The sequence below is a fragment of the Sus scrofa genome, chromosome 8 (genome assembly GCF_000003025.6).
Source record: "Sus scrofa isolate TJ Tabasco breed Duroc chromosome 8, Sscrofa11.1, whole genome shotgun sequence".
Taxonomy (NCBI): domain Eukaryota; kingdom Metazoa; phylum Chordata; class Mammalia; order Artiodactyla; family Suidae; genus Sus; species Sus scrofa.
The window spans coordinates 29829877-30117881 of NC_010450.4; the positions used below are offsets into that span (position 1 = coordinate 29829877).

Below are 288005 nucleotides of genomic sequence, written 5' to 3' on the forward strand. Positions count from 1 at the left end.
CCCATTGGGTAGCCATCCCTGCAGATGACAGAAAATTAGGTTTAGTTTTCTCTCGTTTTTCCTGTAATGAAGAACTCTAACTGAAATCCATACTTCTTCTATTCTAATAACTTTATAAGACGCCATTTACATCTCTGCAATCTCTCTAAATCTCATGTCATTCCTTCTTTTGAAAAGAACACACACACACATACACACACTCACACACACTCAATTCAAGGTACTTCAAGGAGTCTGTGGTCCACTGACCACACCAATTCCCATAATTTACTCACAGAATTTCCAGCTAACCTAATAGAAATATTGTGTTATGGGAGTTGCAAATAGAAGTACCTGAAGCATAAGGCAGATACCAGAAAGGAGAGGGACCTATCCAGGGGGAGGAAGCAGTGACTAGTGGGGACACAGGGTCTAAAAGCAACATAGTCCCATAGAACCTTTTGTGATGATAAAATGGTCTATGCCTGTGCTGTCCAATATGGCAGACACCAGCTGCGTGTAGCTTGTGAACACGGAACACCTGAAAGGTGGCTACTGTAACTGAGAAGCTGAACTTGGCATTTAATTTTAATTTAAGAGCCAGAAGTGCTAATGGCTCTCCTGTGGGACAGCACCTAGGGAGCCCCTGCTCATGGGTGCCAACCCATTGCTGCCATGCTTAAGTGCAGACCCAGAGGTTCCAGGTCCTCTGATGTTTTTTAGAGAGAGAGACTGGAAATCCCAATTTTTGTTCAAACTTTTTTTTTTTTTTTTGTCTTTTTGTCTTTGTAGGACTGCACCCACAGCACATGGAGGTTCCCAGGCTAGGGGTCCAATCGCAGGTGTAGCCACCGGCCTACACCACAGCCACAGCAACACAGGATCTGAGACCTACACCACAGCTCAGGGCAATGCTGGGTCTTTAACCCACTGAGCGAGGCCAAGGAGCAAACCCATGTCCTTATGGATGCTAGTTGGGTTTGCTAACTGCTGAGCCACGGGAACACCTGTTGAAACATTTTAATTTTCCAAATACCAGGCCATTCAAAGCATCTACAGTTCAGTTTTGGCCAACAGGCATCTTTCTAGATCCATCCTCCACCCCGTTCTCTCCTGAATTTTGCTCCTTCACTCCTACCAGGAGAACGTTTTCACGATCCACCTTTATCAACCATTTGCATCTTGGGTGGTTTTCTCCCAGCCTGTAAGGCTGGGACAACCATGCTTCATATCTCCTTGGGCCCCAACCTCCCTCTTCAGAATTCTTCCTTAACTTCACCTCAGAATTGCATTCTCACTGACAAGAGTAGAACCTACTTCTAGTACAATCAACCCCTCTTAATACTCCCTGTAGAATCACTCTATTGAATTCCCCTAACATCTTTGGAACCTCAAGAATTGTTATTTTGCCCTGTCATTTACATTCTCAGAAGGTAGAGAAAATGCCTCTGGTTGCTTCCATCCTATAGAGCAGTATTTTTCAAAAAATTTGTGAAGATTATACACACAGTACGAAACATGTTTTACATGGCAGCTTAGTATACACATTCTGTGTACATATGTATTTAGAAAAGTTTCACCAAACTCTGTTGTTACTCTGTCTTGCATTCTGATGTTTTCTCTTCTCCTCTACTTTTTAGGGTTTTTTTCCATTTCTTTTAATACTGATATTACAGCCTATAGTTTGAAAACATTGCTATGGAGAGGGCAGTCCATATTCAGTGACCTAGAAATATTCATTGACAAATATAAATGCTTTTAATCATCCCCTCCAACAGCCCTCAAACTCTTTTCTGCCTCTGCAATATGCACACCCCATCAGTAGCAGTAAATCAGAGCCCAGCACAAGTGGAATTATTCTCTAATAGGCTGGGGGTCTTTGTAGTCTCCACTTAAAGACCCTCATTAGACTCAGATTTGTCTTCATGAGAAGTGATTTACATTAAAAAAAAAAAAGAAGAAAGAAAGATCAAATGACTATGCACAACCCCCCCACCCCCACCCTGCACAGTATATGACTTCCTGCGATTCATCAAATTCTTTTCATGGATAAAGGTCACCTTTCATTTATATATGGCATCTGTGTGTGCTTTGTTGAAAGGGTGTGGTTCTCAAAACATAAATCAGGCCTTGTGTGTTGATAAAAAAAACTCTCGAAAAGCTACAAAAGGGAAATGATAGGCATAACATGGTGAAAAGAAGCACAGATGCCATCAGACTTCCCAGAACAATGGACCCAGCCCATATGACTTAAAAAGGGAAAGATGCAAATAGAATACCTGGGCAGGATTATAGTACTTAGCACGCACTTCCTGTGAGTTGTAATACTTTTCATAAAGTATTTTGAGAAAAAGAAAAGCACTTGTGTCTAATGTAAACAGAGACAGAAATTGAGGTTAGTCTTGGGAACACTGAATTGACTCATCATAAAATCCTAAAACAAGAAATTCATGCCTTCTTTTTTTTTTTTTCCTAATGTAGTGATTAACAGCTTGAATATAAGATCTGATTATCAAGGTTTGAAAGTGGACCCTCCTGCTTACCAGACATGTGATTTTGTGCAAGTAGCTTACCTCTCAGTGCCACTATCCCTCCAACTACACTTTACGATGAATTTCAGCACCATCCTCAGAAGGTTGTCCTGGGGATTGAATTAGTTCATATTTGTCAAGCACTGAGCCATAGAGCCTTCTATATGGTAAGTACAGTATAAGTACTTGTTAAATAAGAGAAGATTGAAACATATCAACTCTTCCATCCTTCACCTTCAGGGAAGGAGAAGACGTATTTAAAAAAATAACAGGCAAATGAAAAAGTGCTCAACATCACTAATTATTAGAGAAATGCAAATCAAAACTACTATGAGGTACCACTTCACACCTGTCTGAATGGCCATCATTAACAAGTCAACAAATAAAAAAATGCTGCAAAGAGTGTGGAGAAAAGGGGACCCTCCTACACTGTTGGTGGGAATGGAAGTTGGTACAACCACTACAGAAAACAGTATGGAGGTATCTTAGAAAACTACTCATAGAACTACCATATGACCCAGCAATCCCACTCTTGGACATATATCCAGACAAAACTTTCCTTGAAAAAGGTACATGCACCCCTATGTTCTTTGCAACACTATTCACAAGAGTCAAGACATGGAAACAATCTAAATGTCCATCAACAGATGAATGAATTAAGAAGATGTGGTACATACACACAATGGAATACCACTCAGCCATAAAAAGAACAAAATAATGCCATTTGCAGCAACATGGATGGAACTAGAGACTCTCATACTAAGTGAAGTAAGTCAGAAAGAAAAACAAATACCATAGATATCACTTATATCTGGACTCTAATATATGGCACAAATGAACCTTTCCATTGAAAAGAAATGCATGGACTTGGAGAATAGGGAGAAGGGGAGGGAGTGGGATGGACTGGGAGCTTGGGATTAATAAATGCAAATTATTGCACTTGGAGTAGATAAGTAATGAGATCCTGCTGAATAGCACTGGACACTATATCTAGTCACTTGTGATGGAACATGATGGAGGATAATGTGAGAAAAAGGATGTATATATATATTATATATATATATAATGTGTGAGAGAGAGAGAGAGTGACTGGGTCACTTTGCTGTATAGTAGAAAATTGACAGAACACTGTAAACCAATTATAATGGAAAAAATAAAACATTAAAAAATGAGACTGAAGACATTATGGAACTTCTTCTTCTTTTAGTGTGTTTATGAACAGATTTGATACTCAAGGTGACAAAGCTGAAATGGCTCCTCTGAAAAATCACAAGCCATTATAAAAGAAGACGAACGAGAAGTGACATCTCAGTCCCTAAGCCAAGATGGAAAAGTGAACTGTGTGAAAAACACAAAGCAGAGCTGTTCGTGATATCAAGAGTCCAGACAAGGCTGAGAGACCACCCAGTGTCAGTCAAGAGAGAAAGAACTGAGTAAGCTAAAAACCCAAACCCAGGAGGATATTGATGTACCAGATGCAATTTGGGCAGGACAATTAAAAACCACATGGGCAAAATTTGTTTAAAAAATTCTTGAGGTAGAGCACACAGAAATGAATAATTATATGTGCAAAACTCAACTGAAAGGGTAAAATTAAAACCCACAAAGCAGGGTGGGGTGGGGGGCATCTAAGTGTGGTCCACTGAATTGTCTAGAGAGCTGAGAAATGCATCTCATTGTGAGACATGCTCTTTAAAATAATAAAAATAAAAATGAAAGCAGGATTCTGGATTATTGAAAAGCACCCTGCTTTGTTCTTGGTTTCCTAGAGATTAGGTATGGAAGCTTTATGTGGGTGTATGTATGTTTGTATACATATGTATGTGTTTACTGCAAAATGCTTCCATACTCAACATATTCAGATTCTATATATATATGTGTATGTAATATATACATATTCACACACACACACACATGTCTACTTTTTAAAAAATGTCTTGGAGTTCTCATAGTGGCTCAGAGGAAAAAAATTTGACTAGCATCCATGAGGATGCAGGTTTAATCCCTGGCCTCTCTCAGTGGGTTAAGGATCCGGCGTTGCCCGTGAGCTGTGGTGTAGGTCGCAGATGTGGCTCAGATCTGGTGTGGCTGTGGCTGTGGTGTAGGCCGGTGGCTACAGCTCCAATTTATCCGCTAGCCTGGGAAACTCCATATGCCACGGGTGCGGCCCTAAAAAGACTAAATAAATAAGTGTTTTTATTAAGTGACATTAAGAGGTGAAAAGGTCACCTGGAACCAAATGACTAGTGTCATGAAACTAAACAAAACTCACATCCTGGAAAACATAGAAATTACTACAAATTTGGGCATAGCACCTACTCCCTTAAAGATAACTGATTCTGACAGTTACGAAGATGGCCTGAGCCTGAAACAGAGGACTCAGCTTGAGCAGTGAACACCGTGGGTCACAGGGAGCCACTTTGATGTCCATAGCAGCTTTGTGTAAAGAGAGCAGAGAAATGCAGTTTATGACCTGGTGGGAGCCCCTTGGTTTCTGGGGATGCATTCTGCCCTTGTCACATGCCCGCTGCTCCCAGGACCACAGCAGCAGTGTAGGGCTGCGGGTGATGCCCAGGGATGGCTTCTGGCCTGTGAAGTTCAGCTCTGCACTCAGCGCCAGTTATGGAAATAAAGGAAGTTGACTCTGAGGCTCACGACCAGGTTTGCTTTTTGTCTTTCGTCTTCCTGGGCATTTCCTCCTGGGTCCCTTCAAATTCCAGATGGCGTTCTTCTTTGCTTTTTTTCCCCCTTCTCCTTTCTTTTCTCTCTCCTTCCCTCCCTTTCTTTTTTCTGTAAACATTGCTTACAGTGTTTGCAGTCTCTGTCTGTCTCTCTCTCTCTGTTGGCATCTTGTGACCCGTTAGTGCACTTTCTCCTCCCGGTCCCTCTCCCCTCTCAGTCCCTATTTCTTTTCTCATTCAAGCACTTGCCCCAGATGCTGCTCACAGTCTCCCAAATGTAGGTTCCATGAAGCCTCAGAATCACCAGCTCTGGTGAAAGCAGGCAGTTCCAGCCAACAATTTCCCTGGTGCCAGGCATTCTAGAGAAAACAGCCACCCGGTCATTAGCTTGAAGTCTCTTTTAATGGTCACTTTGAATCCTGTGACTGCTTTTAAGTGTGAGAAGAACTCTCGGGATCTCTGTCTTCCCTGTGTTATGCACAGGTCGTGCCAGGCACCTTGCTGCCTGCGTTCCTTACCTGTGGTCTCCTCCACCTTCAAAGCCAGTTGAATCTTGCTCAAGATATGTTACTCTGACCATCTCCTTCTCCCACCACATGTCCTTCTCTGGCTCCCCTTTTAGGACCCTTGGGATTCTGCTGGGTCTACTCAAATAGCCCAGGAAAATCTTCCCATCTCGAGATTCTGTATTTATTGTTATTATTATTATTATTTTGGCTGCACCCGTGGCATATGGAAGTTCCCAGGCTAAGGGTTAAATCAGAGCTGCAGGTGTGGGCCTACACCACAGCCACAGCAATGCTAGATCCAAGCTTGTCTGCAACCTGCACCTTAACCAGATCCTTAACCCGCTGAGCAAAGCCATGCACGTCCTCATGGATGCTAGTCAGATTCATTTCTGCTGAGCCATGATAGGAACTCCTGTTTATTTTTTATTCATTTATTTATTTATTTTTAAATTTTACGCCTGCACCGTAATATATGGTCGTTCTCGGGCCAGGGATCAAATCCAAGCAGCAGCTGCTACCTATACCACACCTGTGGCAAATGCTGGATCTTTTAAACCCACTGCACCTGTCCAGGACTGGAACCCGCACGTCCAACTGGAGCCACTGTAGTCCAATTCTTAACTCACAACGCCATGGTAGGAATTCCCATCTCAAGATTCTTAATCACAGCTGCAGTGTTCCCTTGGCCATATAAGTAGCATATTCACAGGTTCTGAGGATTAGGCTGTGGACATTTTTAGGGTGTTGTTATTCTGCCTACTATAGGGCTCATAAAAATGTTTCAATTTCTTTTAAAGCCACAAAGAAAAACTTTCAAGGGGAAGAAAATGGTTTAACATAGAATATTAATACAGAATATTAATATATTTGTCTTTATACTAACAGAGTAAGATATAATTTTCAATATTATAAAGGAAATGGGACCCCCAAATAAAAAATGCTTGTCCCAGGGCAGCATACAGTTCCATTCCTTCACTGTGGCCAAAATAGCATCTACGATAAAGGGGTTGCTGTGGAGAGTGCATGCCTCAGAATAGTAGGAGGGAGGGTCTTAGCACTACCATTAATAATTCATCTTGGCTAAGGTGTTTTTTGTTTTTTTTGCTTTTTTTTTTTTTTTTTTTTTTTTTTTTGCTTTTTAGGGCTGCACCCATAGCACATGTAAGTTCCCAGGCTAGGGGTCAAATTGGAGCTGTGGCTGCTGGCCTACGCCACAGCCACAGCCACAGCAATGCGGGATCCGAGCCACATCTGTGACCGACACCACAGCTCACAGCAATGCCAGATCCTTAACCCACTGAGCAAGGCCAGGGATCAAACCCGCGTCCTCACAGATCCAAGTCGGGTTTGTTAGCCACTGAGCCACAAGGGGAACTCCCTTGGCTAGGCTTTTATCAAGGAAATAATGGACTGATGAAAAAAGCAGCTGATTAGTACCCTGTAGGATTACACAGTAAGGGGTTACAGAAGTTACAGTAAGGGGTTTGCAGCCAGACAGAACTGGATTCACATTATGCTTCATTCACTCATATCTGTGTGACCTTATAAATTATTTTACCTTCATGAGCGTCAGTTTCCTCATATAGGATAATACCTCCTCACAGGATTAACGCAACTACATGAGATGAGGTATACAGGATGCCAGGTACATAGTAATTACTTAATAAGTGATTGCTGTTCTTGTTACTATTTTTGTTACTTTTGTTATTACTATTGAAATTATTAAATAATAGTTCTTTTAGTTTTTAATCTATATAATTCAAGACCACATAATTTGCTTCAAGTAATTTTTATTTTCTATTTATTTATTTATTTATTTTTGTCTTTTTGTCTTTTGTAGGGCTTCAGGTCTAATCTAACCAGGCTAGGGGTCTAATCGGAGCTGTAGCTGCCGGCCTACACCACAGCCACAGCAACGCGGGATCCGAGCCATGTCTGCGACCTACACCAGAGCCCAAGGCAATGCTGGATACTTAACCCACTGAGTGAGGCCAAGGATCGAACCAGCAACGTCGTGGTTCCTAGTTGGATTCATTAACCACTGAGCCATGCTGGGAACTCCCTTTTTTTTTTTTTTTTTTTTTTTTGCTTCAAGTAATTTTTAATTTATAAAAACAAAAATCAGTGAGGATAAGAACCTAGAGGGTCCACATGTAGACACTGGATCATTTGTCTCTGGCAAACATCTGGCCCCCAAAAGTAAACTGTCCCTAGCAGCCTGAATGTTAGCCTGCCTTACTCTTTGGTGTGCAGTGTCTGGATCAGACGATTCTGTCAGGCCAATGGATGTTCACGTGTGGGAAATAAGGAAGAAATAGAGCCAACCTTCTTTCAAGATACTCGTTCTAGAATCTGGAGGGAGGCTGTCCAATGTGGCAGCCACAACCTACGCGTGGTTACTTAAATTTAAATTGGTTAAAGTTAAAATTTAAAAAAAAGGTCCTCAGTCACACTGGTACATTTTAAATAATAAAGAACCACATGTGGCTAATGGTTACTAGAGTGAATAGTACAGATATAGAATTTTTCATCGTCACGGAAAGTTCTATTGAAAGTTCTAATCTAGCCTAGAGTATTAGTTGCCTTAAAAAAACCTATGTAGGAGTTCTTATTGTAGATTAACAGGTAAAGAACCCGACATAGTGTCCATGAGGATGCGTGTTTCATCTCTGGCCTCACTCAGTGAGTTAAGGATCTGGTGTTGCTGCAAGCTGCAGCATAGCTCACAGATGTGGCTCGGATCCAGTGTTGTTGTGGCTGTGGCATAGGCTTCAGCTGCTGCTCTGACTCAAACCCTAGCCAAGAACTTCCATATGCTGCAGGTGCAGCCATAAAAACAAACAAACAAAAAAAGCAAAAAAAGAAAGACCCCAAATCCTATGTAAATAAATCCAATTAATATTTAATATGATCCAACTTAAAACCATACAACTATGCAGTCTAGTGGATCATAGGTCTTAGATCCTAAGTCTGAGAAATACCAGGAAGATCAATCTCTTCTCCCACTTCAATTAGATGTTTTAATCCTTTATTATAGATCTCTTATAGGCATTCAAAGGGACCCATGTTGTCAAGTTTGTATGAATTCTGTGGTTATGGCTATGTAACAAATATCACCCCCGTGCCCAGATAATTTAAGAGGAAATAAAACCAAAAGAAGTAAACTAATATGGCAAACTAAATGCTTAACTAAAATTTGGATTACTTCAATTTTCACTAGTCTTGGCTTTCAAACATTTTATTGCAACTCATAGGAAGAAATGCATTTTATATTGTAACCTAGTGCAAGCATACATAAACATAAATGAAACAAAGTTTTCATCAAATAATACTAACCCTTACTCCAGGTGGTATATTCAATAGTTTCTATTTCTTCCTCTTCTTCTTCTTTCTCTTCCTTCCCCTCCTTCCCCTTTTTCCTTCTTTTAAAGCTGATTTCATGACTCATAAGGGGGTCATAATCTGAAAAACACTGATCTAGGTTTTAAATGCAAATGCTTAAAGCTCTTGGGCCAGAAGTATAGATGGGCAGAGAGGGCTGTGTGGGGACTATGAGAAACAGAGAGCTTATGGCCCCTTGAGAGGGCACAGCAGCTACTCAGCTCCAATGAATCTTTTCCGTGTAGGAACATAGATAGGTCTCTGTTGCTAGAATTCCTGATTGTTCAAAAAAAGCCAACTATCCAGATGTTTTTGTGAAGCCTCCCAATTTAAATGTGTGGTAAATAGTTCTTAACATATTTGATGCTTGCCAGCCAAACAAAACAAGTCTCTCATGTGATATTGGTCTGATGAAGGATTTTCTTCTTTGTCCTCTAAACGAGATCCAGACTCCCCGAAAACTGATATCGCACAGTCCTCTGTCTTCTTATGACCTGGTGGAGAAGAAAGAAAGGATCTCAGTTGAAGAAGGAAGTGGAAAGTGATCATTTCCCTTTGAATGAGGCCATGCTGGAGGCCCACCGATGTCCAAGAAGGGCAGAGGGAGTCAATCATTCCAACAGCTCAGAGTCCTCAAGAAATTGGGTTTATCCTCTCTCTCTATGTCCGCTAGTCTTATTCAATACTACCCCTTGGTAATGACCGTGAATCTCTCTCTCTTTGAAGGTCAGCTCGTTTAGTTCTCTTACCTAGACTGGGCAGGCGTCCATGGAACAAAAAGTCAGTCAATCATGTTACAACCTCTATAAGTAAAACACACTTAAATTTCAAATATAAATCCTATGACTGTATCATTAGGAGACTGAATTAGCCTACTTTATATTCAAGGGCTCCAGACTTTATTAGTTTAGAATATGTAAAATTGCCAATATTCGAACATTTTAGAAAATAAATTTTTTATTTTGGAAAAGTTTTAGATTTATAGAAAAGTTGCAAAGATTATATAAATCACTGTATATTTCTGTATATGTTCACTCAGCTTCCTCTAATGTTAATATGTTACATAGGCAAAGCACATTTGGCAAACTACAAAAGTAATATTAGTACATTATTATTAACTCCTTTCTTTGTATTTTGTTTTTTTTCACTAATGTCCTTTTTCTGTTCCAGGATGCAACTCAGCATGTTCCATTGCATCTAGTTCAATTTTTTTAACCTACATAAAAAAGCAATTTTATACAGTTCCATCTAACACTTTAGGAAATACTCTAGCAACCAAGGAAGAAAACTCTGTTGTGATGTAGCCAATAGGTCCCTAGGGAGGAGACTGTCTTAGGGACCCCACATCCTCATGCATCCGCTGCCAATTTGAGATGCTAATCTCATCTAGAATCTAGACAGAGCCATTAACTTTTGAGTCTCTGTTTGTTGGCCTAGCCCAGTGTCTGGCATGAATTAGGTGCCCAGTAAACACACACTGAATATCCACTGCTTGTCAACAAACAAGAATCCCATGCCTGGAAACCCACACAGGGACAGAAGAACCACTTACTGCCCAGAAATGGCCCTCTAGTTAATTTCATTGTCCATCTCGAACTAATGCCATCTTGAATAGCAATATTGCTAGGGGTGCTGTAACAAAGGACAGCAGCCTGAGTGCCTTAAGCAACAGAAATTGATTTTCTCACAGTCCCAGAGGCCAGAAGTCCGGGATCAAAGGGTGAGCAGGGTTGGCTTTGTCTGAGGCCTCTGTTCTTGGCTTGCAGACGGCCACCTTCTGCCTGCATCCTCAGATGGTTTTCCCTCTGCGTGTGCCCCTGTCCTAGTTTCCTCTTCTTACAAGAATCCCAATCCTAGCGGGCTGGGCCCACACTAATGGCCTCATTTTAACTCAAGTACCTCCTCAAAGACCCCATCCCCAAATGTAGTCACGTTATGAGGTACTGGGGTTTAGCACTTCCACATGTGAATTGGAGAGTGAACATAACTTGGCTTACAATAGATCTAAAATTTAAGGGAAAAAAAAAAAAAAAAAAAAAAAACAGAGGGAGAATTTCCCTGAATCCAAGTGTCCCTTGTACCCAGAGGCCCAGGCTGTTGTCCCCTTTCCTGCCTCTTCTGAATGTGTTACTGATGGCCTAGACCTGTGTGAGCTATGGTCAGATAGAGCTGCCTTATTCTATGACAGTGTCCCTTCAACTGGACCAGATCTAACAAATGCCTTCAGCAAGCCCACGGCAGTGTTGAAAGGCCTCTGGAAGTTACTTTCTGCATATGTGCTTGACTGACGGGAGCAAAATAAAGCCCCTTCCCAACACCTTGCAAAGCAGGAGAGCAGGCAGGAGGCCAGTGTTGCTGTCAGGGCCAAAGGGCAGGGCATGGAGCCCTTTCATCACTCAGATCCTGGGCTTCGAAGAATGTGGGTGGGTCCGGTGCACATTTTTCTAACGTATTTGTGTGTGTGGGGGGGGTGCGGTGTGCGTGTGCACAGGAGAGCGTTACCCTTTTTTGAAGGCTTATCTCCTAGGCTGCGATCTGTGTTTGGAGACTTGCAAAAATGAAAACAGCCACAGTGTGCAGACGTTCCCTGACAGGCAGGGGTCTGAAAAAACCTTAAATAATGAGCAGGCAAAGGGCACCAGGAGCAGGAATCTGAAGCGTAAGCCTTCCGTGTAGGCACTTTGATAAAGAGAGGCTGAAGGGGGAAAGCCCTGCACTGCGAAGCGGCCAGGACCAAAAAGGGCCCAGGAAGGCCATCTGCCGGGGCCACAAGAGGAAAGGGGGAGCAGCAACCCGTGTGCGGGCCGGGCTGTCGTTAGCCCAGCATCTTCAGGCACCTGAAGCAACAAGGTCAGGAATGTGACCTGACCGATACATGCAGTGTTTGTTTAGGGAAGCACATGCTGGAAGAAAGACTTAAAAACACGTTACATTGGGGCGCTTACCTTTGCTGACTGCACAATGAACCAGCAAAGCCTATGGGGCTGGGGAAATTCTTTTTAGGAACCGGTTGAAGAAAACTGATGGGAGACTGAGGGTGAGGCGAGGGCAAAGTTCTGGCCCACTTCTTGGTGTGGGACCAGCAGAGGGCAGGGGGAGGAATGTGGGGGACAGGCTGGGCCGCTGCCCCTCCCTGTGCGGCCAGCAGCCCAGCCTGCTTAAGCATCCGGATTCCAAGCCTCCAGGCCTTCGAGGACAAAGGGCCCTCCCCCCTCGTCGGCCTTCTGGTTCCTGGGGATTGTGTGGCGCGGCCCTTTGATCAGGCGGAGGGCATTATGTCTGCAGACAACTGCTTTAAATATGAAGGTTTCAGGACTGGCCCTCGGGTCCCCTTGGTGTCCCCAGGCAAAGGGATTATGCCTGGCCTCTTAGGATATCTGCGTCCCCTCCCCCTGAAGAGGCCAAGTCTCCAACAGGACTTTCTGACACTGTCCCAGCCCTTTGAAAGTGCTGTTAAGAGATGCACATGGTGGAGGCCTTCCCAAGCTACAGCCTGCATCTTTGATGCGGTCATGGCTTAAGTGCTTTTTCACAAAGTCCCACGATGGAATGAGAATCCAGCCAGGACCAAAGTGAATCTCAGACAAAGATGACCTTGAAGTAATGGACAGGGAGCCAGGACGCTTGGGTTCTAGACCTGGCTCTGCAACTTTCTTGCTGAGTTATTTTTAGTCATTTTTCGTCACTCAGTCCCTTTGGGTCTGAGTTTTCTCCCTTTAAAAAATTAGAAATTTAGGAGTTCCTATCATGGCTCAGCAGATTAAGAACCGGACATAGTATCTGTGAGGATGTGGGTTCGATCCCTGGCCTCACTCAGCGGGTTAAGGGTCTGGTGTTGCCATGAGTGTGGTGTAGGTTGCAGATGCGGCTGGGATCCCACGTTGCCGTGGCTGTGGTGTAGGCTGGCGGCTGCAGCTCTCTTTGACCCCCAGCCTAGGAACTTCCACATGCTGCAGGTACAGCTGTTAAAAAAAAAAAAAAAAAAAAAAATAGAAGTTTAAACTTGCCAGGCTCTGGGAGCCAGATTTTAAAAGCTTATGATTCCTCACTGTTAGATACTCGCTTTGACCTCACAATGATATAAGAACAACGTAGTTCATTGGCTTTAAGAAATAGCTTCCCTACCTGGAAGTCCTTTCTTCTTTCCTCACTTAACCACATCCATTTTCCCTATGGTAACAGTTCTTTCAGTCAATTCCTATAACTTTATGCTTTATTCTGTTCCCCTTACAACTGACATTTGCAAAATTATATCTATATTTTCTTTCTTTCTCTCTTTTTTTTTTTTTTTTTTTTTTTTTTTTTTGTCTTTTTAGGGCTGTACCTGCTGCACATGGAGGTTCCCAGGCTAGGGGTTGAATCAGCACTGTAGCCACCAGCCTATGCCACAGCCACAGCCACAGCAATGCCATATCCGAGCCGCATCTGCAACCCACACCACAGGTCACGGCAACGCCAGATCCTTAACCCATTGAGCAAGGCCAGGGATCAATCCTACGTCCTCATGGATGCTAGTCAGATTCGTTTCTGCTGAGCCATGGTGGAAACTCCCCACTGTCTATATTTTCTATGTCTCATCACCCCAATTGGCCTGTGAGCACCTCAAGAGGAAAATTCGGTGATCATGTGCATCTAAACCCGAATGGAGTCAACTGCAAGGAGGAGGAAGATGCACAATTATTGAGTACCTGCCGTATACCAGAAACCCTTACCTGTTGGGTTATTTTTTCTTTCAACATCTCATTTAGTGCTCTAAACCAGGGATCAGCAAGCTACAGCCTGTGAGCCAAATCCAGCCCGTCTGTTCTAATAATGGGCTCCTGGAACAGAGCCCACTCAATCATTTACATTTTGGCTACGGCTGCCTTTACACCACAATGGCAGAGCTAAGCGGTTATAACAGAGGCTGCAAGAGCAGCAAATCCTAAAATATGGTCCATGTCTCTCTCTTTAAGAGAAAGCTTGTGGACTCCTGGTCTAAAACCACCAGAGAAGATGAGATCTGTTATCATCTGCTTTTATAGGTGAGGAAACAGAAGTTCAGAGAATTTGAGTAAATCGCTTCTGGTCACACAGCTACTAAGGGACCCAGCAAAACCCTGAAGACAGGTCTGCGTGATTCTAGAACCCATGGGCTTTTCATCTGAGTGTGGGATATCGTCAGTGAAGGCTAATGTTTAAGGATAGTGAGGCTGTCATCAAGGGAACACCCCATGGCCTGTCTTCACACTGCGTGGGAAGGAATCGAGTGGCTGGAATTACCTGGATTTTCAGGCACATATCAAATCCCTCTGCTGACCACATGAATGTTACTTCAAAAGACATTTGCTGCAGGGTTGGCTTACGCTACTGTCATGACCTCTTGGGGTCATGACTGCTTGAGGGCAGGGGCTGGGTCTCATGTCCAGGGCACCAATGTAGTCCTGGTACATAATAACCCCCCACACATGTATGTCGCTGGAGAGCCGCTTCAGGAATGACTGTTATTTTGAGAGAGATTAATTCTTTTCCCTACCACCAGATTTCAGTAGACGTCAGCATAGAAAATCTCCCACGGTCCGGTCACCGACCGGCTAGATTTCACGTTCTGTGCTGTGACTTACCAGTTATCCTACCCATGGGCAAGATGCCCACTCCACACAAACTTTTCTATTCGTATCTGTAAAATGGAAATCACATAGTTATTTCGATGAGATGAAATAAGACAAGGAGGGCACTTTCGGCAATTCCTTGCATGTAGAAAGTCATCACCTAAACGTGAGTGGTTATTATTATTGGCTAAAGTCTTTGTGTCAATACTCGGAAATTTAAATTCATTTGTGAAGCACCGTAACATCACACAAAGTGCTGGAAAGGCAGCAAAAGCGAATAAGCAAAGAAAGGAGAAAATGATGACGAAAGTAAGTCTTTCCTTTGCTTTACTTCTGCAAAAGACTTCCAGAATTTTTTAATTTTTCTTTTTATGGCCGCACCTGTGGCAAATGGAAGTTCCTGAGCCAGGGGTGGAATCAGAGCTGCAGCTGATGTCACAGCCATGGCAACAACGGATCTGTGATCTACACTGCAGGTTGTAGCAACACCAAATCCTTAACCCACTGAGTGAGGCCAGGGATCGAACCTGCATCCTCACAGAGACAAAATTGGGTCCTTAACCTGCTGTGCCACAACAGGAACTCCAGGAAATATTTGTTTTAATATGTAAAGATACCGGTGTTCTCAGGAATATATTCCACCCTACAGAGAAAAATAAGAGCAGGGAAACTTTGCCCAAACAAGAGTTTTGGAAGACGAGCCACAAATATCAGTACAGAGAGGGGAATAAAAGGGTTTTTAAAGCAGCACATTTAATCATATTAATTATTGCACATAATAGGCAGCAATGCCCAAGCTGGCTTCTCACTAAGGTTCGCCTCTTTACCCTAAAGTAATTAAACCGCTGCCGACATCTCACATCATGTGAATCGCTTCTACCTGGAATAGCTCTTAAAGCTGTAATCATGCCCCATTTGAAAGCTTGACTTCATGAATATGATTGAGAGCTTGTTGAATGAGGCAAAATTTGTCTAAGCTTCCTAGGGAGGAAAGGAAGGGACCAGCTGCTGATGGCAGACATCAATCACTGGGTTACAAGCTTGAGTCCTTTCCGCCGACTTTCAGAAATCCAATACGGAATGAGTCCCTTATGGATTCTTGGACTATTCTTGGACACATCATTAAGAGTGATTCCCATTGATTTCCTGCTCCCTTTACTCTTCGTTAAAGTTCAACTCCAGAAGTCTGTACTCTATCTGAAATGTTGTTCAAAAGGCACAAACACACAAAGGGTGGGGGGGTGGGGAGCAGGGACATCTGCTCAGACTCTAAATTTCTTTTCTCTATAGATTTTCCTTGCCCTCTAAAATATCCAATTGCCCTTTTTGCACACACTTTCCTCTTAAGTAATGTGGTTTTTACCTTAATGAAATGATTTCAAGTGACATAAAAGCAGAGGTCTATGTTTTCTCTAGTTTTTTAAAAGTCACCTTGGAATCAGAAAATCCGTGTGTCCCTCTCGCATGGATCGTGCCTATTTCGGAGCAGGCTACCAGCAAAAGGAAGTGAGATTTGCCAATACAGTGGCTACTCTGCTGACATGATGAGTCTTCACCATAGGCCTCTGAGAACCCCAGAGGGATCCTCCGGGGCTGGTACCAGCCTTCCCACATCCTCTTCCTAGGACATTGGTCACTTCTGTTCCTTCTAAGTCAGTCACTGTGTTTGTACCATGAGACCCTACTTCCCTAAGCCTCCCAGACTGGACCCAGTCTCAGTGCCTCAGCCATAGGCAACCAGAAGTAGATTCAGTATCAGGAAGACTTGAGGCCTCTGAAGAAATTCTGGACTGAAAACTCTTACCAATAGTGGTGTTCATGTTAGATGCTGACCAACCCAACCAGAGCCTGACTCCTTATGTTGTGAGGGAAGAAAAAAAAAATCCTAAGGCACATTAAGCAGAGGGACAGAATTAATAGTATCCATGACATGAACAGGAATAACCCACCTACAGAGAAACGGAAACAAATAGAAGCTGAATTAAAGAATGTGAGAGTCCCTGGAATCAAGAGCAGTGGCTGTTGTGACATCATTACCTGTATACATATACGCATATACATATAATGTTGTTTGACAAATGCTTCAAAATGCCTCAGTGCTCCCAGAGTGTTTTTCTAGTAAGGTGTGTGTGTGTGTGTGTGTGTGTGTGTGTTGTAGTAGCAGAAGGGGTTGGAGGTGCCCTTTACAGACTAAGAATATGAAGTGATTTCTTTGGACCTGATACTTTTTCTGGTTGGCTTTCTATAACCATTGGACAAACATAACTTCAAAGAACTTGAGTGAACTACTTGCCTTTAATTTAATTTCTGTTCGGTTCCACTGGCCTTTTGGCATAATCCTAAAGAAATCATGTCAAACCATCAGAAAATGTGGAGGGACAGCCAGGCAGAAAAGTCCTGTGCATAAATCTCAATTGTAAATCTATGAAGGGCAGTCCTAAGGCATCTGAGGCCTAAACTGGTATTATGGGTTGAATTGTGTCCCTCCCAAAATTCCTATGTTGAAGCCCTAATTCCTGATATCTCAGAATGTGACTGTATTTAGAGATAGAGCTTTAAAAAGGTGACTAAGTTAAAATGAGGCCATTCGTATGGACCTTAATCTAATCTGACGGTTGTCTTTATAAAAAGATGAAATTTGAAAACACAAAGAGATGCTCGGGACATACACAGGAAGAAAGACCATGTGAGGACACAGTGAGAAGGAGGCCACCTACGAGCCAAGGAGAGAGAGTTCTCAGGAGCAACTAAACACGATGACCTCTTTATCTTGGACTTCCAGCCTTCAGAACTCAGAAATGCATTTCTGTTGCTTAAGCCATTCAATCTGTGCCACCCTAGCAGACTAATACAGGTGGCATACAGGAAAATTCACTCTATAAGGAGTTGGGAGCTCCAAGCTCCAGCTGTAGTGAACTGATGTTTTCACCCACATGAGAGCAGGATGGCAAAGGGAGGACATTTGCACTTGAGCACCTACCATGTGCAGGCAGGGAGCTAGATAATCTATACACTCTCATCTCATCTGCACAACAAGCTGGTGAAGTGACTTACTCTCCTTTTGTAAATGAGGACATTTAAGCTCAGCGAATGAAGATCATACCTGAGATTGCTAGAAAGGGTCAGGTGTATCAGGCTCCCAGGCTGACACCAGGCAGGCTTGCAGGAGGCCCCTGTTAGAAAGAAAGGGTCTGGGTCAAAGTTAGACTCCAGACCACCTGGTGCTGAGGCATGTTCAGTATCCTTCATGCCCCAAAATATGTCAAGGGCTGGCTAGTGCGGCAAAGCAAAGTGGCTCAGACCATGAACTTTGGGTTAGAATCATGGCTATGCCACCTGCTGATTAGAAGATCTTGGGCAAATCACTATCTCACTAAGCCTCATTCCCTTGCCGGTGAAATAGAATCCTTCTTAAAATATTGTTTTCAAGTATCATAGGATTGTTGAGAAAATTAGATGAATGAATACATTTCAAGTTACCACTATGTATATTTGTCAGGGTTCTCCAGAGAAACAGAAGTCGTAAGATGTGTATATATAGAGAGATTTTTTTTTAAGGAATTGACTCACAGGGTTGTGGTAGCTTGGCAAGTTCAAAATCTGATAGGGGAGGCTGACAGGCTGTAGACTCAGGAAAGAATCACAGTTCTGAGTCTAAAGACATTTCAGTACAGAGCTAATGTTGAAGGTAAAGTCCAAAGGCCAACTGCTGGAGAATCCTTCTTGCTAGAAGGAGGTTTGTCTTTTGTTCTGCTGAAGCTTGGATGAAGCCCACTAACATTAAGGAGAGCAATCTGCTTTACCAATTTTAAATGTAAATCTCATCCAAAAATACACTCACAGAAAACGTTGGTCAAGTTGCTGGAGAAGGAAGACCCTGAGCTCATCGCCTCTCATAGGCACATCAAAATTGTAATTATTTACAGAGCAATTATCCATGAGAATGACCTTAAGTCTAGCAGAAAAGATTTTCCACCACTAAAGAAGGAACCACAACAAAACACATAGAAGGGGTAGAGACCCACAAATGAAAGGATAATCATAGTTGCAGAGATAGTTGCCCCAAAGATCAAGGAGCAAGGAGTCATACTGGGCTCCTCCTAGGGTTCATGCACTAGGAAGATAAGTCCCCAAACCTCTGGCTTTGAAGGCCAGAGGGGCTGACATATAGGAGACCAGAGGGCTATAGGAAAGACAGACTCTGCTCTTAAAGGACACATGCAAAATCTCACATGCTCTGAGTCCCAAGTCAGGGGCAGCAATTTGAAAGGAGCCTGGGTTAGACCCATTTGCTGATGTTGGAAAGTCCCCCAAAAGACAGGAGGAAGCTAGCACTCCCCCTGAGAATAGAGATGCTGGCAGTAGCCATTTTGGGGAACTCCTTCTTCCACAAGAACAATAGGGCTGGCAAAGGCAATTCTGGAGTCTTCCCTCTAGCCTGTTGGTGCTAGGGTTTACCTGTCCATCCCTTAGCCCCACAGACAGCCACCCCAGGAACTAGCTCTATCCACCAGCAGGTCAGCAGCCACCGCATGAGGCACAGCTTGGCAGTCAGGTGGACCCTGGGCCAGACTTACCTACTAGTATGCCCATGGTAGGTGGACCTGCTACAACAGTAGGGCCCATGGAGGGTCCCTTTGGAATATATAGGTCTGGTGACTAGATAGGAGTGTGCTTCAAGGCCCCTTAAGACATTTCTTTCAAAAAGTCACATCTCCAAGGCCTGCAAACATAACTGACCTACCCAATTCATAGAAATAAACACAAGAGAATTAGGCAAATTGAGGAGACAGAGGAATATATTCTAAATGAAGGAACAAGACAAAACCTCAGAAAAAGAACTGAGCAAAGAGGAGATAAGCAATCTACCTAATAAAGAGTTAAGTAATGATTACAACTATGCTTAATGAACTCAGGAAAAGAGTGGATAAACACAAGGGAGAATTATAACAGAGTTAGAAAATACAAAGACAGACCAAACAGATCTAAAGAACACAATAACTGAAATTAAAAACACACAAAAAAGTAGATTGGATGATACAGAGGAATGGATCAGTTAACTGGAAGACAGAGTAATGGAAATCATTGAAGCTGAACAGAAAAAAAAGGAATTTTTATTTTTACTTTTTGTCTTTTTAGGGCTGTACCCACGGTGTATGGAGGTTCCCAGGCTAGGGGTCAATTTGGAGCTGTAGCGGCTGGCCTGCACCACAGCCACAGCCACAGCAACACCAGATCCAAGCAGTGTCTGCAACCTACACCACAGCTCATGGCAATGCTGGATCCTTAACCCACTGAGCAAGGCCGGGGATCAAACCTGCATCCTCATGGATACTGGTTGGATTCATTTCTGCGGAGCCATAATGGGAACTCTGAAAAAAGAATTTTTTTTGGTCTTTTTTTTTTTTTTTTGCCTTTTCTAGGGCCACTCCCGAGGCACATGGAGGTTCCCAGGCTGGGGGTCTAATGGGAGCTGTAGCCGCTGGCCTACACCAGAGCCACAGCAACGGGGGATCTAAGCCATGTCTGCGACCTACATCACAGCTCACGGCAACACCAGATTCTTAACCCACTGAGCAAGGACAGGTATCGAACCCGCATCCTCATGGTTCCTAGTCGGATTTGCTAACCACTGTGCCACGACGGGAACTCCAGAAAAAGAATGTTTTAAAATAAGAATAATTTAAGAGACCTCTATGACAAATCAGGAATACTAACATTTGCATTGTAGGGATCCTAGAAGGAGAAAAGAGAAAAAAAATTATTTGAAAGCTTATTTGAAGAAATAATAGCTAAAAACCTCCTTAACTTGGGAAAGGAAACAGACATCCAGGTCCAGGAATCACAGAGAAAGCCAAACAAGATGAACCCAGAGAGGTCTATGCCAAGACACATTGTAGTTAAAATGGCAAAAAGTAAAGAAAGAATCTTAAAATCAGCAAGGGGAAAGCAAGCAGCTTGTACAAGAGAATTCTCATAAGACTCTCAACTGACTTTTCAGCAGAAAAGCCTACAGAGGTTCCCAGGCCAAGGATCAAACCCGTACCACAGCAGTGACCTGAGCCATAGGAATTCCATTAACTCTGTAATAACTTTGCCCGAGGGACAGATGGTTACTAGATGTACTGGATGACCATTTCATAATATATGTAAATGACAATCATTACGTAGTACATCTGAAACTAACATAATATTATACATTGACTATATTTCAATTAAAAAAAAAAAAAGAACCAGAATTAGCGTTAGAAGAGAGGGGGAAAGGGACAGAATCAAGCTAGAAATAGGAAAGAAATAAATTTTAGTTGGTGGAGTTCTTGTAATCATTATAATAATATTATGGGTCTGCCTTTTAAGGTGTATTTGAATGGATATATAATATGAAAAGATTAACATTAAATTTGTAATTAATGTGCAATTGTTTGGGAGAATCAAATTTCCTAAATTAAGAGCCTTTGATTATTGGGTATATGAGAAGGAGACTGTTTTATGGAAATAACGTATCATTGAATTACTAAAAACAAATAAAAACAAACCCACAGAAACATCCAGAAATAATGTTTGACCAAATACCTGGGTAACCAGCCAAGTTGACACATAAAAATTAACCATCATGCAGTGCTTAGTAAGTGCTCAGTAAAGACTATGAGTACTTTCTATCATTTTTATTAATATGAAAAAAGAGTATTCTTTCTCTAATTGACTCAAGTGTGGACAGACAAAATTGGCATGAACAGGGTTAAAGCAAAAAAAAAAAAAAGAGGCATGGTCTGAAACAAAGAGGACTACACTCTTATTAAGCTAAACAATTATTTGAAACATTTCTCAGAAAGTAGAAAGGAAAGGGGCTGGTACATCTGGATAAATAGTAGCTGTGTGACACTCCCTCTGGGAAAAAAGATTATCAATGTTATATTTCCAGGATTCATGTGAAAAGAATGTAACCTCCTTCTCTGTTACAAATGGGACCACTTTTTCTCAGATGACTAAGATGTGGTCAGACCTTCACCTCAACCCCTTGCTCTAACTGGGGTGGTTTGGGTAAAAACTTTGTTCATGACCCTCAATTACTCTCATTGAAACTAAATGTTTATGTAGAATTTCAGAGTTGGAACAAACAAGAGTCATCCACCCAAGGAGATGCTGAAGCACCATAATAACAGGTAAAGGATGAGGCCAAGCAGGCGGCACACTGAGCCCTCAACTTGTTTTCAAAGCAATGCCTCATTATCTTTTCTAAATATGTCTTCCACCTAAGATTTCATTCATTTGTAGAAAGAGTTTTATGGTTAAAAAAATTTTTTTTTCAGGAGTTCCTGTTGTGGTTCAGTGGTTATCAAACTCAACTAGGATCCATGAGAATGTGGGTTTGATCCCTGGCCTTGGTCAGAGGGTTAAGGATCTGGCATTGCCATGAGCTGCAATGTAGGCTGCAGACAAGGCTCAGATCCCGCATTGTTATGGCTGTGGTGTAGGCCAGCAGCTGCATCTCAGATTCGACCTCTAGCCTGGGGACCTCCATATGCTGCAGGTGCGGCCCTAAAAAGAAAAAAAAAGTTCAAAAGCCACTGATTTGGCCCATAATCATATCTGATGCCACTATATCCCTCTCAAGTGTTTATTTTGTCTATGCTGTGGGAATCCCTGAGATGGAGATCTCCCTATTTTATGCAGTGGGAGGTTTTGCTTGTTTGTTTTTGTTCTGTTTTTGGAGCATGCAGAAGTTCCTGGGCCAGGGATTAAACCCATGCCACAGCAGTGATAATGCCAAATCCTTAACCCACCGAACCACAGGGGGACTCCAAGATCTCCCTATCTTGTGAAACATCTTCTTCCTGCATCTTTTGCGAGCAGAAATTGTCAGAAAGTTCTTTATTATATTGAGGCCATCAACAATCACCTATCCTAATGTGGGGAGAAGAAAGAAAAGGAAGGACCAGAACAAGGGAATTAGAAAGGATTGGTAAGAAAGAACAAATAGGATAAGCTCGGGCTGTGTTTTCAAAATATCATCATTCGACCTCCAATTTTTTTTTTGCCATATCCAGTTCTAATCATATTTTTTAACACCTTCATTGAGGTATAATTGACATACAATTGACTGCACATGTTTAAAGTACATAATTTGATGAGTTTTTACATGGATACACCTATGAAATTATGACCACAACTGAAATGTTGAATGTATTAATCACCCCCCCATTCTTTTGCATTACCTTGTAATTGCTCCCTCCCACCCCCTCTAACCTCTGTCCATAGACAACAATTGATCTACTTCCTATCACTACGGATTAGGTTGTCCTTTCTAGAATTTTATGTGAATAGAATCCCTCAGTATGTACACTCTTTTTGCCTGGCTTCATTAATTTAGTACAGTTATTTTGAAATTCAATCATGTGTGTATCACTACTACATTTCTTTTCATTTTTTAAATTTTTTAATATTTTGGCTTTCCCACATCATATTGAGTTCCTGTGCCAGAGATCAAATCCAAGCCACAGTTGCAACCTATGTGGTATTGCCAGATCCTTAACCCGCTGTGCCCAGAGTGCATCGAACCCATGTCCCAGTCTTTGTGTCACAGCGGGAACTCCTGCATTTCTTTTTATGATGAGATGTTTGCTATTGTATGAGCATACCACAGTTTGTTTATCCATCTCCTGTAGATGGGCATTAGTGTTCTTTTCAATATTTGGCTATTACATGTAAAGCTACCAGGAATGTCTTTGTACCAGTCTCTGTACAGACATGTTTTCACTTCTCTTGTATATGCAGCAATGAAATGGCTAAATCATAGCATAGGTGTATATTAATTTTTATGAAACTGTCAAACTGTTTTTCCAATTGACTATACCATAATTCATTCCCACCAACAGTATGTAAGCATTCCTGTTGCTCCACGCACTTGCCAACACTTTGTGTGGTCAGTCTTTTTAATTTTGGCCATTCTAACAGGTATGTGGTAGTACCTCATTATGGTTCCAGTTGGCATTTTCTTAATGACTAATAATGTTGAGCTTATTTTCATAAGCTTATTTACTACTCATATATCTTTTTTGGTGAAATGTCTGTTCAAACCTTTTGCCCAATTTTACCGAGTTTGGGGGAGAGCTTTATGTATTGTGGTTTTCTTACCGAGTTTGGGGGAGAGCTTTATGTATTGTGGCCACAAGTCCTTTACCAGATATGAGATTTTCAAATATTTAAACCAAGTTTGGGGCTTGTCCTTTCATTCTCCTAATAGTGTTTTTCTAGAAGCAAAACCCCTATCAAAGTTAGGGGTTCTAACCTATAGAGGCTTTTATATTTGAAGCTTCTCTGACACTATTGTGTAAAGAAGTTAATCCCTCTTTATCAGTGGGACTGGGTTGTGTGGGGGTCAAAAGAGTGAGACATTGAAGGGATCAGATTATCTTCTATTATTTTAGGTTGGACTATATTGAGGTTCTGCTCCTTTGAAGTCAAAAAGTGTGGAATATCTGCAGTGTCAAAAGGTTTAGCCTAGTAGAGTTGATGGTAAACACAAATGATGCTGGGGATAGTCCTATGTTTAACAATTCTTGATATTCAGTGGTTGAGGATAAAGAGTGTTACAGAAGGTAGGCTCACTGCTGTTACCAACGAATTCTAAAGTATAAAATGGCTCACACAGTAAAAGGGTATGACTCCCTCACTTTCACTGCCCAAAGCAGTTTCAGATTTCCAGGAGTCTGTTCAATACTTTGGTCAGGAACCAAGGCAGAAGTTTTGCCATCTTCAACATTCAACTTTCAAGCCCACTCCATGTGCTAATATCCAGCAGCGGCAGCAGGAGAAAGTACATGAGAGGTTTCTCCTGGCCAGATCTGGGAGGGGTCCACATCATTTTTGCTGCATTCCACTGCAAGGGAAACTGGAAAATGTATTCTCATTGTGTGCCAAGAAAGACGAGAACATGGGGTGATGATTGGCTGGTAATCTCTGACTCAAAAAGGAAGGCTCAGCGTAAACTGGCAACTGGGTTAAAACTCAGATTAGGCATATCAACCTTTAGGAGAGGTCTGGATCTGATACCTCAGAATTCAAATAAAAATTCAGGAAAGAGTTTTCCAAAGGATTTCTACTATTTCAGGTTTGGAAGAAGTTTTTAAGCCATTTTGAAAGTCAACTCTAACAGTCGTTGACAGAAAGAATATGGACCATGCTACTACTAACTAGCTTTGTGATCTTTGGCAAGTTTCAACCTGTCTGAGACTTAGATTCCCTTTCTATCAAGTGGAAGTCAAAATATATAATTTTTAGCATTGTTCTGAGAATTTGAGATGCCTTGTGTAATACACATGGATGACACATAGTCATTATGAAATCCAGCCAAATGGTTATCCAGGCTCCACTAGGATGTCTTCATGGACAGGGAACCCAAAGCTTCCAGGGTAGCCCTCTCCATCTCTGTGCAGAGCTGACAGCCAGGAATGTTCTTTGTCTCAAGAGAAATCTGTTTTTACCTTGAGTCCTACCCCCGTCTACTAAAACCACGCAGAACAAGGTGAATCATTCTTTGGTGTGTCAGTTCTTTGGACATCTAAAAATAGCACTCATACTCTGAGACGGCTCTACCAGTTTCTTCTACTCTGAATCCCTCACCATCCTTATTGCTTTTATCTCAAAAACCTCTGCTTTGTCTTTATGCTCCTAAAATGTGATTCACTTACGCTCCAAGTAAGATCTGACCCACATAGAGTACAGTGGTCTTCTTTGTTTAAGAAATGTACTAGTCAAGAGCTCCCGTTGTGGCTCAGCAGTAATGAACCCAACTAGGAACCATGAGGATGTGGGTTTGATCCTTACTCAGTGGGTCCGGGATCTGACGTTGCTGTGAGCTGTGGTGTCGGTCACAGATACGGCTCGCTCACATCCCACGTTACTGTGGCTGTGGTGTAGGCTGGCAGCTGCAGCTCCTCTTTGACCCCTAGCCTGGGAACTTACATATGCCACATGTGTGGACCTAAAAAGACAAAAAAAAAAAAAAAAAAGAAATGTACTAGTCAGAGTTAGGGTACTGGTTACACTACTGTAACAAAAACACTTTAAATACACTTGTTCGAATAAGAGAGAAATCTGTGCTTCTCTCATGTGCAAGTGTAGAAATTGGCAGGTGATCCAGGACAGGTGTCCTTGTCCTGGCACTGAGGTTTCTCTCACTCTCCAGCTCTTCCCATCCCCCATGATGCTGTCCTCATGGATGGTTACAGCTGGCTCACCAGTGTACGTCCAAGTCCAAGCCTCCATTGAGGAAGTGGAGGGTGAGCAAGTTCTTATAGAGCAAACACAACTCATGCTCAACACAAATGCTCCATCTATTAGTGAGAACTTAGTCACAGGGTCACAAAGAGCTGCAAGGAAGACTGGGAAATGTAATTCTACTTTGGGGGTGAGGGGAAGAGGGTGGAACACTGGCCTTTGCTCTAATGGAAGTGGGTTCTATTACCAGGAACGAGGGGAAAATAGACACAGAAAACTAAGTTTCTGACATGAGGAGCTGCGAAAAACTAAAAGTCCCCTCAATGAAAAGAACTTAGGAATAATTAGCAAGAATAAGTAAAAAGTTGCTAAGAGGAAATGGGTAAAATATGAAACAGGGTATCTGTGGCTCAGCTCTGTGGCAAGCTAGAAGGCAACAATGATACAAGGCTAAATAAATTGAAGTGCTGGAGTTTTACCTGGAAAATGAATAACTAAACTTGGTGAATGCTTTCTCTAGAAAGTTGTTAGAAGTTTAATTTTTTTTTAAGTCCTACATGTTAACAGTTTATGAAAAAATCTAGTAGAAATCGTCTTCCAAGAAAAAAAAAATTTGAGAAAAACTACTACCTTTCCAGTTGTCTGAGGAAGAGTGAGATTAACTGAACTAAGCAGGACTTTCCAAACGCCAGTGTTGGTTATCCTGCCCTGGCTTGGTAGAACGGGCAATTTAATCTGGAAATTCCCAAAATGTCAATAAATGAAAAAAAGCAGACAAATTGGGGAAAACAAACGTTTTCATTTTGGAATGAGGTGGGAATAATTACTGTGAAATATGCTAAATACCTAGCTTGGTTTCTGGTGGTTTCTTGGGGCTTTAAGATTTCATTTTCATGATTCATCAGCCACAAATCATCGAAAATACCAAGAAGTAAAATACGCTTTAGGTGAAACGCATAAATCCCCCTCGGCTTTTAGTGGGACTCAAATATTGACATTTAGAAGGAGGAATTTTTTTCCTATACGGTAACTGCAATCAAACCCCAACGTTATTGTTAAAAAATCCAACTCCAAGTGTACATACTCTATTGAACATTAGTCAACCCGGCAGGATCATGGTCTCATTTATGAAAGGATACTCTAGGCATTAATTTAATTGCTGTTAAAGGAGAGCAGCAAATGCTAAGGAGACCACACTTCACATTCTCCATTACAAAATTATAGTTGACATTAGTGTGAGCGCAAAAAGCAACATCTGAGAACATATAATCACTAGGCTGGACGCAGAGATAGGATGGGTTCTGCTCGACAGTCTAACATATCACCAAAATTTCCCTGGGTAAAGTTTCTACTAGAGTCACTTTCAGAATAGCATAGAGGTTATAAAATCTGAAGTCATTCTTTGGAATGGGGAAGTCCCCATTCTTGAACAAGAGCACAGAGAAAGATTTTAGAATGTTTAAATCAATGTAAAGGCAGTTGCTCTAGGAGGGCTTAGTTCGCTTCTCTCAGCATCTATCTTGTAAGACGGCTTTCTTTCTCTTTTCCCCAGAGGTCATTCTCAGCAGCCTCCTTCTAGAACTGGCTTTGAAGTCCCCTGCGCACCTGTGTAGATTATAAAACAGGGAGGCAGAGCGTCCACACCCAAACTCTAAATTCACAAGGCAGCGTGACAGTTAAGACATGCCCCCTAGCATCTTGTTTAAAAGTTAAACCCAAGCTCGATATAATCTCTGCAATGGTTAACCCTTGCCCAGATGGAGCACATAGTCCCTGTACTGGAGAGACTCTACTTCTATAAGCGATAACTCTTTCTTCAGAAACATGACACCGGGATAGATGAGGTTTTGTGATAGGTGCTCTTAGAACATTATAGAGAATTTTTGACTGCCCTTTATTCTTTCCTTAGGGGGTCAAGAGTGACAAAATGCACACACCTGACAAGCTTCTCCACCCCCTTGGCTTCTCGGATTTTGAATTAACATATTAAAGACGCTCTTGGGAATCAAGGGAAAATTTCTATTTCTAACATTACCTGAACCACAGCCTTTACCCCGTTCTCTTTCTCCTCAGGTACCCCCACACTTCATCCTGAGTGAAAGCATCAGGGACTAGCCTTATTTCCTGATGTAGGTGCAAGGATGGGGTTGAGGATCAGGGGAAGAGTGCGAGAGGCTGGGACTGGAAAAGCCAGGACAAAACATTAGGGCTTGGTTGGGTTGCACTGGGAGAATTCTAGGAGCAGGGGTTGGGAGCAGTGAGGGGTCAAAGAGCTGGCCATGCTGGGCAGGCAGAGACAGGGGAGAATAGCCATGAGAACTTGACTGAGAGCCAAATGTTTGCCCCGGGCAGGAAGTTCCTCCCATCCTTCCAGGGGGGTGGGGCCAGACCCGGGGCCCAGCCAGGCTTGGCTTTGCAGGTGCAGGCAGGGAAGTTGCACCTGGCCTGAGTGGGCGTGTAGGTGGGAACTACAGATAGGCACCTGGTTTCTGGCTACAGATCTGGTTCTGATCCAACGCCACTCCCTGACCCCATAAACCATGAACTCCCTGGCTCCTTCTTTGGAGTCTAAGAAGCCCTCTTCTGAGCCTGTTTTTCAGTCTGAGCTTTATCTTGTGATTTTGGCTTTGCCATGGTTCCTGAACTGGTTCTAATTTCACCCTCTGTGTTTGAACTCAATCCTACTCTTCCTGATAGGACTGATAAGGACCCTCCCAGAGTTCATTCCTCTTTGGGCCCCAGGCTATTTTCAACCTCTAGTTAAGATGAATCTCTGGGCAGTAGGTACCACCTTGTTATCAAAAATCCTATTTTGGGAGTTCCCATCATGGCTCAGTGGTTAACGAATCCGACTAGGAACCATGAGGTTGCAGGTTCAATCCCTGGCCTTGTTTAGTGGGTTAAGGATCTAGCATTGCCATGAGCTGTGGTGTAGGTCGCAGACGCAGCTTGAATCTGACATTGCCGTGGCTGTGGCTGTGGCCAGCAGCTGCAGCTCCGATTCGACCCCTAGCCTGGGAACCTCCATATACTGCGGGAGCAGCCCTAGAAAAGGCAAAAAGACAAAAAAAAAAAAAAGAATCCTTTTTTCATTTTTGTTTTATTTTTCTTTCAGTTTTATTGAGATAAAATCTACACAGAGCACCATATAAATTTAAAATGTACAGCACAATGATTTGACTTACATATATGATGAAATAATTACCACAATAAATTTAGTGAACATACATCATCTCATATAGACACAAAGTTAGAGACATAGAAAAAATCTTTTTTTTCTTTTGATGACAACTGTTAAGATTTACTCTCCTAACAAGTTTCATACATAATATACAGCTATGTTATTGCTATTTATCAGGTTGTACATTACAATCTCTGGCACTTATTTACCTTGTAACTAGACAGTTGTACCCTTTCACTGCCCTCATCCAAATCTGCCTTCCCTCACCTCCTGCCTCATGTAACCACAAATCTCATCTCTTTTTCTATGAGCTCGTCTGTTTTTTTTATTATTATTTTTTTAAAGGTTTATTGAAGTATAGTGGATTTACAATGTTGTGATAACTTCTGCTGTACAACAAGGTGGCTTAGTTATTCATATACACACATCTGTTCTCTTTCAGATTCTTTTCCCACATAGATTATCGTAGAATGTGGGGTAGAGGTCTCTGTGTCATACAACAGGTCCCCATTGGCCAATCATTCCACATACCTCAGTGTGCATATGCCAATCCAAGAATTCCTTTTTATTTATTTATTTATTTATTTATTGTCTTCTTAGGGCTGCACCTGTGGCATATGGAACTTCCCAGGTTAGGGGTCCAATTGGAGCCACAGCCGTCGGCCTATGCCCCAACCACAGCAACACAGGATCCGAGCTGTGTCTGTGACCTACACCACAGCTCACGGCAATGCCAGATCCTTAACCCACTGAGCGAGGCCAGGGATCAAACTTGCATCCTCATGGATACTGGTTGGGTTCGTTAACCACTGAGCCACAATGGGAACTCCCAAGAATCCCTTTTAAAAAAAAAATTTTAAGTTAATTTTTAAGTTAATTTTTCAATCCCTGGTTCTGCCTTTACGCATAAGAAGAACTCATGACATGAAGATCTGGCCAGGATCCCAAAGCTTAGGACACTCGATCAGCGCATCTGACAACAAAAGATACCAGGGGACACCTTCTCTTTGTCCCTCTACCCTTCTCTGTCCTCCTCTCCCACAACTCCTGAGTTGTGAGCCTCTTGACCATCAAACAGAGGTAAACTGGGAGGCTGCTCTAAGCTTCCTCTCTTCGGACCCCAGGTTGGTTCTGGCACCACAGCCTCCCCCTCCCCCCACCAAATTGGAGGTTGCCTCCATCCAGCCTGTCTGACTGCACCTGCCTCAGGACAGGGCCCCAAACAAGACAAATGAAGACAGAACCAGGATTATTCCACATGCTATTTTTACTTATACATTTTATTTCCTCCTACCACTATTTATTCTACTCCCTAGAATAGTATAATCATACAAATTCCATTGTCTACTATGCCCATTTCTGAGTTTCCCATCTTGATAGAAGGAGTATCTCTCCCTAGGAAAAAATGCACATAAGATAATTTGTGTACACTTTCTGGGTGCCCATGGAGCCCCCGAAGCCTCTCCACGAACCCTGGGCTAAGACTCTGGCCCTGAGGTTAGTATGAGCTTTCTGACCCTGATGAATTGATTTTAGACACTTTCAAGAGGCTTTTTCTGTTCCTCTTGATCCAAAACAATTTTCCAGCAAGTTCTCTGGGCTCTGTGATGCCCTACTTTCCAGGTCCTCTCTGTACAGTCACACCTACTTATCACCCTCAGCACCGTCTTCATTATTAATGTCATTCCACCTGGACCTCGTCTTCCAACCTAGACCTTTTTCTATGAGACATGTTAGACTTGAAGCTTAAAGGAAGCTCTTTAAGAAAGAGAGTATAAAAATATCTTACCATTGCAAATTTTACAATATACATATACATAATAGTAAATACATAAGTAAAAAATATATATCCAAATACACACACACACACATACATATATGGCCAAACATACTGAGGTCCACTACCATGACCTTGGCAATGCCTATGCAAATGAGGGGTCCAAAGGTTAAGCCTCATGGCTCCATAGCTGGTTATCTCTGTACATGAGCCCATAAGAGGTCCACAGGAAGGATGCCCCATTCAGTGATTCCCCATCTATTTGGAGGGTTGGGGGATATTTCTTTGACATGCTGTTCAGAGCTCCTATAGCTTCATGTCCTCAGAAATCCTACATCTTCCTGCCAAGCACAACAGCAACAGCTTATGATGATTAATTAGATTTTTAATTAATGCCTCACCACTTAATTAAGAACAATCCCTTGGAGTAAAACCCCAACTAAATATTCTTCCTTTTAGTAATCCTCCCTGCCTGATAGCAGAGCAAAAGATGAGACAAGGCGTGTGATGTGTGTTGGTTTTTATTCTCCCAAGAGGTCATAAAGATAATATCAGAATAGCTGCATAGGTTCCAATTTCTTTCCATAAAACTTTCTCATTCTCTGGATTGCCTAGTGTTCTTTTTCTGGGATTCATTTTTTGTTTTAATTATTCAGCTCTTTTTAATCCAGCAACATTGATTGAGCAGTTACTCTGTGCTGGGCATCGTTGTAAGTGCTCTAGAGATGCAAAGAGGGTAATTTCTGCCCCTGCCTTCCAAGGAACCCCAGGTTCAGAGAGGCAGCAAGGTCCACCAGGGTGAAAAGGTAATCAGTACAAGAAAGATGAGGCAGGTTGATAAAGGCATGACCATCAGTGGAGCTTGAAGCTCCCTCTGATGACAGTTCCCCAAGAAGAATCCCAAAGCTGGTTTGAGTAGTCAGTGTCATGGTGGACCAAGCCTGACGCTAGTCACTTGACATATAGGATCTCAGATTCTCACAATTTAGAGTAGAGGACAGTGAAGTGTGAGTCCCTAGCCCTTGACCCTCCCCCTGGTTGAATCCCCTTGCTACATCCTCCCACGGCGTCGGGCTCGTTACCTGTCATTGCCACACACACCTCTCGTAATAATTGTTCAATGCCCTTTCCACTGCAGGCTCCATCAGAGAAGGACTATGTGTCTGCCTTGGTTACTGTTGTATCCCTAGCACCTGGCACAGACCAGGACAAAAACTCAATAAATAGTTGATGCATGAATTGATGGAAGGAGGGGAGGGGGAGGAAGGGAGAAAGGGAAGAGTGCAAAGGAAAGAGGAAGGATGGAAAGAAAGGAGGTGAGAAGGAAGGAATTGGAAACATGGCAAAGCCACAATTCCATTCTAGGTCTGACTGCTTTGAATGTCCAAACTCTTTCTCATCCACCGCACTGCCCTCAGGACCCTCAGGGTGTGTGCAAAGCCTTTAAAATGACGTCTGGAAAGGAAAATGCTTGCCCACGTGGAGTCCACTGGTGAAGGTTGAAAACCATTCTCATCTGTGATATCTGTCCCTTGTGTACAATGACATGCCAGCTAGTGGCTCAGGCCAGTGGGAGCAACACCCTCAGTGAGACACGTCCTCAGCCTCCAGGGCTCCCACAGTAGCCGTCTAGCCACGCTGGACTCCCTTTCTAGGGCTGGGTCACCCCCAGCCTTCCTCTGCACTTGGCCTCCAGAGAGACACTGAGGTCCTGTCTGTCCAACACAACGTGAAAAAATTCCTTGTGCTCTTTGCTCAACCCAAGCGAGATTGGAAGTCCCCTCCAGAAACTGATACTCATGAAACTGAGAAAGGAAACACAAAAAGAGTGTCCCAGAAGACTAAATCAGATGAGCTTACTGAGTATTCGTTCACGAAACGTATTGACCTAAATGGAGGTGGAAGCGCAGCATACAAGGTGACCTCCCAAGTTTCGTTCCTTTACGCTGCCCATCTTGGTAGAGTGCTAAAATAAAATACTCAGAGTTTTTCTCCAAAGTAGATAGAGGTTGACAAGTCTTTCCAGCCCAGTGAGAGTACTCATCTCTATCAGAACCCACTCCCTGGTCCTCCTGCTCACACCCAACCTGTCGCCACTGGCTCTGAACTGCCGTATGTTCTCGCCTTCACAGCCAGGGCCAGTTTCATGGGTGAGTGACCAGTACAGTTGCTCAGGGCCTCCTGCTCAGAAGGGCCTTTCGCTGAGGGTTAATGCTCTGCAGCTGCTATCTTGAAATTCTTAGTAATTTGATCTTTGAATGTGTATTTTGGAAGTGAAACCATAACATAACGTGTTCATAGTCACGGAGCTGATACGTGGGAGATGTGGGATTCGAACCCAGATCTGGGATGCACTCGTCACCAATATGCCCGGAGGTAGAAGGGCTCAGAGAAGAAATCACACCGAGTTAGCCTGGGCAGGGAAGAGCTCCCGGAGAGGGAGGGACCCAAACAGGATCAGGATAATAGGCTTTGGGAAGAAAGAGAGAGAGAACTTGCACTACTGAATCAGAAACCCTGAAAGTGGGCGCAGCCATCTGCCTTTTAACTGCCATGATTCTGCAACCTGCTCAAGTCTGAGAACCACCAACTTAGGTAACGCACTTCGAGTGCTTCCAGAACTGTGCTCGGCACACGCTAACTGCTTCCTCAGTGTGAAGTATTATTAATAGCTGCAGGCCCGCAGATCATCTGCGGCTTTGACCCCACCCAGGTCCTGCCCTGGTTTGCCGAGTCCTTAGGGGTCTCCACCCTGACGGTGTGTGGCGTCTGTCTTCCTGCACGTCTCTTCAGGAACCTCCCCTGACCAGTTTGCCCAGCCCAGGGAGATTCTGGCCCAGCTGCCTGCTGGACCTGGAGGCTGTCCTGAAGCTTGGCATACCTGGTGGGGCCCACACCCTTTCCAGGGCCAGTCTTGGCACAAGAGATCTTTCCTTAGGCAAACCTGGTTCTTGCCTAGGGCTTTGCTGAAAATGCCTCTCTAGGATTTAAGCCACCCTCTGGGCACTGCAGGAGGACTCAGAGCTCATGTGCTGCCTCCAATGTGCCCCTTTGCCATGCAAGCCCAGCTATTTTTCGTGAAAGAAATTAAATAAATGGATGTGGTGGGTTTTTGTTTGTTTGTTGTTTGTTAGCTGTGTGAGAAGACTTTAGGTTGGACCATTTCATTAGAAGAATCCATTGACCTAGCTGTTGTCAACAATTGACTTAGAACAAATAAAACCTATATTAGGGAGTTCCCGTCGTGGCGCAGTGGTTAACGAATCTGACTAGGAACCATGAGGTTGCGGGTTCGGTCCCTGCCCTTGCTCAGTGGGTTAACGATCCGGCGTTGCCGTGAGCTGTGGTGTAGGTTGCAGACGTGGCTCAGATCCTGCGTTGCTGTGGCTCTGGCGTAGGCCGGTGGCTGCAGCTCCGATTCAACCCCTAGCCTGGGAACCTCCATATGCCGCGGGAGTGGCCCAAGAAATAGCAACAACAACAACAAAAGACAAAAGACAAAAAAAAAAAAAAAAAACCTATATTAACTGTTTAGGTTTAAAATGTGTGTGGTGGGAGTTCCCTTAGTGGCTCAGCAGTTAACGAGCCCGACTAGGCTCCATGAGGGTGCAGGTTCAGTCCCCGGCATCGCTCAGTGCGTTGGGGATCCAGTGTTGCCCTGAGCTGTGATGTAGGTCGCAGACATGGCTCGGATCCTGTGTTGCTGTGGCTGTGGTGTAGGCTGGTGGCTACAGCTCTGATTCAACCCCTAGCCTGGGAACGTCCGTATGCCTCGGTTGTGGCCCTAAAAAGAAAATCAATCAATCAATCAATCAATCAAATGCTATGGCATCACTTGGCTGCCAGTGTGATTATGGCCACGTGATCAAACTTCCTTGACTTGGGCCACATGAAAATCCCACACAGCAATACCTTGATCTCCATCTAGGTGTCTCCTTCCTGGAGCTGCCCTTCTGGAAAGCCTCCCAGATGGAGTTTAGAGAGTTCTAGAGACAGAATGCTAGAAATAACCAACTGCAATCAGGGCTAGATGATCAGCCAGGTTCATGGTCACCCTTTTGAAATCTTTAATAATTTTTGAACAAGGAGCTCACATGTTCATTTTGCACTGGGCAAAATTAAATAGCTGGGCTCATTAAGACATCTCAGTTGGAGGTGGGAAAAAAAGAACCAATACAACAAAAATCAGAGTTTCAAAAGTCATGCTCAGCATCCACTTCCTCTATTTGCTGAGGGTTTTGTTTTTTGTTTTTTGTCTTTTGGCCGCCCCACAACATGTGGAGTTCCCAGGCCAGGGATTAGATCCAAGCCACTGTGGCAACCTAACCCGCAACATGTGATCTGGATCTGGATCTTTAACCCACTGCATGGGGGCGGGGGATCAAACCTGTGTCCCAGCACTCCCAAGACACTGCTGACCCCACTGAGGCAGAGTGGGAACCCCTGTTTGCTGAGTTCTTGACGTTCCTCTGCAACTCTCAATGGACACTATTCCCTTGTGAGACTGTGGCCCCATCGACCAATGACAAAGACAGTGACCTCAGAACTGGATCCTCAGGGATGTGGTTCAAAACCTAACTCTGTAATGGATTGGCCATGGAGACTCTGGGCAAGTTCCTCTAGCCCCTTATGCCTCTCTTTGCTCATCTGTAAAATGGCAAAACCAATCACACGTGCTTCTTGCAGGCCCCAGAGGGAGAGTGTGAAAATCGAGTGAAGAAACGTGGGTAGAGGGCCCCCGAGGAGCGCCCAGCTCCGAGTGCGTGCTTGGCGATCGTCGCTCTAAATACATAAGGTTATACTTTCGCCAAAAGGTCTTTGATAGAATCCGATAACAGCAAATCTGTGTCAGATTATGCAAAAGGGAAGACATGGGTGAGCTGGACTTCTCTGTCCTGGACGTGACCTTCCTCTTCGTGCTGCATGTTGCTACCGCTGGCTGAAAGCGTTTGTTGTTGTTACTAGGGTTGCTTGTACTGTAAATCTACAGTAATGGGAGCCTACGCTTTGGAGCTTACATACCAAGTGAGCAGAATTTTGTAGAAGAAAGAAATGGGGATGGGTGGGACTGTGGGGAGAGACTCTGTAATGGAAGCCAGGTGAGCCATGCTCTGACCAGACCTTGTCCCATCTGCCGATGGGAACTGGCCCCGGGAAAGGCACCGTCTTCCCCGTTCACATCTTTCTGTGCTAGAGAGTAGGGGAGAGGCTGGAGTGCCTCTCTAAGTACGTAACACCTCTTTGGATGGATTTTACAGAGATAGGGATTTGCCTTCTCCTGGACCAGGATGCTGGGAGGTCAGCATGAGCCCCGGGGGTTAGAGAAGTTAGATCAGTTAGTATGATCCTCTTCTCCCCCCCGCCCCCCACTTGCCACTGACTGCCACCAACTGCCACCAACTCTGTGGCTGGAGGAACGGAAGGATGGACCAGCCAGAAAGATGGATTCAGTCAACTCCCGAGTCCTCTTTCAAGGGATGCCTTTATCTCAGCCCATCACAAACAAACAAAAAAATCTATGCGAAATAAAATTTTAAAATCTTCAGCTTGGCTTCATCCCAGGACTTAACGTCTAAGGTAAGTCTCAGACGCATCCCCTTTGCCCGTGAAACGTCTTGGGCAAGACGAGGCCGCTTGGAGGATGTTTATACCAGTCCCTCCCAGGAAGTTACCTGAGGAGTCAGGCTGATGAAGCGCCCGGTGTGCCAGGCGGCCACACGTTATGCTCACGAATCGCATTATTCACGGTGAGACTCTAAGGCATTTGCGGGGAGGACACACTTAGGGCTGATACAATCTCCAGTGATTTGGTGAGAACGTTTTAAAAGGCACTGTAAAGCTTTTTGGACATAAATACAGCCAGTTTCTTACAGCACCTAAGCTGCTAAGTGCTATCTTGATGACGCTAAAACCGTACACGTTTCAAAGGCTCCCGAATTAAAACATCCAAGTGAACACGTAATTGGTGTGAAAGGAAAAACCACCAGTTAACACCCTGATGCTCACAGCCAGAAATTTGGGTGATGCGGCTTCCTTGTCCCTGGGCACCAGGGCCCTACCTCCAGAAGATAAGTGACTCAGAGCCTGTCCCATCAAAGCCTGATCATGACACTCCCCCCTCCCCCCACCACCACACCTGCAAAGAGAAACCTCAGAATTTGGCTGGAGCTGCCCAACCCTAGCCCTTCCGTATCAGACTGTGTCACTAACATCTGGTCTGTCTCCCCGTTCTCAGCAGGTTGTTCCACCAGGTCGGGTCACACCTGTCATCCACCTTTAAAGCCAGACCTGTGATCCTGTGGCCCTTCTTGACGTTCGTCCACAGTCACAGCATCTTGCTGAAAAACGCTTTCTGATTTGGCACCGAGGGTGTGGCTGAAGTTCTTTGAGACCCACCCCAATTTTCCTGCCTCTCTGTCCCTGGTCGAGCTTGAGTGATATCTGTTTTTGCTCCTTTTTAGCAACGGCCTGTTTAATGGGAGCTGAATGACTCTGTGGCCTCATCAAGAATCAGAGCAGGCAGACTCCCTCCAGAAAGAAAGGGCACAAAGAAACCCTGTTTAAGACTCACCCCTCTGCCCACGAGGGCTCCCCCCTCCCCCCCCCAACTCCCTGGGATTGACCCAAAGAACTAAACTCTTTGCTAACAACTCCATTTCCTATTTGCCCCAGGAAATTTGGCTACATTAAAACAAGGTTTACATTTTCCAAGAGACGGGTTATAAGATGACGAACCCTTCTTTTTCATTGTGGGCATTTGTTTGGCATAGGATCCCCCCCAAACCTTGCTTTCCCACAAACACTTGGTGGAATTGCTAATTAATTATCCCACTCAGGTGAGAACAAGATGAGGAGATGTACTTAGATCCAGCAGATAATCAAATGGCCAGATTAGACTTAATTCTCCTTAGAACTCTTTTCATACAGCACTTAAGAATCTAATTCTGGCTTCAGAGTGAGCTGTAAAACTAGTCATTTAAATGAATAAAAAAAAAAAAAAAAAAAAAAAACCACCCTAAGCTATTACACACCATTTGTGTGGTGTGATGTGAGTAGCAAAATGTTGACCAAGTCTTGGGCTGGCAAGGGTCACGATTTTCAGCAAGATCTAATACTGCAGCACTTGCTCTGCCATGAAGAGAGACAGCCACCACTCCCTGCTGTCTCTGATAGTGACCCCAGCCTGTAAAATGATAATTGATGACCCTAAGACCCACTCATAAAAAAAATGGCAGCTAATTATCAGGTGCCCTGTTTGTGGTTCCCAAACTGCTTCACTTGGCTTGAAGTGGAGTCACCTAGTTAGAGCAATTGAGTGGAGTGCAGCCAAGCCAATGAAAGCCGGGCTCTTAAAAGACTGCCACCACCCAGGCCCAGCCCAGCCCCGCCTCAGCCCCACCCCAGAGCAGGCCTGGCCCCAGCTCCACCTAGGCAAGCTACTGATCTGTCTTCAGGGAGGGAGCCATACAGCACTCTGCCAAGGTGCCCTTGTTAGGACTTGTCCCTCCCTGGGACGGAGTTGGGCACCACTGCTGGGGCTTGTCTCTTGAGGCTATAAGGGTATAATTAATTCCAGCAGCTATAGATTAATGTATCCCTAAGCACCTCATTGATCTTGATGGTAATGACAACAATGGAAAACATAATATATCTGAAATGCTCAAGGACATTTCCCCAAGGTTCACCTGGGTGTGGTTTCTACCTAATCTTGCCAAGATCCCTTGAAAACCGTGCAGGTTAATGTTTAAACTATAACAATGACAGTTGATGGGTACATAATGATTGTTTCTCAGGAATGATTGTGTTTCTGAGCATTGATTTATTTAATATTTTAAAAATCAACCTTACAGTTTCCCCAGCTCATAATGTCAAATACAAGTTGCCTGCTTTGAACTTAATATAGTACGTTAAGATGTTTCTAGGAGTTGTACACATTTCTGAGGTTTTATTTAATTAATCAAATAATGGAGTGTGTTTTTGAATGTTTGGCCACCTATTGCAAAGATTAAAAGTTTTAAGATAGATTAAAATGGCTGATCCATATGTTAAAAACTCTAAGACACACAGAAAAAATTCTACTGAAGCACGGAAAGTACAGTGAAGACCAAATGGATTCCAATGGAAATGCTAATCTGAAAAATGGAAGGCAGAGAACTTTGAAGAAAGAAGGGACTAGCTGGAAGTAACACAAGCAAAACTGGGGAGGTCTTGAATAATTAGAAGCGTGAAATATAATAATGAGCAGTCTGTAGCCAGTGAGGAAGAATACAACATAAGAAAAGTCTTATGAATGGGACAAGATATTGGAGAGAAACAGTAAACATACCCAATAAAAACATTACATTTTAACATGATGGAAGTGTTGCTCTCAATTTACTCAATTCATCGTATGTCAGAAACTAGCCAGGTAGGTTCATTCCTCCTGGTGCACAAGACTACATTTCCCAGACTTCCTTGCAGTTAGCTGTGACCATGTGACTGAATCCCAGTCAAGGGAATGTGGGTCAGGAGTGATGTTCACCGCACCAAGGCTTGGCCCATGCAATCCTCTATGCTCTTTCTCCCTTCTCTCAACTCCTAGCCAAATGCTGAGGATCTGGTGGCAGACTTCAGGGTTCAAGGGCATAATGGAGCTGCTAGATGGAAGGAAGTGATCCCAAGTTGGATTATAAGGCAAAGAAGAAATAAACCTTTGTTGGATTAAGCCATTATGCTATGGGGCTTGTTAGATTAGTCCAACTAACACACTGAGGAGTCACTTCTTCAGACTGATAAGGGCAAATTACATCCAAGGCAAAGCCTGTAGGATATGTGTACCAGGGCACAACACCACAGGGTTACCACCTCTAATGCAAGATCACATCACCCCTTGTGTTTAGCCAGGGGCAATTTTAGGTTGCTCTTGTGAATATTTAATCACTAGACCCTTCAATATCTTAGACAGGTAGAGAATAAGATTATTCATCATGGCTAGCATAAAGTAAATAAACTAATAAACAAACACATTAAATGAATGAATAAATGTGTGACTCTTTTGTTAATAATAATTAAGTACACTAGATGCAGTTATAGTTTTTTTTTAACCATAAAACTATTAATCTAATCACGTGGAGAAAGGAAACACTAAATCTTACAAACACTGAATCTTATTAGACCATCTTCTCTCAAACCTCTGTGCTCTTTTCTGTGGGAATTCTCTCCAGGCTCGTGCCTTAAAACAATTATAATCTATGATTATACTCAGATCTCTCTCTCTCTGGCCTAGATTAGATTCTTCTCCTCAAGGTTCAAATCATATATGCTTCCTGGAAATTTTCACTTGCGCCCAACATAGCAGGCATTCAAATGAATGCATCACTGAGCTACAAAGGCTAATGAAAATTACCTTTACTGGATGCTGTTGGCTCTCTTCTCAGCATCAGCCCCCTCCACTCCCTTTTCCCTCCAGAGAGAGCCCAGATTTGGTCCTTGTGCCCATACTTTCCCATGGAACAAAGTCCCTGGAGGCAGCTGGCCCCACTCTCAGCTCCAGGAGTGGTCTGTCTGGGCTGGGGGTAATCTAATTGCTTCAGGAACAGGCATCTGCCAATGAGATGTAAAGAGTGGTCTGCGGGGAAGTTTCTGGGAAAAGTTTCCCTACTTCTTAGAGAAAACTAAAGAAAAGACAATGAAGAAAAATGTCACAAGGAAGAGCATATAGAGCAGAGCACAGAGATTAAATGCACATATTCTTGTGCCAGACTAACTGGATTTGAATCTACCACTTACACGTAACATGTTACCACTTACGTAACATTCAACAAATTTCAGTGCCTCCGTTTTCTCATCTGCAAAAGAAGTTATGAGGACACAAAAAAATGGATCAATATATGTAAAATACTGGCACATAGTAAGCATTCTAAAAGTGCTGCTTATTACTATTTTGTTCTGAGTGTCGTTTGCTTGAAACTGCTGGCACCATCTTGCTTTGAGCTTGAGGATTACACATACTCCGAGGATGCAAAGAGAATAAGAAGCAAATTTCTTCAACACTTACTGAAGCAAATAAATAGAAAGAAGCCAGGTCCTCAGTGACATAGTTGAACCTTGTACTCAATCAACCCTCTACTCTGCAGAACATCCTGTTTCATGAATTAATATAAACTACCTTACTATTCAAGCCTTATTGTTCAGATTAGGGTTTGTGGTATTTCTGTTCAAAGGCATCCAACTTGACACATTAACTAGTACAGGACTTTCAGAACGTTCTGAAATCATGGAATCTTTTTTTTTTAATTTAATAATATGAGTAATAAAAATGAATTTTCCTTATTAAAAATGTAAGCATTTCAAATCAAGTTTAATGTCCTTTCTGATTGTTTAATGTCCTTTCTGATTAAGTATCTCCTGGACACAGTTCATCTCTTCCCCCTTCCCCCAAAGGTAACCATGAATATGTCTTTTTATATGCTCTTTTTTTTTTTTTTTTTTTTGGCTGCACCTGTGGCATATGGAAGTTCCTGGGCCAGGGGTTGAGTATGAGCTGCAGCTGTGACCTATGCCACACACCACAGCTGTGGCAATGCTGGATTCTTAACCCACTGCACCACAGCGGGAACTCTTGTATATGTTCTTTCCTGATTTTTTCCTTATTTATCTGTAGAAAGACTTCTATATCCAAAGTAAATACATAACAACATTGTGTGTGGGTTAACATGAGTGGTATTATATTGTTGTATACCTCTTTCCACAAAGTTGCTTTTTTAGTCACCAATATATTTTAAAGAGCTAGCTATGTTAGCATATAGATCGATCTCACTCTTTGTAACTGTTACAAAATATTTCAAAGTGTTAACATTCCACAGGCATTTAGCCAATCATCAGTGGGTGGGCTTTTAGCTTCTTTCCATTTTTTGTTTTATAACCACAGGCAAGGCACCCACTATGTCCTCAGATCTGTCTGCTTGTCAAACTACATCATCAGGCTCATGATGCCATGTATTTTTAGTGAACAGTTACATTCCTCAGTATGAAATACCTTCTTTAATCCATGAATTCTTTTTTGTTTAATATTTTCCTTTTCACCTTGAATTCTATTTTATTTGATATTAATATGGCTATAGTCTCTTTTGGTCAGGATTTGTGTAGCAAGGTTTTTTCATTCCTTTGGGTTTTTTTTTTAAGCTTCATGATTACCTTTTTTTCTTCCAGCTTTATTGAGATATAATTGACGTATAGCAGTGCATAATTTTAAGGTGTGCAGCCAAATGATTGGACTTACAATTCATCATGAAGTGGTGAGCACGTTAAGTTTAACGAACATCTATCCTCTCAAACAGATACAAAATTAAAGAAATAGAAAAAAAATGTTTCCTTGTGTTAATTGGATTTACTCTCTTAACAACGTTCATATATAATATACAACCACATTAATTATGTGTATCATGTGGTCCACTCCTTCCCTAGTACTTATTTATCTTACAACCAAGAAATTTGCACCTTTTGTACACCTTCTTCCAATTCTCCACCCCCAAACCCTTCTGTAACCGCAAATCTAATCTCTTTGTCTATGCGTTTGCTTGATTTTGAAATATCATTGACCTCCAACACTATGTTCATTCCTGTTGCAAAGCATAGTGATGTGACATTTCTATAGAGTTCAAACTGATTACCACGTTAAATCACGATCAGTCATCATACAAAGGTACTGCATAGTTACTGACTATATTCCCCACACTGTACATTTTATGACAGTGAATCATTTATTTTGCAACAGAAAGTTTGTACTTCTTAATCTCCCTCACCTATTTCTTTTCCTAACCCCCTCCTCTCTGGTAACCATCTGTTCGTATCTATGACTCTATGTATATTCTGTTATGTTTGTTCATTTGTTTTTCTTTATTCCCCATATAAGTTAAATCATACAGTATTCGTCTTTCTCTGTCTCACTTATTTCACTTAGCATAATACCCTCTAGGTTCATCCATGTTGTTGCACATGTCAAGGTTGCATTCTTTTCCTAGTCTGAATACTATTCCATTGTGTGATGTGTGTGTGTGTGTGTGTGTGTGTGTGCGCGCGCGGACATCTTCTTTATCCATTCATTTGTTGATGGGCACTTAGATTGCTTTTATATGTTGGCTATGGTAAATGATGCTGCAATGAACATAGAGGTGCATACATATCTTTTCTAATTAGAGTTTTTGTTTTCTTTAGATAATACCACTAGGAGTGGTATTGCTGGATCACATGGTAGTTCGTTTTTATTTTCTTTTTTTCGTTTTCTTTTTAGGGCCGCTCCTGCAGCACATGGAATTTTCCATGCTAGGGGTTGAATCAGAGCTGCAGCTGCTGGCCTATGCCACAGCCATAGAAACATCTGATCCAAGCCGCACCTGTGACCTAAGCCACAGCCTGTGGCAACACCGGGTCCTTAACTCACTGATCAAGGCCAGGGATAGAACTTGCATCCTCATGGACACTATGTGGTGTTCTTACCCTGCTGAGCTACAGCGAGAACTCCTGGCAGTTCTATATATATATATATATTTTTTTTTTTTTTTAAATCCCCATGCTGTTTTCCAGAGTAGCTGCTTCCTTCCTATATTTTCAGCTTTTCTGTTTTATTTTGCTTTAAGATATTTCTTGTTTAAAAAAAAAAAGCTGGATTTTTAATAATCTAATCTGACTGTACAGATCTTCCTCAATTTACTATAGGGATTACATCCCAATAAGCCCATCATAAGTCAAAAATATTGTTATCATCGAAAATTCAGTTAATACACCTCATCTACAGAACACCGTAGCTTAGCCTAGCCTATCTGCTTCTTGTTAGCCTACTGTTGGGCAAAATCATCTAACATGAAGTTACTTTATTATGAAGTGTTGAATATCTCATGTAACTGATTGACGGCTGTACTGAAAGTGAAGAACAGAATGGTTGTCTGGGTACAGAATGGTCGTCGGCGTGTCAGTTGCTCACCTCGTGATTGCATGGCTGACTGCGAGCTGCAGCTGCTTCCACCCAGCATCACGGGAATTCCACACACCGTATCACCCAGGAAAAGATCAGACATCCAGGTACAGTTTCTACTGAACACATGATCACTTTAACACGACAGGAGAGTCAAACTCTCCTAGGTGGAAGCATGGAAAGCTTAGGACAGTCTGTACTTGGTTTTTAATGCAGCTGCATGTGTTTCTTTTAATATTTTCTGCCACTTACTTGCCCTTGGTTTATATGGCAGGTGCTCAATTCACCATCATGAAACTAGAAGTGGTGTCAACCATGAAATCTTTATATATTTAAAATTGTATGTAAATGTTATTAATTATTAAAAGTTATAATGATATATGCGTACTAAAATGGTGCCAGAATACATGTTAACCTTTTCCGTGTAGAAAGAATTCCAAAGGAAGTGGATTATTCATGAAACAATTAGGATAGGAACACTGGAATGACTATGCCAGTGGTTATAAGATTTTCTCTTTTTTGCCAAGGGCTTTTTTTTTTTAAGAGTTAATATAAAGTACACCCTTAATTTCATTGACCATTAATGAAGTAAAACTGCTGATTGATTTCATTTACTGGAACTTTATTTACGCAAATGAAATGAACTTACCAAAAGATGAAAAATTGCAATGCTTGCTTTCCTTATACTTTGGCACACTCTGTAACAAACATGCTAAAGAGTGACTGTAAGAGTACCACCTGACAGACATACAGAAAACAGGACTCGAGTTCAGAGATAACATTGTCTCACAAATCTGAACCAGGAAAAGTACTCAGCAATTTCACAAACATGCTCAAGGCCTAGCTGACACCTGAAAAAAATCTCCAAGCCTTCACAGCTTTCTGTAGAAAGTCAGGAAACACTTTATTGGCTTTAGCTATTTTCAAACTAATTTTAACAGGGTCCCTGTGTCTCATATGGTGACCTTTGAGGACACCTGGGGTATTAAGGGTTGGAAGGAGAGTAGGTGTCACTTTGGCGAGGCCATCACTTCAATGTGAACAATGTCGCTTTTCACTTATCTGTTTCATGTATAGTTTCACTTGAAAAAAAAAAGATTCTGTGAAAGAAGGAAGGAAGGAAGGAGGGAAGGAAGGAGGGAAGGAGGGAAGGAAGGAGGGAAGGAGGGAAGGAAGGAAGGAAGGAAGAAGGAAAGAAAGAAAGAAGGAAAGAAAGAAAGAAAGAAGGAAAGAAAGAAAGAAAGAAAGAAAGAAAGAAAGAAAGAAAGAAAGAAAGAAAGAAAGAAAAAGAGAGAGAGAGAAAGAGAGAGAGAGAAAGAGAGAAAGAAAAGAAAAAAGGCAGAGTTCCCATCATGGCTCAGCGGAAACAAATCTGACTAGCATCCATGAGGATGCAGGTTCAATCCCTGGCCTCACTCAGTGGGTTAAGGATCTGGTGTGAGCTGTGGTGTAGGTCGAAGACACAGCTCGGATCCCGTGTTGCTGTGGCTGTGGTGTAGGCCTGCAGCTATGGCTCTGATTCAACCCCTAGCCTGGGAACCTCCACATGCCACAGGTGCGGCCCTAAAATTAAAAAAGAAGAAAGAAAGAAAGTAAGGAAAAAAGGGAGAGATGATCTGGTCTAACATTTCTAACTTCAGCATAACTACTTCCAACTTTCTTACAGGCTTATAAAACATGTGCCAAAGATGCTCGTTTCTTTTGTACAGATATTACTTCCCAACATTTAAATCATCTCTGTGGGGTCTTCTTCTCTCTTGAAATATCTCCAAATTGATCTCCCCCTCTACTATCGAAGCTCAGTAGATGGAAAGAGAAAGTCCTCCTTCTACTTAGCTCTTTCAGGCTTTTATTTGGTTCTTCTTTTGTCCTGCAAGATCACCTTGATGATGGTGGTGGATTAAAGATGGTAACAAATTCTTCCCATCAGGGTGTGATTAATTTCCCCATCTCTTAAGTCTGGGCTGGCCTGCGATTAACCAGTGACCAACATAGAATGGCAGAGTGATACTAGGCCAGATTCGGACCCAACCTTCAACCGGATTAGCAACTTCCACCTTGGTCTCTTGGAATACTTGCTCAGGCAGAAGCTGGCCATCATGTTAAAATACCAGGCCACCCTGAGATCACCACGCAATAAGGAAGTCCAGGCTGTCATGTGGGGAAGTTCCATAGACAGCATTGCCCCATGGCCCTCGCTCTTCTAGCCACATCAACCTAAGACATCGTGAGACACAATAATGACGTGTGCTCTGCCACTAGCTTTTCACCTGGCTCATTATACAAGAAGATGACCCGAATGATGGTTTGGTTTTTCTTTTCTTTTCTTTTTTTTTTTTTTTCACCTTTGCAATTGGCTCTACTGGATGCTGATGCTACGGTCCTCATAACCATAAAGGTTCATCCCAAGGATTCCAGCCTGAAGTAGCCCTACCTTATCTATCACCAAGAATTGATGATTTCCCCTGCGTGTCCTCCAGTTTTCTGGCCTCACGTCTTTTAAAAGTCTGGTTTTCAAGAACACACCAATGGCCCCCCCACAGCGAGAGTGTCTCTGTCGAGTGTACACTCTGCTGCCATCTTTCCTTGAATCAGTCCTGACCTCCAATACGTAGCTTATTGTTTTCCAAAACTCTTCAAGTTCTGGGATACTGTGGATGAAGTTCCAAAGTCCAGCACATCCCAAAATAAAACGAGAGGCTTCTATTGTTTGGTATTGACACGTATTTTTAATTCTATAAAGTAGATACATGCTAAGGATTTTTTTTTTCTGGGTCACAAAGGAAATCATAGCTGGGAAATGGTGTTGCCCATTTAAAACCCAGGTATTTTAATGAATTCTCTTAGGAGAGAAGATATTACTCACAAAAGCAGGGAATTGGGGAGCTTTCTGTGAACTGAGCTCATTGAAGCTTACACAGCTTACACACTTACACAGAAGCACTCATTTTTGCGTGGAGGTACGATAACCCTTCCAATCCTATGTGACTCAGAACCAGGGACTCATGGGAGAAGAAGTCACCATTCCCCCCGGGGCAGTGGTGTTTTGCTGTTGTACCCCAAGAAGAGTAAAGTATTTAAAACAAATTTTTTTTTTTTTTTTGCTTTTTGCTTTTTAGGGCCGCAGCCGTGGCATATGCTAGCTGTGTCTGCGACCTACACCACAGCTCACAGCAATGCTGGATCCTTAACTCACTGAACGATACCAGGGATTGAAACCACATCCTCATGGATATCAGTCAGGATCTTAACTCACTGAGCCACAACAGGAACTCCCAAACTAATGTTCTTCAGTTCTGCAGTGTTAGGATGACTTTTGCTCTTGAAGACGTGAGTGAAGCGTGCATATACATCAACTGAATTCACCTTTTATGCCATTTTTGTAAACGCAGTGTTTTTGCATAACTTCTCACAAGCATCTGTCTTAATTTCCCATGTTGAAAAATAGGTGACATACCAAGCAGAAGCACAGGCATTCCTACACAAAACTCCGAATGTCGCTAGAAATTTTGTATAGTGAGAGTAGTTTCCGATCTTAGTTTTTAAAATACCAAGCTGAAATCTTTGCTCTGTCTACCACAGACAAGTTTTTTAATTGTTACTAATACCACTGACATTCAGTGGCCTTGTGCAAACACAGTACCTTGCTTAGGCATCTCTTTGGTCCTATGCAGAATGTTTCACTTTGACTTCTATAAAAATTGCAATTCACATAACTTATGTAAACTTTTAAAATGTAGAAACTTGTTACCTCCATGGCCAATTTGGGGGATGCTAGAAGACAAGATTTCAACACTCGGAAAGAATTTTGCTTAAGTGCAAATATCAGTTAATTCATTTAACTAAGAATATGCTCATACATTATAAAAAGCATATTTGGAAGAACTAGAGCCTTGTTCTAACATTCTCCTCGATCTGTCTGGGGAAATGTGGCGGGTCACTGAAGCTAGAATTCCCGCCCGACATAGGGGATCAGATCACATGTTTTAAAGAAGAAACATTAAAGTTTCTATTTCAAGTTTCTATTTCTGAATTTCCCTGTTATGCGTTTTCCCCTTTGCATTCTACATACCCAAACTCTTATATTTCTCCTTGATAAAGAAGCTTTTGGACTATCGTCTCCCCCTCCCCCCAAAAAAAACCAAAAAATAAAAACCAAAAACCAAGCCTGCTATAGCCTCTGTACTACGTAAGGAGTCTCTGTACTACATAAAGAACTTAACTTCCTAGGTGTGTCATAGTACTTCATAAAGAAGTGTTCAGGAGGGGCTGTGAGTATGGAGAGCATCCTTTGGCTTCCTCCAAATGATCACTGTAACTCACACATCTGATTGACGGGTCCAGCGCAGAATTCATCTGCCTGACACTGTGCTGATCACTTCACACATGTTTCATTGAATTATCTGAATAACTAAAGGTATCATTGTCCTTATTTTTTTAGGTTATGGTATTTAGAACGGTGAATTGATTATACATTGGCACAAATACGAATGTTAAGCCATTAGGACAAAGCTTGATGATCTGGATGGTACAAGATTGCACTAAGGAATGCAATCAACTCTGCTCTGCTGGACGGGGGACACTTAACTCTTTAGCAGTGCACCCGCTCCACCCTAAACAAGGTAGTGGTCAAGAGCAGCATAAACATCTGGCACATCCAGCGCCAAAATCAAAATGAGTATTCAATGGGTTCTTAAGGATTTTCTGTTTTAACACCCAGACATTTGTAGAAGGAAATATGGATTTTATTTTTAAGTGGCACATCCCCTTCATTAATTAAAAATCTTAATGAAGCAAAGAATTTGCTACCAATTTGCCCACTTTTGTCTTATTAGTAAGAGTGAGAAGTAATCAGTCATCTCCTCCTGACTATCTACTCTAAAATCCACAGGCTGGTCAGCCCCATGGCTTGGTGAAAGAAAGAGTCCTTTTTACATGATTGTGTTATTTTCAAAACTAGCTTGAAAACTAGACAACTTGGGAAAGAAACATAACTGAGAGGAATTTCCAGGAATCTACTAAATATGATAGAAATTGGTTATACCCTGAGAAGAACATGCAGCCAAAAAGCCGCTGTCTCTGAAAGCATCTCTTCAGTTCTCAGAAACGCAGGGCCAGGAAGATTCACATCCCGTCTGAATTCGACAGAGGAGATGTTCTCATCCAGAAGAGGGCTGCTGGTTCCTCTACCAGCTTGTGCAGTAAAATCTCGCCTGCCAGGACACCCTGGCCATCCCCATTAGTCAAAAAGTTATCTTTGGGAGCTGATCCCCCACTGCCTATAGTGGGGAAGAGGTCTGCTAAGCAAGCCAGATTCTTTTTTCGACGCATGCCCTTTTTTCAATAGGAAAATAAGTCAACTAAGGTAGTGTTGTAGGTCAATTTTGCTTCAAAAACAAATAAACTCAGGGGTCCTATTGTGGCGCAGTGGAAATGAATCCAACTAGTATCCGTGAGGATGCAGGTTCGATCCCTGGCCTTGCTCAGTGGGTTGGGGATCCAATTTCTTTCTTTTTTTTTTTTTTTTTTTTTGTCTTTTTGCTATTTCTTGGGCTGCTCCTGCGGCATATGGAGGTTCCCAGGCTAGGGGTCGAATCGGAGCTGTAGCTGCCAGCTTACGCCAGAGCCACAGCAACTCGGGATCCGAGCCGCGTCTGCAACCTACACCACAGCTCACGGCAATGCCGGATCTTTAACCCACTGAGCAAGGGCAGGGACGGAACCCGCAACCTCATGGTTCCTAGTCAGATTCGTTAACCACTGCGCCACGACGGGAACTCCTGTAGCTCCAATTTCACCCCTAGCCTGGGAACTTACATATGCCCAGGGTGCAGCCCTAAAAAGCATATGGAAGTTCCCAGGCTAGGGGTCAAATCGGAGCTGTAGCTGCTGGCCTATGCTGGAGCCACAGCAATGCAGGATCTGAGACATGTCTGCGACCTACACCACAGCTCACAGCAACGCCGGATCGTTAACCCACTGAGCAAGGCCAGGAATCAAACCCACAACCTCATGGTTCCTAGTTGGATTGTTAACCACTGCACAAGGACGGGAACTCCTACACCTTAATTTTATTGAGTGCTCTGTGTCAATTATATCTTTAAAAAACTGGAAGAATAAAATAAATAAATAAAAGAATCCAAGTCAATAGAATATTTTATTTTATTTTATTTATTTGTGCCACACCTGTGGCATATGGAGGTTCCCAGGCTAGGAGTCAAGTTGGAACTGCAGCTGCCAGCCTACACCACAGCCACAGCAACGCCAGATCCTTAACCCACTGATTGAGGCCAGGGATCGGACCTGCATCCTCTTGGATATTAGTTGGGTTCATTACTGCTGAACCACAATGGGAAATCCAGAAAATTTTAAAAATAATAATAGAAAGGAGAATAAAAGCAATTCTACCACTTAGATAAGTACCCTTAATATTCTGGTATATTTCCTTCCAGTCTTTCTTCTATGTATATAAACTTTTTTTGGTATTAGTGGTGTTTGTTTTATACATTGCTGTGGTTGACCAAAATGCTCATTTGGTGTGCTTCTGTATTTTTTTCACTTAAACTCACATCACGAGTGTTTCCCTGTGTGGATATGCAGTCTTCTTAAGTGTTTTTAACTGGCTGCCTGAATTCTTAATTCAGGATGGCTCCTCCTTACAGCCTCTTCTTTCCCCCCAGGCTCCTCCCAGATGAGCCTCTCTGTGCTTAGAAAAGGCAGCTCATTTTATCCTAAACCAGCCTTGGCTGGCAAAGGAAATCTGCTGTCCCCCAACCTCATCATGCATTTCACGACCTCGGAATTATCAGTGTGGAATAATTCACATCACTGCCCTTAATTATCCAGCTCACTGCCTTCTTCATTAGCATGGAGGGAGGAACCCGGCTGGGCTGAATTCTCTCCAGAGCCTCAGTCACGTCTGATGAGTGAATGGCTTTGAAAATGGCCTCTGCTCCAGCAGTCACTGCGGTTAGTGCCCTGCACTGGCAAAGCCCGTCACTGCTCTCGCCTCCCTGGGTCAGCAGCGAGGAGAAGGGGCGGAGTCGTGGGGGCTGGAGGCGGGAGGGAGGGTCAGGTCGCCCCTGGCTCCTCTCACCTCTCCTCCCTTCTTCCAGCCCCCAGAGCTCGCTCTCCCGTTTGATCCAGCTTCCCCTCTACAGAAGAAAGGAGCTTGGTCGGACCAGCTTGCTGGTGAGACAATAGCAACTTACAGCCCTGTAATACTTGTCATTCCTCCACCTCCCTGGCCCTCCCCTCCCCACCCCCACTCAGGACGGCCCCTAACAAAAGCCCCCACCCCGCCGTTTGACCCCCCAAGGCAGGCCAAAGCTGACTCAAAGCAGGGATTTGAATCTGTTTACACGGAGTGGACCAAAGACCCGCAAACCAGCCACATTCAATTTACTAACCTCTAACTCAGGCAGAAACACGAGTTAGCATCCTCATGTTTTGTTTTGTTTTGTTTTGTTTTAATAGGAGCCAAGTAAAGCAATATAATCTCAAACCTATCTACAACGTTTTTAGAGGTCTGAAGCAGGCTGTAAACACACTTCCAGAGTAAAACAGTACCATGATGGTGCACCACCATTTTTCCGCAGGAGCGCCTGTCAGAAGCTCTTTATTTAGAAATGACCCACCTTTGCAAAGTCTCTACCACTGAAAAGGAATTCCCGGTAGAGAGGCATTTGTGTGGCCCTGAACGCTCGTCTGTGAACACTACGGCTAAGTGCTGCTTTCGAAAAGGCTGGCACCACCATAACCTGTTGGTTTGCCTCCCATCCCTGGCTCAAAAAATACGTATGTAAAGTCTGCTGGCCTAGGGCTGGGGCTCCTCACTCACCAGCTGGGACCGTCCGAGGCTGTTTCCTCCCCAGTCCCAGGGCGAACAGAGGCTCCTTGTCTGGAAGGAGGCCGGCCAGGAAGTGCCTGCTGTTCCAGTGTAAACGTGGACGTTCACTCAAGAAGTCAGCCTGTCTCGAGAAGGAGCTCTGATCACACAGGTTGGAGCAATTAGGGCCGGGAGCTGCGACAGTGACAAATAGGAAACTGCAGCTCATCTCTGAGCGGCAGGCTGCTTCTGGGGTGATTCTTTGCTAGAGCTTCAGCAAGATTGTCTTGGGGGACTGCAAGATGTGACGGATTTATATGACAGAAGTGTTGGTCTTCAGGAAAAATTCTCTTAATCTTTCTGAGTCACACTTTGCTAATAGGAACCGCTGGAAGACTCCTCTTCATAGGCTACGTGTTCTTCAATCCCTCTGGTAAATACATTTTCCAATAGTCTCACTTCTATATTTACATACTTGCTTGTTCTATTTTTAAATTACAGTATATTTTAGGGCAGTTTAAGGTTCACAGCAAAATTGAGGGGAAGATATTTCCCATACACCCCCACCCCATGCATAGCCTCCCCCATTATCAACATCCCCCACCAGAGTGGCGGGTTTGTTCCCATGGATGAACCCACATGAACACATCACAGTCACTTAAAGTCCATAGTTTACATGAGGGATTACTCTCAGTGCTATACCTTCTATGGGTTTGGACAAATGCATGCAGACAAGCATCCTTCCTTATAATATCCTGTAGAGGTTGTTTTTTTTGTTTTTGTTTTTGGTTTTTTGTCTTTTTAGGGTCACACCCACGGCATATGGAGGTTCCCAGGTTAGGGGACAAATCGGAGCTGCAGCTGCTGGTCTATACCGCAGCCACAGCAACATGGGATCCGAGCTGTGTCTGTGACCTACACCACAGCTCACGGCAAGGCTGGATCCTGAACCCACAGAGCACGGCCAGGGATGGAACCTGAGTCCTCATGGATACTGGATGGGTTCGTTAACCACTGAGCCACGACGGGAACACCCTGTAGGGTATTTTTATTGCCTAAAAATCCTCCGTGCTCTACCTATTCATCCCTCCCCTTCTCAACCCCGGCAACCACTGATTTTTCACTCTCGATTTTTTTGCCTTTTCCATAACACCGTACAGTTGGAATCATGTAGTGTGTAGCTTTTTGGCTCCTTTCACTCGGTAATATGCCTTTAAGTGTCTTCCATGTCTTTCTGTGGTTTGATAGCTCATCTCTTTTTAGCACTGAAAAAGAGTCCATTGTCCAGTGTACCAGGTCTATCCATGTACCTACTGAAGGACAACTTGGTTGCTTCCAAGTTTTGGCAATTATGAATGAAGCTGCTACTAACACCCATGGGTAGGTGTTTGTGAGGACACGGGTTTTTAATTCCTTTGAGTAAATACCACGTATAAGATAAGACCATACCATAAAAGGATGCTTAATTTTGTAAGAAACTGATTCTTTTTTTTTAAAGCAAACATGTATTAAGTATCAGCTGTGTGTTAGGCATCATGTTGAGCTGGAAATGCCTTCGAGAATATGGTAAGTATGCGTTCTGGTCCTGGCAGAGCTCCATCCCTCGCTATATATATAGGTCTATATCTATCTATCTTATAGATAGAGATCTATATAAATATATCTCCTATCACTTTGTCTAGCACTTGCTAGGTGCCAGGCATGCTGCCCAGTGCTTTACATGCATTATCTTTTTTAATCCTCATGGCAACCATCTGGGATGGAAGTTGTTTCCCCCATTTTCCAGATGAGGAAATTCAGGTTCAGAGAGGTGACATCATTTGCCCAAACCATTCAACTCATAGATGGCAGAGCTAGGATGCAAAACAAAGGCTGGCAGGCTCCCAAGTCTGTGCCTTTAATCACCGAATGATGCAGCCTCTCTGCTGCTTACTAACCACCTGGATGACCCCACTGGTCCAAGACCAAGGTTCCAGTGATCTCACACACACCAAGGTACCAATGGCAAAAGCGGACACCAGAGAAAAATGAGTGAAGCAAAGATGGTGACAAAAAAACTTCTCCAGAGTTGTGGCACAGCAGAAATGAATCCGGCTAGGAACCCTGAGGTTGTGGGTTTGATCCCTGGCCTCGCTCAGTGGGTTAAGGATCTGGCATTGCCATGAGCTGTGGGGTAGGTCGCAGACTCAGCTGGGATCTGTTTTTGCTGTGGCTGTGGTGGAGGCTGGCAGCTGTAGCTCTGATTGGACCCCTAGCCTGGGAACCTCCATGTGCCTCGGGTGCAGCCCTAAAAAGCAAACAAACAAAAAAACAAAAACAAACACAAACAAACAAAAACAAACCAACAACAAAAGAACTTCAGAAAAATGACATATTTTTGCCAAATCCTAGGTTTGAATTGCCTTAGAATTTCTCTATTCTGAACACCTGAAGATCCGTCATCAGAAGGATGGCTAAATCAAAGGGTATATTCATTTCACAGGACATTATACAGACCAAACCAGAGCCACAGACATCAACATGGATTAACCTCCAAACCCGAAATTAAATTTTTAAAAAGCAAACTGAAAAAGGAGAAGCATGGCCATCCCATTCTTTCCAAGTGTAAAAACAAGCAAAATGATGTGAGAAATTGTTTGCAGTCAGGCATAGAGTATGAAAAATACACATGGGGGTGATAAACCCCATTAAAGGGATAATGCTTATTTCTGGGGATGAAGAAAGGATTAGGCCAGGGTTCAGAAGAGGCTTCAAAAGTATTTTAAGAACATTTAAGGAAGCAGTACAGCAAAGCAAGAGGAGATAATGCAGAGGGTGGCAGACACATACTTACTACATGAATTTCTATTTAAAAGACATCTCATAGCTTTTTAAGCCATGTCGTCCAGCTCCCTTATTTTGTAAAGAAATAGAGATCCAGGGAAGTGAAATAAGTGGCCCAGGATCACAGCCGATGAGAGAGGCAGTGTTAAAATGCTGACGTCAGTGCTCTGGGTTGTTTCTGTTCTGCCTTTTGGTACCTAGTACATTCCCTCGGGCCTTTGCTCAGACTCTCCAGCTGGAGACTTGTGAGGCTGCCATGTACCAACTGGACTGGCCTGGCCTCTTTTGTGTTTTATGTTTCTGGGCTCCCAGGTCTCAATCCTCCTGACCCAAGAACTGAAGACATTTTATTTATTTTTTATTTTTTTATTTTTTTATTTTTTGTCTTTTCTTGAGCCGTTCCCATGGCATATGGAGGTTCCCAGACTAGGGGTCTAATAGGAGCTGTAGCCACCAGCCTAGGCCAGAACCACAGCAACATGGGATCCAAGCCGTGTCTGCGACCTACACCACAGCTCATGGCAACGCCAGATCCTTAACCCACTGAGCAAGGGCAGGGATCGAACCTGTAACCTCATGGTTCTTAATTGGATCCTTTAACCACTGCGCCATGACAGGAACTCCTCCTGAAGACATTTTAATACTTGGAGACCTGGAACCTGGAAGGGCAAAAGCCCCCAAAGCCACTTTCCAAACAGAATGATCATGTCCCGCAATGCTAACAATTCCCCCGATGATGTGAACATCATTGGAAGATTCAAATCAGAACCCAGGAGAACAGGAGGAAGGATAGACAGCTCCTAGAGGTAGGCTTGTGGGCAGCAAAAAGCCGAGGAAGAAAATGTTTAAATAGCACATAAAAGCATTAGAAGTCCTGAGTGTTGAGCGTAAGTGGCAATCAGTTCATAAAAATTAAGTTAAATTTAGACTATTTGGGGGCAGTCGTTCTCAAATCTAGATGAATAGGGGGAATCACCAGGGAAGACCTTTTTCAAAAATATCCATATCTGGAATCCGCCCCATCAAATTCCATTTGATTGTTGTGGGCTGGGGCCCAGGTGTTGGCATTTCTGTAAAACTCCTCAAGTGATTCTCAAATGATCACCAGAGTTGACAACCATCATTTTAAAATGTTAAGTACTAAAATTCAGTTATCGCAAGACAAATGTATTTGAGGGGCTCTTACTCCCAAAAAGAATCTGCTATAAAGGTTGTACTGGCAGCGGCACAAGGGGAGTGGGGGAATTGGCTCTTGGCCTGGCAACCTGGATACCTCCCTGACCCAGACTCTCCACCCCCAATCCTCCCACATGCAGAACTTTCTAAGCCCGGCAGCAACTTTCTAGGATCTCAGGGAGTTTTCTCAGGCCTCTCCCCTATTTCCATCCCAAACCTCCTACTTTGTCCTAAGGTTTTTCATTGATTCTGTTTTCATGCCTGCACAGCTCTTTCAGCCCTTTTATTATTTATTTATTTATTTATTTATTTTCCGCTGTACAGCATGGGGAGCAAGTTACACATACATGTATACATTCTTTTCCCTCCTATTGTTTTATTGCGATGTAAGTATCTAGACATAGTTCTCAATGCTACACAGCAGGATCTCATTGTAAATCCATTCCAAGAACAAAAATAGTTGGCATCCGATAACCCAAGCTCCCGATCCCTCCAACTCCCTTCCTCTCCTCCCCGGACAGTCACAAGTCTATTCTCCAAGTCCATGATATCGCTTATAACTGGAATCTAATATACAGCATCAATGCACATTTCCACAGAAAAGAAAATCTTTCAGCCTTTTTGGAGTAACCCTTCAGGTGGCCTGTCTGCTGGTCTTGCCATCTGGCTTGACCTCTCAATACCGATTTCCGGATTTCCTCCCCTCTCTCCCCCTGTCCCCTGCCTCTTCAGCCCAGATCCCCAGGACTCTTACCGTGGACTCACTTTCACGGAAGTAAAGTTCGGACAATGTAAACTCCTTCTTACTCATTCAGTTTGGCAAACGAATAATGACTTTTAAAACTCCAAGTTATCTTGAGCAGCAGCATTTTTGGGCACTAAGAATGACCAACCTGAAACCTGTGATGTAGGATGTGCAGAAGGGGTTGGCCAATTAGGTCCATGACTTATGGGTCTCGGCTTCCCAATTAGGACGTAAAGGCTACAGGTATTTCAGGGAGTTCCCATTGTGGCGCAGGGGGTTAAGAACCCAACTAGTGTCCATTTGGATGAAGGTTTGGTCCATGGCCTCATTCAGTGGGTTAAGGATCTGGCATTGCCTTGAACTTGTGGTGTAGGTCACAGATGTGGCTCAGATCCAGTGTGACTGTGGCTGTGGGGTAGGCCGGCAGCTGCAGTTCCAATCTGACCATCAGCCTGGGAACTTTCATATGCCACAGGAGCAGCCCTAAAGAAAGAGGATCTATACACATTTTAAAATATGGAGTCCAAAACTGAAATTAACAAGCGGTGTGACGATTCACTGGTCAAATGGGTAGAATAATCAAGAACCATAGAACTTCTAAAACTATAGAAGTGGGTCATGAGTTCCATAAAGTTTTTTCTGAGCTTTCATTATAGGTAATAATGGGCACTGTCATTCATTGAGCACCTCCTCAGTTAGTGCTAAACAATTAAAATTATACCCATTTTACAGATGAAAAAAAAAAACCCTGAGATCATCTAATTTGTCTAAATCACTTAGTTAATAAATGATGGAATTAGGATTTAAACCTGTGCCTATCTAATCACAAATTCTTTATTTTACATAAATCGTTCATATAGCAGCAACTATCATTCACTCTCTCTCTCTCTCTCTCTCACACACACACACACACACACACACACACACACACACACACACACGTACTCCTATTTCTTTTTTGACTACCTCTTCCAGTTCATTTTTGTTTAATTAAAAAAACCCCAGGAGTTCCCGTGTGGCTCAGCGGTTTAAGGATCTGACCAGTATCCATGAGGAGGTAGGTTCAATCCCTGGCTTCGCTCAGAAGGTTAAGGGTCTGGTATTGCTGAAAGCTCCAGTGTAGGTCACAGATGCTGCTCAGATTCAGGCATTGCTGTGGCTGTGGCGTGGGCCTGCAGCTGCAGCTCAGATTCAACCCCTAGCCTGGGAACTTCCTTCTGTGGCAGGTGTGGCCCTAAAAAGAAAAAAAATCCCAGAAAGCATGAGATTCACTGAAATGGGAATAGTCTTTACACAAAAGGAAAATTAAGTGTCCACGAAAAAGTTAATTTCTGCAAAACAAGTCAAATTTTCCCACTTGTGATACTAAAGCTATGTACTTATAAAATGTTTTGACCTCAAGAAAAGCTATGTAGCTCAAAGTTGAAACATCCTTCATCCCTGAGTAGCTCTGTGCTTCATCAGCCAGCGGGAGACTAAGCCCAGCCTGCGTGAGGACAAGGTATAAAGCAGCTTTAACCTCCTGGTGCCACCCACACCCCACACCACACCCAAATGCTGCAGGAGCCTGAGCACCAGTATCTATTTCTTCCTCTAAAGGGATCACCTATGACTCTTGCTCGTTTTCTATGGAATAAAAGAGCAGATCTCTCAAGAAGGAAGGATGTTTGTGATGCTTCCCGTTCTCCAGGCCATTGGGGTCATCCTCCAGCCCAGATTTTCTGCCAGGGCGGTGACCGCATTCCCTTTGGAGACATGCAGATCATAGCAATGACTGTCAGAAGATCATGGGCGGAAAAGCTCTCATACACATCACAGCCAGGACCTACTTTGGGAGTTCCAAAGTCTAGGACTCCTCCCGCAGCAAATGAATCAGACTCTTCTGTTCTTCTGTTCAAATCCTTATAAGGTGTGTCTTCATACAGTGGGAAGTCTCTCTACCAAATAAAACAGGAAACCTATAGATGTGCTCTTGTTTTTCTAACATGGACTTTTAAGAAATATGTCCTTATACAAATAAATATATTAATTGGCTCTATAATGTCTCCTAAATAAAACCTTGTTCTGATAAGCTCCATTCTGAATCTACAGTAAGTTGCAAAGTTCTATGCTTTTCTTTTTTTTTTTTTTTCCCATACCCAGGAAATGTAGAAGTTCCTGAGCCAGAGATTGAACCCACACCACCGTAGTGACCCCAGCCCCAGCCGCTGCAGTGACATCCCCGGATCTTTAACCCACTACGCCACAGCCAGATCGTGGCAAAATTCTAATCTTAGAAAATATTCCCTGCACTTTTCCATCAACCTCGCCTCAGCCCTGGAAACATATTGTGTCTGTGTGATCATTAATTTAGGTAGCAAACAGAATGAACTGGAGCCATGGAAATCTAGAACACAGTAGGTATTTAATGAATGCTTTGTGATAGATTGATCAATGGATAGTAGGAAGTACATGCTCCGCCTTCTTCCATCCATCTTCTCTGCTAGGTTTATGGCACTCAGTTTCCCACAGTTGTGCCCCTCCTCCAGACACCCACTGCCCTGCCCCTCTCTTCTCAGTTACTTTGATTGGGCCAAGATAGGTCTGTTCTCTACTGAATTAGGTAATGAAGCAATTTTTTTAAAAAGTCTCATTTTAAAAAAACAACAAAAGCAGCAATAACAAAAGACTCCAGGAATAAGCAAGCCTTCTGTTAATACTTGAGAAAAAAAAAAAAAAGAACAGCTATGGTCCGACTCTACGCTCTCCCACCCCCAAATCACCACAACTTATGACAACAGTCACTTAGAAGGACCGCAAAATCACTGCCGCTGAACCACGCTGGCCTCTGGCTTTATATACCCCTTCTCCTATAAACAACATCCTCTTTGAACCAGTGAGGTACCAGTGTGGGGTTACTTCTGACTCATTCTAGTGGGGAAAGTGCCCCTGGTTCAGCTCCTGCGGTGACCATGGGAGAATTGTTGTTAGCTCTGCACTGAGATCCCAATGAAGCCTCAGGAAATGTCACTGATACCATCACCAGATACCTTAAGAGCAGAGGCTTCTGATGGCTCTGCCATGGCCAGGCTTGTCAGGCAAGACCCCCTTCCCTTTCATCGGCGTTGTGAAGCCACACCAGCCCTTTGATTCTAACCTTGACCACCCAGACCTCCGGCTGCAGTTGGAACAGCAGACCCCAAGTGGGCTTCTACTCACAGGAGTAAACTTTTGTATTGTAAGAGTGTATGCACTCGTTTTTAGATTTTTTTAATTTTTATTTTTTTATTAAACTACAGTTGGTTTCCAATGTCTGATTTCAGGTAGACAGCACAGTGAATCGATTATACATATATATATAGTATATATACAATATACAATGAATGTTGACATATATTCTTTTATAGATTCTTTTTCCTGAGAGGTTATCACAAAATATTGGGTGTAGTTCTCTGTGCTATGCAGTAGGTCCTTGTTGGTTATCTATTTTATATATAGTAGTATATATATGTTGATCCCAAACTCCTAATTTCTCCCTCCCCCACCTTTCCCCTTTGGTAACCATAAGTTTATTTTCTGTGTCTGTGGTTGAATATGCTGTAGTCATTAAAATTATTAAAGTAAGAAAACTGGAAAAAAATCAATGCATCTCTATTTTACTTTCTTTCTTTCTTTCTTTCTTTTTTGTCTTTTTAGGGCCACACCCACACATATGGAGGTTCCCGGGCTAGGGGTTGAATCAGAGCTGTAACCACTGGCCTACGCCACAGCCACAGCAATGCAGGATCCAAGCCACACCTGCAAACTACACCACAGCTCACAGCACGCCAGATCCTTAACCCAGTGATCGAGGGCAGGGATCGAATCTGTGTCCTTATGGATACTGGTCAGATTCATTTCCACTGGGCCACGACGGGAACACCTCTATTTTACATTTTGGAGGAAAACATAGAAGAATGTTATAAAGCCATGCCTGGCAAATGCTGGCCTGAAGGCAATTTTAGGCCTGCGTGTGATTTTATATGGCCTACAAGCTGTGAATTGTTTTTATATTCTTAAACGGAAAGGAAAAATCAAAAGAAGGATATTTCATAATATGTGACATTATATGAAATACAAATTTCAGGGTTAAGAAACAAAGTTTTGTTGGAACCCAGCGTGGTTCTCTGCTAGGTTTATGGCACATCTGCTTTCACACTGTGATGACACGGTAGAGTTGCTATGCCAGAGGCTGGTGATCCACAAAGCATAAAATACTCATTACCTGGCCCTTTACAGAAAAGTTTGTCAACTCTAGAATAAAGAAAGAAAAAAAGTAAATTTTCCATTTTCCCAAAGAAACATTTTTTTCAATTTTTTCCTGTTTTGTTCCTATTGATCAAGGAGGTCTTGCTTCATTTCATGTTTTCTTAAAGTCATATTTTTCTCTTGAAAGTAGCTTAATCACTGTAGAGATGGAAAGTGGCACAGAAGGGTAAAGAAGAGAAAGAACTATCCCCAATAAATACTCTCAACATCCAGAGAAAACAAATGCTACTATTTATAACATATTCTTTCAATCTTTTTAAAGTGCATTTTCCCAGTTTTTACAAAATCGAGCTCATGATATGTGGCATTTTGCTTTCTTTCACTTAAATTTAAATCATGACTATTTCGAAGTTCCCATCATGGCTCAGCAGTAATGAACCTGAATAGTCTCCGTGAGGATGTAGGTTCGATCCCTGGCCTTGCTCAGTGAGTTAAGGATCCGGTGTTGGTGTGAGCTGTGGTGTAGGTTGCAGACATGCCTTGGATCCCGTGTCACTGTGGCTGTAGTGTAGAATGGCAGCTGTAGCTCTGAAAGAAAGAAAGAAAGAAAGAAAGAAAGAAAGAAAGAAAGAAAGAAAGAAAGAAAGAAAGAAAGAAAGAAAGAAAGAAAGAGAAAGAGATCTAAATCATGAATATTTCCTGCAAAATTTTTAATACTAAAATCAACTACAATGAAATGTTTCTCTCCACTCCTTGAATAATACCTTTTGGACTATCTGTCATCAAAAATGCTCTTCTTTTTGTCCAGAATAAAAAAGAAAGTAGTTGAAGCCCCATTTCTGTGAGTTTAGAAGAGCCGTCTTAGAATCCTTTCAAGTTACCCAGAATCTTTATGATTCGTTTTCTATTTCTTTGAAGAAATAAGACTTTTTCCTTTAATAAGCAAACCACTAAAAATACAGATTGCCCTTTTCTCGACTTTTGGTTTTGAATCTAACAGGAGATTAAGAACCTTTTTAGTTGGGGTTTTATTGGTTTCTATATTGTTAAGTATAGTATTTCTGCATGTCTGTAAGATCCTCCCTGTATCTATGTACGAATACTAACACGAAACAGAACTACGCTTGCAGAGTTATGCCAATTCCTTCTGTGAGAGCAACTGTTGAAAAGCATTACTAATTACTGGAAGGGTCATGTTATTTTGTTATCAAAGGACATATATTGAAAATAAAAGTTGTTTTGAAACCACACCTAGCAACAGGTCATGGTACTGCAGAGCTATTATATTTAAGCCAAGTTATTTCTTTAGGTCTAAGTGACAAAGAATCAACATAAAAAGATTAAAGGATGGAGGGGCAGGGAATCTTTGCTGCTTGGTACTGGCTTTCCTTGCTATCACAAATGGAGATCCCCAAACTGCTGGAAAATAAGCTGTGTTGAAAAGGAATGGTTCCAGTTCCATGCATGGCTTTTATTCTATGCAGGAACCGGAGTTGCTTTTGTTTTACATGACAATTTCTATTACCCAGATGGAATTGAGGGACATTGAATCAATTTGAAAAACCCAAGTTTTTACTATAAGTGATGCATGTCAGGGGATGGGTCCTCACTGTGGCTAACCAGAGGGTGGACTTGAATTCATTCTGGTTCCTTTAACTGCACAGAGTTTACTGCACAGCACGAAGTAAGTTTACTGGAATGAGGACAGACTGGTGATTAGCTATGATCCATAAACTTTAGTTCACTGAAACCCCAATCTAGGCTGTTTGTTGCAATTGCAGCAATTTATGTACACACCCAACAAGAAGGAGAGTGGAGAAAAAGTGGGGAAATGGAGAGAAAGAAGGAAGGAAGGAAGGGAGGGAGGGAGGAAGGAAATATGAAAATCTATTAATTATAACATCTTTCATTAGTATCTCTGTGTGTTAACAATGGAACCATTGCAGCTGAGAATGTCTTTGTTGATTTAGAGCCAGGAAGAACTTCAAACCCTGTGGGCTGAAAATACATGCATGTTTTCAGCGGCTCTAGGCTCTCAAATGTTTGTGGCCAGATGTAGTGATGAAGTGGAGATCATTCTTTCCATGAGGAAGAACGGGGCAAGGAAACACAGTGCTGAAATGCAGTGAGAATGACCACAGACCTTGAGGTTGGACTGTGCCGAGTGGTCAGATTGCTCATCGCCCAAAGCAGGCTGACAATGCCCACCTCCCTCCCCCGAAAGGTGGGAACCCCAAGGGCTATGGGAGAGCTTGGCGCACAGGAAGCTGCATCAAATGATCACGGAGCTTTACTGAACTGAGGACGTTCAGCAAAACTGGCTCCCTGAAAACAAGAGTGCTTTTTAGGGCACGTGCAGGGAAGAGCTGGTATTTCATAAGCCACAGTGTTAATTATCCCTCAGAGAGGTTCGGGTAGATTCTCTGCACTCCACATATTTGACACGGTCTTTGAAAGTGGATGAGCCACGTCCAGGTGCAAACGCTTTCTCCAAGGTTCTAGGCCCTACTTCTTCTGGAAGGAAGAAGCTTCTCCCGATCATCTGCTGTAGCACCTGCGTTCTGACCCAGGCTCTTGAGACAAAGCCAGCCAAAGGCAAACTGGGTGATTGTAAAAATTCGTTTCTAATAATAATTCGTTGTTAACTTCAAGCTAAATGCAGCTGGCTCTGTGATGGGCTGGACGGGAGCCAGGCTATGGAGAATGGAAGCAAAAGCCCTGTGTGGGGAGTTGACATACTTCAGCTTGGAACTGGATTGCTGGGTTAGGGAGATGAAAGGAAGTCTTGGGTATGACTGGGGAGCAGAGGATGGAGCTGAAGTCTGCTCCTCACCTCTATCCCCACCCCCAGTTCTTGGTCCTCCCTGAGCCAGTGAACAGGAAAGACGTCACAGCCACTCAACTCCTTTTCTCCCAGGAGCAAAGTGGAAGGTACCTTTGTTTCTCATAGTTGGAAGGTAATTTTTTTTGGTCCCTAAACCCTAACCAGAAAGGTCGTTCGAAGGCTCAGACACACGCTTATGCTGAAAAGAAGTGGCAAGGTTAGGATCTAGGCAAGCTAGGTGGGTGGTGCCATAACTGCTCTCAGCCTCAGGAAGCCAATAATAATCATAGCTAACTTTATAAAGTGTTTCAACACATTCCTCTTTAATCATCCCTTCAACTCCAAGAGCGAGGCTTCTATTATTCCCATTTTACAGATACAGAAATAGAGACACAATGTAATTAATGAGCCCAAGTTCATACAGCTGGCCCCGTAGTGATCATGCCTTTGATTTTCTGGGCACATCATTTTTTAGCATAAAGACTTCATCTCTCAGCCTCTTGGGCAGCTGGGTACAAACACAGACTAAGAGCTGGCCAATGGGCTATGAGGGGAAATGTTACAGCGTGGGTCACCTCTGGGACTTGCCTTTAAAGGGAAAGGAAGGAACCTCCCCCTCTCTCCTCTTCCACCTTCCTGCTGCTTGAAATGATGAAATAGTGAGACATCTTGGGCCTTACAGCGGAAGGCACCATCCTATGAATGGTGGCACCAGATCCCAATTCCTGACAGCCTCGTGGTGTAGACCAGCCATACCATTCCTGGGGCCACCAAGCTCAGACTATTAAGTGGGGGAAAATCATTCTTGTGGAAACCTTCTTTTATATGTCAACCTAGACCCTAACTTGTTTCAAAGCTGAGTTGGAATTTGAACCAGTTCTGCCTGATTCTAAAGCCATGTTCTTAGCCACTATGCTAAGGTCTAGGTGCTCTCATCAGATGAAGAGTAGGAGTTCTTCATGGAAGAAGTATGTATAATTCCTTCTTTAAAACAGACCGCTTTTTGACGCTTGATTCTAAATGATGGTGTCTAATCAAAAGACCCGCTCAGGAGTTCCCACTGTGGCTCAGCGGTAATGAACCTGACTAGGGTCCATGAGGATGAGGGTGGGTTCAATCCCTGGCCTCGCTCAGTGGGTTAAGAATCCGACTCTGTCATGAGCTGTGGTGTAGGTTGCAGGCAAGTCTCAGACCTGGTGTTGCTATGGCTGTGGTGTAGGCCGGCAGATGTAGCTCCGATTTGACCCCTAGCCTGCGGACTTCCATAGGCCGCAAGCACAGCCTTAAAAAGAAATTAAAAAATAAAAAGTAAATGATGTTCTTAGAGAATAGTTAATAAAAACAAAACCAAAACCAAAAGATCCTCTGAATTTGAAGCTTCTATTAAATAAAGTTTGTCTGGCATTCCTAGGTATCAACAGGGCCAGTGGTCTCAGAGAGCTACTCACATTCATGGTTTCCATTAAATGAAAGAAGCTGAAGACCTTCCCTCTTGTTCTGATACGGCTGAAAGTAAGCAGGGTGAGCCTAGAGGAACCTTTCCGTAGATACATGTGAGGGCTGCTTTCAGTGCTGGCATGTCTTTGGCACCTTTTCAGCCTTCCCAGAGCTGATTCCCCCCTTAGTCCTGGTACCCGCCCCCCTCCTGCTGGCTCACCCTCTGCCAAAATAGGAAAGACTCTGATGTCTGGAATCCATCATGGTGGCAGCCCAACCTCCCTTTTCCTGTATCCTTTACCCCTAGTTCAGCAATGCCAGGAGGGCATCCTAATCTTAGGAGGTGCCTAGGACAGAAGCATCCCATTTTGAGGCACGCTGTCAAGGTCAGGACACTTCACCAGCAGTGGTGACTAACTACACCACCACAGCCAAGTCTCTCACCTCAAGGAGAAACACTTAACAGATCTCGCAGGGCCATGGGTTGATTTAAGCAAGAAGATAAATGGGAATGAACCTGGCTCATAATAGATGGTCAATGAATGATCATTCTCTGGACTTAATTGGTTTTCTGCTTCTTCCTTCCGTTTTTCTCCTGAGCCAATAAAGGACACACCACATTTCTAGCCACAGTTCCTCTTATCCCATCATTCCCAACAACCTAGGTAGTTTTTAGATGATGCCTTATGTCCTGTAATTGTATCTTATATTTTAAGTTTCCCAGCACATTAGTAATTCATAGGCCTGAAAGCTAGGGCAAGGTGGTGGTTACAGGAACCTGGGCACGACTGTAAGTGTAGCTCTAGCACAGGCTGTCTGACCAGAGCTGTGGCCTTTCATAGAGGACTCGAGCCACTGTCATCTCTTGGCCCAGCAGCAGGGCAGCCGGGGGAATAGATGCCCCTCTCCCTCGATCTCCTCCAGTTTCTGAGCTCAGGGGGCACCTCCCACTGGCTGGGCCCAACAGAAGCTGGAGGGCAAGAGGTACCTCCTGCCCCCCGCCTCCAAGTATCCGCATGGCTTTCCTCCCAAGAGGGAAAGCGGAGAAGGAAGGAGAGTGGATCTGGGTAAACAAAGAGCATCCAGCCCAAGGATCGTGTGTGCACATCACACATTTTCACACCTGGTGCGATGGGGTGGAGGTCGCGTAATCAAACACATTAACATTCTTTTCGGAGTTCCCATCATGGCGCATGGGAAATGAATCTGACTAGGAACCATGAGGTTGTAGGTTCAAATCTGGCCTTGCTCAGTGACCTTGCTCAACATCTAGTGTTGTTGTGAGCTGTGGTGTAGGTCATAGACGTGGCTCGGATCTGATGTTGCTGTGTCTGTGGCACAGCTGTAGCTCCTATTTGACCCTTAGCCTGGGAATCTCCATAAGCTGCAGGCACAGCCCTAAAAAGCAAAAAAAAAAAAAAAAAATGACAAAAATTTTCTCTTCTTTTATTTCTTTTTTTTTTTTTTTTTTTTTTTTTTTTAGGGTTGCACCTGCAGCATATGGAAATTTCCAGGCTGGGGGTCGAAGGGGAGCTGCAGCTGTTGGCCTACACTGCAGCCACAGCAATACCAGGTCCAAGCTGCATCTGCGAACTGCTCCACGGCTCACAGCAATGCCGGATTCTTAACCCACTCAGCAAGGCCAGGGATTAAACCCACATCCTCATGGACACTAGTCAGGTTCTTAACCCACTGAGCCACAAAGGGAACTCCCACATTAATATTTCTACAGCAAAACATTTGAAAACTTAGTGTGTGGAATAAATGAAGAGGAACCAGTCCCTTATCAGATGGAGTACTGTTGACAACAAAAAAATGACCCTTCCTCACCCCACCCCACCCCGGTCTCCCCACAACTTGTCAGAGGTGTAGGTAAGGAGGAGAGACCCACATGGGGAATGCAGAGGTTTCATGGTGCGTGCTTACTGAGTCACTCCCCTGGGCGAGAACTCTCAACTTTGTATTCCCTCCGCCTCTTCAGTGACAACCACTGACTGCACTGCTGCCCTGCCTAGCATACCTGAGGATGCTCCCTGAAACACAGCTCCAGCACAGAGACAGAAGAAGGGAGGGCCACTCTTGAGGTGCTAGCACCACTGAGAAGGCCACAGGAAGCCGCAGTCTCCAGACCCTGACTTTGTCCCCCTGGAGAAATACTACCGTGTCTTCTGTTTTGTGTGGCCATCTGGTGCAGATAGCACTGCAGTCATTCAGTCGATACCTATTTTTTCTTTTCACGGCTGCACCTGCCGAATAAAGAAGTTCCAGGGTTCGAATTGGAGCTGCAGCTGCCGGCCTACGCCACAGCCATGGCAACACCTAATCCAAGCTACCTCTGCAATCTACGCCACAGCTTGAGGCAACATTGGATTCTGAACCCACTGAGCCACAGTGGGAACTCCGGTAGATATTTGTTGAATAAGTGGACAAATTAAATAAGCTACATCTCTTCCGGTCACCCCCACAGCTTAAAAATAAGTAGCATAGTTAGAATCTGGACTCCATAACACCTGCACACAGATAGCCTTAGCCCCTGCAGTCTTTAACGCCCCCAGCATAGTCTGAATCACTGTCTCAAACATGGGGAGCTCCTGACTCTCTTCCCCATGCTCTACCCTTGCCCACTTAGTTCTGGGAATCCTTGGGAGTCCATATCACAAGCCTATCCTGGTTGGTGTGTTTCTCTTTGATTGGCCCTAATCCTATCAGCCCAGACATCATTAGCTCCAGAGGAATATCTTTCGTGATATTAGAAGTTCAGCCTTTGACATCAGAAAGCCTGGCTTTGAATTCTGGCTCTACCAGATACTGGCAGTCAGTGTATTTAACATCCTTGGGCCTCAGTCTCCTCATCTGCAGGATGGGGATATCACATCCAAGGGCCGGTTGAGAATTACATGAATTAATGTCTGTAAGGCACGTGGATGGGTACCTGGAACATGGTGAGCATTACAGAAATGACAGCTGTCCTTATTATCAGTATGTGGGCCTGACACATAGTCCCACAAAGTAGCTCTCCCCAAACCACTCTGTAGCAAAGGCAGACTGCAGGCTCCATCCAACAGGCATCATGTGCTTTCAGTCTTCTAAATGGCAGGTTTCCAGGTTGTAAGAAGTCAAGATCATGGGAGTTCCCTTCGTGGCTCCATGGTTAACGAACCTGACTAGGATCCATGAGGTTGCGGGTTCGATCCCTGGCCTCGCTCAGTGGGTTAAGGATCCGGCATTGCCGTGAGCTGTGGTGTAGGTCGAAGATGCGGCTCAGATCCTGTGTTGCTGTGGCTGTGGTGTAGGCGGGGGGCTACAGCTCCGATTGGACCCCTAGCCTGGGAACCTCCGTATGCTGCGGGTGAAGCCCTAAAAAATAAAAGTCAAGATCTTGTCCCCATCAGCACCCCACTGCATCATAGGAACAAGAAAACAATACAAGAGGTTTACAGATTGTAGAGAATAAATCATATTTAGAGAATTTTTTAAAAAGGGAGACATTGGCCATTTAGTAACGTTACTTCTTTCAATGTACCTATCCAAGGCATGGTGCCTACCCAGCTCAAGTCTAGCAACGATTTGCAAGTGAGAGACTGAGTCTGCGTAGATATTTGGGTTTTCTCTCCTCCAGCTTATTTAACCAAAAAGAGTATTTGTGGATTGTAACAAAGTTTACCAACCTTTTTCAAGTCGAATTTGTATCAGGTTTTCTTCTTAATTAATAGTTTTCAGAAAAAAGTACCCTTCTCCATAGGAAACTGTTACTGCCAACAGACCCGGTAACAGTGTCAATAAGGGCAAAACAGTCCCTTATTATATTGACAATCAGTTCAAAGTGGGTGATTTACAGATGTACATTGGTAAATCTCCACCCACTCACCACTAGCAGGATATTGTACATTAATACAGCACAGTGCCCCAAAATAAAAACTGCTGCTGAGTTGAAGGAAAAGATGAACTCGGCAGACTAGGACTAAAAAGTTGCAGAAAATTACCTCAACACATATTTTTACCATTGCCTTGGATTTTTTTTAATTGCTTGCATTTCTTGAGATTACTACGTGATTTTTATTGTTGCCAGTTTGGGGGGGGGTGTTTTTTTGTTTTGTTTTCAGTCTTTTTAGGGCTGCACTTGCAGTAAATGGAAGTTCCCAGGCTAGGTGTCGAATCGGAGCTGCAGTTGCCAGCCTACAGCACAGCAACACAGGATCCAAACCGCATCTGCTACCTACACCACAGCTCATGGCAACACCGGATCCTTAACCCACTGTGAGAGGCCAGGGATCCAACCTGAGTCCTCATGGATACTAATCAGGTTCATTATTGCTGAGCACGATGGGAACTCCTGTTGCCAGTTTCAATATCAAAGGTCACCTGTCTTCCTCCTTGAGAAGAGGGTACTATTTTTGTTGTTGTTTGGCTGTGTCAATGGCTTGTGTGAGTTCCCAGGCCAGGGATTGAACCCATGCTTCTGCAGCGATCCAAGCTGTTCCAGTCAGGTTCTTAAGCCACTGCACCACTGTGGGAACTCCTGCCTTGGATATTTTCTATGGATGGAGAACAGGCTTGCATGAATCATTTGTTAAAAGGTATCTGCTCTCATCTTGTTTCATTCAGAGGAGATAACATGAAATTAAAATAACACATATCATCTGATAACTAATGTTTTATTCTCTCAAACAGCAAGTCACTGCTAGCATTGTCTATGCCGCCAGAATCTTCAAATAAACAACTCTCTAACCCCACAGCCATTGATGGTATGACACACTTTCTGGTGGGTGGAAAGCCAGGCAGAAAATAAAAATCTCAGGTGAAGGTATTCCATGGAGACACGTAAATCGGGCCTGATGCCTTAGCCCACTGTGAAATGTGAGCATCTAGCACCTGCGTCTCCAAGAATGTTCTGTGACACCAAGTTCCCCGCGGAGGCTCCCCAGTTAGTACAGTCGTCAAAGATTTCACATTTAGTCAATTGCCTTTGCTCTTAAAACCATATCTCCTTTCTGTACTTTTTTCTGATTTTACTCAGATCAGGAAGTATTCACTTTACACAAACTTTCCCATCATTTCATGAATGAGGAGCTTCGGGTAGCAAGGAGAAAATGAAAGCGGGGAGGGTAGTTGGAGCCGGGGCAGGGCCACCTGGAAGGACAGTGCTGTCTCCATTGTTCATCTGCAGTCATACCTCTAAGAAGTTCACTATAAATATAACTAGCAACCTTTCTTCCCCAGCCCCCCCAAAGTCCAAGATCTTTGAACCATTTCTTTCTTACTCTCTTTCGTTGCTTTTAAGGAATCCTTCACTTGTAAAACGAAATGATTCAAAGACAGCTTCTACAGTTGCCTTTAACCAAAAAAATAGCAACAGCTGTCAGAAAGCCAAATTGGCTTGATCTTCCAAGCAGACCTGAGATAAAAGGGTAGTTCCGTTTCTCTTACTAAGATTAGGAACGGAGGTGTCAAGGGTGACAGCAGTGATGGTCCCTCTGACAGCATTTCGGCTCTTTTGGAGACCACCTTGCCTTCAAATGCAAATTTAAACAGTCTTCATTAGGAAGTATTAGTTCCCTTTTTAACCTCAGGCATCGATGCCATTTGTTATAGGCAATTACTATAATTGGACCCTGAGCTGACAATACACCAATAAAGCAGGCTGCTGTCTCATGGGTGTGGTTGTTAGGGTCTCCACCCGCCCCTGAAATTCCCACCCGTTAAGGTACTTTCCTTGAATGAAGATACAGTTTTTCTTTTAATCTGCACATATGTAGGTCAGCAAGCTTCTACTACCACGGCTCCCCCTCCGGTTTCCCTTCGGTTCCTTTAATTATTAATCATGAAAATGAAGACGCTTGAAGATTCTAGCTCCAATTTCCATTGCCCCAGTCCAGCCTCGACATCCCTGACTATTACCCTAAACACCTAACTCATCTCCCAGCACACAGGTCTTATTTTCTACAGTTAGAGTTACTGGTCAAAGATGTGATTACATCACTGCTGGATAAGGGCCTGGTTCCATAGGTTTGTAAGCTATCTCCTCCTATTGCAGCCTTTTCTCCACCACGGGGAGCCTTCACTGAGATTACAGGAAACTCTTTAACCTGAATCACTTTGCTCCCCCTTGTTCATGCAGTTTCTCTGACCTGGCATTTCCTTCCCTGCAGTCTAACGCTCTAGCCAATCTGCCACCCTCAAAATCCAAGACCCTGTCAAAGAGCCTTTGCAAGCCTTCCAGAGCCCCCTCCTCCCCCTCCCCATCTTCCACTCCTAAACCTCTTTTTCTAGTCATCCAATAAACACGATGGATTAAACGAGTGGTTTTTAACTAGACAGTCCTGCATCTCCTCCCCGTGCCCCTCACAAGGAACATTTAGGAATGGCTGGGGACATTTTTGTTGTCGCAACTGGAGGTGGGAGCTGCTGGCATCCAGGGATCCTGCTAAACCTCAACACACAGGAAAGCTCCTTCCTTCCAATAAAGCACCGTCTGGCTCAAAAAGTCAGCAGTGCTGAGGTTAAGAAACCCCCAAGCGCCATTAAATTGACAGTAAATGTATTTAGAAAGATCCAAAATAGAAGAGGACCCAAGTTGAGGAGAAGAGACAAAAGTGGGCTGGAGCTGTCCAAATTTTGCATATGGAAAGCAGATGGTGAAGCTGCTGACTGCCTTAGAGTAAGAAATCATTTAACCTAAATCACTTTGCTCATGTGATTTCTTTGACTTAGAATTTTCTTTCTGCATTCGACTACTCCAGCCAGGCTTACAATCATCAAAACCCAACGGATTCTTCAACACCCAGTCAAATTGCCAGATCCTTTGTAAATCTTTCAAAGCCCCATTTTCTCTCCTCTCACCAACATCCATTGATGAAATTATTTGCTAGAAATTTTTTTTTTTTTTTTTAGTGAAGACTGTGAAACAGTGAAGAAAGCTGAAAACCTAACTCTCTTGGGGTCAGGGGATGGTGCCAATAAAACCAAGCCCATTTAAATCCCAGTGCCCTGGAAAGACCCAGTTTGCCATCACGCAGTGAGGGACAGGGCTGGAAATAAGACGGGTTCAAAACCTTATTGAAGGATCGTCACATACCTAGAATCCTACTTCACCTGGGAGAGTGAGGCAGAGGCCCTTCTCCCCCTGGCTTTATTCTCCAGAGAAGCCAAACTGGAATTTTCTGTGGCGGACAGAGGAGGGAAGTGGTGAGATTCCTGTTGAAGTCAAGGGGGTTACGTGCACACTGAACAGCTGGTTCTCTTGACCCCAGAGAATTCTTCTCCAGAGAAATAAAATGTTCCACAAAAAGACTCAGAAATGCAGGTAATGGGCGTCCCCTCGTTTGAGTCCCATCTCATCCCTTTTGGTGTAGCCCACGGATCAGGAAACCCTATGCAGACATAGAGCATTCTCCCCTTTTTAGGGCCTGACTCTTTTTTTTTTTTTTTTTTTTTTTTTTTTGTCTTTTTGCTATTTCTTTGGGCTGCTCCTGCCGCATATGGAGGTTCCCAGGCTAGGGATCAAATCGGAGCTGCAGCCACCGGCCTATGCCAGAGCCACAGCAATGCGGGATCCGAGCCGCATCTGCAACCTACACCACAGCTCACGGCAACGCCGGATCGTCAACCCACTGAGCAAGGAGAGGGATCGAACCCGCAACCTCGTGGTTCCTAGTCAGATTTGTTAACCACTGCGCCATGACGGGAACTCCTAGGGCCTCACTCTTAACTGTGAATGGACAGCCAAGGATCCTCACACAGTGGAGGAAAACTAACATGAAAGACAGAGACCAAGAACAAAAGCAACCACATGAACAAATGGAAAAGGCACTCAGAAGAAACCCGCTACCAGTGTGGGGAGAGGGAGCAAAAGAGAATTCACCTATGGCTTTAATAAAACTACTTACAGACGATTTAACCAGCACTACTTATTAATTTGACCTCTCTGGCCTTTATGGAACACACCATCAAACAACCATAGCATAAAGATGTGAAAAAGGGGGGCCCAGAGGGAAGACTGTGGTGCTGGGGTGGGGAGACCAAGCTGCTGTTGGCCGAGGAGGGAATTAATTGGCAGAAGGTGTGAAAAACCAAAGTGTTGGACAGAGAGTTGTGTTGTTTGCTACCGAGTGTGTAAAGTAAGCCCGTTTTTTCCTCTTCTTCCTCGTTAAATTCCCAGTGCAATCCACGTCCTCTACAGGCTGTTCGTACACACTGCTCTGGGTCTCATTTTGGAGGCATGAGAACGTATTGACAAAAGTTGCGGTTGGCTAAGGGTGAAACCAGGGCTTCCTGTGAGAAGTCGACCATACTTGGGCCAGGTTCTCAGTCCCACCCAAGATCTTCAGGGCTGAGAACCCAGCTTTAGCTCGCATTAAACCATCCTTCCAGAAGAGAGCCAGGTGGGCACCTGCAACCTGACAGCCGGAGCGTGGGGAGGCCAGGCTGGTGCCACCACGGAGGTGATGCAATCTGTCACAGCAGGGGAGGGCAGCCCTAAAACGCAGCTGGCTTTGGTGTGACTGCCTTGGACGGTCATCCAGATGTGCCACAGCATGCAATGTGGGGGCACGTCCTCCAAGAAACTCCCCCATAAAAGCCCTGGCCACCGGATAGTGCATAAGCTGGCCCCAGTGGAGGCACCTGAGTCCTTGAGAAATTGGACTGTGGTCCTCCGTCCCAGAAGGTGACAGGAGATCAGCTGCAGAGATGAACGCCACTCCTTGGCCCGGGATCACGGGCTGCTGTAGGTTTACCTGGATCTCGGGGTCCTTTGTGGAACTGGCTGTCCGAAAGCACTGCCCAAGGCTCTAGACACCTGGGGAGAGCAGCAGGCCAAGGATGGCAGAGCAGCCCTTGAGTTGCAGGCAGACTTTGCAGCAGAAACCCTGCAGACCTGCCCAACAACCTCGGGGCCCGAGAAGCAGCAAAGTAGTGGAAAGTCTGCATGGTTCTGCTATTAGGGATTATACGAGGCCTCAAAGCCACAAAAGCCTCTCTGTGGTAGAATGCTTGCTGGCCCTCAAACAAGCAGGCGGTGGTGTGGCGAGGAGCTGGCTTCTATATGGCAAGTTTCTGACCACACGGCAACAGAAAGGCCAAAGACCCCTCTGTGACAGACTCGAAAGACTTAGCAGCTACTCCTAGCTGTGTAAACACAAATTTGAAAATCAGGCCCAAGGGAGTGTTTATAGCAAAATAGCAAAAAAAAAAAAAAAAAGTCACCAGGGAACAGGGAGCCTCCTGGATGATGCCCCCACCCCGACAGTGAAGTTAATTCCAGAGGAGGAAGTGAGGGATAGAGGAAAGCGTGGTTTAAGGGGACATAACTGAGCTTACCTGGGGGTCGGGATGGGAGGTGGGGAGAGCTCTGGGATTCTGAGCTTGGAGGGGAGCTGGCTGTGGGCCTGGCTGCATGCTCACTGCAGCCCTAGCCCTGACCTTGCTGCTGCCTTCAGCGTGCCAGCTCAGTCCCCCTGCAGGCCCTCATACTGGCTCTTCCCTCCTCAGATCCGTGGCCAACCTCCCCTCTCTTCCTGGCTGATCTCCTCTTAATAACCTGCTTCCTTATGCAGCCCTTCTTCCTGTCTAAGCACCTCCCTAGCCCCGCCTGGCCAGGCAAGACCCCTCCACATCCAGGTAGTGATGAATCTTCTGTCTTTTGCTTTTCTTTCCTTTTTTTTTTAAAGGCTGCACCCGTGGCATAAGGACCTTCCTTGGCCAGGGGTCCAATCTGAACTGCAGCTGCTGACCTATGCCACGGCCACAGCAATGCAGGATCCGAGCCATGTCTGCGACTGACACCGCAGCTCGTGGCAACCCCAGATCCTTAACCCACTGAGCAAGGCCAGGGATGGAACCGTGTCTTCCTGGATCCTAGTCGGGTTTGTTACCACTGAGCCATGACGGGAACTCCCTGTTTTATGTTTTGATTTGATCTGATCCTCAAAAGCCAAGAAATCTAAAACTTTCCATCTTGGAAACAAGTGCTGTCTTTCCTGTTTTCTCCGTTGGACTCTCTTTCAGTCTCTGCCCATCCCCACCCCCAGTCTGTCAGGAGGGGTTTGGGAACTTATCTGAGAACACCCTGCAGGAGGTAGAAGGCAACACCAAGGTCCCAGCACACGGCAGGAGAGATGTGAAGATGAGATAGCAATTCCCAGGATGACACAGGGTCAAGGGCAGGTGCCTCAGGCAGGAGCAAGCACAAGTGAAGCAATTCTTGACCTAAGCCCATCTAAGAGGCCAGAATTGAGACAACAGTGGAAGCAGCTTATGAAGGAAAGTTCCTAGAACACTGCCCGAGTTGTGAGGTTCTCGCTCTTTCCTGCCTTTTCTCCACCAGTCTCCTTACAAGAAATCTACATTCTAACCATCAGTAGTCATCGATCCCCAAACACCATGTGCCTTCCTGATTCTTTGCCTCAGCTAAAATCCTTTCCTCTGCCTGGAATAGTTTCCCTGTCCCAACCTCAACCCACTGAAAGTCTATTCATATTTTATTTTATTTTATTTTTATTTTATTTTTGCTTTTTAAGGCCACACCTGAGACATATGGGAGTTCCCAGGCTAGAGGTAGATTCAGAGCTGCAGCTGCCGGCCCACACCAGAGCCACAGCAACGCGGGATCTTAGCCACATCTGTGACCTACACCAAAGCTCGTGGCAACACCAGAGCCCTGACCCCCTGAGCAAGGCCAGGGATCCAACCCACATCCTCATAGATACTAGTCGGATTCATTTCTGCTGTACCAAGGGGAAGGCCTAGTCTATCTGCTCTTGAAGATCAAGTTCCAGTGTTGCAAGAGACCTTTATTGATCATCACAGACAGAAACAGTCTTGTTCTCCTCTGAACTCTTGAAGCATTTTGTTGATTTCTCCTTTCCATTTACCACAAGATGGAAGAGGCCTCCTGCTATGGGGGAAATACGTGGGCTTTGGTTTGATGGCGATGATAAATATTTTTTGAATGTTTACTCTATGTGAAGCACATGCTAAGTGCTTTTCTCATTTAATCTTCACAATTCACACAAGTGGACATTTTTTTTTAGTCCCATTTTGCAGAGGAGGAAAGAGTAACTCATGGGCCTTTGTCATGTAGCAAGCCAGTGGGAATCAGGATTTAAACACAGATTTCCCCACTCCAGAGCCCATGCTCTCAGCCTGAGTCCTAAAATCAATTAAACACCTACTAGCTTTGTGACTTTGTACAACTCGATCTCTTTGAATCTCAGTTTTCACATCTGTAAAATGGAATAATACTACTGGTAGGTTGTTGGAATTATCATGAAGCCTCAATGTCTAAAGCGCCTTGCACAACATCAGTTCTCTGTAAAAGGTGAGTTCTTGGTAATTCATGGTGCATATAACTAGCGGTCTTTCTTTGTAAGCTTCTACAGATTCGGAAATCAAGCTTATTTACCTAGTATTTCCCTCAGCCTCTGGCAGAATGATTGGTGCATGACATTTATCAATTGAATATTTATTTTCTTCTTTTTAAGCTTTAAAAAACAGAGTCTGAAAAGCAAACTAACAAAAAACAAACAAACAAAAAAGCAGAGTCTGCATGAGATGGATTATAGGTCCTGCTGGGAGGTATGGAGGTCTGGGCTACATCTTTTCTATCCTTAAAGTTCTAATCTAGAATACATGCACAGGGAATTTTCTCTCTTCTAATTACTTCCTAAATCCCAAGACAATTTCTTGCAATAGTCTCAGTATTTGGTCTGGCCCAGATCTAAAGAGGCAGATAGGGTGATCAACCATGTTGGTTTGCCTGGGTCTGTCCCAGTTTCAGCACTGAAAATCCGGCATCCCAGGACATCCTGTGGTTCCTGGACAAACTGGGACGGTTGGCCAGCATTGAGTCAAACAACAAGATTTTTGATAACAACTTACTGAACACATCCTACATACCAGGCACAGGGCAAGTGCTTTAGGCTTGCATTCTCACCAAATCCTGCCCACAACTCTAGAAGCGAATTGTTCTGCAGAAGCAGTTGTAATAGTTCACAGCACAGACCTTAAAGAAATTCTTAGCAAAGGACAAAGCCGCATAAAGAATCTGAGCAGTTTTCCATGGGCTCCTCTCACATGTGGCTTTTGGAAGGACACAGGTGTTCATAGTTGCTTTCCCCAGAAGCAGCAGAGGGAGGTGCCAGGCTTCCTGTTGATTGCATTTAATCTCACTCACTCAACTACAAATTCTCTTTCGTACAGCTTGGAAGTGCAGGCTTTGCACGGCAACATGGGACCATAAAAATGATCCTGACAGATGAAACTGTGTTGATCCCTCTTATTAATCAATGGGAAATGATATTGGTTTTGTGATATTTGAATTTTTTGTCCAAACATTAATACACTGTCAAGTATAAAATATAAAGAAATGAAAAAATAGTCAAAGTAGTATTTTAGTAGATGGTACTTTTAAATATCAGAGACATTGTGAGGGTCTCTGATGTTTTAGTTCTTTCTCAAAAACTTATTGAAAGTAATGTGAGTGGTGCTTGTCTTCTCATCATGTAATCATGATGTGGAGCAAGTCTTTTTTTCTATAGCATGGCAAGTTGTCATACTCCTTTCCAAGTTTGGATCAGCTTCCAACACTTCTTCCTTTGCGTTTTCAATGTTATAAAAAACATCTGAGAATTTTGTTAGTGTGGGGTTTTTTTTGCTAGCATAACGTCTCTGAAATCTTCATTTTGTAAAAAATCGCAACCACTTTCCTTTAATGACATAAAGTCAATAAGTTCCCCTTCACTAAGTTTCTCTGGCTGCATGTCTGGAACTTCTCACATTCAGCTATTCCTTCTATTCATATGCAATTTGAATTCACTTCCTGCATCATTTTGTTGTTGTTTTCTTGCTTTACTTTCACTTTTGTTGGGCCAACTCCTTCTCCTGACTACCCATGTTCATAAAACATCATATGGGTCTATTGCTGGGAGATAAGGAAGCAACACAACTACCAGATTTACTGTCTGTGTATGAACTTAATAACAGATGCCCAGGGACCAATCACAACAGACTTTGAAAGGAGCGATGGGATTATTCCTGATCATACTGCACATGTGGTTTATGTAAGGATTTGTGGACTAAAGAGCTAGCAGCAAATTTTGTGGTTCTTTGTATTCATCCAGTTGCTCCAGTTAATGTATCATGTAGCTGAAATTTAAGCTATGTTGTTGAGATCTGGTGCTATTTAACTAAACTGTGGTAAACTGAAATTTGTGCAAATTAGAAACAGGCAAAGTTAGTACTGGTGAGACTTGAATATTTCATCTCTCGCCTGATCCCCTCTGCTTTAGAAAGAATCCATCCCTGTCCCCGGGAACCCTTTCACCACTTAAAAATTGTGGAATGCTGATGTGGGGGAGGGGAATCAATGTTCGAATTCTCTTTAGACACCAAACCACTGGATTATGGACTATTTTCAGCCTTTGAAATGGAAACATCATATGGCATTTGTTGACTGCCTCTATGTGCCAATAATTGTTAGGTACTTTAACAAAATTTTCAACAGGAGTTCCTGTTGTGGTTCAGTGGAAATGAATCTGACTACCTTCCATGAAGATGCAGGTTCCAGCCCTGGCCCCAGTCAGTGGGTTCAGGATCCAGCCTTGTTGTGAACTGTGGTGTAGGTTGCAGACAAAGCTTGGATCCCACGTTGCTGTGGCTGTGGCATAGGCCAGTGGCTGCTGTTCTAATTCGACTCCTAGCCTGGGAATCTCCATATGCCATGAGTGTGGGCTTAAAAAGAAAAGAAAAAAAATTTTTTTTCAACAATCATCAGAACAAATATATGAGATAGATGGACATATACTCATTTTACAGAAGAGAGACAGTCCTCAAAAAAGATGACGTAGTTTGACCAAGGTTACAGATCAAGTGGCAGGGCCAATATTTGAACATGAGACCGTCTAAATTCGTCCTTGCTTCACTCTTCTGCTTTCCATAGCATCATACATCATTATGCCCTCATTTCCCATATGAACCGGGCATCTGGAATCCTATGCTTTAGTACGATTTATGATTCATGGGATTGTCACCAAAGCAGCATCTGGAGGAATAATTCTATGGAATTTATCCCAGAGTTCTAGAAAACAATTCTCTTTTGATAGGTAAGCTGTAAAGTTGTGGAAAAAACCTCCACCAATATCCCAGATTATTCCCTAAATTTTTGTGGATGGCTCAGAAGAAATCTGTTATAATATTTCAAAATTATCAGAGAAGAAATGACAATACAAAGCCATTACTCAGCTATTATTTTTGGCAGTGGCCTCGCTAGAACAGATTTCTCCGGTCTGCCTGGGCAGCCTGAGCTTCATCCTGGGAGCCTGGAAGAATGGCTAATCCAGAACCTCTCTCAACCTGGATTCCAAGGAGAAGTCTCCAGGAATCAGACTTGAGGAGGCAGGACCCAGACATCGCCTAAACCTCTGGTCCTCACACTTGGCTGTACATTGGAGTTACCTGGTCATCTTTTAAACTCCTGATGTCTCCACCCAACCCCAGGAATTCTGATTTCACTGGCCCTGGGTGAAGCCTGAGTATTGAGGGTTTGTTAAGTTTCCCAATGAGTTTGATATGTAACAAAGTTTGAGAACAACTGACCTCTGCAATCTATTAAGAAAAGGTTGTCATGGATATCAAAGGTATTATTAGTATTTGGAGTGTGTTTTTATTGGATGAAGTTATAGCTGTGAATGATAAGGCCAAATATGAGTCACATAAATATGAAAAAAAATTTTTTTTCTTTTTACAGCCTCACCTGTGGCATGTGGAAGTTCCTGGGCCAGGGGTCAAATTGGAGCTGCAGCTGTGGCCTATGCACTTTTTAATCTACACTGCAGCTTGTGGCAACACCAGATCCTTAACCCACTAAGCAAGGCCGGGAATGGAACCCGCATGCACAGAGAGACAACATCAGGTCCTTAAGCCACAGAGCCACAATGGGAACTCCTGAAACATGTTTGTTTTTCATGGTATTCTGTTTCTTTTTCTTTTTTTTGGTCTTTTAAAGGGCTGTGCTTGCAGCATATGGAAGTTCCCAGGTAGGGGTCAAATCTGCCGGCCTACACCACAGCCATAGCAATGCCAGATCGAGCCACATCTGCAACCTACACCACGGCTCATGGCAACACTGGATCCTTAACCCACTGAGCGAGGCCAGGGATTGAACCTGCGTCCTCATGGATGCTAGTTGGATTCATTACTGCTGAGCCATGATGGGAACTCCCAAGATTTTCCTTTTTTTTAAATCAAAAGTATAGGCTGCAAAATCAAGTGGTATGCAATATATTTTCAAGACAAGGGTGTGTGTGTGTGTGTGTGTGTGTGTGTGTGTGTGTGTGTGTCCAGTCAAATTAAGTGTCCTGAGATGGAGCTGAGAGTCAATGGGGACTTCAGGCTTACCTATAGGAGAATATATTGATGTGTCATTTTGTAATTAAGAATAAAGCAGATTTTCTAATTTCTTGTTTGAGAGGTCTTAGAGTTTGGGGGAAAAGTGGTTTACTTGTTTGTTTTTTGTTTGTTTTTAAGAGATCGGTTTTGTTCCTTTGAGCTACAAGCTTTTGGTGGAGAGTGGCTGCTTCACTCAGAGTGGGCACAGTGGCCAGACAGTGGGAGATAACACAGGAAAAAGGATATAAACAAGGAGTAACTTAATTTTATCCCAGACTTTGGCATAGGCACAAAAAAATAAGTCATTCTTTCTCCCCAAAGAAAGGACACTATTTGTAACTCTAGAGATTGCCTTGTTCTGAATCATTTCCCATCTGTTTTGAGGCAGAGACAAAAGTAGATTTTTTTCCCCCAACCATCGTGGAAATTTTGTTTAAATTCAGGCACTATTCAAGTGACTAAATAAAGTGCAAAAGGACTGCTTGGGGTTGCAGAAGTGAGCAAACTATGGCAAAGAAGCTTTATTGGATACACATGTAAAACTCATAAATTATACAGAAATTATCTAAAATGTTTGCACAAGGTGGCTGCCCTCTGGGGTGTTAATTATTACCAAGAAAGAACACCTTCAAGACATTGTAGACTACAGAACCAGAGATGGCCCAAAAGAACATACGAAAAATAATAACATATATCACTTATTAAGTGGCTATAATATTCTAGTTACTATTACAATAAGCACCTTTCTTCACTGATTCTTTTATGTCTTTTTTTTTTTTTTGTCTTTTTGCCGTTTCTAGGGCCGCTCCTGCGGCATGTGAAGGTTCCCAGGCTAGGGGCCTAATCGGAGTTGTAGCTGCCAGCCTACGCCAGGGCCACAGCAACACGGGATCTGAGCCACGTCTGCAACCCACAGCATAGCTCACGGCAACGCCAGATCCTCAACCCACTGAGCGAGGCCAGGGATCGAACCCACAACCTCACGGCTCCTAGTCAGATTCGTTGACCACTGAGCCACGACGGGAACTCCTGTATTATATCCTTATAAAGCAATATATTACAGTCAGCCTGGTTTTACAGATGAAGATGAGATTAACTACTCGTCCAAGGTGATTCCACTAAGAGGCAGTGTGGGCCCCTATCAAAGCACTCAGCTGCTGTACCATGCTGCACGTCAGCAGAAAGGGCGATGTTTCCCAAAGTGGGTGCTGTGGACCACCTGGCGCTGGGCCAGCCACAATGGCCAAAACCCCACAGTCAGATGTACAGAGCAAAACTCCTTTCTCTACTAACGTGTCTGCAATATGTTCAGAATCTGAAAGAGGTGGTGATCACATGATCTGACTTTAGCATTCTATTTTTACACATCGTACAGTGGAGGATGTTACAGAAAATACTACTTAAGGAGATGGGAGAGTTTCCTTATGGAGAAAGTGAGAGAAAGCTTTTGGGGTGGGATAAGAACTGAGGGGATCTGGTGGTGCTAGGACTATACTTGCCCCTAAAGAGACTCAGCAAGAAGGAGTTCCAAGGCTGGATATTTGGAGCATGAAGGGCTGGAAAGGAAGAGGGCACAGACATGGAGAACAGAGAGAAGCAAAACCAGCAGGATCAAAGCAGCCGGTGCAGTCAAGGATCAGCCATCTGTACCCGGATATAACTGGACACAAGGGATGGAATAAGGACTTGGGCAAGAATCAAGTTTCTAGAACAAGAACCATGGTTGAGGGGTGGGAGTCAAGAGCAAGGGCAAAGACTTGCAACAGGAGATGCTGTGTAAGGCTTCAGCCAGGGCTTGCATCCCACCAGCCAGAAAACAGGTCCTTTCTCAGATCTTCCCGTTTATCTGCATCAGGGTTCACTCTGCTCTTGCAGAGAGAAGGCAGACAACCCACCCGGAGCACTCTGTGGCCACAGGAAGCTCTAAGATGTGACCCTCTCTGGCTTCTTCGGAGCCTGTGCCTGCAGAGCCCTGGGTCAGCCTTTGTTCCAGCTCCCACTCAGTCCAGGCTCCAGCCGCTCACTTCCCTGTTTTCTAAAAGGGTGTGCACGGCACCTGGCCTCGTCCTTTTTCTTCTCTGTCAGCACCTACTCGTTCTCATCATTGGAGTTGAGGCTGAAAAATCTGAATCGGTTACACCTGGCTTACTGGCACTACTTACTGGTGTGCACAGCAGATTTGATTGACGATAAGCGCGTCGAACATGCCAATTTGATGCTTTGAAGTGTGGCAGGGGTAAGGGAGTGGGTGCTGCCTTGGGTTTTGGAGATGAGGGGGGACCTTCTGTCTCTGTTTTCCACCTGAGGAATAAGTCAATTCCCAGAGTGATTCCAGAGGAACCCTAAAATTAAGCCAGATAGAGATGATACAAAGCAGGCATGTAGAGGAACCCAAGGCTTTTTCTCTTCCAGGAGAACCTCAAGCTAGAGTGTTGGCAACAAACGCAGTATTTCCAAAGAAGGAAAAGTGAGCCTTTCTTGTGGCCCTCCCTCTTCCCTGTACGGTCTTCCTGGTGTCTTTCCTCTTCCTTCCCCTTTTCTTTTCGCATCAGCCCTTCAGCTCCCCGCTGGTAGAGCGAAGGGGGAAAGCCGGCCGCTAAATCAGCACTCTGTGCTACCCCTTAAAAAATACAACAAAATCCTTTAAAAATGGTTTCGGATGAATGGATGCATACCCAGCCCTCCCTCTGCTTCAACAAGGGCTCTAGTTTCTGCTAAAGGCAGGGTTCTCAGAGATCGTGGGAGAGCCCGAGTCAGGAGATTTAAAAACCCTGACAACCACCAGTCTTGTTTCAAGTCATGTTTGCACCACTGGTTACCCTGCTGTTGAATCAGCATTCTGCAGACCACATAAAGGTCAGGCCTATCTTCGCAAAGTGAAAGTGCTGAATTATATTGAAACTACAGAAAAACACAAGCCAACCTTGACTCAAGTGTCTAAGTCACAGCTCTGAAATTGCTGTTTTTATCTGGAATTACAGTAAACTCATTCCAGAATGGTTGAAGAATGTGGTCTTCGGAGCACTTCACGCTTCCACTTAACTGCAAGCTATCACTTTCACTACCAGGCCCCTCCTCCTTGCCTTGGCCTTGGCCTTGGCCTACACTGGGTAGGTCCTCCTATTGGCTCCATCTACTTGCAGCCCCAGGCATGCCTCTGTTTCTGACTGGGGCAAGAAGTCTGTGGCAGGACTTAATAATTCAGTCTGGTTGTGGCTCAGAGGTCACGAACCCCCCCGACTAGTGTCCATGAGGACGCAGGTTCAATCCCTGGCTTGGCTCAGTGGGTTAAGGATCCAGCATTGCTATGAACTGTGGTGTAGGTCACGGACCTCACTCAGATCTGATGTTGCTGTGGCTGTGGTGTAAGCCGGCAGCTGCAGCTCCAATTAGACTCCTAGCCTGGGAATTTCCATATCCTAGGTGTGAGGCCCTAAAAGCAAAACAATAATAATAATAATAACTCAGTCATAGAGTCAACCAGAGTTGTAGCTTACATCCAAGGAGTGTCCTGGATCCCCTTGGAGCACCGCTGCCCACCCTGTGTTGGGGGAGGAGGGTCAGGCAGGTTCATGTACAGATTTGGCCTTGGCCTCCGCTGCACCCTGGCTGCTATGCTCTGGGCCACAGTCTGGCATCCTGGCTGCCTCCCAATTGCTGGATTACACCCACTGCTGCCAGTTGGGGCCAACTCTGGTCTGGCCTTGGCTGGAGCATGCTGCCCTTTGATTCCACTATACCTAGGCCATCCGGCCTCCTTTCCCAGCCTGACCTTTGCAGCCAGAGTAGCGCCCAGGTCACTCCTTCTACCCAGAGAAGCTACCTCGTGTCTCACTTTCCGCCCAGCTATTCCCTCCTCCATGCCCGGCTGCAGCTTCCCACCCTTCTGTCCAGACCTGCTCTCATCAGGTCACATGCCCTCTATGGCGTCTGCTTTTCAAATAATGAAAAATATACTCAAAGCTTAAATGTATTGAATCTAATACATTTCATCTTCTTGATCATTTCAAAAGCCCCTCGGGAACTTAGCAGGGCCTCAGGCCCTTCTTCCCGAGTCCCAGGGCTTTGAAGGGTGGAGGATCCACCAGGAGGGTTCGGAGAATGATCTGAATGGTTTTGATCCCAGGATAGCGCTCAGAACTAGGTGACCTCAAACAAAGGCTTAACTTCTCTAAGCCTCAGTTTTCTTATCTGAATAGAGGACTCATGAGGTTTCCGTGAGGGCTAAAGTTCGTGTATATGAAAGACCTCAATTAATGAAAACATTCCTAATATCCTGACGTTTCCATCTCCATAAACGCAGGGATTTGGGTTTATTTAGCTGTTTGTATCCTAAGGAGGACAAAAGGTTACCTGTCTGACACTCCTCTGCAGCGTCTCTCTTCCCTGTCTGACTCTCCCAACAGACCCTTAGCTTCCCAGGGCCAGGTACAGGTCTGGCCCTCATGCACCTGTGCCAGCACCAGCCCGGGGCCTGCCCCCTGTGTCTCTGTGGAGTACATGACCTCCACCACCATGCCAGTCTCCTTGCCAAGGCTGGGGATCTCATCTCTGAGGAGCCATCTTACCAAATCACGGGTCTCTGGACAAAATTACACAAAATTACACATCAATCTCAATGCGATTATCCAGCCATTACTGGTAAGGATGATATACTGTAGTTTGGAAACATTTTCTATATTTCTTTTCTTTTTTTTTGTTTTTTGGTTTTGCATTTTAAGGCTGCATCCTTGGCATATGGAAGTTCCCAGGCTAGGGGTCAAATCAGAGTAACCGCTGCCAGCCTACACCACAGCCACAGTAACGTGGGATCCTTAACCCACTGAGCAAGGCCAAGGATCGAACCTGAATCCTCATGGATCCTAGCCGGGTTCGTTAACCACTAGGCCATGAAGGGAACTCCTTATATTTCTTTCTTATACATAAGTTCTTCAGAAAATCTATCCAAACTTCCTTTGGAGCACTTTTCTGGCTTTTTAAAAAATTTTATTCTCGTTGACTTACAATGTTGTATTAGTTTTAAGAGTATAGCAAAGGGAGTATATGTGTGTATATATACATATATCTATACCTTGTCAGATTCTTTTCCCTTATAGGTTATCACACAGTATTGGGTAGATTTCTCTGTGCTATACAGTAGGTCTTTTTACTTATCAATTTTGCATATAATAGTGTATGTTAATCCCAATTTCCTAATTTATCTCTTCCCCCACTGTTTCCCCTTTGGTAACCATAAGTTTGGTTTCAAAACATTTGAGTCTATTTCTGTTTCGTGAATAAGTTCTTTTGTATCATTTTTTATTAGATTCCACATATTAGTGATCTAATATGATATTTATCTTTCTCTGTCTGACTTATTTCACTTAGTAAGATAATCTCTAGGTCCACCCATGTTGCTGCAAATGGTAGTATTTTGTTCCTTTTTTGTGGCTGAATAATATTCCATTACCAAATACTCTGTCAATGGACATGTAGGTTGCTTGCATATCTTGGCTCTTGTAAATGGTGTTGCAGTGAACACTGGAGTGCATGTATCTCTTCAAATTATGGTTTTCTCTAGATATATGCCCAGGTGTGAGATTGCTGGGCAATATGGTAGTCCTATATTTGTTTTTTTCATGAACCTCCATACTATTCTCCATAGTGGTTGCACAAATTTCCATTCCCATCAACAGTGTAGAAGGGTTCCCTTTTCTCCACATACACTCACCTTTCTGAGCATGAGGCCCTGTATGACTACACAGGTGGCACACCCATGAAGCCACCCTGCATCCATCAAATTATAGACCAGACTCTGGAATGCAGTGGTGAGCCAGGCGTGTGGTCTGCGCACTCGCTCCAAAGTGCACGGAAGGCAGGAGTGAAAGGAGTAATCATATGAAGTGTGATGAAGACTAAGATCAGGGAGGTGTTGGGTCACCCAAGAGCTTCTTCATCACGGGTTGATGAAGAGCTCTCTAAGGAGGTGACATGAAAGCTGGGAATGGATGAATGACCAGGGATTCAGCCAGTCCAAGAAAAGAAGGGAAAATCTTGAAGCCAAAGGAAGAGTATAAATAGGAGATTGGAGGAAAGCCCGGAGAGCAGGGCTTCCTGGAGGAACCACAGCGAATACAGCGTCGATGTAGCAAAGAGAACATGATGGGGTGTGGCCGGCGGAGGATGGAGAGGTAGATGAGGACCAGCCCGGAAGGGAGTTTGGATTTCATCCTAAAGGCAGTGAGAAGCACTCTTGGGCTACTCTTAACTGCACAGTGGGCCAGAAAAGGGAAGAAATCAGTGGTGCTGGCAGTGGGAGAAAACCAGGCTATCCCTCTCGGTTCCTGATGTAGACTAAGGGGAAAATAGGAAGTCAGCCTGCAGAGAGGCACTGGCAGGAAGTCCTGCTTTGACAGGTCCTGAAGCCTTTGCTTTGAACGATGATCTTACTACCTTGGAACTCATGCTTCAGAACAGCCTGATCAGCAGATCGGAAGAGGCGGATCCTTCCTCTTCTACCACCAGTGCTCTGTCAGTGGAAACTGCGCTCCAGGCCTCCGTTTTGATCCTAAGCAATGGTGCCCGTGAACTTGGCAGGTTGGTATCAGTGCTCTCCATGAAGTTTCCTGGACCCTCTTAGCACCCATTGTGCCCGCAAGCAGTTTCGTGTTTACTGGTTTGCTTTCCCTACCAGACTACCCGCTGCTTGCGAGCAAGAAATATGCCTTACTCGTCTTTGTATTCTGGTTTCTCACAAGGTAGGCCATAAATATACTGGTAAACAGAATTAAATAACGCTACATATAGTTACCCTCAGGGTACAGTATGCATTCAGTCATTTGTGGGAGACTTGAAAACTATCAAAATTGGATAATTTTTATTTTATTATTTATTTATTTATTTTGTCTTTTTGCCTTTTCTTGGGCCGCTTCCCATGGCATATGGAGGTTCCCAGGCTAGGGGTCTAATGGGAGCTATAGCTGCTGGCCTACACCAGAGCCACAGCAACGTGGGATCTGAGCTGCGTCTGCAACCTACACCACAGCTCATGGCAATGCCAGATCCTTAACCCACTGAGCAAGGCCAGGGATCGAACCTGTAACCTCTTGGTTCCTAGTTGGATTCGTTAACCACTGTGCCACGACGGGAACTCCAAAAAATTGTATAATTTTTATAAGGAAAAAAACCTTTTGGGTTCTGAGCCACTGGCTTTAAAATATATTTGGATGATCTAATTTTCTTCTAACTTGGGAGCTATTCAGAAATGATCCCAGTGTATGTCTATTTGATTAGCAGCTCCATAGGACGATGTGTGTATGTTTCAACTTTGATCTCCCATATAATAAGTGACTCATTATTCAATGAATGTGTAGATCAAACACATATATATGCACCAACTCGTGCATTTTTTTTTTTTTTGCACCAAAAAGGGTTTCTAAAGGTACAGATTCAGTTCGTTTGCTTTGTTTAAATGTGCAATGAAAGTGTAAACAGGAAAGTGCCCCACAGCGTACATACATCTCAAAGGTGTGTGAGTGTGTAGTTGTTACAAACGCATACAGGTGGAGGATAACATCCCTTATTCAGTAGACGCATTTCTCTGTGTGATGTTTAATAGCAAAATACACAAAGAGGGAAATGGGATGAAACGCTACCTAACGTCCAAGTTTAAAAAGAAGTATGAAACAGTTTAGATAAAATGCTATAACTGTAAAATCAATTCAGGGAGGAAATGTTCAAGAATAAGTGATTTTCAAGAAGTATGATTTTATGATCTGACATCAGAGAAGTAGTTGAACAAATGGAGGAATTGCCCTACCCAGGAGTGTTACTAGCCAGCCAGTGGGAGGGTGTTTGGTGAACCACTTGTAACTAGAGAGCGGGCTGGCCGGAAAAAGAGGGGGCGGAGTTTCTGAGGAACCAGACAGAACTGGGATTTTCTCAGCTGAGTTTGCAGTTTCACTTAGGTTCTGATCAAAGTAACCTCTAACATTTATTAAAAACAGATGTAATTTTTCTAATAGGTCTTTAGTGTCTGGATTTCGAATCCCCCATTTTGTAGCTGACCAGCTTCTCCATCCTTAGGAAGCCCTTCTACTTGTCTTCCTTTGTCCGTGGGATCCACGGGTATCCCCAGACTCTGCTGAATTTCCCCACTTCCCGAAAACTCACCCCATCCCTCTATTCCTATAGCCTCCCGAGGATGAGCATAACAGGCCCCTTGAACACGTGTCCTCCATGAAGGCAAACACAACCATCCCTTTAAGCCAGAAGAGGTCTTAGAGAGCAACTGATGAAAGAGGCCAGGAGACCTGCTGTGTCTTCCATGACATCATAGGGCTGTTTTAGTCGCAGGGCCAGCATTAGAATCTTACTCTCCCAGGTTCTGATGCCACATCTATAGCTTCTCATGTTTAGCCCAGGAGCAGCATGTACAATTGGCTTTCCAAAGAGTGTTTTCCGGAGTTCCTACAGTGGCTCAGTGGGTTAAGACCCCCATGTTTTCTCCATGAAGATTCGGGATCAATCCCTGGCCTCACTCAGTGGATTAAGGATCTGTCATTGCTTCAAGCTTTGGCTAAGTCACAGATGTGGCTTGGATTCCTTGTTGCTGTGGCCGTGGTGTAGGCTTCCAGGCACAGCTCTGATTCGACCCCTAGCCTGGGAACTTCCATATGCCACAGGTGAGCTGTAAAACGAAAAAGAAAAAAAAAAAAAAAAAAAAAAGGAGTGTTTTACAAAATTCCATGTATTTTTTATCGAATGCTAGACCTAAATGTTACTTTTAATTCCACCTGGTGTATTTATTTCTCTTGTGGAAATAATTTTAATTCCTCCTTAACTAATCTGTATCCAGGCATGTATATGATTTTTATGTAGGTATAATCAGTGTGTGTGCTTCTCATTCTACTTTTGTTTCATTTGAACAATCATCTGCAAACACTTTTTCCAACATTCTGGACCATCACTGTCCAATAGAACTTCCTGTGATAATGACAATATTCAATACTTTAATGGTACTTTAACAGTAGCCACTGGCCCTACGTGGCTCTTAAGCACTTAGAGTGGAGCTAGTGTAACTGCAGAACTCAATTTTTGTCTTATTTTATTTTAATTCATTTAAATGCAAATTTAGACACCCGCTTGTGGCTAAGTGAATCCAGTATTGGCCACCACAGTTCTAAAGATTTATCATACGTGTTTCTTACAAAAGATGTGTAATATTTCACTGTATTGATATCTTGGTTTATTTTATTGTCTCTCTGTCCTAAACATTCAAAATGCTTTTTGTTTTTCGCTATTACAGCAAATACAGCATTGAGTACAGGTATATAGACACTGCCATAAAAGCTGTTGCTCTTACGGCATTTTTTTCTTTTGAATTATTTGTTGCGTTCAACCTTTTGCAAATGAAATTACAACTGGGCAGGGTTTTGACTGAGATCTTCCTAAAAATCCCCAAAGAGTTCCCAACTCTCTTCCTTACCTTCCCATTTCTCTTAAGAGCAAGAACCCAGGCCTTCCATTCCCAAATCCTCTGATGGGGCCTCACTCTCATCCTTTTCTCACGGCTCCTCATCACCCCTCACTTGTGTTTTAGGGCTCCTCTCCCCCAAGCCAGCTTTATCCTTTTTTATTATCCTTAGGCACCAAGATACAGGTCATCTTGATTGAAGGGATGAGCTGCGAATCCAGACAAAATAGAACACACAAGGATGTCCCAAACATTCAGAGTCTAAGACATATCCCACAGCCCCAATCCCAAGCCCCCATCCCCTGGCTGAGGAAGCGGGGGGGGGAGGGGGGGAGCAGACAAGGTATTTGGAGCCAGAAAGATCTGGTGATATTAGTTTCCCTGAACAACCTCTCAGCTCACGATGACGCTGGCCACGTTTCTCCCAACCCCACATGCCACAGTCATTCTCATAGAGGATACTCACGAAATGCTGCAGAAGAAATATAAACTCCATCCTATCAATTAGGAAATATGAGCAGACCACACTTGAGATCACGTTAATGGTGAAAGCTGCAAATGCTGAGCAATTCCACCCCACTGTCCAGGTTGGACGATGTCAAAAATGAGGCCAACATTAGTGGAACACCATATGGAACTCTAAATCTCATGGTACTAGGAAGAAAACACCACAGGTAATCTTTCAGCAGAAAAGGAGGAACTGGCGGGGAAGGGGCGGGGGAGAGAAATATATCACTAGATCATGTAAAATAATTAAATTAAAGAGATACTTTCAAACTGTCAATAAACATTGGCATGATCAAGGGAGCATTAGGCAGACACCAACAAAGCAAGGCTATTGTCCTTAGAAACAAAGACAGCTTGCTGAAATTATTGGTTCAGAGATGAGCCGGTCAAACCAAAGTTGGGATGATTTCAGGATTTTCATGTTTGTCTCCTCAGACAACTATCATGTGGGGAATTAGACTGAGTTAGTCAGTGGAAGATTACAGAAGGAGAGCCCTGATCAAACCAAACCTAAAGTCCATATACCTTTAGAATTTTCAGTTGCATTAGTTCCTTCCTCTCTGCACTGGGGTTTATAAACCCTAATGTTTTCCTAGTGGGAAGTTCCTGGATGTGGAGGTGTTTCAAAGAAATTCAACCTTGCAGAGATGAACCTTTGGAGGAAATCCTCCCTTTCACAATCTATGGAAATTGAGCATTAATTCAAGAATAACAACATAGGGGTAACAGGAAGGGAGAGTATTGGGGAACTCAGTTGTAGTCTGCTGCTTGATCAAGTAATTTGAACTTTGCTGGGTGTCAGCTTCCTTATTTATAAAATAAGGATGTTGGGAAAGATAAAGTGGTTTTAAAATTTAATTTTGACAAAACGAGTAATTTTAAAATGAATTTGACAAGGTAAACCTTCTCTACCTTTGCTCCTGAATTAATTTCACAAGCAATCCCAGTGGGGAACACAAATAATTGTGGGGGTGTTCTGGTTACACTGGGGTCAGGGCTGGAGCCCATCTACTCAGCTTCCTCTCATCCCCGCAAGGCAGCCCCAGAAGCACCTCCAGGAAAGTCCAAGGATTCTAGTAAAACACTCTGAAACCCTCTAAGCTGGAAGCTCCTCCATTTCCCTTCTAGCTTGGACAGTAGAAGTAGCGAGGTGTTGGACATAGAGGTCAGCTCTGCAAATTGTTCTCAGTCTTCCAACCTATGCATCCCCACCCCACTCGACATGTAAGCTATATAAATACATGCTTCAAAAAATAGGTACTTTCAGCCACTGCGAAGCTAGGCAATCCCAGCTGGGAGCACACCAGATCTCATTGTTACCCCTGAATTCGTTCTGAACTCGGGCAGTGTGAAGAGGTGTCATTTACTGAATTTCCTCTATGCACATCTAAGCAGTGCCTAGAATAGTGAGACTTAAGCAGTACTTGATCAAATGAAAAAATGTTGGATCATTGCACCAGGACTTCTGTGATTTTGCACATTGATATTCCCAGATATGTGGATCAAAGCAGATGGTAAGCATATAAAACTTTTGACAAGTAAACAAAGCACAGAGTTATGTTATTATTAGCGCCACTAATAAGATGCTCAGCACAGTACCTAGAATTTTTTATTGGATAAATGAATGAATGTTCATGGTTATATACATTCTAACTTGGATTTTGGAAAAGTATAAAGGAAAGAGTGAGAACCTAGGAAACTTTTTCTCTTGTGGCTTCTAGTCAATGGTTAAGCAGTGGGAAAAAATTACTAAAAGAACATGAAAGCATGCCTATTAAAATATTCCTCCATAGAAAAGGGAACCATCTTACCCAGTTGGTGGGAATGTAAATTTGTGCAGCCACTATAGAAAACAGCATGGAGGTGCCTCAAAAACTAAAAATAGTGTTGCCATATAATCCAACAATCCCACTCCTGGGCATATATCTGAAAATATAATTTGAAAAGACACATGCACTCCAATGTTCATAGCCAAGACATGGAAGCAACCTAAATGCCCATCAACAGATGAATGGATAAAGAAGATGTGGTACATATATATGATGGAATACTACTCAGCCATAAAAAAGAACAAAATAATGCCATGGTTGAAACTAGAGATTATCATACTAAGTGAAGTTAGAGAAAGACAAATATCATATGATATCACTTGTATGTGGAATCTAAAATATGATACAAATGAACTTATTTACAAAATAGAAACAGATGCACAGACATGGAAAACCAATTTATGGAGTTCCCATTGTGGCTTGGTGGATTAAGAACCCAATGTAGTGTCCATGGGAAAATGGGTTCAATCCCTGGCTTCACTCAGTAGGTTAAGGACACTGTGTTGCCACAAGCTGCAGCGTATTTTGCAGATGTGGCTCAAATCTGGTATTGCAGTGGCTGTGGCATAGGCCAGCAGCTGCAGCTCTGATTTGACCCCTAGCCTGGGAACTTCCACATGCCACAGGTATGGCCCTAAAAAGAAAACACACACACACACACACACATACAAAGAAAGAAAGAAAAGAAACAACAATGTCCTACTGTATAGCACAGGCAATTATATTCAATATCCTGTAATAAACCATTATGGGAAAGAAGGCAAAAAGAATATGCACACACACACATACACACACACACAGGAATAACTTTGCTATATACCTGCAACTAACACAACATTGTAAGTCAATTATATTTCAATTTAAAATTTTAAAATATATATATATATATATTCCTCAACAGCAGAACCTCTTTGCAGGACTGATCCCTGTGTAGTAGACAATGATAATATCAAGATTTTGCTTTATGTCATGTTAGATTCAGTGCTCTATTTTGTTTTATGAAATATCTGAATGTATAATTAGCAACATTTTAAAGAGGTTCTTCTGAGTTGATTTTTTAAAATCATCTGAATATCATTGGATGCAAAAATATAAAATTCTGATATTCATATAAATTATGGGAAAGCAGCTGAAAATATGGCATTGGCAAAAACTGTTATTTAAGTTACTCCCCATATTTATTCTTCTTCCTGAGTTTTAGCTGTACACATGGATGCCTAGAATGTAAACATTTCCTAGACTTCCTTGAGCTAGAGGTGACCTTATGACTAACTCCAAAACACAAGCAGGAAATAGAACTGGTGTGTGAATTCCTACTTTCTAGAATGCAGATGTGATGACTGGTGCTCCAGCAGCTATTTTGATTCATAAGGTGATTTCAGGAATAGAAGCCACACATTGGCAAGGCAACAAGATAAGCCTGAGACCCTAAAACCACAGAATACCTTACCAGCTCTGGATTGCCCCTCTCCAGATCTTTTAAACACAAGAGAAATGGACAAACTAACCTGCTGTCATTTTGAGTTCTTCTGTTACTTGCATCTCAGCCTAATGAGTATATATGCAAATCCTTATAGGCATGTTTCATTGAAACAATCTCCAGACTCATACAAAGCCAGACTCATACAAAAAATGCAGATGTACGTTAATTAATTAACAGCTCTAACACTGGGTAAGTTACCCAATCTCTCCATATCTTGGTAGCTCATTTGTAAAATAGGGAAAGTAAAGATACATACTTATTTTTTCTCTTTTTCTGTTGTGCCTGTGGCATATAGAGTTCCTGGGCCAGGGATCGAATCCAAGCCACAGCTGGGGCAATACCAAACCCTTAACCCACTGTGCCACAGCAGGAACTCCCAAAAGTATATTCTTTTTTTTTTTTTTCCAAAAGTATATTCTTATGTTTGGGTGGAATGTAATAATGCAAGTAAAGCACTGTATAGTGTCTGGCACAAAGAAATGCTAAATAAATGTTAGCTATTAAAACTGAGGTTGATGATAATGAGTCATAGTAACTACTATAATTAGCCAAAGTGAATGAACTTTCAACCATATCATTGCATATTTGATGGTGATCTTTCTGATATAATATTTTTAAAAAGCATTGGATAGTTTTTTTATTTGTCCTAAGATATCTTAAATTTAATCTAAATTAAAATCCTGAGACAAAACAACTACTATTTCTACAGCAATAACATAATTAACATTTCTTCCATAATATGTAATAGACTTAAAGAAAGCTTGGAAATAGGTAGAGATTTTAATGATATTTGGTTGTCCTAACTTATTGCTAAAGCCCATGAAACTCTGTTACAAAAGCTCTTAGCAACTGCACTTGAATCAGTTGTGCAGGACATCTGCTTGTTTGGTTATGGGGAAATGGTTGAACTTAAACATGAAAGATTAAATGAAAATCCACATAACAGACTATTACTGTTGATTTTCAGATTGATAAGTGCAGGAAATTAAGGTGGTTAGAGAAAGGAAGCAATGTGCCACTGCAGGAGGAAAACCTGTAACTGCCAAGTGATATGCCATTGTGTCTGCTTCAAAATCTCCTAGGCATTCTCTGTAAATGACAGAGAGACAACTCCAAAAATAGCAGTGCTTGGCAACACTTTAAACCAACTGAAAATATCATTACTTTGGAATATCTAAAAGAAACAAAGATACCAATGGAAAGACATGGATTCAGGAGACAAATTGGCAGTTACACGTAGAATATTTTAAAATATTTAAAAAGAAAGCTCAATGAGTTATCATTAATCATATTCACAGTGTTTTAATAATAATCGACTAAGCATACTCTGAAAATATCCACAAGAAAGAAATCCCAACTAAAATTAGGTTACCCTCCAAGTTCAAGCCCAGTTCTTAGACAAATGCATGTCTCCAGGCATTAAATTCAGAGTGGAAAATACATACACATTCAAATCAATAATAGTAGTTGCCTGGCAGTCAATATTAAACATAAGATTGCAATGATTTGTCCTGACTCTGTAGGAAAAAAATGCTGTGATCCATTAGTGATGTCTTTCAGGAGAACAGAAAAGAGATTGTGGGCCTATGCCCTGACTGTATTTTACATCCTCCCAGTTTAATAGTGTGCTTCTGGTCCCATCAGACCAGATGCCCCAGGTGTCACAGCTGAGCATCTGCCTTCTTCCTCTGAGCCTGAGTTCTTGCCTTGGCAACGTGCCTAGAAACACCAGTCTCCCTAGGATGGAGGGACAGAGCATTCATCATGTGCCAGTGATATAAACCCAACTCAAACTAGCTGAAATAGAAAAAACAGGATGTATTGTCTCACTTAACTGTGGAGTCCAGGGATGAAACTAGTGCCCAGCCCAAGATTCAGAAGTTTTATCAAGTTGTCAGAAATCTGTTTCTCTCTCATCCTTCCCTTCTTCTCTTAAAAATGCTTTCTATAGAGAAAGCAAGATGGCTACCAGCAATGCCAGACTCATATCTCCCCCTTCAGTAACCACAGTGGAAGGTACAAATCTTTCCTGATGGCTCTTGAAAAAAAAAAAAAATCCCAGGCAAGAGTCTGATTGTCCTTGATTCAATTGCATGGATACACCAAAACTACTAAAGCCAGAAGGGCTGTGAACTCTGATCAGCTAGATTTGGCTTCAGTGTCCACCCAGGTATCTAAGAGTAGGAAAGGGGCTCTAAGCACCGGTGGTTTCTGAAGAAAAAGTACCTACGGACACTGGGGATCTGGAAATTACCTTAAAATCATTTGTGGTCACTGATCCTGAGGAAGTCTTCAGTTACTGAAGGGCACACATCCCAGAGCTGGACCATTTGAAAGCTTCTCTACTGATTCTCTTAATCAGCTGGTGTGGAAATCCTTGCTTAAGATGCAGGAGGAGTTCTCATTACATGGAGAGGTTTCACAGGGAGATTTTATTCTCCTTTTGGCAAAGAAAATCTTCTTTCAATTTACAAGGGGAAGAGAATGAGAGAAAGAGAGAGAGGGAGAGAGAGACTTCTACTTTAAGGAAAAAGTTCTGGGGAAAGAAACGAAGTCAGGGAAGTAAGTCTGACACTCACATTACTTGGATGGAGGAGACACTTGCTGAGAACATGTAGTCATTACTGACAGCCTCTCAGAGATCAAGGGACAAGGTCAGAGCAGTTTTCTGTACTTTTAGGTGGGATCCTGAAGAACTGCAGCCTAAGTGTGAAGGTAAACTGGAAGCAAATCAGCCCTCACACAGGCTACAGCCCAGTTTTATAACATCTAGAGGCTAAAAAGTGTCAGTCAATACATGCTTGGTTTAAGGTGATCCCAGATTGCTAATACACTCCTGTGATGCAGGAACAAATAAAACTTGTCTCATAACAAAGATAATAATCATTTCAGGCCTCAAATTACTTCCATAAGTTTTAAAAATAAATGTTTGGGACACAATCAAAAATAACTAGACACACAAAAAAGACAAAACACCATTTGCAAGAGCCAGCAGAGATAACAGACAACAGAAACAGACTCAGAGATACTCTAAATTTGAATAGATACGACACACTATAAAGCTCCAATGCCTGCTATATTCAAGGCGATAAAAGATATGTTTTAAAAATTTGGCAAGGAGGTGTAAACTATAAAGGTGACACTGCAGATTTGAAAAGCAATCAAATAGGAATTCTAGAACAGAAAATACAATGGCCAAAATTAAGAACACAGGTTCTTAACTCAGGACAGGTTGAACAGAAGATTAGACAAAGCAATAAAGAATGAGTGAACCAAAACATATATAAGAATAAAAGTCCAGGGTTTCTGTGGTGACACAGTGGGTTAAGGATCCAGTGTTGTCACTGCTGTGGCTCAGGTCACTGCTGTGCCACTGGTTCAATCCCTGGCCTGAGAACTTCCACTTGCTGGGGGTGTGGCAAAACAAAAAAAAAAAAAGTAAAAGTCCAGAGTGTAGCAGGGAGAGGTTGAAGATGGAAAAGAGATGAGATACAGAGGGTACAGTAAAAAATTCTAATAGATATTTAATTGTAGTCACAAAAGGACAGCCAATTAAGTCCTGAGCAGAATAAATAAGGAGGCAAAGATGGAAATTCCCAGAGCTGAAAACAGTCACACATCTTCAAATTAAAAAGGCCACCAATCACAATTTTTTACAAAAATTCTATATGTTCCTAAATGTTACCTCATCTTAAGAAGCTACACACCTGGAGTTCCCGTCTTGGTGCAGTGGTTAATGAATCTGACTATGATCCATGAGATTGTGGGTTCGATCCCTGCTCTTGCTTAGTGGGTTGACGATCTGGTGTTGCCGTGAGCTGTGGTGTAGGTCGCAGACGTGGCTCGGATCCCACGTTGCTTTGGCTCTGGCATAGGCTGGCAGCTACAGCTCCGTTTAGACCCCTAGCCTGGGGACCTCCACATGCCGCGGGAGTGACCCAAGAAATGGCAAAAGGACAAAAAAAAAAAGAAGCTACACACCGACCCATTGTTCTCATTTACAGCAACATGTTCCTTTCCTTCTTTTCACATGACTGACTTTGTGTATTCACTCATTTATACTCTTGTCTTTTTTAGCCCCAACCCTCAAATATATTCTCCGTAGAGACAGAGACCCTGTCTACCTTGTTTTCTGTTATTTCTAGAGCATATGCATGCAGTGTCTGGCTTCAGAGCTGGGTCTAGGGCAGAGATGTAAGGGGCACTCACTCTCAGAGTCATGCATTACACTGTGAAAATAGGCCTGAAAGATTACACTTGTTTTAAACAACAACACGGAAAATTTGATTGTCAATAGCCTTCTTATCAGCGACACTGGATGATGGAAGATAATGGGGAGACGGGATTAAGATGGCAGAATAGGACTGGAGCTCAACTTCTCTCCCAAAAACAACAGAATTCACAACTAAAGGCTGAGCAATCTTCAACCGGAAGATTGACCGGAAACCTTAAAAAAGATATCCTACTCCAGAAGAAAAAGAAGAGGCCACATCAAGAGGTAGGAGGGGCGATTACACGATATAAGCAACCCCATACCTCCCGGGTGGGAAGCCCCACAGACCGGAAACTAACTGGTTCACAGAGACTCACCTACAGGAGTGAGAGTTCTGAGCCCCACATCAAACCCTCACGTGCAGGGATCTGGCACTGGGAGAAAGAGCCCCCAGAGCATCTGGCATTGGAGGCCAGTGGGGCTTGTGAGCAGGAGCTCCAAGGGACTGGAGGAAACAGAGACCCCATTCTTAATAGGTGCACACAGACTTTCACGTACACTGGGTCCCAGGGCAAAGCAAAGTCTCCATAGGAATCTGGGTCAAACCTGATTGCAGTTCTTGGAGGACCTCCTGGGGAAACAGGGGTGAATGTGGCTTGTTGTGGGGGAGGGACACTGGAAGCAAAGCTCTTGGGAATATTCATCAGCCGTGCCTTTCTCTGGAGGTGGCCACTTTGGGAAAACCTAGCTCCACACATCAGTGCTGAGAAGCCCCAGGCCAAATAACAATCCAGGTGGGATCGCAGCCCTGCCCATCCGTCCACAGGCTGCCTAAAGACCCCCAGGCACACAGCCGCCTCTAATCTCACCCAGAGACAAAGCCCCACCCACCAGAGGGACAGGAATCAGCTCTACCTACCAGTGGGCACCATCAGTCCCTCCCATCAGGAAACCTATAGCAAGCCCCCTACCAGCTTCAGCCACAAGGGGGGCAGACACCAGAAGGAAGAGAGGCTACAACTCTATTATCTGTAAAAAGGTCACCACACCAAAAACCTATAAAAATGAAAAGACAGAGAACTATAACTCAGATGAGGGAGAAAGGAAAAACCCCAGAAAATCAGCTAAGCGATGAGGAGATTCTCAGCCTCCAGGAAAAAGACTTTAGACTGTTGATGCTGAAGATGATGCAAGACATTGGAAATAAACTGGAGGCAAAGATGCATAACTTACAGGAAACACTGACCGAAGAGATACAAGATTTAAAACTTAAACAAGAAGAGATGCAAAATACAATAACTGAAATAAAAAAATTCCCTAGAAGCAGGAGGCAGAAGAATGAATAAGCGAGGTAGAAGATAATGGGTAACTCTTCAAAATTCTCAGATGAAAGAATTTTTTAATCTAGAAGTATACACCCATGGTTCCCATTGTGGCTCAGCAGTTAACAAACCTGACTGGATCCATGAGGATGTGGGTTCTATCCCTGGCCTTGCTCAGTGGGTTAAGGATCTGGCATTGCTGTGAGCTGTGGGGTAGGTCGAAGACGTGGCTAGGATGCCACACTGCTGTGGCTCTGGCCAAGGCTGGAGGCTACAGCTCCGGTTGGACCCCTAGCCTGGGAACCTCCATATGCCGCAGGTATGGCCTTAAAAGACAAAAATAAGTAAATAATAAAAGTATACACCCTATCAGCCAGCATTCAAACAGGAGAAAATAAAGATTTCCTCGAAAGTGTTCTGAAAGTTTATCATGTTCAGCGCCTTTCTGAAAAAATTGCTTGAGAACGTATTTCAGAAAAATAAAACTTGGAAGGAAGAAAAAAGTGGAGCACCAAAAACCCTTGTGTAGAAAGATGGTAGTTAAGTATAAATAGTTACGATACATAATGTAAATAAACGCATGAAAGCTGGAATTAAACCCCCCGATGATTTCCTTATGGTAGGAAATGGAGAGAAAGGGGAAGAATTTCCTAAGACATTTGTCTTATTATTTGGAAAGGACATAACTACGGTTTAACTCTATACACTGAGTGAAAAATAAATAGGAGCACTAGGTTTTTAAAATAATTATTGGAGGACTAGAGTATGTATAATTTCCAAAGCAAGACTAGAAAAGAAAACACAAATGAATCTAAAAAATTTATGTGTCTACATCTAAAAATTTAAATTATAAGGATATTTTTTAACCTGATACAATATGTACTAAAAATTTGATCTCTGGAGAGATTTGGAGATAACTAAGAAGTAAGTTGGGAGGTGGAATGCAGATGAAAGGAGAATTAAATTTTTTGGCCACTCCAAATATTTCTGATTTGGTTTCATAAATGTGTATTCAGGTATGATGAAGGTACTTTGTTTGGCTGTGCCCACAGCATGAGGAAGATCCTGGGCCAGGGATGGAACCTATACCACAGCAGAAACCCGAGCCACAGCAAAACCCTATGTTTTAAGTACCACAGAATTTTTTAACTGATAGAAATCCTAATGGGAATTCTTCTGTTTTCTTTTTTTTCTCTCTCTCGATCCCTCCCTGCCTTCTTCCACTCTACCTCCCCTCTGCTTTCTTTTACTTTTTCTTTTCTTTTTCTTTTTCTTTTTTTATTTTTAGGGCTGCACCTGTGGCATATGGGAGTTCCTGGACTAGGGTTCAAATCAGAGCTGCAGCTACCACCCTTTACGCCACAGCCATAGCAACACCAGATCCAAGCCACATCTGCAAACTACACCACAGCTCATGGCAACGCCGGATCCCTCATCCACTGAGCGAGGCCAGGGATCGAACCTGTATCCTCATGGATACTAACTGGGTTCATTTCCACTGAGCCATAATGGGAATTCCCTTTTTCTTTTAATATAATAAAATTACTCTGAAGTTCCTTTGGAAAGATAATAGGAGAGGATGAAAGAATGAGACATCGCTTAATGTTTAGCAAGCATTTAATCTTAGTAAAGTTAGAACAATTCTTATAATTAATGACAGATGCAATGGATACTTCATTGCTGAGGATGAGGAGGAAAACTGAAAGTGGACAGAAATTCTTTGAAGGTAAGTTTGGCAGTGTATCAATAGTCACTTTATAGATCATGTTCTTGCATTGTAATACCATGCTTTAGAACCTATCCTAAGGTAATAAAATTAATGTTGAGACTAAATATTGAAACAAAGATATTTATCCCAGTCAATATGCTTCATATCAAAAAGTTGAAAATACCCTAGATGTAAATGTTCAAAAATTACAAATTACCAGGATACATTTAAGGTATAGTATTTTGTAACCATGAGTTATTATGATTGCAGGTAGTTTTAGTACAACAGAAAATACTTCTGTTCTAATGCAGGTTTTCAAAATCCCACAAGATGTAAAATTGTATATAGATTGTTTAGTTATAATGCATTGAAAAAACTTGGAGGTATTGGATCAAAATGGCCAGGTGAGAACTCATGAATCATTTTCCATTCCATACAACCTTTCTAAAAATGACAGAGAAGTGGGTTAGTTGTTGGGGGGAGGGGATGGTAGTGGGAAAAGGTAAGGTCAGCTCCATAATAACACTGTAAAATCATGCTATCATCAGATCAGATATGTTAAGTCATCCTTGAAGCAGAGAAAACAGAGAAGGCTAGATCGACAAAGCAAATTACTTTGGAAACCACGTTTGGGGGAGACAGGTGCATGTGTAGACGCGGCGCCCCTCCCCCCATGCACTCCAGACCCAGAGGGACCGGATACAAGGAAACTAAGGGGCAGCTGCAGGAAGATTATAATAACCCAGCTCTGCTGGCCAAGCTGATAGGTCCCTTTCCTCCACCAAGTGGTGCCAAGAAATAGACTCTGGCATGTTTGCCTCAGGCTAGAAGAGTGAGTGTAAGCCCTCAGAGGGAAGAGGGAGGGAAATGCCGCAGGGTGTCGGTGACACTCACGGAAGATCAGGGAAGAGTTCCCTGGTGGCCTAGCAGTTAAGGATTCAGTGTTGTCAGTGCTATGGCACAGGTTCTATCCCGGCCAGGAAACTTCCGCCTGCCACAGATGTGGCCAAGAAGAAAGAACAGGGAGTCTTCAGCACCAAGGCTCTGACTCACCCACAGCTGCTGGACATAGAAAGAAAGAACATCCATAAACAGGCAAGGAGACGTATCAAAAACATAGAAGTTAAAGAGAATATTACAAACAACCAGCACTCACTGCCCAGCTTTAACAGCTTACTAATATTCCATCATTCTTATTTTTTCTATGCCATCATTACCTTTATTGTTTTTCTGGAATATTTTTAAATTTTTTTTTATTTTTTGCTATTTTTAGGGTCGCACCTGCAGCATATGAAGGTTCTCAGGCTAGGGGTCAATTTGGAGACACAGTCAGAGCAACTCGGGATCCAAGCCATGTCTGTGACCTACACCACAGCTCACGGCAACGCCAGATCCCCAATCCACTGAGTAGCCCAGAGATCGAACCTACATCCTCATGGATACTAGTCGGGTTTGTTAACCACTGAGCCCCAAAGGGGACTCCTTTTTCTGAAGTATTTTAAAACAAATCCCAAAGTTCATATCACATCACTCTTAAATACTTAGCGTGATTCTCTAACACATAAAGGACTTTTTAAAAAACAAATCCGTGAAAACATTATGAGAAAAACATGACAGTAATATATTAACATCATCTAACAGCTGGTTGTGGCAGAACGCATTTTCCAGAATGCTTGCGGGTGAGCTTGCCATCCAGAGGCAAAGCCTACATCCCTTCCTCTGGAGCCAGAGATGGTCTCAGCACTCACTGGAAGGAAAGACTCCGAAGGTGAGGTTAGCAGTGAAGGTCTCCTCAGGTTTTTGGGTTTGTTTGTTTGTTTTGTCTTGTCTTTTTCATCTTTTCTAGGACCGCACCCCCAGCACATGGAGCTTTCCAGGCTAGGGATCCAATCAGAGCTGTGGCCGCCAGCTTACACCAGAGCCACAGCAACTCGGGATCCAAGCCACGTCTGTGACCTACACCACAGCTCACGGCAACGCCAGATCCTTAACCCACTGTGTGAGGCCAGGGATCGAACCCGCAGCCTCATGGTTCCTAGTCGGATTCGTTAACCGCTGAGCCACGACGGGAACTCCCCTGCCTGATCCTCTTGCATCACTTATGCTCCACCTCAAGATGGTGCCTCTCGGAGTCCAGCCCCACGGACGGCTGCAGGTAGGTGCCCCATCAATATTCGCAGCTGGTCCTGACCTTTGAAACTTTCCAGCTGAGATTCCAGATGTCTCCACTGTGTCCTGACCCACAGAGCCTGTGAGCATGAAATTACGGTGGTTGCTTCATGCTACTAAGTGGGAGGGGTGCTTTGTCTCCCATCAGTAAAATTCAGAAACATTGGTTCAAGTTCATTTTCATCCCATTGTTTCAAAATTTTACTTTATAGTTGATCTGTCAAAATCAGGATCCAAGCAAGGGTTACACGTTAATGTGAGCTGCTATTTCTGTTAAATATCATTTAATCCACATGCATTTCTCCTTTTCTTTTTCCTTTTTCATTTTTTATGCCATCTGTAAAGAAACTGAGTCTTTTGTCTTCCAGATTAACTTGCATTCTGCTTTGGTTGATGGATCAATCAGCCAACCATAGCTTACTGTGCTCCACTCTGAGCTGTATTTCCTGTCCAATGATGGCTACATCCAGCACGGTTGGCCAGCTTTTTCTGTAAGGGGCTGATAATCAATATTCTAGTCTTTGTGGGCTACTCAATGCTGCCATGGTGACACAAAAGCAGTCATTGATTATTTATAAGTGAATGCGGGTGGCCATGTTCCCAAAGAACTTTATTTTCAAAATAGGCAGCAGCCAAGTTTGGGCCATAGGCCACAAATGAGGGCCCTGGTCTAGGAAAAAAACAAAGATTATCAAATACAGAGATGAATACACAATCCAGAATCAACAAAAAAGGAAAATCAACATCATGAATGGAAAACCAAACCAAACAAATCTAAGAACCAACATGAGAAGAAACAGTAAATAAAACATAATACTTTGAAAGAAGTACTATAGATGGAATAGTTTAAAGAATTAAGGAGTTCCCACCGTGGCTCAGCAGAAACGAATCCAACTGGTATCCATGAGGAGGCGGGTTCAATCCCTGGCCTCGCTCTAGGGGTTAAGGATCCAGCGTTGCCATGACCTGCAATGTAGGTCGCAGACGTGGCTTGTATCCCACATTGCTGTGGCTGTGGTATAGACCGGCAGCTATAACTCCAGTTTGACCACTAGCCTGGGAACTTCCATATGCCACAGGGGTGGCCATAAAAAGCAAAAAAAAAAAAAAAAAGAATTAAGAGACACTTTGATATTTCCTAAACAAGAAAAGGCTGTTGTGACCATAAGCATTTATAAGTTTTAGAAATGAATAATAATCAAAATAGAAATAAAAATCTCAGTTGATGTCTTGAATAGCATAAAGGACGTACCAGAGTACACCACTTAGGCAGCAAAATATGCTGGGAAATTGTTCCAGAACACCACACCAAAGGAAAAAGAATGGAAATAGTAAAAGTTTGCAGGCATTAGACCCAGAAAGGCCAGCATCTCTCTTATAGAAGTTACAGACAAAGAGACCAGAGAGATGGATGTAAAGCGATAAGCAAATAAATAATAGTAGAAAATATTTCTTCTATGCTGAAAAAAAAAAAAATGTGATTCCTGAATGGCCCACTGGGTAAGAACCAGGAAAAACATAGGGAGGAAATTTCATGTATGATCGAGTTTCACAACTCCTGATATAAAGAACCCCGAAATCCCCTCCACACATCCAGAATCTCATTCATGGACTCTGGGGTGGCATTTGGAAATCTGACTTTGTTTGCTTTCAAAAATACTGCTCCAGGAGTTCCAGTCGTGGCTCAGTGGAAACAAATCTGACTAGCACCCAGTAGGAAGCAGGTTCAATCCCTGGTCTCGTTCAGTGGGTTAAGGATCCAGCGTTGCCCTGAGCGCTCAGTTGTAGGTCTCAGGTGTAGGTCGAAGACTCGGCTTGGATCTGACATGGCTGTGGCTGTAGTGTAGGCCAGCAGCTGCAGTTTGGATTCAACCACTAGCCTGGGAACGTCCAGATGCCACAGGTGAGGCCCTAAAAAGAAAAAAAAAAAAAAGAAAAAAATTACTGCTCCAGGTGAATCTAATTTGCAGACCACTACACTCTAGAGCAATCATGGGACTCAATACCAAGCCACCCTTTCCTAATCTGATGTTGACTGGATGGCCCAGTGCTTCCAGAACCCTCTGGCACTGACAGTCCCCCCATTCTCCTTCCTAGGACAAGTGCCATTGCCTTGATGGGCCATGGTTCACCCCCATCCCTTCCACTACCACGGAACAGACTGTCCTTTGACTTTGTGCCTAGTGACCAGCGTTTAGTTGGCATCTCCCCTGAAGCACCCTTGCATCTCCAACACTTCCTGACCCTGAACTTCTGCTCTCCCGGTCGGCCAGCCCCCATGCTGAATGTTCCTCTCCCTGCTTTATCCTGGCTCTGCTATGATTCATTAATTCACTTAACAAACACATCGAGCACTCAGTGTGTGCAGAGCACCGTGCCAGGTCCGGGGAAGCAAAGCTGAAAAGACCCCATCTTGACCTCGAGGAGTTCTCATTGGAGGCAAGTGTGAAAGAACAGACATGGACTACAAGGTGGTAAGTGGTATCATACGATATTTCTCCAAGGACAGCCGGAGGACCATCTGCATCTGACTTTCCCAAAGTTCTTATGAAATTTCAGATTCCCAGACACGGCCCCTTGGATCATGTTCTTATAAGGAGGTAGCCCAGGAATTTGTATTCTATGTATTTATTTATTTATTATTTTGTCTTTTTAGAGACTCACCCATGGCATATGGAGGTTCCCAGGCTAGGGGTCAAATCAGAGCTGTAACCGCTGGCTTGCACCCAGTCACAGCAACGCAGGATCGGAGGCGCATCTGCAACCCACACCCCCTGCAGTTCACAACAATGCCAGATCCTTAAACCACTGAGCGGGGCCAGGAATCAAACCCGTGTCCTTGTGGATACTAGTTGGATTTGTTACCACTGAGCCACAACAGGAACTCCAGGAATTTGTATTTTAAACAAGCTCTAGTCATTTTTATGACCATCAGACTGTGGTAACCACCGGCCTTGAAGAGCTATGTCCTGGGTCTCTGAATGCATTTGGAAGGAGCTTGGGGAGGGCGGGAAAGGGAACCGGGGGAGAAGCTGGACTGGTTGTTAAAAGGAGTCAGATCCCGCAATGTTGTGCCAGGCTAAGGGCTCTTGGCGTTATGGGGTCAGCCACAGGGAGCCAGCGAAACGTTTTAAGGCAGGAAGGGGGTGGGACAGCAGAGTGTAATTTTAAAAGATGGCTCTTAGAGCAGGTGGAGGATGAATAAAAGCAGGCTGAGGGCAATGCAAGGAGGTTGAGGCTGGGGGCAGAGAGACAGCCCGGGGAAAATGTATTAAAGACCTGACCCAGCTCCATGGAAAGGCAGACAGAGAAGGGGGAGATGGGAGGTCGGTTAGGAGGTAGAATCAGCAGCGCTTAGTGAGGAGTTCCCCTCATGGCTCAGCGGCTTATGATCTCTGGCCTCCCTCAGTGGGTCGGGGATCTGGCATTGCCATGAGTGGTGGTGAAGGTCGCAGATGCAGCTTGGATCCCCAGTTGCTGTGGCTGTGGCGTAGACCAGCAGCAGCGGCAGCTCCTAGATGACCCCTTAGCCTAGGAACTTCCATATGCTGCAGATGCAGCCCTGAAAAGCAAAACAAACCAATAACAACAACAAAAACTCCAGTGCTTAGCAAGACAAATCAAGGCTGAACTTGCTGCTCCTGTCCTCTGGGCTTGTCCCAGCCCCGTGGGAGGGTCAGGTTCTTAGTCCCAGTCAGTTTCTGTCTGCCCTGACCTGCCACAGTCAGCAAGGCCATACCAGGTCCAGTCCTAAGACACTCAGTCAGTCGTTGGAAGAAACACATAGATAAAGCATACTTCTTTTGTGCTTTGATTTTTATTGCTCTAAATGTTAGACACCGTATCTAATTAGGCTTGATAAGTTAATTACCCTTAATATTTTGTTATTACAAAAATCTAAACACTAGGTGTTGTTTCCCCCGGGGGGGTCTTAGTTTTGCAGCCCTTTTAAGGGTTCATGCCTAAACCACTCTCTAAGGTTACCAACGACCTCAGGCAGCAACTCCAAGAAAATGCAAGGGCAGAACTGACCAGCTGGTCCTTTTTGGACGTGCCTGAACTTTCACACATTGAAAGGAATGTCACACACCCACCTTCACGAGCTGCTCCAGAAAACCACACATTTTACGAGAGAATTATGCATGGACATGCCATTCATGTCCACCTGGCTGAGACTTTTCAGGTACATCCTTTAAAGATTACCTAAGTTACCTGGAACTGCAAAAGTAAATTATGTAGAGTTGCACAGATTAAAATAATAGTTATTGCTGATTAATCTTAATGGACATTCACAAAATAGCAATGAAGTAGGTATTATAGAACTTTGTGCTTGATCAAATTAATTCTTTTGGGGGGGGCTTTTTAAGGCCACACTCATGGCATATGAAGGTTCCCAGGCTAGGGGTCCAATCGGAGCTACAGCTGCTGGTCTACACCACAGCCACAGCAAGGTGGGATCTGAGCCGTGTCTGCGACCTACACCACAGTTCAAGGCAATGCTGCATCCTTAAGCCACTGAGCAAGGCCAGGAATTGAACCCACGTCCTCATGGATACTAGTCGGGTTCATTAACCACTGAGCCACTACTGGAACTCCAAAATTAATTCTTTATATGTAGGATAGGTGCTAAAGTGCATGAACAATAGAAATAAATTATATGTGTGATAAGAGGATTCAAATAACTGCTTACAATTTGCGAAGTAGCTTCCATTATGACCTTATTTGATCCTCACAGAAGTTCCTTAAGGTGAATTGCCCTGATAGTTCCATTTTATAGATGAGGAAACTGAGGATCAGAAAAATTCACTGAATGGCCCAAGGACACACAGCAAATAAGACAACTTTTCTATATCTCAACTAGCATGTTTTTGGTTGCAACTAACAGAAAATCCAAATCAAAATGTACTAAATAGTAAATAGAATACAGAAACTCTGTAACAGAAAAAGTCCCATGATATGGCGGGCTTCAGGCACAGTTTGATCAGAAATCCATCTCTTTTATTTTGATTGTCTTGGATCGACCCTTCTTTTGGTGTCAGCTTTATTTTCAGACTCTTTTTCCATTTAGTAGCAAAATGCTGAAACAGTTTCAGAGCCCACCATACTCTCTAGAAGGAGAAAGGACTTTTCTTTCTCCATTCATCAAACAGGAGACCCAGGCTTAGTTTTTAATCAAGACAGTGGCCAGGGGAATGCCATGTACTATTGGCCCAGGCCTGGGGTACCTGAACCAATGACCATGGCAGTCAAGGACACAACCCAGGAGTTCCCTGCATGGCTCAGAGGAAACAAATCTGACTAGTATCCAAGAGGACACAGGTTCGATCCCTGGCCTCACTCAGTGGGTTAAGGATCCCTCGTTGCCGTGAGCTGTGGTGTAGGTCACAGATGAGGCTCGGATCCCAGGTTGCCGTGGCTGTGGTATAGGCTGCCAGCTAGAGCTCCAATTCGACCTTTAGCCTGGCAACTTCCATATGCCACAGGTGCAGCCCTAAAAAAATAAATAAATAAAAATAAAGACACAAGCCAGAAGTGGGAGGCTGGATCATTCTCCTCCAAACCCCACAGCTGCTATGGCACATGGAAGGAATGGAATGGAGGCTGCAGAGTGAACCTCAGTGTCTGCCACGAGCCAGGACTTGAATTCATGACTTAGGACTCTAAATCCTATGGCGTTTCGTTTGTTTGTTTTTCTCTATCTCTTACGTGTCATTATTCTTCACTGCTGGAGCTGATCGTTCTAACTAAAATTGTTATTTTTGAGTGTGAATGTGCCTAAAAAAGCCGTTCTGTGCCCGGAAGTCCTTTCCAACCAGTGAGCACCAAGGCTGGATGTGCCTTTGGGTGTGTAGCCATGAGCTTTCGCTTCTTCGATTATGTCTCCAACTCACGTCCCTCTCAGTTTTGTTATATGATTTTAATTTTTTCCATTATAGTTGATTTAAATATTCTGTCAATTTGTGCTGTACAGCAAAGGGACCTGGTCATACATATATACACATATTATTTTTCTCACATTATCCTCTATCATGTTCCATCACTAGTGAGGAGATAGAGTTCCCTGTGCTGTAGGGAACTATATAAACAGGATCTCATCGCTTACCCACTCCTAATGCAATAGGCTCTAAATTTGTTTGCTCCATTCATTTTTGTTTCCAATACATTTTTGTTTCTTTGTGTCAGGGCCCAACCAGGAAGACAGAAACCACGCTGAATATTTGAAACAGAGGAAGTTTAATGCACTGAGATGAAAGAAACTTAAAAGCTAAACAAGGGATGGTGAGGCAATCTAGAGACTAGCCACGGCAGGATGTTGCTGCCACTCCCAGGCTGGAGGGACAAAGGGAGGAGGTGATGCTACCCAAGCCCTGGGCCTGGGATTACCCAGAGGAAGTGGGAACTATGGCAGGTTTCCTGTGAGAGCTGGAGACAAGGAAGAGAGGCCGCAGCTGCCAGAGGTACCATGCCAGTACCAAGGGAGGGAGAAACACTCAGACTTCTCCCTCCCTCCTGTTCTCCAAACGGCCACCAGAGCATCCGGGGGTCAAACCCAGTTCAGAGCCCTGCTGACAGGGAGCCTGAGAACGTCAGCCTGGAGGGGTCAAGGCCCTCTAAATACACGGCCAGGGAAGGAAGTGGGGAGGAATGGATCAAGCTAGCACATTTGCATGACAACATCAGGCACGTTCACGGCGGAAATTTTAGAAAATACAGATCTGCAGAGAGGCAAAGGTACAAACCATGATCTTACTAGGGAACTGCTGAGCGCTCCCTATTTCTCATTAGTCACTGGGGGATCCGTGTTCTGCTCCTTTGCCCGTCAACAGGCCAAGCACTCTGGCCGTTTGACATTTCGTAATGTACACCCTGAGAAATTCAGTTTCTCCTCTCTATCAAGTCAAATGTGAAAAAAACAGATGTTACAACTGTGGTTAAGAAAACCTTTATTTCCTAAGAAACTGACTGACTTCTTTTCCCAGATAATGTGAGTTCTATGATTTATCAGATTTCCTCTTTTTGCCCAGGCTACCAGGAAACTCCAAGTCACATGCTCAAGACCAGTAACTTTAAGCCTTTATAGTGGCATGTTCTCCTTCCCTCTTCTTCATGTTCTGAAGTATATTGTGTCACATCAGCTCTGTGATGTATGTGGACGCATGAAGAAGACAGGGGCAGACACAGGCGCCTAAGGCAGAGGCCCTGGAGTTATTCCCCAGAGAGTTGCTGGGAGATGGCTTAGCCTGTCCAACTTTGTCCTCTCTGAGCCAGCTGGCCAGCACTGGGGAGTTGTCTGCCACCGTGGAACAGATTCTACACCCTCCTCAACAGCAGATGGCCACTCTGCACTAATCCATGCCCTGCATCACTGCTGAGTGAGACACCACCGTCACTGCACAGCTCACTAGCATCTTTGCTCCAGCTCAGTAGGCCAGGGATTACACATGTGTGTGCTCACATAGACGCCTGCTCCATCATGTTTCAGCTAAGCGGCCCTATTAGCCTCTTCACAATGGGAAGGGGTGGAGTGAGGGGTCACCCGGGGGATTATGGTTAGATGTTTAATTAGATTGGGCATTTTAATTAGGTTGAGCACGGCTTTTTCCAGGAGGTGAAAGCATTGCCTCCTCAAGCGAGCCCCTCTCTGGCCTGTTTTAACTTCTTTGATTCCTAAGTTAGTTCCCTCTTGAAATGCTTCTCTTACAATTTTGTTTATCTGAGGCTGATAGTCTGGGCATGGTGCCCACTTTAATATGATTTTTATTGTGGCTACACATCCCCAGTGCTATCGAGAGGGTTATTATCGTGTTGTCTGAGACACCTTAACCATGGCGATTACCAGGCTGGGTGCACACCCATGCACCCCACCCCGCCCCGCCCTCCCCAGCGCTTTCTGCTTCCAATTTCAGAAACGAAGCTGACACTCGCTCCCATTCCACGGACACGATGAGCGTTTGGAACTCACCAGCGTAGCAAAGTAGATATTTGGCAATTATCGAGATCGTTGCATTGTGATAGGCAAATAGTTGATATTATTATTAAAACTGAGGTCCTGGAGTCTCTCTGTGGGTCTAAAGCACATGGAAAAACCCCCAATTGCTTGTAATTGGTTCTGAGTTCGAGAAACACATAGGCTTGCTTTCACAGCACATTTGCTTTCCTAGTTACATTTTACATAACCTAACGTGGTCACATTAGTTTGAATCCCCAAAGCACATACCAGCCCAAAGGTATGTTGCCTGCTAGGCGCGAGAGAAAAATCTGACCACAAATGCTCATCAGTGTAGCGCTGAAAGCTGGAAATAATAATAATGAAGCAGCACTGACAAAAGAAGGGGAATATTGTAGCATCTGGTTTGGAAAATGGAGTGTGTGTGTGTGTGTAAGTTCCATTCCTGGTTTCAGTACAGAATTAGGTCAGACCCTCACTCCCTTTAGACCCTTTAGAACACAGGGGTTGAAGGTGAGTGATTGTAATAATAACCCACTTCACGGGTGTGGATGTTAGCCAATAGACATGCATGTCACTGGCTATGCATGAAGGCCTAAGGTGGGGCCCGAGCCTGGACTTGTCCAGGAGGTTCATGCCTCCAGCAGATAAGAGTCCTGCTGCAGAACTGTATCGCACTAGCAGTGAGACTTACTGGAAAAACAAATAAAACATCTTAAATGTTTAAATGCATTTTCAAGTATTCATCCTCCAAATATTTAGACTCTTAAGCTGACTGGGCCAAGAACCCAAGCTTCCTGTGCATGCTGATGGTGCCAGCAATCTCCCCAAGATCAGCAAACATATAACAACTTAAAATATTATCCTCTTGAAGCCAAAAAAATAATTCCCCAGGTATTGTAGCAAAAATCAGCTGGGAGTCTCTGTCCAAAGGCCCCCTTCATCATGTCTGCAAGAGTTGACTTATTTTTTGTAAGTATAAGACATTCTTACAAAAAGCCTTCCTGAAACCATGGTCTGTGTTCATGGCAAAGCTGCATCCTAAGAAAAAAGTGGGGATGGAGATTGAGGAGTAGAGATGGGTAGGAGGGAAAGGAGGAAAGGGGGAAAGAAATGCAGAAAAAACAACAAAGAGCCTATTGAGGATAGAACGCTGGGACGCCTGAACCATGTCTTCAAGAGAGTCTGAGTAAACCAGGGATTTGGGGGTTGTTTTTCAAAGACAAGGGAGGAAGGCAAGAGTGGCAGAGGCTGATGGTCTTTTGCACCTAAATTTCTCTAAGCGCAGTCATTGTGTAATGGATTCTCCATTTCCCAGGCATAGCCCTACCAAACTTCCTCTTTTTAAAGCCTCCACAGGGAAAAAAAATTCATAGAATTCATAGAACTTCCAGGAAAACGATATAATTCTAGAGTTTACCCATCTCATCTTTATCTAAGAAGCTCCACAAGACAAAATAAGCACCTCTATTATAGATTTTGATTCTAGATACATAATTGGTATTTAGTTCAGCTTTCCTCAGGGACTAGGTAGAACAGTGGAGTCAAATCTTATATACATTAAACCTTTGTATGTTGGAGATTGGATATTGGTATTAAAAAGCATGTGCTCCAGAGTGAACGTGAGACAAGACCAAAAATCTGTTCTGTCCTCTGCCAGTCTCACGCTCACAGACCACTCCCTGTGCAGCCTTTGGCTTAAAATCCACCTTTTTAATATACACAACGCCAAAATTCAAGCTCACTGCTTCCCTGGTATGCAAACAAGAAAACAGCCACGTGCTCCAATGATGGAAGGAAAACTGGCTGAGAAACAGTATGCCAGGCTCAGCATGGCACCTCCCTAAGAGAGCTTCAAGGGAAGTTTTGATTATCTGTGATTTTCATCTTGTGGCTGACTTTGCAACCAGCCCTCTCAGCAGATACATCTCTGCTGAATGATTTCCCCCATGGCACATAGTAAAATAAAAAAGAAGTGGGACATTTTTCTGATGTCTCTGTGCCAGAACGAGAAACTCTGCTTTCTCAGTCTTGATACCTGACAACAAAACACACCAGAATCTCTTTTGATACTTTCTTAATGTGGGATACAAAAATGGTCCCCAGATAAAAGGTATGCAAGTGTCATTCATTCATTCGGTCTCTCCATTACCAAGTCCTTGCAGAAGACCAACAACATATCAGGCACAGGACTCCAGAGTGAGCTACCACTGAATCAAAAGGAGAATCAAAAATCAAATCGCCACTTGGTCATACTCAACTTGTGGCGTTGGAGGAATTGCTGATCCTTCTGGGTCTCGATGGTCTACTTGACCAAAAAAGGGGAAAAGTTGGGGCAAATAAGTTCTAAAATTCCTCCAAGGAATAAAATCCTGGTAATCAATTTAGAAATCTTTTCCAAAACCTTAAAAGAATGAAAACAAACTCCCTTATGCAAATTTATCTCTTCCTAAAAACCCTGGTGCCCTAAGCAGCTTCTTGTCCTTCGTCTTTGCTCTTCCATTCCCTCTCTCTCCCTCTCTCTCTCTCTCTCTCCTCCACAGTTGTACAATGTAACGATGTGCAAACAATATAGCCATCCACTTCTCCTCCTCTTTGACACCTGTGACCTCCAGGTAGACACATCCACAAAATGAAGGGATTTATTAGGAACTTTAGTTCCCTGTCACAGAGGCTGTTGTTCAGACCCCATCAGGGTGATTCAGGCTTCAGTGTTTTGATTAAAAGTAATGATAGCTACTTTGTGGACAGGAGATATGGAAATAGATCTCTTGTAAGATTAATCATACTTTCGGATTATGCAAATGCTTCATTTTCAATGACTGCATCATTTGTAATGTCGCTTTTGTGTCATATCATTCTGCATAGGATCTGTTCACACTTGGTTGTTGAATTTGGCACAATAAATGGCTTGAGTGTCAGTTGCCTTTATTCAATCTTATCTAAAAAAAAATAATAAAATACTCGGTTATTCCAAGGGGGGGAAATCCTATAAAATGTTTGAATGTTTATGATATTATATATCAGGATGCAGATATATAATGCAGAATGCAGAATGTTGGTGATATTACTGTATCAGAGAATGTTTACCAATATTCCTTTAAGCAATACCTACTTCTTAGTCATTCTAGTCGATCAATAAATACATATTTAAAGAAGACATATTCAATCAATAGATGTGTTGAATTCACTCCCTGAGCATTCAGGAAAAGACCAAAAGTATAAAATTTCCTGAAGTTGGGGGAGATAGAATGGAAAGCTTGAATTTGAATCCCACTTTTGTAGCTTACTAAATATTTGATCCCAAGGACAGGAGTCTGTCATTCTGAACTTTGTATTCCCAAGAAGGACATTAATAACTCCTACTTTATCTTCCTCACAAACATTTTGTGAAGATAAACTGATGATCTACAAGAAGAGGAAGAAAGCATATAATGCTTAATTCGAAACACTTCCCATAACACCTCATTTAATCCTTATAATAATCCTATTTTATAAGAAGCCACATCACTGAGTGGTTAAAGGATTTGCTTATAAAAGGTGGAGCTAGGGCTCAAACAGGAGGCAAAATTTATGCATCTGCCTCCAATAATCAATTATACTAAGGGAGCTACTAAAATGTTTTAATGCATAAAGGGGAGAAAAGAACATTTCTTCACCTTCCCTCACTTTTAATGTCAGGGGAGAGATACATGTCTGCAATATTTTGAGTGTACATGATTAAGATGACTTTGCTAGGTTAATAGCATTAAAATTTCACATTTTGTGGTTTCCTCACACATTTATAACGCTCTTATTAGACTTAAAAATATCTCGTATCCATGCAACAATTCCACATATTCCTCTTGAATTTGCATTCCAACAAATTAAAATAATTTTTTTTACTATCCTGGCACCACAAATTGCTGAACGCAAGGGACTCTAGCATCTCTCCCTTTCTGCCTGCCTCTATGAAGCAGGCAAAAACTTAAAAGCCAAAGACACCAGCAACCTTCCAGCAAACAAAGGCAGTCATTATGTTTTCTGTACTTAGGAGCTTTGACTCTGCCAGGCAGATACAGAGAGCACTCATCTCCTTCCAACTCCCAAACCTCTTCACTTCCTCTTTCTCCTTCTCTGTCTAGGGCCTTTTGAGTGAGATGGGCAATAAGCCCCTTGTTTCCAATCTCTGCAGGAACAAGAGGGTGCTACTCTCAGTGTCCACAAAACCATAAGTCCTTTGAGGATACAGGAAGACATCCACCAATCTCAAGATCAAAATGCAACAAGAGGAAGTCTTCAAGCAAAGAAGAGGCTGCGCCACCACCAACTTCTCAAAAAATGGCAGTCTCTGGGGATAGCAAGTCATGTACTTTTGCATGGTATATATAATATCTTATCAAAGGGTCAAGAATACTTAATTGTACTTTAACAAAAAAAGTTCCTATTGTACAATGAACTACGCTATTAGGAATCAGATGTTTGATACACAGTCTCTCTCTGAACCTCACAGTAACCCTTCTAGTCCCATTAGTAGGAGCCGGCAATAGGATTTGAACTCATGTCCAGCAGACTTCAAGGCTCCTGCCCTTTCCTTAACAGCAGACTCTCCCCGACTGGATTCCAGAAATCACAGAAAGACCATTTATGAGTGTAGTTTCTTTTTCTTTCTTTCTTTTTTCTTCTTTTTTGCTTTTTAGGGCCACACCTGCAGCATATGGAAGTTCCCAGGCTAGGGGTCAAATCAGAGCTACAGCTGCTGGCCTACACCACAGCAATGCAGGATCTGAGCCACATCTTCGACCTACACCACAGCTCACAACAATGCCAGAGCCCCAATCCACCGAGCAAGGCCAACGATCAAACCCACAACCTCATTGTTCCTAGTCGGGTTCGCTAACTGCTGAGTCACGAAGGGAACTCCTATGATCGTATTTTCTGAAGTAGTTTATTCTACAGTCTAAAATGTGTATAATTCTACATTTGCAGGAAAACAACACGAAAAGATCTAGAGAATGCAGGGGCGGAGGGGGGAGACGCCTTCTTAATTTTTCAGGCTTTAATTGTGAAAAGCCACACATTCCCTCCAAGCACACTCTCCCTCTTTGCTTTTGTGGCTCCTGTAATGCTTCCCAGGCCCTCGATTGCTAGGAGCAGGTAACTGGGTAAACCAGAGAGGGCTCAGAGACAACCAAACCAACGCAAGAGATCGATTTGAAAATAAAAGGGTTTCAGGTGGGACTGACCACCAGAAACTCAGAGTAGCCATCTGTCTTTAACATGTCAGCACAGGTCCCAAATAGTGTTCTCCGACCTGTAATTTACCTGTGTTGTCCCACAAAGTGGGAATGCCCAAGGGAATAGGACCTTATCACCTCTCTTGCCAACCCTCTTCCCTACTCCCCAGGACAATCCAGCAGTATTCAATCCCAAAGATAAGTATGTAGTCTCGATACCGCTGGACTGGCCCTGGGCCATCCTGACAATCCTCGCATCTGCTTTGTCCCCTCCACATGGCTGTTTTCACAAAAAAAAAGAAAAAAAAAAAATCCTAATCATTCAGCAGGAACTGGGTCATCGCAGCTAATTTCCTACCAGTTAAAAGAATGAACCCTGCTCAACAGGCCTTCTCGTCCAGGTGTGAGGATGGCTCGACTGTGATACAGGGTAAAGTGCGCACAGTAATATTCTTCCTCAACAGGGAGGCAGTGGGGTGTGGTGCTTGATCCCCAAGAAAGTCCATCAAGAAAAGACATCCAGTTTAAGAGCATTTGATGTTGTCCAACAAGTCCCACTTACCCAAGGAGTGGTTCATCCTTGGAGATGTCATGTCTCTCATTAGTTATTCACAAAAGCAGCATGGGAAGTCACTACCAGGTCAGAGGGCCCAGAGCATGCAAGTCACTCAAGCAGCCCGATGAAGGTGACATGAGGCATGAGTGATACCCAAGGAAGTTGACACGCCCAGCGTGGCTGGATACAAAGCAAGCCTTCTGCTACTTGAACGTGTTCTGAAATGCTTGTAAACTACTTGGGTACGCAGCTCCCCTTCTCGTGACAAATGGAAACGACCAAGGAGGAATAGACTAAACCACCAAGCCAAAATAAAACTTGGGGAAGAAAGGCAACCTCCACAACAGAGTGGCCTTGGAGGTTCTCCAATCTGTGCATTTCTAAATTTGGCTCAAGGTGCTTTATGTCGGGGTCAGTAAATAGAGCTAATCAAAGTCACCCTTGGACTAGGACTCTTTGAATGGGTGGAACCTGAGTCATTTACGGTGTTGGGCGATTGTGAATGCTGACAGTGCTACTGCAGGGTATATACAGCTCCCTTTACAGTGCAGATAAGAAGGACCTGTAGCATCTAGGAGAGAAAACAAGAGCAAAACCTACCCCCAGCCCCAGCATTGAAATTTCACTGAACGAATATGCATTGAGCATCTACTAAGTGCCAGACAGAGTTTAAGCAGGAAGTTTACACAGATGAGTAAGAAGCAGGCCCAGCCCATAAGACTCCAGACTAGAAGGAAGTTATGTACCCACAGCCACAATACTGCTCTGACTGTGATGAGGGCCCAGCAGAGGGAAGAATAGTTAACTCTTCATGGAAAGATTCTAGGAGGTATTACAGAGGAAGTGCCACTTAGCTGCTCCATAAAGAGAATGAGTGAAAAGAAACCAACCACTAGAATAGGGTGATATCTGAGCAGAGAATACAAGCTAAGCCAGACTTGTAAGAGTCGAGGGGCCGAGGCAGCAGGGGCAGAAGTGCCAGAATTCTGACATGGAGAAGGGTCCAAGCCCTCAGGCTGCAAAGGTAAGTCAGGACAGGCTGCAAATGGTCTGTGGTGACTGGCTACACATGCACTGGAACTGATTTTGTAGGCTGGGGGCTGTAAGCATTTTATATACTTATTTTCATGTTTATTTTTTAATTTTTATATTTCAAAAGAGCTCTTGTCAAGTGATCCATACAAGGAACTGGAATGCATATAATAAAGGGAGGTGATGTTTTATGAGTGCAAATTTACTTTCATTGTCTCAGCGTTACTACACTTTTGCTTATTCTTAAATGAACTGATGAGAAAAATTATAATCCTCTGCACACTCGTCAAGATTTTTTTCCAAGTGCAAGTGACAAAAAACCCAATCCAACCTAACTCAGGGAAGAAAAACAAAAAGTGGGGGAGGAGAAATATTTAGTGATTCATGTAGACACAGAAGTGGTTCTGGGATCCCAGAATCAGTTGATTGAGGGGCTTCCGTCCATTTCTCAGCTCCATCTCTCTCCCTGTTGGATGCTCCGTTCTTGAGATGGGCTTCCCCCATGTGGTAAGTGCTCGGCAGATCCAGGCTTATGGTCATCCTCACAAGCTGCAATCAATCTCCTTCCAAACAGAGCCCAACACAGTCTTAGAACTAAGCTTCAGTGACCTGGCCTGATTCACATGCCCATCCCTGGACCCGTCACTGTGCCCTGGACCGTGGTACACACTGAGTGGTCACAGTGGGTGCTGCAACCACCCAGAGTCTCCATAGAGATGGATACAGTCTCACAGGAAAACTGAAGCACTGTTAGCAGGAGAAGAAGGAAAGACGCCAGGCAGGTGAAAACACAGACTACTCTATTTTGCAAATAATATGCAAACATTTGAAATCTGGGTTAAGGAATGACAATTGCAGGCTTAACATCCAGTTTGCTTCTGCATTTTACATTATTTGCACAGTATTGAGAAGATTCTGATTCACATAGGTACTTTCTTTCAAACAACAGACCTTGGAACACTCAGGATACTCTTTAATTAAATTTGTGCCAGGAGTTCCTGCTGTGACATGGCAGGTTAAGGATCAGGTGTTGTCTCTGCAATGGCTCAGATTGCTGCTGAGGCACAGGTTCAACCTCTGCTGGGGAACTTCCATATGCCACAAGTGGGGCTAAATACATACATCCATCCATACATACATACACAAATTTGTGCTCAAGTTGAGAAAGCAGGCTGAAAGTTTGGGTAATAAGCAATTTTATTTCAAAGTGAATTACATAAACTGTGAAGCAGCTCCTCTGCTAATTTCAGTGTTCACTGGGAAGAGGCTTCTCAAATATATTTGCAGTATATGATGAGAAATTCAATAGTATCATTTTCATTGATTGATTTTTTTCTTTGTTTCTTTTCTTTTTAGGGCCACACCCTAAGCAGGTGGCATATGGCAGATGGAAGACCTCGGGCTAGAGGTCAAATCAGAGCCACAGCAATGCCAGATCTGAGCCGAATCTTTGACCTATGCTGCAGCTTGTGGCAATGCTGGATCCTTAATGCACTGAAAGACACCAGGGATTGTACACGCATCCTCATGGATACTAGTCGGGTTCTTAACCTGGTGAGCCATAATGGGAACTCCCATTTATTCATTTATTTATTGTCTTTTTAGGGCTGCACCTGTGGTATATGTAAGTTCCCTGGCCAGCCTACACCACAGCCACAGCAATGCCACATCTGACCCATATCAGCAACCTACACCAGAGCTCATGGCAACATCAAATCCTTAACCCACTGAGTGAGGCCAGGGATGGAAGCTGTGTCCTCATGGATATTAGCCGGGTTCATTACCACTGAGCCACAATGGAAACTCCCCCATTGATTGATTTTAATTGAAGATAGTTGATGTATAATATCATAGAATTACAGGTGTACAACATAGTAATTCACAATATTTAAAAGTTATATTCCATTTATAGTTAGCATAAACTATTGGCTATATTCCCTGTGTTGTACAATATATCCTTGTAGCTTATTTTATACCTAATAATTTGTATCCTGCCCCTATATTGCTCCTCTCCACTCCCCTGCCTGCCCTAGTAACCACTAGTTTGTTCTCAATATATGAGAGTCTGCTTTTTTTTTGTTATACTCGTTAGTTGTATTTTTCAGATTCCACATATAAGTAATATCATACAATGTTTGTCTTTATCTGTCTAACTTATTTCACCTAGCATAATGCCCTCTGAGTCCAAACATGTTCCTGCAAATGGCAAAATCTCATTCTTTTTTTATGGCTCAGTAATATTCCATTGTGTGTATATCCCACATCTTCTTTATCCATTCATCTGTTGATATATAGATTGCTTCCATATCTTGGCAATTGTAAATAATGCTGCTATGAACATTGGAGTGCATGTATCTTTTTGAATTAGAGTTTTTGTTTTTTAAATGGATACCCATGGGTCATATGGTAGTTCTATTTTTAGTTTTTTAAGAAACTGCCACAGTGTTTTTCATAGTGGATACACCAATTTACATTCTCACCAGCAGTATAGGAGGGTTCCCTTTTCTCCACATCCTTGCTAAAATATATCTGTGTTCTTTTTGATAATAGCCATTCAATATCATTTAAAAAAAAAAAAACTCATACATCTCAGTAACTGTGGTTCAAAGTTTGAACACAGTAAAATAAATGTTTTGTGACTTGAGTCACAATTTTAAGTTTCAACTTAACTGGTGACAGGTTATCAACAAGGGTAAGCATGGTGATACGGCATCTCACACGGCCAAACTGAACTCATTCAGTGTATTAAAAAAAAAATCAGTAAGCTGGTACAATTCTGTTGTATCAAATTACTATTCTGCTAAGTTTCCTTTTGGGAAAAATAATTCATGATTTCTTGTTTCATTTGAAACAGTAATAAAACACCTTGTCCTATGTCCGTGAATAAATGCTACCAGGCAAAAAATTCTGGACCTCACAACCTATTACATTCCAGATAACTTTGAAAAATCTGAAGTTTAGGAGTTCCCTTCATGGTGCAGTAGAAACAAATCCAACTAGGATCCATGAGGAGACAGGTTTGATCCCTGGCCTCCCTCAGTGGATTAAGGATCAGGCATTGCCGTGAGCTGTGCTGTAGGTTGCAGACGTGGCTCCAATCCCACTTAGCTGTGGCTGTGGCACAGGCCAGCGGCTACAGCTCCAATTGGACTCCTAGCCTGGGAACTTCCACATGCCGCACGTGTGGCTTTACAAAGCAAAATAAAATAAAAGATAAAAACAATAAAAGGTGGAGTTCCCATCATGGCTCAGCAGTTAACGAACCCGACCGGCCTCCATTAGGATGTGGGTTTGATCCCTGGCCTCGCTCAGTGGGTTAAGGATCCGGCGTTGCTGTGAGCTGTGGTGTAGGTCACAGACACAGCCCAGATCCCACGGACCCCTGGCCTGGAAACCTCTATATGCCTCGGGTTCGGCCCTAAAAGACAAAAAGACAAACAACAACAACAAAAACACACAATAAAAGCTGCTATCGCCTAAGAGCTAGGGCTTCTCTACTCCCCTGTCAGAGCCTTTCCTAAAATCCCCTTTCAGCATTGTCGTTCCTCCACACTTTGTAGCAGCACTGTAGCCATTCCACATTGTTTTATTCATCTTGGTATAGAGGGCTTGCTTCCTTTCCTAGACTGAAAGCCTCAGAGTGCTGGGCCTTTGTCTTATTGTGTGCTTTCTCCCCACAGAGTTTAGTCTACCATACAATGAGAGCTGAGGGCCATATCTGATAGGAGGCAGCCTCAATACATGCTCGGTGAATAAAAACATATTTTTCAAAATGCGTTTTATTGAAACACAAAATTAAAACAGAATGTTTGCCCAGCCATTATTATAATTAAAATTCATGGGATTAAAGTTTTGGGTTTTTGTCTTTTTAGGGCCACACCCACGGCATATGGAGGTTCCCAGGCTAGGGGTCTAATCAGAGCTGCAGCTACCGGCCTACACCACAGCCACATCAATGTCAGATCAGAGCTACGTCTGCAACCTACGTCTACACCATAGCTCATGGCAACACAGGATCCTTAACCCACTGAGCGAGGCCAGGGATCGAACCCACAACCTTTTGGTTCCTAGTCGGATTTATTTCCAATGTGCCACAATGGGAACTCCATGGGATTAAAAGTTTTGATACCCTGAAGTAAGTCAGAAAGAGAAAGACAAATACTATGTGGTATTTATATCTGGATCTAATATACAGCACAGATAAACCTGTCTACAGAAAAGAAACTCATGGACTTGGAGAACAGACTTGTGGTTTCCAGGGGGAGGGCGAGGAAGGGGGATGGACTGGGCGTTTAGGGTTGGTAGATGCAAACTATTGCATTTGGAGTGGATAAGCAATGAGATCCTGCTGTATAGCGCAGGCAACTATACCTAGTCACTTATGCTGGAACATAATGGAGGATAATATCAGAAAAAGAATGTCTATAAATGTATAACTGGGTCACTTTACTGTACAGCAGAAATTGAAAACACTGTAATTCAACAATAATAATTTTTTTTTTTAAAGAAAAGGGTTGATACCCCAAAATTTCCTCAGTATTGTGGTCATTCATTTCCTGTAACTGATCATGAAGATTGTTGTCTAAGATAAACTGTCGATTTGGGATTTTTTTTTTTTTTTTTTTTTTTAGTTCATTACTTCTGCCATTAAAAAAGGAAATGGACGTGAACTCCATCTTTCAAAAAAAAAAATTTTTGATGCCCTTATTAATAGCTGACAAAATAAAAAGCAGAAATGTATCTCCTTTAGAAATATGTTCCTAGGAGTTCCTGTCGTGGTGCAGTGGTTAACGAATCCGACTAGGAACCATGAGGTTGCAGGTTCGGTCCCTGCCCTTGCTCAGTGGGTTAACGATCCGGCGTTGCCGTGAGCTGTGGTGTAGGTTGCAGACGCAGCTCGGATCCCGCGTTGCTGTGGCTCTGGCGTAGGCCGGTGGCCACAGCTCCGATTCGACCCCTAGCCTGGGAACCTCCATATGCCGCGGGAGCGGCCCAAAGAAATAGCAAAAAGACAAAAAAAAAAAAAAATATATATATATATATATATATATGTTCCCTAGTTGAGCTCCTGTGTTTTGAAGGCTGTTTAAACCACATGCACACTCATACCTCTCACCAGTCAATCAATCAGGAAACAATTCATATGCATACAATGAAAACGTATGTTCCAGCTGCTGAGGTGGTTTCAAAAAGGCAGAGAACACGGTCCTTGACCTCAGAAGTTTAGTCAGGGAGAATCATAAAAACAAATCATAATGCCACCTGCTATGTGCCATAATAGAGATATGAATACGACATGGAACTGATGAGGCTCTTTCAGGGTCCCAGGAAAAGGGAGGTGCTCTGGTGACTCGGCTTAGTGTGGTGCATTGCCAGGATACACGAGGAAGTGGGGAAGAGCAGGAAGCAGTTTCAGCAGCTGCCTGGCGGAGCTGGGAATGTCACTCAGGACACAGTATACCTCCAGCCACCTGTTTTTCTTGACATTGCTTCAGCAGTGGGCATCTGTTGCTCCCTCTCTATTGCTCTGCCAATATGGTGACTCAGCTACTCTCTGCCTTTGCGTTCTCTGCTCTTGCTGCCAAATCCTCGCCACATTTCTTTTCTCTATTCCATCGTTCCTGCCTTGTTGTGGCTCCCGCTGCCATGGAGACGGGGGCTTTTGGACTTCTCTCACGGTGTCCACCCATTTCTGTCCAACCTTTTGGCTTGGTCCCTCTCAAAAGGTCTCAAATTCAAATTGTGTGAAAGAGGCTCTGTTTGAATGGCCAGTCATCATCTAGGATACAGTGACCCTGCCGATGGAGTTCTTGCATCAGCTGGCCTCATTGGCTACTGGACATCCGACCCTACAACTGCCTTTGGGTTAGGCATCAATTCTCAGTTCAGTCCACTATAGCCAGGGAAGCAAGGCTCCAGTTTACATTGTGTCAGCCCATGCATAGAGCACTGTCTGCAGCAGCTTGCATCAGTAGAGGGTGTGGTCCGGGCTGGCAATCAGATCAACTGACTTTTCTCCAGAACAATGTCCTAGTGTATTGTTTGCCATCTTGAGTTGGACTGTGTCAACTACTCAGCTTGGCTACAAATAATGTCAGACAAAAATGTGATACCGATTATTACATTACGAATACATTTTGAACGTTATTTTAATACATAAAGATCATAAACCATTTAAATACCCCACAAGAAGAAAATAGTTGAATAAATAATATTTTTAAGAGGGACTATTATACAGCCTTCCAAAGGATCATGAGTTGGAGAATATATCATGAGAAAGAAAAATGCTCACTGATAGAACGTTAGACAAAAATCAGTACATATAAGTTGTATAGTATTATTAGTGAGTTAATTACATACTTATCTGCAGAGTTAACAGAGAATAAACTGGAAAGATGAGTTGACAGGGACTCTGGATGGTGGGGGGATGCGTGAGTTTTATGTTCTTTTGTATGCCTCTTTGTATTTCAAAGGCAAAAAAAAACCCACCTCAATTATAAGATATATATATAAAGCAGTATAAAGACCACTGTTTTTAGTACATAAAGTCCATATATTGGTTTGCAAAAAAGTATAAGACACTTTAGATCCTACTGCCGGCAAAAAAAAAAAATGAGATTTCCTTTCTTATTCATGACCCACAGCAACTAAGAAAACAAAGATGACAATGAAATCAAAAGCATGACAGAATAATGGATGCATGGTGGCTAACGATGTGTCCTGTGCTGCAGTACGTAGCTCCTGCTTGCCCCAATCATTTATTCACAGACCACAGGGGATGCAGAAGGGGAGACAGCCAGCCTATGCACAACTATAATCCCAAGGGAAGAAGTACTAACAGAAGAGAATTGCGAAGGAGGGTGAAGGTCCAGAAAAGATGACTAATTCTTCCTGGGAGAATGAGGGAAGAATTCAGAAAGTTGCTGACATTTGATCGGAGCCTAAAGTAATATCGGTTGAATTTTCAAGGTAGCTGGGAAAAGGACACCTTCTATTCCTGAATTCTAACCTAGGTGAAACTGAAGAATAGGGTAGAATGGAGACCAAACCATCACCTTTCTTGATGAAGTTGACATGGAAGAATAAGGCTTTATGGCTTCAGGTAAGTGGCTTTCTAGCCCTAAACCCAGAATTAGATATATCCATGCAGTCACAAGAATTGCATGGCTGCACAGGTTTTCTGACGGAGGGCATGACTCCTCGAAAACCTACAAGAGGAGAATCAGAGCAGAACACATATTCTCAGCAGGCAGGCTCACCCCAAAGGAAAAGGAGAGGAAGAGGCTGAATGAAAGACACTCGCTTGGTGCAGTGGGATGAAGGTGCCCCCCCCCAAAAAAAGATATGTCCACCTGGAATCTGTGACTGTGACCTTATTTGGAAAAAACCTTCTTCATAGATGGATTTAAGTTAAGGATCTTGAAATGAGATCATCCTGGGGGAGGGTGGGCTCTACATCATATGGCAGGTGACTCTGGAAGAGAAGGACAGAAGACAGAGAGAAGAAGGCCCGAGACCAGAGTGATGCATCTACAGGCCAAGAAGCACCAAGGACTTGGACGACCCCCCAGAGTGAGGAGGGAGGCACCAGACAGGTCATTCCTCAGAGCTATGAAAGGAACCAACCCTGTCCACACCTTGGTTATAGACTTCTGGCCACCAGAACCATACAAGAGAATGGATTTCCATTGTTTGAAGCCCCTCGGCTTGTGCTAATTTGTTACCACAATTCCAAGAGATGAGGGCACTCCGTTTCTTCTTCTGAACCCAGCCATCTGTGAGTAGAGAGAGGAGGGGGAGGCCAGATTATTTCCCTAGTGGAGGTTTCTCCACCTAAAAGAAATATTATGACTGGGGAAGGCACTGCTTTCCCTAAAATAATACTAAAAGTTGCTAACATTTTTTGAGTGCTTGCCATACCAGCTATTGTTTTAAGAATACAGCAGAGGACTGTGTGAGGGAAGGGACTTCCAGGCCCAGGGGAAAGCTCTGTGGGGTTTTCCCAAGCCACACACTTCCTCCTCTGTTCCTATACAACTTCCATCCGTTTTGTGGACATTTGGTCCGGAGCTGCTTGGATTTACAACCTTGGGTCTTTGGGATTCCCCCACCTCCTAGCCACAGAGATAGGAGAGCTTTTGCTTAATTGATACAATTTCTGTAAATGCCATATAATGCTTATGAAAAAAAACCAATGATGTATTATTAGTCTCAAGAGAAAAAGAACCAAAGGCCACTCGTTTAAATGTTAATCAGATCTAAAAACGATCAAACTATCTTTTTTTTTTTTTTTCCTGGAGCTACAGCTGCCGGCCTACACCACAGCTCAGGGCAACGCTGGATCCTTAACCCACTGAGTGAGGCCAGGGGTCGAACCCGAATTCTCATGGATCCTAGTCAGGTTCGTTAACGGCTGAACCGTGAGTCCCAGATCAAATTATCCTCACTGCAACATCTAGACTGGTGTTTGACCAAAAACTGGTGTGACATAGCCAAGTTCATATGTTAAATCAACCCTCACAGTGGGATTTTTTTTTTAATTTATAGTTTTTTAAATTGTGGTAAAATAGATACAACACAAACTTTACCATCTGAACCATTTTTAAGTGTAGTTCGGTGACACTAAGTACATTCACGCTATTGTACAGAACTTTTTTCATCTTGCCAAACTTGAAACTCCATGCCCAGTAAACAGTAACTCCCCACTTCCCCTCCCCCAGCCCCTGGCAACAACCATTCAACTTGCTGTCTCTGTGAATTTGACTAAGTACCTCGTTGGGAGTGGAATCACACAGGATTTATCTTTTGGTGACCAGCTTATTTTACTTCAAAGTATCTTCAAGGTTCACCCATGTTTTAGCATGTATCAGAATTCCCTTCTTTTTAAGGCTGAAGAATATTCTGCTGTACGTATATAACACATTTTATTTCTCCATTCATCTATCGATGGACACTTGGGTTGCCTCCACCTTTTAGATATCGTGAATAATGCTGCTGTGAACATGTGTGCACAAATTTCTGTTTGGGACCCGGCATTCAATTCTTCTGAATACCTAGAAGTAGAGTTATTTGATTCTATGGTAATTCTGTTTAATTTTTTGAGGAACGGCCATACTGTCTTCCACAGTGGCTGCACCATTTTACGAGGATTTAGTCAGATTTTTCAAAGTGGTTTTAGAAGATAGGATTTACAGTTGCTTAAGAAAACACATATACATGAATACCCAGACTGTAGCCACACACCCCAATGTGAACAAAGCATTCAGCAAGCAACCAAAATAAATTGTGGTTACTGCAAGTTAACCATTGAGCCTTCATTCAAACTTTCTTCTTTCCTAAGAGAATTCTAATTTTATTTAGTTACTTTTCTTGCCCTCACAGTGTCATATGCCTTAGGGGAAACTAACTTCAGTTCTGGGAATGGGTCTTATTGGTCTCAGGAGAAAATTGCTCTTGCATCTTTAGGCATGTGACTCAATTTGGACAAATAAAATGAGAGTGAAATTGATAGTGGGGCTCCTAGAAAATTGTGCCTCATTCCTAGGAAAGCACCCTAAGAAGAGACTCTTTCTCTTCTTCATCTAGACATTGTCATTTCTGTATGTAATTCTTGGAATTGCTACAGCCACACTACTCTAACCTGAAGGATAAAGACAACATCAATCATGGAACAGTACAGAGATGGAAGGAATCTAGGTCTTCACAGCAACATCACTGAAACGGACTTAGTCTGGAGCCTACCCTACACACTTTGGTCTACTTGACAGCAGAATAAGTTGCTAAAAATACTTGGCCTTCCATGAAAAAGTAAACTCACTATAAACACATAAGAAATGAAAACACAGAAAAGGGTAGAGGAGAACAAAATATAAAATTGCTCACAATCCCACTGTATTATTAGTCAGATTTCTTGGTTGCAAGCAACAGAAACCAACACTGGTTCACTTAAGTAGGAAAGTAATGTATTGGAAGGATTATGAAGGAGTTAGAAATCCAAAGGCAGAACGGGGAGTCTTTCTTGGGGAATTCAGCATCGAGGTCCTCCTGATATACAAGATGACACCAATGGAGTCAGCAGCACCACAGCCACGGCCACCACCATCACTCTTTCTGCTGTCACTAGCACCACCCCTATCACCCATCATTGCACTATCATCACCTCCACCCACACTGTGATGATCTGCTTGCAGAGGGTGCCAGTGTCAAAGCATGGCTGGGTCAAGAGGCTAGGGAGCCAAATTTAAGGAGGCACAAACCCTCAGGGTTGCACAAATGCAAATAGGTCCTTCCAAGACTTTGAGAATGAGTGCCTCCTTAAATTTTATACCCTAGCCTGTTAGAAGCCTCATGGGCCTCAATTCACCCCAGGTCCTGTGTTACATACCCAAGTTTTGAAGTTTCCAGTGGAAGCTTCAGTGTACAAGGCCAGTTCATACAACCAGCACAGTGGGGAATTGCCCCCAAACAGGAATCGACCCAGAGATAATCAGTTAACACAGTTTGGAGGCAGGACGTTCGTTCCTTCCATGCATTTATACTGGGAATGAGCATGAAATAATGATTTCACATTTCTTAGAGCAGTTTTCTGTTCTCAGAAAAGAACAAAGGTATGCTAAGGTGCAATTTACCCCCAAATTTCTCCTAACCGTATTTAGTGAATCCCACATACCCTAGTGCTGAACTATATCACCCCTGCAATATGTGACACTGAATAAAGAAAAAATTAAGGCAATCATATGTTAGATTTACACTCTTATTACGAACATTTGATCATGGACCAATTACCCATGTTAATTCTTTCCTAAAATCACTGTGATTTGCCTTTGAAAGTCCTGTCCACAGATATTTAAGTTGTTGTAAGTGAGAGGGTTGACAACCCCCAACCCCCGGTACCCACAAGCTCACTCATGGCAAAATTCAACCAAAGGATCAAAATACAATATAAGAAACCCAGAGTGTGGGATTCACTAAATGCACTGGCTGATTTCACTTGAACAGTGATACTTATAGAAAGAGGAAAAGCTTTTGAAGTGTAAGCAGTTTTAACAGGGAGAGAAAATAGTTAAACAAACAAATCACAAATGGAAGGAAACTATAAAACAATGTGATTCTCAAGCTTGGTCCTTAGGGTTACTTTTTTAAAAATTTAAACTGTGTTTACTTTACATTTACTTAGTTTAATCTTTCTCAAAGCATAGTCACAAGTCACTTTAAAAAAAAATTTTTTTCACTTTCTTTAATGGTTAAAAAAAAATTACCCAGGCCTTATCTACAAGTTACTTCAAGTTTTACTTCGTCTTCGTAAAGCTGATTCAGTTGACAGTTGCTAAGGTGATGGCCTTTTTACAAGACATTTTATTTATGGAGACTGGTATAAAAGCGAGGCATATTTCACTTGAGACTTTCTAGAAAAACGATACTTGTATTTGCCATATATGTCACTCGAGGTCAAATTTGAAAGACAGGAGAACTAATAGATGTTGTTGAGACTTAATTAAATTAAGGACAAATGCACTCTGTAAAAAAGCTTTAAAGTTTCCTAGCTGGTGGCTGTTTTTTCATCCCTTTACTCTTTGCGTGACTGTTTAAGACTGTGAACCTCAGACTTGATCAGGGCCTCTAAGATTTAAAGAAATACACTTCGTATTACATGGTTCAAGAAGCCGACATAAAGTAGTCAAAATAAGAATCACTTAACAAGAGATTTTTTTTTAATTTTGTTCTAATTCAATTGAAATTTCCTTGAGCCAGACAGTCTACCAATTGAATTAGTTTAGTTTCCTGTTTGCACAGATATTTACCATCTATTATTGGTGTTACCATTGTTATTATTATTGTTGTTGTTGATGTTGTTGTTATCATAGGAATCCCTGCAAGTAGAAAGAATATCCAGAATGATAAAACCAAAGCTACATTCTGGGTAGAACTACTTGTCCTACATACACCATTCCTAAGCTGTTCTATTTCTTAAGGAACGTGTACTCACAGCTCGCCACCTCTCATTCCCATTTTCCTACCTGAAAGCTAGTCATATGAGGTTGATAGGCAGAGTTTTCCTTTCTTCTTTTTTTTCTTCTTAGGGCCATACCCATGGCCTATGGAAGTTCCCAGGCTAGGGGTCGAATCGGTGCTACAGCTGCCGGCCTAACGCACAGCCACAGCAATGCCAGATCCAAACCATGTCTATGACCTACACCACACTGACGGCAATACCACATCCTTAACCCACTGAGCAGGGCCAGGGATCTAACCCTCATCCTCATGGATACTGTTTGGGTTTGTTACCACTGAGCCACCATGGGAACTCCTAGACAGAGTTTTTCAATCTATTTATCCCCAGGCACAGGCCTAGGATGTAATGGGACCCAACAGGGAGACTGCAAGGGCTTCTGGGCAGATGTTCCTCATTTCTAAAAGGAGACACAAGACAGCCATTTCATTTTTTTCCTCTGGACTTTGTCATTTATAAGGAAAGCCTGAAACTGTTATGGACATCTTGTTAAAATGTGGACAAAACTGAACATTTTAGGAATGACAGAATGGAAATTTGAATAAAAGAAAAGCCTAGGTCCATGACAGCCTTGCTAAGCAGTTGAAATAACCCTGTAATCATTTCCCTCCAAACTTTTTATTTTGTGCAATAATGTGTTTTCATTGTTTAAGCAATTTAGAGCTGAATTTTCTGTTACTGAAGCCAAAAGCACTAACTGATTGTGATGGACTGCAAAAACGGCCACAACTCTTCCCCATTCCCTGAATCTACAGCCTCTGCAATGCAGCTCTGCCTCTCCTTCCATCAGGAGGCAATTTCTCCATCTCTTGAATATGAGCTGGGCTTGTGACTTGCTTTGGACAACAAAAAAAAGTTCAAAGCTGGGCCTAAGGAAGATTTGCCTAATGGTTTCCTCACTTGTGGAATCCCACTGCCACAATATAAAGAAGCCCAGGCCAGCTTATAGAAGGGGAGAAACACTGTGGAGAGTAACTCAGTTTTCCCAGCCACCTCCACAGAGCCATCAAACCATCCAGCCCCAACCAAGCCACCAGTTGATCACAGATACATAAGAGAACTCAGCCAAGATCAGCCAAACCATCCCAGACCAGACCTTCAGTTATCCCAGCCCAAATTGCCAATTACAGGATTAAGAGTTAAATTAGTGGTTGTTATTTTAAGCCACTATGTGGTGGGATTATTTGTAGTGAAGCAAAAGCTAACTGATACGTGGATAAAAGGAAAATTACAGATTGTTGTAAAGAACAACTTCCCTTAACCCTACGTTTCATTAAGCAATCTTTGAATATATATGTCTTTGCACTGGAAATGGATATCTATGTGTTCTGCCAAAATTAAGTCATTAAATATATAGTACATGGGAGACTCTGTAAATGGAATAGGTGAAGGCAATATTGGCATCCTACCATCATTTCCTGCTTGTGACCTGTGATAAGGCTGTCCCCATAAAATGGAGAGGGGAGGGAGTAAAAAGAAAGGATGAGTAGTATAAAACTGCATACAGACTGAAACCATTTATATTTGGCAGTGGAAAACCATGTTTGTATATAGAGACAAACCCAATATTTCCTTTCTAATTAAAGTTAGATAGCATTCTCCATGCATTTCCTAATCAAGGACAGAACAGGGCAACTGGAAAACCTTCTGAATGATGGGGACACCAACCTGCAATCAAATGAATTGGGAAATCTTAGAGCAGAAATCAGCCTTACAGAATATTTAGTTCAACTCCCCTACTCCATTCAGGCTTCTTCATAGCATCCAATTCCATTCAGCAATCATTTGCTGGGCCCCTCCCTCCTATGTACGAGTCACAAAGCAGCAGAGAATCCAAGAAAAGGAATGCATACTCCTGCCTTCAAGGAGATTACTACCCAGTAGGGAAAGTATGGCACTTACAGATGAGGTCCAACAGAAAACTGTTACAGTGACTTAAACTCCTGCCTCTCTGAAGTCAAAGGGAGGAGCCATCTCTCCTGTAGCAGTACAGAAGAGGTGACCTTAGAGATGGGCTTTGGAGGATGGATATGAATTGAACCCTCTACAGTAGAATGGGAAGAAGATGTCCCAGATGGAGGCACTCTGATGAGCATAGATATGGATGGGAAATAACAAGAGACCAGTGTGTCAGGAGCATCAGATACTGAAAATAACCTTTAAGTATTTATCTGGTGAACATTCTGCAGTCTTACCTTCACAACTTGTCCTTCTCTGGTCTTCTTCATGTAAGTAAATGCCATGTCCCTTTACCCAGCTGCTCCAGCCCACAGCTAGAAGGTGCCCTTGATTTGTTTCCTTCCCTCGGACCCCATATCCAGCTCAACATAAAGTCCAGGCAGTTCTAACCACTAGGATACGTCTAGAATCTACCTCCTTCTCACCATCCCATCACTACCAGCTGAGATTAGCCCATGTTCTTCCATAGCATTCTCCTAATTTAGCTTGTCACCTCCACTCTTCAACCCCTTCCAGTTTATTCCCCACACAGACGCCTGTGTGCACTTTCCAAAAGGTAAATCATTTCCAATCAGCACCCCCACTCTTTTCTCTCCAATGGTTTCCTATCACACTGCAAATAAAATCCAAACTTCTTACCATAAATCAAAAGTCCAAGGGCTTGTAGGACCTGACTCTGCCTTGTCTGATCTCATCTCCTACTACTTTCCCACTTGTCCCCTATGCCTTGGCCACACTAACACTTCTTCCACCATTCAAGGTCCTTCTCTCCTTAAGGACTTTGTCACTCTATTCCCTCTGCCTGGAGTGCAGATCCACAGCTTGTCCTCTCATTTCATTCAAGCCTCTTCTCAAATGTCACCTCCCCAAAGATGCCTTCCCTGACCATCTAGAAGAGTCCCCACATCCATCATCCTCTATCCCTTTAACCTGCTTCCTTTTCTTCCTAGTATTTACTGTTAGCTGAAATTACATTATATGTTCACTTGTTGACTTATTTCTTGCCTGTGTTACTATCAGTTTCTTCTTACTCTGGTAACAAATAACCACAAACGTGGTGGCTTGAACAATGCAAATTTATTATTTTAGCATTCTGGAGGTCAAGTCTGAAATGGGCCTCTATGGGCTAAAATCAAGCTATCAGCAAGGCTGTGTTCCTTTTGGAGATCACATTTCCTTGACTTTCTCCTCTTATCATGGCTGCCCGCATTCCTTGACATTTGTCCTTCTTCCATCTTCAAAGTCAGCATCAGCAGGTCAACCCCTTTTCACGTGGCATTGCTCTGATACTCACTTGTCTGCCTCCTTCCATCTTTTAAGGACCCTTGTTATTACATCAGGCCCACCTGGATAATCCAGAATAATCCCCCTTTTTTAAAGCCAGTTTATTAGCTATCTTAATTCCATCTGCAGCCTTAATTCCCTTTTGTCCTGCAACCTAGTACCTTCACCAGTTCCAGGAATTAGAACATGGACATTCTGGGGGGCCCACCATTCTTTGAGGAAACCATCTACACATGCTGGCATGTCAACTTCATCTTGAGGGGCCAAAATCAGGTCTTCTTCTCCTTTCTCCTTCATCTGACACGTAACAGTATATATTACCCCATATACATTTGTTAAATGAATTCTTGATGCAACCTGCTGTTAGAAGAGCTTCATTTTCATAACTATTCTAGAAGTGCAATTATTATCCCCACTTTGCAGTTGAGAACATGGAGGCACAGAGACATTAAGTAACTCACCTAAGGTCACATAAAAAGTGCCAGAGAGAAAGGCACAAACTAAAGCAAGCGCTATCACCTTCGCTCTAACCACTCTGCTGCAGCCCCCTCATAAGGGAGTCATGGACTAGGAAAGGCGGGGCCCTCCTAGAATCTGCGTTGAATAAACCAAGTGGTGAGTCTAGGAGGAAAACACAGGGAGAACTCCGTTCTCCTTCACACAAGGCTACTGAGTCCCTGTTTAGCTACTGCTAGTGAAGACAAACTCACTAATTTGAGAGGAAGCTGACCTCAGTCTTTCACCCAGGTCTGGTTTTGCTCCAACTAATCACCGTCACCCACAGGTTCCTGCAGATTCTTTCAAGCTGAATGCAAACTCTTGTTTTTTCCTGACTGGGCCTCCTGTATAGAATCACTGTCTGATTTCTCACTGTGGTGAACTGGGCCAGGCCTTCAAGAAACTCAGAGACCAGTGCCACCTTTGCTTCAAGACAAAGTCAGAGCCATCCTCAGCCACCAATGTCGGTAGCTTTTCCCCTGCATCTCACCCTAAGACCAAAGATCCGGCCACAGAGCCAACACCCCTTGCACCCAAACTTAGGACCCAGAATACTTCAGAGGAGAGCAAGTAAGTGAGGGACTTTTATAATTATTTCCCTCCATTCCTCCCCAAATTTCCATCTCCCAGGCCAAGAGAGAGGGTGGGTGAGGCATTGTTCAAAGAGGACCCCATTGTATGTTTGATGAATACAAGGGCCCCTCCCTCAGGAGGCTGGGAAGGAGAACAGAATGGAGAGTGGGTGGCCAACAGTCAGTACTTTTCTTTTTCTGGCAAATAATCCAAAAAATGGATAATTCCCACAAACATAATAAAGTTAGCTAATCCATGTGTAATATGGCAATAGGCTGGCTAGTCCCATAATGACTTAAATTGCTTGTGGGATTTTTGAAGGAAAATTGACTTAGTCATTTTAATAAGGATATTCCTTGAAGACAAATTTTTCAAGGAATTCAGAGGCAAGTAAGACCAAGGCTCACATATTGTCTCTAGGTCTGTGTCATAACAGCTATTCCAAGTATATCATCTCCCCTTTAATGATCCAGCGACCATAGCCACACATCCTCTATCTATCTATCCATCTATCTATATCTATCCACCTCTTTCTCTGTTTCTCTCGGACAACCATTTCAACCATATACACACTGCCATTTACATAGACACTTACACACTTCCTCCCAGTATTTCCCAATTCCCCAGGAATTCTCCCAGCTCTCTGCCTACATGCCACCTCCTCTCCACTTCTGCAGATAATCCCACTTGCATAGTGGCAGCACTGGAATGATCCAGTTCAATTATAATCATTCAGTTATTCATTGATTGCTGTCCATGTAGACGATTGTGGGTACCCAACTCCAACACTTTCTCTGTTACTTCAGGCAGATTCTTTACCTTCTCTGAGTCTCTGTTTCTGTATCTGAAACTGGCGTAAGGAGAGTCCCTATCCCAGGCTCAATACTGAGCATCAACTATGCACCTCACCTTGTTCCAGGGGCTGAGGATACAGCAATAAAAAAAGATGAAATCCCTGTTCTCAGGAAGTTTACATTTCAGTGGGAGGAAATGGGTCTCAAGTAAACAAGATAATTTCAGATAAGTGCTATTAATAGTAATACACAATAATATAATATAAATTTAGGGGGAAGGTGACAGCCAGCCTCAAAAATGGCCTCAGATGATCCTGGCCTCCTGGTGGTATTCCTGTCCTTGTGTGGTCCTCACCACACTGAATAGAGCTGATGGGGTTAACCAACAGAATGCTGTGGAAAGGACGGTGTGTGGCTTCCAAGGCCAGGTCATAAGAGATCTTGGGGCTTCTACCTTGCTCTCTCGGACCACTTACTCCAGGGGAAGCCAGCTGCCCTGATGTGAGAACATTTGAAAGGTCTCATGGACAGTCCTAGTGCAAGGTGGTAACGAAAGAAGGCTTTTGCCAATTGCCAGTGCTGACCTTGCCAATAGCCAATGTATGCCTGCCATGTTGAAAGTGATGACTGCAGCCGCAGCAAACTCATAAAGGACTCCAAGCCACAACCAGTCAGCCAAGCGGCTCTGGAATTCTGACCCACAAAAATTATGAGACTAAAATTGGTTTTTGCCTTTCTTTTTTTGGGGGGGGGCACACCCAGAGAAGTTCCCAGGCTAGGGGTCGAATCAGAGCTGCAGCTGCCAGCCTACGCCACAACCACAGCAACAGGGAATCTGAGCCACATCTGTGACCTACCCCAGAGCTCGCAGCACCACCAGATCCTTAACCCACTGAGCAAGGCCAGGGATCAAACCCATGTCCTTATGAATACTAGTCAGGTTCATCACTGCTGAGCCACAACGGGAACTCTGAGACTATAATTTCTATTGTGGTTTTAAGCTACTAAGATTTAAAGTCATTTGTTACACAGCAATAGGCAATACAGGGAGTTTTAGATAGGATGACTGGGAAAGGTTTCAGTGAGCTTCAGTGAGCTTGGGTTATGCTGAGAATTAAAAAAAAATAATGTGTACAAAATGCTTAGCGCAGGGTCAGGCTTTTGGTACATGCTCAGTAAACAGCAGCTATGGCTATTTTTATTATTTGCGGTGAAATTAGTCTTCATCCAACACTCAAATATTACAGACAAGGACCTTGGGACCTAGAGGCTTCAGATATTTGTCCATATCACACAAAGCAAGAGTCATCCAATCCAAATCTGAGGACTGGATCTCCTTGCTTCTGCTAGAACCTAAGCCAGAACTGTTTCTTTTAATACATCCCTTCTCATCTTTCCCTGCTGAAGTGAGAACATGACACGTCTATATACAGTTTAAGGCTCTACTGAGTCTTCTCTACCACCCTTGGTTGACAGAGCATGGGACAAAGAGAAAGCGGGTGTGGTGTGTGCAGGAGAAGCTATTCAGGGGCTCACCCGGGCGGGGGTGGGGTGTGGGCAGAGAATCCTTCAGAAAGCAATGGCCACGCCAGATGAACATTTCTGAATTTTTGTGAAATGCTCTCTTCTTTGCTAATCGCTACTGGGAACCCAACAGCTGTTTTTAATATTTTGATGCTAATCACCTGAAAGGCCATGGGGAGGCAGAGAGAAAGGAAGGCAGATTTCTGCACAGCCTATGAGACTATGTGTGTCTAAAAGATCTTCTTAGAACAGGCTGGCTCCCATATGCTGCTGTTCTCATCCAGCCATGGGGTCAAGGATACGGCCCACTTTTCCTCTCTTGGTGGCCACCACGCCCATTCTCTCCCTGGGCGTTCTGTCCTCCCCTCCAGCCCCATGACCAGCTCTGGAGTAGCACATTCTCCTCTACCCACCTCTTTCCTTGTAGCCTTCAAAGATAAGCTCACAGGCCCTGCTTATTATTAAGAGTTCACTGCTAGTCACTGTAGAGAAATAGATAACAGGCAAAGAAAATAACCAAAGTCAGGGAAATTACAAAGACTATAAAATCTTTCATTGTGACCGTGTCAATCCCTTACTTAAAACCTTTGGGTCACGTCGCATCGCCTACAGAATAAATCCCAAGCTCTTTAAGACCAAGTTCTCCAAGGTCTTGTCTGGGTTCAGATTGCTACCTGTGCTTGCTGCCGCTGTGCCCTTGAGCAAGTCACTTATTCCTTTGTGCTTCATCTTCTTCCATTGCAAAAAGGGAATGAACATATAGGGTTGTTGTGAGAAGTAGATGAGCTGATATATATAAAACTTCAGGTCAATATCTGGCACGGAGCACATATTCAAAAAATGTTCTCTATTCTCATTACCATGATGGTCATTGCCTCTGCAGCCTCGTCCGTTACTCCCTGTCTCACGCTGAGGTAAAGTTCCCTCACACGTTACCATGCTGTTAGTCACCTTCACGCTGTTTTGCTCAATTCATCTGCATCTGGACACACTTTACCCTCCCCCCAAGCCGGCTCACATCTAGGTCTTTAGAGAAGAGTCTACTCAACCAAGCCTCCTTTGGGAAGCCATCCACCACCATCCTCCCATCCCCACGCTGCCTCAGGTAGCTTCGGTGCGCCTATAACATCCTACGCATACTTCCATCAAGAATATATGTGGATGTTTTAATTATTTAGAACTTCATGAAAACATACCCTAATCCCAATGGGCTAAAACAATAGCCATTTCATTTGCTCACAATTTTATGGGTCAAGAATTTAGGTAAAGCTTCGCTGGGTGGTTCTCCTGCTCCATATGGCATCAGCTAAGATCATTCACTCAGCTGCAATCATTTAGGCACCTGACAGACTAGAAAGCCCAAGAAGGATTCTTTCACAAGTGCAGTGCCTCAGCAGTCTTCTCACACTCTTGCTCCATGTGGCTAGCTTGGGCTTCTTCATGACATGGGGGTCTTAGGGTAAACAGGCTCCTTACATGGTGGCTGGCTTCTACGAAAAAGCATTTTGAGTAACAAAAAACAAAGATATAGATCTCTTAAGGTCCAGCCTTGGATGTTACACAGCATTGCTTCCACCACATTCTACTGGTCAAAGCTTGAGACAGAATAAGCACAGACCCAAGGGAAGGAGTAAAAAAGAATTTATAGCCATTCTGAAGTCACCACCACAGACCCCTCTCCCAATAAGAATCTGAGGTCCTTAAAGGCAAAGGACATTGTACCCCCAGTACCTAATTGGGAGGAGTGCCTGTAGAGAGTAGGTGATAAGTTGTGCGAACTCCCACACAAACACAGAAAGCTCTAGAAGAGAAAGAGATGGCCTAAAAAAACCCTCAAGGCAGCTCCTCTGGGAGCTGCCAAAGCCTCCCACCCATGACCTCTGCATCTTGTCAAATTCATCTTCAGTTCATTCCTAGCCCAACAAGATGTACAAGCAACACCAAAGTCACTAATCAAGTACCAGTGCCTTTAACTGGCTTTAACACAGATAAAGGGCAGAAGTGAAAGAAGTTAGTGTGGTTAGAATGTTCTCTATGACTGTCTAAACGACAGATAAAATATGAAATGTATCCGCATAAATATTCTCAATCCTAGTGCTATGGGGGTCCAGAGCATTCCAACTGAAAGGGCTCTCAATTCTCCCTATTTGGGAAAGAACCTCCCCCAAACCTCAGGAAAACAGCAATAAAAGCCAGAGGCTAGCCCATGAGGCTCTCTCCTGAATTCCCTACAAAAAGCCATGTTGGTTTTGCCTCTGGCTCATGGCAGCAGCCTGAGATTGCTACAAGAATGCCAACCTTGCAAGAGCAGATGCCAGGGGCAGAGCCATGGGGAAGTGAGGGTATGGGGGTAAGTCAGCTCAGATCACCAACAATTGTCTACAGAGAGAATGTCAGGTGTTGTCTGCAGCCAGCAGGGTCACAGGCCTTCAATTCTTTTTTTTTTTTTTTTTTTTTTTTTTGTGTTTTGTCTTTTGTCTTTTGTCTTTTTTAGGGCCGCACCCACAGCATATGGAGGTTCCCAGGCTAGGGGTCAAATCAGAGCTGCAGCTGCCAGCCTACAGCACAGCCACAGCAATGCACGATCTGAGCCACATCTGTGACCTACACCACAGCTCACGGCAACACCGGATCCTTAACCCACTGAGCAAGGCCAGGGATTGAACCTGCAACCTCATGGTTCCTAGTCAGATTCTTTTCCACTGCACCATGATGGGAATTCCAGGCATTCAATGATTAATGAGCAAACCATTGGGAGGAAAACAAATACAACTTTAAGGTATGCGAGTAAGCAGCTTGGCTTCTTTGTTCATCTTAGTGGCTCATTTATTCTCCAAAGGGATCAATCAGGTCCATTCCTGATCTGGGACCCCAAACAGCTGGGGTACCTGAGAGGAGCAACCACAGAGCCCACCTGACACAGAGCCTATTCAACAGAGGTAGGAAAGCAGCTCTCCTTCCCCCACTGAGGCTGGGGACAACTGGGCAGAGGTTAGCCATCCTGCAGAGAATCACTTAAACAAGTGAGGAGTGTTCTGGATGCATGAAACAGTGACCCATTTAGCAACTCTCTGGAATCCCTGATGGTGAAAAGTATTGCCCAAGTCACCATCTTGTCTTCTTATGAGGCAACCAAGGATGCAGAAGACAGCAGGGGCAGGGGAAAGTACAGATCCCTTACCTTCACATCATAAGACAGGCAGAATCCTGGCTGTAACATGTGGGCAGGCAGATGTAGGACAGACTATATTTCATATTCCTCAGTGCCCTTCATTTCCCCCAGAAACAAGTTATAAAGAGACTCATGCCAAACACAGGTGTTTCCAGCCAACAGATAACTAGTGAGCACCTACAACACACTGGGCCCCATTCCAGGCTGAAGACAGCAAAATAACCTAGGAGACAAGATGTCTGCTATATTGGAATTTTCCAACAAGCAGATAAAAAGGCAATTTCAAATCATGATATGTGACATGAAAAGAATAGAGTAGGAGTGTCAGAAGCATGACAGAGAATGGCTTCTTTAGGTGGAGAACACCTCTCTGAAAAGGTGACATTTGGAGAAATGCCTTCAGTGATGACACAAAGAAAGCAATGATCTAAGACAAAAGAGCTCCAGGCATAGGGAACAAAAAGCACAGCCTTGAAATGAGCTTGGTGTCTTTGAGGGCCAGAGTGAAAGCCAATGCAAAAATAAGAAACACAATGTGAGATAGCGTGGCTGAGATAGACAGGGGCTACATCATGCAGGGCCTTCGATATCATAGTAAAGCATTTGGATTTTATTTTACTTTATATTCTTCCTAAATATTCCTACTCCTGGTTCTTTAGCACTACAATGCTTTATTTATCAGAAATGTGGATGTGCCAAAACAAAGTTCCTCAAAACGTGATGCCCAGACCAAAAACTTTGGCATCATTCTGGGAATTTATTTAAAAATGCAATCCTGCTGAATCAAAGCCTCTGAAAGTGTGGGGCAGCAATGATTCTGATGCATAGTAGTTTGAGAACCACTGCTCCAGAAAAATACCTTTCTAGACTGCCAAAACTTCCTTAAGTACAACACAAGGTTATTGAAGGGTTAACAGCTGAGACTGTTCCGAAATGAATTAAATACATAAATTGATAGATCAAGAAACACAAAACTGGAACTAAAGGAAAACCCAGGTACTTGAGAACTGCTAAAATCCATAAACCAAATATCTTAAAAGTAGCCAGAGAAAAAAGATTGCCATATTCTCGATAGCAACATTGGAAGCCAAAAGACAATGGAATAACAGCTTTGAAGTGCTGAAAGAAAATAACTGCCAACTTTCACACATTGTAAAGTTGAAAAATTGTTGTCGAACCATCATAAATCAGGAACTATCTATATACCTATTATATTATACTTATTAAATCATATGCTCAACCTCATTAATGATCAGATAAATGAAATTAATATCTCCATGAGCTTCTACTACAAACTCACCTGAATGGCTAAAATTCAAACTGGCAGCACCACATGTCAATGAGGATAATCAGCATATACACAACTGATGGAAACGTAAACTGACACAATCACTTTAAAAAACTGCTTGGGAGATTTCCCACTGTGGTGCAGCAGAAACGAATCCAACTCGCATTCATGAGGATGCAGGTTTGATCCCTGGCCTCCCTCAGTGGGTCAGGGATCCTGCATCCCTGTGGCCATGGCATAGGTCAGCAGCTGTAGCTCTGATTTGACCCCTAGCCTGGGAACTTACATATGCCATGGGTGCAGCCCTAAAAAGCAAAAATACATACATACATACACACATACATACATACATACTTGGTAATATTTACTAAGCAGAGATATATGTGTGCATTTTATACAACACAGGAATTCCACTTCTAGGTTTACATTCACTAGAGGAGAGATCTAAGTTCCTTATGAGTCTGAGGGCACATAGTGGAGAGAGGATCCTTGAAGAGATCGTAAAAGCACAAGGCAGTCTTGTAATGCTTTTTTTTCTACTCCTGGGAGACTGTGAATAGAAAGGCTTTGTGACTGAATGCTTTAGAAACCCCGGTCATCTGAGAGCCTTTAAGGTGTGAGTCAGTGCTCTGAATATTGGATCTAAATTCAAAATCCTGTTTTTTATTCTTTTCTAGTTGTGTGAATTAGGCAAATTCCTTAACTTCCCTGGGCCTCATATGTAAATTGGAAACAATACAAGGCTGAAATTAAATAATTAAGATGCTACCTGTGCACCTGTTAAGATACTTTGCCTTTCTCCCAAGGCAGGTACAGAGAAAACTAAGTAGCTCTCGCCCAAAAGTCTGGGCTTTAGGCAAGAGGGAGTTGAAGAATCTGTGAGAGTACAACAGGGAGAAAAGGAGAGAAGACATTTAGGACAATGGAATTGGGGGGCAAAAGGAGATGGGTCACAAAAATTGATTAAGAAATTATGCATAGATGCTGAGAACAAAAAGGAAGATTGACTTCATATTGCTCTGAGCTACCAAACCAGGACTCTTAAAAATTATTCCCAACCAGCTATTTCAGTAAAGTGGCTCTAAAAACAACAAATGGAAGTGTGACAGGACAAGAAACTAGACAAGTCGTCATATGCATCTTCCTTTGTGTATATACACACATGAGGCAAGAGAGTTATTGGTTTTTGTTTTTCGGGGTTTTTTTTTTTTTTTTTTTAATCTGAGTCCCCATAGTAGCCTGTACGTTCCTCTATTCTAGCACGTGTAAGGTGATAAAAGTTAAGTCTCATTTCTGTCTACTTCCCACCCCACTATGAATTTCTGAAAACTAAAGACAGAGTTGTATTTGTCTTTGAACCCAAGTACCTAGCAGAGTAACTAGCATAAGAGGCTTGCCGTAAATGTTGAATGAATACACAAACGAAAGAATCAATAATGCCATTTCGCTTGCAAGAATCGGAGTCCTAGGACTGCACAACCACCTATGAAAACCCACCAAATGGAGCTCACTGAACTTCTTTCCCATAGTCTTTGACCTAATTTATACTTGGCCACTACCAATTTCTTCCCAATCCTACAAGGAGAAGCCTGAAGCTGGAGGGTACATTCCTTGGCTTCTCTTACTTCCACCAAAACATTCCATTAGTTGACTGACATTTACCAGAACGTTGCTTCTGTTTTCTTCTCCAGATCTGGGTGAGACTTGATTCTTGACAGTGATGATGACAAAACGATGTTGCCTTCCTCAAGATCTGCCCCTGACTCCATTCATTTGCTTCTGGACCAATAACTGGGGTTAGGTCTCAGGTAGCCCAAGGGGAGACATACAGTGCCTGGGTCAGAAGGAAAAGTCTTATACTCAGAAAAGAGCTTCAGGACTTGGCTAACATGTGTCAGCATGAACTAGGGGGACACATGTGGGAGCCAGTTCAAGGATGATAAACAGAAGGGGAAGGAAAGGAGCAGAATACAAAGGCAAGAAAGAGTTTGTTGACCTGGGACCCCTTAGAGTAAGGATGTGTGTGTTCCTCAATGGCTCCTTGCAGCCTGGACATGATGATACCTTACAGGAAACTCCAGGAAAGGCTGTGGTCCCATGGCAGAAAACTGAGGAAGGGGTCAGGATGCTCAGGGGGGACAAAAATATTAGAAGAGATTTATGTGAGACTTAAGCTTCCTGGGAGGGTCAGAGGACATTCCCTGCGCTAGGTCGTAGGAAAATGTGGAGTTCTCATCGTGGCTCCGTGGTAACGAACCCAACTAGGAACCATGAGGATGAGGGTTTGATCCCTGGCCTCGCTCAGTGAGTCAGGGATCCAGTGTTGCCATGAGCTACGGAGCTGTCACAAAATGGCTCAGATCCAGTGTTGCTGTGGCTGTGGCGTAGGCTGGCAGCTGCAGCTCCAGTTTGACTCCTAGCCTGGGAACTTCCATATGCTGTGGGTGTGGCCCTAAAAAAAGACCAAAACAGAAGGAATATGTCAGTGAGAGGCAGACCGTCTTTGAGAAGCTTGGATATGACTGTCCGCTGTAGGCCAGGGTGAGAAGAGGTGAGTTTGCCATATAACTGGCCTCCCTCATCTCAGTAGGAATGATGGGATTCCAGAATGACAAAGTCCAGAGCTCAGGGCTCAACCATCACAGTCAAGGTGGACATAAACCGCAAGAGGCAGGAAGGCCAGAGGGACAACCTGAGTGCTTCCACCCACAAGGGTTTTGATGATGGCTAGTAGACCATGGCGTTCCTTGGAGAGATCACCAGCCAGTAAAGGTGCTACATGACTTGTATAACAAGAAGGGAAGAAAAGTCACGAGCTATCAAGGAGAAAGGTGATGTGCCCATAGTTTCCAGATCGGAGTCCATTCTCAGACCCCACCCCCCAACCTGGGTCCCCTTGAGAAAGTTTTTAGGGGTTCAGTGACCTAAGGCATGTGAGGACAGCCCCCTTGGCAGCTAAAGAGCAAGTTATTACATTTTGGGCTTACTACTACTGAGAAAGAAATCCAGCGCTTAGTGAACCCCTTTGGGTTTTGGAAAAACATAACCTGTAATCGGGAAGACTGCCCCATCCTAGGCATTGGGTGATTTAAGATGTTTGGAAAGGGGCCCACAGCAACAGAGGGCTCTGCAGTAGATCCAGGCTGCCATGCAGTGTGCCCTTGGCTCTTACGATCTGGCCGATCCAATGATGCTAGTGGTGTTCGTGACAGACCGGGATGCTTGCAGAGTCTCTGGCAAGCCCCAGTAGGGAAGCTTTAGTGTAGACACCTAAGGCTCCTCTGAAGGTGCCTTCAACCTTCCTGTTTGAAAAGCAGCTCCTAGCCGGCTGTGGGACCATATTAGAGATAGACATGACTCCCTCCTGCAACCACCTCTTTTTTTTTTTTTTTTTTTTTTTTTTGCTTCTCTCTATAGTAAATGTCCTGAAAAAATTAGCCACATCATCACTATCTCCACTTAGTTTTCCACTCTGTTTTGAAATTATTCCAATCAGGTTTTCCTGCCCACAATCACACTAAAACTGCTTTCAGTTTGAAACTCGGCAATGACTTCCATGTTCCAAGTTCAGTGACGAAGTTTAAGTCCTCTTTGTACTTGATCTCTCAGCAGCATTTGACCCAGTTGGACACACCCTTCTTGAAATAGCTTCTCCCCTCCTTCCCCTTTCCTCTTTCTTCTTGCCTCACTGGTTCCTCCTCATCACCTTGGCTGGTTCTTCTCATATCCCCAACCACTAATGCTGGAGTCTCAGGGCTCAGCCTCGGGTTTCTTTCTGTTCCACCTCTACTTTCTCTTCCTAGGTGACCTTATCGCATCCATAGCTTCAATTTTTTTAACGCGTTGCCACTCCCAAGTTTATACCTTTAACCCATCCTCTCTCCTGAATTCCAGGCTCATGTATCCAACAGTCTATTAGACTTCTCTACTAGGGGTCTGATAGGTTTAATTCCAAAACCAAATTCTGGGTCTCCTAGCTCCAAACCTGTTCCTCCCCTGGCCTTTCCCATCTTAGTAAACAACAGCTCTATTCCTCCTGCTGCTCAGACCTAAGACTTTGACTCATCTTTGCTTCTTTCTTTCTAGGCTCACATTCCATTCATCAGAAAATCTTTCCAGTTATTCCTTCAAAATATTTAGAATCTGGTAAATCCTTAGTCTAAGCTACCATCATCTCTTGCTTAGATTATCATATCCTGTTTCCATGATTCCATCTTTGCCCTTTCAGTTTATTTTTAAAACAGCAGCCAGAATCATCCTGCCCTACTTTTTTTTTTTTTTTTTTTTTTGTCTTCTTTTTTTAGGGCCACACCCACTGCATATGGAGGCTCCCAGGCTATGGACCCAATCGGCCTACACCACAGCCACAGCAACATGGGGTCCGAACCACGTCTGTGACCTACACCACAGCTCACAGCAACACCAGATCCTTAACCCACTGAGCGGGGCCAGGGATTGAACCTGTGTCCTCATGGATACTAGTTGGGTTCATTAACCACTGAGCCACAGTGGGAACTCCCATCCTGCCCTATTTTTATTGAAAACCCTCCACAAGCTTCCCATCTCCTTTAGGGTAAAATCCAAAGTCCTCGTAGGAACTCACAAAGCCCCACAAAGTCTGCACAGCCTCTGCCTCCAGATCCCCTTTGACCTCTTCCCCTATAACTTTCCCTGCTCCCTCTGTGGACACCCCTTTTGTCTTAGAGGTGCTTCCTTCAGTTGGCCTCAGGGCTCACTCTCTCCCTTCTGCTCCAGCTCCACTTCCTCAGAGATACTGCTCCTCCCCTTCTCCTGCAGCCCTCGTCACTCCTCTTCCGAGCAAGTCTTGCTACTTGATAGACTATATGGCATATTAATTTTATTATCTGGCCCAACCCAGGAGACTGTAAGTTCTGAGAGAGCAATGGCTTGTTTGATTTCTGTGTCCCCAGCCCTTAGAACAGTGGCTGGAACAAGGTAAATGCTCAATAGGTTTTTGTTGCTTCAGTAAATAAACAGCAGGTCCTTTGTTAATCCTAGGGTATAGGAGAGGAAATGGAGATTAAAAATGTTTAAGACCTATATACACATTGGAATATTACTCAGCCATGAAAAAGAATGAAATCTTGCCATTTGCGACAACATGGATAGACCTAGAGAGTGCAATGCTAAGTGAAATAAGTCAGGCAGAGAAAGACAAATACTGTATGATTTCACCTATATGCGGCATCTAAAAAAGGAAACAAACAAAGAAAACAAAACAGATACAGACTCAAAGATACAGAGAAACTGGTGGTTGCCAGAGGGGCAAAAATAGGTGAATGAGATCCAGAGGTGCAGACTTCCAGTCATTTAATAAGTTAGTCGTGGGGATGTAATGCACAGGCTAAGGAATAGAGTCAATAACATCATAATAACTTTGTATGGTGACCGATAGTTACTAGACCTATCATGGTGATCAATTTGCAATATATACATATTACTCAGCCATACAAAAGAATGAAATAATACTACTTGCGGCTACATGGATGGACTTAGAGATTATCATCATATTAAGGGAAGTAATTCAGACAAAGATAAATATCATATGATATCACTATATGTGGAATCTAAAAAAATGATACAGGAGTTCCTGTTGTGGCTCAGCGGTAATGAACTCAACTAGTATCCATGAGGACATGGGTTCAATCCCCAGCCTCTCTCAGTGGGTTAAGGATCTGGTGTAGCTGTGGTCTAGATCATAGACGCGGCTCAGATCTGGCATTGCTGTGGCTGTGGTGTAGGCCAGCAGCTGCAGCTCCGATTGGACCCCTAGCCTGGGACCTTCCATAAGCCACAAATGCAGGCCTAAAAAGCAAAATAAATAAATAAATAAAAATTGTAAAATGATACAAACGGACTTATTCACAAAGCAGAAACAGACTCACAGGCATAGAAAACAAACTCATGGTACCAAAGAGGAAAGGTGGGAGGGAGGGATAAACAAAGAGTTTGGGGTTAACATATGCACATTACTATATTCAAGATAGATAATTAACAAGGACTTTCTGTATCGCACAGGGAATCTACCCAATATTCTATAATAACCTACATAGGAAAAGAATCTAAAAAAGAATGGATGTATGTATATGTATAACTGTACACTTTGCTGTACACCTGAAACTAATGCAACACTGTAAATCAACTATACTCCAACATAAAACAAAAATTAAAGTTTAAAAAGTTGCAATGGATATAAATGTCAAATCACTATGTTATACACCCGGAACTAATATTATGTCATCTATACTTCAATTTAAAAACTTAAAATGAAAAAATTAAACATAAAGAAGTTACAAAATTGTTTTAAAAAAAGAAAAATGATTAAGACCTTTAGAAGCTCCCAGCTTGGTACCTTTCCCCACAGGAAGGGTATATACTTTCATAGGCCACAACAAATAGTTTTAATCAAAAAAGTATAATCAAGCATACCAAAGAACTGGTTTTATTGCTTTTGCTTGTCTGAACTTAAGACATTGCCTTATTCTTGGAGTTCCCGATGTGGCGCAGTGGAAACAAATCTGACCAGGAACCATGAGGTTGCCGGTTCAATCCCTGGCCTTGCTCAGTGTGTTGAGGATCTGGCGTTGCCGTGAGCTGTGGTGTAAGTCGCAGAGGAGGCTCAGAATCTGAGTTGCTGTGGCTGTGGTGTAGGCCAGTGGCTACAGCTCCATTCAACCCCTAGCCTGGGAACTTCCATATGCTGCGGGTGCAGCCTTAAAAAGCAAAAAAAAAGATAATTACCTTATTCTAGAAATCTGACACAGATCCATTCGCTATAACAAATTCAGACGTAAACACACCTGAATCCACGTATATTCTCCTCTCCCCTGTGAATGGCAGAATTCCACATGGTCCCATCTGGTCTTACAGACAGATAGCAAGAGTTTCTTAGATGCCTAAGTGACACCACCAACACCCCTGTTCAAGTGCCCCTACCCTGGTTCAGGAGAACCTGAAATTACAGAATTTACAATTCATTGACCTCTGAAAGAAGCAAGTCACGCCCCAAGGAGAGCTGCAAACAAAAGCGTTCCTGAGCCAGATTCCTTGTTGACACTAGTCTCTGGTTACACCTCAAGCCTAAAAAGGGAGGAAATTCAGTCTTCAAAGCCAGTGCATCCCCACTTTTGTCTGTCCACAGCAGAATCCCTTCCCCCACCCCATCCTCCCCAGGAGGCACACACTGGGAGCTCAAAAACACAAATGCTGCCTGGGAAGGCATTTTCAGGTTACACACAAGATAAATATATACAAATATATCTCCAAAGTAACTTACAGCGCCTGGCTCAGGTTTCTTGCCTGCACAAGGGTTTAAAGCCTTAAACAGTGCCTCCCAAGCATGCCCTCTTGTGAACCCCCTTTCCTGTGCAAAACCTCTTTTTGGCCCAGACCCCAGGAGTCACCTTTCAGAAGCATGTGGCCACTCCCAGGGCACCCTCTTTCAGCCTCCTCACAGAGCCAAGACCTTTCCCAAGGGGCCAGGACGGGCCCAGAGGGGCAAGGCCACACGGCTGACACCGCATGAGCGATTGCCTTGTCCCCGGAATTCCAGAGAGGCCTTTCCTCGGACCTCACAGTGTCCTGGAGGGTGAGTCTCCTGGGTTTTCAGGCCTGGAGCAGAGGCCTGAAAGCACTGTCCCCAGCACAGACCAAATGGACTTTTCACTTGTTCAGCCTGCCCTCTGTTCTCCAGGCCTCCCCGTCCTGCTTGGCCCAGGGTTCCACAGAGCACTGGACCAGGGGTAAGAGGCTGCAGTGCTTGTCACTCCCGCTCTGGACCGTGGGTTCTGTCTACACTAACCAAGTGCATCATTTTGACAGAGGCGAAGACGGAGGCCCAGAAGGTGGAGGCCAGTGTGCTGAAGGGCAAAGAGGCTGTTAGGGTCAGAGGTGGGGCAGGAGCCCCTGCCTTAGGGACCCAGACCAGCCTCCTCCTGTGGCACCAGCCTCTTCACTTAGATTCTTCATTGTTCCTCTCTGCCCGCTCCTCTCTCTTGTCCTACTTTTGAATCTTCCTTAGAGAGTTATCTCTTCCAGGGCTTCCATCCAAAGCCAGGCCATCTTAGAAACTTCCCCCTTGCTCCACTTAGAAGCTCACAGCTCTGTTCCCTCAGCATCCTCCGCTCAGTTGTGGGGTTCAGACCCCGGCTCCCTTCTTGCCTTCATACACGTAAATATATTGTAAAACAGCTCTGAAGGCATGTTCTGAAAGCGTGTGGATGTCCAGCACCTCCCTGATGGTCACAAAACATCCCGTGAAGCCATCTGGAAAAGTGGGTTATTTTCTTCGTTGTCACAGATGGAAGTGAACCAGGTAAGGGGCTTGTCCACAGTCACCAGTGGATGAGTCATGGAGCCCAGGGGTAAAGCTGTCATCCCCCGTTTCTGCCTCTAAGGGTCTTTCATACCCAGCCATCATCCTCACCCAACTTTTTTCCTCTATCCATTCATTCCCTTGGACTCTGGCATCTGTCAACTTCCAAAGCTCCAAATGTATGTATCTCTCTTTTTTCCTAGACATCCTCACACTTGGGTGACACCTAAGGAGCCCTGCACCTTCCTCCGTCTGGCTCCCTCGCTTGACATAGCGTGATGTCGGGGGGTCAGGGTTAAGAGTCTGAAATCAGACAGGCCCTGATCCGCATCTCGGCTCTGCCTCTTACCTGCAGGGTGACATTAGTCAGGTTACTGAACCTCGGAGAGCCTCAGTCTCTTCATCTGTACCCTGAGAGTGTGACTATCTCATGCGGCCACTGTGAGGATGAAACGAGGACATTGTGGCCCATGGTAAGTACTCAGGTTAACAGTAGCCATCATCTGCCTCAGCATCAGTGTCTCAGTCTCTCTTCCCTGAGATGAGAGTGGTCTCCTAAGCATCCCCTGGTCCCCAAGTATGCGGCCCCCCACATCCCCTCCCCTCTTCCATCCCCCACCTCAGCCTCCCATCCAGGCTGTCTCCAGGTGACCCTTCACAAACACACATGCCTAGAAAAAAAGGAAATTCTAAAGGAATTTTTGCTTCCATACAAATAGAAGCAAAAGAATACAAAGTAATTAATCAATTCGTTTTTAAAACTGAAATTTTACTCCACACTCCCATTCCTCACCCCCTTCCAAAACAAACAAACAAACAAACAAACAAACAAAAACCGTTTGTAAATTCTGACCGGATTTGTCATTAGGAAATGTATCCCTCCCCAGATAAAGCAGTTTTCCACCAAATCTTCAAGAAGCAGACTGGGCTCTATCTCTATCAAGCTGCTCAACAGTCCCCAAACAGCAGACCCCTTCTGCAGAGGTTGAGAGCCTGGGATTCGGATCCCCACTCTTCTGCTCAGTAGCTGGGCACCTGTGGGCAAGCAGCATAACCTTGCTCTGCCTCAATTTTCTCTTGCTTAAAATAGGGATAAAGTCTGCCCCCAAACTTGCATGTGAGAATTCAATGCGATAATCCATGAAAAAGAGTTGGCAGGGAGCTGTACTCTCAGCAAGTGCTCGGCACTCTCATTATTATTCATGTTGATATGCTTTTCCCCTTTGCCTGAGCTAGTTCCACAGGATCCCATTGCTACCACTCCCTCCTCACTTCCTGTTTGTCTGGTCATCTGCAGGACGCCTCTGCCGTGAAGCCCTTCCGGATTGAGCTTCTGAGTTCCCTTTGTGGCAGGTCACATACCCTTTCTCTAGAGCCCTTTCCACTCTGGCCTAGCTGCATTTCTTTTCTTTCTTTTTTTTTTTTTTTTTTTTTTGCCTGGAGGCCTCCTTTACTACTTCATGAGCATCTTGAAGAAGACAAGTTCCATTGCAAGAGAGAAGAGGGGACAAGAGGAAGAAGATGGTGGGGGAAAGAGGGAAGGTGGAAAGTAAGGCTGATGCCTGAACTGTAAACTCACCAAATTTTAATGGTTTACCTTAACCAAAACTTACGATGTTCTTCTAGGCCATGCACACGGCATGTGGAAGTTCCTGGGCCAGGGATCGAACCTGCACCACAGCAGTGATAAATAACACTGAGTCCTTAACCACTAGACCACCGGGGAACTCCCCCAAACCTATAGTGTTAAAAAGCATTATATTGAACCACAGCCATGCAGTACTATCCTCCCAAGAAATATTTTAAAATATTTAAGCCCCCCTTCCATGTCATACCACATCTTCCTCCAACTCTACGCCTCAATCCAGAATCTACTTTGGCCACACTCTTCCCTAACATTCTTTTTAATGGTTTTTGTAAAAGAAGTTGTTAATTGTCATGCATTTGTTTATCTTATCTGTTGTTTTTTTTTTTTTTTTTTTTTTTTCTTTTTGCCATTTCTTGGGCCACTCCCACGGCATAGGGAGATTCCCAGGCTAGGGGTCAAACCGGAGCTGTAGCCACCGGCCTACACCAGAGCCACAGCAACTCCAGATCGGAGCCACATCTGTGACCTACACCACAGCTCACGGCAACGCTGGATCCTTAACCCACTGAGCAAGGCCAGGGATCGAACCCGCAACCTCATGGTTCCTAGTCGGATTCATTAACCACTGAGCCATGACAGGAACTCCTTATCAGTTCTTCTTTATCTACAGATTCTGGTCCATCAGCAAGCCACTTGGCTTTGAAGAGCTTGCTCTGCAGGGGGAAGAACCACAGAAGCAAGGCTATGAGAGCCGTAAGTGCACAGCCCTGCGCCCAGCCACTGCAAGACTTCTAACACACACGCAATACAAATGCTGGCCCCAAAGACCAAGATATTTTATTTATACCAATATATACATTCTTTCCAGGAATTAAATGCCTTGTGGCAAATGGGAAAAATAGTTTTTCCACATCCCCACTTTTTCTCCCAACATCTCCACCGAATTCATACTTTACATGTCTATTCCAAAACGGGGCCAGGGTTTACACAAACAACTCAAAGTAAATAAGGAAAACTCAACATCTCCTGGAATTGATACTTCTGCATTTTACCAAAAAAAAAAAAAAAAAAAAAAAGAATATATCTCATATCCTCTTTTGTTTGTCATGGCACCAAAAGGAGAGAGAGAGTCTCAATTCTGTTCATTTCAATCTGGAATGCAAATGACAGACACCAGCCTTCCCATCTCACAATGAGCGCCTTGGAGAAATGGTGATGTGCCAGGGGTGGGGGAAGAGCTGTTTTTAAAGAACCAAGACAAAATTGCAGAAACTGGAAAGCACACATGTTTGCAGTGCCTAAGCTAGCCGACAAACTGCAGCATGAAAGCCCACAGCCTGAGCTCATGGGTACCTGTGTGCCCCGGATGTACAGAGCTCTCAGGGCTGAATGCTGTGAACTGCAGGTGCAGGTTACAGATGGGGGGTTCGGTTGCGGGAATACACCGAGTATGTAACAAAACCTCAATTGGAGGGAGCCAAGTTTAACATCATAGCCCCAACTTGAATGCAGGAGGAGGCGCAAATTCCATAGAATTTAGGTATAAAAAGAGAATGGCCATATTTTCCCCTAGGAGTTCATTTAAATACTGAGTAAGAGAAGGTAGCACTGTATTTACTGAGTGCATTTTCATGATAGAGTCACCCCTAGAGAAAAAAAATTCTCCTGCATATCATTTAGTTCTCCAAGCATTATATCAAAACCAGCCCTGGAGTTCCCGTTGTGGGTGGCGCAGTGGTTAGCGAATCCGACTAAGAACCATGAGGTTGCGGGTTCGGTCCCTGCCCTTGCTCAGTGGGTTGACGATCCGGTGTTGCCGTGAGCTGTGGTGTAGGTTGCAGATGCGGCTCAGATCCCGCGTTGCTGTGGCTCTGGCGTAGGCAGGCGGCTACAGCTCCGATTCGACCCCTAGCCTGGGAACCTCCATGTGCCGCAGGAGTGGCCCAAGAAATAGCAAAAAGACAAAAAAAAAAAAAAAAAAAAAACAGCCCTACCTTCACAAAATAAAAACAGATTAACTTGGTTTAAAGAATATTTATAGAAACTTGTATATGTAAAGTCCGAGTATAAAATGAAGCCACCAGAAAGATCCTAACAGTAAAGCAGCACAATTCTAACTTAGATCATAGTTGTGTTTTAATCTTCAAATTGACTTATACTGACTTATGGATTGGGGACGATGAGAAAGTAATGAATATTTTTTAAGCCTTTACAAAGTGCTGGGCCCTGTTGAGACGCCTTACAAACATCTCTGATCCTCACAACAGCCCCATGAGATAGGTATCATTATTCCTATTTTACCGATGAGGATCCTGAAGCTCAGAGAAGCTAAGTAACTTACCCCAGATCACACAGCCAGTAAATGGCAGAGATGAAATTCCAATTTTTACATTTAGGATCCTTTCCTGCCACACCTAGGAGCGAGCTGTCATGTATCACTGGATTTAACAGAGAATATGAGGTGAACTCTGCTATTAATTAAACCTTATTAAACTGAGATGGTTTGGGATCAGATTTTATTCCTCATTAGGGAATAATTTCTGGGGAGATGTTTATGTATTGCAATTTGTACGTGTCAAAATTTGAACTTGGGATTTATACTCAAACTTGCAATACTTTAAAAATCTTACCATCTCCAACAAAGATATTTTCACATTTTCCTTTTTTTATTTTTTATGACAGTCCTGGAAGTACAAGTGAAAAAAGAAATCCTATTTTAGCATGAACATGCACCTCCAATTTTTTAGCTCTTACTAGCAGTTCCTGTATACACAAACATGTGAGAAGTCTCCAAAGAGAAGTTTCAGTTTTGCAAGCAAAAAAACAAAAACAAAAAAAACTAATCACATCGAAGAAAAGTAGGCACTACACTTTCTAGATGACAGTATTAATATATAATTATTTTAGAAGAAACTATGAATCTGTTTAAATCCCCAAAGTTAAATAACCTAATCAGATCACTTAGAGAAATAAGTGCTTTTCGCTGCCCTGCCCTAAGATCATATTGCTATTTAACCTGCTTTTAAACAAACAAGAATTTTTAAACATTTTCTATCCTTTAAGCAAATGTTCTTTGCTTGGCTAAATGACAATGTTCAAGAAATGCCTACCACAGAAGCATAAAAAACCCCTGGCAACATTCCAGAAGAAATTCACCCCGCATAATGTGTTCCAGCTAATGCTCAATAGCTTTCGGGTGAACCTGCTGGCTCTGTGTGCCCTTGAACAGAATCTGAAAAGAACAAAAGAAAAACTGATAGACATTTTCCCTTTTGTGAGTCTGGTGGAACTTTCCAAACTTCGAAAAATGTACGGCTACCATGAACCCGGCCCTGGGCTCTGATGTAAACTTTGTTTTACTACCTTTGCTTCCCTGAAATTCAACTATAATTATATTGTTTGTCTTTTCATCCAATAAAATGTGCATTAGCATTTGGTCCTCTTTAGAGTGTAGTATTTGTTTAGATGAATGTATTCTTTCAAATGATTAGCAGTGCTGCCACAATGAGAACGCTTTAGATTAAACTCTTGATATCGTATTAAAAGGAGGGAGATCAGCTCAAAATGCTTCCAAAGTGTGCTCATAACTGGCTGAGGCTATCAACTTTTCTAGATATGTATGAGAATTTCACCAAGCGCAAAAGACTTTAAGATGAAATCCCTGGCCCTTTTATAAAGTGAAGTAGATGCACATTTTAATCAGTTATGCCCCTTTGCAACTTCTTAGGATAAACATTTCCTAGTGAAAAAAATAACACGAGAGTTCCTATTGTGGCTCAGCAGGTTAAGAACCCGACTAGAGTCCATGAGGATGCAGGTTCCATCTCTGGCCTCGTTCAGTGAGTTAAGGATCCCGTGTCGCCTTGAGCTGTGGTGTAGGTTGCAGATGCAGCTCATATCTGGCGTTGCTGTGGTTGTGCTGTAGGCTGGCAGATGCAGGTCTGATTCGACTCCTAGCCTGGGAACTTCCATATGCCATGGGTACAGCCCTAAAAAGTCCAAAAAACTAAAAATAAAAAATTAAATCATTGGCCATGTTACATCTCTGAAGCTGTAGTGATACAGTTGGAGCCAATTCTCTCTGGACATGGGAGGCTGCAGCATTGGGTGGGAGGGCTGGTACAGAGTGCATTTGACCTTAAATGCCCTGGATGGAGGAAGAGGAGGATGCTTGGAAAGATAACATTTTCTCCATTTGATGTTCTAGGACATGTGCATGGAATTGAAACAACCCATTTTGCAGGCAAGAAGCTATAGATGCAAATGCCAGGCCTGGGGAAAACTGGACCCTGGGGAAGGATGGAAGGCACTGGGGCTTGCCCTCACAGGCCCTCCCACTATGGGGCCACCAGCCTGCTCCACGCAGAGCCTTCTCCGGGTTCCCTGGGGGACCTCTTGGAGGAGTGCAGCAGGAAGACTATCGATTGGCTCGGGACATAAAATAGACTATTGACGGTATCTCAGAGATACCCCCAACAGGATGGAAAAGAAAGGACTCACCCACAACTTTAATGGCCAAATATAAAACACTGAAATGTGCTCTGCTGGTTGTAACATTCTCTTGGCATTTCTTCATTTATTACTACGCTGGAAGCCTCAAAAAAATGGAAGAGACCCAGCTCTGGGACCTCTGAGAGGCCCTGGCTACCAGGAAGTCACGTGGTGTATTAGGAGAAGGCAAGGCATTTACAAAACCCTCAGCTGCTTTCTGCAGGAGAAAGCTGGGCCTCTAGACTCCCAGTCACCAGAGTGCATTGCCAAACGCAAAGCCAGCACAAAACAGATGAAACTACAGAGACCTTTGACTGGCATCTTTATCCTGATGCCTCAAAAAGGAGCCATGATGATGATGATTCAAGGTGCTTCCTTCCAGATCCTTAAAGAGACACACACACTCAGAATAAATGATGTTATTTTCCGTGTTTTTCTTACTTATGTGGTATAAGATTATACACATCCTAAAAATTGCTTTATTCATTCCACAGTATTTTGAGACTTATCCATGTGGCTTCATATAGATTTATTTCAATACTCCTGGCTGCTGATGGTACTCCATCATTTGAAACCACTACTTTTATTTACCCATATCCCTCCTGACGTTCAGTATTTGTCTGTGGCTGATCCGATGCATTCTTCCAGCCCACTTAAGCATTCCCTTCTTAGAAGTCTGACTGCACTTTATTCTCCTTAGTTGTTCCACATATGTGTGGTCTGTTTCCCGGACGAGAAAGTTAAACTTCTAAGAGCAACTTCTATGTCCGGCATCTAATCGAATCATTGCATCTATGTAATACTCTGGTGAATGACGAACTTTGGACTGTTGGCTCTCTCGGAGAGCTGAAGAGCAGCTCTGGACTCCCAGAGGTTCAACAAATTCTATCTAGTTATTTATTTCCTCTTGGTTTCTTAAAAGAGAAGTGCTGTATTTTCAAAACAGGTTCAACTAAAATTCACTTCCTTTCTTCATCTAGATTCGTGGCGGTGAGCATCTCCTTAAAATGTTCCAAATCCGAACACCGGTGATACCATAAACGTTTCACCTTTAAAAGATGAGACAGAGACAGACAGACAGACAGACAGACAGCAATACAGAAAGAGAGAGTGAAAGAAAGAGAAGGAGGAGGGGGAAGAGAAAAAGGAGGAAGACTGAAAGGATCCCCACCCCTCCGAAGGGCGGGGCCTGTGGCCCCTGCTGGCCTGGAGGCAAAGTTGGGCACAAAGGGCTGATTCTCTTTGCAAATGAAATCTGGATAACACACCCTCTCCCTTCTTTTCCTTGAAAAGTCTTCCCCTGCCACTTTTACTGTCAACTTTTAGGTTGCTCTTGTCAGAATCAGTTTTCATTTCTTTCCCTGGAAACTTTATTCTCTGCCTCTTTCGGCTTCCTAAAGAATTGGTTTGTTAAAGTTTTTAATTGTTCGCGCTTTTTCTAGGGACAATGAAGAAAGCGCAGAGTCTCCACATCCACTCACCAGAAATCCTCCAGATCATTCAACCTGACTCACAATCATGGCCGAAAGAGCTGCTTGGAAACTGTGAAAACCTTGCCAAAGGGACTCGCCCACTGCATTGTTTGTTGGAGGAAAGGAGAAGGTGGGGACATAGAAAAGCTGTGGAGGCACCCAGGTATTCGGGGACCTCTCTGTATTTGCGTTAGACCATTTTTTCATCTTGTGAAGTCATTTTAACTCTTTCCTAGTCCAAGACACCAGCTTTTGGCTTTTTCGAGTCTGATCCCTTTGCTCTGGCCAGGGTCCCCTTCCCCCGTGCCCCCCAAATGCACCTACGCTTATATACATGCCATTCTGCAAAGAATTTCCAGGAAGCCACAAATCTCCTGACACTAGAGAAGCCCAGGTGGAGAAGATCTAAAATAAGGTGAAATTGCCAAGAATCCAGATGTTGGCAGAAACAGTAACAGTGACAGGCACTACATGCACTGATAGGAGCTACAAAATAAAACCAATCTCTGTATGTGGGTTTTGGAGCCTATTTGGGTTTGATCCTGAGTTGGTCTTTTCAGACACACCTATATTTCCATCACAGTTAGCAGGATGATCCATACATGCTCAGTGTGCCACCATCTTTGAATGCAAAGAATGACTCTGCGTCGGGAAGATGACATGCTGGACAGGCAAAAGGCCGCACTGATCATGAGGAGATGTGATCAAAATATCATCAAAAATATCTACATCTGCAGCAAGTGCTAGAAATAAGTGAATAAACGATCTTGCCTTTCAGCACCCCTCATCTCAACTTCTCACCACATCCTTGGCATCATTTCTTTCGGTAGCTTCTCTATCCTACTTCAACGTCAAAGACTTCTTCATGTGTCATTGTCCTTAGATCTAATCTCTTCCAAACTCTTAGCTATTCCCCAAACCATACAGATTATTGTCATCAGAGTAACATTTCCCATTTATAGAGTGACTCCTATGTGTCAACTATGCATGTAGCACCAAAAATATACTATGCATATGTATGAAATCCATGCAATAATTCTGCTAGGTAGATAGCAGTATTTCCATTTAAAGAGGAAAAACTTGAGGTTCAAAGAGCAGTGACTTACTAATGTTTCCGGAGCAAGGACCTGGCAGAACTGGGTTTATCCTTAATTCCATGTGACTGCAAATTCTCTCAGTCTTGTTGGCTCATGCCACCATCATGTTTTTTCCAGAAAATTCTTAAGATTACGGAATTCTCAGTTTAGATGTTCTCAGCCTTCTTTGGCTCATAGAATATTTGAGGAGAAAGGGATCAGAGGCAATCTTGTCTGACACACACACTTAACAAGTAAGGAAACTGACACTCACCTAGGATGGGTTACTGGTCCAACCACGACCTTCCCTTTTCTAGTTCTCGAGGAGGCAGGAACCACATCCTTTGGGAAGTTATTTCCTGCTTCTCCTAGCATAGCTCTAAGTGCACCAAAAGTCTGTAGGTGGACATTTGATGACCATTCCAAAAGGAGCAGAAACTCAAGTCCAGAACACCCGAACGACCGACGCAAAGGAGGGCCAGACTCAGGTGGCATCTACCTCAAAGGGACTTAACAATCCAAGGTGTGCCCCTTCCTACCTCACCACCCCCCAGAAGAAGCCAAGATATTCCCTGGTCTTTGAAGCTAGTGTAGCAGTGAAAACAAGACATGTAAAATCACAGCGAAGGCAGCCCCCAAACCAGCACCTGCATCCTAAAACCACTTCTACAGACAGCAGTGACATGCAGCCCAATTCAGCAGATAATGGCAAAGCCCTTCTCTTTCAGTCTGTGGTAGCTGGAATGAGGAGGGAGAGGACAAGTCAGAGCTTGAAAGCTTGCTTTTAGGTTTGTTATCAAGAACAACAAGTGACTGCCATATTTCGAATGTATTTAAAAGTCCTGAATCACATAACTAGTCTGCCTTGCATGGTCCTTGAAAATGCAAAAATAGAAATGAAAGAAATTATCTAAGAGCAGCAAAGCAGGGAAACAGAGATTAGCATGAGATTAGGAGTTCGGGCTGCGTTTCATTATTACCGATGCTTATAAACACTTGCTGTCTGACAGTAGTTGACAAGCCCTGCTAAGGACAGAGTAATAAACATGGTCCCAAACTCTCTCCTAGAGAGAGAAATAATAACAGAGCAAGAGAAGAAAGAGTGTGGAGTTCCTGTTGTGATGCAGTGGTTAACGAATCCGACTAGGAGCCATGAGGTTGTGGGTTCGATCCCTGGCCTTGCTCAGTGGGTTCAGGATCCAGCGTTGCCGTGAGCTGTGGTGTAGGTCACAGATGTGGCTCGGATCCCGCATTGCTGTGTCTCTGGCGTAGGCCGGTGGCTGCAGCTCCGATTAGACCCCTAGCCTGGGAGCCTCCATATGCTGCAGGAACGGCCCCAAAAAAGGTAAAAAGACAAAAAAAAAAAAAAAAAAAGAGAGAGAGAAAGAGAAGAAAGAGTGTAACTGTTTCATAGGCGTTCTTATTTTCTAAAGAAGGCAGTTTAGGTGACCCTAATTCCTTTAACATTCATTTTTGTCACTACATTATATCGTTAAGTTACAGCCAAAACACAAACTGCTTTTTTTACTAGGTCACATGTGACAAGAAAGGACACTCTGGGTGGGTCAATGACCAGGGCTTGCCTGAATTAGCTTTAATTGATTCACTTAACATCTCCAAGCTCCCCTAGGCTATTTTGTAAATAAGTATGGTTAAATACAAGGTGCCACATAACTACTCAGTGTAAATACACAACACAGGTGTGCGCACACAGACACACATGTTGAATATATCATGACCATTTGCTTCATCCTTAAGCATGCTGATCAGCTGAAAAACAATCGTTGACTGGGCTCTTACAAGTATAAATCCTGAGACCTCTCAGGGCTCACGTACTGTTTGCTCAATCTGTAAACACGTAATTATTGAACTTGCCTCCTAAAGGAACACCACACCCTGGATATGATGCAAAACCCTGCATTACAAGATAAGCTCTGTCTCAAGTTTCTGCTCGTTGTAGAGCCTGAAGTATTTGCTCACATGCTCAGGGACTGAAGCAGAAGTAAACAGTCAGGCCAGTACTATAGGGACACCTGTGTTACAAAATCGATGGGCTTCTATTGTGAAAGCAATGAATGAAGTTCAGCAGCACTCCTGCCAGAATGTCACACCAGAATGTCACACCACGCATCATGTTGGACTTCGACCTTATCGCTTGCCTCCCTATCCTGCCCAGGGCAGTCCAGCCTCCTGGGGTATCAGATGCAAGCTCCAGGTCTGGGCAGCCACACCTCAGTCCCTTCATGTTTTCGGTCTGTGGCCTCACGCAGCTCAGCCAAGCCTGTGCTCAGCTCTCCAGTGGGGGCTCTACACGGTGCATTGAGCCTGCCTGGACTAATGACTCTTTTTACCTTTAAAACGCTACAAGATCACTTCCTTTGTGAATCTTTCTCTAATTAGACAGAAGATAATGTTCTGGACAAGAGGCCCCAACACAACCTTGCACGGAAGTTAGGTTTTTTTTTGGTTTTTTGCCTTTTCTAGGGCCGAACCCATGGCATATGGAGGTTCCCAGGCTAGGGGTCCAATCGGAGCTGTAGCCACCTGCCACAGCCACAGCAATGCCAGATCCAAGCCGCATCTGCGACCGACACCACAGCTCATGGCAATGCCGGATCCTTAACCCACTGAGTGAGGACAGGGATCAAACCCACAACCTCAGGGTTCCTAGTCAGATTCGTTAACCACTGGGCCATGACGGGAACTCCAGGTATGATTTGTGATATCCTTCTGTTCCCACTGAGATACGACATTGCTGAGTGATTAAGAGCAAGAACCTGGGTGCCAGAGGGCTGGGGTTGAATCCTGGATCCACCCCCACCCCCACCCCCGCTGACTGTGCCTTAGTTTCCCTCCCTGTAATTCACAGGTAGATATCTAGATGGAGAGGTGGCCAAAGAGCTTAGACTAGAACCTGGCCTGCAGTAAGTGCTACTGCCTAAGGGCAAGCTTAATAAATGTGATCACAAATGACAGCTCCTATCTGCCCTGGTGTTCAGGGGATAGCAGGGAGGGACAGGCTGCCTCTGGGGTGGCCTGTTGAGGACATGCCTGAAACAGCTGTAGCTGCATTGCCAGCTGTGGAGGGACCTGGCCTGGTGTGACCAGCTGTTCACAATGTCAAAGTAAAATTCATATCTCTGGGCTTTAAATTATTGGTTTACATTTTTAAAATTTGTGTTTGAGCCAAAGAAAGCATGTCCAAAGGCTGATTTAGCCCTAAAGCCACCATTTTGTGACCTCTGACATTTACAGCTCTCATGGTGTGTGTCTCTGTGTGTGTGTGTGTGTGTGTGTGTGCACGCGCATGGGTTTTCATTTCTCCGTGTTTGTCCTCTGTACTTCTTCCACAATTAAATATTCTGGGATAGTAGAAAGCACACAGAAGGTCCTCAGTTAAGATCTGCTGACGAGTGGAGGTTTGTAAACAAACAGACACCAGCAGAACTTTTCTGAAAGAAAACAGTGAGTAAATTAGTGTCTCTGCTCTTCAGTTCCGGTCAACACGCCAAGCCTTGGGGACACAAACATGAACAAGATGTAGTCCTTGATCTTAAGGAATCTGCAGTCTGGTGCGGACACAGAAGGATCACTGCAGTGTTTATAAAACACGTGGAGACGCCTCATTTACATCATGAGAACCCAAGGTGGTTGGTATAGCATGTGATTTTATACCCAGTGTGCAGAAGGGAAACTGAGCTTAAGGGACTTGTCCAAGATCACTGCCCTCGTACGTGGAGCTGTAACAAGAACCCAGGTCTGCTGTCTCCAAACCCAGGACTCTTTCTGCTGCACCTGATGTTCTGGCGCAACATGCTTGTTGCCCAGCACTGTGATACTGCAGCAGTTCGGCTCAGGAGGAGGGCTGACAACCAGTGAGTTAGAGGGAGGCATGATAGCATCGTGGAAGGCAGGCTTTGAAAAGAACCTGTGGGAGTTCCCATTGTGGCTCAGCCATAAGGAACCTGACTAGTATCCATGAGGACGCAGGTTCAATCCCTGGCCTCGATCAGTGGGTTAAAGATCCAGCGTTGACATGAGCTGTGATGTAGGTCGAAGAAGTGGCTCCAATCCAGTGTTGCTGTAGCTGTGGTGCAGGCCAGCTGTGGCTCCAATTCGACCCCTAGCCTGGGAACTTCCATATGCAGTGGGTGTGGTCCTAAAAAGACAAAAAGAAAAAAGAAAAGCACCTGTGACTAGTTAGGGAAAAATTTTCTTCTCATCAATTATAACTTTCCATCTACCAAAAAGAATCGAGGCCACTTTCAACAGAGCATAATGCCATACGTTATTGTAAAAGTTTAAAAGAACAAAGTAATGAAAGGAAACAGATGACATTGCCAGGTTCACAAAACTGAGGGTGAGAACAGGTAGCACAAGTGGGCACAGCTCTGCGCTTCCTGAGAGACGAGGCAAACTGGGAAGAGACAAAGTTCTTGCTTATCAAAGGAGGCAGACTAATTTTCATTTTAGCATATATTATCACCATTTCTTCTCTGATTTCTGAATCACACGGCAAAAATTGGTACTTTTATGGAAAACACATTGCAAAGTATAGCATTTTACAAAAGAAAAAAAAAAGTGACTTTGTTATATTTGTAAAGCCTGTGGCTTGATCAGAAGATTTGGAAATTTTGTAACAACATACTCAGGAGTGTATGTTTGCCAACATTCGTGGTTTGTCTGTTCTGTAAAGGAAAATGGAGAAATGGCATCCACGTGAGAAGGATCGTGCAGCGGAGTATTGGAACTGAAATTTGCAGGGGCGGAGGTGGGAGGAGGATGAGCAAAAAGGTGGCTGTCTGCATAAACAGTACACGTTGGGAGTTCCTCAGTGGGCGAAATACAGCCCAAACAGCACATCAGACGCAAGATGATGTTCACCTGTCATGAGGATAGTTCATCACTCATTCAAGAAACAGTTACTGAGTGCCCGCAGAGTAAGCATTTAAGTACTGCCCTTAGGGATGGAGACAGAGCGGTGAGCACCGCAGACAAAACTGCCCGCCTGTGCCGAGCTTTCTTGAGGCAAAGCAAAGTAGGTTACACGAAGATGGATGTAGACTTTGTTCGTGAGAGGGCTGGCGTTCCCATAGTCACACTGTCACCCAAGTCAGCCATCCTAAAAGGGTGTCAGCCCTGTGTTACTGCCGACTGTGAAGCAGATGCGTGGCTTTTGTCACAGAAAGATGTAGAGCATCGGCAAACACCCATCCTGACCGCCGCCCGTAAAGCAGGGCTGAAGCCTTCAATCCACCTTTAGAAGCTCTGAAGCTCCCTGTGGATGGAGGGTGATTCAGTCCTCCCGCTGCAGAAGTAGCCACCAAGCACCCACTTCAGTCTGATGAAATGATCCTTTCCTGTTCTAAAAATGGCTTGAAGACGCAGCTGGGAGAAGGGAGGTGGCGGGTGACAGCAGCCATAGAAGCTGTCAGACAAAGTTGAAGTTAAAAAATAAATAAGGGTTTAGTTGCCTTTATTCAACTATTTATTAAATTTTCACTTCATATGCCAAAAAAAAACCCACCTACAACAACAACAAAAAACAAACCTCTGTGCTAGGGACTGGGGAAATAGAGAGGAGGTGGGCAGAGACATGGTTCCTGTCCTCAAGGCTCTTACCTTCTAGGAGGAGAGTTAGACACTGAACAACTAATTAATGAACGACTGAAAAGCAGAACTACTAGCAGTGACTGCTGGAGGCTATAAGAGGAATAAAGGGCAAATGAACCTAGTGCCAAAGAGATGGCTTGGCACAATCCCACTCACTTTGTCTCTCTCTCCCTCTCCCCATCCACTTCCCTCTCTCCTTCCTCCTTCCCCTTCCCCCCTCCCTCTCCTCTCTCAGACACACACGCAGGCACACACACTCATGTGTACACAGGCGCCCGCAAAGGGCCATACATAACTATGATGTAAGCAGGCAACTCTCATCCTCCTCTTTCAAAGAGACAACTTTTGAGCTGCAAATACTAAAGCTACTATTTGTTCTGGTTTTTAGGCCAACAGGCTGCAACCCTGGCAAAAAACCATGGCCGATATTCTACTCTGAGCTAAGATGCAGCCAGGTCTAGAGGGAAAAAGGGAATATCTCAATGGATTGCGTCTTCAAATAGTCTCTAGATCTTTGAGTTTATGGTTGTGCTGGTCCTTACTGATGCTTAATTGGAATGCACAGGCCTCAGGAGTTCTCTTGTGGCACAGTGGGTTAAGGATCCAGCGTTGTCACTGCCGGGGCTTGGGTAGCTGCCGTGGCATCAGTTCCATCCCTGGCCCAGGAACTTCTCCCCCTCCAAAAAGGAATGTAGGGGCCTCAAATATGAACTAGCAGAGCACAGTGTTCAAAATGAAAATAACAGCTTTCCATTGGATTGTGTGCTGGGCTATAGCAGGTCAGTGCCACATGTTGAAGTTAAGCTAAACTACATTATAATGGAAGATGTAAAAGCTGTAATTGAAAAATTAAAACTTAGAGTCTGCATATACTGAACTTTTGCTATTAAGTTATAATGTCAAAATGGAAAGGAAGCTTAATAAAAACAGGTAAGGTATATGGAATAAATAGTCAACAGGGACCTGCTGTATAGTACCAGGCACCCTACTCAATAGGCTGTGAAAATTCATATGGAAGAAGAATCTGAAAACGAATGGATATGTGTATATGTATAATTGAATCACTTTGTTGCACAGTAAAAATTATCACAACATTGTAAGTCAACTCTTCTTCAATTAAAAAAAAAAGAAAAACAAGTAAGGAACATAATTTTGGATGAAGCATTGAGCTGGGGTGATATTAAAGCTTTTCAGTTATATAAGTACAAAATGTTTGATAAAAATTAGAAAATACAGTACATAGAAGAATATAAAACAGCCGTATTTAATAATCAAATCACTTCCCATAAAATGACTATATCAAAGTATATTTCACCAGTTCTTTATTATTGGGCATTTATGTTTTTTCTAATCTTTATTAACATAAATGTTTTGGGTTTTTTTTTTTTTTTTTTTTTTTTTTTGGTCTTTTTAAGCCTGCACCCGTGGCATATGGAAGTTCGAAGGCTAGGGGTTGAATTGGAGCTGTAGCCACCAGCCTACACCCCACAGCCACAGCAACGCAGGATCCGAGCCGCATCTTCGACCTCCACCACAGCTCACAGCAATGCTGGATCCTTAACCCACTGAGCAAGGCCAGGGATCGAACCTGAAACCTCATGGTTCCTAGTCGGATTCGTTAACCACTGAGCCACAACGGGAATTCCTCAAATTCTGTTTTTAAGGTGCTTACAATATCTTCAAACGTAAGAAGCATCCAAAAGTTGAAATTAAAGTCTTTATTTCCATATGAAAATCAATATTAATATCACATATATATATAATTTCAAGACTCTGATGTTTCTTAAAACCTCACCAAATACTAACAGATGCAATGTCCTATGGTTAGAGATACTTCTCAGAGAGCAAGCCTATTTCTGATTGTAATACAAATATATTAACTGATTGTTTCATTTCTGAATTTAAAATGCTGAACAGAAAACCAGTCACACCAAACATATCTATGAAATGTTTAAATGTACACAATTACATTACACACAATAGCAGAAAGATACTGAACTGAGACATTTGTTTCTTGGTTTGGCCATGGGCAAAGCCACAGTCTCTCAGGGTCTTGGTTCAGAGGGAAAAAGCACAAGAGTTGGAGTTTCCACAATTTTTAATTTAATAGAACAATTACAATTAAAAAAAATACTAGCACATAATTCATAAATAGCCTTAAAATGAGGAGACATAATCTCAGAATAAGAAAGCAGCATTTTAAATGCATTTAATCTGATTTTTTTTCTTTTTTTTCTTTTTTTTTTTTTGTCTTTTGTTTTTTGTCCTTTTAGGGCCGCACCCGAGGCATATGGAGGTTCCCAGGCTAGGAGCCTAATTGGAGCTGTTGCTGCTGGCCTAAGCCAGAGCCACATCAACACCAGATCCGAGCCGCGTCTGCGACCTACATCACAGCTCACGGCAACACCGTATCCTTAACCCACTGAGTGAGGCCAGGGATCGAACCCACAACCTCATGGTTCCTAGTCGGATTCATTTCTGCTGCACCACAATGGGAACTCCAAATCTGATTTTTTTAAAAAATCTATTCCATTGCTCCTATTTTTCTCATTTTTCTTGGAGTGTGAATCCTTGCACTACCCTACTGACTCTTAATTGAAAACATCTCTTCTAGATAATTATTAAGTCCTTTACAGTTAGAAGGTGCTGTGGTTTTGTGAGTCTAAATTTCAATTTGGGCTCTATGTAAAAAAGGCAATTTGTAAAATTCTGTGTCTCATACTTCTTTGAAAATCCCAGAAAGGGGATGTGGGCATTTTACCACCCAACAGCCATTTAGCCATGGCCTCCTGTGGCTGGGCACTGGGCTATACAATGGGGACACAGTAACACAAAGCACAGCTTCTGTCCCAGGGCATTCTCACCTTAAAAAAAAAAAAAAAAAAAAAACAGGTACCAAAATAAAGTGGCAGTAGGGCACAACGAGTAGTATAATATGGGGCATGACCCACTTAGCAGTACCCTACCTGCTGGGGTGGAGATGGCTTGTGGACCAGATCTTCTGGAGAAGCTGATGCTTAAACCGAGTCTTGTACAGGACGAGCATTAGGCAGCCGAGGATGTTGCTACAGGTAACTGAGCAGCCTGTAAAAGCAAACATGTATCAGAAACTATGGAGAATCCCAGAGTTCCCATTGTCGCTCAGTGGGTTAAGAACTCAACTAGTATCCATTAGGGTTCAGGTTCAATCCCTGACCTCACTCAGTGGGTTAAGGATCTGGCGTTGCCACAAGCAGCAGTGTAGGTCACAGACGTGGCTTGGATCCTGCATTTCTGTGGCTGTGGCATAGGCTGGCAGCTGCAGCTTGCATTCGATCCCTAGCCTGAGAACTTCCATATGTCTCAGGTGCAGCCCTAAAAAGAAAAAAGAAACTGGAGAATCCCAGGAACTCCACACCTTGATGAGTTCCAATGAGGGCAGAGTCTATGAGTTGGAGGATTGCTGAAGATGCTGTGGAGACAACAAGCGACCAAATCAAGGAGAACCTGCAACCCTAAGTGAAGGGTTGATCCCCAACACCGTGGGACATCACTGTAATACCATAATGAGAGGAGACTGAGGCACATCTACGGCTCGCCTCTTCTCCCATCTCAAATTTTAAAGGCAAGCTGTATAGTCGTAAAGAACCTCAAGGTGAGGAATGCCTATGTTACCTTTATTTCTTAAGACAAAGATAATGTAGCACAACCTTGTTAAAACAAATTCAAACAATAGAGAAGTACACAAAAGAGGAAAATTTCAAGCTTTCCCTTCTCCCTAACCCTTCAACCAAGCCCTACTCCCCAGGGTTAATCACTATGATGAGTTTCATGTAAATCCATGGGTATATTTGCTAAATGTACACAACAGCATTTGTATAGAACACAGATCTTTTTGTGAGTTCTCTAATGTAGAATGCATTGCTACATACATTGTCTACAACTTGACTTATTCACTTAACATAGTATCGGTACAGATCAATTTCATTCTTTTGGATGGCACAGGACTCCAGTGAATGGTAAGGGTATGTTTCAAAGGTATTTAACCATTTCCCTGTTGGTAGTCATTTCAGCGGTTCCTAATTTTCTGTCATTGCTGCAATGACCATCTTTGACTACTGCACGCCTATGTTTGTTTTCTTAAAGGATATTTTCTTAGGATTGGAATTACGAGGTTAAAGGATCTAAAAAGTTGTTCCATTGTATGCTCAACCAGTGTACAAGAGCGCTCATCCCCCGCCACTATAGTCAAGCTGGATATTACAAGGTGTAAATCTTTGCCAGTCTGATAGATGAAAGATGTTATTTCATCTTTGTTTGGCTCAACAGATTGTTAGAGAGCTTGATCATCTTTGATATATTTATTGGCTAAATATATTTTATTTTGTCTATGCATTGTCTTTTTACACACCCTACAGGTCAGAGATTCTTAAATCTGGGGTCCTAGAGCCCTTAATACATGAAATTTTTTATGTGTGTTGGATGTGCTTTATTCTCAGGGTAAGGTCCAAAAACCAATTAAGAACCACTGACTGTAACTCTGTAGGCTGAGAGGAGCATATGGAAAGAAAGACGTGGGGCTAGAAGGAAGGATTGAAAGGGGTGGGGACAGGGTTCCATGCGTGCACACACACCCCCCTTTTATTATCTTATCCTCATCAATACCAACCGCCCCCTTCCCTTGTTTCCTGCCCCAGAAGCTCTCCCCGCCCCCAGCTCCGTAGGGGCTGCTGGGTCATGGTAGATGGGGCCCATTTCTTACTAATATTTGTATACATATCACAGAGAACGTTGACAAACCACTCAAGATGCCTCTTTATTTACATACTGGTTCAGAGAAACATTCAAAAACCTTACACATACAAGCTGTAATCTATTTATCTGAAACCATGAGAGAGCCATTGACTTCAATTTTACCTCATAAATACTTCTCTGATCTACTCATGTCTCTTCATTTCCACTCCAACCACCACATCGTGCTTTGACCAGGGCAGCACCCTCCCCACTGGCTCTCCAGAGCCTCTCTGCCCTCCCCCCAATCCCCTGTCTGCAGTTTAACCTGAGCTATCTTTTTATCTCAGCATCCCCAGCTTATAACCTGCTCACAGTCTCCCTTTGCTCTTGGGCTAAAAAGCCAACCCCCAACACAGGCACCCACCTGGAGCTACCTAGCCTGCTCTTCTACCTCTTCTATTCTGCTAAGCCCCTCCTCCCTCCCGCAGGCTCCTCTGGCCACACCTGGAAGACTCAGGTACTCTCTTTCCCACTCTAGGAGTTTTCTCTCTTTCTTCTGCTCAAATGCTCTCTCTCTCCCACTCCTCTCTTTCACTGAGTAAACTCAGCTTAAAAATAACTTCCCTGATCTGCCAGGCCAAGTCATGTGCTACTGTTTCAGGCTTTCACAGCACCTTTAATTTTTACCCCAAATATACAATTACATAGCTCGTTAACATCTGCTTCCTTCTGCCAGGTGAGCTCCATAAAGAAAGAAATTAGATCTGTTCTGTGCTCTGAAATCCCAGTGCTCACAGTAGGGCTGACACAGAGCAAGCGGTCAGTACATACTGCTGAAGGGGGGGAGAAAAAAGTTGCTCTTACCAATAGTCCCTTGTAAGTTTCAATTTTTTCCTATGCATTTTCCTTCACATATGAGCCGATACTAATTACATCCTGGATACAGAAATTGGCTCCTTCGGATCACTCCCATTATTTTTCAGGGACCAACTGTGTATGTACCAGGCACTTTTCCAGGGGCAGGACACCTCCGTGAACAAAACAGACCAACCCTCCCCTTCCTCAGCTTACTTCCTAGGAGGAGGAAACAGATAATAAATATAATAGGTAAAAAAATACACACACACACACACTCATATATGCATATATAGAAGGTGAAACGTGCCGGAAAAAAATAAAGGCCAGTGAGTTGCATGGGACAAGAGAAGGAGGAGGGCTAGTACCCATTCATTGCGTATTAAAAACAACAACAACAAAAATAACAGGCCGAAATAGAAGAGGTGTTAAGTAAGCTCATGAAGTTTGAAATCCATGTGAGAAACACGGGAAATAGACACAGCCACCACAGCAGAAGCCTGTGGGGCACTGCGTTGAGGGCGTGGCCGCGGCACCGCAGTAGTAGCTCCTCCCATCCTCCGTTCCTCCCGGTCTTTGAGAACCTAATGCAACGCTTTTCCTCTGACTCCTTTCCTCCTCCCCGGCAAAGTTAGTGGATCTTTCTTCCACGTTCCTACGGCCTCCCGATCGCCTTGGAACTTCACACTCATCTCCCTGTCCCGTAACGATGTGTCCCCGCGGGCGTCAACCCTCGTCCACCCCAGGAACTCAAGAGCCGGGATCGTGTCCCAGCCCTCAGTATTTGGTCATTTCCAGCACTTGGTGGTACAGAACGTGCTCAAAGTATTTGAAAAATGAGGGAATGAAAAGAACGGATAATGAATGCATGAACAAACAGAAACAGAGTTGGAACGAGTGTGGTTCTGGCGATCAGAACCCATCTTGTCCAGCGCCTGAGGTCTCCAGAAATGTTGCATATTTGTATATGCTCACCTACAGTACTTCTGGATACCAGAAATGTTGGATGGTCAGATAAGTCATTCTCTAGAGCGAATCAAAATGCCTGGGAAAGGCCTCATTCATAGGTTATGAAAATCTACTTAATAGGTCTGAGCTCTTTTAAAATTAACTAAAACACATGATAAAATAACAGAGGGCATCAAATTAAGGAAGGTCAAGTGGTTTTGTGACATGTGGCCCCATTTTCCCAGAACACTGCCAGCTTATTCCCGTTGTCTCAGCATAGTTACTTTCAAAGTAATAACTTTCCTAGTTGGTACAAAAAACTAGGTGGTCACTTTCATTCTATATGTATGTGTATATAATGTGTCTATTGGTGTGTGAAGTAAAGTTATTTCTTTGGTGGACAACGGTCAAAAAAGTTTGAAAAAGGCTTTTCTGGAGAGGGTCAAACTTCTGAAACTCTGAGGAAGCATCGTAGAAGAGGAAAAGCTAGGGAGAAGCAGAAAGAAGAAAAGAATACCCTAGTTATCTTCCTCATCGGCACACTATGCCATCCCAGAGGCAGAACCATGGCATTTTACAAGTCTGAGAACAAAAGTCTACAGGGCTTAAAGACCTTGCCCAAGTTCAGATGCCATCGAGGCACAGTGCCAGCATTGAAATCCAGGTCTACACAGAAGAAGAAAAGGCATTTTGTTCTACACATAGGGACGGGAAAGTATTTTTCCCACTTCTTGGAGATGTCAATATTTGTAGCCACATAAAAATTTAGAAGAGGGTAACCCAGCATATCTCTCATTCTAGTATTATGAGTTTATAGTTTCATAAACATAGTTTTACTTAGAAGCACTTTAGTATTTTGACTCAGATGGCAGTTCTTAATGATGGACTGAAAAAGTAGATAAATGTTTAGGAGTGAAGAAATAAGCCTTGCCAGACAAAAGCACAGAAAAGGAGCAGTTCTGGTAGAGTGTGCATTAGTACAGGATCTGGAGACAGACGGCATAGGCACAAATCTTAACACCTGTAGGACTGGGGACAAGTTTTAGGTTTCTCTATGCTTTAGTTTACTCATTTGTAAAATGCCAACAACCATGGTCCCTACTTTAGGGGGTTCTTGCAAAGACGAAACAAGAGAATTCACATACAACTCTGAACATGCTTCCTGGAAGGTGGTAAATGCTCAAAAATGTCAGCTGCTATAAATAAGAATGGAAATCAAGATGACTGGAGCTCATGATGATGTTCCTTTTTTTTTTTTGGCTGTACCTGCTGCACATGGAAGTTTCTAGGCCACGGATCAAATCCAATGCACAGCTGCAGCAATGCCAGATCCCTAACCCACTGTGCCACAATGGGAATTCCATGATGTTCCCTTTTTATCTTTATTTCCCATTGGCATCCACACCCATCTTCAATGATCTTCCTCTAGGTTTTCTCACATTCCCGAAATAACTCCCACCCCTTTGCTTTATTCCTTTAAGAGCTCATTAGGCTCAATTTGCTAGTATTTTGCTAAGGATTTTTGTGGCTATGTTTATGAAGCTTATTGGTCTCTACTCGTTATTTTTCTTTTTTTTTTCTTTCTCTCCCTTGTGCTGTTACTGAGAGACTTTCATATCAAAGTGATGCTGGCCTTTTGAAGTGAGTTTGGAAGTATTCCATCCTCCTATTTTCTGAAAGAGTTTGTGAAATCTTTTTTTTTTTTTTTTTTTTTTTTTGCTTTTTAGGGCAGCGCCCAAAGCATATAGAGGTTCCCAGGCAAGGGTTCATATCAGAGCTACAACCATCAGCCTACACCACAGCCACAGCAATGCAGGATCCAAGCCTCATCCGTGACCTACACCACAGCTCATGGCAATGCTGGATTCTTAACCCACTGAGCGAGGCCAGGGATCAAACCCACAACCTCATGGTTCCCAGTCAGATTCGTTTCACTGAGCCACAATGGAAATTCCCTGATATGTTTCTTTCTTGAATATTTGATAGAATTCAGAATGAAGCCATGTGAGCCTAAAGTTTTCTTTGTGGGAAATTTTTAAATTTACACATTTGGGAATATAAACTGGTCCCACTATGGAAAACAGTAGGGCGATTCCTTAGAAAACTAAAAATAGAACTACCACATGATCCAGCAGTCTACTTCTAGACATCTACCCACAGAAAACCATAATTCAGAAAGATACATGCACCCCAATGTTCACTGCAGCACTATTTACAATAGCCGAGACATGGATGTAACCTAAATCTCCATTGGCAGAGGAATGGATACAGAAGATGTGGTACATGTATACAATGGAATATTACTCAGCCATAAAAAAGAATGAAACAATGCCATTTGGACCCAGAGATTATCATACTAAGTGTAGTCAGACAGTGAAAGACAAACATCGTATGATATCACTTATATGTGGAATCTTAAAAAAAAAAGGATACAAATGAACTTTTTTGCAGAACAGAAGCAAACTCACAGATGTTGAAAACAAACTTTTGGTTACCAAAGGGGACATGTTGGGGGAGGAGAGGATGGACTTGGAGTTTGGATTTGGCTTATGCACACTGTGGTATATGGAATGATTAGCCATCAATGGGAACTGTATAGCACTGGGAACTCTACCCAACATTCTGTGATGGTCTATGTGGGAAAAGAATCTGAAAAAAGAACGGACGTGTGTACATGTATAACCAAACCACTTTGTTGTACAGCAAAGATTATCACAACATTGTAAATCATCTATACTTCAATAAAACTATAAAAATAAAAAAATTATACATTTAATTTTTTAACTAGATATAGGGCTACTTAGGCTTTCTACTTCTTCTTCATTCATATTTGATAAGATGACTCTTCTAAGGAAACTTCCCATTCAAGTTGTTAAATTTATCTACATAAAATTATTCATATATTCATTCACCATCTTTGTGATGTCTGTAGCATCTGCAGCATGTCCCACTTTCGTTCCTGATATTGACAATTTGTGTCATCTACCTTTCTTTTTCGTAATGAGTTTATATATTTTGTTGAAATTTACCAATGAACTTTTTGCTTCATTGACTTTAGTATTTGTTTTATATGTCATTAATTTCTGCTTTTTTCTTAATTTTTTCCCTTCTATTTCTTCAGGTTTAATTTGTTATCCATGTCTTTTTTAAAAGGAATAATCTTAGGTTATTGATTTTAGACATTTCTTCTTCTCTAATATAAACAATTAACTATACATCTCCCTTGAGATTCTGCTCTAACATCTCATAATTTTGTTATGTGTTTTCATTTTCATTCAGGTCAAAATGTTTTCTAAATTCTCTCGTGATTTCGTCTTTGAACCATATGTTGTTAAGAAGTGTATTGTTTAATTCTTAAGTATTTTATAATTTCCATAAGAGCTCTTATTAATTTCTACTTTAATTTCACTATGGTTAGAGGATAAATTCTATGATTTCAATACTTATAATAATTTTTTTGGCATTTGTTTTATGACTAACATATGGTCTCTTTTGGTTAATGTTCTATATGAACTTGAAAAAAATGTGTATTCTGCTGTTTGGGGGCAAAGTATCCTATGAATGCCAATTAGGTCCCATTAATTGATGATGTCATTCAAGTTTTCAACATTTTGCTGATTTTCTATCTTCTTTCTTTAATGATTACTAGAAGAATGTGACTATTCCAATTGTAATTCTGGGTTTTTTAATTTCCTTCCAGGTCTGTCCGGGGTTTTGTTTTGTTTTTTGTTTTAAGTTCATGTATGCTTTTATCTAATCCTCATGATATATGTGTGATTATTTTATTTTACAAGGGAATAAATTTTCACTCATAGATTAAATGATTTCTCCAATGCCACACAACTGACTAACTTAAAAGAATTTAATGATTCCCAGAACTTTGACCTGTTCTGTCAGGTTTTATTTTATTTTTGAAGCTCTATTACACTTAAGATTATCATATCTTCCTGTTAAATTGATTTTATCATTATAAAGGATAACTCCATTATTCTTGGTGTTCCCCTGTGGCACAGCTGGTTAAGGATCCAGCATTGTCACTGTGGCGGCTTGGGTCACTACTGTGATGCAAGTTTGATCCCTGGCCCGGGAACTTCTACATGACACAGGTGTAGGGAAAAAAAAGAAAAAGAAAAAGAAAAAAGAATTCCTAGTGTATTCCTTTTTATGTTTTCTGCTTTGTATTACATTAATATAGCCAATTAAGCTTTCTTTCGATTAGTGTTTTCATAATATCTTTTTCTAGCCTTTTCATTTTAACCCATCTGGTCTATATATTTAAAGTGGTATTCCATACAAAGCATGTCATAGAATCGTACTTTTTTATCTAGTCTGACAATCTCTGACTTTCAATTGGCGTATTTAGATCATATACATTTAATTTTATTATCAACATAGTTAAGTTTAAATTACCATTTTGCTATTGGTGTTCTATTTGTCTCATCTTGTTGCTTTCTTCTTCTTTTGAATTAACTGATGCTTCTTAATATACAATTAATAACACTACTGTTCTTAATTTTATTAAACTTTTAGTATTCGTTCTACACTTTACGATATATGTTTTAGCTCATAATATATGTTCAGATAATAGTATATTACCTCATGTATTATATAAAGCTCTTACAACTATGGACTGCCATTTCCCACCCTGTCCTTCAAGGTATTGCCATACATTTTATTTCTACATATTTGATAAATCTCATAATTATTTTTCTATATACAGTGAAATTAACTTTTTAAAGAAATGTTAAAAAAAACAAAATCTTGTCTATTTGTCCACATATTTGAGAATTTCTGGCACACTGTACTCCAAGTTTCCATCTGATATCATTTTGCTTTAGCCTGAATAATTTTCTCTAACACTTCTTGTAATATATATCTGCTGGCAACAAATTCTCTCAAGTTTTGTTTGTCTGATAAAGTTTTTATTTCACTTTTGTTTTGAAGAATGTTTTCATTGCATTCAGAATTCTAAATTAGCTTTTTTCTTTTAGCACTCTAAAGATATTATTTCATTGTCTTCTGGCTAGCAAAGTTTCTAAAGTGAAGTTTATACATCTGTTCCTCTGTGTGTAATATATATTTTTTCTCTAACTGCTTTTAAGATTCTCTTCAATGCTGGTTTTCAGAAATTTGATTATCATGTGCCTTAATTTTTTTTATGACCTTTTAAGCTTTTAGATTTACAAAAGATAGTTTTCTTCAAATCTTAGAGTGTTTCAGCCATTATTTCTTCAAATATTTTTTCTCATTTAGTACGTGCCCTGGATTTAGTCGGCTTACAACTCACCAGTCTTTTCTGCCCAGCCTTCTATATGTTTGTGTCATGGTACTCAGTAAACACACAAGAGATCCCTACACTACATTATTTCTAGAGATCTTTTTCTGCATAGCTTCCTCCTTCTCAGAACTCTGCCCCAACTAACTCTCGCCACCTCGGCCTCCCCAAACTCCAACCTTCACCTCCTCAACTCAGCAATACTGCCAGGATCTGTTTGGATCTAGAGTCTAGAAATTGCTTCCAGGCAGAGAGCCAGGGCAATTATCAAGCTCATTTTGTTTTTCTTCTCTCTAGGATCACAGTCCTATACAGACCATTGTCCAAAGTCATTGTTTCATATTTTATCCAACTTTCTAGTATTTATGGTGGGCAATTAAGTCCGGTCCTTGTTATTCCAACATGTCTTGAAGGGGAAATCCCCTCTACTTATCTTTTGATAGGTAGAATTTTCTAGATCGTGTACTCTAGCTCTTCAGACTTTCCAAAGGACATTAGTTAGATTTAACTGACATTTGTGGAAATAGAGAGGTAAGTGTAGAACCTTTCCTGGTGGGTTTGCTGTGGCAGTTTATGATACACTATATTATTGCTGACATAATTCCTCATGTCCAGGTTATGATAGGAAGGACAGAGATAACTTTATTGGGGAGTCTTAAAGCAGGCTAATCTTGTGCTGCGCATTTCTGAATTCATTTCTGCATTTATATCAGAGGTACAACAAACACATTAGTAAGCCCGGAAAGGATTCCTCTTTCAAAAATTTAGGAAAAGATTACCATAAATTCTAGATGCTATATTAGGGTAAACCAATAGAACTGACTGCTTCCAGGAGTTTATAGTTAAAGAACCTATCCAAAATATAGACAGGTGATAGATGCAATAGATACATAAATAGATGAAAGAAGAGGTTTGTTTTATATTAGCAGCATTTCTTTGTTAAGGGATGAAATTCCAACTAGTTGACCACACACACACACACACACAATCTCATTAATTTTCTTGTACCTTATTAGAAAAAAAATCAGAAAAATGTGGGGAAAGAACCCAACGTATTGAAAATAGGATGAGAAATGACAGTTTAGCCAAAGGGAGAGGAGGTGACAGAAAGGACTGGGAAGGACATAAACATTGAAGATGTGCATCAAAAACAGAAGATTGTGGGTCAAAAATAGGAAATTCAAGAATCAGATAAAGTGGCACAAGGTTGAAGTGGTCAAAGAAGAAAAAAGGAAACGAGAGAGAAGATGAAAAAGTAAAGGATTTGGGGCACAGTAGTGCCAGGGGCATGGTAGATGTTCAATGAAGGATAGATGGATGGATGGATGGATGGATGGATGGATGGATGGACGGACGGACGGACAGACGGACGGACGGATGGGTGGATGGTTGGACAGTCAGAAGGATGTATTAGAAAAGGATAAATTTGATGGCTGAGGGTGAGAATTCAATCTTATTGTTGACAGAGAAGGGATAACGGAGATAGAGGGAATTATAGTGATGGGTTTTATAGGATGGCAATTTGTAACTATTTTCAGCTATTTTCCTCTACCTAACTCATGTTTTGGACATCAGATTAAAGGTCACTTTCTTGTCTTATTATTTAAGTTATTTCTTTCTAAGAAAATCCAGAAAAGAGTATAATGGACACATTCAAATCCAATTATGTAATTTATGAAGAAAACTGTGATTTAACATCTCTGTACTAGAATTCTTTAAAAAATAATAAAAATTTTATGTAAAAAATTACTTTCTTAAAGAAATATTTTCTATCAACTAAATTAATTCACCTGTTTTTTTCCTCTCATCACACTATTTTTTCCTTTATGACAATTACCAGAGTTTGCAAACAAATATTTTTTGATGATTATTTGTTTAATATCTGTTGTCCCACTAGGGTGTAGGCTCCCTGAGGGAAGGAACTATACCTGTTTTGTTAACTATTGTGTCTTTAGGGCCCAGCATAAAGTCTGGCACATGTTAAGCTCCCAATAAATATTTGTTGATTAAATGCACAAATAAATGCTTGAAACCATGAATGAATGAGGTTGGGACATGGGGAAATGCAGAGCTGTGAGGCCTATTCAGCCTCATGAGGACTGAGGCCTATTCATCTAAAGAGTGGCTATATTGCAATATAAAATGCCCTGGAAATAACCAATACATGGAAGCAATCTAAACGCCTGTCAACAGAGGAATGGATAAAGAAAATGTGATACATATTCATATATATATATATATATATATATATATATATATATATATCCATATATATAATGGACTATTACCCAGTTATTAAAAAAATGAGATAATGTCATGGATGGACCTAGAGACTGTCATACTAAGTGAGGTAAGTCAGACAGAGAAAGACAAACACCATATGATATCACTTACATCTGGAATCTTAAAAAAGTGATACAAATGAATGTATTTATGAAACAGAAACAGAATCACAGACATAGAAGACAAATTCATGGTTACCAAAGGGGGAGGTGAGGTGAGGGAGGGATAAATTAGGAGTTTGGGATTAACAGATACACACTATTATACATAAATTAGATAAACGACAAGGACCTACGGTATAGCATAGGGAACTGTACTCAGTATCTTGTAATAACCTATAAGGAAAAGAATCTGAAAAAGAATGTGTGTGTGTCTGTGTGTGTGTGTGTGTGTGTGTGTGTGTGTAAACCGAATCACTTTGCTATGCATCTAAAATGAACATAACATTGTAAATCAACTATGCTTCAATTAAAAAAAATTTTTTTTTAAATGCCCTGGACTTGGAGTGAGAAAGTCTAACACTCGCCTCTGCTATTTACCTGCTGTCTTAATTTGGCCAAGATAATTTATGCAAGCTTCTGTTTTCTGATCTCTTAAATGAGGATAATAGAGGGAGGGGGAGGGAAGGGGATAGACTGGGAATTTGGGGTGAATAGATGCAAACGATTGCCTTTGGAATGGATAAGCAATGAGATCCCGCCTATAGCACTGGAAACTATATCTAGATGCTTATGATGGAGCAGGATAATGGGAGAAAGAGAATGTATATGTGTATGTGTGACTGGGTCACCTGGCTGCAAAGTAGAAAAGTGACAGAACACTGTAAACCAGCTATAATGGAAAAAATAAAAATCATTTAAAATTAAAAAACTGAGGGTGATATACCTCCTAAGGTTGTTATGAAGTTTGAATGACAAAAGTGTTGAGCGCTTCTCAAAGGTTTTCTCCCAAGAACCCCTCAGGAAGGGGGGAGGGGTGTGGTTCACATCTCTGTTGAACTGAAGGCACACTCAAAACAAAAACAACTTTTTTGAAAGAGGTTTCATCTTGAAAGTTAATGCAAAGATTGTTTTATATTATAATACACACCCCTGTCATTTCAGTCTTTAAATTATGGTTTAAATTGCTTGCTGGTAGTTTACTTAACTTTTTTCCCATAAAATAACTGAACAAAAGGGATGCTCCTAAAAAAGGCACTGTATCATCCTTTGGTTTTCCATATTTCTGAGAAGCCTGGGTTTCTGTGACATGGCCTGCCCCACAATGGCTGGTCGTCCATAATGCTGGCCAACTTTGAATCCGTCCACCAGAGGAACAGCACGGCTGGATTAACAGGAAAAACAGATAATATGGGGAGGATTCCCGTCACAGAGGCACTACCAAGGCAGGTTTGCTAGTCTGGAGATAAATCAAGAGTACAGATTGGAGATGACCTATTAGTTTCTTTGAATCTAGATAATCAATAGGAAAATTATCATTGCAATATGAAATGTAGGGTTTATACACTAGATAATTACATATTTATTATAAACATATATATTAAGATAACATATAATTACATATAATGTTTTGGGTGGGGTTTTGGCCATACTGCAATGTATGCAAGTTCCTGGGACAGGGACTGAATCCGAGCAGCAGCTGTGACTTTTGCCACAGTAGCACTGATGCCGGATCCTTAATCCACTGTGCCAGGAGAGGGATGGAACAGGCACCTCCACAGAGACAAGCTGGATCATTAACCTACTATGTTGCAGCGGAAACTCTTCATGTTGTTACACAATAATTTTTTGCTACAAAGAGAAAATGATACTTAATTATCAAAGAGTACTCCTATCTTTGGTTTTATTCTTAGAACCTAATGTAAAAAAGGAAAAACTAACAACAACAACAAAAAAAACACACACTTTCACCCTCCTTACAAACATCCAGAAATTTCCAGTTCTGAATCTGAAATAGGTAGAAGTATATGCCCTACACATTTAGCCATGGCTTACTTTCCATTTCCAAGATTTTAACCCAGTGAAAACATTATACACAGTATCACAAAAGCACACCCCATATGAACTAACGTGTGGTCTGCCTTCAGTTTCCCCATTGTAAACCGGGGAGAACAATTCTTCACGGGCTGGTTACAGCACTAAATGCAATGACACACCTGGTATGCCTGGCACACTGCAACCAGGACCACCTGACTTCTAAGCTTCATTCACTGCTCTGCCGTCAATGCCCACTTGTCATGGGGTTGAGTTGGGTCTCGTGCCCACCCTTCTGGGCACATCCCTATGTTGAAGTCCTAACCTCCAGGATCTCAGAATAGGACCACATTTGGAGATTGAGGTCTTTAACAGAGGTAATTAAGTTGAAATAAGGATTAGGGTGGACCTAATATGACTGGTGTCCTTATAGGAAGAGGAAATTTGGACACAGATAAGCACAGAGGAAGACAATGCAAAGATGTCACGAGAGACCATTTACAAGCCAAAGAAAGACCCAAGTCTGGAACAGATCCTGCCCTCAGGGCGCTAAAAAGCAACCATTGCTGCTATTTGATCTCAGACTTCTAGCCTCCAGATAAGTAAGAAAATAAATTGCTATTGTTTAAGACACCTTGTAGCAGTCCCAGCAAACTAATATGCCATTGGAATAAAAGCTCCAAAAGGGCAGAGATTTTTCTTTTCATTCAGTGACATACCCTGAGAGCTTAGAACAGAGCCCGACACATAGCAAGCACCTAATAAACAACTGTTGAACTATTACATACATGTCTAGTCCTGCACTTGGAACAAGGTATTTAGCAAATGTTTGAAGACTGAATACATGATTCTATTTCCCAACTACCAAATCAGGACATAGTCTGGAAAAAAAAAAAAAAAAGTTTGTAAGTATATTTATATAAGCATTGTAAAACTTTCAATATTACATCACACTTAACAAAAGGGCAAATGTCATGAAATTCAAGCTGGTCTTAGAGAATCCAGCTCTGGTAGAGTAAGTTACCAACTGTTTGATGTCCCTACCCTTTGGCCTAAATTGAAGCACTGTATAGGCAGCTCTCACTTGCTTTTCCAAGCTCTTTCCCCAAGTCCTGCATAGGACCCCTTTGGTGGAACCACTGTGGTCTCTGCATCCCTTCCAGATCTGCCAGTCTCAGCTAACCCCTCCTCCCACAAGGAGCCTTTCCCAACCCTCTGAAGCCAAAGTGATACCACTCTTTATTTGGACAAATTTTCTTTTTCTTTTCTTTTTTTTTTTTTTTTTTTTTTTGTCTTTTCAGGGTCACACCCACTGCATATGGAGGTTCTCAGGCTAGAGGTCGAATTGGAGCTACAGCTGCCGGCCTACACCACAGCCACAGCAATGCAGGATCCGAGCTATATTGTGACCTACACCACAGCTCTTGGCAACACCGGATCTTTAACTCACTGAGCAAGGCCAGGGATGGAACCCAAGTAAGTCCTCATGGATACTAGTTGGGTTTGTTAATCGCTGAGCCACGACAGGAACTCCCAGACTAGTTTTCAAAAAAAAATTTTTTTTTTAATCATCTACTTCCTCATACCATCCGTTATCTCTGTGTGAAGATATCTTTCTGGTTTCCATTTTAGACTGAAAGGTCTCAGAGGATGCGGACATTGTAAATTACTTAATTCTACCCCTAAGTAGGAGTCCAGTAAATATTATAGATTTTTTTTTATTAAATCGTTGAAAAATGGCAAAGGCAGCACTCACACCCCACCCCAACCATACCAGTATAAAAAGCCAGAGAAGGCATTGGCAAATTCAAATCTCTTTAGCAACTTGGGTACCAGTCCTACTTAAAGCCAGAAATGGAGAACTGCGATTACAGAGCGGTGGTGGGTGGTGCACACGGCGGCGGCGGCGGCGGCGCCATTGACATTAGTCCAATGAGCATACATCAGGCCCTGTTTTTGAATAATGTCTCTTTGATTAATGCTGGGAGTTTCCTTTCCAGGGATTCTTACTATTCCCTCTTCTGGCTGTTTTTTGGTTTGTTGTTATTGTTGTTGTTGTTGTTGTTGTTTTGATTGAATAGACACTTACCCCAGATAACCAAATCAGCAGCAGGATGCAGAAAATACTTTGATCTCTGCCTCTGTGGGCTTGACAAACAGCTACAGTGTGTTTATGCAATCATAGGCAAAAGAAATACTGCATAGAAGTAGTTACTCTTTTTTTTTTTTTTTGGTTTTACTATCAGTTATTTTCCTGACTTCCTTGACATGAAACATGACCCAGTAAGGAAAAGTCTTTTTTCTTGATCTGATGCAAAGCTTTTAGGAAAAAGGAGTGTGATATTCTTCCATTTGTTTTCTGACCACTTAATCTCGTCTTCATATGACCTTTAAAAAAATCCTGTTGTTATGTTTCTTTTCACTTAACTGGATCCAAGCAATAATGATAAAGATAATTGGAGAAGAGGGCCCTAACCTCATACATAAGTGTGGCTGTCACTGTTTTGACTATTTTAATAAGTGTTTCTCATTGGATTCCCAGTCTAACTTTCTCTCTACTTTTATATGATGTAAGAGGACATTCTGAATGGAATTTTAAATTATAATAGTTTAAATATAATATTTACCTATAATATTTTCCTTGGAAAAAGTAGACTCTAATAATACCATTTTGTGTAATGCTTATATTTTCAGGAATATAACTCAAGAGGAACTAAAGCAAGTGATATGCAATAATGTGTGTATATATAAAAATACACATTAATACTATGTAAATGAGAGTATAGTCATCCTTTTATAGATCAATAATTCAAATGGAAAATAATCATTTCTGTGGTCAAGGAAATTAGTTTTTGGAATAATACAGAAGTGTCTATTAACTATAAAGAGTTCAAAAAGGACTATAAAAAGATAAAGCCCTCAGTAGCTTAGCAACAACTATTGGTGTTCAAGCTAACTAGAAATATAAACTGCATGGGGAGCTGAGAGGAGAGGTAAGTCCACCATGTAAAAGCAATTTTAAAACATTTTTGGAAGATTTCTTTTTAGATTCAAAAAAGAGAACATGAATTACTATGAATTATACACATTTAAAAAAACAATGATACAGGAAAGGTTTTCTTTAAAATAAGCTACACAAACTTTGCCTTCCTTCCTTAGTTTCTAGACTATGGATGAGAAAGATGGCTATCTAGAACGGAAATAACATAACCAACAGTGTTTTAAAAAAAAAGGAGTTCCCGTCGTGGCTCAGTGGCAACAAATCTGACTAGGATCCATGAGAACACAAGTTCGATCCCTGACCCCGCTCAGTGGGTTGAGGATGCGGCGTTGCCGTGAGCTGTGGTGTAGGTCGCAGATGCAGCTCACATCTGGCATTGCTATGGCTATGGCGTAGGCCAGCAGCTATAGCTCCAATTTGATCCCCTAGCCTGGGAACTTCCATGTGCCTGGGATGTGGCCCTAAAAATACACAAATACAAAAAAAAAAAAAAAAAAAAAAGTGTTCCTAGGGAGGATATCAAACACAGTAATCACTGCGTTTGAATTAGACAATCATCTTTGTTGGATCATCTCTACCAAATGGTGTAGATTAAATTAATCTTTTTTTTAAGGACTCTAAATGTACTTTTTCTTTAAGTACAGAAGAAAGTCAAAGGAAATACATTAAGAAATATGAAAAATTTTGTCATCCAAAGGGTACTACTCTTTTAATAGCACCAGCACCTAATCAAAACCTCAAAATACCAAGGACTGGAATTTGGAAAAGGTACTTTCAAATGTAGCAGAATGGGGAACATCTGAACTATTTGGGGCAGGAAACTAAGATCTTAGCAACAGTATCTCTCCTGAAGCATGGTAAATGAATCCGCACCCAAACCTCTCCTATTTCCTCCAGGATCTTGGGAACTTCTTTTTTTTTTACTTTTTATTTTTACAGCTGTGCCTGTGCAGCATATGGAAGCTCCCCAGGTTAAGGGTGAAATTGGAGCTGCAGCTGAGGTCTACATCACAGCCACTGTAACACCAGATCTGGATCTGAGCAGCATCTGCAAACTACACTGCAGCTTGTGGCATTGCTGGGTCCTTAACACACTGATCGAGGCCAGGGATCAAACCACAACCTCACTGAGATGACACTGGTTCCTTAACCTGCTGAGCCACAGTGGGATCTCCAGGAACTTCTTTAAGACACCCTCATCTTCTCAGGACTAAGTGAAATGCAGTGAATCGTATTTGAAAATTTTGCCAAATAAATGAATATATGGGAAAGGAGAAAAATTAGGAATTTGAGGGAAATTCTCATTTTTCAGACATCCAGACATCAGACCTTAAGAGAAATGATTTAGGAGTCCACCATTATTAATTTCTGCTTCTTTTGAACTTCATCTTTCTTATCTCCAGCATAGGAAAGGAAATTGATTAGATAAACTACTCTGTAGCAAAAATTGTAATCAATGAGCTTCGAAAGTGTTTTCCTCTTTTTTTTTGAAAGTAAGTTTTCTCTCCTATGAGGATACTGTGACTACTAGGCAGAATTATTTATTCAGTGGTTCTGATGACTTTTTTTGTGACAGTATTCCAAAAATTGGTTTGTTGCCAGGGGTTGCCCACGGCATTCAGAAGTTCCCAGGCCAGGGATTGAACCTCCGACACAGCTGTAACCAGAACCCCAGCATTGACACACCAGGGTGTTTAACCCATTGAGCCACAAGGGAACTCCCCAAAATTGTTCTAACACTTCTCATAAACCTGCTAAACTTAAGGGGTGCTGGGATTCATGCGGTTCACTAACTCATGGATCCATTTGTAACAATAATAAACAAAATTGAAATGTAAGTCCAAATAGTTCACATACACGGTTGACTAAAATTTAATAAGCTAAAGATTCCACTGATATAAGTAAGCATAAACACAGTTTACCCTATAGATCCCTTTTGTCCCTATCATAACCCAGTAAACTTTAAACAGGCAAAGATCACCGTAAAAGTCCTACACATAGTTCAATGTTCCCCATATTTCCTTATATCCCCTCCTGGAAGTACAGAGTCTTCAAGAAAAGGAGTGGAGGGAGATGGTCATTGGAATACACATTGAGACATACCTTTGAGGTTCACACTAGAAGAAAGCACAGATCAGTGAATTCAAAATTGAATATATGGCGTGCCCCCTTAGGCGTGAGAACATTCATAAAAACAGATATTTAAAAGTAACTAACTGAGGGAAGAAAAACATGGCTAAAAGGGCTGGTAGCTGAGTGGGGGTGGGGATGGGGCGGGGGACAGAGTCAGGGAGACAAACAGGATGCCAGGAGGTGAGAAATAAGGGTGGGGAGTAGTGGCCAATCTCAAGAGGAACTAACAAGGTCTGTTGCTTATAGTTACCCAGAAAACTTGAAGAACAATAACACAAACAAATGCAGCTGAAAGAAACGTGAGGGAAGCTGGATCCTCCTGGCAAAGACCGCACAGCGCCCCTGTATTAAGGGTGCTTGAGGAGGCGAAGGCATCTGCCCCCCTCACCCCTCCATTCGCATCCAGCACAACTGCTGACACTTCTGTTTCCCGTTGAATCAACAGATCCTGGCGAAAGACCACAGGGAGAGGGTGAGTGGACCTTGTGCTCCAGGAAGTATATTTCTATCTCTTGAGAAATAGGAACTTCGGCTCTAGGCAGTCCAGCGTGCTGGGTTTTCTGGGTTGGGGGTTTGGTTTTTGCTTTTTAACTTTTTCTCTTTGGAGTGGCTTTTAAGGTAAATGCATGCTATTTTGAAGAAGAATTTCAGTTCCAAGAACACACACAGGTCCAGCTCTTCAAGCAGCAGGTAAAAAGCCAAAGCATCAGGAGACGGTCGCCCCCTCTCCTGGGCCTCTCCTCCTAAGGTCCCTCCCTTGCCATCCTACCCCCGTCAAAACTCACAGACACAGGACCACACCTCCGGGTCCAGGGTGCTTTCAAGGGGCCACCTTGTCAAACTGAGCTTCAGGTCCTACATTTAATTACACGCAACATGCACATTACTTTCTTAGCTTTTCTTTTTTTTTTTTTAAATACACACTTCTTATTACAAAAGACATATGTGCTCACTAAAGAAAAAAAAACACAGAACAACACTGAAATGAAAAAAAAAAAATCACCCTCATACTTATCACTTGGATTCAACATTATTATGATTTTAATATCACCTGCTGTTAGCAAATCTTTCTGAATTACGAGGGCAGTGAACAATTCTCTACTGTTCATAGTGATCCAAATATAGGCTTTTTTTTTTTTTCTTCTAGACATATTAGCAAACTTCTAAAGCACTTGTGAGTGTAGACAGGCTTGCCAGGTTGGGAAGCAAAGAAATCAAAGCTGAAGTCTTCTTTCCCAGAAAAGTACCAGGAAAACTGGTGCAACTGGGCTCTTACACCGAGGGAGACATTTCATAGGTCACGCTTCAGGGTTTGGGTGCAAGCATGCAACACACTTGGAATGAGCAGAAAAAGGCAGGCGGCAGGGCCACTTCCCTAGAGTGTAATTCACACGCCATCTCTTTGCTGGCTTAGTTCCTGAAGCTGAGAGAGAGAGAGTAGAGCAAGAGATGGTATACATACACATACATGTATGTACATATATATTTGTGTTTCTCCCCATGGTACCAATACCCTAGCTGCTGCCTCCTGCTCTGCACTGTTGGAACTTTCTATGATCATTAATGTCATTGTGTTTAATTATATTATATAATTTCATTATATTTAATTATAATTACATGAGTTATATTTAATGTCATTTTATACACAGTCTTGCACCTCATTGGTTCAGAAACCTTCCATGGTTTCCCAATGTCCGCTGGGAAAAGCGGCAGCTCCTCGGCATTGCCTTTTCCCCCCAGCACGGCCTCAGCTGATGGTTCCTAGCCCGCCTTATGCCACTCCTGAGTGGTTCCAGCCCCCATTGGACCCTGGGCCCCAGGGACCTCTCCAGACTCCGAAATGCAGTGTGGAGCCCCCCTCCCTCCAGCAGGGATGTTCTAGAGCCTCCTCCATGAAGATTTGGGGGGGATTTCCTGACCGATGTGATTTCTTTTGCAAACCTATAAGCTCCCTGAAGATAAGGCCCAAACCACCCAAGAATGCTCACAGTTTTTGAATGAATCGATTTATGTATTTTTCCTTTTAACTCCCATATCATGGCTTTTTTCTAAATTTTACTCATCATATTCTGCACTGTGTAATCATTAAGCAAGTATGTATGTTTTCTCAAATCCCTTGAATGCAGGGATCATATACAAATTTCTTGCACCCCTATACCCACCCCAGACCTATAGTAAATGTTCAGCCAATATTTACCAGACTAACTTAAATCCAGGATCTAAATGTCAATACAGTTTCCATAATATAGAGGAGAGGGTTGGAAACAGAAAGTCAGTCTCATTCTAAAATAAGCTGAAAAATGGGAAGTAGTTTTTCTTACTTGGCAGGTCTCCGATTCTGACAGGAGAAAGCTAGTAGTCCCCAACTTAGAAATAAGCTACATTCTACATCTTCATATGTGTAGATCACTGATTTGGAAATTACAATTAATTTCTCTTTGAAATAATATTTTATTTTATTTTATTTAATATATTTTTTTTTATTTTCCCACTGTACAGCAAGGGGGTCAGGTTATCCTTACATGTATACATTACAATTACATTTTTCCCCCATGAAATAATATTTTAAATAATGCTTAAGATCCTGATATGTCCCCCAAAGTCAAATTGATCTCTTGATGAAGCAGAAATAGTATATTTGTAATAAAAAAGCAGAAAATAAAACTGACACATTTTACTAGTAAAATAACCAATAAAAACAACTAAATAAAAGTGATTGTTTTTAACTTGAATAATCATGATTCAAGGAAAGCAGAATTTAACTATAGAAAAAGGAGGATAGGAGCTCCTGCTGTGGCTCAGTGGTTAAGAACACAACATAGTGTCCATGAGAATGTGGGTTTGATTCCTGGCCTTGCTCAGTGGATTATGGATCTGGCATTACTATGGCTGTGATGTAGGCTGGCAGCTACAGCTCCAATTTGACCCGTAGCCTGGGAACTTCCATATGCCACAGGTACAGCCCTAAAAGGAATAAAAAGAAAGGTTATGATGGACTGTGATAATGTGAGAAAATAGAATGTATACATGTATGTGTAACTGGGTCACCATGCTGTACAGCAGGGAAAAAATCATATTGGGGAAACAATAAAAAAAAATTAATTCTGATTTTTTCCTGTTTAAGAATAAAAAAGAAAAGAAAAGGACATAGAGGATATATCTAATTATTCTCTCCTGGTTGCTCTCATTCACCAGTCCCTTGGGAAATGAAGATGTGGCCTGAGGACCTAGGTCTTACTCCTGATTCCCAAGTCTGGCCACAATTCTGAGTAATTTCAGGATCCACTTGGAACCATGTTTAATACCCCCATTCATTCTGATACTTTGTCTCCTCATTTTCAGGGACACTCTCTTACACCTTCTAGTCTCCCACTACCACAGACACACTATGAACCATGCAATCCCAGGGACTTCATCATCTTTAAATGTTAAACTCACATATCCCCACTCTCTGGCTACTCGCCTCCTAAACTTCTAGGTCATTCACCATGTTGTTTCCAACACATCTGCTCTTTGACTCATTTGAAATGCCCAGTTCACCAATTCTTTGGCCAGATCTCTAGAGTCTCCTTCTGTTTTAGCTCTCCAACTTAGATTCCAAAATCCAACATTTCCGCTGTTTTTGGGGGGTTTTTTTGTGGGTTTTTTTTTTTTTTTTTTTTTTTTTGCTTTTTCTGTTTGTTTGTTTGTTTGTTTGCTTTTTAGGGCAGCACTCATGGCATATGGAGGTTCCCAGGCTAGGGGTCGAATCGGAGCTACAGCTGCTGGTCTACACCAGAGCCACAGCAATGCCAGATCTGAGCCTCATCTGCAACCTACAGCACAGTTCATAGCAACACCAGATCCTCAACCCACTGAGCGAGGTCAGTGATCAAATCTGCAACCTCATGGTTCCTAGTCAGATTCATTTCCACTGAGCCACAATGGGAACTCCTCCACTGTTTTTCTACAACCATCCTTCAGTTGCACCAGTCTGCCAAACATAATCCAGGACAATTCCAATTATCCATGTTCACTAGAAATGCTGAGAGCTCCTGGGGTAGATGTGCAGGACACACATCCAGTTTGATCTTTATTAAAACTCTTGGACACCTAATTTAACCTCAATATTTCCTGGCCATCCTAAACTGGATAGTTTGATGGATGAATGGCTGGATGGCTAGATGGATAATACAGGTGAAAACTTCTAGAGATGCTAAAGAGAATCTCTATATTCTTTGTAATGTCCCTTAGTCTAACATTTCTTATTTTACTTCAAAATATATGCCTTTGCAATTCTGAGAAAGAACAAAGTTTGAGGCACCACAATTCTTGGCTTTAAACTGTATAACAAAACTATAGTAATTGAAACAGTATGGTACTAGCATAAAAACAGATACATAAAACAATAGAACAGAATTGAGCACCCAGAAATAAATCCACACATATATAGTCAAGTAATATTTGACAAAGGAGTCAAGAATAAACAGTTGTGAAATGATAGTCTTTTTAATAAAAATGATATTAGATCTCCACATGCAAAATAATAGACGGGACCCCCTATCTTACACCACTCACAACAAAAGTTAACTCTAAATGGATTAAAGACTAAAGTTCCTGCCATGGCACAGTGCATTAAGAATCCAAATGTAGCAGCTCAGGTTGCTGCAGAGGCATGGGTTCAATCCCCAGCCTGGTACAGTAGGTGAAATGATCCAGCATTGCCACGGCTGCAGCATAGGTCACAGCTGTGGCTTGGATTCAATCCCTGGTCCAGGAACTTTGTATGTCGTGGGTGTGGCCATAAAAATCAATGAGTGAATGAATGAATGAATGAATAAATAAATAAATAAATAAAGACAATGTAAAACATGAAACATGTAAAACTACTAGAAGAAAACATAAGGCAAAAGCTCCTTGACATTGGTCTTGGCAATACTTCTTGGCTATGATACCAAAAATACAAGGAACAAAAGAAAACATTAAGTGGGATTACATCAAACTAAAAAGCTTCTGCACAGCAAAGGAAACAATCATCAAACTGAAAAAGGAACCTATGGAAGGGGAGAAACTATTTGCAAACCATCTATTTGATAAAGGGTTAATATCTAAACTATATAAAGAACTCATATAACTTAATAGCAAAAACCAAAAACAAACAAAAAGTAATTTTTAAAATGGGCAAAGTACTTAAATAGACATTTTTCTAAAGAGAATATACCAATGGCCAACAAGTACATGAAAAGGCGCTCAACATCACTCATCATCAGGGAAATGCAAATCAAAACCACAATGAGCTATCATCTCACACCTGTTCTAAGGGCTATTAGCAAAGACACAAAATAACAAGTGTTGGTGAGGAGTGGAGGAAAAGGGAACACTTGTGTGCTTCCGGGAAGAATGTAAATTGATACAGCTGCTGTGGAAAACAGGGTGAAGTTTCCTCAAGAAACTAAAAATAGGAAAACCAAATTCTCCAACAATCTCATTTCTGAGTATTTATCCCAAGGAAATGAAATCATTATCTCAACAAGATATTGGTACTCCTGTATTCACTGCAGCAGTATTAATAATAAGCAAGATGTGGAAACAACCCAAGTGTCCATAATGAATGGGTAAAGAAAATGTCACACACACACACACACACACACACACACACACACACACACACCAGAGGAACAATATTCGGCCATTAAAAAAGAAGGAAATCCTGCCTTTTGCAACAACACGGACAGACTCAAAGGGTGTTATGCTAAGTGAAATAAGTCTGACAGAGAAAGACAAACGCTGTATGATCTCACATGTAAAATCTCAAAAAGTCAGACTCATAGAAACAGTGGAATGGTGGGTGCCTGGAGCTGGGAGAGGGAGAAAATGAGGAGGTGTTAGCAGAGAATACAAACTTCCAGCTATAAGATGAACAAGGTCTGGGGATCTGATGCACAGCATGATGTATGTAATAAACAAATTGTACTGCATACTTGAAAATTGTTAAGAGAAGATATTATATGTTATCACCACCACCAAAAGCCGGTGGGGGGGTGGGGTGGGGAGTAATTATATGAGGGGATGGAGGTGTTAACTAACTTTATTGTGGTTACCAGTTTGCAATATATATGTGTGTGTGTGTGTATCTAATCACATTGCACACCTTAAACTTAACATATGTTATAGATCAATAATATCTCAATAGAGCTGGGAGAAAACAAAAGGAGGAAAAAAACCATATGGTTTGTTTTCCTTTAGGGTAGATGTGTCTGTGTTGCTCATGATCTCACAAGCCCATGACAATTTCTGCTTTCATAACTCAGTCCATCATCACATAAGGTGGAGAAGCTTTCCTGGGGAAAGAATGGAAAAGCTCTGAAAGAGAATAGAAGAGGAAGAAAGAATCTCAAGAATATGAGTTTGTGTATCAGAAAGAGAGTGCCTGAGACTAACTCTGATAGAAGCCCTGAAAGACACAGTGGAGGTTTATAGTGGCCTGGGTCACCAGGCTCTGAATCAGTTGCAACATAGGGTCACTGTTTCACTGTCATCTATTAATCAACAAATACTTCTGGAGCACCTTATATTTGCCAGACACTGTTACAGGAGCTTGGGAAACAGGAGTGAAGGAGACAACGGCCCTGCTCTCATGAAACCCATGTTCTAAAGGGAGAGGGGAAAAAACAAAACAAAACAAAACAAGGACAACTAGACACTGAATGCGTAAGGGAGGGAGAGTTTAGACCATGTAGTCAAAGAAATAATCCCTAAAGAGGTAATCTTTGAGCTGAAAACTAATGGTGAAGAAAGAGCCACCTGTATGAAAATCTGAAACCCTGCTTTCCCCTCATGATTATAATAAGATGGCTGCCACAGCTTTCAAGCATCACACCCTCATATAACTTCCCAAGAAGGTCTGGGGGTTTTTACCCTTGAAAGAGTTTCCTTTTAGCAGGAATAAATATATTTCCCATAAGCACCAGCACACTTCCTTTCATGTCTCACTGACTGAGAGTAGAACCAGGAGGGGTATCTTTCCCTGAGCACATGCTGCCCCAAACCTACACCCAATTGGCTTGCTGTTCTCAAAACACAAGAGTGAAGCAACTACTTCGGGATCAAGCTTCAGATATTTCATTGACCCAGGATTTATGGATTTATCCAGCACCTAAGCTTGTGCCAGGCACTGTACTAATGTTAAAAGAAGAAAAAAAAAAGAAGACCTAGACACCATTTGCACCATCTCCCTCTATTGCTTAAAAACTCTTTCAAAGGTACGGTTCTTGGCCATTTCCCACCCTGAATGACTTTTAGCCTCAATGACTTCTTCTCAATTCATAGCTCACATGTATTCATGTTGCAAACATTCACTGAACAGCCTAGGCTATAGCAATATGATTTTGCTAAAAAGACAAGGTCCAGGGCCTCACAGAGTTTCTATTTCAGTGCCATAGAGAGCTAAACAGTCAATTACAAGAAAGAATAAAAAGTGTTAGAAGAGGTGACACCCGAGTCCCTTCAGAGAGCCAAGAAGGAGTACCTCCACTAGTCCAAAGGTGGGGTGAGGGATGGTGGCAAGAGAAGAGAAATTTTGTTGAAAATATCAGTAAAATCAACATGTAAAGAATTTAGGGACATGAGAGTGGAAATCAGGAGTGGGGGGGGGCAGGTGGGGAGGCTAGTCCACCTACAGAAATGAGCATGTGTTAAGGGCCAGAGGTGGGGAGATGAGCTGGAGGAAAGCAAAGGAGAGAAAGAAGCACAGGTTGCTGGAGAGACGAGCGGGAAGGGCGAAGAGGGAGAGATGGGTCTGTAATGATAGGTGGAGGCCAGGTCAACGCGTGCACTTTATCCTGCAAGGAGCCATTGAAGGGTTGGACATGTTTAGGTCTGCATTTTAGAAAAAAGGCATGCCTATCCTTTGTTCCAACCCCTTACCCACACTTCAGCCACACTAGGAAGACATGGTGGCCAGAGGCTGGACCAGGGTAGTGGCCAAGGAGTGAGGAATGACTGAAGGAGGTCCAACATTCAGTGAATGACAGGGCTGTGACCAGCGAGGAGGGGGAGGAGTTCCGGACGACCTCTAGGGACTGGTAGGGTTCAGGCATCTGGAGGAATGGTGGTGTCCTTTACTGGGTGGATTCATTTTTGTACAAGTTATGTTTGAGCTGCCTCGCGCAGGGCACAGAACACAATGTGTTCATTAAGGAAAATTTTTGATGACTTTTCTCCTCCCTCCCGCATCTTTCATATTAGGATCACTCTCTCCTTATCTTGAGTCACTTTTTTCAGACAGATGTACTTCCCTCTTTGCCTTTGGGTCCACACTCACATGGGCAACATAAAAAACATGGTCTATGGGCTTCAGGTTTTCACCACTTTGTGTCCCCGGAGCGAAGACTGTATTTTTTGAAGCCCTACTATGAACCAGGCACTGAAATGCAAAAACATGTCCATCAGTCATCACTAAATTTTTCTTTTTTCATTTTTTGGCCACAGCATACATATGTAATTCAAGTCTGGCCAGGGCTCGAATTGGAGCTACTGCTGCCTGCCTATGCCACAGTGCCATTGGATCAGAACTGCGTCTGCCAGATCCTTAACCCAATGAGCAAAGCCAGGGATTGAACCCAAATCCTCACAAATACAGCATTAGGTCCTTAACCCGCTGAGCCACAACAGAAACTCCGCTAATATTTCTTTCTAGCTAATGCAAATCTAAGGCATGCAATCAGACATTTAATGACGTCAGTGATCAATGAACAGCAAATTAGTAAAGGACACAAATCCAACTTTTCCCCTTACGCTTATCTTCTGCTGAAACAAACAAACGAAACCCTCATTCTTTTACATTTTAAACATTAATCTTATGGGACAGCATGATGGCATATGAAGGAACCAGTGTCAGTTCTGGGTGTTCTCCACGTGGGCTTTTAAGTATATGCATTTTTTACAATAAGCAATTTCACTTAGGTTAGTGAGGTTACCCATACTAATTTTATAATACTGTGTATCCGAATACACTGTATCTCTACGTTTTAAGTGGCCCCATGCCTGGATGAAGCATCAAAGTGAGAATGGTGAACTTGAAGAGTCTTTAAAACATCTTGAAGCAATAACAAGCCACAGACTGCAGCAGGGGCGTTTTTAAACATTACACAGGACGAAAACAATTGAACCAATTTGTCCTTTGTTCTTTTTATTGCATTCTTACATTAAAACTGTTTAAAAAGAAACTCAAAAAGCATTAAATCTGGTACCAAGCTCTACAAAGTCCTCCCAGGAGCCCGGTTTGCACAGAAAGTGAGTTTCCGCCGCCGCCAGGCTCCAGTGAAGCCCCCCCCCCCCCCCGCCCAGCCCGGCGCCACCCGCCCCGGGGACGCTTGTGCTCAGTCCCGGGGACGCGACACCAAAGGAAAGGCCGCCGCGCCAAGCCCTCAGCTCGCCCCGAGTTCTCCCTCCGGGCAGGAGGATCCGGACCCAAGTTTGCCAAGTTTTCCGACAGGCCCGGCTGAGCAAATGCCGCTGCGTCCGGCCGCCTTTTCGCTCCAGCTGCAGGCCCGGCCCGTGGGAAGTTTGTTCGCGGTGGGGTGGGGGGGGGGGGCGTTATCCCGGCCTTCAAAGAAAAGTCCCGGTAGGCGGTGCACCACCAGCCGGGCCGCACCCCCGTGGGGAAGACAACACGGGGGCCTCCGAGCCCCAAGGCACAAAGAAAGCGCTCTAGAGGATGGCGAATGACCTTGGAAACGCGGGACCATTTTAGGGTTGCAGTCCCCCAGCTGCCCTCCCTTTCCGCGCCGCTCTTTCTCTCCCGACGCCGCCCCGGCCCACCCGCCGCTTCCCCAGCGGTGCCTTTTTCAGCTTTTTCTTTAAGAGAGTTGTGTGCGCTGGGCCCAGGAGGGGCCGCGCTGGCCGCGGGGCCCAGCCCTTCCCGCCGCGCCCGGGGCCGCCCTTCCCGCCGGAGCTGGCTGATTGATGGCCCCGGCCGGCCCGGGTCTCCCGCCTCGGCTCGCCCGCGAGCCCGCCTGTGTGTTTTGGAAGCGGCGCAGCGGGCTGCAGCCCTGTGACGCCCGGAGCGGCCAGTGCCGCCCTTCCTTCCCCCCGGGCTCGGGCGGCGGCGCGGCGGCGGGTCCAGGCCGGGCGGGGCCGCGGGCTCCGGGGCGGAGGGCGACGGGAGGGGGTGCGGGCGGGGACTCCCAGGCGGGGGCTCCGGGGCGGGGGGCGGGGGCTCTGGGGCGGGGGCCGCGCCGCGTACGCCCAGCCCCACGGCCGCGCCGCGCCTCGCGGGACAGGTTGGGCCGGCGGGGCGGCGCCCGGCTCCGGGGAATAATGAGTGTCTGTCAGGCCGTCCCCGGGTGACTGGGCGGGGCGGGGCGGAGGCGGCGCAGGAGGAGGGGGTGGCGGGGGAAGGGCGCAGGGCGGGGTGCGTGTTTGCGCGAGTGACTCCGCCGACCCCTCCGGCGGCTGCCTCCACCCAAGTGGGTGGGGACCCGCCCAGCCCGGGCGGCCGCAGCGGCTCCCTCTCCCCTCCCTGACCCTCCCACCCCGGGTCCCAGCCTCTACTTACCCCGCCAGCCCCGGGAGGCTCGCAGAGCGAGCGGCGCCGGCGTCATGTGACTGCCCGGAGTTGGTGCCAGGAGCCAGAGGGGAGCCAGGAGCGGAGCCGCGCGGAGCCGGGGCCCGAGCCGGAGCGCAGCGCGAGCGCCCGCCGAGCTGTGCCGCGCCCGCCGCACGCGCGCCAGTCCCCGTCCCGGTCCCCTGCGGCCGCCAGAGCCAACGCCGCCAGGACTGGAGCGCTGACACCACTGCATCCGCGGGGCTCCAGGGAGCCCAGGTCTGGGCCTTTATTTCTCGCCTGCAGCGCTCAGCACCGCGCCTCGAAAAGTAAGTCCCCTCTCCCTCACCTTTCCTTCTCGCCCCGACTCCCGCTGCCCCTGTTTTCGGCTCGTCTGGTTTCCTTTTTTTGGGGGGAGGGGGGCGCGGTGAATGGGCTGGGGGTGCAGCGCGGAGGTGGGGGCTCCCGTGGGCTTGGGAAAGTGCAACAGCTCCTCGCAGCCGGGGGTGGGGTAGAGGAGGCGAGGCGGAGGGGCCCCCGGTGAAGCAGTGGAAAGTGTGGGATTGAGGAGAGCCACCGTGCGGATCGGCGGGTGCGGGGAGCGAGGCCGGTGGCGCCCGCCGCGGCCCCGGATAGGGCGCGGGCGGGGGCTCACCTGTGTGGTCCCCCGACCGCCGCCCGCGCGCTCTCTCGCGATTCCCTCCTAAGCCCCAGAAATCTCAGTGCTCTCCGCGTGTGGCAACGTTGTTTGGAAAAAGGTAGCACAGAGGCCGCGCGCTCCTGCTCCTCCCCCTTCTCCCCCATCTGGTCCCCCCCCCACCGCGCGCCCTCCCCCTCCCCGCCCTCCGCCTGCGCCCCCCGCCGCCCCCCTCTGCCGACGGGGCGCGCTGCCGCTCACCAGCGGCGGGAGCAAACTTGGAGCAGGCCCTCTGGGAAGAAACTTGGGGCGATTGAGAGTGGAGGCAGCATCGCATTCTCGGTCCTGGAGCCCGGGAGCTGCCAGGGCGTCTGGATCCCCGGGGGCAGGAGAAAGAGCTGGCCAGGTTTGGAGAGACCTCCTCCGGGGCACGGAGAGAACCTGCCGCAGTGTCTGGAGCGAGGATTGCAGCGTGGCTGGAGGCGGAGAACGCCTTAGGCAACTGCCTGCAGCGTTAGGGACCCGATCCGGTGGGGACCGAGGGACGGACCTCTGGACCCGAACCTTTGGGACCTAGCCTTTCTCGGAAGGGCTTTCTTGGAGATGGCAGACAATACCTGGAATTGTCATAACGACTTCTTTGGCAGATAAAAGGGAACACTCGATTCTGCTTTAAATTTTACAGCAGTATACAAAAATATTAGATAAAGAATATGCGCATGGGACTTTTATTTTTCTAAGTCAGGTTAAACGGAAACTGGTAATTGCTCACCTTCTTGTATTTCACTAAAATAAACATTTTACAAACTCAGAATACATCTTTCCATTAATGTCACCCAAGACACTAAATATATTGATTCTCACAAGAGTCTGGTATATGGAGAAAAGTATGGAGTGGTATTATGACTTCATTTTAATTTAGTATCTCTAATTATTAAGCAAAATTAATTGGGGGCATAGGGTAGTTGTTCCTTACAGGTTATTCTACAGAACAATTTTGTGCTGTCTTTTTCTGAGTGCTTTATGTATGCATTTGTGGAGTATTTTTGTTGAGAAATCCATGAGTGATCCACCTAGCACAGGAGAAGGCTTGCTTTTAGGGAAAACCCAATCTGATAACATTAACAGCTCCAAAATTTTGTGAGTTCATAGTATTTTTAAAACAAAGAGTGGTTGAAAGAGTTTTTTCCTGGCTCCAAGCATGGAGTATGGGAGTTGACCTTATTCTGTTAACAGAATCCTGAAATGAGATGTTTGATTAATTTAAGCTCCCTAGAGAAGCTGATATCTCAATTTCTACAGTCTGTGGGGTTAGCTGCAGAACTGTTAGAAGAAAACAGTCTAATGTACTGTGGGTGAGTTCAGTGAAGATAGTCTTCAAGAAGCATTCTGCTTGCATGAAGTCATGAGAGTGCAAGTATAAAAATCCTAAAGTGAGAATAACAAAGAAAAGTAGCTGCTTAGACCACAGAACCTTGTTACATGTAAAACATGGCAACATAGCTTTGGATAAAGCTATTGTTTTTTTTCACTGCAAAGTTTCTAAATTAAAACCCAGTCTTCTGGTTGCTATGGACACAGTGATGCCTTTTTTTTTCTTTCTTTCTTTCTTTCTTTCTTTCTTTTTTTTTTTTTTTTTTTTTTTTTTTTTTTTTTTTTTTTTTACCTGTAGTTAGTGTTTATACACAGATTCTTAAATCTCTTGCTAATGGAAACCTGAGTTCAGCAGTTCTGGCTAACACAATAAAAGAGAAATAGTGGGAAAAGGACAATGAGTGGATTTTGCTACCTTAAAAATATCTAAAGGAAAGTAGACCTTTTAAGATGTCTTATAAATGTTGATAGTCTATTGTACAGATTGCATAATAATTTTGGATTAAATGAAATATCAGGAACAGAATCACATTCTCATAAGGTGGATTTCTGTAGACGTGTGTACATGGAGAACAGATGTGCAGCTGTCTGCACTTGAGGGAGATAGTGGAAATTTAGGGTGACTCTAGATGTTCCACACCTTTTGTCTTAGAATTTAGTTCTGTAGAGTTGGTCCCGCTTCAGTTGTGTGGGGTGACCCCAGTGTCATCTGAATTCTCAGCAGCAGTGTTCTCTCTTCATTTGCCTCTTGATGCTCTGAGGCTGAACAGTCGTCTTTACCCTAACCCAGAATTTCTCGCTGGTGGCTGAAGACCAACCATTGGGATGGGGGAGAAAGAAAAGAAAAATTGGCAGGAGGCTGGTGTTAATTAGGAAGGTCTCTGCTGCTTGACTATGATAAAATCACATGTTCACTTATGTTTACTGTATGTGGAAGCTCCTATTTGTAAATAGGGCAGGTCCCCTGTATAAAGCTGGTGTGATTATTCACACCCATAGAACAAACACCTCCACCCCCCTGTTGTTGTCTTAAAAAACTCCAGCTGCTCATGAATATAGGGTCAGGGAGGGCCGGCTAAATGTTTCTCTGTGCTTTCTCTCCAGCACAGCCAGCAGAGCTGTTTCCTGTTCTTTGTTTCAAGGCTGGGGTTTGCGTCATACATTCCAAGTGGCATATGTGTGCTCTTTCCTGTTTCAGGCTGTTTTCTGGTAGATCAGTAGCCCAGACCAGGCCATGGTCCCTGCCCCTCAACTCCCTGTCCCCACCCAGGGAGTTATCATGTCTCTACACACTTGTGATTGCTTAAGATGCCTGTGTTATGTCATAATGAGAAGTCAGTTAACCTTTTTACATACACCCTTTTTTTCCAGTGTGTTTATATGGGTGAATAAATACTTTTACCTCTTTAAGTTTATCATGGCCAACTTGTGATTTTAAGAAATGTGTGTGCATATTGGCTAGAAATCTAAAGGAGTTTGTTTTATTTGCATTTCGCTCTTGCTTTGAGGTGGATAGAGTATTGGTTTTGAGATAGGCATTTTGCCCTGAAGCTGTCAATTTTGGACAGGGTTACCACCTTACAGTTTAGAAGACCTAGCATTATCTGAAAGATGGGGCTCGCCCTTGCATTTCACACAGGACAGGCAAGGCGTAGGAGGCTTCATGGGATGGAGAACTCAAGCAGTCTCTGCAATTTAGACTGACCAGAAAGTCTTGCTTATGTTTTAAGGGAGAAATCTTGTATTAAAACAAAACAGAAGAGATACTGAGAGCACTCCAGGATTATTTCTTTTTAAAGACAAAGATTTAAAGGCTAGGATAAATTTTTTTTTTTTTTAAGGGCAAAGCTTTGACTACCCTACATCTGATTTCCAAGCTGGCTTAAGACAAAAAGCTCAAAAGAAAAGGAGAACTGGAATAAGGTTATTTAATGATAGTTTGGAAATGTTTACCCTTCTGTTTTGAAAACAGAAGGAGAATGCTCTTGTTTTTATTGTTTTATAATAACAGCTTTCTCATTGTCTCCCCTTCCCTCCTTTTTGATGTATTCTGTCAGTTGTGAGTTAGCACATTGCTGGGTTAACTCTTTAAAACCGACTTTGACACACTTTTTTTTTTTTCTCCCCCTCTTGGTTCTCCAGAAAGAAAGATTTAAAGAAATGCTTGGAAAAGAAAACTTTGGGCAAGTTTCTTTTTTAAACTTCTTATTTTGGGATTTTCTCTAAAATCTAAAGGAATTATCTACTGTGTTTTCCGAATGGAATTAATTAAATGAGTTGCTGAGGTAGCACATCAGGCCCCGTTCTTCCCCAAAGTGGTAATAGTGCTTTGGTTCTCCCATCTCACCCCACCACATTTTTTTCTTGATGGATAAAAAGGAAATACACAAGATGATATTAAGAAAGCTACTGGGGTCAAATAATAGGATACTGACAACCTTCCATGAAGAAAAGAAGGGAATTTTGGAAACTTCTAATCACATTTTTCCTTTCTTCTTTAGAGGAAGCAAACTTGAAATACTAATAAGCTGCTTATAGGACAAGAGGTCTTTAAACCAAAATCATAAGTAACCCAAATCGAAGCAGTTTTGTTAATTTTTAGTTCCAAAGTTGTAAACAATTCAGTTAGATTGGGTAGCCTGTCTATTTGGCTTAACCCAAATCATTCTGTCCTCCCTATTTGTAGGAAGAGGGAGGTGCTTAATAGAAATGATTAAGACCTAATATATTTCTATCAGGAAGAATTCTACAAGCTTTTAAATGTAAGCTAAACAATTGGGAAGTTCTCCTGTGTGCCTTGGGAAGGATCCCGCCTAGTCTGCAGGGGCTGGGTTGTTGCTGTGGTATGTGTTCAATCCCTGGCCCTGGAACTTCTGCATGCTGTGGGTGTGGCCAAAAAAATTGGGGGAAAATGGTACCTGTCTTATAGTTATTATAATTTCCAAAAAAAAGAGCAGGTGCCAGAGGGTGGGGGGGGGGCAGATAATAGTTTCTTCTCTTAACCAGGTAAATCATCATTCCTCCTTCAATTCCATTTAATCTCCATCCTCCACCCCCTTTGTGTGTCCAAATCAATGTTTGTGCTATAAAATGAACAGCTTTCTTAGGTGGTGTTTCTTACTCTCTGTTTTCATACCCAGTTGCGTTTAAGAAAAATAAGTAAATACAAGCAGCCTCATCCCTAAAATGCCAGGAATCACATTATCCTGGAAATTGGGTTTCTTTCCGAAGTGCTTTAGTTACCAATGGTTCTAGCTTTAAAAAAAAAACTACCTGGAGACATAAAACAATCAATATTTGGTTTGCTAATATGTAATACTCCCGTCAGAATTCACGTTGGAATAAGCTGGAAGGGAAGGGTTGCGATGGTGTTTAGCATTTTCATTTTCAACGCTGATCTGTCCCTTTCTTAGACCCCGTTTCTCATCTGAAGCAGTAAGGCTAGCGCTTGAGACAGGAAACCAGACAGCAGTCTGCCCTGATAAGGGAGAGCATTGTCTAAAGGAGGTAGCCCTGCTCCCCCCACCCCTTCCTTGAAATTTAGTGGTAATAAAAGAGACACAAGGCTGTAGACAGTTTTCTGAACCAGAATTAGGACTATATTCTCCCACAGCAATATATATATATATATATGTATATATATATTTTTAAGGATATGTGTGTGTGTGTATGTATCTGTCTCCTTTTAACTGACTCCGTGTTTTTTTCTGAAACGTTAACCACAGTTGAGTGGAACATTAAAAAGAATTATCAGTGTGTTTTATATCTACGGGTCAGAGTATTTAATAATAAGATTCTTTCTCTAGCAAAGCAGGTTCCTAGGGCTATTTGACACTCATGCAGGCTGAATACATTATTAGTTGTCCCATCCAATGGTTAAAGGGAGCTGGAGACCACCTGTCTTAAGTTCAGTGGCCCTTCAGCCCCTGCATTCCCTGTAACCCTGGGTCCGGCTCCTCCCCTCTTTCCTGAGACAGCCCCCTTCCAGGAGGACCTCGAAGAGCCCAGCTTAACCCAGAACACGCCCGAGATGGTTGCCAGTCTCTGCACGGCCTAGGGATCTCCAGGGATGGCCTGGAGCTGGTCTTAACCGAGATCTGTGGAATTTGGCCAGAACCAGAAGCCATCCAGTGGACACCGAGGTCGGTGCGTTCTACCCTGGAGAGCGACCTGTGCTCAGGTGTGGGGGGTTGTCTTCTTTGGCCCATTCGCTCTTGTTCTCCTAGTTCCTGTTCTCGGAGTCTAATCACTGAAATCCACTCCTTTATCTGTTCTTGACATTTACACCCATGGCACCTTGCAAAGCTTTGCACCCCCAAACCACTTTCATTAGCGTGATCAAGTTCCTGTTCCCCCTAATTCTCCAAACAAAGGGCTTTTTATCCCCCAAGCCTCCCGAGCCAAGTTTTCCTATTTACTTGGCTTTTTAGGTTTTAGAAGATGACTTTCAGGCTGGCTTCACTAGGCCATGGGCAGATTCCTTGTGCGATACCTGGTGGACCGTCACTCCGGGCCCTTGCCCTTCGTGTTATCCTAGCATGTGAGAAGGGTAGCCTGACATCCATCTATTTATTCATCTCCCAAGTATTTATTGAGCACCTACTCATTAGAGCTAATCTCAGATTGCATACAGTCATTATTCTCAGTTATGCCACAGGATGGAGTAGGTCCAGAGTGATCTAATCTGAAAAGTCATTTTGAAATCGTAATTGTGCACTGGAACCTCCCCATGGCACTGCCTCACGTGGGCCAGCGTGGCAGCGCCCGCACCCCACACCCTTGTTGTCACCTGAGGAGTGACCCAGGTGTAAGATGATCCTACCCACAGTGGGCCCCCCAGCACAGTCTGAAGCAGAACAGAAAGAGCCCTGGGTCTGCAGCGGACACACTTCTGTTCTTGGCTGCAGCTCCAACCGGCTCTGCGAATTTGGGCAAGTCATTTCACCTCTGTTCCTCTGTTTCCTCATTTCTAAAATGGGGATGAGGACCTGACCCTTCCACCTTTGTACAGTTATTGTGAGGATTTCCGTATTTACTTGGGTAAAGCTGCCAATTTTTTTTCTGAGTGGTTTTATGGACCAATTGCAGGTGCATTGGCTAGGAAGAATAATAGCCTAATTTGGGGCCTTCAGAATGTGTCTTTTGATGTTGCGTCCAAGCATGCACTCAGAGGGAGAGCAGGGGCCCGTGGGGAGGAGTTGTAAATACACTGCCCCTGGTTCCAGATCCCGGATGGACAGGCATATCTGCAGAAATCTGCATCCTACTCTTGTGTGTTGTCCTCTGCCAGGGGAGGCAGTAGAGTGGCCGGCCAAGTCCACCCACCATCAGCCTTGAAGTCAGACAACTTAAGAGTTAGAACCCCAGCTCTACAGCTGTTAACTACTGTGTGATCTTGGGCGGATTACTTTACCTTCCTGGTTTGGTGTTCTCATTAGCAAAATGGGGAGGTTTAGTACCTTCCCACCTCATAGGCATGGAACGACAGAGTCCATGGAAAGAACAGTACCTGGAGATTGCCAGTCGTGGAGGTGGTGATAACCAGTAGGAGAACTGTGACATCACTGAGCCCCTGGCTTTTCCTTGGTTGATAGGAGTAACCTTAAAAATAAGGAGTTCCCTGGTGGCTCAGTCGGTTAAGCGCCCAGCATTCTCGTCGCTGTGGCTCAGAGTCACCACTGTGGCATGCGTTCCACCCCTGGCCTGGGAACTTAACCATGCCACAGACATGGCCAAAACAACAACAGAAAACCAGGAGTTCCCTCTCTGTTGCAGTGGGTTAAGCATCTGACCCACAGTGGCTGGAGTGGCTGCAGAGCATCGGATTCTCGCTCCCCAGCCTGGCGCAGGATGTTAGAGGATCCAGCAATGTCATGGCTACAGCATAGGTTACCATCTGGACCTGGGAGCACCTGAGGACAGGGGTGCAGCCAGATTCAATCCCTGGCCCGGGAGCTTCCATATGCCCTGAGTGTTGCCATAAAAACATCCCCCAAAAGCCTAGTGTTTAGTTACACACACTCACCCTCCTTGAAATTGCATCTTTTCTCTTGTCTCCCCCCCTCCCATTTTAGGTTTTAAAACAGAGTAGAGACCTTGTCACTAGACTTATTTAGAAGATCTCTCTGGGCGGGTAATAAAAAACTGAGGGTGATGGTGGTACAGTCTCTGGAGGACCCTGAACAGACAAGGTTCAGGTTGGCAGCAATACCTTTTTTTGAGGAAGTTTGGTTTAATGGGTTTCCTCTAGGTCAGACCCCCTCAGCCCTATGACTTCTTTAAGGGAGGTTTCAAGTGCATTCAGAGGGAAAGTGAAGTGACTGGCACTCCTGTAGGCTGGGTGCTGTCTCATTTGCTCCTTAGACCTGATAAAAAAAAATGTAGTGGAACGCCTGATCTTCTGGGGGGGGAGCAGGGAGGCACCCCTGTCCTCAGGTGCTCCCAGTCCAGATGGTAGTTGGGGCAGAGCCTTTGGGAAGCTGCAAGGCCCAGCCTACCTAGGTAAGAAGGGGTGGCCTCGGCCTTGGATGGACCAGGAGCAATCAGCTGGCTGCACAGAGCGGGGAGGGCCTTGAGCTGGTCTTTGAAGAATTAGGAGGATTTAGATAAGCCGGAAGGGGACGGGCATTCCATGCTGGTTGCCCAGCATCAGGGCCAAAAATGAACAAAGGCCTGGGGGGCGGGAAGGGGAACCAGGGGCAGCCGGCTGGAGGGCCCTGGTGGAGCAGGGGGCAGCAGAGGAAAGGGGGCACCGCCAAGCATTGGTGCTGGAGCCCGCTCTGCAAGTCCCGGGGTTCCCCTGGGAGGAAGCTTTGGGAGCTTGGCAAAGACCAGCTGAGAAGAGGGCTTTGAGACATGTAGGCTGCCCTGGGGGGGGGGGGTCAGGATGGCCTGGATGCTCCAGGGACCAGCAGGGGGGAGGTGCCAGTAACACAGCCCCAGGGCACCCAGGGCCTGGCCCAGGGCGGCACTAGTAGAAAGGCAGAGAAAAGTTGGTGAGGAAGGCTTAAAAGATGCCCTCTAGGTTTCCATGGTGAGTGGTCAGAAAGGCAAGTGGGGGGCGGGGCAGGTTTTTGGGGACAGGAGCGAGGAGGAGGATTTGGGTTTGGACACGTTGAATTCATTCTCTTACCAGCTGCGGTTCAAAGTGCTTTTTTGTTTGTTTATTTTTGAAGGGAGAGGGCGATGTTAGCTCAGGGTTCCATCCACATCCAGAGGCTCTGTGGCTCCGAGATAAACTTTTCATGGAGCATCCTCAGGAGCTGGAGGAAATACCCCCACTTCTTTCTGGCTATTTTCAAGGTTCCAGCCATCTCTGCTCAGGCCGGAATTTCCAGGAACTGGCAGCTGACTGGAGCCAATTGGTCCCTCCCAGCCTCCCACTCCCTGCAGGGTGGGGCCCCATGGGTGGAGGCCCCTTAGGGTGGAGTGGGGTGGGTCTCCAGTGATAGGGCACCCGGAGAGGCGGCAGGCAGTGGCCTCACGCAGCCCTTCTGGATTTGATTATATAACGCTTCACAGAAGAGAATTGTCAGGGCTGAGCAGGCCTTGTAAGACATGTACCCAGCAGGAGTACACATCAGGGGTGTTTTTCAAGCGAGTTGGGGTTGCTGGCCCTCAAAACTAAAAGACAAAATCCGTCAGAGAGCGTGAAGGAGGAAACGGAGGAGGATGTAACCTGCCTGGGGACAATGATTGGGGTTTGCTAAAATTTCTTTCTGAAAGGTGAGGTGTACCAGTAACTAGGTGGCACAGAACTTGAGAGTTTACCTACAGGGTATGGGCTTGGCCTTCCGCACCCCCCCGCCGCCCCCACTCTCCTGGGGCCCCAGTCTGGAAATGTGTAGGGAGTTTGCTTGGTTGTTACCTTTGCACCTGTCCTTATTTACATGCAGAATCAATTGCTTCACTTGGTCTTTCCGAAGCACAGGGTGTGGGCAGAATCTTATCTGAAGCCATGTCCTGTTTGGACAAGTTGGACTGCCTTGGCAACCCTCCATAGGGTGGAGCAGATGGGTGGAGGCAGGAAAGTAAAATTGGGTGGCTTGTTAGCCGAGAGAGGAGAGAGGGCGGATTGTTTGCTCATGGATCATTATATTTAATCTGAAACTAAATAATTAACTTCTTTCCCATTTACAAAACATTTTGATGCAAAATAACTAATTTCTGATGGGCCAGGACTGAGAAATGGACATGGAATTTTTTTTTTTTCTCCTTTCAAACCAACCATAGAAGACTGAGGTAGGAGCAAATGACCAAGTGACATGACAACGAGACACCTCTCCAGGTAGGTGCCAGCCTTGGGCTGTTCCGAAAGCAGGCTCCAACTGAGACATGCCTGCTTCCATCTGTTGCCCAGGCCCTCGTATTTCTGGCCAGGGGAGCTGCCATTAAATGTTCACCTCCTGGGAGCTCTTGGAAGAGTTTGGGCACAGAAGCGAAGAAAGGAAAGTTTCTTTGGAAAGGAAGTTTAGCTACTGGGATGTTGCCTGCCCGCCCTGATCCTCCTTCTGACCACGAATTACACACACTCATACTTTTTATTATTATTATTATTATTTGCTTTTTTTCTTTTTTCTCTGAAGTTCCTTTTGGGGGAGGGGGGGTAAGGGGTGGGAGAAGGCACAGGCTTCCTCCTGTGGCTTCCTCCTGTGCCTCCCTTTGGAAGGGTTGAAAAGGGGCACTTCCAGATGGTGTGTTGGGTTTTCTCCTTACACCTGGCTGAGGTCGGCTGGGAAACAGATGTGCTTTGAAGGAGGCAGGTGATCTGGAGCCGCAGGGTTAGGCTGGGCTGGAGGAGAACCCTTTGAGCGCATTAACCAGGAGCTGAGAGGGAGAATGTCAGAAGCAAATCCTGAGAGATTACCCAAGAAACTTTGCTTCAGCTACTCGCATTTCTCTCTCCACACCTCTCTCTGTCCCTCTCTGCATCATGCTTCTAAGGAAGGGGTAGTCATTTATAAGGTCGGTTCTGTAATAAAACGAGCTGTAGCTTCAAGACAAGCTACTTTCAAAGGAGGCTGGCAACCTCCTTAACCTCCTCTGACGTTAAGGCCTGTGTGTATTTCTGAGCTCTTGCAGCTCATTTGAACCCTCATAAAGCAGCTGTCAAGTAGGTCTCTTGGAGGGCTGGAAAGGACCTGGGAGACAGAACTCTATTGCTTCTGAAACTTCATGGAAATGATTCACCAAAGCTTTTGAAGGTAAAAACATGTGGCTGTGCATTTTAGCAAAAATCTGACCCTTATTTTGACATCGGTGAAGCCAGGAGTATAAGTAGAGAGAGTGTGAAGGCAAATCTGTTTCTTCCTTCTGGAGGAAAATTCAGTTGTATTGGCCGTTCCCAGGAGAACACAGTTGGGGAAGATGACATTTGCTCCAGCCATGGAGAATTATTGTGGCAATGGTGATGTTTCTGTATTTTTGCTTTTAGGCAACTTGATAACTTAGAAGGTTTTTGTTTGTTTGTTTTTAACCAGTTTTGCCCTTTTTTTTCCACTTGTAAGTGCAGTTTTGTTATCCCGGGATTGCTAGTTTGGAATGTATGTCTTCTAAGCTAGTTAAACGCAACTAAGAGCTTAGTGTGTTCAGTGTTTGGAAAATAGTTGTAAGAAAAAAACGGAACCACATTTGGGGGCCTCCTCATCTCTGAAACCCGCATAAAATGGTAACAGAATTCCTGAGCATGTTTAAAATCCAATAGGTTTAAAGACCCTGACTTTGGCAAACTGAGTTTACTGCCTGGGTCCTAGTCTTTATACCTGTTTTAGTGCGCCACCTACTGGTTCTACTTAAGTCTGCTGTCAGGGTTGTGTAGCGATAGATTTTCCACAGCGTTTGTAGTTTACTTAGCATTCTTTTAACATGATGATAATAGCCGCAGAGCACTGAGTTGCCCATGCGTAACAAAAGACACTAAGTTTAGGAGCCCCAATTCTTCCAGTGCATGAGTTACTTCCTAGTTATATGAAAGGCCCCTTGGGGACATTGCAGTTATTACTCTGTTCGGATTCCAGACCAGAACCCAAAGACAAGGTCAGTGCTAGCCACAAAAGTGGTTATTCAGAGATGGACACAGTAGGTAGAGTTTAAATGTTTTCTGCAAATAAATAAAAGTCTGATTTGTGTTAATGTGTTTGATTCTCTTCCTAAATTTGGTTTCTTTCTAGCTTAGCTTCTCACTCTTGTTTTTATTAAAAGTTTTAATCATTAAATTAGTACATTTAAAAATGAGCACACCAGTGTGTATAAAGCTGCCCCCACTCCCAAGCAGCTCTTGTTTAAGGTTGTTTTTTTTTTTTTTTCTTTTTTTTTTTATAGCATGTCTTCTTCCAAATCCTGTGACTGTCACTTAAAGTATAATCAGTCATTTTAGAAGCTACCAAATTGGGAGCAAAGTGCTGTTGTTAAGCATGTGAGTGAAGAGCGAGTTTGGTTCTGTTCATAGTGCTATTTGAATTTTGCAGACTTTTTATTGTCCAGTGGTACATTATTTAGTTAGATGTTTCAAAATAAGGTGTTTTAATTCTGTCATTACTTCTTCATTTATTAGCTGAAATATTGGTATGTGAGAACTCTCCCATCATCAGTGATTGAGTTACTCTTGGAGGTACAGTTCTGGACAAATAAACCCTTACAAGTATTTAATAGAAATGAATGAAGATGTGTTAGAAGCAGGGAGTTCCTGTCATGGCGCAGTGGTTAACGAATCCGACTAGGAACCATGAGGCTGTGGGTTTGATCCCTGCCCTTGCTCATTGGGTCAAGGATCCGGCGTTGCCATGAGCTGTGGTGTGGGTTGCAGACGCGGCTCAGATCCTGCATTGCTGTGGCTCTGGCGTAGGCCGGGGGCTACCGCTCCAATTAGACCCCCTAGCCTGGGAACCTCCCATATGCCGCGGGAGCGGCCCAAGAAATGGCAAAAAGACAAAAAAAAAAGATGTGTTAGAAGGGATGCTTTATATTGGACACTTTTTTTTCTTCTAAGAGTAGGTCTTTCAGAGCACTGCTTTCCTTAAATTTAACTCAAACATAAAAATTAAAGAATGAAAGGGATTTAATAAATGTCTGTAAATGACACAAGCCGTACCAGGTTAATGTGTAGTTCATTTCTGAATGGGTTCGGTACTCATTGCTATAGGCATTTGCAAAAGTCAGTGAAGGCTTTATGAGCTGAGTGGTGGGGTCAGCATGACCTCTAAGGCCAGGGATCGTAGCAAGGAGACAGACACCTGGCATTGTTCCCGAAGTCAGCCAATTGAGTGCTGTGCGTATAGTATATCAATCCAAAAATATGTGCATATCCATTGATATGAACGACTTAGGGGGCAAAAGAGCTTGGTTTGTTGGGGGTTTTTTCTATTTTGTCTTAATCTCATTTGATTTCTATAAAAATCTTGAAGGTACATGTTTTAGGAAGTAGGTAAAGGAGGTCCGCTCTGCATTTCACATGTGAAAAAGTCTTCCCCACTCCGTGGCAGGGATGGGGTGCAGATCTCCTGCTTGAGTCTCAAGACCAAGGCTCTTTCTTTATACTCCTGAGAATATGGGTGCCTCTCTTGGGGAGGGTTTGCATCAAGACACTGTCTAGTGAAGTGGATGCATCTGTAAGAGTAAATTAAATTTAAAAGGCTCGGGGGAGGGTGGCCAGCCCTGGGTCAAGGCTGCTGAATTATCTGCCCTCATTGATATAAGCAGGCGATCTCACATCTTTTGTTTACAGTCCGCTCTGGGGCCCTGGACAGCAATTCTTAGGCCCATATCCATCTGTACAGCTGCTAGGCTGGGAACTGGTTAATAATAGATCCCAGGACACAAAAGGGGTTTTCATCCTTCATTATGAAATCATCCATTTTTCACTGGCTGTGGGTCTGTTCTTGCTGGGATACAGAAGAGGGTGGCAGCACCATTGATTTGAGCAGCCTGGTATCAGATTGCGTTCGTAGATTATAATACGCCCTGTGATGTAGGAAGATAGAATTTTGAAGGCAGGGCCTTCTCTTGCGCTCATGATGATGCTCACGTGTTGTCATGAGACCCAGGGCAGTGTGTCTTCAACAGAGCAGGGAGGCCCAAGAACTACACAGTATTGCTTTTATAATTGTGCATTTACCCCCTAGTGCTCATTGCAGGATTGCTACCATGGAGGTGGGGATGAGGAGTTTAAACGCGGAAATACGGGAAGTAATCTAGCCCTAGGGATTTCTAGACCTTTCTCAGGTAGAACTCAGTCTCGAAGTTGTTCATTTTCCCACCCAAACCAAAGTCATCGTTAACAACCTCACTTCTCACCAAGGTGCTGGACACGTCAACCAAATTTGAATAGAGGAGGTAAACCCAGGAGCAAGGTGTTGAAGCTCTGGGTAGCACATGGGCAGGGATTCCGTGACCAATGAGATGCGGCTGAATGTTCAGCACGGGGCATATTTTGTCGTGTGAGGAGCAGTGGGTTTGATGTGCATTAGCGCTAGCAGCGAAACTAGTCCAGAACATAGGAGAAAAGGGGTAACACGAGCATAACACAAGAAGAGAAAGACCAAACGGGAGCAGAATGGACAGTTTCTTTGCAAGCTCAAGCTTGGCTTATTTCCTAATGAGGAGAAATTGGAGTGAACACAAGCTAATAGCCTGACTATATACACAGTGCTTAGAAGACAGTAAGAGGTGGAAGGGGGAGCTCAAGACCTGCGTGTAGGCATTTCGCAAAAGAGGAAACGTCCATGCTAAATAAAGAAGAAAACAATGCATCGTTAATAATTCAATCAATGCGGAATAAAAAGAGTTCGCCATTTTTATATGAACAGAGTGGCAATGTCTTGAGGGGTTTTTTTCTTTAATGATAACACACATGGCTGGTAGAAACGTTGGGAAGCGGGTTCTATTTTATGGATGGAAATGATAGAGTATCTGCTGGATGATACAGCAAATGCTTGGGGAAATGTGCGTGCTTCTCACTCAAGAATTCCCCTTGACACAATTGATCCTAAAAGGTCATGAGGGATGTACGGGAGGATATACGTGTCAAGACGCTCACTGCTCTCTGTCCTGGTGAAACTTTGGAAGCAAACCTGAGTGCCCCATAAAAGGAATGTTTAAAAATCTGATGGGTTCACACAGTGGCGCTGGATTTGATGGTGTGGAACCACACGTAACTGAAAAAGAAACGGTTTCCCAGGAAATCATCAAGCGAACTTATGGGAACCATATACCATGCATGCTAAAATCTATTTAAAAAGAGGGTTTGGAGGAATAAGAAGAAAAATATTCACAATAGTTAGTTCTAGGTTGTCTTCTGCCTGCCTGTTTTTGTTTTGTTTTGTTTTCCTGATTTTTCTGAAATGAGCATAAGAGGAAAAGAAAAGGTATTTCCCTCTTCCCGTTGAGCTGCACCTACTCTTCAGCAAGCTTAGCTGCTCAGCAGGGGCTGTACCTATTGTTCCAGAAACGTCGGAGTTTACGTATTTGAGTTAGAAATGGCAGTTGGCTTTCACATGGTTATGACCATGGAATCTGGTGTAAATTATATAAAATGGTATCTTTCACAGGCAAGGGGAACAAGTTCCAGCCTCTCCGAGGGCAGGGAAGAAGAAGGAATGGAGAAGGGGAGTGAGAAATGGTCTATTTTATTTTTACTAGTTTATGTTGAAAGTAACTTCAAGACTTAGACAGACACCTTGTTTTGTCTTCTAGGCCAAACACCCGAGCACCCTAGAAAGCATAATTAAAAGAATGCTCATGTTTGACCCAGTCCCTGTCAAGCAAGAGGCCATGGACCCTGTCTCGGTGGTAAGTTTTCCAAAATCGAACCCCTCTTCTTATTTATTCTAAGTGGTCATAACTTGGGGGTGGAGGGTGGGAAGCTCCTTGGACCTTTTGTGTGTAAAAATACAGTTAAGAATAAAGTGATTTGCTTAAACTCGTTTCAGCCACATGGAGCTGTGACTGCCAGGTGACTGGGGGAGAAGCTAGCCAAAGAATGAACTTGGCGGCCAGGGTGGAATTTCATTTCCCTGAGAAGAGGGAATTAGGGTCATTGTCTTTTCGACACCCTCGTGCTAAGCTACCCTTCTTGTGAGCTAGGTCCCTGTACATGCTTCTCGGGCCACCGGGGACCAGGTAATTAGGGCAGGTGTTATAAGATAGGGGCAACACCAGTGCTGTGAAGGTGGGACATGGGTGACAGCGGAAGTGTCTGACTTCAAAGCTGGTTGAACTTGAGAGGATCTGTCTGGTTTAGTGAACGCAAAATAAGGAACACACTCCCAGCTCTGTCTTGCTCTTTTCTTCCACGGGCTTGGAAGAACACTCACAAGGGGGAGAAAGAAACTTGGCTGGAGCTGGGCATCTGAAGGTTGGTAATGACACGCTTGCAAAAATTAGATCATCCTTATGCGTTGGCTGTGGAGCCTCCTGCCAAAACTGTTTATACAAGACACGGGGGGTCACTCTGAGGCCCTTGGAATGGAGTTGCCATGGAGATTACTAAACGGTGAAGTGTTTACCACTGTGTATAGTGAAAAGTTAAGTCAGAGTGGCTTGAAGGAAATAACATTTACATTCCCCACACGCTAACTGGATAACCATGTATCTGACTAAGAGCAATAAGAACTTTATTAATCAAAAAACTAAATTGATTTCTAGTGTTCTTTGTTTTGTCATGTTCATCAACCTCTTTCCCACAACTATTGTATGATCACATTGGAGGAAAATTAATGTATACAGTGTCTTCATTAATTATATCCATGAACTATGAATAGATTTTTTGGTACTGGAGGATGTGATTATTTCATAAATGATGCAGGACCATTGGTGATGGATTTTACTGTTCAGTTTACTTCCAGTGCTTTTAATCAAGCATGAGAATGTGGCACCAGAGCCTAATTTAAATCTAAAATGAAGTTGGCACCATACAATTGAAGTGCAGGGGCATGCACTGGAAAAAAAAAAAAAAAGGAAATAAAATGAATTCGAAGTAACAGTTGTGCTTGTAATGCTGTAACTTATATGAATACATGGAGTTAAAATATGGAGAAGTATTTTTGCGATTAACCGTCTTTTTCTCCTTCATGCTCTAGTCTGCAACTTCTGATGCTTATAGAATTTAATTAGGTTGTTTCACCAAAAGATAGTTTCAGTCCTTACAACGAAGTTCCCTTTTCTTAATTCGGTGCAGCCTCAGGTAACTCAAACATCTGGGGAATAGGGGCACCGTGATGATTTTACATAACAACATTCAAATTTTACCCTTCCCGCCTTCATAGGTGGAGTGTGTAAGACCTGATTTATGGTTCCTTTATTCCTTTTCTCCTTTTTCATTTCTCCTTTGACCTGAACGTTGAGGTCTTTGTTTACTCAAGCCAATGTTCTAAATGTTAAGCAGGAGGCATTCGTAAGAAGATTTGGTTTAATTCTCTATTTGAATAGAAACATTTGAGTGACTTCTCCCCCCCTTTTCTTAAAAAGTGAGAAGAGCAGAAGCAGTCTGCCTCTTTGATATCTTGTTACAGTTGAGAGAAAGCGAGGCAGTGCCATTGCTCTCTTAGATGCCTTCGTGCTGCCTACCCAACCTTGTGCCCCGAGGTAGGTGGTAAGACTCTGGATGGTCCATCCTGTTACGAAGGTGCAGCACTAGGGAGCAGAGTACAGCCTCCCCTCTGCGCCCTAGATTTCTGCTACTTGCTATCAATGCCATGTTGGCAAAACCATCCACAGCTCCCTGAGCCTCCAGTTAATTTTTCCTTATTTGTAAAATTGGAGATGATTATTTGTAAAATACGAAATGGCAGGTGTACATAAAATGCACAGTAAAGGACTCGTTCTTGCCCATGCACTACCCGAAAAGCTGAAAATTAAAGGATGTAATTCAGGAAGTGAGAAATAAAGACATTTCTTTATTCTTTCTTATTGTAGTTGTCCAGGAAGCTTACTCTTAAAGAAACTGCTTTTTCTTTTTTTTTTTCTTTTCCTTTAATGAAAATTGGCATCTAACAGGCTCCTTACAGATTGAGAAGTGCTTAAAAATCAGTAGCTTCTCTGCCCTGTTCTAACAGAAACTTTTCCTGACTTTGCTGAGCCTGGTAGAAAGAGAGCCTTCTGCTTTCGTTTGCATGCAGGGGCATGGCATTTGCTGTTTCCAGAGAGTTTGTTTATAAATGCTGGGCGCCTTCCTGCACTCGGAACCCCACCCTCAGTATGACGATTCGTTTGACTTGCTATTGCCCTGTCACGGACGGTCACATATTTTTCATTTTAATGAACAGTGAAACAGGGACTCACCCATGTTTCGTGCAGTCGAGCCATGCACTGAAGCCATCTCGGGATGGCAAGCTCACCAAAACTATGTCCCACTAAGTAAGAAGCTAGTAATTCTCACTTTCCTATAAAGTGACAGCATTGGAAAATTTATCCAGACCTCGTGCCTTTGTCCGCATGGCACTTAAAATCATTTTTTCGAGAACAGAGAACTGGTATCATCCTGAGCCTTGTCGGCAGTAAAACCTGGCTCCCAGAGCACGCGGAGGCCTCCCTTCAGCCACTGCTGGTCGAGCACCTGGGCCAGACCCTCGTCTCCCACTCCAGTGACAGGAAGCCACCAGCGAGGAGGTCTGAACACTTGCATGCATGTTACCACAGGGGCAGAACTGTTCTTAATAACGGATCTTCTGGAAAAGTAAACCCATTACCAGCCCTGGTGGGGGTCGGGAGTGGGAGAGACCCCTGCTTCCGTCTTGTCTGCAGGCTGCTCTGTTCCAGCAAAGGGGGCTCCTCCGATAAGCAGTGTGCATGGAGGTGGGGGAGGGGGCTGGATGCCCAGCAGGGGCCAGAGGCATCCTTTCTGCTTCATCCGTACCTGCCTCCCATTCAGATTTCGATGGGGCGGCCACGCTTATTTGCATTGCTTGGTTAGAAGAGAGGAATGGTCTGGAGCCGAGAGGAAGCAACTCCTGACAGGGTGTATCCTCCTGAGGCGCACACCCCAAGCAAGCCCTGTGTGTCAGCCCTTACCCTGTGGAGAACCAGACTGTCGCAAGCTGCTTGCAGTGGCTTATGTGCTCCACCCAAATAATTAAACACTCCTCACAGAAGGTTCTGGTAAACACTGCTGTGAAATTTGCTAGGTAGACAGTTTAAAGAGCCAGATTTCTTCACGCTTAAGTGAGGCAGTTGGACTGGAAATAGTTAATAGTGTACTCGGTTCTGTGCCAGGGACCAGCAGACCCCCACTTGTACCCCCAGAGCCTTAGAAACCTCGCGTCCAGTAGGGGGCGGGGGCAATCGCGGGAGGGCAGACTGCCCTGCAAAACTGTGCATAATGTAGAAAACCTCTCTCTACGTGTGGATCTTTTTCTTTATGGCTTTAGAATCCTGAGACTCCTATTAAATTTGCACATCTCCCAGGTTCTAAACTCCTGCTTTCCTTAAACTCACCCCACGGATTAAAAAAAAAAAAAAAAATCCAGCAATGACAGCAATAGAAGTATGTCCTCATTTTGCTTCCTATGTAGCTGCCAATAACTTGGCATTAAAATCTAGGTCACAGGGAGGCCTTTGAAGACTAGGGCTGAAATGAAGGGAGAAGCTACATTTGGTGAGTAGAAACAATGGACACTGCCTCCCATTTCCTGGAGTTTTTGTTTCTCGTACCAGAACTTTTGCCCTTTAGAAAATTATATCAAGCTGGTTAAACTTTAGAACTAGGAGAACTCTTTTTTCCTCCTATAGTCAGTTACTTCCTTAAACCCTCATTGTACCTACTTTATAATTTTTGTTAGCAAACTTTGTGCCTCTTTTGCTTTTGCCTATTTTAATACTTAAGTTTAAATCTATTTCAAATTCATATTGCCGTATATTTTAGGCCTCTCCCCTTGTAGCGTATCTGATTGTAAAGAAAGGTAGAAATAGTCTTTTCCTCATTTGATCCTTGATGCATAATTCAAAGCTATTTTTAAAAACAACGATTTAGGTATTTTATATCCTCCTGTCCTTATTTTAGTGAAAAATCTCCCCCCCCCCCGCCACACACACACACACACACACACTTTAATTGCATTTAAACAATTTACCAACTTTTAATGATAATAATGAGTCTTTTTATTCCGTATCTCTGAGTTTGGAGCTTGCTGTTCCAAGGATAGTCTGTGGCACCTTGGGTCGCTCCCCAGTGATTCGGAACCTGCATCTTAACAAGATTCCTGGGTGAACTTGTGGGCTAAGTAAAGTTTGAGAAGCCTGCAGAGCATCAGAGCCCACTGCAGTGCTCACTTCTCACAGGAGGAAGAGAACGGACCCCTGGGACCATAGTGTGTGCTAAGTTCATCACTTAGGTATCTTGTCAAGTCCAATCTTAATCTTAACCTCACAGCCTCCTAGAAGGTGGGAATTGGGTATCGCTTTGACCAGTTTTGCATATCCTCATGGCACCTGCACTTTTAGTATTCATTTGGTAATTTTTCTTGCCTTTTTTGTTTAATAGAACTGCTTTTTAGCATCATAAGGTTCTTTAAAAGGGAACTTGGTATCAAATAAACACTTAACTCTTCTAAAGCACTGTATGTTCATCATGAGCCATCTGTCAAGATCTCTGGTACCCCTCAGAGATTTGTGCACCAGACAGCAGGAATCACTGTTCTGAATGGTTATAAAGATGATGATGCTCCAGAGAAAGAAAGGACAGAAGAACAAAACACATCTTAACAATGACAAACTGACATCAAAATCAGATGTGAGATATGGACTTGCCTGGCCCCTTCCTCTCTGATAACGCTGATGCCCACTGGGCCCGGAGAAGGAACCAGGCATCTGGAATTTTGAAGCAGCACAGGTGATTCTGATGCATAGCCAGGTGGGAGCCACCCGGTGAGGCCCAGAGGGGACAGGGTGTGATCTCAAGAGTAATCGCAGTCAAAACCACAGCTACCTCACAGTTATTTTTAACTCACTAGTGACCACCACAAGGGCCGAGGAGGCTCAGAAAAGAATAGTGTGTATAAGCTGTTTAATTATAAGGCCCTGTTGAAGGGTTTTCTTGGTTGTATCATGAGCTCGTGTTGCCTCAGAATCACAGCGTAGGGTTTAGAGCTGGAAGAGAAGCATCGGGTGTTACTTATCACTTTCCCTGTAGGGTATTTAAATACCAGTAATTTTCTGCAGGCAGTCTTGACATGTAATCACTAAAAATTTGTTCCCCTAAATGCCTACAAGAAAATGGCTTATGTTGAGTTTAATTTTTTTTTAAGCATTCTACAGCAAAGTTTTTTTTTATTATTATTTTTTAATCTTAGTGAAGGAAGAGAAGTCATTTTAGTGCCACGGACAGTACCCATAAAATGCAGTAGGGATTGATTTATATTTACAGCTGGTAAATGAGACTTAGGTTACCTTGATATTTATAAGCGAGCAAGGTACCTGAAGATCCATTAGGTCCGTTGTGGAACAGATCTTAGATGTGGGAGGAAACAAGCATTTGTCTCTCCTCCAGGCTCATATTAGGTTGTCCTCCAGCATCTTTAGATTGCGGTGGGGGGGTGGGGGTGGCAGGTGTAGGGTAGAGAATACCAGGCCGCAGCTTGTGTGCAAGTCCCTTCCGGCATCACACGTCATAAATATTTGAGGCATATTCTCCTGGCCTTCTCTCAGAGTTCTGTGTCATCCGCACATTTGGAAATCATCGTCTTCTACAGCTTCATTCAGATGGTGGATCTGTCCATGGAACATGCTGGGGCCAAGGGCTTAAGTACCCTAGCGTGATCGGCCTTCCATATAGAGGTGTGCAGGGTGACCGGCCATCCCGGTTTGCCTGAGGCGTTTTCCTCGGATGTTGGACTTTTAGGGCTACAGCCAGGACAGTGCGGGGCAAACCAGGGCTCTTGGTCACTCTGGGCATGGAGACCGGAGGCCATCCTAAGGCACTATCGTGCAGCTCTGTTTGTCCCTGTTCCACAAAAGGATCCGAGATACGTTGTGTGTCCCTGCTGAGGTGGCAGACACTAAAGTCGGGGAGAGTTTTTTCCGCCAATTGAGAAACCCCATCAGGAAGGTAGCAAGGTTAGCTGGCTTGGCTGGTCCTCGGTGAACCCCAGTGCCACCTCCTAATGATAAAGGCCCATAAGCCTTCTGTTTCATAAGCTGTTTCAGCATTTTACCAGGTATCATCCTCAGCCTTAACACTGGACACAGCCATCATCATCCCAGAATTAAATGTGATGTTTTCCCATGGGACACAGTCCCCACCTTAACCTCAGTGCTTACGTTTATTATGAGACCACCGCTGCCGTACATTCTTTTAGGCTCAAGCAGATCTCTAAAGCCAAACCGCTTATTAAAGTCCATGTAAGTGAATGTGCCTTGTTGGGTGTTTTCATCTTAATTCACCTTTCAAGCCGATGCCCTTTCCTGCAGTTGACACGCTTCTGTCTCTTTCCCGACAGTCCTACCCGTCGAGTTACATGGAGTCAATAAAGCCCAACAAGTACGGCGTCATCTACTCCACCCCGTTACCGGATAAGTTCTTCCAGACCCCGGAAGGCCTGTCGCACGGGATGCAGATGGAGCCGGTGGACCTCACGGTGAACAAGCGCAGCTCCCCGCCCTCGGCCGGGGGCTCCCCCTCCTCCCTGAAGTTCCAGGCCCCGCACCGGAGAGCCTCGCCCGGGCTGAGCCTGCCCTCGTCCAGCCCGCCCGCCAAGAAGTACTCGCCGCCGCCGCCCCCCGGCGTGCAGCCCTTCAGCGTGCCGCTGTCCATGCCCCCCGTGATGGCCGCGGCCCTGTCCCGGCACGGCGGCATCCGCAGCCCAGGCATCCTGCCGGTCATCCAGCCCGTCGTGGTGCAGCCCGTCCCCTTCATGTACACCAGCCACCTCCAGCAGCCTCTCATGGTCTCCTTGTCGGAGGAGATGGAGAATTCCAGCAGTAGCATGCAAGGTAACCCCCCCTCCCCCGCCGCGGCTGAGGCCTTTAGAAGGACCTTGCCCTGCGGGTCTGCCCCGCAGGGTGTGGGGGAGGGAGCACCGGAAGCCTGGGGCCGGGAGCTGCTCTGCGCTGAAAAGGAAACATTCAGAGTCTGCCTAAGGCATTTCCTTTTTCTTTTTAAAGGGTCGATAGCTGGTAGGGCTCCCAAGAACCAGGCCAGCTGTTGAATGCTGTGAAAGAATTCGTTTCACTAAGTCACTGTCAACTTTGGGATAATATGAATCTTGACCTTAGAGTTTGCTTTATTGACTGCCAGCTTGGTGCTTAGGTGCAGAAAGGCATATAAGACATACCTTTAGGAATCCCCATTGGGGCTGAGTGGGTTAAGGACCAATGCTGTCTCTGTGAGGATGCAGGTTGACCCCTGGCCTTGCTCAGTGGGTTAAGGATCCCATGCTGCTCCAGGCTGCAGTGTAGATCTCACATGCCGCTCGGATCCAGTGTTGGCTGTGGCTGTGGTGTCAGCTGGCAGCTGCAGCTCTGCTTTCGACTCCTGGCCCAGGAATTCCCATATGCTGCAGATGGGGGCCCTAAAAAGAAAAAGAAAGAAATGCCTTTAGACCTTGTAATAACTAATGGCTGTTAAAAGCCACCTTGTTTACTGACTGGTCAGAAGCAAAGGCCTGGGGTTAAAGGAGATAAACAAAGGTCATAAGGAAGAAATCTTTGGGGGGCTGATGTCTTAAAAGTCCAGCTTCCTACATACAAAGCTTGCTGGGAAGATAATCTTCAGGAGCAACAGGAGTCCCCCCCAGATTCATGTCGGCTGTCACTGCCAAAGGCGCATACTCACACACACCAGTGTTATAGCTAGAAGCTGTGCAATAAAGTTTTTAAAGGCTGAATTGGTAAATTGTATATAGAGTGACTTTTCTATTTTTATTTTTTAGTACCTGTAATTGAATCATATGAGAAGCCTATATTACAGAAAAAAATTAAAATAGAACCTGGGATCGAACCACAGAGGACAGATTATTATCCTGAAGAAATGTCACCCCCTTTAATGAACTCAGTGTCCCCCCCGCAAGCCTTGTTGCAAGAGTAAGTATATTGAGGCCTGCCTGGCATTTGCATAGCAGTGTGCTTCTTGGAGCTGGAGCTGGAACAGAAGCACCAGCTTCCAACGCAGGATGTGTTGTGGACTGCCAGGGCTGCCTTGTTGCAGGGGCAGCCACTGGGCCAGACGGGAAAATCTCTCCAAAAGCAACGTACTCTGTCGCACAGATTACATCATGTTTTCAGTGACTTGGTCAGCAGTGATTTTGCCACTTAACTCCATAAATCATGTTTATCTTGGGTTTTATTTCTCATCCTTCCAGAGGCTGTGTATATAGTTCTCCCACCATCTTTATCCCCGTATCACCCTAGATAGAATTTGGTGTGGTAGAGACTCCACTTAAGTTTGGATCCTGAAACTGTGTCATAGGATCACACATCTTCCTTCCCGTTGCTAGTGCTCCTAAGTGTTTCCATGATGGAAAATGGCTTGAATCAGAATTTTTCAGGTCAACGTCAAGCACAAGAAAGATAGTTCAGAACCAGGCCTGTGGCAACAGAAAGTTGACTGTGTCACTCAGAGACGCTTGGCATTGAAAGAACTCTTTATTCTCTGGTCTTTTGAATCACGTCTGCCCTAGAGTGTTCCGTGGGCTTTCGAACTGCCATTCCGTAGGAAGTTTACACGGTAGTGGTCAGCATCCAGGCACCTCAACAGTAGCTGGTGTCACACACAGGCAAAATAACATCATGTCTGGGATTTGCCCTCACGATCGAGATCCTCGACTCCTACCAGTGATGGCACTGGGGGCTGTTTGGAGTAGGTGCGAACACGACCTTTGGATCTAACATCTGGGATCGCAGCTCTGCTCGCCACCACACGTATGACCTTGGCTTAGTCACCAAATCTTGTTGCCTCTGTTACCTCTTTATTTTCATTATTGGTTGTAATTATTTTTCTTGTTCTGGTCGTGTCCACATTGGATGTGGTGGCCAGTTTCCGATTACAATGGAAGTGCCACAGTTACTGTCTCCTCAGGGTCCCTTCTGTCATCTTCCTTCCCTTTTCTCCACCCATCCTCTGCCTTACATAGTTCTGTAGCAGAAGGTGAATTCTTTGCTTTTCGAGCAGCGGCTTTCTGAAACTTCAAATATATTCTAGTTGTATCCGCATGCAGCCTAGATAGGGTGCCTTCATAATAGTTCATGGATTAATTGTCATTTGCACCAAACCAGTCCATTTTTTTAGGGGGTGTGGAGGTTGTCATCCATCCCGACAGGTGGAGAAGAGAATGAATCTTCTCAGCCACATCAGCAGGGAGAGTGTCTGGGCGTCTTGTACAATATTCCTTCCGTAATTGCATAGTGCCCCTTCTTCCCCGCCCCCTAAAAGGAACTTTTCTAAGCCTTTTTAAAGGACTTACTTCATTCTCCCAAAACAAGCATGTGAGAGTCAGAGCAAATAGAGAACTGATGAGCCAAGACATAAATAACTCGCCTATAACCACACCAGTTAGCAGCACAGGGGGCCTGGGCTGATCTGCTTCCAGATGCTTGCTCTTCCTGCCATTTTTAGCCCACATCTAGCTGATTGCATCTGCTCCTGCCTTTGAGTGAAAGGAAAAACCAAAATGGATACATCTTATGGGCTGAATTACCTCTTCTTGAGGATGAGGGGCTTCTCTGGCAAGGGAAAGGGCAACATGGCTGGCACTTGTAATTGTTTCTACACAGGTGATGAAAAAGATGCTCTGAAAGCCAACTGCCCACATTTGGGGGGGGGGTCCATTGAGGAAAGGGGGTTGTTATTCCAAAGTCTAGGTCATTATGAATTACAATGTAACATGTTAACAGAAGAAGACTATTTAAAGACAATGTTTTGTGCTCTGAATGCTGTTGAAAAGAGAACACTTTTTCTCTCTTCCTACTTAAAGTCACAGTCTTTTGATGCTCTCAAGCTCAGTGACTTTCAGTGATGACTGAGTAATGTGCTTATCCTTAATGTTCAGCGACGTGTATTTGGCCTCTCAGAAGACGGAGCAGATTAGCCGCAACGGGGACACGTACTCTCCTCTCACAGATGTGATTAAGTAATGTCTTGGAGTGTGCCCAGTAGCATCCCACATAGGAAACCAGTTAGCCAGGAAAGGATCACTGCAAACCGAGCGCCTGGTACCATTTCAGTGAGGCAGCCCCAATAATTTTTGCCTTGGGAAACCCTTCCTTTATTTACAGGAGCCAACTTTAAAATACAGCCTTGAAATCCATTTGCTTGATCATAGAATTAGAGCGTAAGAATTATGTTGAAAGGCTCTCCAATGTGTATCAGATTCCTTTTGTTATTGATGTGTATGTGTGAAAATATATTCAGAACACAAAAGCTTGAAGATGCAACTTCCCTCCTGCGTTGTGTATGTGAAATTGTAGCAGAGGGAGTGGTTTCACTCAAAACAACGACCAGGTCTCTAACATCTAATAACTGTCTTCTTGGTGGTAATGATCCCAAACAACCTCTTTAAAAATGAGCAGCGAGGAGTCAGGCAGGATGAGTACCATCCCAAGCTCCTGACTTCCAGCCTCAGCCTGCACTGCCATCCGGTTCTCAAGAGATGGGCTGCTGACCCCTCGCAGAGTGATGCTACTTTCCGAGGAAGCTGTTGGCTGGGGTAGAGACTTCCTGATTGGGTGTGGGGACAGCCCCCCAAATTTCAATTTCTAGTTTGAAATTAAACAACTAGAGGGGCAGAGTTGCCAATCTGGGTCTCTGAACCTTGAAATAGGAACAGCTACCATCAGCAGATTGGCGTCGGGAACAGATTCTGCTCTGGGGTGCTTTGTGCAGATTACTCCCGGCAGCCTTCTGAGGTCGGATCATCGTCACCCCCATTTTACAGAGAGCAAGCTGAGGGTCATGGGGATGTCAGTGGCAGAGCTGGAATTTCAGGCTGGAACGCACAGCCTTTTAGGCTACCTTTTTGGGGGGGAGGTGGGTAACATTTTTCACAAAAGGAGCGACTGGAAAAGCAGTCACAACTGCTGCACAGAAACTGTTAGACAGATTCCCCACCCATAAACTCTGATAACTGGGGGGAGACTCTCAAGTGATCTGGGATTCTCTCCCAGTGTCTCTAGAAGCACGTGAGAGACATTTAACCATTCGGTTTTTTCCCCTCAGCATTTTATTTCCTGAAATTCTCTTAACGAAGGTGAAAATGTTCGTTTGAGGGCCTTACACTTGAAAGTTAAAAATAAACTGGTAACTGTTTTTTCTTTTTATTGAAGATCTTGGGTTAATAGTCGAGCTTTCTAAAAACTCTGTTCATCAGCCTCTCACTTCTCTCTTTTCTCAGCTCTTTGTTTGTACCTTTATATCATTGAAGTCCTTGTTCTTTTTTTCCTCCTCTCACTAGTTCATGTTCACTTTTCTATGTACCTAAACTTGGCTCTTGTATTCTGTTGTATCATCCCTCTAAGCATCAGGGTTGGAAAGTAAAGTGATACTCAAACAGACAGTTTTCTTGGCTAATAGTTAAGTGAGAAATAAATAAGGTCACTTAAGACAAAATGCACCTTTTATTCTCTTCCTAGTCATTGCTTCCAGTGCCTGAAAAAGTTGTTGATGAGGGAAGTGTCTTTACAAATTTCATTTCAGGGACTGTCTTTTGAGTTTTTTTATGTTTTATTATTATTTTTATTCTCTATCTCACAGGATTGTTTACCCTCATCACATTCTTTTTTCCTTTTCATGAGTCTTTTTCCCACCATACACACTTAGATAAAACATTCATACATTATTTGGAACATTTTAAGAACTTTTGACTTAAAAGAAAAAGAAATCTTCTGTTACAGTTAGAGGCCAGCTACATAGGCTTGTAAGGTATCAAGTAATTAGTCATTAGAAAAGCAAATGGACGGATTAGAATTTGTTCTTTTTTTTTTTTTTTTTTTTTTTTTTGCTTTCTTAGGGCCGCACCTTGGCACATGGAGGTTTCCAGGCTAGGGGTCCAATCGGAGCTACAGCTGCTGGTCTACGCCACAGCCACGCCAGATCTGAGCCACGTTTGCAACCTACACCACAGCTCACGGCAACACCAGATCCTTAATCCTGTCACTGAGCAAGGCCAGGGATTGAACCCATGTCATGGTTCCTAGTCGGATTTGTTTCCGCTCTGCCACAAATGGGAACTCCTAGAACTTGTTAATTACCTACATCAGTCAGCAGAGGAAGCCTGAGAAAACTACCAGTTTTCCCCAGCTCTTCCTCATCTGCCTTTTCTGTCCACCAACGTCCTTTCTGAAAAAGAGAAAGTTCTTAGTGTTGAGAAAGTTAAACGTGATTGGATTTGAACTCCCCCCACCCCCACCCACAGTGACGTGCAGGCACAGGAACCAAGAGTCTGAATGTGAGGAATCAGGAAGGCAGGGAGGACCGTGGCCGAATGGCTGGGAGGGAGCCCATCTGTGCCCGGAGCCCGGCCAGCCCTGGTGAGGGGCCTTCTATCTGACCACCAGCACTGCTTGTGGTTCTCCCTGCAGGAGGAGGAATAGTTACAGTAAAGGTTTGAGATTGTGAAAAACAGCTGTGCCAGCATTTTTTTTTTTTTTTTTTAAGATCAAAATCAAATAGGAATGGAGCCTCTTTAAGAGACTCACCCTCAAAGCCAATTGTGTAAAAGATAAAACGTTGATGCATCCTGTGTGGTGGCCTGAGACTTAGGGATCTTTTATGTTTTCCCCACAAGCACAGTAAGTGGAAACCTGGGCAGCCTGTGAGAAAACACAGCACGGCGTTCACCAGCACTGAGTACCAGCAAATTCTTCTATAGGAAGGCAGATTTTAATTGAGGAAAAGATTCTCTCCTAGCACCTTGCGGCGCCTCCCTCTAGCATAGCACCTAACCCTTCTTACTGTCATTACTTATCTACATGTCTGTCTCCCCCTAGAGTGTGCTCCTCCAGGGCAGGAACCCTGTTTTAATTCATCTTTGTGTCCCGGTGCCAAGCCCAGTGCCTGGCTCATGGTAGGTGCTCACTCCATGTTTGTTGAATGAATATAGCAGTGCTTCTTGGGTTGATCAGCTAATTTCTTTTGGTTTACTTTGTTGGGTTTTTTCGTTTGTTTGTTTGTTTCTGCCCAGTGTTGTTAATGCTTTTGGTAGCCTGAAGGAAAGGAAGAGGCTTTCCCTCACCGTTGTGTGTTTGGCTCTGGCTTTCCTAGGAATCACCCTTCCGTCATTGTGCAGCCCGGGAAGAGACCTTTACCTGTGGAATCTCCAGACACCCAGAGGAAGCGGAGGATACACAGATGTGATTATGACGGCTGCAACAAAGTATACACTAAAAGCTCTCACTTGAAAGCACACAGAAGAACACATACAGGTATTAGAATCGCTTCATCTTTCTTCTTGAGTACTAGAATGGAATGTTAAAACAAATGATCTGGCTTTCAGAGGTTATCATAATGAACTCTTTTTCAGGTATCTTGAGACTTACCATAGATGGCTGCAGAGGGCTCTTGTCAGTTGTGAAAAATGAAGTTTTTAATAATGATGTGTCTTTATGATCATTAGAATAGATTCAGAGTAATCTGTGTAAAAAGGTACCTCCACATTCACTTGCAGCCCTCTGGTCTCTGTAGTGAGAGAGAGGCAGGAATCCTCTACCAGGAACAGAGGGGAAGGTGCCCATAGCCATGGGCCTGTTTGATCAAGGATGGCTCCTCATATGGGCTGTCACTTAATCAGTGCTGTACATTATCAAGTTCATGATGGGAACAACAAAACAATTCTTTGTGCAGAACCAGGAAATGGCAGCAGTTTATCGAAGTGGAGTTCAGGAGCTCCCTGGTGGCCTAGCGGTTAGGGACTTAATGTGGTCAGTGCTGTGGCTCAGGTTCATTCCCTGGCCAGGGAAATTGTGCATGCCATGGGTGTGGCCAAAAGAAAGAAAAAAGAAATGGAACTCAAATGGAAGATAGTCATTAAAGAAAAGTGAAAAAAAAGTGGGTAATTATCCTCTTCTAGAATGAGGGAACTCATGTGTGAGTGCCTGCTGTATTCATCCTGGGGTCTTTTCCAGCTTGCCCAGATTGACCAGAATGTGCAGCCAGACCTTATAAAAAGAGTTAAACAGGTGAAGAGAACATAAAATTGTTCTGTGGGGTCGTGAACATTCTGTAGCAAAACATCTTAAGGAATTCGTACAAACAAATGCTTTGAACAACCTGATGCACGGCAGTTGGTGATTACTGTCCATGATGGGCCTCATCCGACCTGACCTCAGACTCTGGGATGTGACATTCTAGTGTAACAGCCGTTTGCCCCTGTGCATATTGCCTTAGCTCGGAAGGGAGACCTTTTGGAGTCTTGTGAGTCATTCTTGTCAGGAAGAGTTATAAAGAGAAGAATCTGGGATTTGGAAGAGAAAAGGAAGTGAAGTATCTGGCAGAGTGGAAGCGAAGCTTTTCAATGCTTCTTGGGGAGGAAGCTGGGGGAATTCAGCCTGCACACAACTGTGCTTTGGTTTCCTCTGGTGTTACCACGGAGGTGCTGAGGGTGACAGCCAGCCTCGCCTTTAGAGGACCACCCAGTGGGCGGTGCCAAATAGGTTCCCAAAAGCACCCCGCCCCCTGCGGTATGAATGGGGACCAGAGAGGCAGGTGTCAGCAAAGGCCAGCCTAAGATTAAAAAGACCTTGGGGAGTTCCTGTCGTGGCTCAGTGGTTAACGAACCGGGCTAGAAACCAGGAGGTTGAGGGTTCGATCCTTGGCCTCACTCAGCAGGTTAAGGATCCGGTGTGGTGTAGGTCGAAGACATGGCTCGCATCTGGCATTGCTGTGGCTGTGGCTGGCAGCTGTAGCTCCCATCGGACCCCTAGCCTGGGAACCCCCATATGCTGCGGGTGTGGCCCTAAAAAGACAAAAGACCAAAAAAAAAAAAAAGACCTTGGATATTTGGATGACAATTCAGATGTAGGAAAAATAACATTAGCATTTATATTCTGTGCAGCAAAGAAGGCAATATAAATTCTGACTATCTCATTGAAATGCCAAGGAATGGCAGTCCTTTAAGGTTTCTAGAAAAAGGGATAGTAGGTGGGAATGAATCTGAGATGCCCATCACCCCGCATTACTAATTTAAACATGTAAAATCGCCATTAACTGCCTTTTTATTTGTAAAGGCCTTCAGAGTGTCTATTCCTGTGATTTTCCCTCCAGGGTCTTCTTTTTTTCACCTGTAAATTATCAATTGGGGGGGGCAGGATTTACTGTATTTTCAGTACATCTGAATTAAAGCATTATACTTAGGCATTGTTGTTTTTGACTAAACAAAAAATAAAATGTTGACAGGGACCTAGGAACTGCATATTTTTAAAAAACAATAAGAAAATCCTGCCAACGTTTGATTTGGACTTCTCATTGAATGGCTAACAAGACATGTAGCTAAGCTCCTAGGAAGGTTTACAACTTGGAGATCAACAATACAGATCCCTGGGTGTTAAAAAGTTACTCATCCCTACTATTGAGGGCAAAACAGAATAGATTTCATTGCAATAAGTATGCTTAAAGAACTCTTAAAATCCACCCCTCCCCCAATTTTGGACAGAAAGCCAATTAAATATTAGGACAGTTTATTTTTCTTGTTTGTCCCCTAGTTTATAAAGCGCTGTGGTACTCAGACAAATGTACGAACATATCTTGGAAATAATGTTTGTCAGGAGCTTTAGCTCAAAAATATTTATTATCTTTATCGTTCTTTTTTGCTTTCAATTTATGGTTACCAAAGGAGAAGGGGGTGCATAAATTAGGAGTTTGGGATCAAAATATATACACTACCATATATAAAATAGATCACCAACAAAATCCTACTATATAGGCCAGGAATTATACCTGTGACCTTGTAGTAACTTATAATGGAAAAGAATCTTTAAAAAACTGTGTGTTTGTATAACCGCATTGCTTTGCAATATACCTGAGTTATAACAACTATATTTCAATACACAGTTATTAGAAAATAAATCAAATGATGGCTGGAGGGGCAAAAAATAATACATCCTCTTGCTCTCAGAAAACAATAAGCTCTTTTTTCCCCCCTTTCTGCAGGAGAAAAACCCTACAAATGTACATGGGAAGGATGCACATGGAAATTTGCTCGGTCTGATGAACTCACAAGACATTTCCGAAAACATACTGGAATCAAACCTTTCCAGTGTCCAGACTGTGACCGCAGCTTCTCCCGCTCTGACCACCTTGCCCTGCATAGGAAACGCCACATGCTCGTTTGAACGCGTCCATCTCCCGCCTCACCGTGGCTCCCCACTCTCCCAGCTCACTCTCTGTCCTCCCTGCCATTATCTAACTCATTTTTTACATGTACATTTTCATTTTGATTCAGCTGGTCTGAATCTCTGAATTTCTAGCATTCAAACTTCCATATGGTCAGTAGTAACTATTCTCTAATCCTCCCTCTCCTTACCACGGGTCAGACCTAAAGAATGTGAACACTTTTTTTTTTTTTTTTTTTTTTTTTCCGGGGATGCTAAGCAAACCCCTCTTAGAGATACATTTAATGTAATGAGAACAAGGGAACATGTCAACTAACATAACCCATTGTCGGTTTCTCCATGTATTCCTCAAAAGAATGTCAAAGTAAATGTATTAGAAATACAGTATCCAGCCTGCTGGTCCTTCCCAGAGACACCGAGACCTCTGTGGCCTGTGATCGCGTTTGGTGCTCCACGGCGAAAAGAAGGGTGGGACCTTTCCCACGTTAGCTAGAAGGGCGGAAGGCTTTCAGGCTAGTGCGGTCAGCTTCTCCACTGTCCCTCACCAATCTGGCTTGTCAATTTGAATTTGTCACTCCATCGAAATGTACGTCCCTTACCCTCCTTTGTGCCTACAGCTGCTAAGGAGGTCTTTGCCACCCCTACGAGATGAGCCAGAGCTGGTGACACAGGTGGGTGATGGACGGATCGTTGAGGGGATGGATGCTGTACTTGCGTAGCAAGAAGTCCGAGCAGAAGGGCATCGCGCCGGGGCAGAGCAGGGTGGACCGAGGAAGCCAGCCAGTCCTGCTGGGCTAGGGCTTTCCGGGCAGTATGTTCCCGGAGCTTCAGTCCCTATGCATGTTCATGTGCCGTGTGAAACTCCACTGCGAAGCCAGATACTGACGGGGTCATCCACCCACCTGTCTGCATTTCTACAGTGTCCTTAATGTGGGTCACCAAGCATTGATCGAAGGGATGCCGCAAAAATATTTGCCCAGTAATGGTAAAAAAAAAAAAAAGCCTTTTGGTTAAGGGTATGAATGGCCTTTTACCCCATCTCCTTAACAACTGTTTTGCAAACAGGGAAACGTTGTGTGGTAATTGTATTCCCATATCAAATTAATCATGGAGCTTTCATACGGAAACCCTTCTGTGTGAGCTGTAAGGTGCCAAATTGGCTGTCATCTGTGTTCATGACACACATCTTAAATAAGCATCTGCTAATACTAATTCCTTCAAGTTTAGACCTGAGTGACACTATTTGTAAATATCAATAGTTGTGAAGCACATGTACCTTTCTTTGGAGGACAGATTTCTGAAAAATCTAGAAAACCACAGTTCAGGGATTCATAAATGTAGCTCAAAGTCCCAAAGGTTTACTGTTGGAGCTGGCAGTCTCCTATCACTATCAACTATCCTATGAGAAGAACAAACTGAAAATGACTCGTGTTTATGTTGAAGATTAATAGTAACCTTAAGTGGGGGGGGGACGTTTTTCAAAAGCAGGCTTTTGAGCACCATAGTGTAAATGCCAATAAAAATAATTCATGTGTAGAGATGCCATTGGTCCTAAATTTGAAGAAAGTGGGCAACGGTGGTCTAAGGTGGGTGCATGTAAGCAAGTGTGTCTTCATCCCTCAATCAAGGATGGAGAAGCAGAGAGAAGAATGGAATCCTGAAGGTTCATCCCAGCCGCAACTCAGGATCCAACACAACTTTAACTGGGAGGAATGTGCTGTTCAGTTGTGTTCAAGACAGCAGGGCACGAGTGACTCTGGAGGCCTGCAAATCATGTTGGGGAGCTTACCTTGATGGCGCTATGTTGCTAAAAATTAGTTACAGGGACTTCGCACCTAAGAGATCCCACTCATCAGCCCTCAAATCCACCAAAAGGAGGTGGCGTTGAGAAATGCAAAGTAATGTTATCGTGGCACTTGGTTTTTTTCTTTTCTTTTTTTTAAAGCACTGCAAAATTTGTTTAGAATATTAAAACATTCTTATGAAGCTTTTGTTTTGTTTTCTGCAACTAGGACATGAATTGGGATTTAAAAAAAAAAAACGGCTCTTGGAAAAGTAGGTATTGTCTGTATTGTCGACGCTTAGTCACATTCATGCCAAAGTGTTCATGGCTTGAAATGGTTCTTCCACAGCACTCCAAAGCACGAACGAAGTTGGAGTGCAAAGAACATTTTTGTCTTAATGGAGATAACCAGTTTGTGTGTGTTCTAACCCATCTCGAAGGTGGGAAAAGGGGCAAGAAAGTGAAGAATTGATCTTTGAATAATTATCTCTAAGTCCAGCTGATAGAAGGCTCCATGGGTTCTCATGAAATTGGATGTGTTGGCTATGGCATATTTAAATTTTTTTCAAAAAAGCAAGGCCCTGCAAAGACTATTATTACATTACTCTTCAGCTTGCCTAGATTATGCTAACAGTTTTTTGAGAAAGATACACTTGAACTCTGAAAGAACCAACCCAGGAAGCTCTTCTCTGTTCCCATGCTGGTCTAGATACTTTAGGTACCAATTGGCTCTTAACCAAATTTTCCTTTTATATATATATATTTGTACTTTACTATGATAGTTGAGAAATTTAGTCTTTAGTATTTCTAGCTATTACTGTGGAAGACCTCCAGTACAAGATAAGTTGCCCTTGAACATGTGGTTTTAAATGATATGCCATGTTACTAGCAATGGTGATTTTAATTGCAATATTTTCGATTGATGAGGATGATTTGTAAAGATGAGGTTTGTGTTGTATCAATTCTGTGTGTTAGAGAAGTTCTTTGGTTTTTATCCAGGTGTCATCTTGGGGAAGAAGTCAGAAAAATTAAATCTGCATCCGTCATAGTTTAGAGTTCTAAAATGTGAATCTACACCATACATGGGCATTAACATTTTAAATCGCCTGTTTGGAGAATGTGTTAGCAGCATAGCTATGTTCAACTAAGGAAATGCGAAATACCAGAAGTTTCAAGAGCCTTGGAACAGATTTACAGGGGAACTATATGTGTATGTGTATATTTTATTCAACACCCATCTGCACTATCAGTGTTGCACTAATGTGGAAATTTGATGAACTATATTGCTGAGACTGTATATCTGCAGGTCATTCCTGGTTAGATTGTTTTAAAGACAATCTCAAAGATCTGAGGTTTTAAGATACTTTGATTGGTTTGAAAATATACAGTCCTCTTGAAGGAATTGCTGTCAGACATGAAGTTGCTCAGAGCTGTCTTTATTCTCTTCTGGGTCAAGGTTAACAGTTTCTAAATGATTGCAAATTCACTTAAACAATACATTTACAAAGCCATTTTACATGCATTAAACGAGGGCTACAACAATATTATGTTTTACAAATACTAGCACTTTTTTTTCTTTTCCTGTTATGTACTTAGTGTTAGAGGGTCAAAATAGTCTTTCGGCTTAGCATCTCTTAAACCATCCCTGCAAGTGTAGCAGGATTATTACATTTACAGTACTTTAATACTTGTATAAACTATGCAGAAATTTTTAATAAAGTGTAATATATTTTATAAGCTAATAAGACTGAATGGGTAAAGGTTTTTAGCATGCATTAGTACACTTGCAAATACTGAAAACATTTTGGTAATCTTTCTTACTAAAGATGTGAATGTTTAATGTACCTTCTCTGTTTCTACTCTGTAGTCCAATGGGAATTCAGTAATGACATTTTGTCATGTCAAACTGTGAACATAAATTTGTACTGTACAGTCCTCATGTACTATACACAGTATGCAATATATGTATTATATACTTGTTAATAAAATCATCAGAATATTAAATTTGATCCTGTGGTTACTATATATGCAGTGATCACTAGGAACAAAACTTAGCCAGGTAACATGTAAAAAGCCCTTAGAGATTTCAAAGTAAATCACCCTTTGATAGGTAATCATTAGTGAAGGGAAAGAAAACACCTAATTCAAGATGCTCTGTGTAACTGCCCTTAAAGCTATGCCCCTGGGTTTCTGATAACAAGTCTTCCAAGTACAAAGCATAAACTTACAGATAACCCAACAGAAACCTACAAACTCACCTAGTACATTCTTGAAATATTTTGTCTATGACCTACCTGCTTCCAAGAGAATTTTCAGTGCCTTGTCTATAGTACTTTAAATTTTTAAATTAAAAGATCAAGATTCATAGCTTGGGCAGTGGGGCATTAGGGACGAGATAAGAACCATTAAAGTAAGTAGTTCTAGATAAACATGGTTTTTCAAGTCTCAGCCATGTCGGTGGACATCGTAGCATTACAGGAACAAGCAGTTTCTGGTGGGCATTTACAGTTGTAGTTTAAGGCAAAACGTCTATCCTTTTCCTCCCGCTAAGTGTGTAGTTGAAGCCAAGGTCTCAGCAGCTTCCTCTGGCCAGGCTTCATCTTAGCTAACCATGAAATCATGTTTGACTGGCCCTTGTCACATGACTCACCTTCACAGGAGGGGGCTGGAGGGGAGGACTTGGGGAGACTGATTTCATCCTTCAGAGCCCTCACTGTCAGCATCATAGGGAAGGGAACTTCTCCGCTTTTATACTGTGAGAGTTGACTGCAGACTCAGGGTATAGGTGACTGTCACATCCCAACAGAATATCACCTTTGATTAGTCCAGACGATGGGCTGCCATTCCTTCACTATGTGTCACACAGGGGTGAGATGATATTTGCGAAGTTCAAAATAAGACCCAGCCGTCTATGGAAATAACTTTGTTAAAGCTGGTTTCTGCCTGAGTGAGTGATGGGAATGGTGACAAATAGACTTGATGAGAAAGCAAATCCTTTGAGGAATGGTGGAACAAAGTAAGGATGTTAAGCGCACACACACACGCACACAAAATACATCATCATTGTCCAATATTTAAATGCTGTCAGGTCAAAGAAGGAATGAGGAACCTTACTGGGGCAAGTTATCAAGCCTAGCGTGCCTTAAGGGAAAGGTGACTGTGTTCAGAGGAGGATGGGTTGAGATGTTTGTGAAAACACATACCTGTAGGAGTATTGAGTTGAATTATTACAGATCAGAGAGGCCTGTGTGTATGCACAAAACAATGAATTACTCTTCAAGAGTGTATTTGTTGGCATTCCCATTGTGGCTCAGTGGTTTAAGAACCCAACTAGGATCCATGAGGACGTGGGTTCGATCCATGGCCTCGATCAGGGGGTTAAGGATCCGGTGTTGCCTTGAACTGTGGTGTAGGGCACAGACATGACTTGGATCCAGCGTTGCTGTGGCTGTGGCGTAGGCCAGCAGCTGCAGCCCCCATTCGACCCCTAGCCTGGGAACTTCCATGTGCCGCCATTAAAGATGTGCAAACTGAACCCGTTACCACTTCCTAGTACCTGAGCCAGTCATGGTCATGATGGCTGAAATGAGATGGGTGACTCCCAAGTTAAAATAATGCATGTTGTAATCAGAATTTTTTTTAACTTATTACTTGGGGAGGGGGGCAATTCTAGACATATTTATTACTTTGAGGGCTTCTGCTTGTTCTGTTCCTGTTTTTGTTTTGACTTTCTCCCCCTTTTTACAGCCGTACCTAGAGGCCTAGGGAAGGTCCTGGGCTTGGGGTCGGATCAGAGCTGCATCTGTGACCTATGCTGCAACCTGCATAGATCCTTAACCCACTGAGCGAGGCCAGGGATCAAACCTACATCCTCATGGATGCTATGTTGTGTCCTTAACCCAGGGAACCACGAGAACTGCTCTGATCCTGGTTTTGCATTCCCTCTGGGTGGCCTGAGTGGTCTGGGTTAAGGATAGAAAACAGAAACTGGATCTTCAGGTTCCTGGGCCAAATCTCTCTCTTACGCTGAACACATTCGATATTTCTTCCTTCCCAAGACTCACTGTATTAGGGTTCTCCAAAGAAACAGAACCAATCGACGATTTCATACACATGTAACATATATATGTTGATATATTTATAAAGACATTTTTCACTTTTTATTTTTTTCCTTTTTTAGGGTTGCACCCGAGGCATATGGAGGTTCCAAGGCTAGGGGTTGAATCAAAGCTGCAGCCAGCCTACACCATAGCAACTTGGGATCCGAGCTGCATCTACAACCTATGCCACAGCGCACAGCAACGCCATGACCCTTAACCCCATTGAGCGAGGCCAGGCATTGAAGCTGGGTCCTTGTGGTTACTAGTTGGATTCGTTTCCACTCTGCCACAATCCAATTTATAAAGAGATCTTTTTTTAATGTGGAGTCAGCTCACATGATTATGAAGTCTGAGAAGTCCCATGATCTGTATTTACAAGCTGGAGACCCAGGAAAACCAAGGGTGGAATTCTAGTCCAAAAGCCTGATAACCAGGGAGCCAATGGTGTAAATCCCAGTCCAAGGGCAGGGGACCAAGGTCCAGCTCATGAAGACGGGAGGCAAAAGGGGCAGATTCCTCCTTCCTATGCTTCCTTGTTCAATGCAGGCCCTCAATGAATTGGACAAAGCTCGCCCACCCTGGGGAGGCAATCCACTTTACTGACCACACAGATTCAGATGCTACACTCCTCCGGAAACACTCTCTTGGACACACCCAGAAATATGGTTTATTCCGGACTCTGTAGCCCAATCAAGTTGACATAAAATTAACCATCCCAGAGTTCCCGTCGTGGCGCAGTGGTTAACGAATCCGACTAGGAACCATGAGGTTGCGGGTTCGGTCCCTGCCCTTGCTCAGTGGGTTAATGATCCGGCGTTGCCGTGAGCTGTGGTGTAGGTTGCAGACGCGGCTCGGATCCCGCGTTGCTGTGGCTCTGGCGTAGGCCGGTGGCTATAGCTCCGATTCAACCCCTAGCCTGGGAACCTCCATATGCCGCAGGAGCGGCCCAAGAAATAGCAACAACAACAACAACAACAACAACAACAAAAGACAAAAAGACAAAAAAAAAAAAAATTTAACCATCCCACTCAGGAACTCCTTGAGCCCAAGGACTTGGCTCCCTGAGAACTCCATCTGGGACAGAAGGCTTTCGGGGACCTTCAGATCTGCTGCAGGCTCCATCTCCTGCTGCAAAGGCCAAGGGATTCCCTCTGAGTTGCACACCTTCCCAGCCGGGTTCATGCAATCCCTCAACGAAACTAAAACCCCACCACACACTCAAACCAGCTCTCAGATCCCACTTCTTGCTCTGCATACATGACCCTGCCTCCTTGGCGTCACTCGTTACACGCTAATTATTTGTCCAGGACTCTCTCCCCCACCAGAATGAGAACCCCATGGGCTGAGCTGGGGCTTGTTCACAGTTGGGTCCTCAGCACCACACACATCATTAGATGGGAGTTGAACGAATAGGTGACTCTGGGTCCAGTCTTAGCACCAACCCTTTCACATCCAACTGGCTGCCTCTGAAACTTCCCCTGAATTCGTCCTCTCATGTCCATTGCCAGAAGGCTGCCCTAGCTCAGGCCTCTGGGACTATCAGAGAAGACCCCTCGGTCTCTCGCTTCAATCATCCTCCTCTGCCCCAGCCGCCGGGAGCATCCTTCCAAAACAAAGATCTGATCATGCTAGTGTCCACCTGTCTGATGGTCAGTCTTCCACGACCCTCCTTGCCCCTGAATTGGTTCTTCTTAATTCAGCCCTATTCTCTTTAACACTTCAACTATTATTGTGAAATTTTTCTTTTTCTTGTTTTTCCCCAGAACCTTTAAACCCTTTCCTGATTCTATGATGATAGTTGCACAAGGGATTCAGGGAGATACTCAACAAACTCCCATTCATCTTTTAAGACCTGACTCAAAAGTAACCTCTTCTTTGCAATTTTCTTGAGTGAACTCCATTCACCCTCTCCATAGAGATAGTCCCCACTTAATTTTTTCTGTGTCCCCATAACCTTTGCATTGACCTTAATTATTAGCACTTATCACTCTGCATTGTCATTCTGCCCATCTGTCTCCTTCCCTCACTAGATTTCAGATCATCCAAGATGATCTATTCCAGACGTCCAGTGTCCAATCCCCAGGGTCAGGCACAAGGTAGGACTAAGGGAAGGTATGTTGCAGGAGCAAATGGGTAATAACAATGAACATTAATTGAGCACTTACTGTACACGCAACACTATTCTAAGCCCTTTGTGAGTATTCATTAGTTTATTTCTCAGAACAGTAAGGCCTGTCATTATTATCATTCTCTTTGTACAGATGGAAAGTGAGCACAGTCAGATCAAGTAATTCACCCAAGCTCACAAAAATAGGCAGGTTCAATGAGGCTCTCCAGAGTCTTCTCCCTTTTACAAGATTGATTGATTGGTTTCTGGTCTAGGGAGCTTCCAGGCTGTTTTGGTGCCTCCTCTCAAAATGCAACACACACATGCTCGCCTTGGCTCATATGGAGCCACCTTCCAGGGTGCCTGCCCCCACCATGCCTGGCCCCCCTCATCCATCCATTAACGGGGAAAATACCACCGATTCTTTAATGATTGCACAGCCTGAAATTTCCAAGTGGTGAAAGAGGAGGAAATTTTGCTGATTCCCATAAATGAGGCTTGATATCTTTTTTTTTTTTTTTTTTTTTTTGCCTTTTTTGCCATTTCTTGGGCCACTCCCGCAGCATATGGAGGTTCCCAGGCTAGGAGTCGAATCGGAGCTGTAGCCCCCAGCCTACGCCAGAGCCGCAGCAACGCGGGATCTGAGCCGCGTCTGCAACCTACACCACAGCTCACGGCAACACCAGATCCTTAACCCACTGAGCAAGGGCAGGGATCGAACCCGCAACCTCATGGTCCCTAATTGGATTCGTTAACCACTGAGCCATGATGGGAACTCCTTGATATCTTTTTTTAAGTGTTTGGTATATTGAGGCATAATTTATATAAAGTAAAATTATTCTTTTAATTATTCTCATTGTCGAATGAGTTTTGACAAGCACATGCAGTCATGTAGTCGCTACGATCAAGATACAGAACAATTCCGTCGTCCCTGATACTCCCTCACGCCCTTTGCTGTCAATCCCCTCCTCCAGGCCTATCTTGTTTCCCTGTACTTTTGCTTCTTCCAGAATGGATGTAGCTTTTTGACTCTAGCTTCTATCACGTGGCCTTATGTACTTGAGATTCATTCATGTTTTTACAGGTATCAGCCGTTTATCCCATTTATTTATTTATTTTCTTTTTGGCCACACTCATGGCATATGGACATTCCCAGGCCAGGGATCGAACCCACACCAAAGCAGTGACCCCGAGCCACGGCAGTAACACCACAAGATCCTTAACCCACTGTGCCACGAGGGAACCCCTCCTTTTAATTCTTTAATATATATGTTCCACAATATGCCTGTATATTCATCAGATGAAGGGTATTCGGATTGCTTCCAGTTTGAAGCAATTATGAATAAAGCTGCTACTAATATTCACCTGCAGTTTTTTGTATGATGTAAGTTTTCATTTCCCTTTGACAAATGCTTAAGAATAGGATTGCCAGATTGTGTGGCCAGCAAAGGTTTAGTTCTCTGACAAACTTCCAAGCTGTTTTCCAGAGTCACTACCATTTTTGCATTGCCACCAGCAATGTCTGAAAGTTCCAAGGTACTCCACAACCTTGCCAGCACTTGCTTTTGTCAAATGTTTTGCTCTGCTTTATCCATCCTACCGACTCAAACAGTACCTAATTGTGCTTTTCACTTGTATTTCCCTCATGATTTACGATAAGCCTTTTTTCATGTGCTTATTTTCCATCCATATATCTTCTTAGGTGGAGTAAGACTTTCTGTTCCAGTCTTTTGCCCACTGTTTATGAGGTTGTGCAATTTCTTATTGAGTTTGGAGAACTCACTCTATATTCTGGATGTTAAGTCCTGTTCTGCTAATATCTTCTCCCAGTCTATGCCTTGTCTTTTCATTCCCTTCACAGTATCTTTTGAACAACTGCTGTGTTCAGTTTTGATGAAGTTTAATTTATCAGTTTATTTCTTATATGGATCATACTTTTTGTATCCTAGGAAATCTTTACTTAACTCAAGTTCGCAAAGTTTTTTTTTTCCTATTTTTCCTTCTAGAGGTTTTATAGTTTCAGATTTTACATTTAGGTCTGTGACCTATATGGGGTTAATTTTTGTATATAACATATGATCAAGGTCTATTTTTTAATATACATGTCCAATTGTTCCAGCATTGTTTTTTAAAAGACTATTTTTTTCTCCATCAAATTGCCTTTGCATCTTTGTCAAAAAATCAACTAACCATATATGCATAGGACAATTTCTGGACTTGGTGTTTCATTAATCTGTATGTCCATTCTTTCACCAATATCATACCATTTTGACTACCATAGCAGAAATTGACAGCTTCTACCTAAATCCCTGGACATGAGCAAATGCAAAACATTTCTAGAACGTACTCTTATGGCACAGAGAAAGCCCTACTTTAAGTTCACAGCCAAACTAACAAACACTACAAGAAAGAGTCAGCAGTCACTTCAAATGACACAATACAAGAAAGTCATATGGTGGAACTGTCAGAAAGAAACTACAAGTAAGTAAGTACGTTTACAGACATAATGGGATTAATCAAAGCCCTAAAAAAAGGCCTCTGGCTCCAGTCAAGATACAAATAAGTGCTTTCCACTCTATTCCTTCTGTTAATTAATTACAACTGAAAACTCTAGAGTAAAACATAAAAGCAACTATAAGTAGACTCTAAAAGGTGATGAGAAGATAGTAGACTCGCTGGAGAACTCAGAACTCAAGACATAACCCAGCAGGAATTTCCTTGGGGTAGACTTTTGTTTGTTTGATTTCCTGCCATATATTCTGGGAGCTAGAGCAGTGCACAACCTGGAACCACTAGCAAGTATAAACCAAAAATAAATAAATAAATAAATAAATAAAATAAAATGGAAAAAAACAAAAACAAAAAAAAACCCCTCTGTCTCAACAAAGGACCAAGAGGATGACTCTACAGGATGGAATTTTTTTTTTCTTCTGCTTTTTAGGGTTGCACTTGTAGCATATGGAAGCCCCCAGGCTAGAGGTCAAATCTGAGCTATAGCTGCCAGCCTATGCCACAGCCACAGCAGGGCAGGACCCAAGCCGTGTCTGTGACCTACATCACAGCTCATGGTAATGCTGGATTCTTTTTTTTTTTTTTTTTTTTTTTTTTTTTTTGTCTTTTTGCCTTTTCTAGGGCTGCTCCTGCAGCATATGGAGCTTCCCAGTCTAGGGGTCGAATCAGAGCTGTAGCTACCGGCTGACACCACAGCCACAGCAATGCAGGATCTGAGCCACATCTGGAAACTACACCACAGCTCACGGCAACGCTGGATCCTTAACCCACTGAGCAAGGCCAGGGATAGAACCTGCAACCTCATGGTTCCTAGTCGGATTCGTTAACCGCTGCGCCACGACGGGAACTCTGCAATGCTGGATTCTTAACCCACTGAGGAAGGCCAGGGATCAGACTCCCATCCTCATGGATCCTAGTCCAGTGGTTTGTTACGGGAACTCCAGGATGGAAACTTTTTGACTACAACTGTTCTAGTCCAGGCAAATATCATGAAAGATGCAACACCACCCCTGCCATTGTCCATTGCCCACCATGCTGCAGAGTCCATCCGATGAAGGCCCATCGCCACCCCCACTCTGCATCAAGTGAATTCCATGCAAAGAGGTGGCTGCCTCCTCTTTCCCATTCCAGTGGTGCAGCGGCAGCAGAGTCAGTGCAGAGGAGTTTTCAACAATTCATGCTGCGCATGACATAAACACATGCAGAAGCCGGCTTCACTTCCTGCCACCAGGAATAGTGGTGAGAGACTTTGGGATGGAGCCCTGTTGACAACACCCACCCAGCACTGAGCAGCAGAGGCAGCACTCCCCCTCCCCTCCCCACTAGAGAGCTGGGAGAGAATCATGAAGAGGAGGGAGCAGAAGAAAGAGATCTTTTAATCCAAGTTCAAAGCCCCAGGCTCGTCTCTGAGTGACTCAAGCTTTTAAGGCTTTGAGAATTGAACCACAGTGTGGAATACCACCCCTGTTTCAGAGAGTACCCCAGTTTCATTCAGTAGTACACAGCAGGTTAGACCAGAATAGCGCTGCAAAAGTTCAAAAGTTAGATTAATATTCAAACCACAGCCCACAAAAGTGGGCCAGGATGTGTGCTCTCAATGCAAACAGGTTGACTGCTTGCTAAAATAGAAAGTTTAAAGAAGCACCAGGGCCTCATAACATAATACACAGAATTTCTAAGAGGAAATCCAGAATTACTTGGCATTTCGAGAGCCAACTCTCATCTTGCATGAGAAAAGACATCAACAGATATGAACTCCCAAAGACACCAGAGGTGGGATTGTCTAACAAAAAGTTTAAGGGAAATATCAGAAAAATTCTCTTAAAAGCAATTATGAACATTTTGGAAACAAACAGAAAACTAGAAAATCTCAGCCAAGAAATCAAAGATATAAAAAAGAATCAAATGGAAATTTAGAACTGAAAAATACAGTATCTAAAATAAAAACACTCATTGGTTGAGCTTAATTACGGAGATCACAGAGGAGTCAATAAACTTCAAGACAGATCAACCCAAAATATCCAGTCTGAACAACATAGAGAAAACAGATTGAAAGAAATGAACACAGCCTTAGGGACCTGTGAGGGAAAAAAAAAGAACTAAGACTCATGCCATTGGAGTGCCCCAAAGAGAACAAAGTAGAGGGCTGGAGAAATATTTGAAGAAATCATGTCTAAAAACTCCCTCAGTTTGTTGAAAGACAAATAAATTAACAAACAAACAAATAAAAACTTTACAGATTCAAGCAGATGATTAAATCTTCAAAAAGATAAACTCAAAGAAATCCCGACGCAGATACATCATAATCAAACTGCTAAAGTGAAAGACAAAAAATAAGACCAAACAGGGTTAGGACATTTCATGGATGAAGCATAATATTGAATTCTTATACTGGCAACTAAATAGATAATAAATACTAGAATTGTAAATTTTTTTTTTTTTTTTTAATTTTTAGAGAGTTTTTTGGCCACACCCATGGCATGCGGAAGTTCCCAGGCCAGGGACCAAAGCTGGGCTACAGCATGGACCATGCCAAATCCTTAACCACTAAACCACCAGCGAATTCCTGTAAATGGCTTTTTAAATGAAGACATTTAATAATATTTCTTGAAGTCTTTTAAATACATAAACCTTCTCTGCCTCCTCCTCTGCCCAATCCTGTGTCCTGTGCTCTCATGCAAGGCTCATCCTGTATTATATATGCTGTTCCGCATTAAACCACTGGCAGGCAAATCTCTGTAACTCAATCCAGATCTATGCCAGTGGCCTGATGGCAGAAAGAAACATAGTCCCTCTGTTTCCTCTTTCAGACCGAGATGTGGTGAGACAAACAAAGAGTGAGTTTGCTGATAGCTATCGGTAAAGGCATTCCTGTTTTATAGCTTAATTTGCATAGCTTTGATTTTTAATGTTAGCTATTTAAACACATGACATGGTTTGCATTTGTAGTCTTGTCCCAGGTGCTGCAAATATTTGGAGCAGCCCTGCTCATCCTTCTTTATTTCTGTTCTATTTTCTAGTTTCTGTTACAGAGGAACGCTATTGGCTTTATAAGATGATCTCGTATCTGGCAAACAGCTGAACTATCTTATTAGTTCTCTTCCTTTCCTGATGTTACTTACTGAAGTTTTTTCAAAAATAAAGATAATTATAATAAATGCAGTAGTAACTATTAATTTCCCCTTTAAGTCCGCATACCTAGTGTGCCTTTCCCCTATCGTACAGTGTTGGCTAAATTCTGCAGTATCATGGTAGGTACAAGTGGCATCCTTATGGGATCCTTGTCTTGTGATCTTCAAGAAAATGTATCCAAAATTTCTCCAGGAAGAATGATTTCCATTATAGGATTTTTATTTCACTCACCTATATCCAGGCAAAGATGCACTTTTCTTCTGGTTTTCAGAGCATTTATACTGTAAATGTTATACTTTAACAAATATTCTTTCTTCTTCTATTTAGATACTTTTATGGGTTTTCTCCTTCAGACTATTAATGTGAGAAATTATGGTGATAGATTTCTGTGATGTGAAACCCTTATCTTTCTCAGGTAAAGCCTTGTGCACTGGACATACCAATGCGCATATTTTAATAAAATGTAAATTTGGTTAGCTGGAGTTTGAGGTGTTTTTTTGTTTTTTTTTTTTTGGTCTTTTTGCTATTTCTTGGGCCGCTCCCGCAGCATATGGAGGTTCCCAGGCTAGGGGTCCAATCGGAGCTGTAGCCACTGGCCTACACCAGAGCCACAGCAACGCGGGATCCGAGCCGCGTCTGCAACCTACACCACAGCTCACGGCAACGCCAGATCCTTAACCCACTGAGCAAGGGCAGGGACCCAACCTGCAACCTCATGGTTCCTAGTCAGATTCGTTAACCACTGCGCCACGACGGGAACTCCAGTTTGAGGGTTTTGTATATGTGACAATAAGTGAAATGAGCTCATAATTGCTTGGTGAAACTTTCACTTGCTTCCAAAACTGCATAGAAATAAACGAAGACCAACCATATGAAAACAGACAAGGCTGTTACACAGAGCTTGCAAGAGCAAAAGAGTCAGCCATCACTTGGATTTGGGCAGAGACCCAAAGGCAGCAGAAGAGGGGAAAGACTTACAGTGGAAAAAAGGAAAAGCTTCAAGTACGCCCTGCTTGGAAGCTGTTGACATGGGGGAGCTATTGACATAGGTAAGCTGTTGGAGGGCTGACCAGGGGTAGGGCATTCTATGTGATTGGTTGCGGCACACATTTGGCTTTCTCGGGGCTGGTCCTAAATGGAAGTGGGGATAAAAATTAGGGAAGCTGTCAGACCTTAATCAAGTCCTGCTATTTGGAGCCGATTGTTACAAGAATTAGGGTTTGGCTTCCTGAACTGTTTGCCAGATAATGGTCTGATCTACAAGTCTGACTTGGAGATAGCAAGTTGGCTTCCTCGGCTGGTTACTGTGGATAGAGGATTTGTTTCCTGGGCTGATTATTGCATATACTGTGGGTCAAAGTTCTTTTTTTTTTCTTTTTATGGCATATGTAAGTTCCTAGGCTAGAGGGCAAATCAGAGCTGCAGCTTCAGCCTATGCCACAGCCACAGAGACACAAGATCCAAGCTTCATCTGTGACCTACGCCATAGCTTTCAGCAACGCTAAATCCTTAATGCACTGAGTGAGGTTAGGGATTGAACCTGCATCTTCACAGACCCTATGTCAGGTTCTTAACCCACTGAGCCACAATGGGAGTTCCCAGAGTTCTGTTTGCATGTATGAGCTGGCCATTATCTGTATATTTAGACTCTTGACTGAGTTTGGCAACTTTTTCTCTTTTTCAATTTTCTGGATCAACTTATAGAAGATAGAGATTTTTGAAAGTTTGGTAAAATGCCTCTGAAAAACTGCCCAGGCCAAATCCTGGACAGTGGAGGTCTTCGTTTTCAATAATTATTAAATAATCAGATTTTTTTTTTTTTTTTTTTTTTTTTGGTCTTTTTGCCTTTTCTAGGGCCGCTCCCATGGCACATAGAGGTTCCCAGGCTAGGGGTCTAATCAGAGCTGTAGCTGCCGGCCTACGCCAGAGCCACAACAATGCGGGATCTGAGCAGTGTCTGCGACCTACACCATAGCTCACGGCAACACCGGATCCTTAACCCACTGAGCGAGGCCAGGGATCGAACCCGCAACCTCATGGTTCCTAGTCGGATTCGTTAACCACTGTGTCACGACGGGAACTCCATTAAATAATGAGATCTTTAAATAATCATTGCACTATTTAAAATTTCTACTTCTTCTTCCACCAATGTTTGCCTTTCCTACTTTTCCAGAAATGTATCTGATTCATCTAAGTTATCACATTTTTTTGAAAACAGTCTATAATAGCATTTCACATTCCTTTCAACTCTACGTCTATAGATGCTTTTGTGTATTTCCGTCCTCTTTTTGATTTTCTTGATCAATCTTGCCAGAAGTCTATCATCCCAAATTTTCAAACAGCCAAATATGTTTGGTTAGTTAATCTTGTGGAGTGCTTTGTGTTAGTTTTGTTAGTATCTGATTCCATCAATTTCTTTATTTCATTCCTCCTTGTTGGGTTTGTACTGTTGCAATTTTTTTTTTTTTTTTTTTGTCTTTTTGCCTTTTCTAGGGCCACTCTTGCAGCATATGCAGGTTCCCAGGCTAGGAGTCCAATAGGAGCTGTATCCATCGGCCTACACCACAGCCACAGCAACTCAGGATCCAAGCCTCGTCTGCCACCTACACCACAGCTCACGGCAACACTGGATCCTAACCCACTGAGCAAGGCCAGGGATCGAACCCACAGCTTCTCGGTTCCTGGTTGGATTCGTTAACCACTGAGCCACGACGGGAACTCCTAAACGTCTAAGTTCTGCTTCAATGGAGTCCCATATATTTTTGGCACAAAGCCAGAATAGCCACACACTATAATAATGCAGGCTGCTTTGTGCGCCATCAGGCCTGGATGAGGGGTGAGTGGAGGCTCTCTGGATAATTTTATCTTCCTTTGAAACATGTGGAAAACATGGAAGCACACTTGGGTACTCGTAGGTATCAACACACACACAAAACTGGGAGATCTGAGCTTATAATCCTTGGTGCTGGCTTATATTTTCCATGGTGAAAAGTCTTTTTTAAAGAGAAGGACAAACAATGTTGCTGAAGGATTCCTGGAGCTATAATAAATGTATATTATTAACATGTTATTAATACTATGTATTACGCATATATAATGAAGGGTGCCTTTGCTACACATTAGAGCTCACCATTGGGCCCATGCACCTGCACGTGCTAAGAGTTCCCATGATTTTAAGTTTTTAACCCAAGAGTTACTTCATGGTGTTTTATTCAGTTTCCAGATAGCTGTGATTTCGTTGCGGTGATACACTAGAGGAGGAAAGGGCAAATGGACCAATGGAATGGAACAGGCAAGTCAGAAATACATCCTTGTATATTTGGGCTCTTTACATGTAAGTAAGGTAGTTAACAGGGGAAATGCTATTTAGGAAATGATTGGAAAGAACTGGATCACTATTTGGACAAAAATGAGCTGGATTTTTTTATTTATATCACATACAAAATCAGATATCTGGTGTTAAAACAAACCAAAAAAAAACCCCGAAGTGTCAACAGAAGAAAATGTTGGAGGCTGTCATTGTGAGCTCTGGGTAGGGAGAGATTTCTTGAACAAGACTACAAATGTTTAAGCCACATGGCAGAATTTTGATGGACTTGACTGCACCAAAATTCACTTCTTGCAACAAAATTAGCGATACGTTAATAGAATGGAAGCAGATATTTCCAATATCTCTACAAGAACTTTTCAAAGAACAAGTATCAATCATGATTGACCGACCTCAAAAACAGGGTTGAGAAAAGTAGGAAATAATATTACTGTCACATTCCAGTCGTATAAATGAGCTACACCTATGCATATAAAACAAAACTACAGGTTTTGTAAGCACACAGGCATATTTAAAGTCACAATCGAAGGTGTATCTAAGGGAGAGAGGCGAATGACAGTAGGAAAGGGAGAAGGGGTGGGAAAGAAAAGGAGAGAGACGACGGACGTACACCTCCGCCCAGAGCGGAAAGCCATCCCTCATCTAAACACCATAACTCAGGAAAACAATTAGACTAGAAAACATTTGTAAAAGGTCCAGTCTAGTCATTCATGGACCTGCGGTATCATCATCATTAGCTCCCTCCCCCAGCACCCCTTCAAAAACTCATATTTTTTTTTAATAAGCAGAATCTTTCAGAATCTTCCTAATCTGAACTTCCTTTTTATTAAAAAATAAAATGGTGAGCAAACAGTCGAACCGAATATTTGAAATGAAAAAAGAGCTCATTTCCTTTAAAGGCCTTTCTTCCCTAATAGAGAATGGAGTCAAACAATCGGTTGCATTTGAGCTTTTAATTAGACCACATTTAATATGCCTATAAGTATTTTGTCTGCCAGGCATTGCAGAGATCTCTGCTGCTGATTTTTACAAGAACTGAAAACATGGGAAGACACTCTGGCTAGGATTAAATAAGAGCTTGTCTTGCTATGCGAGAATAACAAAAAAAAAAAAAAAATCAGGGAGAAATACAACCTTATTGGAAAGGGTGGGAGGAAGAGAGGGATGGGCTGGCAGCAGTGTGGGAAACGAGTCTCAGAAAACAGTGGAATTGACTCAGGGGTAGATAGTTTTCTGGGATCCAAAGTTTCTCCATTTGAGAGGGTAGAGGCTCTTAAAAAAAAAAAAAGGAATATAAAAATATGGCAATTCCCATTGTGGCTCAGTGGTTAACACACCTGACTAGCATCTATGAGGACATGGGTTCAATCCTTGGCCTCGCTCAGTGGATTAAGGATCTGACATTGCTGTGAGCTGTGGTGTAGGTCGCAGATGAGGCTCAGATCCCTTGTTGCTGTGGCTGTGGTGTAGGCCGGTGGCTACAGGTCCAATTGGACCCCCTAGCCTGGAAACCTCCATATGCTGCAGGGTGTGGCCCTAAAAAGACAAAAAAAGGCAAAAATAAATAAATAAAAAATATGAGCACTCAATATGAAATCTAAAAATGCAACATCAGTTATGGTTGTGAATGTTTATTTCAAATGAAAAGAGAAATCCCAATAGACTGTAACTGTTACAAGCTGAGCGGTATGTTAAACATTACAGAATCTCTAAAAATACCATACTCTGTCTTAGCAAACCACCTTGACCATTTCAGCAATACTTGTTTTCTACGTTATGGGACTGAGTAGCCTCTTTCTATAAAAGCTTATAATTTTTTTTAGAGAGAGAATAAAAAGCCAAGTCAGTCTTACCCCTGGTACGGTTGAGTAAGATTTGTTTTTTATTATTAATCATTGGGTGCATAAAACATGTGACTTCACAAGAGATGCACTCACTTTTGTAGGAATGCTATAGGTTTGCACCCTATAAATACAGAAATTCTGAAAAAATCTATTTCATGTGACTATCAGAAAAGACATGGAGTTCCCATGTGGCTCTTTGGGTTAAGGACCCAACATAGTATCCAGGAGGATGTAGCTTGGATCCATGGCCTTGCTCTGTGGGTTAAGGATCTGGTATTGGCACAGGGTGTAAGCCAGCAGCTGCAGGTCCAATTCGACCCCCAGGCCTGGGAACTTCCATATGCCATGGGTGTGGCCATAAAAAGAAAAAAAAAAAAAAGACATGCTTCATTTAGAATTCTATCTATTACATTATTGATTCTTGACAGGAAAGAACTTCTGTTTGGACCAGGTGTGGAGGAGGAGGAGCTGAGTCCCCTGCTTTTGATTTTACATGTCTGCTGGCTGGGAGTATGTCCCATAGACTAGACTCTAACCCTGTACATTTCAAACCTGGCTTCTCTTCCGCAGTCCCATCTGGGCCAGATGCCACAGGATCCTCTCTCATTGCTCTGCAAGCTCTGGTTCTGCAGCTTCACGGTTCCACCAGGCTGAGCCAGCCCAATGGGTGATAAAAAAATATTCCTGGATGTTATTCCCACAGTGACAGTAACACAGCAGAAGTAATGTGAAAAATTGCATACCCCCCACCAAGCCCGAATAAAACAAAATTCCCCTGCTAATGTTCCTTTAAGTAAATCCCCAAAGTGTCCAAAGCAGCTCTTGTCCCATTAACCCCAGTGGAAATCACCAGGGAAGCTGACAGGAGTCTTGACCGATTGCAGTTGAAATACCATACTTCTGCCAATATCACAAAAACAAATGGCAAGGGGGCAGGACCCCGGCACACTCCCAGGACGCGGCTGGGCCCCTGCAAGTGAGGCCTTGGAAGCTTCACTGGCTTCACAGCAAATCCACCCAGAACCCTACTGGGTTGCAAACCTGGTGACGGCCCAGCTCATCTGCAGACCCTGTTAAGAGAATACAAACTCTGAAGGCCTCACCTCTGGGGATTCTGACTCAAAATGGAAAGAGAAGTGGTGTCTTTGGAAGCTGGGGGTGGGGTGGGAAATGGGCGTGGAGATGGGAGCAGAGAGAGGACAGAGATTACCCAGCGAGCCCTCATTATCTTAAGTAAGTGAGAAAATCACCCCCAGGCTGCAACCTGTTTACTGCTCATCATCCTTTTTTTTTTTTTTTTTGTCTTTTCGCCATTTCTTGGGCCGCTCTTGCGGCATATGGAGGTTCCCAGGCTAGGGGTTGAATTGGAGCTGTAGCCACCGGCCTACCCAAAGCCACAGCAACGCCAGATCCGAGCCGCATCTGTAACTTACACCACAGCTCACGGCCATGCCAGATCCTTGACCCACTGCTGCTCATCATCTTTTAAAGTCTCCTGGTATTCCAAGAAATGGTGGCCAGGCCAACTTGACAAATCGCTGTCACTCTCACAAACATATCCTACTTCTCTTTTTACTCTCCCACATGGACCCTTCAAAAATAAGGCAACACACACACACACACCCTATGCTTGCATCTTCCTCTTAGTTCTCACAACGAAGGCAAATATTAAGCCAGGAGCTGAATCTATCCATTGGATCTTGGACCAATGACTTGGAGGCAGTTCCACCTCCACTCATCTCCCATGCAGACAGCTCAGTTGAGGAGCTCAGTGCAAGCCAATTACAGTGATTAGGAAGTACCTTAAAATCTAAGGATGATTTTCCTTCTAAAAAAATTAAGAGTTCCCTGGTGGCCTAGTGATTAAGGATCCAAGAGCTGTCACTGCTGTGGCTCAGGTCCCATCCCTGACCCTGGAACTTCTGTGTGCCGCAGGAATAGCCGAATAAAGAAGTAAAAATTTAGCAATTCCCTCTGTGATGCAACAGGATCGGCAGCTTCTTAGGAGCTCTGGGTTACAGGTTCAATCCCTGGCCCTGCACAGTGAGGTAAGGATCTGGCATTGCAGCAGCTATGGCTTAGGTTGCACCAGCAGTTCAAATCTGATCCCTGGCCTGGGAGCTCCATATGCCGTTGGGTGGCCAAAAAAATAAGAAAGAAATAAACATTTAAAAATAAACACTGCTGGAGGAGAAGATATTTGATATTCATAATCAAAAAACAACTAAATACTGCCTTTTTTTTTTTTTTTTTTTTTTTTTTTTTGCTTTTTTTTAGGGCTGCACCTGAGGCATCTGGACATTCCCAGGCTAGGAATTGAATTGGAGCTACAGCTGCTGGCCTAAGCCACAGCCACAGCAATGCTGGATCCAAGCTGTGTCTGTGACCTACACCACCACTCACAGCAAAGCTGGATTCTTAACCCACTGAGTGAGGCCAGGGATGGAACCTGAAACCTCATGGTTGCTAGTCATTTTCATTTCCACTGAGCCACACCGGGAACTCCCTAAATACGGTGTTTAACATAATAACTATCCTTGTCATTTAATCCGTCTCTGCTTTTGATGTTTCTGCCCCTGAGCGCATAGGCTTCAGATCAGGTTGCCTTCCTTGATGTTCCTGGCTTGTTCCTTACCACCGGGAACACATGGGCAGCTTTTAAACCTCTTGGAGCTTCCGTTGCCTGGTTTGTAAAACAGAGGCAGCTCGTTATCTACCTGATAGGGTTTCAGAATTACACGCAATTGTGTTTATACACATGTAGTACTTTGCTTCAGAGCCCATAATTATCAAATTATCATATTTGCTACATTGCTACTGGTGCTTTCAGAACAAATAAGGAGAACATGCAAATGATATGAAGAAAGAGGCCCCGGAGTTGATGCATTTACAGGAAAAGGACATTCTCCTTTTTTTTTTTTTTTTTTTTTTCGGTCTTCTCCAGGGCATATGGAAGTTTCTAGGCCAAGGCTCGAACCTGGCCACAGCAGTGGCCAGAGCCACTGCAGTGACAATGCCAGATCCTTAACCCCCTGTGCCACAAGAGAACTCCCTCCACCACTGTTAACCGGAGGATGGACAAAGATCTTTTGGAAAGTAACCTGATAGTGTTTATCAAAATTTAATGTGTACGTATCTAATTCCTAGGAACCTGTTGCAAACTGATCTAAACTACTTTGACTAGACAACAACTGACAGGTTCTGTTGGTAAAATTTATTTGACTCCAATGAATAGAGACAGATGATACAACTTTAATACTGAGCCACGTATCTCACCTGTGGGTTTCTGATTAGGGGACTTCAGCTCCTAACTGCCCCAGGTGTGGATGAGAGAAAAGCTATCACACACACTACCTGTGATCAAAGGGAACGTGGGGAACTGGCCCTCTGCAGTCCAGGCTGCCTTTTCCCAACACGCCCTCCTATACGACAGAGCCTGGAAAACTAAAAATTACATTGCCGGTGCTCTCCTGCCTCTGAGAGTTGCGATGAGAGTTAAGTCTCACCAAAGGCATTTCAGATGTGGTTCAAAATACCCCCTTTCTCACTGATAAAGGCTAAGCGGAAGAGAATTGTGCATGGCCCAAATGGGCAAAGCCCAGGAATGGGCTAACCTACCTGCACCGTCAGGGCATCGGAGGATTGGAACGGCCTTCTCTCACTGGGGGAGGGCGACAGTTGGTGATGACCTGGTAATACTTCGGACAGAGGAGAATTTGTGTTTCTTGCAGGCAGCTCACTCCCAGGAGGAAGAGAGGGGAAACGTGAACTGAGCATGCCTGGTAGTGCTCCCGAATCCACCAACTAGGCTAAGACACCTGCTTCCTCTCCTAGGCATGGCAAGTGTCACAAGGTCACATCGAAGAGAGACATCAGGAAGGTCAGGAAGGGAAGAAGTGTTTACCTGTTACTTTTTCTTTCTTCTTCTTCTTCTTTTTTTTTTTTTTTTTTTTTTTTGCTTTTTAGGGCCCACCTGCAGCATATGGAAGTTCCCAGGATAGAGGTCAAATCAGAGCTACAGCTGCCAGCCTACACCACAGCCACAGCAAAGTGGGATCTGAGCCACATCTGCGAGCTACACCACAGTTCACAGCGATACCGGATCCCCAACCAACTGAGCAGGACCAGGAATCAAACCCGCATCCTCATGGATACTAGTCGGGTTTGTTACTGCTCAGCCAGGACAGGAACTCCGGGGTTCACCCTTAACAGTCACCTATTGGTAGAAAGTGGTGAAAAGGGGCTAAGACAACCATCACAATTATTCCATCTACTCCAATTATTTTAAATTATTATTTTTGTCTTTTTAGGGCCACACCTGCGGCATGTGGAGGTTCCCAGGCTAGAGGTTGAATAGGAGCTGTAGCTGCCAGCCTACACCACAGCCAAAGCAATGCCAGATCAGAGCCGCATCTGCAACCTACACCACGGCTCACGGCAAAGCCGGATCCTTAACCTGCCGAGCGAGGCCAGGGATCAAACCTGTGTGCTCATGGATGCTAGTCAGACTTGTTTCTGCTGAGCCACGGTGGGAAACTCCTTAAATTAATTTTTATAAAAAGATGCCTTTATGTACAATTTGCATAGTTAAAAAGGAAAGAATAAAGAGCAGAAAAGTAAAAGTCACGTGACTCCCACTTCCATGTAGGATAGAGTAGCCCACAGCAGGCTAAAGCTTCTGCCAGGCAAAACTGGAAAATCTAGATACAATTAAAAAAAAAAAAATCTTTCAACAGCAGCAGAGGGATGGATGAAGTAAATACATCTTGGGCAGGGCTGATTCCAGAAAACTGCAAGGAGGCAAGCGGCTAATTGGCAGCCACTTTACCTGGGGGCCCTTACCTTGCAAGCTGCAGAGGAAGAGCCACTTCCCTGAGCATGAGGACTTTGTCTAAAGCAGTTCTCGGCCTTTCTTCTCTGCCACAGGTCTTGTGGCACGCACCGCAATTTGTAATTGAATGTGTCTTTAATTGTGTTTTTCTCTGTCTCTACCTCTTGACTAGAAACTTCTTACAGGCAGAAGAGCTGGCCTATCTTGTACTATTGTACTCCTAGCTTCCAGCACAGCACCTGGTACACAGTAAATGTTGAGTTGAATGTATTGAATTCAGTTGAGTTGAGCTGAATTGAATTGAATTGAATACTTTATGGCTCTTTCAGATTTCCTGGATTCCAGAGGCAACCTTTTCCCCAAACTTGGAGGCCCTAGTCTTATAAGACTTTGTCAATAGTTTTCAAATCTAAACTCCTTTTTTTTTTTTTTTTTTTGCTTTTTAGGGCCGTACCCGTGGCATATGGAGGTTCCCAGGCTAGGGGTCAAATCGGAGCTACAGCTGCAAGCCTACACCACAGCCACAGCAACGCAGGATCTGAGCCATGCCTGCCACCTACACCACAGCTCACAGCAACACCGGATCCTTAATCCACTGAGCGAGGCCAGGGATCGAACCTGAAACCTCATGGTTCCTAGTCGAATTTGTTTCCTCTGCGCCGCAACGGGAATTCCCAAGCTCCTTTCTGACTAGACTGCAGGGTCTGGGTCCTGCTCTAATGCTTCAAGGGCTCAGAAATGGGGGGTTGGGAGCTCTGCCATCAACCTTCTAAAACTCCCAGGCCATGTCCACGCCAACACCCCTAGGGCCCTCGGCCCTTCTCTTCCTAAGCTATACAAAGTCCTAAGGCTCTAACAGAAGTCTAAGAACTTTTCTGGAGCTACCAGGCATTGTCTATTGAATTCAACCCATTTCAAAAATCTCTCTAACGTGCTGTGGTTTCCTCGAATCCACCTTCTGCACTCGATACTTACCCGAAGATTCTAAACCAGGCTTGGTCACCTCTGGTCCCGTTCTCTCCCCCTCCCCCATTCTCACTGGACCCTGGGCTTGCACCCCAGAGTGATTCAGAGTCCCCGAGGGAACCCATGGCCGAGAGCAAGGATGTTGGTAGGAAAAACACCATGGTACCTCTGTCCTCGGGCCTCGGTTACTTTGAATGTGTGCTTCTAAGTGTGGCTTAGACGTTCTCAGAACTTGATTCCTGTGCATTTTATGTCCTTTTTTTTTTTTCCTTTCCTTTCCAAGTATAAAGAACCATAGCTGAAGCCAAGGCAACTGGCTTCTACCCCTGGTTCTGCTACTGTTATGTCCTCGGATCACCTATTTTCTGATGGGACCCTGATCCGTTTGCTTTGGGCTTTGGTCCTTTGATATTCCTAGCAGGGAATTTCCTTTTCTTTGAGTGCCTCGAGGCTGTCAGCTTCAGGGAAACCAATGCGCAGGCCCCCATTTCCATGAGACTAGGGTATAAATCCGATGCCACATCATGAAATTGCAGTGAGAGACCTGCATGCATTGTGAGCTCCATCCTCCCAGGATCAAGTGACCAAGGAACCCAAACCACTCATGAGAAGGCTATTTTGGTGGCTGCAGAAGAACTGCTAGAGCCGTGGGTAACAGCAGGTGCCAGGTGGCCCTTCTCTGCCACCCAAGCGGCTCTATGAGATATTCACCTTCAATGAATGACTTACCCTCTCCAGGCATCAGATGTTCGAGCTGTTCAGGGAGAGTACGTCCTCATAGGTTTATTGTGAGGATTAAATGGACCATCAGGTGTCAAGCGCTTACAACAGCCCCGGGCACAGATGAAGCCTCTGTAAGTACGAATGCGACAGATTTACCCAGATCCAGAGAATCCTAAAAAGCTTTCTCTGGCCCAGGCAGCTCACATGTCTCCCAGGGGCTCTTCTGGGGGCTGGATAAACATTAAGCGAGTGGGCTTTTTTTTTTTTTTTGGTCTTTTTGCTATTTCTTGGGCCGTTCCTGCGGCATATGGAGGTTCCCAGGGTAGGGGTTGAATTGGAGCTGTAGCCGCCTGCCTAACACCAGAGCCACTGCAACGTGGGATCCGAGCCGCGTCTGCAACCTACACCACAGCTCATGGCCACGCCAGATCGTTAACCCACTGAGCAAGGGCAGGGACCGAACCCACAACCTCATGGTTCCTAGTCGGATTCGTTAACCACTGTGCCACGACGGGAACTCTGAGAGTGGGCTTGAATGCTTCCTTTCTAGGACACCATGCTGGCCACTTATTTTTATTGTCACATCAAAGCTTTCAACACTCAGAATAATTCAGTTGATTAGGTTACACCTTTCTTTGTTTCCATTTAGTTCCGGGTTATACTCTGGGGCACCTGGGGGCAGGCGCAGGGGTTTTGCTTCATCTTTAAATCCCCACCGTTTCACATAGTGCCTATAGAGTATTCCATAAATACTGCTTCATAAATGCATAGACTTGTTTTTTTTGTGTTTTTGTTTTTGTCTTTTTAGGGCCACACCTGTGGTGTGTGGAAATTCCCACGCTAGAGGTTGAATCAGAGCTGCCGCTGCCGGCCTACACCACAGCCACAGCAATGTGGGATCTGAGCCATATCTGCGACCTACATCACAGCTCAGGGCAACGGCGGATCCTGAACCCACTGAGCAAGGCCAAGGATCAAACCCACATCCTGGTGGATTCTAGTCGGATTTGTTTCCACCTGAGCCACAACAGGAACTCCTGCCCAAGAACTTTCTAATCTTAAGGACCTGAAATGTTTGATGTCCTGGCAGCAGTACCTTTAGTCCTGGAGAAAGATAGGGCAGAGAAAATGCTGCAAGCATCTCTACCAGGTTGGCTCTCATTGTCATCAGGACCAAGGTCTTCTTTTGATTCCTAGACTCTCTAGGCCTGAGGAGCTCCAGACACCCATCAGCCCTAGTTGGGTTCTTTCTTAACCCTGAGCCACAACAGGAACTCCATAAATGCATGGATGTGATCTCAGCATTTCAAGTCTCCCTGGGGAAGCAATCTACAGCATATCTCGGGGGGTGGGGAACACCTCACCACCGACTCCCTTCCTAACTTAGCAAGTGACAGTTTCTCTGACTTTTTTTTTTTTTTTTTTTTTTTGTCTTTTGTCTTTTTTTGTTGTTGTTGTTGTTGTTGCTATTTCTTGGGCCGCTCCCGCGGCATATGGAGGTTCCCAGGCTAGGGGTTGAATCGGAGCTGTAGCCACCGGCCTACGCCAGAGCCACAGCAACGCAGGATCCGAGCCGCGTCTGCAACCTACACCACAGCTCACGGCAACGCCAGATCGTTAACCCACTGAGCAAGGGCAGGGACCGAACCCACGACCTCATGGTTCCTAGTCGGATTCGTTAACCACTGCGCCACGACGGGAACTCCCTCTGACTTCTTTTCCAGAATCAGGAAGCAGGTCCCTGAAGCCCACAACTTAGAGGAGACCCACATCCAGAGGATGTGTACCCCATTAGGGTCTTTCCTGTCCTCAAGCCCTTATCAAATTGTTTTGGTCTTTTAAGGATAAACTGATAACTAAGGAATAGATGATCAATGTCTCTCCCAGTTTCTTTCTTCTCTTTAACAGTCTATATATTTTTTAATAGCTCTATTGGTCTTTATTTATTTGTTCATTTATCTTTGGCCACACCCTAAGCATGAAGTTCCCCGGCCAGGGATCGAACCTGTGCCACAGCAGTAATAACACCAGATCCTTAACCACTAGGCCACCAGAGAACTCTTTTAACAGCCCACTTTAAACCTCAGCTTATGAGTTCCTGTTGTGGCTCGGCAGTTTAAGAACCTGAAGAGTATCCATGAAGACGCAGGTTCCATCCCTGGACTCACTCAGTGGGTTAAGGGTCCGGTGTTGCCATGAGCTGTGGTGTAGGTCTCAGATGCAATGCAGATCCTGTGTTGCTGTGGCGTAGTCTGGCAGCTGCAGCTCTGATTTGACCCCTAGCCTGGGAACTTCCATGTGCGTCGGGTGCAGTCCTGGAAAGAAAGAAAGAAAATTAGGTCTCCTCTATTAAAAAAAATAAAATAAACCTCAACCTAGAAATGGGAATTTCAAGCAAAGTGATGGTTAGATGGTTTTGTTAAGACCCTCAAAAGAGGTGAGGAAGCGGGAGAAATTGTCCGCATGGAGTTGCAAGCAGAGAGAGTTGTTAGACTTGTAAAGTTGACGCATGCCAACTCAGGGGCTCCTCTCCATTTGCAGATTGGCCCGTGTGCTCCTGGGGGGCAAGACCAGGGTTCTACTCCCGGAGCTGGATCCAGGACCCAGCCCAGTCTCCTGCTGAAAGAGCCCTATGTATGCTCATGAATTGAGTTCTTGGAAATTTCAATGAATTAAACAAGGTCACAACAGCTTGGCGCATAGGAAGGTGCTCAACCAATGTTTCTCCACGTGGAGCTGATACATGAAAGGCGGTAAGGCACAGTGATTTTGGACCCGGAGTTTGGGATTCAGAATCAGATAGTCCCGGAATCAAATCCCAACTTTGCTTGCTTCTTTCAGTGTGACCTGAGCCTGTCCGCAGAAGAGGTCCCATCTCATGGAATTGTTCTGAGAGGGTGTGAAATCAGGCATGTGAAATCTACATTAGTGGCTACTAATACTTATTCAACATTACCTGGGGCCAGGGGCTATTCTAGGGCTTTCTGCTTGCTCCTCAAACCATCTGAAAAGGAAGGTGCTTTTTTCCCCACATACTTCATTTATTTGATTGAAAGCCTTCTTATGGTCCATAAAATATTTTATGTAATGGGTTGCAGCTTTGCTCACACTGACTTCAGTGAGTCAGGTTTTGTTTTCCTGCACTCAAGACCCTGCTCAGTGACTGCCATTGCTGGTTTCTTTTATTTCAGGGTCAAGGGGGGTAATTTTTTTTAATCAAATCCTATTTTTAGCTCCTTCTCTGTCAGTTCTTTCCTGGATTCTTAGCTTAGCATACTTACAAGGAACCAGTCTCCTAAGTCTCCAGGATAAATTCCATCCCCCTTCCTGCATCACATGATCTAAATCTACCTTCCAGTTCACCAGGCTCCAGCACCTCAGCTGGCTCTCTCCAGCTCTGCCCTCCAGAAAGGTGTTTTAATGCCCCTACTTTTTTTTTTTGGTCTTTTTGTTATTTCTTTGGGCCGCTCCCATGGCATATGGAGGTTCCCAGGCTAGGGGTCGAATCGGAGCTGTAGCCCCCGGCCTACTCCAGAGCCACAGCAATGTGGGATCCTAGCCACATCTGCAACCTACACCACAGCTCACAGCAACGCTGGATCGTTAACCCACTGAGCAAGGGCAGGGACCGAACTCTCAACCTCATGGTTCCTAGTCAGATTCATTAACCACTGCGCCACGAAGGGAAATCCCTTTTTTTTTTGGTCTTTTTAAGGCCACACCTGAGGCATATGGAAGTTCCCAGGCTAGGGGTCTAATTGGAGCCACAGCCACTGGCCTACACCACAGCGACAGCAATGCCAGATCTGAGCTGCATCTGCAACCTACACCACGGCTCACAGCAATGCCAGATCCTTAACCCACTGAGCAAAGCCAAGGATCGAACCCGTGTCCTCATGGATGCTAGTTGGGTTCGTTACCGCTGAGCCACCATGGGAAATCCATTCACTCCCCTGCTTCTCACAGGTGCAGCTATTGAGGAAGAGAAAGGCAAGTCAAGTCCCCAAGGTCATGTGGCTACTGAGTGGCGATGCCTGGTCTCACGCACAGCCCATGGTTTTAACAATGAAGGGAGAACTACCGGGTGCCAGGTGTGGTTAGCACCACCTCAGTAAAGGTGTGCTATTATTACTGCTGCTGTTGTTGTCATGTCTGAGAAGCAGAGAACCTGAGTTCCCACAGCTGCTCTGCCACAGAGCGGGAACCCCAGGGCCTCGGCATTCAGACCTGGGTGGCTCTCTCCAGGGCCCGTCCTGGGTGGCCCACACCCATCGTTCTCACCACACCCTGGTGCTGTGCTCTCGCCACCCCAGAAGTTCTGGCCACACCCTGCCTGCTCCCGGAAGGTAAACAGGGCCACCAGAGAAGGGCCGCATTGTCATGCCTGTGGTCTTGGCCCTGGAGGCCCAGCGCTTTGGCTGCTAAATACCACAAATCCATAAGCGGTAAAAGTCAGAAATGAGGCTCTCTTGAACTGCCACTGACCTCCACTCTGTGCCGGTCAGTCACAAGGACGAAGGCTTAGGAACCCGATTCCAGGAGGGAAAACTTCCGTGTGGCTTCTCGTGAGCGACCTTGAAAGAGGGAGCTTGCCGCTTGGAGGAGGGGAAGGGAAGATGGGAAGTTTACGCGGAGCAGAAAAAACTGCCCTGGTCCTGGGAAAGTTCGTGGTCATGCAAGAGAGCACGGTCCTTTCTCGCAGAGAGCTGCCGGCATGAACAGGCTTAATTACAACAGCTAAGATTGATTAAGGTCTGCCTGCGAGCCGAGCGCTATGCTTAATCTTCACCTGCCGTCATTCACTGGATGTGCGTAACGACCCTGGCAGGTGGATTTTACTATCTTCATTTCACATGGGAGAAAACCGTGGTACGGAGAAAGGGTAGATAAACTGCCCCGAGCTGCTCAGCCCAACGGAGGCAGATCTAGAATCTGAACCCAGGCATCTCCTGGTTAGATAGTCACTTCCCTTCCCTGGAGGCTGGTGTGGGGCTATTTCTCTCTGTGCTTTCCCTCTCATTCAATGTGCAATCAGATTTCTTTTCTTTCTTTTTTTTCTTTTTTTTTTTTTTTTTTAATGGCAGCAGTCATGGCATAGGGAAGTTCCTAGGCCAGGGACCGAACCCTCTGCAGCAACCTGAGCTGCTGCAGTCGGATTCTTTCTTTTTTTGTTGTTGTTGTGCTTTCTGGGGGCGCTGCACCCACAGTTTATGGACATTCCCAGGCTAGGGGTCGAATCAGAGCTACAGCTGCCGGCCTACACCACAGCCACAGCAATGCAGGATCCAAGCCACGTCTGCGACCTACACCACAGTTCATGGCAATGCTGGATCCTTAACCCACTGAGCAAGGCCAGGGATTGAACCTGCAACCTCATGGTTCCTAGTCGGATACATTTCCACTGCGCCACAAAGGGAACTCCCTGCAGTCAGATTCTTAACCCACTGTGCCACAGCAGGAACTCCCGGAATCAGAATATCTTATACCGAAGTAAACACAGAAAAGGGATGACTTGGAGGAGTTGATAAGGGTCCCCTGAAACCTACTAGGGCCCCTCAGGGCAGCTGGGGAATGTGTAGGATGTTGGAGAGCCTTGCATTCCAGAGTAATCAATATTTTTTCTGCCCCTAGACTGAGACACCCCCGACCCCCCATCTGATCTTTGTTACAGAGCACCACAAGGGTGGAGGGAGCGTCTGAGTGGGGAGCAGACTGCTCAGAGTTGTTCTTCTCCCCACACTGTGAAACATACAAATTCTGCTGAATCTGGTCTCCTGGCATTTCTGTCTATGGCGCACATTGAAGTTTGGCCTCCTGGGGTTGCTCCTCTGAGCTAATTTCCTGCCAAGGATGTGACAAAGACCATTAGAGAGAAAACACCTGAGCACACGTTCCAAAGAGGCGATGATGCAGCAAGCACCTTGTGGGTTCCTCCACTCACAGCCCAGTGGGAGGACGTGGGATCTAGGCCACCCTGAGAGCTAGGGCTCGTTTTCTGAGTGTGGCAAGAAAAACCCCTGCCTCTGATGTCTTTGTGGTTTATCGTCTTGGGGCTTTTGCAGGTTTATTGGGTTTGTGGTTATCCATGCCCACTGCAGGTCCTCCAAGAGAGGTGCCGGATCATTCTCTTGATTAGTCCCATGGATTGGATCGTTGTTTTGATTCATGCACGATAAATACTTCCAGAACGATAGACAAAATTTAAGATGAGGGCTTCTCCTGGTAAGGGTCAGGAACTGTGGCTCTCAGGAGCTGAGGCAGCCCCAGTCTGCAAGAGGGAACCCAGAAAATGTGGACTATGGGCGCCCCCTGCTGGAAAGGGGAACCCAGAAATCTGAGGCCTCCAGGAATGTTCAAAGCCAGGGGCTTTCTGGGGGCTTTTGGAACACCTCCTGCCCCCCACAGCTACAGGGCTCTTCCTCTTGCCCTCCCAGGACTGCATTGCATAAGAGTAGCCAAAGGCGGGACACATTATTCTAGACACCAAAGAAAGGAAAGAAATCGTTAACACTCTTCCAGTAAGAAATCTTTCTCAAAGGAAAAGATAGAGTAACTTTTGTATCAGTAACTCTTGTATCTTCCACATTTTGCTGGCTTTCTCTATGATAGCAAAATAAGCCATAGGCTGCCTTTTATTTCTTCTTTTGGGGAATTTTTTTTTTTTTTTTTTTTTTTTGCTTTTTAGGGCCACCTGTGCCATACGGAAGGTCCCAGGATATAGGTTGAATTGGAGCTGTAGCTGCCAGCCACAGCCACAGCCACACTGGATCCTTAACCCATTGAGCAAGGCCAGGGACCGAACCTGCATCCTCATGGCTACTAGTCAGATTTGTTTTCACTGCGCCATGAAGGGAACCCCCTTCTTCTGGGGAAATTTAATAAAGTTTAGTGTCTGAGGCAGTAACTGGTAATCCCAACTGAACAGTTTAGTTTTCTTGGAAATTTGGAGGTTATACATATGTATATTCATATATATAGACACATATGTATTGTATGTATGTATGTAAATACATATACCTATGTATTACATTTTAAGGCATTTGCACATATACACATTTCTTGTGAACATTTTTTAGACTGTACATCCTACATACATTCATGAAGAATGCCTGAAAGATATTGATGCCCCTTGGAATGCAATGCTGGTGATCACTGTAGAGGAGGGAGGGGGGCTTGAAAGAATTTTGGGGGGCTACACAGGGCATGATATTCTTAAGAAGTTTGGAAGTTAAGCATGGCAGGGCTTAGAAAGGGAGCTGGTGGTGGTAGCGTTGGTGGTGACAGTGTATCTGGCAAGTGGAAGACCCCAGTAGCTTGATTCCAGGGGTAGCTGCTGGTTGTGTAGAAAGAGCCTTGCCATCCCTTTCCCTAGAAAAATATGAGCGTGGCATCACTGCTTGTGGAATGCCTTTCCCAACCTCAGCGCCTTCTCTGAGCCTCTGCAGGGCCCATACCAGCTGCAGGAAGTGAAGACATGACTTTCCTTCTGACCTCTGTGTCTGCAGCACAAAGGTGGCATGCCATAAATAGTTGTTGCTTGGATGAATGGATAGGCAGACCAATGGACGCATTCATGAATGGACAAACACATGAATAAGTGAATAAGCAGAGACCCATGAGCCCCGAACTGGGAATTATTGCTACCTGAGAAGTCCACAGAGGCAGAGCCAGAACCTGGGATTGAATACCTACTGGGGTTTGTCTCCGGGTAGAAAGATGATCAATGGCAGCAGCATTTTCCCACAGCCCAAGGATATACCTTAGTGTTCTGAGTCAGGAAGGCTTCTCTGGAGCCTGAAGACTCTCCTAGCTGACAAGACAGTCTCCAACACAGCCAGAGCCAGGAGGGAAGTCGTTTTGGATGAGATCACCCTACAGCAGTTTAATTAAAACATAATACGATCAACACTTGGGATCCTCAATTGTAGTCTTTTTGCAGACTCTCTGTGGTTCAAACTTCACATCAGCCCTGAGAAGTAGTGTAGGGTCAGGCCACTCAAGATGGCTGCACTCTTGTTCTCTGTACAGGCCCTGCTTGACCACTGCCTGCTTCCCCTACATCTACACCCTACACACACGCTAGCCTATCCTCTTAATCATAGGGCTTAATCAGTAACAACCTACATGCTTGCCCTCTGCCCCAGTTGATGGTTTCCCTGGTAACTGATGAGCCAACCTGATGTCAATTCTCCTAAAAATAGCAAATTCTCACTCCCCCCAGTGATAAATGCTGTTGCATGTCCTTCCTGCCATCTTCTATACATAGTGGGGTGTTTCTCCAGGACTTTTGCTTCAGGCATATAATAGCCCCCTGTCCAATAAATTGTTAATATCTCTGTCACTGTCTTGGGTCTGGGCAATTAGTTACAAGGATGCAGCCCAACAATTGGCAAGCCAGTCAGGAGACCAAGGAAGCATCTGTGAGCACTGAGAGGTAAGGAAATAAGGACAAGGAATGAAAGACATTCTTTGGGGAGGTAATCCCAAAAGTTGCAAGGGAAATTCCAGAGTGACTGTCTCTAGCCTTTAGGGCCCTGTGGTGGCTTGTCTGTGATGAATGGGGGCCATTTAGGGAGGCTGGATGGCCATGACCCATCCAAATCGGGACCCCAACATATGAGACTCTACTGAGAGCACTGATGATAAAGAGAAAGAAGACTGGAACAAGGTCCTAGAGGCCCCTTCCCAGAGGATAGAGATGAAGGGCAGCTCCTCCCTCAGAGCAGAGGCAGCGGAGTAGCTTGAGAGGTGCCCAGCTCTTCCATTATACTGCTGACATCCTGATAATATGAGTCTCTTTCCAGTTGAAAAGTAGCAGCCCTGTACTCATAGCTCATATGACTGCCTGTGGATGGCTGGTGAATAGACAAAACACAAGAACCTGGATTACCTACCAAATACTTGGGGGTTATCTGACCAGGTAAGACAAACGTGGTACCCTCAGCGGAGACTGACGAAATGCAAACACATCCCCCACCCACCACCCTAAACAATTACAGACCCAGGCTTTAAGGATATTAACTCAGGGACAGTCTTGTGGCTCAGACATGGCCAGTTACCCAGAAGGGTGTGGTTGGAGCCTGGGGTAATGGCAAAATGATAAGAGTCCTTTTGGGCTTCTGGTGCCAGCTGTGGAAAGGGGCAGAACAGCAATACTGTGTTATGAACAGCAGCTCTGTGTAGCCTACAATGCATTGGAGCAGGTGGCGGACATTGCAAAAGACCTCCTTGAGTCATTGAGCCAAACAAAACAGGAGTTCCTGTCATGGCTCAGTGGTTAATGAACCCGACTAGTATCCATGAGGACTCAGGTTCAATCCCTGGTCTTGCTCAGTGGGTTAAGGATCCACCGCTGTGAGTTGTGGTGTAGGTCACTGATGTGGCTTGGATCAGCTGTAGCTGTGGCGTAGGCTGGCAGCTGTAGCTCCAATTCGACCCCTGGCCTGGGAAACTCTATATGCCTTGAAAAAAAAAAAAAAAAAAAAAAAAAAGGAAGGGACTTAAAGAGTTCCCCTGTCTTCTACCAGGCCCTATCTAAGACTACTAAAGTAATTAATCTGGGCCCCCTACTGGAGAAAGGCACCATTAGATTAATGCTGTGGTCCTTTGTCATATGACCTCTCCAGCGTTTGACCCTGGCTGTGGGGACTTAGGGTGGTCAGGCTGTATGGTACTGCAGGCAGGACACAAACCCTAGGCAGTGGTGGTACTGTCTCAGAATGCTGATACTGCTTGTATTGTGCTTAATGGTCATGATCTCTCCTGCACTGTGTCTGTTAAACATCTCACATTTCATCCCTAGCCAGCGTGGAGGGAATCTGTTTGCAAACTGTGGCCTCACTACAAAATGAGCGTGAGGCTGGGTCTGCAGTGAGATGAAAATGCGCCCTAGGGGGACACTGAAGACTCTGACCTTCCTCCTGTCCTGCCTGCCAAGCACCTGACTCCAAAATTTACCCACCTTTTGGTGAATCCCTCTCATTTTTAAATTTTTTTTTTTTTTTTTTTAGGGCCACACCTGCAGCATATGGAAGTTCCCAGGCTAGGGGTTGAATCGGAGCTGCAGCTGTCGGCCTATGCCACAGCCACAGCAATACCAGATCCGAGCCACATCTGTAATTTACACCACAGCTTCACAGCAACACTGAGTCCCAGACCCACTGAGCAAGCCCAGGGATCGAACCCACATCCTCATGTATACTAGTTGGATTTATTTCCTCTGTGCCACATTGGGAACTCCCACGAATCCCTCTTTTTAGTGTACAGGGTATCTTACTCTTGATACTCTTTAGCTGCTGTTGTCTGTATTTTATTTGTGGGATTTTGTTACCAATACCCCCTGACCCCAGGGATACCACGGAAGAGGGGCAGACCAAGATTGTAAGGATAGTGCAGGGTATGTAGGGGTGGAGCGTATGTCAGGACATCCAAGATGGCTGTTCTCTTGCTCTCTGTGCATCCCCTGCTCAGCCAGTCCCTGCTGCCCCCACATCCTACACACACGCTATCCCATCCTCTTAATCATAGGGCTTAATCAGTAACTGCCTCCATGCTTGCCCCCTGCCCCAGCTGCTGGTTCCCCTGGTAACTGATGAGCCTGTCTGAATCAATTCACCCTATAAATGGTAGCCTCCCTCTCCCCCCAGGAAGCAAAGGCTGCTGCCATGTCCTGCCTGCCACCTGCTGTCCACTGGGGTGTCTCTCCAGGATTCGTGCTTTGGACATTTAAGATTCTCCATCCAATAAATTGTTGATATCTCCAGGCTCTTCAGTCTTGAGGCTGGACCATACAAAGCTGGCAGGCTGCAAGGTGTAGCCCCACAAGTAGGCATGATTATTCTACAGGGCAGAAAACTGCACCTCAAAGAAAGTGGGTGACGGCCTTAAAGACACATGGCTGGTAAGCAGCAGAATCAGGATTCACTTGGCTCTGTTGCTCCAGGATACCCTGCAGCTATTTGGGGAAAATGGAGATAATGAAGCCAATGGTGAAGAAAGGGAAGAAATGTACCAACTGGTTAGGGCAACACTTGTTGCTACAACGAACTCTGAAATTTGTAATCGCTCCAACAATTGAAGTTGGTTTCTTCCTCGCCTTAAGTCTAAGGTCACATTAAAATCTGCTGAACAGATGGCTTTCTTCCAGGCAGGGATTCGGGACCCTGGGCTCCTTCCATCTTGTGGTTCCACCAACTTCGATAGGTGACTTCAAACTGCAGTGCCTTTCGGCGTGATGCCAGCAGGAGGACAAAGAACGTGGAGGATAGGAGGTCGCCTGGGTCAGACTTGGAAGTGGCCCACCTCACTTCTCGTGACCTACTTTCAGCTAGAATTTCCTTACTCTGTCAAAACTTAGCAGCCGTGAAACTGCAAGAAAGCCTGGAAACTGTGGAACAGCTCTGGGCAGAGAAAGAAAGGGAAATGAGTTTGGTAGAGCTGAACAGTCCCTGCCGCCACCCATAGCCAACATCCAGGAACCGGAGGTTCCCGGACAGAGCCAAAGCCCCGCCCAGGGGTGCGCGTGCAGGAAGCCGAACTTTCAGCTGCACCTCAAGCTGCAAATGTGCCCAAAGGGCTTCTGTGATGAGACTTGATTGTTTTATCTTGTTTGGGGAAATGTTCCCCTCCAACTTGAACCTTGCCAACCCTAGCAGCCCCAGACCTGTGCTTACCAATGAACACAGACCCCCAAGTGGAACCACGTGTGTTTCCTTGAACCCTATAATCAGGGGTTGGTTTAGGGAAAGTCACGTGATCCATTGAGAGCCTATTGGCTCCTTCCCTAACCAATTAAGAAGGCTCTTACTTCTCTGGCTATAAGGCTGTAAGAAGGGAAGTGTGTGTGGTCTGGCATCACGCCTGCAGCCTCAGGGACGCAGCCAGAAGCATAAATGCAGCGTGTAGTATATGGAGATTCCCAGGCTAGGGGTTGAATCAGAGCTGTAGCTGCGGGCCTACACCACAGCTCACAGGAACACCAGATAGTTAACCCACTGAGTGAGGTCAGGGATCAAACCTGCCTTCTCATGGATGCTACTCAGATTTGTTTCCTCTGAGCCATGATGGAAACTCCCCCTCTTTTTAAAAAATTAATTAATTTTTGTCTTTTTAGGGCTGTACCTGTGGCATATGGAAGTTCCCAGGCTAGGGGTCGAATGGGAGCTGCAGCTGCCGACATACACCACAGCCACAGCAACATGGGACCTGACCTGCCTCTGTGACCTACACCACAGCTCACAGCAACACCAGATCGCTGACCCACTGAGTGAGGCCAGAGATCAAAACTGCCTCCTCACGGATATTAGTCTGCTGAGCCATAGCAGGAACTCCCCTTCCCTGCCATGTCTATAGTTTGATTCTATAACCTGATAGTTTCTCTCTTTGCTTAATCTGGTTCAAGGTGAGTCTGTCACTTGCAACTCAAAGAGTCATGACTTCACACATCCAGCATGCCAGAAGACCTTCTAGAAGGTAAATAGGCTCAACAACAAATTTTTTTTTTTGTCTAGCCATGTTCATGTGTATACTCTTACACACACACACACACACACACACCCACACCCTTCTTCACACCCTTATGGGTTTGTATCTCCCTAAAAAGACATGCTGAAGTCCTAACGCCTAGTGCTTCAGAATGTGTGCTTATTTGTAAATAGGGTCTTTAAGAGAGTAAATCAAGTTAAAATGAAGTCTTTAAATTAGACCCTAATCCAGTATGATGGGTGTCCTTATAAAGAGAAATCTGGACATGCACAGAGGGAAGACGTCATGTGAAGGAGGCAGAGGTCGGGGTGATGCTTCTGGGAGCCGAGGGAGGCCCGAGATTAATGGCAAATCCCCAGAAGCTAGGAGAGAGGCATGGAGCATGTCCTCCCACAGAGCCACAGAAGAAAGCTTGCAGACACCTTGACCTCAGACTCTGGCTTTGCCAGAGTTCTCTTCTGGGAAGAAAAGCAGTATTTTTCCTTGTCTCTGGAAGCTCTTTGCAAAGTCCTTGAGGAGCTCCCTTTCTTCTTTCTTACTATGCAATGTAGGATACAGATTATTCGTAATTGCGTACCCAGGTGTGTGTGTGTGTGTGTGTTGGCCATGGAGAAGGAGGTTACTGTAACGATAAGAGTAATGACCACTGATTGACTATACACTTTAGGTCAGATACTATTCTTGGTCATTTTAAAGATATTATCTCATTTACTTTTATTTTTATTTTTTTTTGTCTTTTTGCCATTTCTTGGGCTGCTCCCGTGGCATATGGAGGTTCCCAGGCTAGGGGTCTAATCGGAGCTGTAGCTACCAGCCTATGCCAGAGCCACAGCAACACAGGATCCGAGCCACGTCTGTGACCTACACCACAGCTCACGGCAACGCCGGATCCTTAACCCACTGAGCAAGGGCAGGGATCGAACCCACAACCTCATGGTTCCTAGTCGGGTTCGTTAACCACTGCGCCACGACGGGAACTCCCCCATTTACTTTTAGAAAGAAAGTGTAGTGTCTTGATGTGAGGTCAACTCAGATCTGAGTTTGAATCTTTGTTCTTGTCTTTATCAGGTATTAGGCCTTGGTCATGTAACTTAACTTCCATGAGCTCTTTCCTCTCAATGGAATAATAATTTCTATTTTGTAGAATTCTATAAGATTAATGTAATAATTATGCAAATTGATTAGCCTATAGTAAGCCCCCTAATAAGGGGTAAATATTACTATTCATCTTCAGAATCCCTCTATATGATAGGCATTTATAATTCCCATTTTAGAGATGAAGAAACTAAGTCCCACACACTAATAAGCGACAAAAACTAAATTAGACCCATATCTGTCTGGTAGTTTCAAAGTCAACATCTTTCTACTATATCCTACTTAAAAAGAAAATGACCCCCAAAGCAATAATTCATTAGTACAGAACAGTTACATTTGAAATGAATTTGAATTACATACACTTGAAATTGTGATACAAAACATTCTTAAGGTCTCTTTGTGCTCAAAATGAGAAATTGTACCAGTCCTCCAAATTAAAAAAGAAATTAAGAATTGCTCAATTTCAAAGCTGTTCAGACAAGTGAATTATAAACTGCCACTTTGGTTCTAAAATAGAAATTCTCTCTTCCTTTTGTCAGTATCTTGTGAACTATGCTGCTATTCCCATGGCTCAGAACCTCATCAAGTGATTTTGGTGACAATTGTGCAGTTATTATAATTCGAAATGTTTTTTTAATATCCTATGACCATGTCATCAGAGCATTCATAATGTGATGATGCAGGAAGGCATCAAAAGCAATAAATTTATTCCAGAATTTAGAGGTCATTAAAAAGCCTCTGCAGAAGACCTAACAGCTGTTATGATATGATGTACTTGCAATTTAGCAGATTCATTTCTGCAAAATAGCAGAGATCATATAAAGAAATGAAAAGCACCACTAAAAGGAAGTTACAGGCCAATAAGTGTCGATTTATGTGTTCTGAGAACACACTCCTCCATACTTTAAAGTCATTAATGTGGGAATTTTGCTTTGAATCACATGAGTTTTGAATAACACAAAGCCTTCAGGAATGCATCCATTGCACAAAATGAACTCACACTGAACACATCATCACTTACTCCCAGGAACTCAAATATTTCAATGTATTTGGTAGCTGTATTTCTCATGATATAAATTGAAAGTTGATGTATACATCAGTCTCTAATGAGTTTGATTATTTTAAGTCTCCCCTGGCAGTACTGAGGAAAACTGATTTCCTGGGTGGTAAGAGGAGGGCCTGCTATTTAATGTGGCAACCCAGTCTCTGGCATATAGTAGCACCTAGGTAGACCCCAGTCTCACCTCCACTTCTACCACAACTTGCACAGAAAGCCAGGGCCTTCTGTGAGGCAAGCGGAAGCTATACCATAGCATGTGGCATGCAGCTTATAATAGCAGCTTCCATTTATTGTTTTTGTACGTCAAGGATAATCTCAAGTACTTTATATGTGTTATCTCATTTCAGTGATCCAACAATCCATGTGTATAGACAAAGGAGAAAACTATGGCATAGAAATGTTGAGTCAATTGCTCAGGTTATGAATTAGGATATGGCAGAGATGGTTGTTTCAATGTCTACCTTTTCTTTTTAAATAGTTGCATATGAACAGCAGGATCTATGTGATCTTTGGTCAGGCAACAACCAGGTGGTCTATTCTAGTGAATAATCAGCAGCGTGGGGCTGGTCAGCAGTATTCTCATCAGGAAGCCTGAGTTCCTGGTTGATGTACCTTCTTCAATCATTTGTATCTTGATCAATATCTAATGTGTTGCCAATCAGCATAGCCAGTGTCAGAAGTGGGTTTTCATTTGTGATCATAGTGGCTTGTTAACTAGCTTAATAGATTCTGGACATGGGCTCTGATTGGAGCAGTTAAAGGTATTTAAAACCTGTGGTTTGGCTAAAATATTTTAGAGATACTCCCCACATTTGCATGAATGAGATACATGGACCCTGGATGCTTATAACTTTCACTCTTAAGGTAAAGCTCTAGGCTAAATCTGTAACTGGTTCCATGACCTCAGAGGGTGCTGGCTCACCATTCAATGTCAGCTCTCAAGGGAAGAGAGCCCTGTGTCTGGATATTTGGTGAGTCTGCCTTGAATGACCTTATCCTGCAAGGTGGTGGAAAAAGCAATTGTACAGGGACAGAAGGCTGGGGCTTCCCCCAGGCTAAAGAACAGTTTATAGAAATAAATTTTCTATACTTTTTAATCAAAGTTAGTTTAATAACTATCTTCCTATGGGCAGACATGGGCAGAAATGCTGCCCACAAACCCATAAGCAAGGTTGTGAGGAAGGGAGTCACTTATCCTCACATCAAATCTGCTGTGACTATAGAAGAAACCAGGGGTTGTGTCTGATCAAATTGACTCAGGCTAGTTTCATCATTGGTTTTGAACCCAGAACTGTCTGTCTCTAGGAGCAAGTGTTCTTATCCACGAGGCTAGAGTAAGACCATGACAGATCAAAACAAAGTAGCACACCATGGCTTCAACCTATGAAACAATGAGTAGGTAAAACAAAAGAGAATAACCCAAGACTCTGAGAAATAATCATGGATAGCTGACCTCAGGTAGGGCCAGATGCCAAAAGGTTGATCTCTCCCAGAAATGACAGCCATGATTGCTGGGAGAAAAGGTGGCTCAGCTCTTGCGCTCTGTGATAAGCCCCGACTGCACTCTCCTCTTTGGGTCAGTGTGTTGAAAGTAGAACAAATGGAACCGGGCTAATCATAGTGAGATGTTATCAAAAAGGAAGTTGGACTAGGTACTTGCTATTAAACATGGATACTTCTTGGGAAGTACTTCCTTTTTTCAGGAAGCCTTTGCATTTATCAGAAGGGAGGGAAATTCTTTCCCTATTGAGTTTTTTTCACCAATGCTATGGCCTCTACCCTTGCCCTTGTCTTCCTTATCATCTAGGTCTTGGCACTTGCTGGCTTGCCCAATTCTCCTTCCCAACCTCAATAAATTGGGCCCTGATTAGATTTTTGAACAGAATTTCTTCACTTCCAGTTTGATTTGTGCCTTATAGGGAAACTTCTTGACAACAGAGCATCTGTAATGGTCACCTTGATACGAATGTTGCCTCTCTTCTGCTGAGGTGATGAATTTTATGGATTTTTTGGAAAGAGGAACCAACCTCGAATTTCCAGGATAAACCCATTTAATGAATAAACTTGGTTACAATGTTTTATATTTTTAATACATACATGGATGGATTCAGTTTACTAATATCCTATTTTGGATATTTTCATCTATGTGTGGGATTGGTCCATAATTTTTCTTACTTTTAATGTCCTTGTCAGATTTTGGTACCGAGGATATGCTGGCCTCTTAAAACAACCTGGGAATTGTTCCATCTTTTTCTATTTTCTGGAAGAATTTGTATAAAATGCATCTTATTTCTTACTTAAAGACTTGACGAAATTCTCCAGTGAAGCCATTTCAGCCTGGAAATTTCTTTGTGGGAAGGATTAAGGTGTCAATTTCTTAAAATATTTATGGAAAACTATTCAGATTTCTCCTGTCCATTTTGGCAGGTTATTTTATAAGAATTTGTTCATTTCATATATAATTTTTAAATTTATTATTGTTTATAATGTCTTATAACCTACTTAGTATTTAAGGTAAGGTTTTTTTTTTTCACTTCTAATATTGGTAATTTAGGCCTTTTCTATTTTGTTCATGATCAGCCTCACCTGAGTTTCACTTTGAACTTTGCTGAATTCCTCTATTGTTCATTGTTTTCCCCTTCATTTTGATCTTATCTTTTCAATTTCCTTCAGTATGATTTCTTTGGGTATAATTTGTTGTTTTTCCCCCCCCTAATTCCTTGAGACAATTTATAGATTTTCAGCTTTTTTTCTTTCTGATAGGAACATTTAACATAAATAAGCCACATATGGAAATATAAAATCCTATCATAACAACCAAATTTAGCACCCTAAATAAAATTTAAAACGAGACAATCCAACAGGAATTAATGCAGCTCAGTTTATATTTTACCATTACATTTTTTGAATTCTATAGCTCAAAAATCCCATTAAACGTGGCAAGTTGAAAATATCTACAGTTTTATCCATACCTCTACCAGTCCCACAAAAATGGCAGTGAATGGCTAAAGAAATATATAAGCCCACAAAATGAAGGGAAAAGAACAAAAAGAAAATATTTGGAAGCTGAAAGCATATGGACAAGTGATTACTGACATAGCCAATCAGAAGAAGCTGAAACCAACACTTACACTGGGACAACCTGGAAGCAGCCTGATTTGAGTCACAGAACCTTGGAAAGAGTCAAGAGTTGGTGGGATCCAGGGTGGAAGTGAGGCTGAGAACAGAAGACTGGTTACAAGGCTGTATAAGAAGCACGTAGACACACCTCCCACCCCCCACAAGATCTGCCGACCCTCTAACTCCAACTTCAGAAGTCCAGAGGCTGACTCTCTAAAGAAGGCAGCCAGAGAGACTCTGAGATTCAGTGACAGAAGGGCCAGGTACAATGCGGGAAACTGGGGACGTAGTGAAGTTCTACTTCTTAAACTGTGGAAACCCCACCCCCTTTCCACCACTCTAGTCTCAGAATGCTGGTAGCCAAATCAAACTAGAGGATTCCTCTCTGGAGAAACTGACATGTGTTTGCACACACACACCCCACAGCTTCCAATAAGTTTTTTTTAGTGCCTTACTTTTAAATTGGAAATGGGGAGTTCCTGCTGTGGTACAACAGGATTGGCAGCATCTCTGCAGCATCATGATGCAGGTTCAATCTCCCACTCAGCATAATGGGTTAAAGGAGCTGGCACTTCCACAGCTGCAGTATAGGTAGCAACTGTGTCTCAGGTCTGGTCCTTGGCCTGGGAACTCTATATGCGACAGAGTGGCCAAAAAAAAAAAAAAAAAAAAAAAAAAAAAAAAAGGATTAAAAAAACTGATACTTGAATAAATATATAGGATATGGGAGCTAAAAATAACAATACAACTGAGAAAACTTTCTAAATAGGAAAACTGAAATCAAAACAAATTTTTAAAAATTCAAGCAGAAATAATACAAGAAGCAGAAGAGAACTTTAAAAAGGTATAATATACTTGGAAAAAAGAGAAGGAAGTGGGAGGTTATATAAAGGCTCATTGCAAGACCAAAATTTGAGCTCTTGGAAATTAAAATTATTATAGTAGATATGCAAGATATAACAGAAATGTTGGAAGATAAAGATTGGAAAAGATCCCAAAAGCAGAAGAAATACCAGAAGTGGAAAATAGAAGAGGAAAAAATAAAACATGAAGACCAGACCAATAATATAATATTCAAATAAAATAAGAGTTCTGGAAAGAGAGAGCAGAGAAAATAGAGGAATTGAAATTATTCAGAAAATCAAGAAAATTTCTCAAAACTGAAGGACATGAGTGTTCATGTTGTGAGGCTTCACTAAGTTCCCTGCATAATGGGTTTTAAAAGTTCCACATCAACACACATCATCATAAAATTTGGGAATTCCAAGGGCAAAGAGAATATTCTAGTAATATTTGAAAGGTAAAGTATTGGTCTTCTCAATAGCTGCCCTGGAAGCTAGAAGAGCAATGCCTTCATACTACTAAGGGAAAAATATTTTCAACTTAGACTTCTATACCTAGCTCAACTATCAATAAAGTATAAAGGCTAAGTAATTTTTTAGACACTCATGCTCTGGAAGCTACTGGAGTTTTGGCTCACTTAAAATGAAAGTGTAAAGTGAAAAAGAGGATTTTCTAGAAGAAAAAATGGGGGGATCCTATATAGAGGAGAGCTGAAAGGAATTTCGAGATTATAGTAAAAAATCCTAGGGTGACATCTGTGCAGCAGACTTACAGAGCAGCTAGTCAAGACTGCAGCAGGAGGAAAGAGAGCTCTGGGAAGGAGACCATCCCCTCAAAATGTTCACCCTGTTACAATATATTGAGAGGAGTTCTTTTTGTGGCTCAGCAGGTTAAGGACTCTATGTAAAGATGTGGGTTCAATCCCTGGCCTCACTCAGTGGGTTAATGATCTGGCATTGCTGAAAGCTATGGTATATGTCATAGATGCAGTTTGTATCCAGTGTTACCATGGCTGTGGTGTGGGCCACAGCTGCAGCTCCAATTGGAGCCCTGACCCAGGAACTTCCATATGCCTCAGGTTTGGCCATAAAAAGAAAAAGAAACAAGAACACATGGAGAGAAGATTCGCATTTCTGGTGGAGGATTTGGGAGTGATTTACCTAGAGGTACATAGAAAAGTAAGAAAACAAATAAGAAAAAATAAGACAATGATTAACTCCAGTGAAAATAAATATTTGAACAAGAAAGAAAATATCCTAATATTCTTTGTGGCTCAATTATAGATAATTACAGAGTCATAATATAAACACTAAATATTGATCTTAAAAATTTATGATAGACAAATATTGGTCAGGTGTCAGGAGGAGAAACCATGTGTGTGTGTGAGAGAGAGAGAGAGAATGGGGTATTGTAGAGCTAGCTTAATTTTTTTTAGTGGGAAGACAATAGGTAATAACTAAAACTGAATAGTTCATATAACAAGAACAGTGCCAGGAACTTTTATAAGTGCTTTTTATGAATTAATTCCTTTTAATGCCCACAACAACCTCATGAGGTGTTTTTTTTTTAACTCATTTTACAGATGAAGACATGAAAAAATAGCATATAACTTAGAAATGAGACAAACTCCAGAAGAAAAAATAAGCATGTAATTTAGAAATGAGATAAACTCCAGAAGAAAAAGCTTTAATAAAGACAAATCGTTGTGGGATGGAAATCCTATAAAATTGGATTGTGATGATCATTGTACAACTATAAATGTAATAAATTCATTGAGTAATAAAAAAGACAAACCATCACTTCTGTGGAAAGGAAATCAGGGATGGAAAATGACAAGTAGCATTTTCAATAGAAGCCTGATAAAACCATCAGACTTGTTAAAACTTGTACACGTTGAACTTTGATAAAACTAAAAACCAGTTACTGAGTGCATGGTCATAAGACACCACGTTGAGCATCCACCTATTGTGTTCATTTCTCTGTGAAAAGCACACAGAAAGCGTCTCTCAGCCTTCGCTCCCATTCGCCTAGATTTCTGGCCATGCATTTCCCTGTCCTGCAGATCCCCAGCCCAAGGAATTTCCCTTCATGGAGTGTGGGAAGTTCTGTGGCATAGACTGACAACCTCTCTCCTTCCAAGATGTTTAGCCAGTGTGGGCACATACCCATGTGCATATAAACCAGCTTAAAGACAGCTTAAACCCAAAACATCAATGATGATCATTACAGATGTTTTTAAAGCCAGGCAAGCCCTATGCAATCATCTTCCATCTAAGCCAGCACTCTGGGAACCACGTGGTCACTGGCTTTGTTTTCGGAGGAGAAATCTGTTAAACAAATAGACAACACTAAAACCCATTATACCATCTAGTTTTAATTAAAACCCAGAATCCGACATTATATTTCCTTTGGTCAGGTTTTAGGATGATGATCCCACTGATTATTTTTATGGAAAACAGTTGCTAATTAATAAATGCCAGAGAGATGGAGAGAGAAAACCTGAGAATAATGAATGCTGAATGCATTATTCAAACCGCCCTGGAGTCCTGGTTTTAATCTCGTCCTAAGCCATTCATTTAGGGCTATGGCTTTTAAGGCTCAAGTTTTTTCACTGTCACTCAAGGCAAAAACAGAAGCCTCCTTAAATTATGTTACAAACAGATTGGCTCCCAGATAATGTGCCTTCCACCAAAGATCGAAAGGAAGGAAAGAACAAGCCCTGAGGTAAATTAACCCCTGATGGACGTGGGCAGACTTCATCCTCAAGCTCCGATGCACTGATGCAAACCCTCACGTTTCCACCAATGATTGCACAGTTCATTTATTTGTCAGGGGGTTGGGAAGAGGAAAGGAGGAAGCCTTAGGCTCTTAAACAAATAACAACCATATTTAAACAATGCCTCCTTTAAAAAAAAAATAGCCTTTGTTTTTCAGAGCAGTTTTTAGGTCCACAGCAAAACTGAGTGGGAGGAAAAGGGAATTGAACGGAAAGTACAGAGATTTCCCCTATGTCTCCTGTGTCCCCTGTCTCCAGACAAGCCCAGTCTTCCCCGCCGTCAGCACCATGGTGGCACACTTGTCACAGCTGAGGAACCAACACTGGCCCATCATTATCACTCAAAGCCCGGAGTTTACGTTAATGTTCCTTCTCAGTGCGGTACCTTCTCTGGGTTTGTACAAAAGTATAATAACATAGCCACCGCTGGTGTACCATGGACAAAAGTTCTGATGCCCTAAAAATCCCCATCCTCTGCTTTTTCACATCCTCCTCCTGAACCCCTGGCAACCACTGATAACTTTCACTGTTTCTACACTTTCCCTTTTTACGGAATGTCAGATTAGGTGGAATCAGGCAATCCATAGGCTTCTTTGTGTCATAGGCATGTAAGTCTCCTCGTGTCTTTTCATGACTTAACGGGACCCTGATTTTTTTTTTTTTTTTTTTTTTTTTTTTTAGGGCCACACCTGGGGCACGTGGAAATTCCCAGACTAGGGGTCAAATCAGAGCTGTGGCTGCCAGCCAGATCCAAGCTGAGTCTGCGACCTACACCACTGCTCACAGCAACGCTGGATCCTTACCCCATAGAGTGGGGCCAGGGATTGAATCTGTGTCCTCATGGGTACGAGCCAGGTTCATTACTGCTTTGCCACAAAGGGGACACCAGGACCCTGATTTTTAAAAGAATCTTTTCTACAGTAGTTTAGTCAATACTTGCAGATATTTATGCCTTAAGACTTTAGAGAAACATGATACGCTTCCACCCATTTCCTGAACCAGCTCGTCTCTTTTCCACCTTCTAGGTGGGTCCAGGGATCTGACTGAACCCATGGCCAACCATCTAGTCATGTATTTAGCGCCTATCATTGGCCACTGTTCCAATTACTATGGATGTGTGACAAATATCCCCAACACTTAGTGGTGCAGTAAAAACATTGGTTATGCTCACAGAATCTGTGGATCAAGAATTTGGATACAGCACACCAGGCACACTGTGATGTCTGAGGCCGCAGCTGGAGGCCTTGAAGGCTCATCCGCTCATCTCCCTGGCTGGCAGTTGACGCTGGATGTCAGCTGGGGGCACCACTGGCTTTCCTCATGGTTTAGTTAAGGCTTCCTCATAAGTTGGTGGCTGGTTTCCAGGGTTAATATCCCAAGGGAGAGAGCATCAGACAGAAGCCTTACTGCCTTTTATCATCTGGCCTTGGAAGCCAAACATTCTGCCGGATTCTAGGATTCTATTTATCGAGGCAGTCACAGAGTCCACCTTCCCCAACCCAGGTCTTGGGGGAGGAGAAATAGAAGCTTTCTCCTGATGGGGAGTGGAAACTTTATGGAGGAACGTGTAACACTGGAAATATTGCTGTTGCTATTTTTGGAAAATACAATCGCCTTTGTGTGGCAGGGACTTTGCCAGGTCCTAGGGATTTAGAGCAAAAAGCCACGGTTTCTGATCTCAGGACCAGAGGAAGGATAGAAGAGAACAGGTCAACAGCCTAGAACATTTTCAGTTCTAGGGTCGTGAATAACCAGGGTGCTTTGGAAAAGCATCATGACCCTTGGCATTCCCGTCATGGCTCAGTGGTTAATGAATCCGACTAGGAACCATGAGGTTTCAGGTTCGATCCCAGGCCTTGCTCAGTGGGTTAAGGATCCGGTGTTGCCATGAGCTGTGGTGTAGGTTGCAGACACGGCTCGGATCTGGCATGGCTGTGGCTGTGGTGTAGGCCAGCAGCTATAGCTCTGATTCGATCCCTAGCCTGAGAACCTCCACATGCCACGGGTGCGGCTCTAGAAAAGACAAAAAAAAAAAAAAAGAAAAAAAAAGAAAAGCATCATGACCCAACTTTGGAGTTCAAAAAAGTTTTGTCAGGGAAACTGTTTCAGGATCATATGCAAAATCTCATCTGAGTTTGTGAACATGCAGATGTGGATGTGCAGGATCCCACTGAACCCAGGCCACAGGGCTGCCTGGGGTCTCACACCACCCCCTGCACGTCCATCTTCCTTGGCCTCCTTGAGAGACGTGTGGGTGGGAACCTCCCACACCTCCTTCAAGGTGGCCCTATAGACCAAACCGTGCAGAGCCAGTGGCTCTAACCTGTGGGGCCTCCTGGGGTGGCTGACAGAGGCAGATGTCCTAGAATCAGGCGTGTTAGAACTGTGTTGACAACGGTCTGAGGTCAAAGACGGCAGAATCAGGTATGGGCTAAATAGTTCCATTCATACTTCCTTTCCCCTCCCCGCACCAGGCTCCAGAGAGGACTCAGGAGAGCACCGTTTGAAAAGAACTGGTCCAGTTTTTGCACCTTCCCTGTACAGACAGGAAACAGATTCAGAGAGATTCAAGGGACTGGACGAAGACGACCCACATCCAAGGTAGGTTTGGGGTTTTTTTTTTTTTTTTTTTCTTTTTTGGCTGCCCCGCAGCATATGGAGTTTCCAGGCCAGGGATCTGATCCAAGCCACTGTCGCGACCTAAGCTCCAGCTGCAGCAATGCCAGATCCTTAACCCACTGATCCAGGCTGGGGATAGAACCTGCATCCCAGCGCTCCCAAGATGCTGCCGATCCTGTTGTGCCACAGCAGGAACTCTGGTTTTTATTTTCAATTTTAAACACTAGGCAAAGCACTAGAAAACATTCCTTGGAAATGTGTGACCAAGTGTCTGAGGTGTGGTGGGGTTTGGGGGGCTTTTCAGTCAGTTCCCTAAATCATGAATTTGGGCGGGATGTCGCAGGGGTGGGTGTCCCTACCTCTGCTTAAGGGTTACCAGCCCACAGGGCTGAGGAGTTGGGTCCCACCCCCTCCCGCCCTCCCTCTCCCTCGAAGCCCTGCTGTAGGCTCAGTTCCCTCAGGGCTGAGAGAGGCGGTTGAGGCTGCATGAATAATATAGCCTTTTAATTTGCTTTTAATTACCGTGGCCTAGTAACCCTTCCAAAGACCCTTCCTGGAGAGTAGTTTTATTTTTCCACTTATTAAACTCATTCACTAGACTGGAAAAAGAATTCCCATCCCCCAAGACCGCTCATTTTCATTCTTCTAATTCTTTTTTTTTTTTTTTTTTCCCCAACACCAGGAAAGCAATGCGCGTAAAACCGAAGCCAAGTATATTGTGGTTTCTAACACAAGCCTGTTTGGAGCAGAAGCCCGTGGGATTGTTGCACTGCGGCCTCAGGGGACTGCCCCAGCGCCTGGGCCGTCAAAGGGAGGGGCCTGAATGGCCCTTTGATTCAGCCCCATCTGGGGGTGGAGGGTGGGGAAGGAACAGGCCTGTCACTTGACACTCTCTGTTGGGCTTGGCCCTGGGCCTCTTTCCTCACGCAGGCCTCCCCGGAGCCTGCAGGCTTCTCTGAGGATGGCCTGGCTTGACGACATGCTGCAAGGCCAGAAATTCCTTGCTCCTTGGGAAGAACACAAGCCATCTATGGGCTCCAGGAATTCCATTCGCTTTGAGAATGCTGCCCTTCATAAAGTTCCTCCTCCTAGCACACACACACACACACAGACACAGACACAGACATACAGACACACACACACAGAGACACACACACACACCCAGACAATGACACACACACATATATACACAGACACACACACAGACACACACACAGACACACACACACACACCCCCCCTTGACCTGCTTTAATAGGCCTTTAACCATATGTTTGCTGGTTGATTTTTTAAATATTTATTATTCTTGATATTTGCATGGAAAACTTAAGAGAATAAACAGGCAAATTATCAGCTCTAATGGAAGAGCTTAAGGTTAAGAGATGAATATTGTTATGCTTATAGCCTTGGATAGTGAAGGAGTTGGAGCACTGGCTCCAGCACGTATGATCTTAAACAATTTACTGAACCTCTCTGCACTTCTCTGGACTTCATCTCTCTCCTCTCTAAATAGTTAGACGAAAAGCTCCTTCACAGCGTCGTTGTGAGATTGAAGGCAGTGCATACACATAAAATGCTTGGAACAGTGCTGGCCCATAGTGAGGATTCAATGAATTAGCTGTTAAGATAAAGGTCACTGGCTTTGAGGTCAACATACAAAAACCGATTATAGTCAATAAATGGCAGCAAATCATTAAAAGACACCGTTTTAAAAAGACTGCATTTTATATCATTTAAAATAGCAGAAAACAAGATATCTGGGAATAAATCTGACAAGTAATGGTATACTTTAAGCAGAAAGTTATAAAATTTTAGTGAATGTAATTCAAGATGACCCAAATAAGTGGAGAGAGATTCTGTGTTCACAGAGAGGAAAATTTATTATCTTGAAGATGTTTTTAATCTTTTATTCAAAGAAATGCCAAACAAAATGTTGAGGGGTACTTTTAGAGTGTGTCTATATATATATATGGAACTTGACAAGCTGATTCTAAGTGGTAATTAAAGAGCAGATAATTGAAGAGTGGAGTATCAGCCAAAAGCTGACGAACAGAATAGTGAAACAAAACAGAGTCCAGAAAGACACTTCCTTATTTATGGAAACCCGATATGCAGCAAACGTGTTTTTACAGATCAGTTGGAATAGGATGAATTACTCAAAAAACAATGCTGGGGCAATAGGTCAGCCACTGGCAAAAATTCAAAATTAGATCCCTTACCCAGATCCTGGACTAAAGACTTAGAGGTGAAAAACCAAATTAAGAAGACAATGATGTTCCTGGGTCAAAGAAGAATTTCTTTTTTGTTTTCTCTTTCAGTTTTGAGATAAACTTAACATACAGCAAAGAAGAATTTCTTAAACAAGACTTGGAAAGCACACACTATGACGGAAAAGATAGATTCGATTGCGTTAAAATTAATTAAAATTAATTTCTGTTAATGTTTTATTATTTTTCTGGTTAACCCCGGTAAGTCAATGGTTCCAACTTCACGCTCTCCTTATAATGGGATAATATAAACCCATGGCTACCCTTTCTATGGTGACTTTGCAGTGGCTGCTGGTAGAGTAGGCAGACCATGCATGTCCACAACAGCATGAGCATGTGACTTTCATTGGCCAAAGGCCAATGGAATGCAGAGTAACCTATGTGAGGCTCAACCAGAAATGCCGAATGTGCTGGTGTGTTTTGCTTTGCCAGCTATCACCAGAAGAGCCTTCCCTAACTAGCAGCTGCTGTCTTCAAATGAGAGGTACAGGGAACAGACCTAACCAGACCTGAAGTCTGAAACAGAACCACCCTGGACCATCAACAGACCTGTGGGTTAGGAAAGTAACATTCTATTGCTACAAACCATTGAGATTTTGAGGATGGTTGGTTTTTGTTTTTTTGTTTTTTTAAACTTCAAAATGGTGAAGTGAATGGTATGTGAATTTTTTTTATTACTCAAATGAATTTATCACATCTGTAGTTGTCTAATGATCATAACAATCTGATTTCACAGGATTTCCATCCCACAGCCCAAGCATATCCCTCCACCCCCCAAACTGTCTCCTCCGGAGACCATAAGTTTTTCAATGTCTATGAGTCAACATCTGTTCTGCAAAGAAGTTCAGTCTGTCCTTTTTTCAGATTCCACATGTCAGTGAAAGCATTTGATGTTGGTATCTCATTGTGTGGCTGACTTCACTTAGCATGATAATTTCTAGGTCCATCCATGTTGCTAAAAATGCCAGTATTTCATTCTTTTTAATGGCTGAGTAATATTCCATTGTGTATATGTACCACTTCTTCTTGATCCACTTCTCTGTCGATGGGCACTTCGGTTGTTTCCATGTTTTGGCTATTGTAAATAGTGCTGCAATGAACATTGGAGTACATGTGTCTTTGCAAGTTGTGGTTTTCTCTGAATAGATGCCCAGGAGTGGGATTGCTGGATCAAATGGTAGTTCTATGTTTAGTTTTCTGAGGAATCTCCATACTGTTTTCCACAGTGGTTGCACCAATTTACAATCCCACCAACAGTGTACTAGCGTTCCTTTTTCTCCACACCCTCTCCAGCACTTCTTGTTTGTAGACTTTTGGATGATGGCCATTCTCTGGCTGGTGTAAGGTGGTACCTCATAGTGGTTTTGATGTGCGTTTATGTAATAATGAGTGATGTTGAACATCTTTTCATGTGTTTTTTGGCCATCTGTATGCCTTCTTTGGAGAATTGTCTGTTTAGATCTTCTGCCCATTTTTTGATAGGCTTGTTTGTTTTTTTGGTATGGAGCTGCAGAAGGTGCTTATACATATTGGAGATTAATCCCTTGTCAGTGGATTCACTTGCAAAGATTTTCTCCCATTCTGTGGGTTGTCTTTTTGTTTTGTTTAGGGTTTCCTTTGCTGTGCAGAAACTTTGAAGTTTGAGTAGGTCCCATTTGTTTATTTTTCTTTTTATTGTCAATACTCTGATAGGTGGATCTGAGATGTTGCTGTCATTTATGTCAGAGAGTATTTGGCCTATGTTTTCCTCTAAGAGTTTGATAGTGTCTGGTCTTATATCTAGGTCTTTAATCCATTTGGAGTTTATTTTTGTGTATGGTGTTAGGGAGCGTTCTAATTTCATTCTTTTCCATGTGGCTGTCCAGTTTACCCAGCACCACTTATTGAACAAGCTGTCCTTTCTCCATTGTATATTCTTGCCTCCTTTGTCATGGATTAGTTGGCTGTAGGTGTGTGGGTTGAATTCTGGGCTTTCTATCCTGTTCCACTGATCTATAGTTCTGTCTTTGTGCCAGTACCATGCAGTTTTGATGACTGTTGCTTTGTAGTATAGTCTGAAGTCAGGGAGCCTGATTCCTCCAGCTCCATTTTCTTTTTCAGGATGTATTTGGCTATTCTGGGTCTTTTGTGCTTCCAAACAAACTTTAACATATTTTGTTCGAGTTCTGTGAAAAATGTCCTTGGTCATTTGACAGGGATTGCATTGAATCTGTAGATTGCCTTAGGTAGTATAGTCATTTTGATAATATTAACTCTTCCAATCCACGAGCATGGTGTATCTTTCCATCTATTTGTGTCCTCTTTGATTTCTTTCATCAGTGGCTTGTAGTTTTCAGAGTACAGGTCTTTTGTTTCTTTAGGTAGGTTTACTCCTAGGTATTTTATTCTTTTGGATGTGATGGTAAATGGGACTGCTTCCCTAATTTCTTTTTCTGCTCTTTCATTGTTAGTGTATAGAAATGCTGTCAATTTCTGTGTATTGATTTTGTATCCTGCGACTTTGCCAAATTCACGGATGAGCTCTAACAGTTTTCTGGTAGAGTCTTTAGGATTCTCTAGGTGTAGTATCATGTCATCTGCAAATAGGAATAGTTTTACTTCTTCCTTTCCAATTTGGATTCCTTTTATTTCTTTTACTTCTCTGATTGCTGTGGCTAGGACTGCCAGAACTATGTTGAAGAGTAGTGGCAGAGCGGACATCCTTGTCTTGTTCCTGATCTCAGTGGGAATTCTTTCAGATTTTCATCATTGAGAATGATGTTTGCTGTGGGTTTGTCATATATGGCCTTTATCATGTTGAGGTGGGTTCCCATTATGCCCACTTTCTGAAGGGTTTTTATCAGAAATGGGTGTTGGATTTTGTCAAAGGCTTTTTCCGCATCTACTGAGAGGATCATATGGTTTTTATTCTTCAGTTTGTTAATGTGGTGTATCACACTGATGGATTTGCGGATATTGAAGAACCCTTGCATCCCTGGGATAAATCCCACTTGATCATGATGTACAATCCTTTGAATGTATTGTTGGATACGGTTTGCTAGTATTTTGTTGAGGATTTTTGCATCGATGTTCATCAGTGAAATTGGCCTGTAGTTTTCTTTTTTTGTGGAGTCTTTGTCTGGTTTTGGTATCAGGGTGATGGTGGCCTCATAGAAGGAGTTTCAGAGTATCCCTTCCTCTGCAATTTTTTGAAATAGTTTCAGAAGGATAGGTGTTAGCTCTTCTCTAAATGTTTGATAGAATTTGTCTATGAAGCCATCTGGTCCTGGACTTTTGTTTGTTGGAAGTTTTTTAATCACAGTTTCGATTTCAGTTCTTGTGATGGGTCCATTCATCGTTTCTATTTCATCTTGGGTTTTTTTATACAACATTATTCTAGCAATAACTACATAGCACAATAACTTAAAAGAAACATTTTTGGAAGGATGTTGGGGGCTCACAGAATCAATAATGGTGGAGATGAGGAAACAGGCAGAAACTAGGATATTTCTGGAGGATAGGATTCAAACACCAGCAAGAAGTCTAAAGGGAGGTTCTGGAAGGCTGGCATGAAATAGAGTTCTATTTCTTTGATCCTCCAGTCAAGCTTCAAATAGCTGGAAGAGATGATGTAACTGTCCTCACTTGGGCCACCTCCCTACCCATTAAGGAGGGAATTCTGGAATCTTGGTCCCTGTCTCCCAGACTACATCCAGCAGGAAGAAAGGATGCCCAAAAGGAAATGATGGACTTTTCTTTCTTTCTTTCTTTCTTTTTTTGTCTTTTTAGGGCCAAACCCACGGCATATGGAGGTTCCCAGGCTAGAGGTCGAATTAGAACTGTAGCCTACGCCACAGCCACAGCAACACGGGATCTGAGCCATGTCTGTGACCTACACCATAGCTCATGGCAACACCAGATCCTTCTCTCACTGAGCCAGGCCAGGGATCGAACCTACATCCTCATGGATGCTAGTCAGATTCGTTTCTGCTGAGCCATGATGGGAACTCTGGAAAATGATGGACTTTTAATAAGAGGGGATTGAAACTGGGCAGCCAGAAATACAAAATGGCCAAGACTTGCACTGACCAAGCAACCTTCTGCTTATGCTCTTTCTTCCACCGAGGGCCTGCGGAAGAGAATTCCCACCAGCACATACACTTATTTGGCCAACTCGGCAATGATATTTTTCACAGTAAAACTCATGCTTGATCTTGAGAGAAGGCTATCTGTTACTTCCAGTACTGTTTTCCTGTATCTATGTAGGACCTACCTATGCATTCCAAGTGACTTAACCAAGGCACTGCTTCCTGGGAAGGGTCATGTTAGCCACCATCTGGCCTCCTAGAGGTCTCCTCTGAGGCTATCCTTTTCTACTGGCAACACAGACAAGAGGATTAATCTAGACAGAGCCAAGGAGGAGCAACAAGCAAGTCAGTTGGTATTAGATTTTACTTTGAAAACCTGGATAATCAGATTAAGGCTTTCTCTTACATAACTAGCTAGACATTGTTGGAGATAACTTTGTGTTGGGGAGTAACTCAAACCGAACTGTGTTTTAGAGAGTTCTCTTGTGGCACAGTGGGTTAAGGATCCAGTGTTGTCACTGCAGAGGCTCGGGTTGCTGCTGTGGCACGGTTTCAACCCCTGGCCCGGGATCTTCCACATGCCAAGGATGCAGCCACACACACACACAAAGAATTGTGTGTTAGGAAAATGATTCTTTCTAGGGTGCATAGGTTGGAGAATAGAAGGGAGAAATTTTCCATGGAGTCTGTTTGTCTCTATAATGTCACTTTTCAAGCTACATGTGTAACCATGGGGAACTTTGAAATCCGTTTCATCCTCCCCAGAAGTCCCCCATCCAAGGCCAAGGCAAGCCTGATCCTGTCAATCATCAGAGACTAGATGAAATCTACCACATTCAGGATTGAGTGGTAAGGCATCAATAAAGGATTTGGGGTGTGCTTCCACGTTGGGGGCTTCCAGACTGCCTCTGGAGAGCTTTAGAGCTGTTGCAAGAGGTTCCAAGCTGACATATGCCTCCAACACAGTCTGAGGCTGGTTAATAACATATCTTATGTGCCTGCACTTCTCTTCCCTAAGTATATGTAGAAGTGATTGGGTTTAATTCAATGCAAAATCATTTTCAAATCATAATTCAATCAAAATCATTTTTGAGTCATAACAATTATTTCTTGTTAGTATAGATTTTTCTCAACCAATAAACATTACAAACAAAATTACTGCCAAATAGGGGTCCACAAACTAGAGATGATATAGCACCTATCTCCCTGAATTAACGTGAGGCTTAATTGACTAACTGCATGGAGGTGCTTAGAGCAGTGCTCAAAACAGTAAACATTCAAAAAATATCAACCACTGTTACAAAGCGAGCCTCATGTTTGAAAGGTGGGGATCACTCATCTAGATGATCTCTAGAACCATCCTTGTGCCACTTGTCTCAGTAGCTTTATGAATATTCTGATAAATCTTGTAAAATGGAAAGAAATACTTTGAGATCGGTTGATCCTGTTGTTCATGGTGCACAGAATGGCTGTGGCTATAAGCCGTTCACGAATCAGGTAGAGGGCATCCTTAGAAAAGGATCCCATCTCTTTGACAGCGTAGTGGAGAGAGGCCAAACCCGGAGCCCTTTGGGCACTAGTACGACTTCATCTGTTGCCTCCAGTGAGAATAATAAACTGCTGTTCTGTCAAATAGCCTCTTGCCCACCAGAAAGCGCAACAGCAACTACTAATATAACCACACGGTGTCGCTGTGACCCTTCACACGCGGGCCGGTCCCCGCGGGCAAGACCTCCGTTCAGTTTCAAAGTTTCTTAGTACTTCTCAAACCCTGTGGGGCATAAGAATCAGCTGGGGTCTTGTTTAAAAGGCAGATTCGAATTCAGTAAGTCTGGGATGGAGCCTGAAATCCTGCAGTACTAACAAGCTCTCAGGTGATACCCATGCTGGAGCTGTCAACATTTCTGCCTTGTTGGTTTGAAATGGGCGGGCAGTAAGAATTAAGGAGACTCGAAAAGCGGCCCCATTGCACGCCTTTCAGAGGTAGTGACGAGGCAGAGGAAAGAAAAATGAGAAACAAAAGAGAAAACGAGGGCGGCTTTCTTTTAACATTCCACATCCCACGAGCCTCCTGTGGTCCCGTCCTCGAAAGTGCGACTCATGTGGCAGGTGTCCCGTCAAGGTGAGCTGTGGAGAGGTCGGATGGGTCTTCTCGGTATATTCTTTCTCTGACACGAGGGCGGCTCATTAAAGACCTTACTGCCGAACGTGCAAAACGCTAAGTGGCCAAAGGCTTCAGCACACACTGCCCAGTTGCCCCCAAAGCCAAGTTAGGCTTCTAAAGGGTCCATACAGATGGGATGGAGCGAGCCAACCTGAGAACTGCGTGGTGGGCTAACCCCAAGGGACGTCTTGCTGCTGGAGTTGCTCTTGCATGCACAATAGGATCTATTTTAAGGTCGTGAACTTCTGCTTTCCGCCTCCGGAAAGGCCCGCGGGGAGCAACCAGCGAAGTGAAACTGCTTCTAACCGGACTTCTGTGAGGCCCTGGCTTCAAGGTTAGATGCGCGCTGCAAAATGGGATGTCGCAGTACCGCTGGCTCCCGCCATGCCTGCTGCTGTTTCTCTCTGTCCTTTTATTTATTTTTGGTCTGGTTTTTCTTTTTTCTTCTTCTTCTTCTTTTTTTTTTTTTTTTTTTTTTTTTTTTTTTTTTGTGGTCTTCGTCTCTCATTTGTGTCCTTTGGGGGCTTGAAGCTGGGTTTTAAGATAAAGATTTAAAAAGAAAAAACAAATGTCTATCTATTCAGTTTTTAATCTATTAGATCGATTCAGTTTAAAGCTTTTCCAGCTTTTTGCCTGTAAAGTCTAAGGAAGATGTTGGCTCTAGGTTTTTTCTAAGGTTCTGGCAACCGAGACAATCTCCCCCTCCGTCCTCTCCTGGGTCTCCGTAGGGAACAAAGCATTAAACTGCATCCGATTTGCATTAAAGTGGGAAGAAAAGCTTGGCTGTTGGGGTGTTCACTCCTCTCGGTTTATGTGCATAAATTGATATTCGTGAGACTCAGGGAGACTCTGGATCCCTGCTCAGTAGCTTGGAAATGCTGAGATGTTGAAACCAGTTTTGAGGAAAGCGCTTTTGTGTGTGTGTGTTTGCATCTTGTGTAACATGTAGTTCAGCTACTTATTTTGATTCTAAAAACCACAAATGTGGTTTGAGGGAGCTGATTTCCTGAACTTTTTGAAGAATAAGATGTTTTAAAATTCTAATGTAAACTTGCGATATAAATTGTCAAGTCTTAGAGGTATGATACCATTTTACAGTCTTTGCGTACTTATGGACCCTGAAATGATCATGTTCAGAAACCGAAAAAGGGAAATAGCAAAGGGCCCAAATTTGGTTTTGCCCAATGGGCTAATTATTCACAACTTCATCTGCATAATTTATTGTTAAGTATTAAAAGCATTTAGTGATTTTTCTTCACTTTTTTCAGAAAAATATTATAGAAAAGACCCCAAGTGTTTGACAATATTTTATTTTATTTTTTTATTTTTTTAGTCTTTTTTAGCTATTTCTTGGGCCGCTCCCGCGGCATATGGAGGTTCCCAGGCTAGGGGTCCAATCGGAGCTGTAGCCCCCGGCCTACTCCAGAGCCACAGCAACGTGGGATCCGAGCCGCGTCTGCAACCTACACCACAGCTCACGGCAATGCCGGATCCTTAACCCACTGAGCAAGGGCAGGGACCGAACCCGCAACCTCATGATTCCTAGTCGGATTCGTTAACCACTGCGCCACGACGGGAACTCCTGACAATATTTTAAATGAGCAGAAATTTAAACTTTCATGCTGTAAGAGTTATAGAAAAATTTCACCAGATCCTTGTTTTGATTATACATACTTACGGTACTATTTCGATTGGAATGAACATGCTGTGTTTTTCTCTTTCCTTTGGTGTCTCTTTAATTAGGCCTTTCTGAGCTGGTTATTTAGTCACAGTCACATTTTCTTTAAAGCTGACTGGTATACTTATAAGACTTGGTGGTTCATACTGTATATTTATGTGCACCCCAATTAATAATGTTCTATTTTTGATGGTTTATTTATCTATTTCTCTAGCAGAATCATTTAATATGACATCACATTTCAAATTACTATTTTTATTTTCGGATAAAACTCTAAGCACTAGTAGGATTGTCTTATGGTTCTCAATTTTTTTAATTGAGGCATAACGGACATAGTAATATGAGATTAGTTTCAGGGGTACCACATAACGATTTGCTCTTTGGATATGTTGCAGAAGGAGCATTGCAATAATTCTCATTAACATCTGTCACCATACATAGTTACCAAATGTTTTTCTTATAATGAGAACTTTTAGGATCTATGCTTTCAGCAGCTTTCAAATAAGCCAGTGTTATTAACTATAGTCCCCATGCTGTGTCTCACACCCCCATGACTTAGTTTATAGCTAGAAATTTGTACCTTTTGAGCCCCTTCACTCTTTTCACCCCCACTCTGACCCCTGCCTCTGGCAACCACCTACTGGTTTTCTGTATCTGTGAGCTTGGTTTTTTGGTTAGGTTTTGTTTTTGTTTGAGATTCCGCATCGAAGTGAGATCATGTAGTATTTGTCTTTCTCTTACTTCACTTTGCATAATGTCTTCAGGATCTACTCATGTCGTCACGGATGGCAAGATTTTTTTTTTTTTTGTCTTTTTGTCTTTTCTAGGGCCGAACCCTCGGCGTACGGAGGTTCCCAGGCTAGGGGTCCAGTCGGAGCTGTAGCCACTCACCTAGCCACAACCACAGCAACTTGGGATCCAAGCCACATCTGTGACCTATACCACAGCTCACGGCAGTGCCAGATCCTTAACCCACTGAGCGAGGCCAGGGATCGAACCTGCGTCCTCATGGATGCCAGGCAGATTCATTTCCACTGAGCCATGACAGGAACTTCTATACCACATTTTCTATATTCAGTCACCATCCATAGGCACTTAGGTTACTTCTCTCTTTTTGCTGTTCTAAATAGTGCAGCAATGAACGTGGGGGAGTGGATTCTTTTCAAATTAGTGTTTTTGTTCTCTTC

General features: G+C 43.5%; 1 protein-coding gene and 1 long non-coding RNA gene across 4 annotated transcripts; one reads left to right on the plus strand and one right to left on the minus strand.

Moving 5' to 3' along the window:
• LOC100510918 (uncharacterized) lies at positions 7771 to 195553 on the minus strand. The gene is given in 3 exon segments (NR_045041.1): positions 7771 to 9575; positions 166327 to 166444; positions 195079 to 195553. It is a non-coding gene; the product is annotated as an uncharacterized LOC100510918 (long non-coding RNA).
• On the plus strand, positions 195102 to 231105 carry KLF3 (Kruppel like factor 3). Of its 3 annotated transcripts, none has more exon segments than NM_001134352.2 (6): positions 195102 to 195395; positions 210767 to 210862; positions 217504 to 217996; positions 218935 to 219085; positions 224259 to 224419; positions 227142 to 229296. In NM_001134352.2, coding segments are annotated over 5 exon segments (1044 nt in total). In that variant the 5' UTR covers positions 195102 to 195395; positions 210767 to 210805; the 3' UTR covers positions 227324 to 229296.

Bases quoted from the DNA above. Each gene is read 5' to 3' on its own strand.
- KLF3 (XM_021100284.1), top strand. From the start codon at position 210,806: ATGCTCATGTTTGACCCAGTCCCTGTCAAGCAAGAGGCCATGGACCCT. The intron at 210,863-217,503 runs GTAAGTTTTCCA...CTTTCCCGACAG, and splicing joins CCATGGACCCTGTCTCGGTG to TCCTACCCGTCGAGTTACAT. The intron at 217,997-218,934 runs GTAACCCCCCCT...TTTATTTTTTAG, and splicing joins TTCCAGCAGTAGCATGCAAG to TACCTGTAATTGAATCATAT.